Source organism: Balaenoptera borealis (genome assembly GCF_965194805.1).
Source record: "Balaenoptera borealis genome assembly, chromosome: 4".
In the NCBI taxonomy this organism is placed as follows: domain Eukaryota; kingdom Metazoa; phylum Chordata; class Mammalia; order Artiodactyla; family Balaenopteridae; genus Balaenoptera; species Balaenoptera borealis.
The window spans coordinates 87894165-88150081 of NC_138861.1; the positions used below are offsets into that span (position 1 = coordinate 87894165).

The following is a 255917-nucleotide window of genomic DNA, read 5'->3' on the forward strand; positions in this document are numbered from 1 at the left end:
CAATTTTAAGGCGTTTTATTTTTTTTTAATTTTTAAATTTAAAAATTTATTTTTTATTTTTGAATTTTATTTAATTTATTTTTTTTAAACAGCAGGTTCTTATTAGTTATCCATTTTATACATATTAGTGTATATATGTCAATCCCAATCTCCCAGTTCATCCCACCCCACCCCCCACACTTTCCCTCCTTACGTGTCTATACGTTTGTTCTCTACATCTGTGTCTCTATTTCTGCCCTGCAAACCAGTTCATCTGTACCATTTTCTAGATTCCACATATACGCGTTAATATATGATATTTGTTTTTCTCTTTCTGACTTACTTCACTCTGTATGACAGTCTCTAGGTCCATCCACGTCTCTACAAATGACCCAATTTCGTCCCTTTTTATGGCTGAATAATATTCCATTGTATATATGTACCACTTCTTCTTTATCCATTCGTCTGTCGATGGGCAGTTAGGTTGCTTCCATGACCTGGCTATTGTAAATAGTGCTGCAGTGAACACTGGGGTGCATGTGTCTTTTTGAATTATGGTTTTCTCTGGGTATATGCCCAGTAGTGGGATTGCTGGGTCATATGGTAATTCTATTTTTAGTTTTTAGTTTTTTTTTTTAAATAACTTTATTTATTTATTTTTGGCTGTGTTGGGTCTTCATTTCTGTGCGAAGGCTTTCTCTATTTGTGGCAAGTGGGGGCCACTCTTCATCGCGGTGCGCGGGCCTCTCACTGTCGCGGCCTCTCTTGTTGCGGAGCACAGGTTCCAGACGCGCAGGCTCAGTAGTTGTGGCTCATGGGCCTAGTTGCTCCGTGGCATGTGGGATCTTCCCAGACCAGGGCTCGAACCCGTGTCCCCTGCATTGGCAGGCAGATTCTCAACCACTGCGCCACCAGGGAAGCCCTATTTTTAGTTTTTTAAGGAACCTCCATACTGTTCTCCATAGTGGCTGTATCAATTTACATTCCCACCAACAGTGCAAGAGGGTTCCCGTTTTTCCACACCCTCTCCAGCATTTGTTGTTTGTACATTTTCTGATGATGCCCATTCTGACCAGTGTGAGGTGATACCTTATTGTAGTTTTGATTTGCGTTTCTCTAATAATTAGTGATGTTGAGCAGCTTTTCATGTGCCTCTTTTCCATCTGTATGTCTTCTGCCCATCCAGCTTCTGCCCATTTTTTGATTGGGTTGTTTGTTTTTTTAATGTTGAGCTGCATGAGCTGTTTACATATTTTCGAGATTAATCCTTTGTCTGTTGATTCGTTTGCAAATATTTTCTCCCATTCTGAGGGTTGTCTTTTTGTCTTGTTTATAGTTTCCTTTGCTGTGCAAAAGCTTTTGTGTTTCATTAGGTCCCATTTGTTTATTTTTGTTTTTATTTCCATTACTCTAGGAGGTGGGTCAAAAAAGATCTTGCTGTGATTTATGTCAAAGAGTGTTCTTCCTATGTTTTCCTCTAAGAGTTTTATAGTGTCCAGTCTTACATTTAAGTCTTTAATCCATTCCAGCCACTGGGCTCTCAGTTCCACCCTCTGGATTATCCTTCCTCCTGCAATAAATGTAACCTGTGTTTGCAGCTGAGTAGTTTTCTCAGCTTTCTTCCTGCCCATAGATGTTTGAAGGTCCCCAAACCTCTTTTTATTGTGTACTGTCTTGGGTCATTTTAGTCCAAGCTGTTACAACTCCTTTAAAAAACTTTATGGATTTCTTACAAATCGTTTTAGAGTCCAAACATAATGCAAAACCATACCTCCAAGTCATTTCAAAACAAGCCTTTGCCTATCATTGGCTCTCTGTAAATCTGCTGTAAGAGTCAGGATCCTAGTAAAACTGAACTCCCTGTAAACAAACTGAAATTCTGAGAAGCCCTATTACTTAAGATCCTCATTATTAAGGGCTATTTGTCAGTTTGCAAGGGTCTATGACATACTGACATAAGGTCTTAACAAAGACACTTCATGGTACTCCCTCAGTTTCATCTTTAGACCATTTTTTCATGATCATGCCCTGGATGTGATCTCTGCCTGAAGCCATTTCTTAATTTTAGCATTTTTTTTTCCCAACTGGAGAGTCTGGGAATGAGAAATAATTTCATTTTTGAACCCAGTAAGTCCCAGGTCCTTTATAATTACCAGTTTATTTCTCTCCTTACTTAGTTTATCTCTCTCCTCACCCATTTTACTATAGGCAGTGAGAAGAAGCCAGGTGGCATGCACAACACTCTGCCTGAAAATTTCCTCAGCTGTATCACCTACTTCATTAAGTAGATTTTCTGTTTTCCATGTAACCATAGGTTACAGTGTTGTTAAACTTTCCACCACTATATCATAGGGTTCCTTTGCTCCCAGCTTTCTAAACATTTTCCTCACTTACTTTAAGCTCTCACCAACTGCATACTCAAGGCCCTCATATTTCACAACAGCTTCAAGGCCCATCCAGCTTCTGCCCAACTCCTCCTCCCAAAGGTGCTGTCACATATTTTAGGTTTTGTTATGGCAGCAGCTCACTTCTATGTACCAGACTTTCCTAGTTATCTATTGCTGTGTAACAAACTACCCTAAAACTTTGTAGTTGAAAATGACAACACTCATTTATTTTGTTTATGCAACTGCAATTTGGACAAGAGTCAACAGGAAAGACTTCTCTGCACCTCCCTACCCCCCACCAGCATCAGCTGGGGCAGCTCAACAGTGGGCAGGAACATTTACTCTTGGATGACTCACTCACATGGCTGGCAAGTTGATGCTGCCTGTTAGCTGGGTTGAGGGGTGGAGGCCTTGTTTCCTACCCAAATGGGCTTCATCATATGGCTCATATTTCTCCACAGCATGGTGGCTGGGTTCCAAGGGTGAATGTCCCTAGACAGGTGGAAACTATGGTTTTTTATGATCTAGACTTGGAAGTCCCATAGCATTGTTTCTGCCATATTGCATTAGTCAAAATAGTCACAAAGGTCCATCCAGATTCAAGGGAGGGACATAAACTGTCCCTTTTGATGGAACAGTGGTAAAGTTCTGAATGAGCATATGAGATGGGAAATATTATTACAGACATTCTGGAAAATGTAATCTGCCATGCTTTCCTTTTCACACTGCTAATAGTATCTTACAGTTAATAAAAGCTCTTGATTTTAAGGAAGTCCAATGTACTCACCTTTTCTTTTTTTTTTTTTTTAATACATTTAAAAAAGTTGAAGTATAGTTGATTTACAATGTTGTGTTAGTTTCAGAAGTACAGCAAAGCGATTCAATTATATATATATATATGTTTTATATTCAGTTATATATATATTCAGTTATATGTATATATGTATATGTATATATTCAGAGTCTTTTCCCTTATAGGTTATTATAAAATATTGCATATAGTTCCCTGTGCTATACAGTAGGTCCTTGTTGGTTATCTCCATCTTTCATTTTATGAGTAATTCTTTGTGTGTGGAGAAAAGGTAACCTTCTTACACCGTTGGTGGGAACGTAAACTGGTATAGCCACCATGAGAACAGTATGGAGGTACCTTAAAGAACCAAAAATAAAGCTACCATATGATCTAGCAATCCCACTTGTGGGCATATATCCAGAGAAAAACATGGTTTAAAAGGATACATGCACCCCAATATTCATTGCAGTGCTGTTTACAATAGTCAAGACATGGAAGCAACCTAAATGTCCATTGACAGATGAATGGATAAAGAAGATGTGGTACATATATACAGTCGAATATTACTCAGCCATAAAAAAGAATGAAATAATGTCATTTGCAGCAACATGGATGGACCTGGAGATTATCATACTAAGTGAAGTAAGTCAGACAGAGAAAGGCAAATATCATATGACATCGCTTGTATGTGGAATCTAAAAAAAAAAATGCAAATGAATTTATTTACAAAACAGAAACAGACTCACAGACTTAGAAAACAAACTTATTGTTACCAAAGGGGAAAGGTGGAGGGGGAGGGATAAATTGGGAGTTTGGGATTGATTATACACACTACTATATGTAAAATAGATAAACAACAGGGACCTACTGTATAGCACAGGGAACTCTGCTCAGTATTCTGTAATAACCTAAATGGGAAAAGAATTTGAAAAAGAATAGTTGCATGTGTATGTATAACTGAATCACTTTGCTGGACACCTGAAACTAACACAACATTGTAAACCAACTACACTCCAATATAAAATACAAATTTAAAAAAAGAAAGTTTTGCCTGTTTTTTTTTGTCTGTGCAATGTGCAGGATCTTAGTTCCCTGACCAGTGATTGAACCTGCGCTCCCTGCAGTGGAAGCGTGGAGCTTTAACCACTGGATCGCCAGGGAAGTCCACTTTGCCTGTTTTAAAGTTACATTATTGTACTTAATCCTACAAGGTAGGTATGCGTGGTATTATGGGCCTTAGCTTTTATAGGAGAGAAAATTGAAGCACAGAGAAGTTAAATACTTACTCAAGGTCTGACTCCAAAGTTCATGCTTTTGTGTCTCGTCCTGACTGTCTCGGCACCCGAACATTTAGAGTGAACCCATATTCCTGCTGAAACTATTCTGATCAGGCTGGGACCACCTCAGAGCTGAGTCTTCCTCTGGAAGCCTGTTTACCTATCTGTATTTTCCTTCCACTCCTCTAGAACAAACAACCCATGGAAAGTAAACTTTCTTAAGTTCCTATATGATCTTGTAAGATGTCATAAAGGAGAAGGAAGCTTCTTAGATACATCTGACTGAAGTTAGGTACAGACTCAAAGCGTTTTTGTTTTGTTTTATATTTTTGCTGTTATTACTGTTGTTATTTGGTTAGGTTTGATTTGATCTCCAGGCAGAAAAATAGGGTAAGGAAAAGGGAACCACCTGGTCCTAGTCCGAATGGCCCTAAAAGCGGGTCCTACTTTTAGGGCTGAATATGAATAACTACACAATCTTAAGCCTAACAGCGGATGGGTCTGTAAGATATGAATATAAAACTACCGGTTCCGCGTGCATCACCAGATTATTGTGAGGATAAAGTGAGCTAATGGACGGAAGTCAACTCTAAGAACAGTAACTGTAATGTTTCTTTACTAAAATCAACAAATCCCTGCAAGAGGCAAGCCTGCAGACAGAGTGGAGAACAGAGCCATTTGCCAGCCAGAGCATATCCTAGGAAAACTTTGTGACCCCAATAATCTCATCATATATAAACACCTATATTTTTATGTCAACTGTGCCACCAGGCATTTGGGAGCCTGCCAACTTTTTGCAGTTGTTCCTTTCCTCATGTGAACTACTAGATAATTCAAGTTAATTGACTCATTGGAGGAGGGAAGAGGCAATTCAGGACTGTGCTAGTTCATTTTGCAGGTTTCCTGTCAACGTAGGTAAGAGGTGAGAGGTAAGATGGTGCTTTCCAAGATAATCGTCCTTTGCCAATTCAGAACGATTTCAGTCCTGAATTAGTTACGGCATGTGACAAAGAAAATAAGTTATTTCTTTTAACTTCTTGCTTTGCTTAAAGTGACAACATAATAGAGTTATTGTATTTACTCTCTACTAAATAGCAGGCTCAAAAAAATCCTGACGTCAAAAGAAAGTGTAAGTTCTAATCAGGGATGAATTGAAAAATGGCTAATATTTATTGAGCCCTATGTGTCAGACAGTTTTCTAAGTGTTGTACAGTGTTAACCCGTTCGACTCCCATGACAGCTCTGTGAGTGAGATATTATCATTTTCTCTATTCTAAGAAATATAGGAGGCATAGGAGGGTGTGGAGATGCAGAATTTAACCAACGAAGTTGGATGCCAGAGTCTGCCCTTGGAATCTTACCATCACCTCATTTGATATAAATTATTAAATTGAGCTTCTTATTAAAAATGTATGTTTATCAAAGACAATGTCTATCATTAGACTAGATTAGATAATAGGTATGAAAGCTATTAGCAAGGAAGTTGGCAATTGCTATTGTTGAAACTAACAGTTAATGAGCATGTTCTAATTACCATATACTTTGGGCACTCTTTTGGTGTAAGATAGACTTGGATTCATGCCATTTGCTACCTGAGTACTTTGGGTAAATTACCTGACATTTTTGAGGCCAGGGTTTCTCATCTGCAAATTGGTACACACTGTATTCCATTGAATCAAAGACGTCATTAGTTATAAGATGCACCATTATTTTATGCACAATTAAGAAATTTAAAAAGCAGACAATTAAATATAATAATATGCTTTCTTATCACGTGGGTTTTAAGATGTATCCTGAATTCAGAGATGTTAAAATATGAACAAAGATACATTTTAGAGTCAATAAAATATGGAACAATACCTTAAGAAGTTATTCTTGTGTGGTTTAAAATGGATATTTTATTATATATATTATAGAACAATAATATATAGTAAATATATATTACAGTTAAAATATGTAAAGCACATATAGAAGGCAATTAATAAATATTAATTAGTTCCTCCTCCCTTTAACTACTTAGTAAACAATTTAAATGTTTGAAACACACTAATTTCATACTATTATATTCAACCAGATAGAGGAAAGGAAGTGTACAAGAGTGAGAAAGTCTGTTTGAAAAAACAAGAGCTATGCAAACAATTGAACCTTGATACGTTAGATAATTAATGAGGCAAAATAAGGGAGAAAAGAGCATTAAACTCTGAAGTGAAGTGAGAATCGTGTCTAATAAATTTAGAAACCAATTAATGAAGATTAGAAAATAACTGTGCTTTGCAATTGTAAAAATACTAAAAAAAATCAGCAAACTGAGTTTATTTTTAAATAGAAAGAAATATTTTACAGTTGAGGCTGCTGCATATTTCTCAGGGTTCTGAGCCAACCCATTGGAGCAGTGATGTCATGAAGAAAAGAAGAAAGACATAAGAATAAAATGTTAGTAGCATTCCCTTTAAAATCAAGATCAAAATAAAGATGCCACTAACACCACTTATAGTCTATTCAACATTGTACTAGAGGTTGTAGCCAGAATAATAGGACAAAAGTTAAAAAGTATAAGAATTAGAAAGAAAAAAACAAAACTCTAATGAAAACTATAATCGTAATATGATTATCTGCACACAAACAAACAAACAAAAAGCACCAAAAACTTACAAGGAACTATAAAAATCAGTTATATTTTCATACACTAGCGAAAGTTAAAAAAAAAAAAGAGAATTTGCAATAGCCACAGAAAGAAAATTAAGGTAACTATGAAAAAATCTAACAAATGTGGGCAAAAACTTTAGAAAGAAAATTATAAAAATTTATTGAAAAACACAAAATAAGGCCTAAATAAATGTAGTATTATACCATGTCAATGGCAAGGAAGACATAATATGGTATTTCCCCAAATTTGATCTATGGGAAACTCCAATTTCAATCCAAATTCCAATAGGCTTTTCATGAACCTTGACAACTGGATTCTAAAACTTAAATGAAAAAGCAAATTGCCAAGAATAAGAAGAGCAAAGTGTGGAAACTTGCTATAATAGATACTAAATGTAAAGCTACAATTATAAGAGAGTATAATGCTGGCATGTAGATTGACAAAGAGATGAGTGGAACAGAACAGAAAGCCCAGGTACAGATAATACACAGATGGAAACTTGATATATGATAGTTGAGGCAAGTCAGATCAATGGGCAAAGGAGAGTGTATTCCATAAATGGTGTCAGGATATGGATGGAGTTTTTCCATATGGGGAAAAGTGAAAGTTGGATCCTTATTTCATATCAGATACAAAAATCAATTCCTGATATATTAAGGACCAAAATGTGAAAAGCAAAACTTTAAAAATATTAGAAGTGAATATAAGAAAGTATCCAAATATTTGGAATATAGAAAGATGTCATAAATAAGATATAAAAGAAATACATGTACACCAAAAACACAAGAAAAAATTATGAATTGATTGTAGTAAAGAAAAAAGTAAAAAGAAGGATAGAAACTGGAAGAAGAGTTGAAACACACACATATACTTGATAGAGGGTTAACATTTATAATAATAATAATCTCTTCTGAATGAATAAAAAGACAAAATCTTGGTATAAAAATGAACAAAAGACATGAAGAGGCATTTCAGAAGAGAAAACACAAATGGCCAATAAACATATAAGATATTTAACCACCATACTAATCAAGGAAATACAAATTAAAACCACTTAGGAGGATTGGGTGTACCAATGGCCCCAAGTTTTCATGCCTCCTGGTGTACACACTCTTTGGCACTGCCTTCCCTTACTGAATCCGGACTTGACCATGTCCAACCTGACAATAGCAAACCTATTGCGAGCAGAGCTTACATAAGCACTTGTGTGTTTCTGTTCTTTCTCTTGCTTGTTTGTCTTATCCATGAGGACAAGTCTAAACTTTGTTATTGGAGGGTGAGAGACCCATGTAACAGAGCTGAATCATGAGGCCCTTTTAGTCCAGCCAATGCACTGATGACCTGACAGTTGTCTGCAGGCCGTGAGCAAGCCCAGGTGAGATCAAATGAGCATGGCCCAGATCAGCAGAACCATCCAGCTTAACCTTGACTAGTGAGAAATAATAAATGGGTATTGTTTTAAGACACTAAATTTTGGGATAGTATGTGGCAATGACTAGCTGATATTGTTACTATTTTACAGCCATCAGACTGGCAAAATTAAGAAGTTGACAATGTCGAGAGTTTGTGGGAGTACAAAGCAAAGGGTACTCCTAACACACTAGTAGCACAAACTAGTATAACCACTTTGGAAAATAATGTACCATTATCTTATAAAGATTAAAATACCTCAGGGCCCAGCAGTTACATTCCTGTTGTATGTGTGTTTCCATGTACATCTTAGGAAAATGCACATTCCAGAGATGTGTATAAGAATGTTCATAGCAACATTGTTTGTAATAGCAAAAAATGCCAAGAATCCAAGTGTCTGACATCATAAAGGACAAATAATTTGTAGTAATTACATAAAATGGAATAGTGAAGATGAGTAAACTAAAGCAAAATGTATCAATATGGATTAATCTTACAAACATAATATTGAGTCAAAAGAGCAAGTGGCAGAAGAATACAAACAATAGGATACTGTTTATATAAAATTCAAAGAGGTACAAAACTAAATATACCGTTTAGAGATACATACAAATGTAGTAAAATTATAATGAAATTATTGCAAAATTCAGCATGGTGGATTCATTGGGGAAGGTAGAAAAATTTCAACAGTTTTGATAATATTCTATTTCTTAAGCTGGTTGGTAGGTACACATATATCCATTTTATTAATCTTTATGTCTTGTATACTATACATCCATTCCAAAGAATTTATCTATCTATCTATCTATCTATCTATCTGTCTATCTATCTACCTACCTGTTTAACTAAGGAACCACTCTTTCAAAACATAAAACGTAAAGAGAGAGAGAGAGAGTTGGAAGCATTCATCTATTACTACGTCCACATAGCTGTTGTCAGGTGTACAGAGCAGAGTCCAGGGGATTTCGCTAACACTGTACTTCTTTGATGTCCTCACCAGGGAAAAATGATGGGTATATGCTTTGTTTCCTGCAATTTTTTTTTCAAATCAACAGCTTCCAAAATATTTTACTTTGTTATTTTAAGCACATGCTCTTTCACTGTGACCCCAGATGACATTTTCTGAGCACATGAGCGGCGGGCTGCTTCCTGCACTAACACTGATGTGGAAAAGCAGATGACTATTAACTATCTGGAAGGATGAATGCGAAGAGACAATGGGGATCAAACAAAGGAGAGCTACAATTCTCTCAAGTGTCCAAATTATTCCCTGACGTAAGAGAGCCTTTTCAGAGGCTAGGGTTGCTTTTAACTTGCAATCAATCAATTGATATCCACCATAAGCCTTGAACTGTGCTGGATGATTAGGGTACAAAAACATATAAGTACACACCCAAGAGAAGTGAAAACATATATCCACACAAAACATATACAGGAATGTTCATAGCAGCAGTTTTAGCATAAGAGCTAAAAAAATGGAAACAACTCAAATGTCTGTCAACTGAAGAATGGATAAACAAAATGTGGTATATCCATACAACAGATTATTATTGTCCTAGAAAGAAATGAAGTACTGATACATGCTACAACATGGATGAATTTTGAAAATATTATACTTAATGAAAGAAGCCAGACATATACTGTATGATTCCATTGATATGAACATCCAGAAGAGGTAAATGAATAGAGCCAGAAAGTAGATTCATGGTTATCAGGGGTGGGGATAAACAGGAATGACTGTTAATGGGTGTGGGGTTTCTTTTAGAGGTGATGAAAATGTTCTGGAATCAGATAGTGGTGATGGTTTCACAACTTTGTGAATATATTACAAGCTACTGAGTTGTATACTTTAAAAGATAAATGTTATGGTGTGTGAATTATGACGAAAAGAAAAAGCTAATCCATTTTGTTAGGCAGGAGAGTGGTTACTGGTGATGGGGGAGGCAAGTGATGGAAGGGAGAGTGAGAGGAGTTTGGGGTGCTGGTCTGTTGTTTCTTGATCTGGGTATTGGTTACATGGCTCAGCTCACTTTGAGTTAGGACAGCACACTTGAGTAAACATTTTTTGATATATATTGTTACGGGTTGAATTGTGTTCCTCAAAAAGATATGTTCAGCTCCTGCTACCTCAGAATGTGACCTTATTTGGTAATAGAGTCGTTGCAGATGTAATTATTTAGTATGAGGTTACGCTAGAGTACAGTGTGACCTTCATCCAATATGACTGGTGTCCTAGAAGAAGACAGAAAGACACACAGGGAACACAGCCACGTGGAGGTGGAGGCAGAGAGTAGAGAAATACTACCACAAGCCAAGGAGCGCCTGGGGCTACCAGAAGCTGGACGAGGCAAGGAAGGGTCCTCGATAGAGGCTTAGAGGAAGCATGGCCCTGCCAACACCTTGACTTCAGACTTCTAGCCTCCAGAACTGTGAGAGAATAAATTTCTGCTGTTGTAAGCCATCAAGTTTGTGGTATTTTGTTACAGCGGCCCTAGCAAACTAAAACATATATTATAAATATAGTCTTTAGAATGAAAGGGAAAAAAAGAGCACATAAGTCTCATTTACTCATCAGATAGAAGTTACCATAGACGGAGCATGGAGGTAGTACTTGCTCTGGTTGGTGAGATCAGGGAAGGCTTCCCTCAGGGGGAGACACTTGAGCCGAATTTTTTTTTTAATTTATTTATTTATTTATTTATTTTTGGCTGTTTTGGGTCTTTGTTGCTGCTCGCGGGCTTTCTGTAGTTGTGGCGAGTGGGGCCTACTCTTCATTGCGGTGCGTGGGCTCAGTAGTTGTGGCGCACAGGCTTAGTTGCTCCACAGCATGTGGGATCTTCCCGGACCAGGGCTCAAACCTGTGTCTCCTGCATTGGCAGGCGGATTCTTAACCACTGCGCCACCAGGGAAGTCCCTTGAGCCGAATTTTGAAGCACTGGTAGGAGTTTGCCAGGTGGGAAAGGAAGAACTGTCACTAGACTGCCATGCTCCTTGACATGCGAAGCTAATGTTTTAGTGAGGGTGACAGGTAGAAAACAAACAAATAAACAAATAACAAATTACAAATTGTGGTAATTATAACATAAAGCTCAGTGTACTGAGAGCATTCTCATGTCTCTGATGGATAGCAGCTGTGTCATAGGTGGGCAACCCTCTGCAGCCTGGTGTCTGAAGATCACTGGTAGAGTGGATGGACCACCAGGCAGAGAAGCATGATCGTTTTGTTCTTGCCCTAGTGCTGTGTGTCTTGGGCACATCTTCTCACTTCTCTGAACCTCACTTCCTACATCTGAAAAAAGAGAGGGCAGGAAAAGTGTGTATCTAAAATCCATTCTTATTCTAATTTGGTGAAATAAGTGTTCTTACAGTCATCCATCTGAGTCCTCAGGTTCTGCACCCACAGATTCAACCAACCATGGATTGAAAGTATTTGAAAAAAAATTTCCAGAAAGTTTTAAAAAGCAAAATCTGAACTTGCCACATGCCCAGCAACTACATACATAACATTTACATTGTATTTATAACTATTTACATAGATGTACATTGTATTAGGTATCATAAGTCATCTAGAGATGATTTAAAGTCTACGGGAGGATGCGTGTAGGTTACATGCAAATACTATGCCACTCTATATAAGGGACTTGAGCATCCTCGGGTTTGGTATCCGTGAGGGATCTGGAAACCAGTCCCCCATGGATATCGAAGGATGACTGTATGAAGAGCCATGTAATTTGGTTAATTAAAGCTGAATCCATGGTACAGTAGCCTTATGCTAATTACAAAAGTTTCACAGTATTCCACGTGGATTTTTTTTTTAAGGTGGTTAAATTGAGCTGTAATATCTATTACAAAGAAACAGAGCTGCAGTCTGTGGCCTTATTTTTTCTGACTGGAGAGAGCATGGTAATTCACCATATAATGAGAAGAGCATTTACCCCTAGAGGCAGCTTCATTCTTGCATTTATCTCTTCTGTGGCAGCAGCTATTTTCTTTGCAACCCTGTCCCTACTGGAATTGCTTCCATAGCGCATGTATCTCTTTGGCTAGGGAAATAGAGATGAATGTTCAAAGCCAGCCTAGAGAAGGAGAATGAGAGGGCAGCTCTCAGGTAATGAAAGAACTCCAGACTTGGGGTTAGAGACCTGGGTTCAAATCCCACTTCTCTCACTTCTCAGCCATGAGACCCAGAGCAAGTGTTGTACTCTCTGAGCCTCAGTTTCCTCGTCCACAATGGAACTGAAAATACATTCTTCACATGGCAGTTGTGAAGATTAAATTCACTCATGCATTCATGAAATATTTATGGAGCACTGACTATATCTATCTATCCCTATCCAAATATATACACGCACACACACACACACACACACACACACACACACACACACACATATATATAACTCTGTCTATCTACCTATCTATCATCTATCTATCTATCTATCTATCTATCTATCTATCTATCTATCTATCTATCATCTATCTATATCTATCTATCTACCTATCTATCTGGCACTGCAGTTACAGCAACGAGAAGACAACGCAATCCATGGTACCCAACCTCAAGGAGTTTTTAGTATAGAGGAGAAGACAGGTATTGAATAAGAAGTAAGGAGTGCAATGAATGATACTAACTTCTGACTTTATAGGGATTCGGAAAATGAGTAGAAATCATCTTGTTGAAGACAAAAATGGTAGGAGGCAGGAAGAGTACTCAAAATGGGAACATGTATGACGATTCTGAGCTTTTTGCTGGTGTTGGCTGAGTCAATAGTGAAGAAGTGGGTGATGGGACTGAAATAAGTGTGAATTAGGTAAGATCATAGCTCAGAGGAAATTCTTCCTGAAAATGTGTAACTTGGTAAGTTTCGTCCCAAAAATGAGCCAAAATTTCATTTAATTTTTTTCAGATATGAACTAAGAACCATAAAGTGAGTTGATTTTTGTGCTTCCTTTTCCAGAACAAGGAACACGTAGCAATACTCTGGGCTAATTTGTCTTTCAAATCTCTCTGGTGTTCTGAATCATGTCATATTTTTATTACACCTCAAGCTACTTCTGAAAAACATAATTGGTCTTCCTCAAACAGAATTTCTTAAGTGTCTGTAGTTCCTCTGTGGTAATTAAAATCACACAACTTCTGTAAAGATACAAGTTGTCTAGCTTGGTGGATATCATGTGTACACTGCCATTTATCAAAGCCTATTGTTAAACTAAATAAGGGGCAAAGGAGAGGTGCTGTGGCTAAAACATTAAGGTTTCAATGCCAGTGATGAGAGAAAATGTGGATTTTGCACTTAAAGCAAAATTTAAAAAATCCTATTTGGTAAATTCCCGGGACAATATTAGTATATTCTGCTTTTTCCCATTTTGCCATCCAATATGGCCACCACTAGCCACATGTAGCTATTTTAAATTTTTTTAAGGTGGGGCGGGGGAGGGAAGGATTGGGAGTTTGGGGTTCGCAGATGCCAACTATTATATATAGGATGGATAAGCAACAAGGTCCTACTGTATAGCACAGGGAACTACATGCAATATCCTGTGATAAACCATAATGGAAAAGAATATGAAAAAGAATGTATATGTATGTATAACTGAGTCACTTTGCTGTACAGCAGAAATTAAACACAACATTAATTAAATTAATTAAAACAAAATTTAACATTCAGTTATCATTCTCACTAGCCACCTTTCAAGTGTTCAGTAGCCACATGTGGCTAGTGGTGAGCATATTAGACAGTGCAGATATGGAATATTTTCGTCATCACCAAAAGTTCTTTTGGACAGCACTGCCTTAGAAGTTCTATTTAGCAAAAAGAACTATGAAACGTTCTCATACAAGCCTGGAAGAAATGGGTTTTCCTTTATTCCTAGAGGAACATTAAGACTCTTTACAGTCACTTCTAGAAATGTATCCTTTAAAAGGTAGATACGCAGCTAATGGTTAATGAACAAAACTGTTTCTCATGCTATTATTACAGAAATTAACTAACGTAGATGTTCATGGCAAGAGAATAGTTAATGGTCTACAGTTACCAAAATCATATTTTTAGGGAGCCTTTAATGACATGAGAAATGCTAATGATATTAGTTGAAAAAAAAACAACAACAATACAATAAGATACCCAAATGTACTCAACATGGTAATTTCTTGGCAATTAGCTTATGTTGGATTTTTCAATTTTTTACATTTTTTTTTTCCCAATGAGCATGAACTATTTAGTTGCTAGAGAAAAAAAGGTTTTTTTTTTTTTTTTTTTTTTAAAGTACAAATATTTGCTGTCTAGGGCAGATAGATAAATAAAATCCAAAGCAAAAAGCAAGTCATTAGTGAATTGCTTTTCTGTTTCAATGGTAAATTGAAAGGTTGGTGCTATTAAGAACATTTTGATGGCAATATCAAAGTCTAGGATCTGTCTTCAGTCTGTGTTCATTCTTATTACCCACAGGGATCTAATAAATGTGATTTAGAAGATAAGTGTGTGGGCTGGTGGCGTTAAGGAAGGTGATAATAAAGTGAATTACAACACGCCAGGCCATCTGCAGATGGCAAGGAGGAAACCGTTCCAAACACAGAGAAATTGAAATGTCACGGCATAAAAAGCAAGTTAATTTAAAACCTCATCTTTTTCAGTTAAAACAATCACATCATTTTAAAAGTCATTTTCTTACCTTTCATGATTTTAAAATTAAACTCTCAATTTTTTACAAGTAATTTTGATACAATCAGTTTTTTCAAGTTCTTTCTCAACACTCAGGCAGTTCTTCCCTATCATTTTGCAGATGAATCAGCCTCGCTGAGATTTTAGCAGTTTTATAAATGCATCCTAATGTCACACACTGTACATTTTCTATATATTTGTAATGTGCATACACATATATAATGATTTATATAAAAACAAATGGAATATGTACAAGTATTATATTATAATAGCTAATATTATAATATTAGCTATTATAATACATCAACCTTTATATAATTTTGTCCAACTTTTTCTTTTCAATGACTGTATCACATACATGGACATTTTGTAGTTATCTAGTGAATGTGAAAAAGTAGTCAATTGAGAACATTAGCAAGGGGCTGATTTACCAGTTAAATTCTTAGTGAAAAATAAAAATACTTAAATGTAAGACCGGACGTTATAAAACTCTTAGAGGAAAACATAAGAAAAATACCCTTTGACATAAATCACAGGAAGATCTTTTCTGACCCACCTCCTAGAGTAATAAAAATAAAACCAAAAATAAACAAATGGGACCTAATTAAACCTAAAAGCTTTTGCACAGCAAAGGAAACCATAAACAAGATGAAAAGACAACCCTCAGAATGGAGAAGATATTTGCGAAATATAAAAACAGCTCATGCAGTTTAATATCAAAAAAAACAAACAACCCAATCAAAAAATGAGTGGAAGACCTAAATAGACATTTCTCCAAAGAAGACATACAGATGGCTAAGAGGCATGTGAAAAGCTGCTCAACATCACTAATTATTAGAGAAATGCAAATCAAAACTACAATGAGATGTCACCTCATACCCTTTAGAATGGGCATCATCAGAAAATGTACAAACAACAAATGCTGGAGAGGGTGTGGAGAAGAGGGTCCCACCTCTTGCACTGTTGGTGGGAATGTAAATTGATACAGCCACTATGGAGAACAGTATGGAGGTTCCTTAAAAAACTAAAAATAGAATTACCATATGACCCAGCAATCCCACTACTGGGCATATACCCTGAGAAAACCATAATTCAAAAAGACACCTGTACCCTAATGTTCATTGCAGCACTATTTACAATAGTTAGGACATGGAAACAACCTAAATGTCCATCGACAGATGAATGGGTAAGGAAGATGTGGTACATATATACAATGGAATATTACTCAGCAATAAAAAGGAACGAAATTGGGTCATTTGTAGTGAGGTGGATGGACTTAGAGACTGTCATACAGAGTGAAGTAAGTCAGAAAGAGAAAAACAAATATTGTATATTAACGCATATATGTGGAATCTAGAAAAACGGTACAGATGAACCTATTTGCAGGGCAGGAATAGAGACACAGATGTAGAGAACAGACGTGTGGACATGGGGGGAAGGGAAGGTGGGATGAATTGGGAGATTAGGTTTGATATAAATACACTACCACGTGTTAAATCGATAGCTAGTGGGAACCTGCAGTGTAGCACAGGGAGCACAGCTTGGTGCTCTGTGATCACCTAGATGGGTGGGATGGGGGGGTGGGAGGGAGGTCCAAGAGGGAGGGGATATATGTATACATATAGCTGATTCACTTCGTTGTACAACAGAAACTAACCCACATTGTAAAGCGATTATACTCCAATTAAAAAAAAATTTATTGGGAGGACTGAGAGTCAATCAGTGACTTACTTGTCATCTGGCAGAGACCAGTACATTGGCTTTTGAGCTGGAGAACGGGAAAGACATAATTTTAGGTTGGGGGACACCTCTTGAGCAGGGGAAGAATTGGAAGAGAGTGAATTATACAATGTGTGAAGGCACTAAAAGCAAAGTTCATCCATTTTGCAATGTTGTCTAAAACCATGGTGGATGCCGTGATCCTAAAAATCATCTTGCCATGGCCCATATGTGTTAGTCTGCTTGGAGTGTTCTGCAGACCAGACAAAGGACCCTTCTATCAACTGAGAGCTTGCCAAGTCACCTTTGGTTCATTTGATGATCAAATAAATTGAAACATTTACATTAATCCCCCTGTGGAGATATTTGTTGCATTTCAGAGTACAGTCAACCCTCTGTACCTACATGTTCCGCATCCGTGGATTCAACCAACCTGGGTGGAAAATATTAGAAAAAAATTCCAGAAGGTTCCAAAAAGCAAAACTTAAATGTCACACTGGCAACAATTTGCATAGCACTTACATTGTATTAGGTATTATAAGTAATCAAGAGATGATTTAAAGTATAAGAGAGGATGTGTGTAGGGTTACATGCAAATACTACACCATGTATATAAGGGACTTGAGTATCCTTGGATTTTGGTAACCATGGGTGGGGGTGAGGGGCTGAAACCAATCCCCTGCAGAGAGGTTGGAGACTCTATTTGGATTCTGCATATAAAACAACATTCTAGCATTCCCTCCCTCTCTCCCCCCATTTGGCTGTCAACTGCTTAAGAAGGGTCTAGAAATAGATTTCTCCAGGTGACAATCTACTGTTTTGCTCCTTCATGTCCATGACCAGACCAGACTGCTTATCACTTCTGACAGTCCTCAACGCCAAGAGAGGGAATAAAAAAACAAATTGCACTAAGTTTCCAAATGTTAATTTTGAATGTAAAGTTTTAATCAGCAAAATGTGGGTGTTAGAAATATTGGAATTGATCTTCTCATTATGCTTCCAACTCAGAAATTATGATGAGATTCATTAGAGAAAAAAGCATCATTCATCTGTTCTTCATTTCCCTGGAACTTGGCATAATGGTCTTGGCTTAGATTGTCATTTAAATTTATGTGTCTTATCATAGCACAGCTGAATTTATTCACATCACAAAGAAAGTCTAAGATACTATGTCAATACATTTACTGAGTGTGTAATGAGTATATGGCCAATGCCAGACTACAATGACAGATAGAACCAGCTTCAGCATTTGCAGCCTTATGTCATTTTTCTAATAAATTGTATAACACAATATGGAGACTGTCTTACTTCGAATTCACTGGGAGAGAGAGAATGGGGGAGGGAGGGTTGGTCAGTGCATCTGTATCTTTATTTTGGTCCCTGCACCAGTACTGATGTCGAGTGGAGTTTCTGAAAGTTGTAAATTCTTTTATAGGACTCTGTGATCCCTTGCTGGTCTAGACCCTCAGCATCACATTGGAGTTGTTCAAAGGTTATAGTTCTTAATTCATGTTTACACACCCAGACATTATTTCCAAAGTAAAACCCATGGGGCTGGATTCAAGAGGTTTACAGTCTTGCCTCTCTCCACTAACCCTCCAAGAGCCATTATATGGAGGCTGAGTTACCCAGTTGTATTAGTTTCCTATTGCTGATGTAACAAGTTACAACAAATTTAGCAACTTACACAACACAGATTTATTACCTTACAGTTTTGTAGGGTGGATGTTGGAAATGGGTCTCACTGGGATTTATTTCTTTCTGGAGGCTCCAGGAAAGAATCTGATTCCATGCCATTTCTAGCTTGTAGAGGCTTCCCACATTCTTTGGCTCATGGCCTCCTTCTCTCTTCAAAGCCAGCATCATTGCATCCCTCTGTGTCTTTCTTCCATAGTCACATATCCCTTTACTGTTCAGCCTCCCTTTTCTGTGTTTATATCCCTTCTGACTATGTTGAGCCCCCCCCCAGGTAATCTCCCTATTTTATTTTATTTTATTTTTTATTTTTTTAATAATTTTTAAAAATTTTATTTATTTATTTATGGCTGTGTTGGGTCTTCGTTTCTGTGCGAGGGCTTTCTCTAGTTGTGGCAAGCGGGGGCCACTCTTCATTGCGGTGCGTGGGCCTCTCACTATCATGGCCTCTCCTGTTGCGGAGCACAGGCTCCAGACGCACAGGCTCAGTAGTTGTGGCTCAGGGGCCCAGTTGCTCCGCGGCATGTGGGATCTTCCCAGACCAGGGCTCGAACCTGTGTCCCCTGCATTGGCAGGCAGATTCTCAACCACTGCGCCACCAGGGAAGCCCAATCTCCCTATTTTAAAGTCAGCTGATTAGCAACGTTAATTCCATCTGCAAATTTAATTCCTCTTTGCTATGAAACCTAACATATTCACAGGTTTCAGGGATTAGAACTTGGACATCTTTGGGAGGTCATTATTCTGGTTATTACACTAGCTCAGACTCTCTTCCCTGAGGGTCATCTTCTCTTAGAAGCCTATTCCAGTCTTTCTTACTGTGGCAGGCAGGCTCTTAGAGACCCATCAATGATTTCTGTCTCTTGGTATTCATGCCCTGTGTAATTCCCTCGCACTGAGTGTGGGAGGGACCTATGACTTACTTCTAACCAATAGGATGGCAGTGGCAGTGGAATGACATGTCCATAATTATGTTCCATAGGATTATAGCTTTCATCTTTATACAGACTCTCTCTGTTGCCTTCTCAGTTTACACGCTTTGATAAAGCAAGTGGCCATGTTGGGGAGGCCCACATGGCAAGGAACTGAGGGCCAACATGCCACAAAGAACTGAATCCAACCAACAACCACATGAAATTGAAAGTGGATCTTTCCCCACTTGAGCCTTTAGATATGACCTCATCCTCCATCAACACTTTGATTGTAGCCTCATGAGAGACTCTGAAGCAGAGGATCCAATTAAGTCATACCTAGATTCCAAGCCCACAGAAACTATGAGATAATAAATGTGTGCTGTTTTAAGGCACTAGCTTTGTGACAGTTTTGTTACAGAGCAATTGTTATCTAATGCACTTGCCAAAGGACCTCAGTGGGGAATATCCTAATCCATAAAACCGTTGCTCATAAAGTTGAACCTCAGAAGTGTAGCTTGGGGCTTCCCTGGTGGTGCAGGGGTTAAGAATCCACCTGCCAATGCTGGGGACACAGGTTTGAGCCCTGGTCCGGGAAGATCTCACATGCCACGGAGGAACTAAGCCTGTGCGCCACAACTACTGAGCCTGCGTGCCACAACTACTGAAGCCTGCACGCCTAGAGCCCGTGCTCCGCAACAAGAGAAGCTACCGCAATGAGAAGCCCGCACACCACAACGAAGAGTAGCCCCACTCGCCACAATGAGAGAAAGCCTACGCGCAGCAACAAAGACCCAACACAGCCAAAAATAAATAAAATAAATAAATTTTTTTAAAAGTCCTTGGAAAAAATAATTTGTTAAAAAAACACGAAGTGTAGCTTGAAGTGTAGATGCTTGTTACTCAGAGTGTGACTCTGAAATTGTTAGAAATGCAAAAACCCAGGCTCCATCCCAGATCTACTAAATCAGAATCTGCATTTTGACAAGATCCTCTGGTGTTTTATATATTCACATTAAAGTTTTAGAAATATGGGGATCCCTTTCTCCCCAAGAAGCTCCCCTCCGTGAACTTGCCTACCACCTTTGTAGTTACTAGCCCTGCAACCCACAGGGGTTGGAGGGCACCTTGGTTCAGGCCACAGAAGTCTAGTCACACCCTTATCCTGGATCAATGGGAAATACTCAAGTTACCCCTTCCACGTTAATAGGGAATATCTATTTCAAAAGGACTTATTCCCTTAACATCTAGGCAGAGAATGTGCTGGTATCCTTTTTAAAATTCTACTTCTCTGGTCCCCTGTTGCTCACATAAAACATTGTTGGTATCCTCAGCAATCTTTCAGTCTAGTTGGGAGGATGGGACATCCCACAGACCTGTAAGTAACAAAACACAACAAGAGAACCAAGTTGCTCAATTTGGGGACAGAATGGCAACTGATGACAGGTGTGGTCAAGAGCAGGGTTTACAGAAGAATCGGGACATGAATTGATCCCTAAAGGTGAAGAGCACACAGGACACTGAAGTGTGAGAGATGTTGAAGACAGAGCAGGTAGAAATATTTCTGGGGCCTTTGGTGAACATGAAAGTAGGCCCACTTGGCTGGAGCACAGACTTTAAGTAAAGGAATAATGAGAGATCAAGGAAATAGAGGTCAACACTGTGGAGAGAGATAAAGAAAGGAAAAAAGAGAGAGAAAGAAATGAAGGAAGGAAAGAAGATGGATTACAATAGGGGCAGACTGCTGTTTCAGCCAAGTCATCAAGCTATAACCGATACCATGTTCCAAAGTGAGGTGTGGGCCACTGGTTTACCAATGAGGTCCTCGAACACCAGTAACACGACTCTGAGTTCCTCACTCATAATTGAGGTATAAAAAGGTTGGAAATAATTGAAAAGGAGTGAGGAGTTTTACAAAGAGTTGCTGGTGTTCTTGGGCATTAACCACGGCCCCCATCACCATCAAGGAGGAGAGAGGGGGTGTGCTTTATCCTTTACTTCAAGGCAAGGGGATCCTCTGGCAACACTGCTCAGCTTAACGTGTGTCCCCTTCCTGGTGCCTGTCTTCCGTCTGAAAAGTTTAAATGGTGAGGAATGGCCTGGTCAGCTGCTTTGACAATGAAGCAAAGGAGAAGTGGCTTCACTGGAGGAAGCCGTGACTGTGCTGCCCACAGTTTTTTCGAGCAGAGACTGTGAGGGGGTCTAGGGTCCTGTCTACAAGGGCATCTGGAGGGGCAAGCAGCCCTCAGGGAAAAGAAGCCAGAAGTACCACCGGATGCCTAGAGCCTGAGGAAGTAGTGAAGAGACAGCCAGAGAAGACGTCCCCCCTCTTTGATGAGAATTGAGGAAGATAGATTCCTGGGCTGGAAGGCGATATGGTGGCTGCAGGTGTCTCCAAAGAACCCTTGAAAATTCGTAAGAGAGCAGAGTCTGCGTTTAACCCCTTCCTTACCAGTTCAGCTCTGATGAGAGTTCTAAAGTGGAACTTTCTTGTCCTCTCTTCTTCTCTTCTCCCTCACAGCCCAAGCCTGTGAAGGTAAAAAAAAAAAAAGTGGTCAACAGGATGGGGATGTTGAGTAGAAGGACCTGACAGGGAAGGAGAGGAAAAGGCCGAGCTTCCCAGGATGCAGACACAAGACGGAGACTTGCACGCAGAAGGCTGATGAGGGAGGGCCCCCAAGACTGACTCCGCGGGGGGCAGTGAGTGGGATGGGGCAGAGGAAGACGTTGAACTGGGGTGCAGTTGTTTGTTACAGAGACCGCAGCCTTTCCCACGGGGTACTTCTAGAGCTGGGTTGTCCTTCTGAAGTCATCCCTCATTGGCAGAGGGTGCTCTATCCTCCTTTACCCCACTAACCCATCACTGGATAAGGGCTGCCCCTGGGGAGGAGGCAGCTCTCTTTTGCTGAGGCCAATTTCCAGAGAGCCTCTCAGCTGAGAACCTTCAGGACCAATCCTCCGGCAGCTGGGGGACAACTGGGGGGGCCATGCCCGTGGATGGCAAACACAGCATCACTACACTGACAACACCGCCCTCCCAGTGCATGCATCCTGTCTGCAGGAGCATGGGCAGTGGAGAGGGAGGAGTTTTTAACCATTATGGTCACCGGACCTTTAATTAGTGTCCAGAGTAGCTTTTATTACCTTAAAGTACTGGGAAAATCATGACGCTTGCTCTAAATTTCATCCATGAGGAAGGAAAGAAATATCCCCATAGAATAAATTTACAGAAATGTGCATCTAGCTAACTAGCTAGGTAAGCTTACTTACATCCCCCAAACCTTGGTTATAACTGCATCAGTTTCTAGAGAAGCAGCATCAGGGGAGATAAGCTTTGCAGAGGAAAATTCCTCAGTAGGTGTGATTATGCAAAGGCAGGCCCTGGAGCAGGTGTTCTACACTTTCATCTGTGTGTGTGCGTCTTGCACCCCTTTGGCAGTCTGGTATGGCTTATGGAACCTCATCTCAGAATCATATTTTCAAATGCATAATTAAAATTAGTAATACAAAGAAAACCAACGATGTTGAAATCTTTTGTTATTGAAATATTAAAAAAATTCTGATAGTGATATGTGTGCTACTTCACACATTAAACAAGATTTTATTTTAAGTCTTGTTATTTAACGTGTAATTTAAAATTTCAAAGTAATTTCCAAATAATAATGGGTATAAGCAGTATTTTGAGATATCTGCACGACTATAATATAATATGAAAATATCTGTGGTTTCTGTTGGTGCCAGTGTTGCAGGCACTGTGGTTTGTTGCTACATTTATCAAAGAAGGAAATGCAAAACTTCACTTCAAGATTATTGAAAACAGTTTTGAATAATTTCAAGATTAATAAGGATGTAATGTTTTCCCCACTAGAAACAACAACCTCCCCTGAGTTCTATTTACAGTCCCCTTGGATTCTGGGTTAGAACCCCTGCAATCTGGAATAGGATCACCTGATCCTCTACATGATAATAAGGTAATGAGAAGTTTTAGAGTGTTTTCTGGGGGAAGTGAGCTGGCAGTAGAGTGTATTGAAAGCCTTGTAATTCTAGGAGAGGAGAGATAGGGCTCTTTGCTCTGACCCTAAGTGGTGGTCCAGTGGTTAAGAATCTGCCTTCCAATGCAGGGGATTTGGGTTTGATCCCTTGTCGGGGTACTAAGATCCCAAATGCCACGAGACAACTAAGCCCGTGCGCCACAACTACTGAGCACACGCGCCGCAACTAAGACCCAACACAGCCAAAAATAAAATAAATAAATAAATAAATAAATAAATATTTTAAAAAGGAAAAAAAAAGATTAAGGAAGTTTCCTTTAAAAAAAAAAAAAGAGCAAAGAGGTGAGTGGGGACCCAGGGAATGTGGTGGACTTACAGTGAGGAAACTTCCATGGCTGTGATGGCTGAGGGGATTCTGAGAACCACCTCATTTCCTGTTCCATCTGTGCTGGGTCCACAGATGATACTGGCTAAACCTTCAGGAACAGTCTGTTACACAAAGCACCTCTGTGTTAGTATGTCTGGGCGAAAAAGAATGGGCAGCGTACATGTTTGGGGAGGGGGCAATGAAGAGAGTGGCAGCCATTCCTAGAGGCCAGGGTGGCCGTCCCAGAATTGCACAGAGAGCCGCTAGGAGCCAGGTGACCATGAATAAGTGGCTGGCACTGTGGACTGAGTCAGGATGGCCAAGAGGCCACCCTTTTTCAACCCAAATGTGCTAGAGGTAAGTGACCCTTGACTGAAAGGGAGAAGCTGGATTCTGCCTGCATGGATATGAGGGTAGACATTGAGGTTACAGCAGATTAAAGAGTTGAACGTGACCCTGTAGGCAACAAAGGGTTGGGTCCTGGAAGGGAAATGAGCAGAGAAATGTCTGCTATCAGTGGGGTTTTAGAAGTAGCACCGTGGCGGCGAATGTGGGATCGGGTAGAACAGCGCACGCTGGAGACAGACTGTTCAGAGGCAATTGCAGGACTTGGAACCACCAGGAACACAGAAGGAGGATCAGTCCCTTAGAATCGTGCCTTTTAGGGAGAAGCAGTTGTGGACATGGCTGTGCCTTTCTGAAGTCAAACAGAACTGTACTGTTTCTTCAGCAAGAAAAAAATAAAACAAAACAACTTGTGTGATTGCTTTGCAGCAGATGGAACTGGCCACCAAGTTCCTCCATCGCAGTGTGTGCTCACAGAAGAAAAGATTGTTTAGAATGTCAGCACTGAAAGTTCCTCATTAAGTCTGACGGTGGGGAGTGGTTTGGGGGTGGGGTGCTGGCAGGGGAAGGGCTGTCAACTGCCCTCAGGCTCCCTCTCGGGCCAAGCGGGTTTCTGGTGAAAGAGTCACTCGTGAGTGCCGGGCGCCAGCCACAACTGTGAAGCTCTACTTAGTTCACACCACCCCTGCAATATCGTTAGTTTGTACTGTTGCTTCTTCACCGTATCAGCAGAGAATGGAGGGTCAGAAGGATGGAGGGATCTTTTTTTTTAATTTATTAAAAAAATTTTTTTTACTGAAGTATATAGTTAATGTACAATATTATATAAGTTACAACAAGAATGGAGGAATTTTTTTTTGGCAGTCTTCAAGTTTTTATTTTATCACTCCATATTTCTTTTGAGTTATTTAACAGGTTGAAAGAAAGTCAAAATGTTCCAGAAATATTTTCCACTTTCTTTTGATTGCAAAACAGGACCCCTTTCTACCAAAGGTTAGTGCTTATCCCACCACCGTATATTAAAGTGGTTAAAGAAATGATAAGTGAAAAAGCCATTAAGCTTATTGTATTTAAAAAAATTTCCCCCTTTTCCTAGTTTTATTCCCCAAAGACATGCAAAAATGTTGCTTAGATCATGTGAACGGGGGATATAAAATGGCCCTCTCCAGATTACAGTGATTCTGAACAACATGTTATCAAAGAAGGTATTTATGGCTGACAGAGTAATGGGAAAATTGATATTTTAAAATAATAGATTATTCATGCAGGGACCACAGTAGCTCTATCTTCCTTTAGCACAAAGAGATATAAGACCACGCATGGGGCTGTGATCAAAATCAACAGCTGAATCAACGTGCATGACCAAGCAGGCCCTTCTCCCTGGTACTCGGCACCCTCTTGGCAGAAGGCATGTTGTGACTCTTCACCGGTGGAAAATGGAGCTGCTACAACCTTTAACCCTGCCTGCAAAATGAGTTGCCACAGGTTCATGCACAGAAGTGCATCTACCCTCAAGGAATAGAGGAGTCTTGATAAGCATGACCCTTGGGAGTAAAAGCAGAGGGGAGAAGACCAGCGGCCTTTCAGTCACCGCCTCAGGAAGGACTTAGGGTCTCTAGCCCAGACCTACATGGTACTAATGGTCTCATGCAGAGGGGCAGAGCTGGTGGCAGCTGGTACTAAGAGCTGACCAAGCAGACTAACTTTGTGGCCGGGCTGAAAGGAAGACGGGGAGAATCCTTGTTACTGACCTGGGTCTTGGCAACAGAATGGCCCATATGGGATTCTCAGAGTCTTGGACTATGTTGAGAAAGGGCCTTCCCCTCCTGCAGCTCTCTCATCCTCTCCGCCCCACTGCCCTTGTGGTACACCTCAGGCACACCAGACCCCTAAGTTCTCTCCGTACATTAGCCCTTTGGTGTCCTAACCAGCCTACAATGAAGCTTATCACCTCAAACCCTTATCCTTCAAAACTGCCAAATGCCCTGAAAAACCTCTAAGATGTCACGCTTTTCCCTAAACTGGGATCCATTTCCTCAACTGCCTCCTTCATTCCTACCTCTGGGCCACTAGGCATAGTTACAGAGAATCACTCAATCAAGTCGATTGGTCCATGAAAAATTCATGGGCTGCAGCCCCAGCTGTACCCTCCGAGATGTGCAGTAGCATATATACTGGGCAGCTCTCCTCTTCCCTTCAGTGACTTCTACTACTCTCAGAATCTCTGAGAATCAGCAAAAAGTGCCCCTCCCTCCAGTTAGTTTATTCTGATATTATTGTACAATCTGGACAGCTCTGCCCTGGGGGTAGGGGGAAATGGGATTTCCGGAGTCCCAGGGGGAAGCATCCCTGGCTGCACACATACATGTGCCCAAATTCTGACAACTCGGCCCCCCCCACCTCCAGACTTTGGGTCCCCACAGTGTCAGCAGCCTGCACACTCCACACATCCCCAGGGAAAGAGAAGTAGGGTTGGAGTCTGATTGTCACAAAGCAGGCTTCTGCAGGTGAGAGAAGAAACCTCAAGGGATGCTCAGTGAAGACTGACATGGGACACAATCATGCATGCGTGTGTGCGTATGTGAGTGTGAGCACCAGTGACCGTGTGCATGTGTAGTCTTCCAAGTGTGTGCATGGCCTTGTCTGCAGTGTGGGCTTATATGCACGAGGCCCTCCCCTGCTTTTCCAAGAGTTGATCAGGAGGCCAGAATCTCTTGCCTTCACATTCTGGAATAAGTTCATATATGGTGCCTAGTGTGGTACATGACTCAGACACCTGTCCTGATGGCGCTGACCATGGTCTCCTCAAAGCCCTTGCATCATTCCCACTCCTTCCATTGTCAAAGGATGGTTTTGCCTCAATGTGAACCTCCTCAACTTTCTTTCTCAACTGCAAATATATTCATCTTGGTGCCTTTCTTTGGCCTTTTCCCTTCAATTTTAAAGCATGAGGTGTCTGCCTTTTATTCAAGGCTAACAACCCCTATGCTTCTATCAGGGGTCTCCTCTGGACCTTGTGACGTTAGTTATGCCCTTCTTCACTACTTCATTTCTGTCTATTTTCCAGTTGTCCCATACAATCAATTCCATTCCATAAAAATCTTCTCTTGGCTCCCAAGGTCCCTCTACCACTCGCTCCCTCTTCTCTCTCAGCCAGGCTTCTGAGAAAAGAACTCTCCACGACAATTTCCACTTCTTCATCCTCTACACTCTGGTATCCCCCCATCATTTCCTTAATGTTCTTTCACAGGAGTTCTCAGTAACCTCTGAGAAGGTTACTGACTTGGAGGATATCTTTTTCAGTCCTTATTTTACTGGACTACTCTGCACATACGATGCTGACCATCACTTCTTTCTTTAGGACAATCTTGCCTCTATTCTGCTTCCATAACACTTCCCTATGTAGAATCCATCAGTCCGCGCGAGGACCACGCCCAACATACCCGACTAGAGGCTACACTCAGAGTTCCTACACGTGGCAGCCCCATGTTCTCCTGAGACATGGGAAACCAATCCACAGCCAGTCTGTGGAGATCAAGCTAAGCAGGGCCTGGGTGCAAAGCAGCCATGGGAAGGCCCTGCCAAGATGAATAAGCAATGGCAGAGAGCAAATTAGCAGATAGCAGAGAGTGAGAGAGAGAGAGAGAGAGAGAGGAAGTATAAACTTGCTAAGAAGTAGAAATGAGAACAATGTGGTAGCGCAGAGATAGAGAGGGAAGCACACCCCCTACATTTACCATCTACTGTTCTCAGTTCTGATTTGTTTGAGGGCTTGAGACTTGGCCATTTTTATATCTGTGAGTGTTTTACCTTTATAATAAATTTACTGTTTATTCAGCTAGTGTTGATGTTTCTGTGTATTGCAATCAAAAGGAACCTTGACTAAGACAGATACTTTGTACTTTGTCGAGTTTCTTCTCCAAAATGTGCATTTGTGGGTTTTATTGGGCCGAAACCATGGGGTTCATTACCATAATTCTCCCTTGCTCTTTACAGGGAATAACCATATCATTGTATGTCCACCCGATTTTGAGGCTCTAGCAGCAAATGGTCTGAGTCACTTATGTGCAATTTTCAGGGGACTGTGTGCCCATGAAACGAAACTTGACCTGGTGGTCAGGAATGAGGCAGCGATTATGGACACCACTGCTAACCCAGCAATCAGATTCCTCTGATGTCCTCTGATGAACATGTTGGCAAAACTGGGACTGCTCTATTTGCAGCTTCCTGACAGATGATAAAAAATATTTAATTGAAGAACTGAAATTCATCTCAACCTCCCTAAAACAATCTATTTTGGTATAATTTATGACAATTCCTGGGCATTTAAAGTTCTCAGTTCTCCTATTATTGACCACTGTGCTCAGCTCTGACCCACAGTTATAGCTGACCTGTTCTCCTCGCCCTCTTTCCCTCATGTGTACTCATCACCATGCAGCCTACATCACGCTAAATTCTGTCATTGTACAGGTACTTAACCCTTCCCCCACCTCTCCACTAATCCCTGTACTTCCCTCAATTTAGCCCAAATTGCACCTTCTCCATGAAGGCTTGCTCAGAGCCTCCGGTTGCAATCCTTTTGGTTTTGGAATTCCTATAGCCCAGAGGTTCTCAGCCAAGGGCGATTTTGCCCCCAGGTGACGTTTGGTAACATCTGGAGATAGTTTTGTTTGTCTCAATCAGGAAAGGGGAGAGCGCTACTGGCATTTAACTGGTAGAGGCCAAAGAGGCTTCTCAACATCCTACAGCGCACAAAACAGGTCCCCCCAACAAAGAATTATCTAGTCCACAAATGTCAATAATGTTGAGAAACCCTACAGTCAGGCCCAACTTTGGTACCATGCACCCTATCATTTGATTACTCATTATGGTGTAGAATCTTAGGGCTGGATGGGAACCTTTAGAAATCATCCTATCGTCTGCCTGAATTTTCTGGGTAAGAAGCAGCTGGTGAAAGTCATAGAGTGAGTCAGTGGCACGGCTTTATCCTGATCCCTGGGCCTTTGACCATTCCCATTTCATGATGCAGTTGTTTCCTTTCTTAACCTGGCTTCTATAAGCCAGGTTAAGATCTATTATGACTCATGTAGTGATTCTCTTCTCCAATCTCCTCCCCTCAGCCCAGTACTAGGAACACAGTACATACTTGTCAGATCAAAATAGCCTCAGATTTTATAAAATATCACTTGATATACCTGCAAACATATTTTTTAAAGAACTGAAGGCTTCTTTCCTGGATGTAACCTCTCAAAAGGAAAGATGACTACATCTAAATCACAGAAAGAAGGAATTCTACAGAGACCTTCTGCAGAAGTATTTTCAACATTAATTAGGGTAAATACCAGCCAACTGAGCCTTACACATTTAAATGATGGTGATGAAAATTACCACCTTACAGCACAGAGGAAAACAGGAAAGGTTTCTACTAAGGGGAAGGATTAACTGAATTTTATAGAGAAACTGGAAAAAACAAAACAAAATTCGACAAAAACCAGAAAGGACAGAAGATTGTATAAGTTTGTAAATTTGATTCCTAGACGCTCTTCCCATATATAAATAACTAATTTCCCCCCAAAAAAGTGCATTTAATCAATTGTTGACACAGAGTTCAAGAAGTCCAGGTTAAGTAAAAAATGACAATAAGACTTTATATTGGAAAAGGAGAGCTAATTGGCTAGTATTCTGCATTTCAGAGGCAGAGCAGTATAAGCAGAAGTTCAAGTGTAGGCCTGGGGTGAGCTGATTCTGGATTTGAGTCCTGGCAGCACCCGGAGCAGCTGTGTGACTTTGGTGAATGCCTTAATCCCACAAATCCTATCCTTCTCGGCTTTGAAGTGAGGATAAGTAATAATACTTCCCAAAACATAAAATTGTGAGGATTTGATGAAGGAACACAGGAAAAGTGCTTGCCCCAGGATCAGGCTAAATCTAAGAGCTGAGTAAAGGAGAGCTAATGTTACAACTATTTCTACCTATGATCCTTTAATTTTATTTCTGAAAAAATGGGAAGATCATTTAGTCTTGTGATGTTAAATTTTTATTTCCTCAGAAGAAATATGACATCCCCTTGCTAATATGAATGAGGACTTCGATCACACTGAAGTTTTCACATTTAAAATAAAACAATAAGCAATAGCTTTTAGATATGCATATGTGGGGCTTTTTTAATCAGCTGAACAAATCTGTAGGGTTAAGTACCTAGAAAATAATTTAAGCTTCATTTATTTCTTTCCTTCCTTCCTTCCTTCCTCCCTCCCTCCCTTCTTCCCTTTCTCCCTCCCTCCATTAACAAGATGTGCAAATGCATGTATATGAGGTTCTGTGACAGTGAACTATCTATAGAGAGTGTGTCAAGCAGCTAAGTGTTATGGAAAAGTCTGAGAAGGGAAATTTTAGAGCCTCGGTTCCAACCCTGGCTCACACTAGCAATGAGATAGTAGGCAAGTCACTTAACTATCTCTCATCTGTAAAATAAGTGGCTTGGTAGATGATTACTAAGGTTGCTACTAGCTTTAATTACTGGATTGTACTCTTATTTCTGGAGAGCCACAGACATCCAATTCAAATAGGTTGTTAAAAATGGCCCTGTCTTTTTAATAGTAAGTTCAATCTGTAAGAAAGAGTGAAACACTATTCATTTTTAAAATGATATTTTACATTTTGAATAGATATCTTGGTCCAATCATTTGGCTACATTCTAAGTTCCAAAACCAGAGCCGGCTTTATAGGTGTGTGTTTAATTTCTAGGCCCAGGACTATTTCATTTTTTTTTTAGTTAGAAACCCACATGGACCTCTTTCCCCTGCAGCCACTCTGTATTTGTGTTGGTATAAAACTGCTTCACCTGCCAGACTGAGGATGTGCGGACAACTGTGCAAAGGAAACACAGTGCCCTCCTTTGGCTTCAAAGGGCAGAGGTTCCATCCTTCAGCTCCAGCCATCTGTAGTGGCCTGAGCTTCTGGGAATTCCCACCTAAGTGCAGATGTTTGTAAGAGTCTAGTGGACTGTGTAGAGAACTCAGCGAGGAGATGAAAGAGTCCTCCTTTGAAAAGCTGAGGCTGACAGGCCAAGGAAGAGCCTGGTTCTGTGAAAACCTCCAATGCCCACTCCCTCCTCTTGCTGGTGTTCTTGAACTTTTGTTCAAGGCCTGACCGCCTTGTTTCAGGAGTCTCTAAAGAGCAGTAAAGAGGGAACTATTCATAGAAAGACCCTGACTCCAGTTGCTGCTCGTGATGATGATTCAACTTCAGAAACCACTTCTGATCTCTTACTTAGTGTATGCTGTCATTGAGCTAGGCAGGGAGGGCACGGTGGTGAGCAAACACAATGGAGAGCTAATCCCAATTTATCACGGTGGCCTGGTCATCGGGGGTTTACTCCCTAGCCTGTGAAATAAGGATACTACTTACCTCACAGAGCTGGCGGGACGATACAAGGAGATAATAAGTGACTAGGCACTTGAAGAGTTACTTCGTAGAAGTATTTGCAAGGTGCAATGTGGGCACAGCATTTTTTAAAATAGGCGATTTGTTCCTGGAGGTATGTAGAGGTTTTTTCTCCCAATAAGAGCAGCTTAAATGGAAGTGGAGATAGGAAGAAATTTTTTTTTTTTTTAATATTTTATTTATTTATTTATGTATTTATGGCTGTGTTTGGGTCTTCGTTTCTGTGTGAGGGCTTTCTCCAGTTGCAGCAAGTGGGGGCCATTCTTCATCGCAGTGCGCGGGCCTCTCACTATCGCGGCCTCTCTTGTTGTGGAGCACAGGCTCCAGACGCGCAGGCTCAGTAATTGTGGCTCACGGGCCCAGTCGCTCCGCGGCATGTGGGATCTTCCCAGACCAGGGCTCGAACCCGTGTCCCCTGCATTGGCAGGCAGATTCTCAACCACTGCGCCACCAGGGAAGCCCAGGAAGAAATTTAAATGATTTGGCTTTTCTCATTTTCAAACATTGGAAGTTGACATCCCGCGCAGCGCCCCTCCCCGGACCAGTCACCTAGGGGAATGCCAGCTGAATAGATAACGCCAACAGAGAAAGAAGATCGTGCCCATTCCAATGCTGGCCACGTCCACCCGTCCAGAGCTTCCTGACCTGCTCTTTTTCCTCTTCCCACGCCCACCTAGTCCCAGCGCCCGGGAGGACAAGCCCCGGCGACCCTGCCCCGACCCCGGGCTCCAGCGCTATGTAGACGGCTGCTGTCCAGAGGGTCTGGGAAAGGGAACTAGCGAGCGGACAGGAGGGGCCTCGCCCGGTGGGCGGGGTACGGGGCGGGACCATGGCCTAATCCGGGAGGCGGGAGCTGCGGACGGATTTGGAAAGGAAGCCGGGGCGAAGGGGAGAGGCTGGACCAGGCTGAGGTGGGCGGGTCCGGGGGCGGGGTCACTGGATGTGCCGCCTGCCTGTGTAAGCGGAGCCCGGGGCTAAGCTGGGAGAGGCAGGGCAGAGCGGAGGTGGGTGGGGCCTGAGGGGAGGGTCCCTGGCGGGGCGGGGTGCACAGCGCGCTGAGGCTGACCCCAGCCAGTCTGTCAGCCCGCGGGCTCCAGAGCTGCTCTTCGCGCCGGAGCCCGGGACGCGGCGTCCCGGGGGAGGAGGGCGAAGGGCCGCGGCGATGGCTCCGCCGGGGCTCCTGGAGTCCGCCGTCCTCGCCGCTGCTGTCTTCGTGGGAGGCGCCGTGAGTTCGCCGCTCGTGGCCCCGGGTGAGTGCCCTGTAGCGGGTGGGGCGCGCAGGAGGAGGCGAGGGATCGGGGCTGTAGTTCCGCTGCTCCTCGAGCTGCCCTGGTCCTGGCACAGCCGCGGGATCCAGGCGCTGAACATCTGGCTGTCTGGGGGTGGCCCGGGCCGGGCGCGGCGCGTGGAGATGGCTCCCGTCCCTCCCAGCCTGCTCGGCTCCCGCCTTCCCTCCTCCGAGGACCTGTTACCCCCCGGCCCCACCTCTGAGCTGTCTGGCGTGTAGGGACCCGGCCGGCTCTTGCCTTCCTCGGAAGCCCTTCCGCCCGGGCCCAGCAACCTGGAGCCCTGCGGACCCCTTTCCTGCCCTTGTCCTCAAAGGCCCCGCGAGCGGAAGATCGTGACACCGGGCACCGGGTGCGCTGTCGCCGCCTTCCTCCCCCCTCCTTTTTTTTTTTTTTTTTTTAATCTTCAAACCTTGAGGAGTTACAATTTCTTTCCTTTCCAAGTTTTCATTTATTTTCGTGGTTGATGGATTCTTGTAACAGGTTGGGGATTTCTGATTTCCTCCCACATATCCTGGATAAATCAGGCTTGGAAAAACGGAAGGCGCGTTTGTAAACTTACCTTTTTGTTTTTCTTCTTTGAGTTGATTCCTGTCACCACAAAAGGAACCTTCTGTGGTCAGAGCAGGAAGCCACCAGCAGAGACGATAAAATGCTGTCCCCAATGATGAACTTGGAGCAGGAGTTTTTAATTGAAATCTAAGAGGGGGTGTAACTTTTACGGAAGTTCTTTCTCACACTCTTGTTTTTATAATTATAGACACCAGGGATTCCTTACCACCGAGCCCCCTCTTAATTGCCACCTTACAGCAGTAGTTAAAAAAAAAGTATACCTTCTTGTCCAGCTGGGGTTACTAGAGCCTGGAATCTTACGTCAGCAAGCTCTTCCAAGCTTGAGCGGCTCCTCTTCAGTCCAAATAATAAGCAATAACTGGAAGCCTTCCAACCATGACTATCTCCTCCATAAAAACACATATACTGCTCTTCACTCCTAAGAAGAATCCACTTGCTTACAGCTTTTAAACTGGCTTATCACTCTGGCCTTCACTTTTTTGTAGAAACCAGAATTCGTTAGGAAGGGAACATGTGTCTCCTGAGTCTTTATTAGCAGATCTGTATTTCCTTCAGCCACCCACCCTGAGGAAATGGCCGCTAGTGACATGTATTATTGGATGGGAGATTTTGGTTTTCACCCTGCATTTCATTGCTGAGACAGGTACATGCATCATCAGGTTCAAATTGGACCCCAGGTTGTAGACAGTACTTACAGGGCTAGAGTCAGTTGCTCCAGAATTTGAAGAGCTTGACCCGGGAGGGAAACTGTTAAAAATTCAGCCCATAATGCATGTAATCAGTCATAGCAGGAGAAATCATCTGTAGAGTGAGTTTGTGTTTTGATGGATCTTTGAGCAACACACAGCTTTCAGGACTGGAATGTGATGACAAAACTCTTAATTACACAGTATAACTCTTTAGAAGAATGAGGTATCTAAAAAGGGAAGGGTACAGAGTACAAATGTGCCAGTGTGACTTGAGACCTGTTTTGTGAAGAAAAGATGCCCTGACCAGCCAACATCTGGTCCCCGTGGAATCTAAGATGGTGTTAATGTTTGTAGGGAATGTTTTAGGGAAGTAGGGAGAAAGATGGGGAGTAATGTTGAGTGCCTGCTATGTGTCAAGCTTTGGGTTGGGCACTTTATATTCATTTTTATACTTATTTCTCAATTCTGTGAAGTTCTTATTTCCAGTGAGGCACCTGAGGCCCAGAGAGATTAAACAATTGGCCCAACATCACATAGCTAGTGTATCCGTCAGCATTCAGTCTGAAGAGGAATCACTAGGAGGGGAGTGTGTGTGTGTCTACGCGTATCTATATCTTTGATAACCCAGCCTGCTTGATTCCAAAGTTCATTCTCTTTCCACTATACTGCACTGCTCCCCAGAGAGAAAATAGAAAAGAAATCACCTTCAGCCGTCTTGTTGAGATTCTAAGAGAGGGAGTTTAGGACATCATAATATTGTAAGCATGGAGTTATCAGAAGATGGGAAGTAGAGAAAAGAAGGACAGTTAAGTTCACAGTGGGTAGTGGCAATGTCTCTGACTTCCTGCCTAGTAGAAGAATCTCATTAAGCTTCTGTCTTAGTAGCAGCATTCGAAACTATATACCACCAGCACCAGAAGGGATGATTTTCCACATCTTGGCTTATTTATGTCTTTTAAGTTCTCTGGTTACTTAGGGCTTAGTTTCTCTGCAGACAATGGGCATGGCCTTTGAGTAAGGAGTGGGCTGAAAAGGACCAGGGGCTGGTGAATGAGAGGTGCCCTCTCCTGGGGCTCTGTGGGCTTCCATACAGCCTCCTGATTCCTCATTTAGATGCTAAGGATAAGCTTTAGTAAATTCTGGGTTCTCCTTTGGCCAGGTGGCTGCCTAGCTGTATACGTACATTAATCTTAGTCAGTGGACAGAATGTTTTGAGAAGGCACCCCTTGGAGCTTGGGCTTCCATGCCCAAATTCCATTTAAAGGGAAAATGCAAAATTCAAGGCGTGCCTGCCCTTCCCTATCTCCCCATCCCCACCCCACCCCAGCCCCCAAATAAATTAAACAGACTATTTGGGAGTTTCAGTAGTCACATTTGAATGAGAGAGACCAAAGCCCCAGGTGATAGAGAAAAAAGTTTTCATTGTTACTTTTTAAAGAATTGTCTCTGATGTTGAAGTTTAATTACACATTGGGACAAAAGAGTAGTTATTTGAAACCCACAAAAAAATGATTTAAATTGTCATTGGTTAAAACTATTATGTTGAGTTGTTTCTAAGAATTTTAGGGCAGTTGCTTCAGAAATTCTAAAGATTTGGTGGGCTGCTGAAAGCAGGGAGAACAGTGAGTCTGGCTAAAATTGGAATCTGCAGTTAGTACACTGTGGGCCCTTTTCGGAGGAAGGAATGCAGTGTTTATTATACCTGTTTTGTGGCAGGCTCTGGTCTAAGTCCTCAGATCATTTTAATTCTTACAACATCCTGTCAGCTATATAGTTTTATTCCTCCATGTAGAGATGAGGAAATTGAATTCTGAGAAGTTAACTTGAAAAAGTCACTTACATGTGTAAGTTGGATTTTGACGTTGACTCACATCTATTCAATTCTGAGGCCTATTGTTACCAAATCATTTTGTTTTTCTTTAGAGTGAGGAATTTCTTTTTACTGTAACATATTTATAAAGAATCATTAATAGGGTAATGGCATGATAGAGTAGAAAGAGCACCAAGCTCTAAGTCAGAACCCTGGACTTGAAGTGTGCCTGCCGCTTTCGGGAGTGTGGCTTTCTCTGCCTCCATTTTCTTGCCTGGAAAATGGGTGTGTGCCAACCCCTATCTTTTTCTGCCTTACTGGCTGCTAGTGAGGAGCAAATGAGCTGGTGTCTCTGAAAGGTCTTGGCAAATGGCAGAGTGGTATATATCTTCTATCCTGTGTATCTTTTTTCCTGTATTTCCTACCCAAAGTGCCCATTAGACTAGACTTATAATGTCAACCAAACTGTCTAATAAATGTAGACCACACATGTTTTCATTCTGGAAGTGGTGATGGTTTTGCAGTCATAGGTTCATTGTAAATATCTGAAGTCTGGAGTGACACCTCAGATTCATGGGTTTGCTGCCACTGATTGGGAGTTAAGTAGCCAAACCTTTTTTCCCCATTTCTCCTCAGCTAAAATACAGTGCTCTTGGTATTTCTGGATAATTCCCCCAAAGATTTAAAGTTTTGGGGGAAGGGGAGAGAATAACACTTGATCTCATTACTCTAAGACACTTGTCACTGTCAGCCTATTTCATTCTGGTCTTCTTTGTATGTATTTTCTACTTGGAGGGGATCATAATGCAAAGATACATTTTTACCTGGCATTTTTTTACCTAATGTTATACTTAAAGGTTTCTCCATTTCCCTACACACTCACAAAGTGGCTGCATAATATCCCATTACATGGTTCTCTGTCTTCTACCTCACTGTGCTTCTATTTTAGATTTTAGTTTTTGCTAATTATTTTTAAACGAATTTTAAAACTCATTGTTTAGTGAACATCTATGCAAAGCTTTGTCTGGATATCGACGACTTCCATAGAAAATGGGTTCCTGAAAAGGCAATGTTGGGGTCAAAGGTATTCATGTTTGAGGCCATTGATGCCACCAATCTTAGTGACCTGAAGGTTGTTCCAGTTTACATCCTCACAGCAGTGGTCAAAGGACTCACTTTTCATACCGTTGGCATTTTCTCTGAAAAACATATTTGCTAAATTATAAGGCAAAAATTTATACCTTGATTGTTTAAATGTGTATGTTTTTGATTACTAATAGGTTGACTATTTTCTTCTAGTATAATATTTGAGCCATTTGCACATGTCTGTAATCCTTTACGGACAATTCTGAAATTTGAAAAACTCCGAAAACCAAAAGATTTTTGAGGCTTTTTGCATACTTCGTTGGTGGGTAAAACCTAATCTGAACCAGTGTGAATATTGCTAAGTTTTGGCTGCAGTAATATTAATGAGTTTGATTTCTGAGTGTTACATAATGTGTACTAAATGCCTTGTTACCTTTCTAGAATTACAAAGTCTGAATTTCGAGGCACATCTGACCTCCAGGTTTTCAGATAAGGGATTATGGTCCTGCATTTCCTCTTCCGTGACTCATCTGCTCTTGTTTATGGGCAGCCAAATGTAAAACTGCTCAAAATAGTAAAATACCCTATGGAGAGAAAGAACTCCTCAAATGAGTGGCACTTCGTGAAAAGAAGCACTGCTTTGGTATTTTAGTGGGGAATCTAATAAAGTGAAGATACTTTGGCAAAGCTGAGGTTTCCTCTGTTCTAGGTGGGTTTAGGGATGGATGCCCATTATAATGGAAACTCTGCTTTCCTCTGCCAGTTATTGACACAGCTTTCTTTGTAAGGGAGAAGAGAAACGGAATCCGCCCAAGGGACTTTTTGGGGAGGGAAGGTTGGTAGAGGGTGGTGGATACCCCAGGCAAACTGAGTTCCCGTGCCCAGTCATCTCACCTTGAGGATCCTTGTGCCAAACTTGTTGAACTCAGGGTTCTTCTATCCCCCCTTTGCAGCGCCCCAAGTTTCCTGCCTTCTTGTCTTTGTTCATCTCAGGATCCCAAACAGCTGCCAGCTCTTCCCGACTCTCCCCTCCCCCCATTTTGTTTGCACACCCCTGGGTATAACTGCATTCCAACCACTAAGAAAGTGCCTATTGTACAGAGGGCAAAGAAATCTTTGAACCACTTTCCTCATCTGTGTTGTGGAGAAAATATGGCAGAGTTGCCTCATTGGCGTCGTTGTGACAATTACATGAGATAAAAATATAAGGGTGCATGGCACAGTGTTTGGCATGTAGTAAATGCTAAAAAAATATATTATTATTACTTTGTCCTTAACCAAATACTACCTGTCATAGCTCTCAGATGGGACAAAGTTGCTGGCTGCTCCAGAATTTTCCTCTCTGGTTCTCTGCCATTGCCTGAGGTGTCCCCTGACTCATCTTGCTCCTGAGCCCAGGCTGCTGAGGCTGCGGTGTCATGGGCACGAGGCTGAGGAGGCAAGTTGGGCAGTGCCAAGGTCCCAGGGGAGGAGTAGGGACCAGTGAGCCTGGCAGGCAGCTCTCTCGGGGTGCAGGGGATGTGTGGGGCTGAGCCATTAGCTACCAAAATTAGGCAAGGAAGGAGAAAAAGAAAGAAACCGTTAATCTTTATAAGGGTAGAATGTGGCAGTTTCTTTGGGAAGAATTTTGAAAAATTCACCAACTGGTTTTTCTTTAGCCGGTGGATCTGTAGCTACAGTCACAAAGTTTTGACAGTTTTCCCCTAGGATTAGTGTAATCATCCCATTGACATCCTGTTTGATTATCCAGGGTTGAACTTGTCCTTGTTCATCTTCTCATTGTTCACCGGTGAATGTTATGTTGAAGAAGAATATAATTAGAAATATATACAATATAAATAATAATATATAATATACGATATGTATAATATATGTATAATAAGAAATATATTTAGTCTCTGTCCTCAGTTCGTGACGCAAAGTTCCTCAAACCCTTGGGATTTCCTAAATGATAGGAGTGTCTTTTTTTTGTGAGGAGCCCCCTTTGAGCGTATGCTAATGAGGGGACTTAGGGTGGTGCCCTTGATACCCTCAGGATGGGGCTGGTCACCTGAAGGAGGGTGGGAGTAGAGGGTTGAAACTTTCAGCCTCACCCAGCCACCTCTTCCCAGAGGGAAGGGGAGGAGGCAGGAGGAGGGCCCAAGATTAAGCACTTTAAAAATTTGAATAACAAGACTTGATGAGCTTCTGGGTTGGCAACCTACCGTATGGAGATGTGTGGAGAGTAGCACACCCAGAGGGCACGGAAACCCCACCTCTTTCCCCATCCCTTGCCCTGCGCACCTCTCCCATCTGTCTGTTCCTGAATTGTGTCCTTTTATAATCAACTGGTGATCTAGTAAGCAGAATGTTTCCCCGAGTTCTGTGAGCCACTCTAGCAAATTAATTGAACTCAAGGAGGGGGTCATTGGAACCTTCAGTCTATAGCCAGTTGATCAGAAGTACAGGTGACAACCTGGACTTAGCATTGGCGTCTGACGGATGGGGGCCCGGGGAGTGCGGTGGGGAGTCTTTGGGTCTGAGCCCTTAACTTGTGGGATCGGATGCTCTCTCCAGGTACTGTAGGAATTGAGTTAGTTGCTTGGTGGTGCGGGGGAAACACATGCTGGAATGAGGAGGTAGAACCCTGTAGCATTAAGGCTGACGATCTCCTCAAAGCTTATTTAACAGACGAGGATACTGAGTCGGCCTAGCCAGGTCTTAAGGGGGTTCTTTACTCAGTCTAGGACGCTTCCCACTGTGTGAAAGCTGTCTCTCCACTGCAGTGGACCCCGCTTTGCTGCTTCTGGCAAGGTCTACACTTGCACTTGGTCCTCACGCTCGGGGATCTGGTTTCTCAGCTCTCTGGATCTGGGGTGAGCGGGCCCTGAGAAGAATGACTTTGGCTAACTGACTCCTGAGAGTAATTGTGTTGTTCTTAGTCACGTAAAGTTAGCGTCAGAAGGGACTCAATGGTCCTCTTATAATTCAGCCCTCCCTTTGCAGATGGGGAAGCTTCAGGTTCAGGGGCCTGCGGGAATCAGGAAGGGCCGCAGCCCGTAGTCGAGGAGCAGAGCATTAGGCTTGGTGACGGAGGGCCTGTGTGTGTGTCTTGGTCACTGTCCAAGGCTCAGATCCAAGCACAGGACCCGGAACAGAGCAGATGCTTAAAAACATTTGAATGAATGAATGAAGGAAAGAAGGAAGGAAAGAAGCCAGGGCTGGAATCCAGGTGTTCTGACTCAGACCAAGGCATTTTCTTTATAATAAAGCGAAGACTTAACGACTTAACGCTTTCCAAAATCATCCCTAAGTCTTAGCTGTAAGTCTCCTCCCCCCTCTCCCCTCCCGAAATGGAAAGAGGCTGCTTTGTCTGTCAGCCTCTATGGGCTATATTGCTCTGAAAGCCTGAGGCAGAGACTCTGGTCATGGAGGAAAAAAAAGAATGACAAAAAAGTAAGCAAGTACTGCCTTATCAGGTGAATATGGTGGGACATCAACACATTTGAAAGTGTTAGTGAAAATTTTCAGTGCAAAGGTTTTCAAAACTCAAATCTGTTCGTTAAGTTCTTTTCAAAGACAAACTGAATTCAGTTGTGTTGCTACACCAGTACTTTAAATGCATCTATTAGTTTCATGTATATATATATCATACTTCCAATTTTATAATACTTTATACCTTTCCTTTATACCTCACAGGTTAATTCTTTAAATTATTTACTCATTCAGCAGATTTTAGCCAAGTGCCTTACTGGGGTGCAAGACACTAGGATGAAGTGATGCGAACAAAATAGACACAGTCTGTGCCTTTACGGAGCCAGTGCAGGTTATCAGGGAGGACGATTAAACAAGCAATAATGATAAAGTGTCATTACTACCTCAATAAGGAAAGTATGGCACAGGGCCAGAATACTGGGGCTGGGGGTGGGACAAGAGTTGAGTACAGGTTGAGCAAGACTTTCTAGAGGAAATGAAGTTTGAATTTATAGTTGTAAAAGTGTCGGCATTAGCCAGGTGAAGGGGACACGTGGTTGTGGAACAGAGGAGGTGAGAACGAGCAAAGCCATAGCATTGGTCCCTAAACTTGAGCATGCGTCAGAATTAACTAGAATGCTGGTCACAACACAGATAGATCGCTCTCCCCCTCCTCCAGTGTCTGTAGCTCTGGGAAGGGACTGGAGAATTTGCATTTCTAACTGCTTCCCAAATGATGCTAAGTATCTTAACCTGGAAATCCATCCCCTCTTCATGGGCTAGTTGTCCTGTTTTCCTGCCCATCCTTGAAGCTGAGCTCTAGGATTAACACTTCCAGGAAACCTTCCTAGGCATTCTCAGTGATTTTATCTCCTGTGAATATACATCTCGAGTCCATGAATACATGTTGGATCTATAGTATGTTATTTAACACAGAATCATAGGCAGTTGTTTCCACTGTGTTTTGTGTTAACTAGACAGCAGAGCATATAAGACACACTCAAATATTTGATTACTTGATCAGGTTTATTTCTTGCAACCTCTAAGAGGAGCACTTTGCTGTATTCTGTTTTGTAGCGATGAGGAAACAGATGTACAGAGGGATAACCAAGACGAAGAGAAGTGAAATGTCTCATTCAAGTCCTAGATGAGGGGAAGCCAAAGCTATATATATGTTCATTGTTCTCAAATGTTCTTTGTTGTTATGTGAAATTGCATGTACTCCATGCTCAGCGCTACCGGTGGAAGGATGGTCTTATATTTATTTACTATTATTATTTTTTTACTTTTTCATTGTAGGGCCATCTACTGAAAGAGAAAAACTAAGGCAGTTTATTAATTGAATGTAGATTTTGTTCTTAGTGGAAAATGAGCGATTATCTAAGGAATTCTTCAGGAATTGTCTGTTTACTTTTAGAGTAAATATTTGAAGGGACTAATTCAATTTACATGTCATTAGATTTCGAAATGATTTTTATAAAGTTTTGGTGTGAGGGAGATATTTTTAAAAATCTATTTCAGTTTCCTGAAAAGACACAGATTAAACAATTATGCCATTACCCTTCTTAAGTGGCCAGCTAAGTTTAGCTGAGTAGTCGGAGATTTATAAAGAACCTGTACATAAAATGTCACGTGATAGGTAAGGGTCACAAAAAAACAACAAATTCTTTTCAATATCAGTAACATGCCAATCCTTCCTCCCCCATGCATATACGAACATAATGTGGTTCTCTGAGATTCCTGTAACGGGTAAAAGTTGGAAGAATTCACTGGGTTTTCTGTCTCACAATATAACTCGGGAACACTAATTTTCAAATATTCCAACGGCTCTCCATAGCTGGAAGTCTCCAACACAATCATGTGAATTATTCACATTATAAGAAACGGCAGCCCGGAATTTCCTGGCATTGGTGAAGTGGCAGATGGCTAATGGACAGGCATTCCTTCATCTTTCTTTGCATGTTTGTGCTATATAGTTGTATGGCCTGAATGCTTCGGAGGCTTCCTCAATTCTTTCCAACCTCCTCCTCCTCTATTAAAGCAAAACACAGAACAACCACCCATAGGAAGAAGAAAAGAGGCATGGGCTATCGCTTAAAGCCAGATGATAGGGCCAAGGAAGCTGGGTTTTGAAGGTAAAACTCATTTCCCATGCATGATTGCCAAGTCAGTGTCTTAATAGTCTTTGCAGGTAAAACATGTAGATATTCCATACAAACAGCATGCAATTCATTTAAAAATGAGGGCCTTCTTTGAGCTACTGTTAGGTGTTGTGTAGGTATATAAAATGAACAACAAACTTGGTTTCCGTTCTCTACTAACTTGTGATTGAGAAGGGGGAGGAGATAAGCTATGAATACAAATTGTTATAGAATAACAGGGAGGATGTATTTGGTATCATCAGAGACCTACAGACAAAGTGCCACGTGGGATCACAGAGGAGAGAGACTTTCCTTCTGATAGAAGGGATGGAAAAGCCTTGAGAGCCTAAAACTTGGCATTTTAAGCGGACCTTAAAGGGGAGTGTGGGGATGGCAGCCCAGCAAAAGGAACAGTTTGTGCAGAGGTGTGGAGATAGGTCAGGAGGGGTCAGTGCAGACCCGGTGAGACTGCAGAGGGCAGGTTGAGGCTAGGCTGTGGGGCTCCTGAAACTAGGTGCTTGATTGTGCAGGCAGTTGGGGGCTAAGGATGGGGTGCAGTGGAGGATAGGGGACCAGAAGGGCCCTCAGGCATTGCAGTGTGATGGAAGAGCTCCAGATGCTGAGCTGAGTAAGACCTGAGTACCAGACATGGCCCCAGTACTTTCAACAAGGCCGTTGAGATTGCTGTGCTGTTTCCTCATCTGGAGAAAAGGTGGGGAGGGTTGGGGGTGGGCAAGGAGAGGGGGAGGGAAGGAGAGGGAGAGAGAATGAATATACCTGTTCTTTATACATCTCAAAGTTGTTTGGAGGATCAAACGGATAATGTAGTCCTTTGTAAGTAATACAAATATGACCCATATAGTGTATAGGTTTAATATAATGCATATGATATATAGATAGAAACAAGTTTTCAAAGTTTGCTGGGAAATTAGAATCATGAAGTAAGTGCAGTGTATCGTCTTGGTGGTGTGAAGGCCAGAAAGTGCTCATGAATGGTAAAGGAAATTGTACAAATCATCTTGCCTCTTGAATTCTTCATTGCTTAACATTTATTTTTAGAGGACTGTTGTGCATGTCCAGCTTTTGCGCTAGCTATTGTTGGTCAAGTTCTCATTGTTTTCTTCTCTCTCCGGGCGAGCCCAGGTCAGGAGGGCAGTGCTGGCCATCAGTGTTTAGGGTCGTGTCTTTAAATAAAACATGCAGATCAACACTGCGTTGATTAATAAAACCCTGCTTGGCTAAGGGCTCTATCTCTCCGTCACTTCTGGCAAGTCCGTTTCCTTAGTCCCTTGATTTCTTATAACGTGACCGAATAGATTTGGGGGAGGAAAAATAACGCACTTGAAAGTAATTTAGCGTACATTAGGTACCTTCATATTATGGACATAGTGCTTACAGAGACAGAGGACTTGGTGTGTCTTAGTGCCTGGGAGCCGGTGGGATAGGAAGCGCGGAGTCTTCAAGGAAGGAAGGAGAATTCTTTTGCTTGAACCATATGATAAAGTAGTTGATCCTTTCCATGTCTTTCAGTGATGCACCTTGATATATAAATAAGACTCTTGACTTTGAGTCAATGTGGTATAATAAAGGCTATATATATATGTGTGTGTGTATATATATGTATGTATGTATGTATGTATATATATATTTGAGTTTTGTCCCATGTTCCTAGCACAAAACTCATAAACCCTTGGAATTTTCTGAGTGATAGGAGTGTCTTTTGTTATTCTTAATGAGCCCTTTAGACTATACCTGAGTTCACCCTAATGAATGACTCTTGGTGGGCCCTTAGATAGCTTCAGGATGAGGGCAGGTTGTCAGAGGAACCAACTTCATGATTATAGTGGTTTGGAACTTTTAGCTGCATCCCCTGAACTCAGGGAGGGGTGAGGTTTTGACGATTGAGTTAATCACCAATGGCCAGTGACTTAATTATCATGCCTATGTAGTGAAATTTCTTAAAACTTCGATAAAAACTCTGAAACAAGGAGGCTAAAGGAGCTGCTGGGTTGGTGAACCCATGGATGTGCTGGGAGGGTGGTGGGTCTGGAGAGAGCATGGAAGCTCTGCGCCACTTCCCCTCCCCACCCCCAATTCTTTGCCCTACGCATCTCTTCCATTTGGCTGTTCCTGAGTTGTATTCTTTATAATAAAATTATAACAATAAATATGCACTTTCCTGAGTTCTCTGAGCCATCATAGCAAATTGTCGAACCTGAGGGAGATGATGGAAGCCCTGACTTTGTAGTGGGTTAGCCTGGTTAAGTGGTTAGATGCCATTTGCAGCCGGTGTCTAACGTGGGGTTTGCACTAACTCCAGGCAATTGGTGTCAGAAATGAATTGCATTGCAGGACGCCCAGTTGGTGATGGAGAATTAGTTGTTGGAAAATGAAGCAGTCAAGTCTCTCTTATTGTGAAATACCAATGCATAATATTAAAACATTGTGGCTGTAATAATCTCTGAAATTACGGTGGTTTACTATTTAAAGACTGAAAAGTCCTTTAAAAAAAAAGTATAGTGGGAAAGAAAAAAAGTTATCAGGCCAATGCCTTATTATTTATGTATTTACATTGTGTTTTATAGTGTAATAAAGTAGAAGTTACACCACTCTGTGGTTTCCATTGACCCGTCTCTCCTAAGGTGTAGACCAAAGATTTCATAGTCTTTTCTCTGCCTTCAGTCAGTGGAAATATCTAGCATGTAAGTATTATGGATTGCAGTTATAGGTAGTCTCCTCACTAAGGGATTTTCAGTGCTTTGGTTTACCTCCACAGCATTAATATTACTATTAGGATAAACCACAGGAAATTACCAATATTCTACTGTTTTTGACCTACAGTAACAACAGTTTCATATGGTTCAAACTTAATAGGAATTAAGTTCTTATTGACTTTCTATCTGCAGTTTAAAAAAAAAAAACAACTGTCGTGACTGCCATCAAGACATTTAAGGGACTTCCCTGGTGGTCCAGTGGCTAAGACTCCGCGTTCCCAACGCAGGTGGCCCGAGGTTCGATCCCTGGTCAGGGAACTAGATCCCCACATGCCGCAACTAAGAGTTAGCATGCCAGCAACTAAGATGTCCTGCATTCCGTAAGGAAGATCCTGCACACGGCAACGAAGATCCCGCGTGCCGCAACTAGGACCCAGCGCAGCCAAATAAATAAATGTTAAAAAAAAAAAAAAAAGACATTTGAGAAAATACTAAAAGGCAAAAAAAAAAAATATATACTCCCAAGTTCCACCAACAAAAGATACAAAATACTAAAAAGAAAATAAAAATAACTTGTAATCTCACTACTCAGAGATAACAGGCAATAGAGCACAGAGTATGGGACTCCGGAGCCAGGCTGCCTGGATTAAAACCTCACCTCTGCTATTTGCTAGCTGTGTGACCTGGTATAAGTTACTTGACCTCTCTGTGCCGTAGTTTTGTGTAAACATTTTGGTACTTTCTCTTTCAAAAAACTGAGATGGGACTTCCCTGGTGGCACAGTGGTTAAGAATCTGCCTGCCAATGCAGGGGACATGGGTTCGAGCCCTGGTCAGGGAAGATCCCACATGCTGCAGAGCAACTAAGCCCATGAGCCACAACTTCTGAGCCTGCGCTCTAGAGCCCGCAAGCCACAACTGCTGAGCCCGCGAGCCACAACTACTGAAGCCCTCGCGCCTAGAGCCCATGCTCCGCAGCAAGAGAAGCCACTGCAATGAGAAGCCCGCGCACCGCGACGAAGAGTAGCCCCCGCTTGCCGTAACTAGAGAAAGCCCATGCACAGCAACGAAGACCCAACGCAGCCAAATAAATAAATTAAAAAAAAAATTTGTCTCAATAAAACTGAGATCATGTTAGCTCAAAATACTGCTTTGTGTTTATCTCTTCACTTAACATTTTTTATTAACAATTTCGATCATTTTGGCAAAGGGATATGGCAAATCCGATCCCTTCATACAAATAGTTTCTATTGTTTTAAAACAAAAGCAAGTTTAGGATTTTCAATAAGTAATCAGCAATTTCAACAGTGTGGAGTGTAGATCAGATGGCTTTTTGATTTTGTTTCTTATAATGGTAGCAGGATTTTTTTTTTTTTGAAATAGGTATTTAATGCCAAAAAAATAGATAAATTGACCTGGAGAGACTATAACTTAAATGCACCTTCTCTTCCCAATACTTGACTCACTAGGGAAAACCATTCTCTCATTCTAGGTTTCTTATTGAAATAGATGAGTAATGATTACTCATGGATTAGTCTACTCAAGACACTAACTCAACATAGAGATGAGCTATGGATAATCCCATTTTGTGGAACTTTACTGAATATCAAAACTGGTAACTGACACAGGCAATTGAGCACAGAGTATGGGGCTCTGGAGCCAGACTGCCTGGATTAAAATCTCACCTCTGCTACTTGGCTAGCTGTGTGACCTGCTATAAGTTACTTGACCTCTCTGTGCTGTAGTTTTCCTATCTGTAAGATGGGGTTGAAAACAATAGCGCCTACCTCATAGGGTTATTGTAAAGGTTGAACAAGTTCATACCTGTAAAGTGCTTGGAATAGTAATTATACAAAGTATGCATCAGTACGTGACTAATATTAATAGTATTTTTCTATGTGTCTTACCCTTGCTACTGGTTTTCAGAGTTCTTATTTGAGTTTCAGGCTACTGACGTTCATTTATTCCCCTTAAATCAGGTTCTCTATATCTAGGGTTTTCCTAATTACTTCTGTTTAATCTTGCCTTTGTTTGCCTTTTCCGAAATGGTCTTTATTTTCTATCTTAGTTCCTGTTCCTTTGCTCTCTCTAACAGCCCCAGGGGAGAATTCCCGGCAGAGGACTTCATGACTTCCCCAGGACAGGACCGTGGCCCCCCACCTATACCATCTCTGCTCGCCAGTTCCCATATTCACAGAAGGCTGGCCACGTGCCTGTCTAGCAGGAACACTGCCTGACTTAACCTGTGACTAATTGGAAAACCCTGCATTTAGGACTTTTGTAGTTTTGTGTTTAATTGTTACCCCTTCCTGTTCCTGGAAGGAAGAGAAACTGGACTGATGTCAGCGTTATGGGAGTTGCAGACTGGCCCCCGCGGTGCCGCCTTGGGCAGCTGCTCCCTCACCTCCAGGGTTTAAGGTATTTCTCTGCCCCCCACATTTAACTCTGCCCCTCCAGTTGGGCTCACGTGCTTCAGTGTCTTTTCCTGTCTGTTGGCTTTGTATTCCCAGCTGAGCTGGAAGCTTTGTGAGGATAGCAATGTTTACACTTATTACCTCTAATAATGAGCATCACAGCAATGCTAGCTAATGTTTATTGAGCACTTACTCTGTGCTAGGACCTCGCCTAAACCCGAGTTCATGTCATTACTGCTCAGAATCCATTCTATTATTATCTGTATTTTAGAGATGAGGAAACTGAGGCACTGGGAAGTTAATGGACTTGCCTGGGGTCTCACAGGCAGGAAGCAAGAAAAAGCTAGCTTCTGCTTTTTGCCTTCTTTCTTTCTAGGGAGCAGCTTTGGTTGAGAGCTTGGGCCCTGCTTGCAACAGACCTTGGTTCAAATCCTGGCCATTCCCCAGATGAGTGACCTTGACCTCAATACTTTGTTCTTTAATGTCTCCATTTCTAAGATGGGTTTCATTGCAACACCTATCTAAGAGTTCTGAAGATTAAAAAAAAAAAAAAAAAGATAACGCGAGTAAAGACACCCGGCTCAGAAATAAGCACTCGGTAGAGGTTTGCTGCTCTTAGTGACTGGTGGTAGAGTGGTTGAACTCCCAGAGGCCCTGGATGTGGGATGGTGAACCCCCAACACACCCCCGGAGAATCCGTCACTAAATCCCTCTCTCCCTCTGTAGGGCCTGTCACCCGGCAGTTTTCCCTTTTGAAGCCCACCCGGCTCCACAACACCCCTAGTTTTCCCACGTGGGTAGTTCGTGTTGTCTTCTGCACGGTAGAAATTACTTGGCTGTACTCCCACTCTGGCAGGGGCGGGTTGTAGCCAGAAACCGGGGACCTAGCTCCTGGTGGCCTGGTCCTCTGAGTCAGCGCCCTCTCTGCGGAGCTCCAGGGCAGTCACTGGTTCCTAAGGGAACCCCCTCCTCCCTGGGCCCCCCTCTTGCAGTTTCTGCCAGAAATAGACTATCTGGGCCTGTCCTCTCCCCATTTGGTGGTTTTGTCCTGGCACTTGCTGGTTAGTTTCCTCCCGTAGTTTAAATAATTCCTAACCTAGTCCCTGCTTGACCTCTTGTGAGGAATGTTCAGGAACAGATCGGTTAGGGGATTGCATCCCTGTGGAAAGAGGGCAGCGCCTTTGGTGAGGGTACGTCAGCTCCACTCCTTGACAGACGCGGCAGTGTGGAAAATGATGGAGTCCAGTGAAAATCCAGTGGAGGGCCAGTTCCTAAAGCTGGGCTTGGGAGTGTGCTGCCATTCGTGGCCTTCCTTTGAATCTTTGCTATCTGGAACCTTCCGTTGATTTTGATGAGTACAGACAGGGGTTTGCTGGTATATTTACATCTTTTGGAAAGGGCTTACCCAAAAAGTGGGTAAAGCTATGGGGTGGATCAGTCGTCCAGCTCTGAAAAGAACTTATTTATATAAGTTTTTAAAAACTGTCAGCATTTGGCAAATGAAGGTACAAGTGCATTGGACATTCTGTCCCACCAAATAGCATCTTAACAAAACTGCTGATCCAGTTGCAGTGAAAGTGGACGCTTGATCAGTAATCGAGGAATCCTTCTGGAAGGATGGAATCTGCTTTCACAATTCACAGGTTGCATGCGGCAAAAGTTCAAGGTGCTCCTACCGTGTTCCAGGAGCTGTGATTGATAGGGGTTCAGGGTACAAGGATAGGACATTCTCCTCGCTACCTGGGGAAACAGGAGTGTTTGGTTTAAATCAGGCTTTTCCTGCAGGTTCTGTCACCCACGTTGGGTTTCCTAACGTTGACCACAGTATGCCCGAGAGATGTGCTTGTCGTGAAGTGGGTGGGGGGGCTCTCAGTGGCTCTTGAGTGTTGGTTCTTCTGCCTGGCTCATTTCTGTATCTCCCCAGTGATGTCATGTTAGACCACTGATTTATTTGCAAAATGAGGGTCTCATCCACCCTCTTGGCTACTTCCTTGGGATTAGACGTTTCAGATAAGACAATGACAGCGTCAAGTGTCATGTGAGTGGAAACTTTTATATCTTATATGATGTCTCTAGCTAATAATGTATGTGATTGAAGATTTTCTTTTTCCTTTTCCATTCTTTCTTTCCCTCCCTTCCTTCCTTCCTTCTTTCTTTCTGAAAGATTTTTAGATGACGTGCAACTAACATTGTTAGCACAAATTATGTTTGTGACAACTATTGAATTGCTTCTAAGTATAATAGTTTGTGAGTAAAAATGTGAAAACATACCTGTGAACAAGATGCTTTTCAGTAGATAGAAAAAAGTCTTCCTTTTACTTTCATAATAGTTATGGAGCAGTAAAATAGCGTTCTACTTTAGAGTGATCTTTTGCTTTTTGTAGTAGAAATTAATATGGGGAAATTTTATGCTGCTGAGAATATTTTTAAAGTCAGTACAAATTTATCTTGCTGTAGCTGACTTTAATACCTTTTCATGAAGATGATTCTTACATTTAACAAGATGCATGCAGATTCCAATGTTTATCACACATGATAGGGTCATTTGGCAAGAGGCACCTTTTTAGTGTTTAAGGACATTCGGGTGGGTGGATGCAGACCTGGGCTCTAGCCCAACTCTGTGCTGAACTGGTGATGGTTTAACCCACCTGTTTACTGTGAGGCATGTGTCACTTAACTAGGTAAAACTGAAAACCAATCTCCACTCTTACAGACGCTGCTAAACAGTGTGGATAAGAGTGCAGGGCCCTGGGGTCTCGAGGCTTGGCTTGAATCCTGTCCCACTATATGTTAGGACTTGTTATTGAACCCCCATGGGCCTTATTTTCCTCATCTGCGCATGGGGATAATGAGACAACCTACCTTAAGATGTGGAAATGAAATGGAATTGTGCATGAAACACCGCAAAGACTCGGTAAATGCTGCCCTACAGTTACCTTAATGTAGCAACTCATTCTTTATAACACACCACCTTTAGAAAAGAATCTGAAGTGATTATTAAATTTCTGAAGTCCATTGCTTTGCAGTCATATCAAGCAAATGTCTTTTGAAAAATTCTACTTTTTCTTGAGTTGATGTAATTTACAATTTGAAAGGTGAGGAAGGGTCTACAGTCAAAGTCTCACTCCACTCCTGTCCTCCAGCCACCCACCCACCCCATCTCCAGGAGACTGACAGTGCTACAGTAACTAAAGATTTTAAAAATCCCCAAATGGACAACACTGAAAATAGCAAGAGAAAGAGAAGAGGCAGAGGAAGGGGTAGGAGAATAGGAAAAGAGGAGGGGGGAGATTCAGCTGGGGTCCAAACTGCTGAGCTCTCCCGGTCCCTGCAGCCCCTTGGACATCACCCTCACTTATACCCCTCTCTGAGGACCCCATGATGTGCCCCACCCCTTGGAGTCCCCTTGGGACTCCTCAGCCTTTTCTGTCTTAGAGGCATGGTGGGTGGCTTCCTGGCCTGTGTCCCAGTGCAGACACTGGCAAGCTGACCTCGCCCCGTGTGGGGTGAGCTCAGGTCAGATGAGCCTTCTGTGTCATCTGAATGTAAACCACTGTTTGAGGTATTCTGGAAGATTCAGGAAGAGTCCAGAAGTTGAGATCCTTGACTTCTCAAAACACTGGTGTCCTAAACTGAATTCCTTCCCAAGGAGTAGCTGTGGGGCTGTAGCTCTTTTCTGTTTTTTTCAATCTTTTGGTGCTCTTGAAGAATTGGTAAATCCAAGACAGTTGTGGAGAATGCTAGGGACTTTCTCTTACTCTGCAAAGTTAGTTTTCCCCTTCTAGTCTAAATGGAAACCTGAGATGGTAAACATTTATAGTTTCCATCATAGTTTTTGTGTCTTTGTTTCTTTATATTGACATCACCCCAGTTTCAGTTCTTTGTTCTGGTAGCTACTTGGGGTTCAGGAGTAATTCAGTTTTGTCCCCCAACCTCCTGCCTGTCAAGAATGTTTGTTCCCTTTTTTGTCCAGCCAAATTAAGTTTTTCTTTTGAAACCTAATATAAAGTCCTTTTTCTTCCTGGATCCACACTAATTACTTCCCTTCTCAACTCCTATGGTGCTTATACAAAGGAACTGCAGCTTAGGGAAGGGTTGTGCTCCAGACGTTCCTTTTTGAGTAATTGGGCTGGAAATTGAAATGCATTTTCCCATTAAAAATAATAATTAGGCTCCCATAAAGGGTATTTAAAAAATGATAAAATGGGACGTAGTGAACTTTTATTATAGAAAAGTTGAAAGAATAGTAAAGTGGACTGCTGTACACTAACCACTTGGTTTCAGTAATTTGCCATATTCACTTGCTCACCCTGTCTATCTATCTGCCCATCCACCCATCCACATACCTCTATCTACCTACTGTTTTTGCTGAACTATTTGAAATCAAGTTGCAGACAGTGTTACATTTCACCCTAAATCCCTCTGCCATCATCTTATAGGATTAAGGACTTCCTTCAACATAACTGCAATACCATGATCATAGCTAAAAAAATAAACAATAAATTTGTACTACTGTCTATGCCATTTTCCTGTTGACCTCAAAATATCCTTTATTGTTGTTTTAAAATTTTTATTATTGTTTAGAATTTGGAATCAGGCTCCAGTCAAGATTTACTAACCGCATTTTGTCCTATTAGTTTCTAACAAAATCTATTTGAAGCCACATTTAGCTAAGTACTGGGGGAGGGAAGGAACTTTGAAATCTTTGTGTACTCTCCCCTCCCTGTTTTCCTCTCCCACGCTTAATGCCTGTCTCCGGATCCTGGGGGGCTCCTGCTGCCCTGAGCTCTCCATTTTGGCCAGACCCCCAGCCCCAGGGTACAGGGACCTCTTAGCCAAATGCATCTGTAAATCAGGGGTTCATAGCCGGACATTGCTGATTTATGCATGTTTTGCTGGGGAAGCTTTCTGGGCCTCCATCTGTTCCCCTAGTGGGTTTTGCTGTCCAGTATCAAGAGTTTTCCAGTGTCAGCGGAGCATTTCAAGGAATTTGACAAGATAGAGGTAACTGAGTAGCTGTATGCTTTGGGAGGGACTTTGTATCGTGGGTGAGTAGACTCTGGGCAGGTGGGTCCTGTCTGGATGTCCCGCCCTGCCTAGTCACAACTGCGGAGTTGGGGAGGGTGGGACCGTTGCAGCTGCTTATCTGGGAGTCATTTGGAAGTTGGCAGCTGCCTGAAGTTCCACTACAAAGTTTAGCACTTATTTATATACTGACTTCCATTGTTTTCCAGTTTCCATATAAGCTCGTTTGTTCTCTTCATACATTTTAAGTTTTTAAAATTTGGGCAAATGCTGTGTCTCAATCACTGGCGCTGGGGGAATATCTTAAAAGCTCTATGGTTTCGGTTATCCCCACAGCTAAAACCAGAAACAGTTTGGGGATGATTTTGTTTTGTGGAGTTTGCTTTGCATTCTCCCCTTTCATTAGTGTACATAATTGATTTAAACCGTGTTTAAACAATTAGCTTAATAAAGGGGGTTGTTTTTCAGGAGCTAGTAGATCTTAGCTCTGCCAGAGTAGGATTGAGAGGCTCTATCCTGAAACAGGATCTGCCTGGGTTTTCCTCTGGGCTCTTACCAGTTTTCAACCATGTGACCCTGGGCAAGTGACATACCCTCCCTAACCTCCAGCTTCTCTCTCTAAAATAAAAGTACCCACTTCATAGGGTTGTGACCGTCAGAAACCCTTGGGGCCCATGGCCTAAACTCTAAATATGCAAGTCCCCCTCGAGAGGTCTAATCAAATATATTAATGATTATGCAGCAGACTCAGTGGAATAGAGCCTCATATCAGATCAGAACAGGTTTTGCTACCAATGAATTTGTCAGATTTGGTTTTGCTATGAAATGAGGTATAAAACTTTTTGTTTCAGAGGTTTTTGGGTTTTGCCTTGTGGACACGGGAGGGTGGGCTTGTGTTTTCCTCTCCAGTAGCATCAACCCAGAGTGAATGTGGATGGGGCTGGAAAAGGTTGCGGAGTATGGAACTTTGAGAACCAGGAAAGACGTTGGTTCTAGCACATAATTTTTTTTTAAATGGTTAATAATTTTCTTTTTTTTTAAAAATATTTATTTATTTATTTGGTTGCGCTGGGTGTTAGTTGTGGCTCGAGGGCTCTGTAGTTGTGGCATGCAAACTCTTAGTTGCAGCATAAATGAGGGATCTAGTTTCCTGACCAGGGATCAAACCCAGGCCCCCTGCATTGGGAGCACAGAATCTTTTCCACTGCGCCACCAGGGAAGTCCAGCACATAATGTTTCAGCTGAGCAAACCAAGGTGCAGAGGGGTGAAGGAACTTGTTCAGTATCACAGAGGTAGCTGGGGACAAAGCAGGAGGAAGAAAAACCCCTTTAGAAAAATGCATATCTAGCCATCTTAGTCAGTAACCTAAATCAAAAATAGACTACTTTTGGGTACCGTGATTTGAATGTTTGCTGAAAAAATATAGGATGTGTATCTGTGTGTTTAAATGCAAGGTTCCAGCCAAGTTTAGTGGGTTATCTACTTACCAGCCAAGTCCTTTTCCCATCACAGAGTTGTTGGGTCACTGCTGGGAAACCCTAGCTTCTGAGAATGTACACCCTTTCCTGATAGGAGAGGAAGAATTGCTATCAGAACCATCAAAATGCTCTTGGCCCTGGTTGGAACAAAGCTGCTTGGGAGAAGTCACAAGGGCCTCCTTATCTGGAGTCTCAGGTTATTACCGTCATCCCCATTATGTGTATTTTAGCAACCCTCGAGCTATGCCCACTGGGTTTGAGGAATGCCATTTCTGTGCCATTTCTTCTCAGCTCCTCTGACCATTGGGGTCAGTTAGAAATATAAGTATTACTTGGAAACCAAGCTAGAAAACTGCTTTTGATTTTTTGAGTTGACTTCGAGCCATTCCTCATAACTCTTCGTCAGTTTCTTGCTGTCTTAATGTTTTTTATATAACATCTTCTTTTGTGACTTTGTCAATAGGATCTCGGCAAAGCACAGTACATAGTGGGTCTTCAAAATACGGTGAATTAACCAAACCTGGCTGGGTCTAAGAAAAACGCTAAGGATTTTGATAACCGCTGGCTTTTGCTGGACCTGTTTTACTTGTAATGTGGAGGGGAATCACTTTTATCAGTAAGAGCTGAGAACTCTCTGTTTCTATGGCTCTTGCTGTGTGCGGAGGATACTGGAGATGGGGTGATGGGCTTGTTTTGAAGAGGCTGAGGGACCCGAGGTTGTGGTCTGCATAAGGTGGGCTGTGATTTGGGAGTTGGAAGGGAGGTCAGAGACGGGGGACAAATAGAGTTTTGCAGTTGTTCATCGGGTAAGCTGCTCTGAGGTCTGGTGGTGGGCATTTTCAAAACATCCTACTTCCAGCTGTGCTAATTGGAATCTATAGTTTTGCGATGTGGGGAGCCTTTAATCTAAGTTGTGAAATATGAGAGCAAACCAGCATTTAGCATTTTAACAGAAGAGTCGGTAAATGATGACCTCAGGTCAGGTAAGAGGAAGCAGCGTCCAAGCAGGCAGGATCCAGACTGCCTGGTTTGAATCCAGCCACTGACGCGTAGCAGCTCTGTGACCTTGGGAAGGCTGCTTGACCTTTCTGTGCTTCCTTTCCACATCTGTGACGTGGGGAGAATACCAGTAACTATGTCATAAGTTTATTGCGAAGATTCAGTGCTTGGCTTAGTGCTGGATTGCAAATGCTCCATAAATGGGGTGGTGCTTATTGTTAGTAGTTACTGAGGAATAACAAATTAGTCTGAGCCAGACTTCCATCACTTCTGGAACCCTCCCACCTGAAACCATCCCCTTCCTGCCTCTGGTTCAGCCTACTTTCCATTCTGACCATGATCCCTGGTGTCTGATTCCCTTGGGTCTCTTATTCTCTTTCCTGCTCGGGTGGCCCACCCTGCATGAGTTAGCCCAGTTACAGGTTTGGGGTGCACATCTCAGCTGTGCCCCGAATGGCTTTGCAGTCCTTTCACTGGCCTCTCACATTCCTTCTGTCTCTCCACTAAGCCTCGCTGTCTCCGTAAGCCCCTCTTCTGCCCTGGTCCCTCTAGTTCTCAAGAGATGCCATCTCTCATATTCAGGCATCTGTTCGCTCACCTCCCCTCCATCCACCATAAAGAACTAACTCATGGACACCCTGCCTCAGGACGAAGTATCTTTTTTCCTATTCAAGTTTTTAATCCATCTCCTATTTGCTCCTTGTCTTCTGCATGTAAATAAACACTTTGGTTTCAGCCACTTTAAAAAATTCAAAACTCCAAATAAAAATTTCTTCCCTTCATGCTGAAAGTGAACTCCCTTACCCTTAATGCCCATAGTGGGCTTCTAGAAAGAGCAAACTGACCTGTTTCTGCTCCTCAACCCAGGGAATCTAGCCTCACCTTCTGGTCTATGAAAAACTGGTCCCTCCAAGGCCACAAAGATCTCCTGCCAACCGTTTTTTCCTTCCTATTTTATTTTATTTATTATTTCATTTTATGTATGATGTATGTATGTATTTTAGGATTTTAAAGATTATTTTAGGATTTTAAGTTACTGCAAGAAACTATGGGGAAACAGAAAGGGAGCAAAGTACAACAAGGCAAAAGTTAAAAAAATTCCAAGTTACTTCCTGATTCAGCAACTAAAGGCTTTCCGTGTGTTCTTTGGAACTTCTATGTGGCCCAATTTGTCTGAGTTTTTCTGAATTCTCTTTCTAGTGGCCCAATTTGTCTGAGTTTTTCTGAATTCTCTTTCTAAAGATTCTTCTTAGGGTGTTTCTCTCTTTTCTTTATTTTTTTTTAAATTGTGATAAGAACACTTAACATGAGAATTACCCTCTTAACAAATTTTTAAGTGCACAATACGGTATTGTTAACCGAGGGCACAATGCTGTACAGCAAATATCTGGAACTTATTCATCTTGCATAACTGAAACTTTATCTCCGTTGAATAGCAACTACCCCTCCCCCCCCACCCCCCGCCACCAAAGCTGGCTCCTGGCAACCACCATTCTACTCTCTTTCTACGAATTTGACTATTTTAGATGCCTCATGTAAGTGGAATCATGTAGTATTTGTCTTTCTGTGACTGGCTTATTTCACCTGGCATAATGTCTTCCAGGTCCATCTTGGTTGTCCTTTATGGCAGGATTTCCTCCTTTTTTAAAGCTGAATGGGATTTGATTATATGTATATGTCACATTTCTTTATCCGCTCAACCATCAGCGAACATTTAGGTTGTTCCCATGTCTTGGCTATCGTAAATAATGCTGCGGAGAACATGGGAGTGCAGCTATCTCTTCAAGATCGTGATTTCAATCCTTTGGATAGATACCCAGAAATGGAATTGCTGCATCATTTGGTAGTTCTATTTTTAGTTTTTTGAGGAAGCTCTATACTGTTTTCCGTAGTGGATGTACCATTTTATGTTTCCATCCTATTTTAGCTCCTCTCTCTTGAAGCATCTGACCTAGCTGACTGCTGATTCCTTCTGGAAACTTCTTCTCTGTTCTAAGGTAGAACCCTGGCTTCTCTTCCTCAGGTCCTCAATGGATATATTTCCATCTGGATGTCTCCGTGCTTACCTTTATCACTACATGTTCAAAACTGAACATGTGCTATTGTCTTCTCCATGCAAGTATATTAGCTAGGGCCCTTGAAACAAAGTACCACAAACTGAGTGACTTAAAAAGGAGAAATTTATTGTCTCACTGTTCTGTAAGCTAGAAGTCCAAGATCAGGGTCAGCAGGGTTTCTTCTCCTGAGGGCTGTGAGAAAGAATCTGTTCAGTGCTTCTCTTCTAGATTCTGATGGTTCGCTGGCAATCTTTGATGTTCCTTGGCTTCTATAAAGCATCATCCTGATCTCTGCCTTTATCTTCACATGGTGCTTTTACTTTGTGCTTGTCTGCCTCCAAATTTCCCTTTTTTTAAAGGACAGCAGCCATATGGGATTAGGGCCCACCCTAATGACTTCATTTTAACTTGATTACCTTTGTAAAGACCCTATGTCCTAATATAGTCACATTCTGAGGTACTTAGGGTTAGGACTTCAACATATGAATTGGGGGTGAGGCAAAATTCAACCCATAGCACCATGCAGACTTGATTTTTTTTCAGGTATTTCTCATCTCAATGAATGGCACCAATGTCCACCATGTTACTCAAGCAGAAACTTGGGAATCATCCTTATCAAATCACGTGCCTTTATATTAACCTAGCATCTAGAGCTTGTAGAACTTGGAGGCACAATTTTGGAATAGGAACCATAGCATCCAACAGGTTTACAAAGGGATCTGTGACTCCCAAATGGCTGACAACCTCTGCTCTGTATCTTTTTTTTTTTTTTTTAAGTGTCTACCGCCTTGGTACAAAAGTAATAACATACATAAGAATTTTAGAAAACTACAGAAAAGCATAAAAATAAAATTAATAATTATCCTATTATTCAGTTACCCAGAATCACTTATTATTTTGGTCATTTCTCGTACATTTTATGCCTTCATGCATTTTTTTTTTTTTTTTTTACTAGTTGGAGCATACTGTATGTAAGATTTTGAATCCAACTTTTTAAAATTCAACACTAAATCACGTGTGTTCCCATATCTTCACAAAATCTTTATAAATAGTTTTAAATGGTGTGTTATTTCATCAAATGGATAGATAATGATTGACTTAGATATTTTATTATTATCCCATTGTCAAATATGCAGGTCGTTGCTGTTTTTTGACTTTTATAAATGATGCTATGACAACCTTTACTATTAATTTGGACTCAAATAAATATTTTTTTCAGAATTCAGGTTTGAGTCAGCAGGGGATAAAGAAAAAAGGTGGACACAGTATCTCTAAGCAAATTATTAGTGTAAATTGAAGGAAAGCTAAGCCTACCTAAGTTAACAAATATCTTAGGCATTAATTGTGAGTAGTTACTTTGTGATTTAAAAGTTATTCTTAATTAAATTGTTAAGGTAGATCACAGTAGAGTCTCCGGTCAACATTTTGCTCTTCAGTGATTCTTTACAGTCTATAACAGGGTTGTACAATATAAATTTTGGCGATGATGGAAATGTTCTTCATCTGACCTGTCCAATATGGAAGCAATTTGCCACATGTGACTATTGAGCGCTTGAAAAGCGGTTAGTCCAACTGAGGAACTTAATTTTAAATTTTATTTTTAATTGATTTAAATTTAAATAGCTATTTGTGGTTAGTGGTTACCATATTGAATAGTGCGGTTCTATCAAGGTGATGACTAAACACTTTTATAGTGCTTATCTTTTCCTACATACCCTTTTAAGTGTTTTACATATTAATGTATTTAATCCTCACAATGACTTTAGGAAGTAGTCTTCCAGTTACTATTGCTATATAAAAAATTACCACAAAACTTAGTGGCTTAAAACAATAACAATCATTTATTTTGCCTGTGAATCTACAATGTGGGCAGGGTTCATCAGAAATGGCTCATCTTTGCTCCATGCAGGTCAACTGAGGTTAGAGAGTCTACTTCTAAGGTATCTCAATTACACAGTTGTCATGTTGATGACTATTAGTGGTTTTTCTTCTTGGGGCAGCTTGGGTTTCCTCACAGCATGGTGGCTGGCTTCCAAAAGCAAGTGTCCCAAGAGACAGGAAGTGGAAGCTGTCAGTTTCTTAAGGCCTGGGACTTAGAAACTGACAAAATATCACTTCCAACATATTCTATTGGTCAGGCAAAGCACAGAATATATCTTCAAGGGGAGGAGATACAGACCTCACCTCTCCATGGGAGCAGTGCCAAAGAATTTGGGGACGTGTTTTAAAGTCATCATAGAAAGGTACGATCATTTTGATTCTGTTTTACGGATGAGGAAACTGAGCACCTAGCAGTTAAAAAACTTGCCCAAGGTGACATGCCTAGTAAGTGGCCAAGCTGTTATTTATGCCAGGCAGTCTGACCTTTTTTTAACTACAGTGCATCTCTGTAATTCATGTTTCACTAATTTAGATTCATATCTTCTTCAGTTTTGTCCATGGTGCAATAATTATGAGATTAAACGACTGCTATATGTTTGTAAATCACAAACTGTAAATACATAGTATTTGCAAGGGTTTGCTAGATGTCAAATTAATGATGAACACACATTCTCAACCATCTGATTCAGGAGGAGTTGTTTGGCTCCAATTTGGAGCCTCTCTGCTTTCATCTCTGTTTCTACTGCTTCCCAAAGAGAATTTATTATCACCTCCAGATTGAAACAGACCACGATTCTGAGTAAAACTCTTTCAGTCTTAGCATGTTGCCTGCTTTACCTATTCCTGTTGCATGGCACATGTGTTTTTTAAAAAGGAATTAATAAATAACACAGAATTATAAAAGGAGTTGAATATTTCTGGTTTTTACTGAAAGTAAGTCTTGAGGTTAAACCCTAATTTAGATGATATATTTGCATATGTTTAGGGAAGTGTGTGTGTGTGTGTGTGTGTGTGTGTGTGTGTGTGTATGTGTGTGTGTGTGTGTGTGTGTGTGTGTATACTCTTATTTATTTATTCATTCATTTATTAATTATATTGATTCTTGGAAGAGAAATCAGAAAAAATATATAGATTATGCCAAATTCTAGAGGTTGCATGATAAAATAATGAATGCCACCTTTTACAAACCTGAGAAACCAGCAATTTCCTTTCATGTTCAAAGATAATGGATAGTTCCATGTGAAAGAGAGAGAGCCTTTTGTCCTGTGGCCTCTGTTTGATACTATTTGCTGCAGTAAAGAAATGTGGTCACTTCACACCTAGTCTTTGTCCCCATGTCATCATTACAACACAGGGTTTTTTTCTGGTTTTTTTTTTTTCATCAAAATACTCTTGAGAGAGTTTATAGTTAAATGCATCTAGCTTTCCAGTTTCTGGGTTTCTCAAGCAATACGTGTGAATCTCCGTGATGTAGAAAAGCTCATTTTATTACTTCAGAATCTGAGTATCCCAAATAATGAGACTTCACTTCAGTGAAATCCCACATTTTTCTTTAGTCCACATCCTACCTGACCCTCTCCTTTGTTTTTGTTTTTTTTAAATATTTATTTATTTATTGGGTTGTGCTGGGTCTTAGTTGCAGCAGGCAGGCTCCTTAGTTGCACCTCCAGGGCTCCTTAGTTACGGCATGCATGTGGGATCTAGTTCCCTGACCAGGGATCGAACCTGGGCCCCCTGCATTGGGAGCGTGGAGTCTTATCCACTGTGCCACCAGGGAAGTCCCTTCTCCTTTGTTTGATAACTCCCTTCTCATTTTATGTGTGTGAACTGGTACTTTGTTGATTTTCCACACAGTCGGCTCTTTCTCCGTTATCTTAACTGGCTGTATCTTATGATTGTACGAGCTGGGCTCACTGTTTTTCCCTCTCACTCCTTCATAGATGTGACTCAGTTCCCCATATATGGGAACCTCTTGGGAGCCTACGTAGCACGCTCTTGGGCCCAGATATCCGGCTGCCTCTGGTGTAAGTCCATGTGGCATTTTGACTTGTCCAAAAGCAATGTCTCCTCTCCCAAAGATACCCCCTTCCCAGCTGCCCCATTTTTGAAGTCATAACATAGGTCCCCACTATTACTGTTTCTTTTAGTGCCCCATGCATACCTTCCTCGGCCTTTCTCCCAATCTCTCATGCCTGCCCAGGTGTTCACTTGTTTAGTGCCTGTTTCCGATACTACCCTACAAGCTCCAAGATGGCGTTGGTCATGCTGTGTTATTTTCCACTCTCTCTCCAGCTCCCAGCTGGTGCTTTTCACATAATGGGCCTGCCATAAACGCTAATTCGGGTTAGTAAACAAATAAACAAATGCACGTGCTTCCATTTTTATGTTTGTACCCCTGGGCCAAAACTTGATGCCGTCGTGGATTTTTCTCTCTTTTTTCATACACTAGATCTGTCAGTTTACTAAATCTTTCTGGGACATACACTCCATGAGGACAGGGATCTTTGTTTTGCTCAGTGGTATGTCCCAGATGCCTAGAATGGTGCCTGGCATGTAGTTGAGCCAAGCTGAGCGTTTACTATGTTGTAGAAATGGTTCTGGATGTTTTACATGGATTAATTTATTTCATCTTCATAACAAGCCTAGAAGGGTGGGTAGCTACTATTAGTGTGCCTATTTTACAAGAAACCAAGGCATGGAGATTAAGTCATTGTCCAGCATCACACAGCTGCTAAGCGGTAGAGCCAGGATGTGACCCCACGTCTCCTGAGTCTGTGCTCTTAACCACTAAGTACTCTGCTGTGATACCACCTAGTGACGGTGTGTTTGCTCTGTGTGGACCCTTCACTGAAACTCTGTACATTCACTCCACGCTGTGTAGGTACTCTTTTAGATGAAGAAGCAGAGGCTGGTTTGGAGAGGATTTAAAAAAATTACCCAGGGTGGGACCCAGGTTCTGAGTAACAGGGACAGGATGGGAACTCGAGACTGTTTCAGCACTAGCCTGTGTGCCTGTCCTGCCAGACCTGCCAGTCTCTGCGTGGCCCGTGGTTTCGGAAGCAGACTTGCATTTAACAGGAACATTTCCCAAGGCTGTCAGATTTTCCTTGTCCCCAGTAGACGTCTGATGCAGCTGGGCATGTTTCTTCCTCAGACAATGATGGCAGCCGCCCGTTACACTCCAGAACTGAGACGACGCCCTCGCCCACGAACAATGGAAATGGACACCCAGAATACATCGCGTACGCGCTTGTCCCTGTGTTCTTCATCATGGGTCTCTTCGGCGTCCTCATCTGCCACCTGCTTAAGAAGAAAGGCTATCGTTGTACAACAGAAGCCGAGCAAGATGTGGAAGAAGAAAAGGTTGAAAAGATAGGTAAATAACCTGGATTCTTTTTATGGGAATGTGAGTGCAGACGATTTTTAAATCAGAAACCAGTAATGTATATTTTCCACCTCTATAAGGCAAATGATCCATCTTTTTTTATATATTGACATTATGTAAATTTAAAGCGTACAACACGTTAATCGGATACATTTGTATATTGTAATATGATTGCCATTGTAGCGATATTTAGCACCTCTATCACAGTACATAATTGTCATTTCTTTTTAGTGGGAATGGGAATCATTAAGTTCTAGTCTCTTAGCAGGTTTGATGATTATAATACAATATTGTTGCCTATATTCACTATACTGCGCATTCAATCTCTAGGGCTTATTTACTATTTGTTCTAAGTTTGTACCCTTAAGCAACATCTGCCCTATTGTAACTGAAGGTGGTGTTTGGCTGCTCGCTGCTCAAAAGCCAATAAAAAGACAATGTTGGTGGTGTATTTTGGATGCTGGCAACCAGGGTGGGGCGGGGGGGAGGGTGAATGGACTCCTGTCCAAAGGCTGACTACCCCACGCCCCCGACAATCGGGGGCAAAAGAGATTTTATAGACGGAGGGAGGGGGCTACAGGCAGAAACAGCACAGGCAGCTCTGACAGTCATCTTGCAATTGGTCATGTGGTGGTCTGACCAGTGTCATCTTGATTGTTTTTTTGTTTTGTTTTGTTTTTTATAAATTTGTTTATTTTATTTATTTATTTCTGGCTTCCTTGGGTCTTCGTTGCTGTGCGCGGGCTTTCTCTAGTTGCGTTGAGCGGGGGCTACTCTTTTTTGTGGTGTGCGGGCTTCTCATTGACGTGGCTTCTCTTATTGCAGAGCATGGGCTCTAGGTGCATGGACTTCAGTAGTTGTGGCTCGCGGGCTCTAGAGCGCAGGCTCAGTAGTTGTGGCGCACGGGCTTAGTTGCTCCGTGGCATGTGGGATCTTCCCGGACCAGGGCTCGAACCCATGTCCCCTGCATTGGCAGGCAGATTCTTAACGACTGCGCCACCAGGGAAGCCCATCTTGATTGTTTTAAGTGCAGTTAATCTTCACTTCCAGGGTCAGTTTTTTCCCATTTCCTTGAGGCCAATTCTCAGAATTGTGGCAGCTTATGTCATGGCTACAGTCTGATCATCATGTAGTTAACTTCTTCCACCTGGTGGCGGTTTCAGTATCTATAAGACAGCTCGCAGGATGTGGCTCAGAATATTATCTATAGCCCTTGAGGAGGAACTAGAGGCCCTTGCTTTAGCTTGACTTTGCTTAGTGACTAAACTATTATTGTCTTGTCCTGTTTGACTGCTTTTCTCTGCTTCTGCATTTTCTCACTTCTCTGATTAAACTTATTCTTTGGCTAAAGTTTTTCCACAAGCAAAAGGCAGGCAGAGGACATGGGCGTATAGACCACAGGGCCCTGCTCCATTTCACTCTCTCCCCATCCCTTATGCCCTGGTAACCACTCTCTATTTTTACAACTTTGGCTTTTTTAGTTTCCACATACAAGTGATAACATACAGTACTTGTCTTTTTCTGTGTGTGATTTATTTCAGTAAACATAATGTGCTTAAAGTCCATCTGTGTTGTCAAAAATGGCAGGATGTCCTCCTTTCTCATGGCTGAATACTATTCCATTATATATATATATATCTCACATCTTCTTTATCCATTCATTTCTTGATGGGCAGTTAGGTTGTTTCCATATCTTGGCTATTGTGAATAATTCTGCAATAAACATGGGAGTGCATATAAATCTTCGAGATCCTGTTTTCATTTCCTTTGGGAATGGAATGACTGGATCATCTGGTAGTTCTATTTTTAATTTTTTGAGGAACCTCCGTATTGTTTTCCACAGTGGCTGCACCAGTTTACACTCCCAGCAGCTGTGCAGAAGTGTTCCCTTTTCTCCGCATCCTTGCCAGCACTTTTACAAAATGATCCATCTTAAAGGCAGATGGTGTGGTGTAGTGTCACTGTAGATTTCACAGGAAGCACACCTAGAGTTATAAACCTTGCTTTCATTTATTAAATACCTACTAAATCATTTACTCTCATTTGCCTTGTGGCCTCGGGCAAGTTATATGTGTTATATATGCTGCTATGTATAATTTAACTTAAATTTAATTTCATTAATTTAATACTAATTTAATTAAAATTTTAATTTAAGTGAGAACAGTAATCTCCACGTTGTAAGATTATTGTGAAATTTATAGAGAATATATATTTGGTGTTTGTCACAAATGGCCACTCAGTAAATATTAACCCTTACTATTATTGAATTAGATTCCAATAAGAACGATGGGAAAACTGAATACGTCTCACCATTTTTGTGCTGTTACTTTTGCTGGGGGAGTTCTATCTTAAATCCACGAGGATAGAGTCTATGATTATTAAGTAAATGGTTGTGTGAACATTGCAGTGAAAATATGGCAAGAGCTGGTGCCTTCGTATTGACTTCAGAGTGTCTCAGCTTTTCCTCTTAACATGGAGTTGCTGGATTGTGTTTGGAAAACGCTGAGAGATGAAGTCCTGTTTTCTCCACAGATGTACTTTCCAACCACCCTTTAGGGCCTTGGGGAGTAGTAGGTAACTCTCCTTATCCCTTTCAGCCTCTCAAAGGACAGTTTTTGCAGAAAGGTGACGTTTGGAGTAGGTCAGCCTTCAAGCCGGCCCCAAGGGCAGAGTGCGGGAGCTTCTTCATTCCTTGCCAGCTTGCTGGCCTGTTGGTTTTTCCCACCCCCACTGACCTTTGAGCCAGAGAGAGAGCACGGTCGCAGAATGAGTCATATGTGAGCTTATGAGCAAACCAAGGCTGAGTGTTTGTCAACAGAAGGCGGGGCCTCCCCCTCCTCCTTGTAGATGCTCTGTAGGTTGGCTTAGCCATTAGCATGTGTACTGTGCAACCAAACATGCGTATGCACAAGAGGAAGCAGCTTGGATGGAGACCATTTTCCACACGGGTAGGACACCGCATACCTTGATTCCTTCTTTGTGAGCTAGGTCAACCCTCCCTCTTCCTTCTTGTGTTATGGAAGCAAATTATAAGGATCAGTTTCAGAATGGAGATTTGATTTTTTTCTTTTCAAAGACTATCCCATGTGCAGAGTCTCTCAAAGTAAACTGAGTTGGTAGGCAATTAACTGCGACCAACATTTAGATCATTTGGAAGTACATTTAAAAGAAGAGTCTTGTAAAAACACAGCCGAATAATTACCCAATTTAAGAAATGAATTAATTTTCTAAATTTATATAGTACATCTGCAATTAAAATGAAATCCAAGAAGTTTTTCTTTTAACTGTCTTTTTTCTTTCCATTTCCCTTAAGGGTTTAACAAAACGATGAGAGAGAAATAATAGTAGTAAGGACTGATATAGATACATAGAATTGTTGTCTTGGAAACTGAATGTGTGTTTGGACTTGAGATCAATGCACAACTCTGATGCTTTTTATGCCTCTTATGCCGGGGAAGTCACTGTGTGCTTTCAGTCAGGCAGCTTGGGGTTGAAGGAAGAAAGCAGAGCTCTTAGCACCATGAGTGATCAGCTGAACTTTCTGGAGACTGTTCAGAGAGGTCTTGGGCTCTAAGACTGCACGTCTCGTTGACCTGATGCAAGTGACCAATTGTAACCTGTCCTCCCCTCCCCTTTCTCTTTCAGAGTTGAACGACAGTGTAAATGAAAATAGTGACACCGTTGGGCAAATTGTCCACTACATCATGAAAAACGAAGGTATGGTTGTTTTAGTGTCCAGAACAATTCAGTGTTCATATGTTTTATTAAAAACCTGCTTCAAAGAGTCGTGATTTGTATGGATTGTCCTGTCAATGTTTCTGAAGTTACTGACACCTTTTACCTAAGCTCACAAATAGCTCAGCTTCCAGCATTATCCGACCAGGAGAGTTTCACAGAAGTGTTTTCTAAGAGTCAGTCGTTGTAGAGTCAGCCCCGGAGGCTTACCTTTTAATCCTGGCCTCGCCTCGATTTGGGGAAAGTCATATTACACCATTGAGCCTCGCTTTCCTCCTCTAAAATAATATTTACCGCATAGCATTGTTGTGACATATTGCACATAAAGTGCTTGTATAATAAGCACTCGAATATTATCGATTCCTTTTTTTGTGCTTTTAAAAATATTGTGGTAAAATACACATAACATAAAATGTACCGTTATACCCATTTTAAAATGGACAATTCATTGGCCTTAAGTACGTTCACAATAATGTACAACCATCACCACTATCTAGTTCCAGAACTTTTTCATCATCCCAAACTCTGTACCCACTAAGCAGTCACTCCCCATTCTCCATCCCCTTTCCCTCCATCCTCTGGCAACCCCTCCTCTGCTTTCTGTCTCCATGGATTTGCCCATTCTGCGATCTATTCTTAAGTGTTAAAACTTTTAAAATATCTAAACTTTATGCTTTAAGCACTTTTTTCCCTTCTGAAATGTATTCTAAACCCCCATCTTCCTAAACTAATCAGGATTAGTTTAATCTTGATTAGATAAATCAGGGTCATTGTTCTGAAGGTGATTGTCTCCATAAGGTTCCACACCCCGAGTGACTTGTGAGGTGTGTGGCACTCCTACCCATATACCTGTGAACTAAAAATGTCACCTGTCATGTCAGTAAACAAAGGATGTTGCAGCCATCAAGCCATCACGTTACAGCCGCCCCAGCGGTGCACCCTGAGGAGACTCAGGGTGCACAGGATACTGGCCCCAGAGAGCTGAGGTGCATATCAAAGGAATGACTTCAGTGAACCCAGACTCTTGCATCTTCCCATACATAGAAAAGAGCTGCATTCCTTAACTCAGAGATGTCTGGTTTTCTTTAATTAATAGTCATCTTTTGATGTTCCCACTACCTGGTCTTTGTTGCAAAAACCCCCTGTATATCCTGGGGTTGCCTCTCCAGAGCACTCCCTCAGAGCTGCCTGAGACGCTGTGGCCCGGCCTTAGGTCCTCAGATCTGTCCACCGAATAAAACATAACCTCTCAACTTTTAGGTCGTGCATTTTCTTCAGTCGACATATCCGGTATCCGCAGATCCCCATACTTTGAATTCTCATGAGAATTTAAAAGAAAATGTTTTCCTTGGGCTCTGTCTGCGCCCTGGTCAGTGCCGACACATGCAGCATGCGCTGCTGCACCTGAGCCATTTGTCCAAAAGTAGAAATACCTCCGTGCTGCTCAGTAAATACCTGCTCTTCCATCCCCAGCCGCTCCCCGGCGATCCTCTGCCCGCATATCCTCACTATCAGCTGGAGCACCTGCCTGGCCCGGGCTGCTGGTCAGTTTTTCTGACTTAGAGAAGCAGCAATTTCACATGATTCAGCATACTTTTCATTGTTCTTCACAGAGTCGACTTTACGTATTTGGCATAGATCTAGGTGCATTGTGTGCATAATCTAATCCTCAAAATATTCCTCTGGAGTTGATATTATTATACCCATTTTACAGATGAAGAAAAGAAGACTCCAAGTGGTTGGTCACACGGTTAAGGAGCAGCCTGGCCCTACCTGGGTCTCTTTCATCTATACAACATTGCCTCGTCTCTCTTCTACTTTGTAGCTTTCAGTTTCTATAGGATGGAAAAACAGATAGCCAAACTTAATAATATGGTGTTTAAAATAACAAGACAGCAATCACTTGGATTTGATGTCTGTTTTCTAAAGACCTTCCCTCAGGGAACAGTATTTGGTGATGCTATTCTTGAGGACTCAGTGGTTCATATTTCTTTTACATAAAAAAAGTGGATTTTAATTTGCATAAGAAATACACAAATGCGTTCTTGGAATAGAAGCTGAAGCCATGACAAAAGTGCACAGGGTAAGGTTGCTCCTGTGCCTTGATGCGTTCGAAACTGCCTTCAGGGCTTTGGGGAGCTTGGAGGCCTTTGGGACCTGGGCTTCTGAGAGCTGGAGCGGTTGCTGAGTTAGTGAGTGCTGCATGAGGGGGTTACTGACAGGTGAACTGGTTGAAATAAGTCAGCTGTGAAAACTTTGCCGGGGGCTGAAGTTCTCGTGTATAATTTCATAGTAGACACTGAGTGCTTGCTATGTGCCAGGCTCGTTCTAGGGGCTTTCTGGGAACCCTGTGATTCAGATACTTCGTTCCCAATTTACAGTTGAGAAACTGAGGCCCACAGCACTTAACTAACTTGCCAGTGTCACCCTGCTGCAAGTAGCAGAGCTGAGATTTTAACTCTAGCATCTGATGTCAGTCTTTACTTACCCACGTGCTGTCACTGCCTCTTTCCTGATAGCAGGAAAGACGGATGATAAACTTCCTCCTTTCAAAGAGACAACGTATACAGCTGGGGTGTTTTATAGAACTCCTAAACATTAACTCATTAAATTCTCCAAACTACCTTATGAGGTAGATCCTGTTATCACCCCATTTTGCAGATGAAGAAACAGAGGCCCAGAGGGTAAGAAAGTTACCCAAGGTCACACAGCCAGCATGTGGCAGGATGGTGCCAGCAGTGGGCCCCTTCTCCTAATTACAGCAGACGAGAAGCCTTTGGGTCCCTGGAGCAAGCAGACTATATAATTTCCTCACCTTCCACACTCATAGACTATAGGGCTGTTCTTTTCTTTTTTAATTATGTCCTTTTCCTTTCAGAAAGTAGCCTTTTGGTTTCTGCTGCCTTGATTACCAGTAGGTATGTTGAAACAATACCAAGGCACTGATTTCATTCTTTCTCCTCTGCTCCCCAGTTCTTTCCCTTCTGTCTTTCTTATTCTTTACCCTCTTCCCTGTCAGGGCCTTCATCTGTCTGCCTGTGATTTCTCCAGTGACCTGTGAGGAAGGCTGGGGGCTCTTATCCTTTGTGTGGCCTTGGTTCTCCTTGGCCACCAGGAGACATCTGACCTCACTGGACACCCCTTTTCCAGCCGTGGCCCTCTCTAGCTTCCAGCCTGTGCCAAAACCGCAGCTGGGGGATTAGATACATACTTGGGTCTCTTACCAGTTGATAACCTAGCTTTTTTAGTGTGCCTTTGAGGCTTACATTCTCTATAGAACAAAATGTATTTTTCTTTTCTTTGTCATTAACAGACTCTGAACTTAATATCAATTAAGACCTCCCTGCTGAGGTTAATTTAACTATTTTTAAAAAAATTATCAGCACACTATAACATAATTTTTCTTTAAACATTGAAGAAAAAAGGAATAAAACTGAGTACAAACCATTACCATTTTTCCATGTTTATTTACATTTTCTTTGCCTATATTTACATATTTTAAAACATTTGCAGTCATGATATATGACTCGTCTTCTGCTTTGCATTTTTAATTTGGCTAATGGGGTAATATTTCACCTGTACTCATGGGGACATTCTTGTTTATGGTTTAAACCTATCATGTCTTGAATGTTGCAAATCAAGTTTTGTTTAGATAAATATCTCTTGAAGGATGAATTTATTGGCTGACCTGCAGACTGATTATTTTCCCCCTAATTCCTAATCCTTTCTAAATAGAGCTGAATTGAAGAGCATTTGGGTGGCCACTGTATGGAAGTTTGGAAAGTACCTGCAACTCCGTAGCTGAGCTTCTCTGCCAGGCCCTGACACTCTGAAAATAGCAACAATTCAGAGTATTGTGATTACTCTCCAAGCGCCCTGGTTATGGTTATTCACACTAGGCAGAGAGAGGGATCCCTTGGTGAAATTCTTACCTTGGGGCTCAATTTGTGTGGTGGCAAAAAGGATTCCTTCATAAACTACCATCATTACTGAGTAGATCTCTGAAACTTGCTGTAATGATTATGCAGACATCCTGTGAACTCTTAAACTACTCATCATTTAGATAGAGACTTGGACATTGAAGGAGTAGGTCGGGGTAGGTCGGGGTGAAAAGCACCCACCCCAGAGTCAAATAGACCAGGGTTTGTATCTAGGTCTGTTTCTAGCTCTGTTTCTAGCTGTGGGACTCTGGCCAGTCAGTTACAGTCTTTAGGCCTCAGTGTCTGTCTTTAAAATGGGGATGATAATTCTGCCCGCTCTTGGGGAGAATCAAACATGATAGGGTCTGTAAAGCTTTTAGCCAGTGACTGACACATACCAGGATCTTGCCTTGAATGTAAGGGAAAACTTTGAAAAGAGTAATGGTAGGAGAGAAGACAAGGCATTTTTGTTGTCTGATTTTGACTGGTCTATGCATATTATCAGGCAGAAATACAGGAAAGAAGAGAGGAAGCAGTTTCTGGAAATTACTGCCCACTGGAAAATTTTCCCTGTTCTTGACAGGCTTTGCTTGTCCTATAATTGACTCCTCTCATCCTTTGGATGCCCATGAAGGGAAGTATAGTCGGACAGAATGTTGACAACTGTAGGGGAAACCATCTTTTGCAGCCTCTTGGAATTATGAGTAATCACAAGGAGGAGAAATATATTCATTAGAACTTAATTGGATTATTGCTCTTTTACAGCCAAATTAAAGCATGTGTTTATGTGCTAATGGTGATGTTCTGTTAAGAGTTTTCTCATCACAGGAAACCAAAAGTGTTCCCAAGGGTTAGTTTACTGAGATTTACTCCCTGGTATAGATTGCAGGATAGGCTAGAGACAAGGGCATATGTGCGTGTGTATGTGTGGGTCCCACACACCCACCCTCAATGGGTATGAATGATCAAAACTTGAGTCTACTCTTAAAGCATCACTCATAGCAAACAAAGGGGTTGTTTACTATTGTTTCTAAGAAATAAGGGCAAGATACAGGAATACATGAATACATGAGAAACAACACAAGCCTATAAAAGCAAGTTTTAGTAATGATTTTAATATATTTTCATAATCTCTCTGGGAGCATTTTATCATCTGATGTTTCTAACAGAGGTCATCATTTTGATTAATTAATTTTCTCAGGTGACTATTTAAACTTTTGTTTTTGAAAAGCTCATTCTTATAAGTGAATGCTATTAGTGTTATCTTTGTTTTCATACCTTTTTTGTTGTTGTTATTTTCCCCTCTTTTCTGTTTATAGTTTTGAAGTTTAGTAAATGATGGCAGAATATAAATCTCAACTGGCAAATTATTGTGTATTCCCTGAACTCTTTATCTGAAAGAAAATTATTGTTCTGAATTCTTAGTATTAGTTAAAGAGAAAATGATTAGATTGTACTTAAATTTGTCTTACAGAGGGTAATGTGCCTTTTTTGTCATGTGGGAGAAGATACAGCTGATCCATTTCAGCACTTCTTTTGTAATGATAAGAGTCTTATTTAGATCAAAACTTGTGTTTGGAAATGCATTTGTGCATCTTCACAGATAGTCATGAAAGGCAAAGAAAATATTTCTTTTTGAAAAGGATGGTATGCTCCATCAATATTTCTTCAGAAGCCCCATACATTTGCAAGGGTTGTGAAGGGGAGAAAATTAGATTGTAGGGGGCAAAACCCCCTTACTATTTTATATGTAAAACACAGATATGCATATAGTACCTAAACATGTATATCTGCAGTATTATAGTTTCATGGGAGGGTGATTAGGAAACAAATGTCAAAAAGAAGGCTTCTGGGTGGAGCAATAACAAAAAAAAGTTGAAACACTGGATACATCCTTAGCTATTAGCACTTAAAAGCAGCAGTGTCAAAACTAGAGTTAATTTTCCTCCTCTCGGATGTCATTTGAGATGATAAATGTTGGTGTTAGCTCACATGATAAATGGTGATTTTTTCATTGTTTCATTGTCTCTGGGGAATTTGTTGTGGTTAGTCCTGAGGACACTGCTTTAAAAATCAACGGCAACGGGTCAGGAGTCGGTTGTAACATTTGGCCTTGCCAGGAAATACCCAAGAGAAACTTGACCATTCACTTCAGTCTTTTATCCTTAAGACTTGTCACCCTACAAAAGACGAAAAGAACACGTGTGTCTGTGCATGGAGGTGGGGTAGGCACCCAAGAAGCTTAGATTCAATTTGCTTTAGTTGACAGCCTGGGCACCCTCCTACAAATTTGGATTTTTTTAAAAAAAGTTAACATTAGAAGTCTAATTTAACTGATGGGTGTGACCAACATTTGAAATTTAAAGCTATCTGGCTAGAGTTAAGGTCTTGTATGGTCCGAATGGCCCACCTAGAAAATTAACCCTTTCTCATCCCTGATTCTATGTGGGATAGACTTGATACTACATGGGTATCCAGAATTTAGGGCTAATTCGTTGAGCATGTATAAGTTATTAAAATACAGGTCTCTTGAAACATACATTTTATGACATATTTAGCAAAGTGAGTTAAATTCAGTTTCCTTTTGGTTTGAGAAGGGGAGAAAGAAATGTCTTCTATGTTATATGGCTAATGACGTGTAGGAAACAAAGCTCTGTAGTAGATCTGCTTTCCTTTGCATAGATTCTCTGTCACTCTCACTAAATTCCTGCGTGGTGAAAAGTATTGGCAGGTGGTGCCACATCTGGGTTTTTCTTGGGAAAGACCCTCCCTTCTCCAGGGCCCCAGGGCCTCATTTGTGAACTGAAGGAACTCAATTAGGTGTTTTTCCAACAGTTTTTCTGATATGATAATCCTATGATCACTCATCTGATTGATTTCATTTTAATTCTTTTAATTAATTAATTAATTAATTAGTTTTTGGCCGTGTTGGGTCTTCGTTGCTGCAAGCGGGCTTTCTCTACTTGCGGTGAGCAGGGGCTACTCTTTGTTGCGGTGCGCGGGCTTCTCATTGAGGTGGCTTCTCTTATTGCAGAGCACGGGCTCTAGGTGCGTGGACTTCAGTAGTTGTGGCTCGCGGGCTCTAGAGCACAGGCTCAGTAGTTGTGGCGCATGGGCTTAGTTGCTCCGCGGCATGTGGGATCTTCCCGGACCAGGGCTCGAACCCGTGTCCCCTGCATTGGCAGGCAGATTCTTAAGCACTGCGCAACCAGGGAAGTCCCCCATTTTAATTCTTGACCTCTTTTTTTTTTCCTTAGCAAATGCTGATGTTTTAAAGGCAATGGTAGCAGATAACAACCTGGGTGACCCTGAAAGGTGAGTGCTTTTCCCCTGATTTTATGGGGCTTTCGTTTTCAGTTATCCACTAGAGCAGGTTTCTGTACTTTGGCACTATTGACATTTGGGCCAGGGAATTCTTTGCTGTGAGGAACTGTCCTGTGCATTGTAGGACATTTAACAGCATTCCTGGCCTCCACTTACTGGATGCCATTGTCCCTTTCTCCTGCTGTGTGACATCCCAGAACAAACGCCTCCACACATTGTCAGTGTACCCTGGGGGCGAAGTCGCCCCTGGTTGAGAGCAGCTGCGTTAGAGAACAAGGATGAGAGGAAGGAGTAGCCCTGGAACTGGGGACCTGGGTGAGTCTTACCTCCACCACTTCTGGATCCCCTCTTCTCGGGCAAGCTAACCGACCACCCTGAGCTCAAGTTCCATCATCTATAAACTGGAGATAACCACTGTACCAACTTAATTGGAATATTATGAGGAATACCGAATACCTCGGGCATCGAAAGACCTCTGTGAACAATGATGATTAAACGAAAAACCAGGCTGGTTTGGGGGCACCTGCTAAGTTCTGTTTTTGTATTACCAGTTTTAGGTTACAGTGGTTGAGTATCATAGTCCTTCCTAATTAATTACAGGTAATTGTATTTCTATGTAATTTTTCATGCCGCTTGGAGCATTTATTGAGTGCCTGCTGTGTGCTGGGCATGATGCTGGAGCCGGACCTTCACAGATCCTTGCCATGGAGGACGAAGTCTAGTGGGGAGTGGAGACAAGAAGCAGGGGCTGCTTGTAGGCAGAGAAAGTCCAGGACAAAAGGCCCGGGAGAGTGAAAGTGTGGGATGCCTCCGGTAAGGTTCGGTCCGGTGTGGCCCGAGTACATGCTATGGACAGAAGCAAGAAGGGCCAGGAAGACAAGTGGGGTTTGAGTGACATGGCAAGGAGTCTGGACCTTTTCCTGCTTACTCTGTGGGTGGTACACCCAGCGCATCTTAGCTATTTCATACATGTTTGTCAAACTGGCCACGTTAGATCTGCATTTCAGCGAGGTGACTTAGTGCCGGAAGGCCAGTGAAAGGAGCTCTGGTGGTGTAGTTTATAGAGACGTACGAGCTGTGGTTTCCGCCACACTCCAGCCCTGACCACAGACTCCTTGTGTTAGGACCATGTCACCTCATCGAATCTTTGCCTCAGTTATCTTAGGGCAGCCTGTGGTCCCTGTCATTGGGTTTTGTGCACAGCGAGTACTAGATAAACGTTTGTTGAATGTTGTTAAACTTTCAAATTCAACCTCCTAATATGTGGTGTGAACACTGGTTTACCTCAGAAAGCTGCGGTTGTGTGTTTTTATTTTAACAAGCTAAAGAGCATTCCTAACGAACACCAGGAAACTTTTGGCTCTCTGTGGTGTTTGAGACTATCTCTTCAATCAGGCACTTTTTTGTCTACTTTTGAAGTGGGCGAGTGGGCTGGTTATCAGCAGCATAAAGGCTGGCTTATGCTGTCATGAGACTTCTATATGCCTTTGGGGCTCTCAGCCCAGTCTCAGGAGTCAGGCTCTGCTGTTATGTGCTGCCCTGCCCACCCCACCTACACCAGGTCAGAGGCCTGATTCCTGGTTGGGCTGGCCCTGTCCTGTCTTATTTCCTCCTTTCCTAGTGGACCAGAGCCTTGACACGTGCCTTTTGAAAGCAGCCAGCAGCTGACCTATATACTTCTGCTTTTTATATTTTGGATGGTAGGGCTGGGTTTCTTCCAGGTTATCAGAGTGAGCTCCCCTGTTTCTGAAGCACTGTAGCATGATGGTTAAGATCATGGTTTCTAGATTTAGTCTTTCTAGATTTGGATCTCAGCTGTCACTTACTAGCTGTGTGACCTTGGGTAAGTTACTTATCTGCTCTGAGGCTCAGTGTCCTTGTTTTTAAAATGAGGAAACTAATAATACCTACCTCAAGGTTTTGTAAAGATCAATGGAATTAATATATATCAAGTGCATAGACTGCTAAGTGTTAGCTATTTTTATTATTACTATGATCAACATCTGTCTTGAGCATCACTTTTGATGTCTTGACCTAAAAGCTTTCTTCCTTTGACACAATAGTCAGATCGGATCAAATATTCTATCTTAAGTCATTCCAATTTGATTGGAATTTAAGTTTTTCTCTCCTCCAGGGCACATATATTCCGGGCATCTCTTTGCTTGGAGATCTAGGAGGAACTTGGGTATGTGTGAGAAATTAGTTTACTTGAAATTAGATTGCATGAAAAGGGAGATCGGCCATTTGGAAAGAGACCTAATACTTGAAAGACACACAATGCGTCATCATTAGAAGCAGTGGTTTATTTCCGGCCAGTTAATTCCATGCTAGAAGTGATAAATCACATTGTTACTGTTTAAAACGAACTGTCATTGTCTAGTCATAAGAGCTGAGTACCTGCTGCCTGAGATCAGTTCACAAAGCCCATTTGTATAACTGGAAGAGGCATTTTTTTTCTTTTGATTGAAACCTGCTTCTTATATTGCAGGGGGAGAGAATGCCTCAGCTGGTATTTCTTTTAATAACCAGTTCGACCTTTTCCTTCTTTTTTTTTTTTCCCACCTTAGCCCAGGGTCCCCTGGCAGTTCTGGGAGCCCGCCTGTGAGCCCCGGGCCCTTGTCTCCAGGTGGCACCCCAGGGAAGCACATCTGCGGCCACCATCTGCACACAGTGGGTGGTGCTGTCGAGCGGGACGTGTGTCATCGATGTAGGCACAAGCGGTGGCACTTCATAAAACCCACCAACAAGGCCAAAGAGGGCCGCTCAAGGCGCCAAGGAGCAGTTACTGTCCTCTCTGTGGGCAGGTGAGTCCTGGGGGTGCTTTGGGTTTGTGTAACGTGATTGCTGTGCTGTGTGGATTTGTACACCCGTTAAGTGTACAGTGTGTTCTCCTGAGCCTGGCTCAGGTCCTATGTCTGGGCTTCTTTGATGTTTTCTGGTCTGAGTCCTGCATTTTTCCAACAGCAGAAGAATTCTAAGAGGTGGCTATTGCAAGATCAGGTGTGACTTGTATTAATTAAGGTAACAAATTAATCACTTGCTGTATTAGGGTTCTACAGAGAAGCAGACTCAATAAGATATATATATACACACAGACGCACCTGTAAGAGTAGATTTATTATGGGAATTAGCTCACAGGATTATGGAGGCCAAGAAGACAGGAAAGCTGGTGGTAATTCAGTCCAAGTCCAAAGGCCTGAGAACCAGGGAAGCCGATGGTATTAGTCCTGGTCCCAGTCCGAAGGCCTAGAAACCAGGAATGCTCATGTCTTATGGCAAAAGAAGAGGGATGTGTCAGCTCAAGTAAAAAGAGCAAATTCAGTCTTCCTTTGCCTTTTTGTTCTGTTCAGGCCCTCAAGGGACTGCATGATGCCTCTTCTCATTGGTGAGGGTGATCTTTACTCAATCTACCAATTCAAAGGCTAATCTCTTCTGCAAACGTCCTCACAGACACACCCAGAAATAATGTTTTACCAACTCTCTGGGCAGCCCTTAGCCTGGTCAAGTCGACACATAAAATTAACCATCACACTTGCTCTAATAGATAAAGCCCAAATCTCAACCGTTAAAGAATGGAAGTTTGTATTTCACTTGTGGAAATCGAAAGATCAGTGGTGGCCCTTCAAGCAGTCACCCAGAGCCCTGGGTCCTTTCCATCTTGTGCCTCTGCTGGATTTGCTAGCAGGAGAAAGTACGCAGAGGATTGTTCACAAGAGGTTTTTCAGGAGATGGGCCTGAAGTGGCACATTTCACTCTTGCTCACGTTCCTCTGGCTGGAACTCGATCACTCGGCCACACCTAATGGCCAGGGAGGTAGGAAATGTTGGCCAGGGAGGTAGGAAATGTCGGCCAGGAAGAAGGGAAGAGATGCAGCCTGGTCCACTGCTCTCCAGCCTCTGCCGTGTAAGATCCACGTGGACCCCTGGGACTGGTTGCTTTTAGTTCACCTCCTCCTTTCCCAGTCCTAAAGTTCCATTTACCTGTGACCCATATGTGATGTGGAGATCTTGCAGTTCAAGTGATGAACAATTTGACGATACTGTATGCAGAGCATTTTTGGTTGATTTTGAGCCTCCTGCAGGAACTGCAAGGCTAATGCTGCATGTGCAAAGGCAGTAGAGAGTAATGGTCGAGAGCATGCCTGCTGGCACCAGACTGGGGAAGCCCTGAGCAGAAGCTGACAGTGTTGCCTACATGATCCTTCTCTCCTTACTGACAAACTCTGGGAAGAGTAGCCTGGACTCACTGAATCACCCTCATTTGACTCCTGACACCAGTACTTACAAACTGTTACTTCTCTCTGTGCCTCAGTTTTCCCCTCTATAAAATGGGGATGACAGTAGCACTCACCTTATCGGGTTGCTGTGAAGACTAAATAAGGTGACTCAGGTAAAGGTCTTAGACCAGTTTTTGGTGCTTATTATATACTCAAGAATTGTTGGCTATTATTATTACTGTGATTTGAATTCCATTGAGTTTCATCATGTGTTGCACAAGCAACAAGGAGAAGACTCCTTGGCTCTTTGCCACTCACAACAAAACAGTGCAACTCATGACCACACTGTTTTATTCAGAGCAGAGTCATGGGAACTTATGAATGTGGAATGCGGTGAGAACCTGTAACTTGTTTGGACAAAGTGTATTTTGTTTGCTTTAAAAAAAATCTGCTGAAACTTTCAACTCAGATTCAACATGGCTTTTTTAAATGCCCCCAATCCAACTCTCCATCTTGGAGATAGAATAAATACTATGACTGCTGAGTGATTACAGGCTGCTTTTCAGCAAGTGTTGCTTAAAGAGAGTCTTAAAGTTTGACCGAATAGGTTTGTGGTGACAACTTTTTCCTGATCCTCCGTTCACTCCTTCAGAGTCTCCTTCCTCCTTCTGGTGGGTGACCTCATTTTGGACAAAGAAGGAGGATTTATTTTAGATGGTTTTGAGGGAAATGAAGACCAAGACTAGAGAGAAACTACTGTGAAAGATTTTAGGGTTTTGATGGTGATGGACGAGAAAAGCAGTCCAACTGAGTACATTTCTTTAACTTTTCTCTTAATTCTTAAGGAAAATCTCTTTCTTAAATTCCTTAACCCTTAATGAAAACCCAAATTTGCTTCAAAAACAAAAACAAAAAAACCCAGACAAAACCCAAGCAGACACAAAAACTCTGCCACCGACTGATGCTGATAAATGTGTGTTTGGGGCCCTGTTTATAGAGACAGACCCTCTGCTGGGTGAAATTTGAGAAGACAGTTCCCTAGTGAACATCAGATTTGCAAACTAGTCGGGCTTTTATCCAGCCTTCTGTTGTTAAAACAGCTGATGTTTAAGCCCAGGTCCTTGTTAGAAACCACAGCTCTGAGGCTGTTTCATATTTGAGTACCCGTGTTTCTTAGTGCATTTCCCATGCTCTGTAAACTGTGCCGCAGAGTCTGTGATGTGTTGAGTGAACATCAGCTGGGAGGTTTGGCAGGGGACAGGGGCCTTGCTGTGTAGGACGGTTCCTCCTGTTGAATATGGTGATTTTCTTTTCTTTTTAAAAAATTTTTTTATTGAAGTATCGTTGATTTACAATGTCGTGTTAATTTCAGGTGTACAGCACAGTGATTCAGCTATATATATATTAATATAATATGTATATATTAATATATATATATTCTTTTTCAGATTCTTTTCCCTTATAGGTTGTTACAAAATATTGAGTACAGTTCCCTGTGCTATATAGTAGGTTCTTGTTGGTTATCTATTTTATATATAGTTATGTGTATATGTGAATATGGTGATTTTCATTGCCGTCCTAACTTTTGGCTGAGTTTGTTTGGGATCCTCCAGGTGGATGATTTTTAGTTCATTCACGATTCTCGTTCAGTGGAAAAGCAAAACCCGTCGCATCTCCTCTTTCCCCCGCTCAGGTTTAGAGTTACGAAAGTGGAACACAAATCAAATCAGAAGGAGCGGAGAAGTTTAATGTCAGTTAGTGGGACCGACAGCGTCAACGGGGAGGTGCCCATGACACCCGTGAAGAGAGAGCGAAGTGGCACAGAGTAGCAGGTAAGTTGAAGTTGCGGCGACATTGGGGGTGGGTGGTACATGGCAGGGAGAAGGTGCCCAGAGCCTCCCTGGGGTCTGTGGTAATACGGGAGTGACTTGGCAGGGAAATGAGAAGTGCTTTCCTGGAGCTGGTAAGGCTGTAGGGGAGGGAACACCATCACTTGTCTGCCCAGAGCTTTTTGTGAAGAGCCCATCAACACAGGTGCCTCCAGGGACCTGGCCTGCATGATAATGAGTGGGGAGGATTACTTAGGAGGCACTGTGGAGTGGTGGGGACTGGAGCAAACTAGAAATCACATAACCCATCTGTTAGGGTTTGCATTACCACAAGGCAGGAAGCACTTAGTGTGGCTAGATCTTAGGCAAAAAAAAGGTGGAAATCTAGACTTTTTTACAGGTGAAATCAACAGGTTTTTAAATTTTGGCGGCTTGGTAAAAATCCTTTAAACAACCACGCAGGCCAAATGAAATATAATCTTGTCATCATTTCTAGGTAAACTGTGATTTGAAAAAGGCTTGAGCAAGCAAAGCAACGCTTTTTTCCTTTGAGTTGGAAACCAGTTTTCTTTGATGTGTCACAGTTCTAAAATACCCCCAGTAGAAGTATTACTCTTTCCACCAAATATTTTGAAGCAATTTAAAAGCAAACGTGAATGCTTCTTGGTTTGGCAGTTTTAACTTTGGGAGATATTACTTAAAAAAAAAAAAAAGCCTGTGATAATTTGATATTGGCTTAGCCTTCATCTTCTTTGCTTTCTGTTCTGGCTTGAGTCCCATTCATCCCTTTCATGTTACTTATTATATGTAAAAGGCTGCGTGTGAGGACTCAGGAGTGACCAGCTCCAAAGTCTCCAATGGAACTGTCAGAGCCTGAATGTTAAGGCAGAAGAGGTTCCACTTCCAAAGGGAGGGGGAGGCGGGGAAAGGGGGAGGGGACTAGCCAGGTCCTAGAAGGTACAGGGAAACAGCAAGGTCGAACCTGAGCCTTGGAGTCAGGCTGCCTGGTTCAAGTCCCCGTTTCCCACTCACTAGCCCTGGGGCCTGGACAAGGTGCTTGCGCTTTTTTATGCCTCACTTTCTTCACTGGGAAATAAAAATGATGCTGCCTGCCTTGAAGGATGGCAATGAGATATCAGGGAAATAACATGGGAAGCCCAGGGCCTGGTGGATAGGAAATGCCCAGTCAGTGCTACTGATTATTTTAAGTGGCCAGTTTGGCGGAGAAGGGGCTTTTGAGTGAAGCTTCTGATAACCTGCCCGGGCTCAGAGGGGTTGAGGATGATCCAGAAGTCATCTGGAAGAGTTGTGCGCCTGAATTCTGTAAGACGTAGGGGCTCTGATAGCTTTCCAGCACTGGTTCTTGCCATTTCGCCCTTGGGAAGATCTGGCCCCTTCCCCTAAGTTGAGGAGCCCAACAGAGGCTTTCTTTAAAGAAGAGACATGGAGCAGAAAAGTCTGTCTTTGGCTTCTCAGCCAGTTACTGGTGCCTTGGGAAGGGAACGAAGAGGAATTTAGGAAAAGGAAGAGGAGGATGAAGATCATAAAAGCAGCTAATGTCAATTCAGTATTCTAGTCTTCTGGGTGTTGTACTGAGATGTATCTCACATGTCACCATTATAAACATCTCCCAGTGGGATGGATACTATTAGCCCAGCTTTATAGATGAGGAAACCAGTGCACGGAAAGGGTAAGTTACATGTTATGGATCACATAACTGGCAAGAGGAGCTGATTTGAACTGAGGTCTGTGACTGTAAGACCAGCTGCACTCTTCTGCCATCCTGGGGTGCTCATGAAGGGGCAGCCCTAGATCCATGAATGAGGAACATTTCCACCAATGATCTGGAACCTGGTGGTCTAAGATGGTAGCCACTAGTCACCTGTGGCTACTTAAATCTAAATTAATTAAAATTAAAAGTTTCATTCTGCAATTGCACTAGTCACATTTCAAGTATTCAGTAGCCATAGATGACTAGGGTCTGCCAGATACTGTATCTGCACGGGACAGTGCAGATACAGAAAATTTCCATCATTGCAGAAAGTGTTACCAACAGAGTAGACGGTACCTTAGATGTTAGAATTGGAATCCTGAGTGACTTTGGTAAATTAGAGAAACATTCTGATTGAAGTCACGAGGACTTGCCTTCTGGGACGAGAAGTATGTGGCTATTCAAGTCTAAGGTGAGGAAGGCCCAGCCAGTTTAGCTGCAAAGAAAGAGAAAGCATGAGTTGTAATGACAGTTCTGCATATGAGTCATCAACCTGGCAGTGTGTTGAGAGACGGAGCAGCCCGTGGGTAAGAATACACTGCTTGCCCTCGGGCAGGAAGCGCAAGGTGATCCCGGGTTAGGCTCAGCCAGATTCCAGCCTTGCTAAAGTGCCGTGGCAGGTTTTGGCCACTACTGCTCGGAGGGAGGCACTCAAGATCTGGGAAGGTTAAAAGAATTAGGATTGGAGGGCTTCCCTGGTGGCGCAGTGGTTGAGAATCTGCCTGCCAATGCAGGGGTCACAGGTTCGAGCCCTGGTCTGGGAAGATCCCACATGCCGCGGAGCAACTGGGCCCGTGAGCCACAACTACTGAGCCTGCGCGTCTGGAGCCTGTGCCCCGCAACAAGAGAGGCCGCGACAGGGAGAGGCCCGCGCACCGCGATGAAGAGTGGCCCCCACTTGCCACAACTAGAGAAAGCCCTCGCACAGAAACAAAGACCCAACACAGCCATAAATAAATAAATAAATAAATAAAAGAGTAACTGTAGTGCCATGTACACACACAAAAAAGCTTATTTATAAAAAAAAAAATAGAATTAGGATTGCTCAGCTGTTTTTCTTGGTCCAAATTCTGTCCGTATCTGGATTTGATCCAGTCATCTGAAAATCCTGACCACATCTGACTGGTTTACAATTTGATCCTCTCTGCAAAGCACACAATCTTCTTACCATGATTTTGTGAAAGAGCGTTGGATTTGATTAGAAGACCTGGGCTCTCATCCTAGCTTCGCCGCTTGGAAATTGTCCTTAACTGCCCTTACTCCAGGTTTTCTTGAACGTGAAATAGGATATTAAATTCGTCGATTGAAAGTGAGTGCCAAGAGAGCATCTGGCATGTCATTGGCTCTCAGTGGTGCTGTGCCGTCCAAAGGTGCAACGAGCACATGAGTGACCTTAGAAAGGGAATGTGTTTTCCGAGCCTTCAACATAATTGTAATTAATTTTGGAATTAAAAAAAATAATTTTTATTATGGAAAATTTCAAACAGACCCAAAAGTAGAGAGAATAATGTCACGAATGCCGATGGACTAATTTAATTATAATACGTGCTGCGTATTGAGTATCTACTATGGTACCGGGCATGCCTTAGAAGGCATATTCCATGTATTAACTGATTTAATCCTCACAACAGCAATAAGTAGGTGCCAGTTTAAGCAGAGAGAGTTGAAGCAACTTGTTTAGAGTTACCAGCAAGAACGTGGTAGAGTTTAGAGTCCAACCCAGGCAGTCTGGCTCCTGGAGTCCCAGACTTCACCACTCAGCCGGGTCCGAGGAAAAACAGGTCCTGTGGTTAGAGCCTGCTGAGGTTGGGACCTGCTGAGTGACGATGTCTGATGAGCCCCACAGAGAATGGACTCTGAGAAAGGAGGGAAGGGACTATTCATTGACACTCAAAAATATGTATGTACTTGTGAAAATTTTTCTTGCTTGGTTTCTTAATATTTCTCATCCTCCAAAAGAGTATGTTTGGGCGATTTAATATGACTTGATTTTCCAACAAGAGAGATCCTGAGGTTTTTCCTTCTAGGCTCAGAAGATCTCTGGTTCTGAGCTGAATCAGAAGATCTGCACTGGGATGTAACTAATACAATAAGACAGGAGTGTTATGTACCTTCTGTACTGTCTAATACAGTTTTTAGAGTTGTGTTTTTTTCCTGAAAAATATTTTTGTTTAAATTTGGATTTTTGGCCAAGCTGTTTTACTGGAATGCCTTGTTTTAATGTAGAACTGATTCAAATATTCAAATGCAAATGCATACCTACTCATTGGTTAGGTTTCCTTCTTAAAAAAAAAAATTCAGTGGCTGATACCACCAGCTAGACTTAGGATTTCTCTCTCTTTCTCCTTCTCTTTTTAAAAAACAAAATCTGCTGTTTGGCATTTCTTCCCCCCTTTATTATTTCCCCCCTGTTTCCTTTGCCTGAGTTCTTTTTTGTAGCTAGATCTGACTTGCACTCTGCCTAATTTATTTTGGCAATGCAGTTAAAATGGTTTCTTTTTTCCACAGAAAATGTGTTTTGATTTCTTCTTAGAAGAATAAGCTTTTGTTCTTCAAAGTTAAATAAATCAAATTGCTTTCAGCCTCCAAATGCCACTGCCTTGTCTTCATTATCATTGGGCTTTTGCTTTTTCAAAATGATGCCGTCGTAAGCATTCTCTCGCACATGTTTCTGAAGTATCTACCCCCTTTTCCAGTTTATGGTAGTATCTTATTGAAAACGTTGATTTGGTAAGTTTACAGAAAATATTTTTTATCAAAACAGAAATTCATCATATTAGATAGCTCTGTTTTAAATCGTTTTATTATTGAAGCTATTCTATTAATTCTTATTTCAGTCATTTAGTTTAGTGATTAAGAGCTGAGTTTTAAACTGCTTAGGTTTCATTTTAACTGTGCCACTAACTACCGGTTGTTTTCAGCAAGTTACTTAACCTCTCCAAGCCTCAGGTTCTTCATCTTTAAAGTGGTGTAGGGTGCGGTGGTGGATGTAAATGACATGATATATGTGTACAGTTCTTAAATCAGGCTTTGGCACAGAGTTAGTATTCACTAACTCACTATTCACTATTATCAATAATTTCCATCCCGTTCTCAGGGGTCCTAGTTAGTTATTAGCCCATTCCTCAAGCATCACTTTTAGATACTGTAACTCCCGTTTTACTTCTTAAGAACATTAGAGCTTTGGAGTCTGATGACATCTCAGAAATAGATATTTGTCAAGTCCCTTAGGAATTTGGGCCATTTTCTTGTGTGTGTTAAGAGGGCCTTAGAAATAACATGCCCCTCTTACTGGAGGTGGAATCAGAATTAGTAACAAGGCAATTGAAAAGTGTTGCAACTTGAGTTCTTTTTATTATACAGATCAGAGGAAGGGTTCTATTAAGAGGTAGTGTGGACTGAATTTTCTTCACCTCACCGTGCTACTGCTGGGCTGGGGCTTTGCTCTGGGATGAAAGTCTCCTTTTTGCCAAGACTCATGGAGCACGCTCCCTCCCTCCTCAGGACCACAGCTGGCACAAGGTCAGCTCTCCAGATCTTCGGGGCCTTTTCATTTCCTCCTCTAACAGTGAGGAAAGGCAAGCTTTTCTCCTTTTTGCTTTTGAACTCTGGTGACAGGCAGTGCAGTGATGGTCCGGTGGTGGCCTCCCCTGATGATGTGTTGCTTTATTTGCAGTCCTCTGCATGGCTCATTCTTTTGTTAACTCTCCAGGGAAGGAGAGGATGGTGAGAAACTTTAGGTATCACGAGTTAATTTTTTTCTCCATAGCTTATATTTTTTTCAGGGCAAAACACATTATTTTTTTTTTTTAAAGCAGGAGGATCACAGATTTGATGGAAGCCCCTTAATGTGATTCATTGGCCTTTATAAACAGAAGTTGCACCTCAGATAGGTATGGATAGGACCACCTGGCTTGATTTAGAAATGGCTGAATACATTTCTAAAGAGTAATAGCAGTACTTTGATACTTGTGTTGTTCTTACATGGAAGACCAGTCCCATTGAGCCCATCTTAAATATGGAAGTGGAGGGAAGTTAATGTCTGTCCTTGACCATTCACTGTCTGTGCAAAGCATAGGCAGTAGAACTAGGCAGATGAGGAGAAGAGCTGAGTGGGGGACAGAAATTTAAATGCAACCTGATGGATCATGGGTGATCATCTCATCTCTCCACTTTACAGTGGAAGAGCCAGGCTCAGAAGGATGAATTTTTCCCAGATCCCTGGGCTGGGGAGGGAGAGGGCTTGGGTGGGAAGAAATCCATACTTTGGGGCCGATATGCTCAGTGGCTTTGAAGTTCAAGGGAGCTTTGCTTCAACAAAGAAAAAAATCTGCATTCAGTTTAGCCCGGTAACTCACAGCAGTGATCATTTCAACATTATCAACCTTCCCCAGGCTTGGTCTCCTATGGGGACCATCTGATGTCTTTTGGCTGTGCCTGGATCAGTCCAGGTTTGTGAGCTATTCTGTTTTCTAACAAGTCGACTAAGATCATAGACTTCGAGATCTCAGAGGAGCTGTGATGGCTAGTTCAGGTCAACTCAAGTACAATTAACATCTTTTAAAAGTATTTGTTGAGCCCCTACTTTGTGCCAGGCCTTAGGGGTGCAGCAGTGTGGAAAAAGGACAGACAAGGGCCATGCTTTCATGGAGCTTCTGTTCTAGTTTTTGTAGTGATTTTTCTCCCCATGCCCCCTTGGTCCCCTAGTTTTAGAGTAAGGAGGCCCTAGGACGTTACGCTGTACAAGGTCATGCGGATGGTTTATTCCAGAGCCTGGACTTGGGCTTCCTATAGTTCAGTCCCTTCAATGTCTCTGAGGTCCTGGATATTGCAAGTGTTTGAAATTGAATCATTTTTAAAATTGAAAAATAAGGCATGAACACAATACAATATTTAAGCACCATAAAAGGCTGCAGGATGAAAAAAGAATGTCTTCACCCTGTCTATGCCCCTTCTACCCACCACACACATGTCATCTCGCAGTCCCCTTCCCAACAGGGGACCACGGTTGTCCGTGTCCTCTATATCCTTTCAGGATTATTCTATGCGTATACCTACTTAAACAACATATATACGTGTCTACAGCCCCCTCCTTTGCCCTTCCACGAATGAGAGCTTAGATACTTGTCTGCACCTTGCTTTTTATTGAAGTTGATGACTGATAAGGTCTGTGGACTATTTTTTATGCTCCCACATTGATTGAGCCATGAGGAGTGAAAATGCTGGACACGTTTAAAACGTCGTATGTCCTCTTTGTTGTTGGGAATAGCCCCGAAACATTTACAGACATAATCTGAGAGTTTTGGGTGGACCTAAAAACATATTTTGCTATCATCAACACTGATGTTCTAAGTTATTCTTCCACAGCCTTGTTCTGTGTACAGAAGAGACTGAAACATATTTGCGAGTATTCCCAGAATTTAGATAACATGAGGGCCCAGAGGGTTTTGTTTTGTTTTGTTTTGAATTGCCACCAAAGCTATCTCCTCTCCTCAGTTATCTACCTCGGCAGGGTCTGCTCCAGGGCGCCTCCCTAGTGCTGACCAGAAGGTGACCCCTCAGGGAGCTTATCTGTCCTCCCCGGTGGCCCTGCCTGCCCTCTGACAAGGCTTAGGAAAGAGGGCTGCAACATCTGCCTTTTTGCCGCAGAAACTGCAGCACTGGAGGCTCATGGAGACTTCGGAGGACGAAAAGGCAGACCTAAGGGGCTCGAGGGAGGCAGAAAATGAAATGCCTTTGGTGACATTTTGGCCTAGAACAAGATAGAAGAGGGAATTAATAGTTATAATCAGGATTTTTATTTTTCTTCATTTGTAACTCGAAACTTTGAATCTACTAACATTAAATAGCTAAGGAAATAGTAGTCCCTGTTTTCTGTAAGTTGTCTATTTTCTGCAAGGATGTACAATGCTATAGTAGCTCCACAGTATAGGTTCTGGAACCAGACTCCTTGTGCCCAAGTCCTAGCCGGACACTTTTTAGCTGTGTAATCTTGGGCAAGTTCCTTAGCCTCTGACTTCTCCATCTGTCAAGTGGGTTTAATAATTATAATACCCCCTACCTCATAGGGATGTTGTTCTTTGGCACTTAGCAAGTGCTAAATAGCCAAATACTTGATGTTATTATTATAATATTATGTCAGGTGAGACCTATTTAAACACTTAGCAAATAAAAGTGTGAAAAATTAATGGTTTTTGATATTTCTTAATTTTCCTGAGGCTCAGAGAGGCAGGTTAAACATAACCTATAAGATGTTGTAGTTTTGTTTGACACTCAGGTAGAGGCTTACTAAATGCGGGTAGCTGGACTCTTGCTCACAAGGCAGTCAAGAGGCAACGTTTAACTTGTTTTGTTTTCCTTATTAGAAAGAGGTGGGACCATTCAGAGTCTTAAATTATTCTACCTGTAGCTAGCGTAGACGTTGAATCAGAGGTTTATTGAGACTAAGAGGGAACTGCTGAATTGCATTTAAATCCTTCCCAGGAGAACGCTTGTGTTTCCAGATACAGAATAACTTTTGATGTCAATTACATTTTACTTGGAATAAACTGCTCTGACTCTCACCATCCCAAGGGCTGGTAGATCACAAACGTTCAGCTATTGTCACTTGGGAAGCCCATTATTGCTAAATATGTGAACACATTTAAATTGTTGTGAAGCTATAACTCAGGAAAGAGCAACCTTCAGACTTCCCAGTAAGATCCAAATCTCATGTGAGAAAATTCAAAACTACAAGGAGTGCACAGTTTCCCACTGGCGTTATTCAGGAAAGAGCAGAGAAGGACAGGCCGCAGAAGACCTCATGGCTCGGTGGATATCTCCGCGTGATTGGTGTGGCGGCGACTGTGGCTTCCAGGTGGGACAGCCTGGGCTGGAATCACTGCTTTCTTATGATTAATTGCGTGGCCTTGAACCTGCAAGCCTCAGTGTGCACTTATGGAAATGAGAATCGTCATTGACTCATGGAGTCATTGAAAAGATTGAGTTACTGAATCCGGAGCGCTTATTTCTCCCAGCTTGAGCACTCACTTGTGTAAGAGAGTAATCACCAAATTTCCCCACCCTATCCCACCCAAAAAAGATAGATCAGTCTTGTTAAATATGGTGGGGTCCCACGGTGATGCGAGCTGAGAACAACAGGTGGGTGGAGTGTTTTCTCTCCCTCTGGTCCGCGGCTGCTAGCCTTCGCTAGCATTCATGCCGGCCTGCTCCTGGTCTCTGACTGCTGTGTGCCTGTAGAGAAGGCAACTTTTAATATTAATATGTTGCGGTAAAGAAATACTATTTTAAAGTATGTGTTTGTTTATCAATATGGTCGTATGCACAGCTGTAGAATGAAATGAGAAGAAATTCAACAATGTCAAATGCACCATGACACAATCCCAGAAATAAGGCTGCAGTTGGAAATTTACAAGCTGTACAAAATGCGGTATCTTCTTTCCTCTAGATTATCACTCAGATAAGACAGGTATTTATCTGGAAATTGAGAGCTGCTGTGCTGGTCAAAGCTTCCCTTTTGTTAAGTGTGTGTGAAGACAGAGAGCCCAGAACTGTGAATCAGTGCTGGGTAGTTTTCAATAGAGCCTGAAAAGGTTAACTTTCCTTTTTTCTGCCTTGTTCCTGGTATTAGTAATGAAGACTTTTAAGCAACATTTTGTATTTTTCACGTTCTCTTTCAAAGATATTGTGTGCAGTGCAGTTTTAATCAGCTGCATAAGGCCATTGTGGAAGAGAGCCACTGTGCTGGGATGCTGGTTATGGTCACGACAGCTAACTTTTAGGAGGGTACTGACTGCTTGGCCCTGTATTAAGCATTGTACGTATATCATCTTATGTAAAACCCCCAACAGCCCTACGAGGGATGCTGCAGAGAGACCAAGGTTCAACAACTAGTCACAGGGGTCTGGATCTGGGGACAGGCCACTGGCTCCAGACCCCTCCTTTGTAGCCCAGCCTTGGTCTTACATGCCCGCTCCTTAAAGTCGGTCAAACCTGTGCAAAGAACTCTAAATGGGAAGTTCTACTACGTTGGAATGAAAACTCTTAACTGTGATGAAACATTTCATTCTGACATCCCTTGCTCTTGACCTTCTTGTTTTCCTTGATGCAAAAAAGTCCAGGTCTAAGGGAGCCACTGATAAAAAGAGGAGACATAAAAGTAGTTGAACACCTTTTTTCTAGATAATGGCCTAGTTTGAAGTTTTACTGGGAAAATTCTCTCCTTTTAGCTTTTTTTTTTTTCCTCTTAGGAGAATTTTTCCACCTCTGGCTTTTCTACTTTTTTCCCTGCTAGTGTCTTCCACATTAATCGACTCTCAAATGACAGTATTCCCAGACTTGACTTTGTTCAGTTTTATTGTACAAATCCATAGTTTAGCCATGCTAGGTTGTAGCAATGCAGAGCAGGGAATTACTTATTCATTTATAATTAAGAACTTGGTTCTTGCTGTTTTAGAGGACAATGCTTTATTTCCTTTTCAGCTAAGGGGGTAAGGGTCCTTTCCCCAACCCATTTAGTTTGGGAGATCCCCCTCTCTGTCTCTCTCTCCTTCACGTATACACACACACACACACACACACACACACACACACACACTGATTATTATAAATGACATAGTGACAGAAAAGATTAATATGGATAATATTAGGCTACATGTGAAGGATGAGCTGTAAAATAAGTACAAAGTAATACTTCAGTGAAGACAACCTATTGACTTTTTGCTATTTCTTCATATTTCTGTAAGCTGGTTTCATCTCTGTTTTTGTTTAGCATTTATAGGAAACACAATTTGGGGAGACAAGAGAATGTTTTGTTCCTTAACCTGGTGTAGGTTTGCCTGCATTGTGTGTATGTTTCAATATACACAGTCAAGTGTAGAATTTTAATCCTATCCTGGGTCTTCAAAACAGGAAAGTAAAGGGGTACATAACTGTCACGTAGATGAGACTACTGTAGAAAAACAAAAAACAAACACAAAACTTTGAAAAATAAAAAATTATTTTGCAGGTTTATAGGGGGCTTCATTTGTAATGTAAACACAGATGTTGACATGGGCCAATTGTTAGAAGAACTTAAAAATATAATACAGAGCCTTGCAAGGTACAGTGAAGGCTGAAGATTGAGCATTTTATCATTGTGTTCGTACTCGCCCAGTGAAGTCCCAGCCAAGCTGCACCCTTTGCTCAGTGGAGATGCAGAGTTAACTCAATTTGGTGTGGCCTGGGAAAGTCGCATTACCTGACACATGCAGGGTTCCTTGTGACTGACCACGTTCGCCCTGTTGCTCATTACTTGACAGAATGTAGCTGAAGAGTTAAAGAACAGGTTCCTGAGAAGAAGTGCTAAAGGACTCACAGGAAGAATGCCCACCAGTCACCCCAGAAACTTGTATTAAAACAGACTGCTGCCGTCAGTCTACTGTGGTTCTCAAGTTCTGTTCTTTCTTGGTTTATAAAACCTCAATAAAGAGGTCCTTTGGAAATTTTCGTGCTTAAATTTCCTTAGACTGATTTCAAAGAAGAAATGTGTAATGGGGGAAGGAATGCAGTGGGATGGGGTGGGACGGGGTGAGGATGGATTACAATTCCTCTGTGTTCTTAAATATTTAGGCCAGATTAACATGTGATATGATGCTTGCCAAGCTTTACCTTTTTTGTTTTCTCTTGCAGGAGTGACTTTATGTGAAGACTTCTAAGAGACTGAAAACTTATGACATATAAAGTTGCCTAGGGAATTATTTTTTTATCTTTTATACAATTTCTATGGTGGAGTCTGCAGGCATGTAGATGAAAGCTAAAAGGGAATACTGTTGCTATGCTGGATACAGAATTCAGTTTGCTTTGAAACAAGTTTTGGTTTAAAAATGTCTGATGCAAAATTTATTACATTTCCAGGGAGGAAAAGAGCTCATGTTTTTGTCTTCCCAACCACCACTCCTCCCAATCCCCTATCTGTGGCCTTGGTGTACACACTGCAATTTTTCCAGTATGATAACTATGTACAATGGAACTATATGTGTATAGTCTGAGCTAATGTTCAGGGTATGTGTGTCTGTAAACTATATGTGTATAGTCTGAGCTAATGCTCAGGGTGTGTGTGTCTGTGAACTATATGTGTATAGTCTGAGCTAATGCTCAGGGTGTGTGTGTCTGTGAACTATATGTGTATAGTCTGAGCTAATGCTCAGGGTGTGTGTGTCTGTGAACTATATGTGTATAGTCTGAGCTAATGCTCAGGGTGTGTGTGTCTGTGAACTATATGTGTATAGTCTGAGCTAATGCTCAGGGTGTGTGTGTCTGTGAACTATATGTGTATAGTCTGAGCTAATGCTCAGGGTGTGTGTGTCTGTGTGTGTGTGTGTATGTACACACATGTCTGTGTGCCTGGGCTTCTGTTCCCCCAACCCTTAGATCTCATTTTGCTACTGGTTGTAAGATGATCCCCTTATAGTTTAACTGTTACAAAAGATAAAAGATGAATCTTTGGTTGTGAAGGCTCCTTGAAGATATAGTCTAACCCTGGGCAGTTGATCCCCCAAGAGATCATGGAGTCAGAGGGAACCAGATGCTAGACTTTGGATTCAGAGACGAGAAATCAGCACTGACCTGCTACCAGCATGCCACTCCCAGGTCACTTATAAAATATTGAGAGTTTTGGTTGTTTTTTGTTTGTTTGTTTGTTTTAACTCAAGCTAAGAAAATCTTATTTAGCCATTGAATAAAGGGGGAAATGGTTTAAAGTCACTAAAAAAAAAAGTCTTGTTTTGACAACTCAAGGCTAAAACAAAACAAGACGATCTCCACTTCTGGTGCAAGATGGACCCACACCTTCCTCTGGTATGTTTTGCTTGGTGTTCTTCCTGTTCTCCATCTTGTAGCTAGTGCCTGTTATTTAAAGGATTCTTGAGGGTTACTTTCCCCTGTAGGTGTGGAATACCCCACTTAAAAAAAAAAAAAAAAGCTTTACAGTTTACAAAACACCTCAAAGAACCCAGAGGTGAAGGTAGTAGTACATTTATGGGAGGTCTGGGCCAAGAGGTTGGGGAGTCCAGGTATAGGGAAATCTTCAAGACCTGCCTCCATGTTGGTATGGTCCCTTGGCACTTCCTTTATTTCAAAAAGAAAGCACAATTCTCATTTGACTCCCAAAAGATGATTCCCATGAAAATGTACTTTAAAGTATCCATTCTTTTTCTGGCACCAGACTAAAAATGTCTAACCTTTTAAATGAATGGTAGGTTCAATTTCATGTGAATTTTTGCTGACAACTAATTAAAAGCTGTACATGTGTACATGCATACACACAGTAGACCAGGGGAAGGCAATATGGAAATAAATTTCACGGTGGTCCAGAAAGTAGCAATATAGGAATTTTGGGGGTGTGTATTAGTGTAAATAATATGCGTGCAGTCTAGACCAATAGTTTTAGTTTTATAAAGAGGAATCATTTTTTGTTTTAAAAATATTATGCCCCCGGAATGGTGAGGGATAAAGTGTAAGATATTCTTCAGCTTTAATTATTTTATAATTTTATTCAGGTCAGATCGCTTGTTTTTTTTTAATAGCAATACAACAGGCAAGAGAATACTCAAAATATTTAAATTGTATTTATACCAAGAGTATGTTTTAAATATTTTCTAATACTTGAGCAGTTGTTGTCTGACTGGCTTCCAAATATGCCAAAAGTTAAGCATTCAATATTTTCAACATGTATGCTTTTTACTGGTTTATATTACCTAATAAGAATCTTTAAGTGTTCCCAAAGCAACGGATGTTTACAGGCCTTTTGTGTTTTTCCTCCTTTAGAAGGCTTGGAGACCCACAACAAAGTTACTGTATAAAACACTAATGATGGACTAACTTCTGATGTAATAAATGAGTTGGCTACCACCTCAATGTAAAAATTTGTAAAGGAAATTTTTCACCGAGTGTCAAATGTATTTTTAACTGTCTGGTTTGTACTTCTATGACTTTTGTACTACCAAAGCAGAGTTAAAAATAAAAACGTTAAACAGAGTGAGTTGTTTTTGAATGATCCAATTGTTGGTGCCTTGGGTACTGAAAGTACAATTGTGGTTGGTATAATTTATCGAGCTTAATATCACAGTGCCTGATTTCTTACGTCTGAATTGTCAAGTGATCATTTGGCTGACTTTCCCCATTGGATTCCTCCTTCCCCCCGTAGTAATACCATCCTCACCCCTGATTATTATTTTTAAAATTTGGAGATAATTTTGGATGTAAGGAACAGTTGCAAAAGCAGTACAAAGAGTTCTTGTATACCCTTCACCCCACATTTCCTTATGGTATCATCTTACATAACCACAGAACAATGATCAAAACTAAGAAATTAGGGCTTCCCTGGTGGCGAAGTGGTAAGAATCTGCCTGCCAATTCAGGGGATTTGAACCAGGGTTCGAGCCCTGGTCCAGGAAGATCCCACATGCCGCGGAGCAACTAAGCCCGTGCACCACAACTACTGAAGCCTGTGCGCCTAGAGCCCGTGCTCCGCAATGAAAGAAGCCACTGCTCGCCACAACTAGAGAAAGCCTGCACGCAGCAACAAAGACACAACACAACCAAAAATGAAAATAAATAAATTTATTTTAAAAAAACTAAGAAATTAACATCAGTATAATACTACGAATTAAGTCACAGCATTATTCCGGTCTCACCAATTATCCCACTACCATCCTTGTTCTGTTCCAGATTTCCCACTGCATTTAGTTTCGGCCTCCTAAATCTCCTCTGACCTGTGATTTTCCCTCAGTCTTTTCTTATTTTTCATGATCTTGACATGTTATAGCGTGTACTGGTCAGTCATGTTGCAGAGTGCCCTTCAACCTCAGTGTACCAGCTGTTTCTCCTGACTAGACTGAGGGTTTGCATTATGCGAAGGATGCCCTTCCCGTTGCTCCGTATCGGGGGCTGGTGGGGGAGGCCATGATGTCAACCTCCACCATTCGGTCAAGGTGGTGGCCACCAGCTTTCATTCTGGTAAAGTCACTATTTTTCCCTTTGTAATTAATAAATATTTGAGGGGAGATATTTTGAGATTAGGCACATACCCTATTTCTGCTTAAACTTTCACCGTTTAATTTTACCACCTGTATTAGTTTCTTTGGGCTCCTGTAAAAAACAAACTGGGTGGCCTAAGACGATAGAAATTTATTCTTTCACAGTTCAGGAGGCCAAAAGTCTGAAATCAAGGTGTCTGCAGGGTTGGTTCCTTCTGAGTCCCAAGGGAGAAGCTGTCCCACGCCCCCTCCTGCCTCCTGGTGGTTGCTGGCAGTCCTGGCGTTCCATGCTGTGTAGCTGCTTCCCTCCAATTGTCTGCCTCTGTCTTCACATGACTGGCTTCCCTGGGTGTGGGCCTCTGTCCTCTCGTCTTCTCATGGGGACACTAGTCATTGGATATAGGACCCACTGTAATCTAGGATGACTTCATCTTAACTTGATCACATTTGCAAAGACCCTAATTCCAAATACGATCATCTTCACAGGAACCTGGGGTTAGGACTTCAACATACTTTTTTAGGGGACACAGTTCAACCCACTACACCATCCATTGGTGGATATTGCCTGCAGCTGTTTTTACTGTGGGAGGGGCTCTTTCAGGTTGGTGCCTGTGTCCCTTCGACTTGGCTCCTTCTCTTTATTTCTTTCTGCCTTCCTCTTTATCCCTTTTGCCCTTTCTTACTTTCTAGAACCACGAGATGCTCCAGGCTCATCTTCTCATCTTGTGTTTTCCTTGTCTTAGCCTTGGAATCCACCACTAACTAATCAAGGAGCCCTGGTTCCTTTTATTGGAGAATGGTGTTTAGAACTAGAGATCAGAGCACTGGGTGTGCTCGTTGATACTGGGGTGTTACTGCTTCTGAGCACACAACTACATACACACACACACTACTAACCCGTTCATATACACACATCTTTATGTAACTCTCTGTAGAACAAAAGCGTGAGTCACGACTGCTGCCTCTGACCCCAGTCTAGCTCCACGGGGCTCCCTCTGACCTTCCCTCTTTCCTTCTTTGTGACTTTTCCCCAACAGTAAAGAAACCTGGCTCTTACAATCTATAATATTTTTATACAGTGTCTCAGCCCTAGCATGCGTATCAAGTAGTTTGAATACATACTCCTGTGAGGACTAGCTTTCCAGCTAGAGCACTATGCTGTGTACTTATTCTTCTAGTTTTGAGCCTTAGAGAATCCGACAGCCAGAAGCCTGTTTGCCAAACTTACTTAGGTCAGCGCCTTTGTTCCCCACACCTCGGGCGGGCTTGTGTGATTCAGTTTTAACACAGAGTCATTTGTCATCATCTGCGTTCCATCTTCCCTTCACATCCCCGTTAAATTTCTTAAAATTTATATGCGGCAGGGTCGTGGCGGCAGTCGTGGCGGCTCTGTCGGGTTCAGGGCGCCTGCCCCGCTGCATGGGTCACCGGCTGCGAGGCACAGCGCCTCTCTGATCTTCCTGCACGGCTCAGGCGATTCTGGACAAGGATTGAGAACGTGGATCAAGCAAGTTTTAAATGAAGATTTAACGTTCCAACACATAAAAGTTAGTTATCTAACAGCTCCTCCCAGGCCATACACTTCTTTGAATGGAGGAATCTCCAGTGTACGGTTTGACAGGTTTAAAAGATCTAATAACTGCCCAGAGCACCTTGAATCAATTGATGTCATGTGTCAGGTGCTTACAGATTTGATTGATGGTGAAGTAACAAGTGGTATCAGGAAGAACAGGCTATCGGTAGGAGGATTTTCTATGGGAGGGTGCGTGGCGATGCATTTAGCATACAGAAATCATCAAGATGTGGCAGGAGTACTTGCTCTTTCTAGTTTTCTGAATAAAACACCTGCTGTTTACCAACCTCTTCAGAAAAGTGATGGTGTCTTTCCTGAATTATTTCAGTGTCATGGTACTGCAGATGAGTTAGTTCTTCATTCTTGGGGTGAAGAGACAAACTCAGTGTTAAAATCCCTAGGAGTGAGCACAAAGTTTCCTAGTTTCCCAGGGGTTTACCATGAGTTAAGCAAAGCTGAGCTAGAAAAACTGAAGTCATAGATTCTTACAAAGCTACCAGACTGAATGCATCGATTGATTTGTTAATATATAAGTAATGTCTTTTTGAAAAGTGATGTTTACTGCCAAATTCTAATTTGATAAACAATAATTAAAATATTTTTAAAAATTATATACAGCAAACTTCACTCTTTGGGGTGCCTCATTGGATTTTGATTTTGAATTTTCGTGTGTGTGTGTGTGTGTGTGTGTGTCTGCCTTGAAAACAAGATGATCAATAACAGCTTATGCTAAGGAAGTGGAAAAGCTGATTTTACAATTTTCAGCTCTTGAAAACCAGGAAACCCAGCATATACGCACCAGGGAGGATGCTAGGAATTCCCCCAAATCTCATTTTATAGTAGAAAGGGGTCATTTGGGGTTACAGGTTTTGTTCTTAATCAATCAGCCTTTTGATATCCTCTCTAAGATCCTCCCTAGGATTCAGCTCTCTCCTGGGTGAACTTGCCACGGGGACTGACGGTCCATGGCCTTGTATGCTCCTGCACTTCCTTTTCAAATCCAGATATCGAGCCTTCCTCCACCCTGATCTGATATAGTGGAAGTGTGGAGGAACACTTCCTTCCCTCCCACTGAGGACAGCAGGATGTTGGTGCTTTGGAAGTGGGGTCCCACCATTCAGGGCTTGGCTGTGGTCAAAGGAGACTCCGTTTTTCACCCGAGGTCCTTACCAGTTCTTAAATCCTCTGGCCCTTTTGTCTGCAGGGCAGGTTCTATCCAGGGCTTCCTTTGTTCATTCCTCATCTTCCCAGGACCATTCTTCAGGACTGTTCTCAGATCTTCCTGGAGATCCCTCATGGTAGCTCCAAACACCTGAAAGGGCACCTGGGACTCTGTCCCCGGCATTCTCTGGCCGCCCAGCTGGTGTCGCTGCCCACCCGCTTCGGCGGCTACCCAGGCAGGCGGTTGTCCGCCTCGCACAGAGCTGGCACTTGCCCCCTCTGCCGGCCGAATGAGAGAAGTGCAGGAAGCGTAGCTCCTGGACCATTTATTGGTGGTGGTGTGTCTTTCAGGGCCGGGCGCTCAGAAAGTACGTAGGCATGATTTCATGATGATTCGCTGAATGAATAAATAAACAAAAGTCTACCTTTAAAAATGAAAGATTATCATCAGCTATTTTATGGGAGTAAAAATTGAAGCTTGGATTTTTCCTAACTCATTTTCTGGCCCTACTAGCTGGTCTCTATTGTCTTTCTCATAGGAAATCCCAGTTTCTCACCTGGGAACTTATTTCCCTGCACGTGCGGATGCTGGTAGAAATAACTGAGTTCTGCTTTGGAGGAAACCCCATGCCCTGAATCCTGCCACGGAAGTGGTGTGACTGTGAGAAGCAGTGTGGTGTCAGAGCAGTAGCCCCGGCCTTTGCTGCTGGGTTTGAATAGTGGCTCTGACACTCACTGCTGTGTAATGTTGGGGAACTTACCTTACCTTCTTTTCTTTTTTTTTTTTTTTTTTTTTTCACACACACACACACACACACACTGTATTTTATTTTTACAAGAGATAAATCGACTGACACCAAGCATTGTACATGGATGACCACAACAAAAGCAACAATGATTGCAATTACCAAACATGAAACACACTCATACTATGTCATAGTATTGACATTCAGTCCAGTAATCCTCCACTGTAACAGCTCCTTTACTTTGCAGTGAAAATTGATTTGTATATTCTTTGCCTCTGAGTCCTTGTGGAATTTTTTTTTTTTTTTTTAAATTCAGACAGAAAGTCACAAAAATTATACTCATCCTCATCAGTTCACTCAGTCCCATGTAATTAATTTTTTTTTTTCATCTTGATCTTTTGTTAGCACTTTTATGAGTTCATCAGTTTTTCATTAGAGTTCTGAAAATGCTTATTCATTCAGTTCAGCAGTACAGTCCGTTACCAGAAACCTGTACTTGTCAGAGTCTTTTCCATGTATTTCTTGAAGATGAAACCCTTTTATAGGAACATATTTGCAAAATCATCAGAGTACAACTTACCTTACCTTCTTTTCTTTTTTTTTTTTTTAAATATTTATTTATTTATTTGGCTGCGCCGGGTCTTAGTTGCGGCTTTCAGGATCTTCGTTGCAGCATGCGGGATCTTTAGTTGCGGAATGCAAACTCTTAGTTGCGGCATGTGGGGATCTAGTTCCCTGACCAGGGATCGAACCCCGGGCTGCCTGCATTGGGAGTGCGGAGTCTTAGGCCACTGGACCACCAGGGAAGTCCCTTACCTTACCTTCTGAGATGCAGTTGCCTCAGCTGTAAAATGACCTATCTCTCCGGACTTTTAAGGACTAGGAAAATGCATGCAAAGTCATGGTGCCTGCCATGGTCTCCATGGCCAGCCTGATGGAGTGCCCTGTCATCGTCAGCAGCCAAGCTCGGTAGCTTGGTAAAGGGTCTGTGTGTGTCTGTCCCACCACAGCTGAGCAAGGTGGCTTGTGAAGAGGCCAGGCACACATAACTTTGTCCAAGCGTGGAGCTGAGCCAGGACACTTTTTGCTGAGCCACAGTTACAGTTCAGAAGCCTCGTGGAGGAACCACAGAGTAGAGGAGAGTCCAAATATTGGGGAGGCAGAAGCACAGAGGTAGAAAAAAGAGTTGAGGATGAAGAGGTAGTGTGTGCAGGGGGCAGCTGAAACTCCATCAGCCCAGTGCCTCTCCCTTACTGGGATGATGCCCCCTCCTTTGGAGAACTCTTCTCCTCCCTCTTAGAACCCAGCCAGGCGCCCCGCTCCCCTGACTGCAGCTGGATGTGACCGAGGCCGTGCCGAGGAAGCTGGTCTGAAGAAAGGAAGGGAACATGCAGAGGGAAGAGAGGCAGTCCTGGTTTGCTGTCAAGGCCTGGATTCATTTGACCCTGAGGCCCAGCTGCCCTTCCGAGCTTTAGGAACATTCCAAGGACATTCCTCTTTTGTCTCACCTCCTTGGGGTTGAGTTTCTATCACTTCTGACAACAATCACAAAACCCCACGGTCGGTGCAATTATTCTCAGAAAAGTAGATACACGAGGAGTATCAGAGCCACATGAATAGTGGAACCCAGGCATCCAGCCGTACAGCTGAGGCTGCCCAGCGCCGCCTCAGATCCATAGCCAGGGGCCCCGGCCCTGGTGTGGCATCTGCTCTGAAATGCTCTTGCAAACCCTCTCCAGACTCCATTGCCTTAGGATAACCTCCCTTCCACCATCTTTCCTTGATTTGCCATAGGGCTCGCGACTGTAGCTCCCGTCAGAGCACAACTTTGGCATTCAGATGACTCTGGCCATCTGTGACCTTAAGGTTTTCAGATCCCAATCTTCTAACTGAAGATAATAGACTGAAGATAATATGTGCCTTTTAGGGAGGCCGTCAGGATTATAAGAGCGTGGGCAGATAGTGCATGTAGCACGGGGCCGGACACAGCCAGCGCTGACTCAATGAGCTGCCTCGGAGCTGCCAAACTCAGCCCCTCTTTAGTGAAATAAATGATAGAGTGATGAGTATTTGGCCACTTGAGTGTGGGTTCTTGATGTTTTTGCCACATTAAAATTGCTTCACATTGAAGATGGATCCCGGGTGGGGATGGGGGCGATTGGAGAGTAGGAGGGATCAGGTAGAAGAGGAAACTTCTGAGATTCTGTCTGGGCCTGAGATTCTTCTGGAACCAGGTCAAATGCCTTAAGTGAGAGGATGATCTCATTGCTCCAATGTTAAATGGAGCCGGATCTACAAGACAAGGGGTGTGTTCTTTCTCTGCATGTTCAGGCTCTCATTTTATCTTATCACTCTTAGGATAAGACATGAATGTGGTATAGTCTTAAAAAGAACTTGACTTCTTTTTATTTGCAAGTCATTCTAACTGAGAAATTATAGAGAAAATGCTCTTGGAATCATAACATGAAACCTAAATCACAAAACTTCTGGGTTTGATTATGGATGAATAGCTTAATGTTGGCCAAATAAAAAAACACCTAACAAAACGATCCCTCTGAAATAACTAACCAACCCTACCAAACCCAAGATTTCTATCTTGCATTAAAAATGCATTTTATTTAATAAAAATGTATTTGTGGCAAGGGAGGATTAAAGAAATAGGTTAGTTTTAATGCCTCAAATATTCATTTCAAACATAGCATGACAAAATTGTGACTAGGCATAAATTACTGTGTATCCTCCAATGGTTAAATGATGAAAATAATGAAAATAAATAATAATGATGAGAATACAAAATGTATTAAATTTGAAGTACCCCCAAGATGCATGTTTACCTTGAGATGATTGTTAATAATGTAGGTAGAAAGGGACTTATCTAGTTTAGAAATAATTCAATATGATTAGAAGTGGTGCAGAAAGCTTTGATGGTCATAGAAATCAAAATTTAGTTATTAAAAAAAAGTGTAAATGCTACTCATAAAAAAGTGGTCCAGTGTGAGATGACCTTCACTGGGTAATAGAAGCACATCTAACATTTATTATTTACCCGGTGCTGGGTATGTGCTAAGCACTTTATATTCTGTACCTCCTGTAAGTTGCATTACAGCTCAGGGCAGGCATAGCCACCACTTCCATTTTACAGGTGACAATACTGAGGAAAGGAATTTCAAGATACTTTGCACTGGCCGTTCACGTGATCACTGTAAAAACACAAATATCATTGGTAGTAGACAATCTCAGAGATTTTACAGATAAGGCCTTGACTAATGTTTCAATTCTTTATTAAAATCTCCCTCAGAACCAGAAAAAGAAAAAATACAAAACAAAAAAACAAAAACCTTTCTTTCCCAATTGACAATACATGTAAGTTTACTTTTCCAATATTGGATTGTTCTTATCTCCACCACCTTGGTTTAAAGTTCCCCCAACTTTCCGATCTCAGAATTCACTTGATTGTTGTGATTGCTGCATTCCCTGAAATAATGGAGACCAAAGGCTTTTTTTCTTAGAAATTTCACATTTTGATGCAGCCCTTCTTTTTTTCTGATGGTAACATAGCTGTCTCCACAGAGAGGCTGTATTACCTATTCCTTAAAAGGAAGCTTGTTGTTCAAACTGAGTTCAGTTGAGATTCTGCCACCGACTGTCTGTGTGACCACGGATGAATCAGATAGCTTTTTGAGCCTCCATTTCCTCATCTGTGAAATGGGGATAATCATACCTACAACTTATAGGGTCATGGTGGACTTAAGCAAGATGATGCATATGCAGAACTCAAACTGTACTAAATGCTTAACAAATGGTAGTTTTTTAAAAAGTTAAGCTATATTTGCACCTATAAAAAAACAAAAACCGTAACTTGCTGTCTCTCAGAAGTTATTACTGAATAAAATTTCTATATCAATAACTGTATTATTTGGCAAATTATTTTGAAAGTGTCTGCAGATATGTTTTTCTTGTTATAAAATTTTTCTCTATAAACTTTAAAAAATAATTTTAGTCCATTTCTTTTTTTTAAATTAATTTATTTTATTTATTTATTTCTGGCTGAGTTGGGTCTTCGTTGCTGCGCGTGGGCTTTCTCTAGTTGCGGCGAGCAGGGGCTACTCTTTGTTGCGGTGTGCGGGCTTCTCATTGCGGTGGCTTCTCTTGTTGCAGAGCATGGGCTCTAGGTGTGTGGGCTTCAGTAGTTGTGGCTCGCAGGCTCTAGAACGCAGGCTCAGTAGTTGTGGCACACGGGCTTAATTGCTCCATGGCATGTGGGCTTTTCCTGGACCAGGGCTCGAACCCGTGTCCCCTGCATTGGCAGGTGGATTCTTAACCACTGAGCCACCAGGGAAGTCCATCTCTATAAACTTTTAATTTAAATACTGTACAGTTCTTGGTTTGTCTCCTGGCCAATGGCTGACATCATGAAAATCTTAGAGCCTATGATCATATGGCTTCATAAATGGGTAATTTAAAACTTTTGATTCTGTTCTAGGCATGAACATTTAAGACAGGGAGAGCACATTAGTTAAATGAGAAGAGACCAGCAACTCTCCTTGGCCTGTAAAAATCTTCCCTTGTTTATACAAGGACCAAAGTTTATATGTACCAATCTTGATAGCTTTAGAGCTATTTTGGAGAATGAAAAAGGATGAGTAGAACCTGGAAATGAAATTATTTTTGTGGGAGTTTCTTCTAAGGTTGGTAACTGATGTCAAGAGAGAACTTTATGGCTTTGTTTTTGAAACAGCAAGAGCCCCACTAAACAAATATTCTAATCAGCCTGTCCTCCAACTTTCTCACTTATGTGAATTGGGAATGTGTAAATTTGATAAGGGAAATGAGTAAAATTCTTTGTCTACCTTCTGGTCTCTGGGTCATATTTTACCCTTGTTTTGTATTAACCATTCCAAAATGCTTAAAAGCAGAAAATACAGAAGTCTCCTAAAAAATCAAGCTCAAAGGGTGAGATAAGGGTGAACAGTAGCGATGAGTGGTATTGGCGAGGTATTTTCACGTTTGCTTGTATTCTAAGCGTATGGCTCACGTGCATATGTAGGCCACGTATCTTGTTGAAAATCTTAGTCCAGTTTTGTCTATTTAGAGTGATTTTATAGATAGTTCATTTGAGCTTCTAAATCGGTGGTTTTCAAAGTAGGTTTCACATAACCCAGGGGTGTGGGAAGAAAATATTAAAACCCAGATTGATATTTGTTATGTTAATACTGCTCTACAAAGTATATGACATAGTACAAGAGGACGGTACATTTATTTGTAAACATACTTCTATTAGGGGTAGGAGTGTGACATTTTTAACTGATAACTGGTGCAAGATCAAAAAGGTGTGGCAAGTCCTGCTCTAGTCTCAGAGTTTCTCCAAGTGTGGCTGGAGAAATACCCACATCAACTATGCAGATGCTGGGGCCCCACCCAAGACCTGCTGAATCCAAGTCTCTAAGAGCTGAGACCCAGAAACCTGCTTTTATAAAACAAGCACCCTGAAATTTGAGAATGTCTGCCTTCCACTTGGGATGTAGGAAGGATCCCCATTTTACAGATGAGGAAACTGAGGCTCAGGAATGTTAAGAAACTTAAATCCAAGGTCATACAATGAGCAAGAGGCACAGGCTGATTCCACCCCAGGTTGATTAGGGTTGAAGAGGGGCACGAGTCTGAGTGCCCGGCCCATGCTGTGTGGTCAGAACCTCCGAAGACCTGGAGGTCACCACGCATGGCTGCAGGGGTTAATCGTGGAGCCAACCCCCATGTACTTTTTCTACCATGAGGCGCCAAGAGAAGAGTGACATCTGAGTCTCATGTCACAAATACACACCCTCTCCTTCTTTCCCCTCCAGGGTTTGAAAGATTGAGTTCAAGATGACTGAAAAATGTGGTGAGCCAAGTTTCCCACTGCTTGGTCCCAAACATTGGTTTTCTTAAGGTTTTTGTCTCAGTTTGGGAGTAAGGTCCTCAGGGTAACATGGCCTCGTGATGGAGACCAAATCTCCACTGGCTACTCAATTCCACTCTGTGCCCATCTTTCTACAGACCACCAAGCAGCCTCCTTATTCAAACGGAGCAGGGCCACCAGAGTGAAACGTGTGGCTAATACATGTAATTTCTTTTCTCTCATATTCATCTAGACTGTGCTTCCACAGCCCTGCATTTATACCTTTATCACAACATATCCCAATCTCACAGTTAGCATTAGGAATCTTAATCAGCTGCATGATGTCTCCTCCACTACATGTGAAAAGCTTTTAGTCTTTCATTCAACAAATAATGTACTGAGTCTCACCTGTGCCACACACCATCCTAGATCTAGGCAAAAGGTGCTTGTTTATTATAGTCACTTTAGTTGAAAAAAAATTGCTAATGGTCAACTCCAAGCATATTTAATAGATTTGCCTAGCATGTTGTTTCTTAGAGTGGCTGAGAGTGCTTCAAAAGTCAGCCTGTTATATGTCTACTATAACCTAATACATTGGAGGAACTTATAAATTTAGTACATAAATAAATGAGCAACTTATTTCCGTAAGTTAACAGAGAAAGCGTTTACCATGAAAAATAAATGTCAGCTTGTCTCTGTTTAATTATCATCAGCTTTAAAATAGCAGGTTTTAAAAGGAATGAGGTTTACTCTAGAAGAAAAAATAAATAAACAGAAAGCAAGAATTTCCACATTTTCATCATAAAGACTCATTGTACAAATAGGAGTCCCCTTGATGAAGAATAAAGTCCAAGTTCAAGAGCAGAGGCCACGTTCCTGTGACTGCACACAGATGACAAAACTAAGGAAGTCAGATCTGTACTCTTGTACTTGCATTTGGTGCTTCCTTCAGTCTTCCTAAGGCCTCCTGCTGGGAGATACTGATGAAGAGTTAAGATGAGAATGGGTGGGGGACAGGCGGGCAAGTTAGGCCTTGGGGATCAAGAGATACAGACTACTACGTATGAAATAAATAAGCTACAAGCACGTAATGCACAACACAGCGAATACAGCCAATATCTTATAATAACTATAAATGGAGTACAACCTTTAAAAATTGTAAATCACTATGCTGTACAACTGAAACTTATATAATACTGTACATCAACTATACCTCAATTTAAAAAAAAAAAAAAAGAAGAAAAGATAATCTTGCCCTTAGGGTCAGGGCAGAGGAAGACAGAAAGAGGAAAACGGTGACTGGCTAACAGTTACTGAACGTGGACAAATGGGCGTGTGCTAAGAACCTGAAATTCTCTTCAATCCCTTGCGGATCTGCTTTGACAGTTACAACAATATGCTACCATCTGCCTTGGAAACCAGGGAAAAACATCTAATTTCATATTTATATGATAGTTCAACTATCAGTAAAAAGTGAAATGTAACTTCCTAGCGCAAGAAAACTACATGTAATATAGAAATAATCTTATATCAAAATCAAGATTTAACATGGTAAATATCCATGCAATGCAGTTTGCTAAGATCATGGAGACAGTGATGTCCACTTCTTTATATATATACACACATATCTATTTAATTGGAGTATAGCTGGTTTACGATATTGTGTTAGTTTATACTGTACAGCAAAGCGAATCAGCTATACATATACATATATCCCGTCCTTTCTGGATTGTGATGTCCACTTCTAATCACAGCCAGTGCCTTACATTCAGAGTGCATCTATGCTGTCAGACTGTCCAGAATGTTTGAAAAGCACCACTATCATCAGCATCACTTTTGATAAGGGGTGGCACCAGGCTGCAGAAAGAAGACATTACACAGAGCAGGATTCTCAGCTGCTAGACAAGCTGCGGGAAAAAGCTAAAATCTGGAGTTTCTTCTCAACCTAAAGATTCTGACATTTGCCCTGACGTCCTTTGGTGGAGCCTGGATATTGGGGCCAGGGCTGCTTTTAACAAACACATGAAATTCTGTTAATCTTTTTTGAAGCAGTTATTCACATATAAAGAATCTTTAAAAGTCGAGAGTTTTTAATCATGGTGAACTCTCTGTAGCAGTCCTAAAATGTAAAATTAGGTAAACATGTAAATGCAGAAGTGTGTTTCCGTGCCAGGGAAAGAGACTTGTCTGCAGGAATACCTCACCTTCCCCTCTCCTTGTCCGATTTTTCTTCTTTCTTCCGTTTTGGAGATACCTGTGGGAAGCTGGGAAGGCTGTAGCTGTCCAGTCCTCCTTCCTCCTTGGACCAAAGGTTCAGACCCCTCCTGTGTCACACTAACTGTAAACAATATTTTTCAATCTCTTGCAAATCAGCTCTATCCCGGGCTTTTGTGTTTTGAGGACCTGGTGTGGCAGATTGTAAGCAGACCATCTCATAACTCAATGTCCATTCTCCCCCTTCTCCATAACTGAATCCTGAATTTAGTTGGGAAAGCCATGCTCATAGCTAGAAAGGTAAGTCTTCCTGGCCTTTCTGGCAGCTGGATGTGACCAAGTAACCAGATGTTGACCAATGAGATACAAGTGGAAAGGTTGAATTACACTTCTAGAAGGTCCTTAATAGAGAGGGAGTGAGATCTTCTGACCCATTATTCTTTTTCCTGCATGGAAAGCAAATGAGTGACTGGAGCCCCAGCAGCCATTGTGGACCACGTGGTAATGTTGAGAAGGAAGCCAAATGGTAGAAGGTACATAAGTCGCTGATACCACGGCATCCTCTACCAGCCTGGACTGCTACCTCCAGACTTCTTTTACATAAAAGGTAAATAAATCTCTTTTTATAAGACATTTATCCCATGCAGCTGGACCTGATCCCAACAGGTACACTTAGGAAATTGTTGAAGGAACCACTTTGAAATATTAAGCATCTGGTGTACTAAATAGAATAGTAAACCAACAATGCAATTAGCAATGCCAACAGTTTAGCCTTTAAAAGCTCTGAGTGACCTTGTATGTAGAGATGGCTTGTCATCAAGCAAACCCAGGGAAATGTCTGTCTGTTAGGCTCAGAAATCATGTTTATGTTAAATAAGTACCAAAATGGAGTGATGACATTATGACAATCTCTAGAAATACATATTATTATTATTCTCACTTAATTAATGGGTAAATAGAAGGGATACATTACTTGCCCAAGGTCACATGCAGAGCTGGAAATCCAACCAAGGTCAGATTTCAGAGCCTGTGTTATGAAACACCATAATAAAGTATCCTCCATGTTCATATTTTTCTAATTACTCTTGACCATCCTCTAAATTCTCCATCAAGCCATGTCTAAATGGCTGTCCTTGTTTATAAATTAGAAGGCTGAAACCCAGAGAGGGCTATTCATCCTAAAGGTCAGATCTGCACAGGTAATCATGGTGTCAAGAGTTTGAACTACAGGGACAGAGAGTCAAAGCCATTCTTGGCAAGCCAACCTAGTCTCCTCCTCATCTGTCATCTAATAGTCTAGCTGTTTAAATTGAAAGAAACATCAAGGGTCACTAAGGCTCAGTGTGGGAAAATTAGAAGCACTTCTGAGTTAAGACACACAGACACGTTTGTTGCTATATTTTAATCACAATCAGACATTAACATGGCACAAAACACTCCATCTATCTCTTTGCTGTTCCAAATCTCATGAACTTAAAACCTGAATTTGACACAAGCAGTTTAAATAATTATTTTGACCAGACTCCCCAATCCCAAAGGAGATTAAAAAGTAATAATGTAAAAAAATTAAGGTCAAGGTGTCCTGATATCACAGCTAATGACTAACCATTTGTTTACGGGCGGCTCCTGCTCCACCCTGAAAGCTGCTGAGCTTCCGCCTCGGTCCAACAAGTGGTTAGTTAGTAGTTCCCTGCGTGGTTGCCCCTGAAGGTAAACCATACATTAGGCACTTTAAGTGGGGGTAGTTACCTTTCTCGGGTTGGGTATAACGCTTGGCTCTCAAAAGCAAGATGGAGAATTTATAGTCAAACAGAATGTTCTGTGAATCTGTGCCCTTGGGATTAAGCGCTGGGATGTCAGCGCATTCTCAAGGACATCTGCACCAGATGTTCTGGGGGAGTCGTGCGGGTCGCCAAGCAGGCTGTTTAATGTCTGCGTGCGCTGTGGACACGAGCACTGTGGCCCACTCTGACTTTTATTCTCGTGTCTCGAGTTTTAGCCCATCTAGACGGTGGCACTCTCCATATTTAACAAGTGGTGTGGCCCAGGCGCTCACAGCCATCAGAACAGGTGCTGGGTGTCAACCACCGGGAAGGCTGCACCCATCTGCGCTGCAGTCATCAGCTGTGTCTAAGGAGCAAACCCAGCCCCATACGCCCAGCTCAACGCTGGCTTCCTTGCCGGCGCAAACCCCCTCCCCTACTCTGCCTCGTCCACATCTTCTCCCGCAGTAGCTGCCTCTAAAGCGGCCAAGGCTTCGGCCACCTCCGCGTCCTCATCCGCCGTCTCCCCGCTCGCATCTCCAGGGGAGCCCTGGGTCTCCTCCCACCCGTTTCTCGAATCGACCACAGGCACGTCCTGAGCAGGATCCTCTTCTTTAAAGTATACACTTAGAACTTCAGTTGCCACGGCCTCGTTTAACGAATCCCAGCTTCTCTTCACGGAGAAGGGCATATTCAAACCACGCTCCCCCGCCCTGGGGTGAGCGCCTTCCCGGGGCTCCTCCTCTGTGTGGCCCTTGAAGAGGCAGTCCTTTTCTTCGCCATCAACGTGATCGGCGTCGTCGTCGGCTGGGCCCCACAGCCGAGGGTAATCCGGGGCGGGTATCTGGAGGACGTGGTCTGGGACTTCCCAGGCGGGATGCCCCGCCGCGCAAGACGCGCTGGAGTCGCCACTTCCGATGACACGGGTCTCTCCTGAAGCCAGCAGCACGCAGTCCGGTTCCCTGGTGCTTCCTCCTTCAAGGAAGGGCCGAGTCGTGTGACCCTTGTTTGCGGCACTGGCCCAGGAGCCCCTGTCCCCCTGGGGGCACCCGGGATCGCCAGCGAGCTGCAGGGCAGCAGCGGGGCCGAGGCCATTGACGGCCCCGCCAGTCTTCTCGGCGCAGGGTCCCCCCGCCGTGCCCCCCGGGAGAAGCGGTCCTTGTGGCGGCCCGCAGGGCTCCTGCGGAGCAGCCGTTTGGCCCCTGCTCGCGGTCCTCTTGGAGCTCTCGCTCGGAGGGTCATCCTTGTGTACCAGCACTTCGCGGCTCTGTTTGCCTTTTACCTTAACGGCATCGTCTTCATCTAACTTGCAGCTGTTTACTTCGTTGACGTAACCAGGGGAGGGCACTTGAACTGGATCGAAGAGATAGCTGGGGTGAGAAGAAGGGAGACCAGTCGGGTTAAGTATTAACTTTATTAATAACTAACTTTCATTATTAATATTTCTACTACAGGCTCTGCTGTTTTCTACGATTCCTGTTAATTTCCGTGATTACTCTTTTAAGTCTATATGTGTGCCTCATTAAATATATATAGTTGGTATAAAAACGCTCTGCCAACTGTAAATAGATCTTAAGAAGGGACTCAAAAAAGGGCAGGAAGAAGTTACAGAACAAAGTGGGTCATGAAATTGAAAAACAAACAAAAAATGTAAATAAATAAAACAAATATCCAAGCACAGGAAAATAAGTGGTTAAGAACTGATGGTTCAACCCCTCAATGGAATATTATGTAGTCATTAAAATAGTAAGTATGAAGTCTGGACTAGCATGAAAGATACTTACAATAAATTTTTTTTTGAATAGAGCCTAACATCAGATTATAGTGGAATAACACTTATATATGTATGTAGGTGTGTGTGTGTATATATAACTATATCTATCTATATATAGATCTATATATAGATAGATATAGATACAGAATAGAACTAACATAATAAAGATAGTTTTGTTAAGGAAGCAAAATCATCAGTTAATTTTTCCCCTTTATTTTATACAGAATTATATTCATGTTGCCCAATAGATATAGATACAGAATAGAACTAACATAATAAAGATAGTTTTGTTAAGGAAGCAAAATCATCAGTTAATTTTTCCCCTTTATTTTATACAGAATTATATTCATGTTGCCCAAATTTTTATGAAATAGAATCTGGACAAAATTAAAAGCACATATGTGACTGGGGTGTTTTCAGTGATGCCATTTCAGGCATCTTCTAAAACTCAAACTTTTCTTTGCATTGAAGCTCTCTGGAGAAATGTAAATTCAACCCAAACCAAATTCAGCCTCAGAGAAAGACAGCGTTCCCAACACACTCTGAGCATTGCACAAAAAAAGTTTAAAAATCCAGGCCTTGTGTTCTTTTAAATGACATTAAAGTGGTTCCAAACTCTTAATTGCCTGGCAATGGTGGTCATGCCCCAAGCTGGGTAAATGCATTGAACCCATGCAGGGTGTTTAAAGTGCTTGCATGGTAATCACAAATTCCTCCATTCAGATGAGACATTTTGTTCAATGTTACCTTTGTAGCATTTTACAGCACCTGCACCCCATCTGGATTACTTTTTGTTATCATCTGGAAAAAAAGGCATAAAAAGGAGAGAACAGAGTGAAGGACATTTTATTTTATTTTATTTTAAAAATAAAAAGTGTTCGTTTTATTTTAGGAAGATACATTAATTCTTTGAAATCAGAATGAAAGGGTTGCACGATTTAATTCTATATAAATGACTGAATATACAAAGTGTCAAATATAAACAGTAATGTGAAATAAATTGGCAGAAATAATTATTCAACCAGTAGCAATACTTAAGACTACCATTTGAAAAATCTTCTATAAACAAAGAATGAAAAAATACTGTTATAAGATTTTCCAGCACAGAATTGAATTCCATCCTAATTCATTACTATTATACTTCTTCAGTATTAGTGGACCCACATCATCTCCAGTCAATTCGTTGTGTTTATCATGTGAACCATCACAGGCAGGAAACGTCTTAGAATGCCAACACCTACAATTAGCTGCTTTAGTAAGACACAAATCTTCAATGTTTACTTCATTCACCACTTTGGGATTTTCCTTCTGTATTTTAAGATTAATCAAGTTATCCTGCTGCTGCTTTTGCTTCGGAAGGAATGGACGAACCGCAAGGTAGTGCAAGTACACCGAGGAAAGGCAATAACCAAAGCCAGTCTGAAACTGTGAGCTGGACGATCCCGGTAACGCTCTCGGGGACTGGGAGCTGCTTAAGATAACGCGGGGAGTTGCACCTTCAACATGCGGACCGCGGCCTCCAGCACCTTCCCGGCCAGCGGCGCCCGCTCTTCTCCCGGCCCCGCCCGCCGGCGGCCCCGCCGCTCCCCGGCCGAGCTTCGGGCGCTCTCGGCCTGCACTGGGCCGGGGCGTCTGAATGACATTTTAATAGGAATTAAGTTTGCTTTTTCTTTCCTAGATACACTCAAAGTTAGTAGAGTTACAATTTTTTGGCAAAAGGATAACGTGATTCAGGGAGGGCACTGGTTACCTGGAATACCTTCACATATCTAAAATCACCGATTCACAGTTCTCAGACATTTATTTACACTTGTCTCTTGTGCCAGACCTTTCCCCAACCCTGGGAGTTATGCCATCTCCATTTTGCACATGAGGAAAAAACAGGTTGACGAATGCTAGGGAGAGAAAGGTGGGACTGAAAAGGACCTGTGCGTTTTCTCTTCCATTGCCTTCCACGGGGGACATGTACTTAACTAGGGTGCAGCCCCCGTGCAGCAGCAGATGGCATAAGAGAGTGGAGAGGTTTCCGCGCCAGGGGATTAACTACTCAGTATTAAAAGATGTCAGGATACGGCAGCTGATCTATACGTTCCATGTTACAGACCTGAGGAGGTTGGAGCTGGAGGGATCATCACAAGATTTACTTGGACTAAGCTGCTCCTGTTTTGCTTTTCCCACCACGAGTCCCATCCCGGCTACGATCCCTGGACTCCACTCTCTGGCAGTTCAAGGACACGCCCCTTCGGGCTTGCTGGTGGCAGACGGACTCACGTCTTTGCATCTTTCATTTCCCACCTGCCCTCTGTCCCCTGGCCTTTCCCAAGTTGCATTTTTTCCTCATGAGTGCCCTCTGAATAAAACCTTCTCTTCATGTAAAACTGACCACATTGTTCTGGTCTTTTCTGTGAAAATCCCAAAAATTAGTATGGAAGAATCTTTAAGTCATCTTCCATCTCTAACAGCTACAACCTTTAAGGAGACAAGCCAGTGACAGAATCTAAAGCCCTAGTCCCTTTGTCTCCATAAGATGCGTGTGCTAGGGAGAGAGAGGGATGGCTCATCGTCAGCTGTGTCACTGCTTTCTCTGTTCTCTCTCCTTCCTTTCAATCACGGATGAATTTCCCAGGATGCTACTTCATAAGCCTTTAACCACAGAGAAAATTACTGGTGCCTTTTACGAAGTATAGACTAGTTGGTTGGTTAGAGGAAACTAGATTTACACCCCCCCCTCCCCACAAATATATCCAACATCCACATCCTAATCTCTGGAACTTGTGACTGTTACCTCATGTGACCATGAAAGAAAGTCTTTGCAGGTGTGATTACAGATTTGAGATGGGGAGATTGCCTGGATTATTTGGTTCAGGTCCCAGCTCTGCCGTGTAACTTTAGGCCTCAGCTATGTCATCTGTAAATGGGGATAATGATGCATCTACCACATAGCATTGTTGGAGATTATACGAGTTAATATTCATAATAAGCATATACTTATTACTCAGCTCTGTCTGGATACAGCATGTTTAAAAAAAAAGATGGAAGCTTTGCACCGAAGAAAGAAAGAATCTAGTTGTCGTGACATACATACACATACAAACAAGAGCATTAACAATACCAAGTAATACTTGTTTCCAGAATAAGGGCCAAATGGTATATTTCTATCAACTGGGGCACCAACTGAAAGACACACACCCCAAGTGCATCAAGAGTTCCACAGAGAGAGAAATCATTGGTGGCTTAGCCAGCAATATGTGTACAACCTTTTCCTTTTTCAATGCACCCTCAATGAAATTACCCCATTTTCCAAGTCCAGGATTTTGTTTCCAGCCTCTGCTCCCCACTTATGTCCATTTGCTGCAAATAATTTATATATCAGCTGGATAAACAGGTTGAAGAGCCCCCTGTGCACTTCCTCCCCACCATCAGCCCCTCCCCTCCCCACTTGCGCCCTCAAAATCTGGCACGTTTCCATGCTTGCAGTACCTTTGTTTATCTTGGAATCTGTTTTTAAAAAGTCAGGAGGATAGAAGGCAAGAAAAAAGTCAAAGAAAAGAAAAAAAAGGGCTTTGGAGTGTTTGAGAGAGGGGCAGACTACAGGTCTTAATAATGTAATCGAAGCAATCGTGATATGTGAATCACTGAAAAATGTCAGGCAGGTGGGTTCCAGAGTCGTAGGTAGGGAAGGTTTTCTTCTGGAAAGAAGGAAGAACGAAAGAGACTTGTCTTGAGCGACACCTGGCTTTCCCAGCGTCTCTGAGGCTGACCAAGGTCATCCTGACCCTGAGGCACCCTCGCCAGGCTGGCTGGCTGTCCCCACCCTCTGGAAGTGAGATTACTGCTGAGATTTAAGAGCCCAACTCCAGAGCCTCTGCTTCCCTGTTTCTAGGAGAACTGACATGTCATCTGTGGCTTTCACCCGCTCCCCCCCTCCCCCCCACTTTCCTTGGAAAATCATAGGATCTGTATTTTTCTTCAAAGCCATGTAGTTATAAAAGGTGTTTTGATAACTCTCCCCTTTCGAGTCAAGTTTCCAGTCCCTCCCCACCCCCCCACCGGCTGCCTCCCTTTAGGGTGCACCCCCTGGGGTTCCTACAGACCTGGTCCCGTACCGAGGGCCACGCTCTGTGCCTCTCTCTCCCCAGCCCAGCAGAGGCAACCTCTTCCTGGTTAGAGGTCCTGCCCTCTCTCACCACCCTGTGTTTTCCTTCCCCAGCAACATTCCTTCTCTCAATGAGATAGGCTCCAACATCCAAGGTTGGGTGACCGCTGACGAAAAGGGTGGGGACTAATGCATTTACACCCAACCCCTGCCTGCCTGTGTCTACAATGATTCTTCTTTCTATGATGAATCCTAACATCAAACCTGATCTGTTTCTCTTTTCATGTGTCCCTCCCACACCACATCTTGCTTTTAGTGAGGAGGTCTCCCATCTCCAGGTGCAAAAAGGAAATACTCCAGGTCCAGCGTGGCACATGGATATGGGGGAAAAAATATATGCTCTTCTGAAGTAAAACCCAATTCAAAACAGGCAGTCTGTCTCTTTCTCTCCCCCCTCACTTTGACAACATCTGGCTTAAAGGTGAGAACTTAGTTGTCTGGGGCCCTTTATTATGGAGCAGAATCAGAATTTGCTTTCTCTTTGGAGTGTAAAAGAGCAACAGAGAAACAAAAGGCAAAGCCTTCGCAACCATCATCTGGTTTCCACAGGAGAAAAGCAAACACCATTAGGATGGTGTGTCCACCCACTGCTGGCGCCTGCCTGCTCCTGGACTCCTGTGTTGGAGGTTGACTCTTGTCCTGTGCTTCGTGTTGAAATTACACAGTCCTGTGTTTGAAGACGGGCATGCTAAAGCCCCATCAGTTACTAGTCAAGTCCCCTTGCGGGAAAATCTGGTTTCACAAGGGAGTTAGTGATGAAGGTGGGGAGAAACGGGGAGACTGGGGGGAGGCAGAAGTTTTGCAACCAGACAGAGAAATTGACTGAGTATCCATCAGGAAGTCAAGGAATATAGAAAAAGTCTCAACCCAGCCGGAAAGGGCTGCCTTTGAATAGTGATGATCTTAAAGAGTGACAGGGACAGGTCAAACGGACACAGGACCAGCTTGCAGGGGTTCTACTGGCCAAATACGGAACAACGTGAGCATCAGAATAAATACTAACATAAAGGATTATAATCCATTGAATAAAACAAGGGTCTATGAATCCTTAGGATATAAATCTAAAAAGGGGAAAGCCCTGACTTACAAGTAGACAGTCAGCTAACAAACATACAAGGAATAATGGAACTAGAGAAATCACCATTTGACAACCATCACAGTAACAGTGGACGTAAGCAAGAATCATCAACAGATGCTGAGACCAGCGGGTGAAAACTTGAGAAGGATGGGATATTTAGTCTGAAAAACAAGGACAGACTAAAGAGCTATTCCAGATAAAAGGAGATAGAAGAGACACGACAACCAAATGCAATCATGATCTTTTTGTAAGAGGTCATTATTGACACAACTGGTGAAATCTGAATAAGGTCTGTAGATTAGGTAGTAGTATTAAACCAATGTAAATGTCCTGATTTTGATTATTGTACTGGAGTTATATAAAAGCATGCCCTTGTTCTTAGGAAATTCAGAGTGAAGTATTTCGGAGTAGAAGGGCATGGTACCTGTAATTTATTAAAATGATTCAGGAAGAAGATTATGTGTGTATGTGTAGAGAGAGAGAAAAATAAAGCAAATGCTAACATTTGCGGATTGTGACTTTATGAGGGTCCTTTGTACTTTTCTTGCAACTCTTCAGTAAGTCTGATATGATGTCAAAATCAAAAGTTAAAAGGAAAAAAAAAAAAGTGGGAAGTTTAAAAAAAAAAAAAGCACTAATCTGATGTCAGTTCTGTTCTGCTTGTCGCCGGGCTAGGACCTGTTACCTACAGGAAACCATTGCTATTAAGCTATTCCCTATAAAGAAGCACATGGAGAAAGGTCTTGGAAAGGAGCTCATCAAAAGCCCACTGGCCTTTCTGGATTTAGTTGTCATTCTGAGTACGTACTAAAGACCTTTCCTCAATACCCAGCCCCAGGCACTACAACACTGAAGGCAAAGATGCTTCCTGTCCTTGGGCTGCCCCATCTCAGAAGGGGACTTATAGTCTAGGGCACTGGTGTTCATCAGCTGTCGGCCTCCCTTACTGAACACAAGCCCCTCGCAGGCAATGCCTAAGCCAGGACAGCATCCAGCTGGCTTGGAGCACGTCACACCTGCTATTCAAATGAAGGAATGACTGGTGAGTGACAGGTGCAAATGAATGAATGGTGAGTATGAGCTTTTATAAATTATTCCAGTAGAAGGTTTACCCTTTTCCATGATCAAATCTCACTCCACCCAGTGGTCCAAAACCAAAAGCCAAGTGCATGACATGAGCTGAGAGAGATGGGAGGAACCGTGGTTCCTCTTCCCAGCTTGGGAATTACAGTTATGTAATTCCAAGGGTCAAGGACATCCTGCTTCGAGGGCTCTAGTCAATGAATGAGCTTTCAGAGCAGCTGCTGGCAAGTGGTTTGAGTTGATGGAAGTTGGAGTGTTTGGAAGAGACATGATAAAATTAAACACTTAAATTTCAACTCCGTTTTGAAAAACCAACTTGCCAGTGTTTAGAAAACAGTCCAGGATTTCACCTTAATCTGGCCAGCAGGTGAAGTTGAAAAATATGTAGTGAGTCACTTCTGGGTACTGACCTCTTAGACTCAAGCGGATTGGATAAAAATAATTAGCACACACTGAAGAAACCACCAGGTGCTTTATAAAAGAAATTAAGACTGCCTGCCCAACTCCATAGACAGTATTGAATCTATAGTGGAAAAAGGACAAGAAGATAATTCTTGACTACTACCCAATCTCTTTCCTCAGCAGAATCATATCCTCCTTTCCGGGAAGGCTTTGAAAACTCTCTGGGACAAAATTTTCTGGTGTGTTTCCTTTTCTCCTAAAGAGGCTGAACTTCAGTGATTTTGGAGAACTGGAGAGACTATAAGAAGACTGTTATTATCAGCACCATCAAACAGTCCATTCGATGCACTCCCAATAGTCAATGTGCTACCGTATATGTCTCAGCAGCACTTAGAACTGGGTTTGATGGAATATTTGTGCAGAGGTGCGTTCAAATGTCCACCCCCATCCCTGCCAAAGGGTTCCGTGGTCAAACAGGTTTGGAAACAGCAGAGATGAAAGATGAACACATTCATAGTTATGAAAAAGAACGATTTCACCTTGTTTAACTCAGTATTTCCCAAAATTATTTGACCACAGAACTTTTTTTTTTTCCCCATAAAAGATATTAACAACCAACAGAACTTGTGTTTTGTGGACCTCTGGGAAAAACAACTGTCATGACAGTCCTAATTATCAGGAGGGGTTTTACGCCCCAAACTAATTATTGCCAGGTGGTGGTTGGTGTTTTGGTGAACTCAGCCAGGCAAAGTCTGTGCCAGGTGTGAGAAATCCACCTTCCAGCAGTGGCTTCATCATCAACCATGTGGATGTGGGAAAGTTGTGTAATCTCCTGATTCCTCAGTTCCTTTATCTGCCCAATGAGTCCATGACATCAAAGCTCTCTTCCAAATCTAACAATCGAAATGGTGAATCAGCGAAGGAAGGTTCCTCCCCTCCTGACCCGCTCTCTGACTTGGCTCACACACCTTTATCATTGAACACCGAGACAAGGCAGGCACCAATATCACTGTTTTGCAGGTGGGGAGCTCTGCTCAGTGGTGTGTGAACTACCCCATTCCAATACTGATGGGCTGCGTTTGGGTCCCAAGTCCACAGTCACCCCAACCCATGATCCTGACTGAATGCACAAAGCTTCTCCTCCTGTTTCCTTCCTTCAGGCCCCAAGTTCTCATCTCATTCCCTTAGGTCTGCAGCTCTTTGAAAAGGTCTCCTTGGCTTCTTTGCCATAGGGTCCTGCTGACCAATGCCCTGGAGCCTTGAGATGGGGAGAGTGTGTGTAACAGCAACTTCCCTGGGGGGCGAAGACTCAGATCAGGGGGACTCTGAGGGAGGAGGAGGTGCACCTGCTGGACCTCCTTCACTGGGATGCGCTGGGGGAGAGAGGGAGAGAGAGAGAGAGAGAGAGAGAGAGAGAGAGAGAGAGAGAGAGAGAGAGAGAGAGAGAGAGGGAGAGAGAGGGGGAGAGAGAGAGAGAGTGTGTGTGTGTGTGTGTGTGTGTGTGTGTGGCGGGGCTGGGGTATGTGCGTGAGGCGAGACGTATAAGCATCTGAGAAGATTTATCACACCAGCAAGTCAGCACAGTGGTTTAATGAGTAATTTAGGGCCAGAGTTGTGGGTTCCAATTCTACCTCCACCATTTATTAGCTTTGTGACCTCTAGGCAAATTTCTTAGCCTCTGTGACCTTTAGCTGTCTAATCTGCAAAATGGGAATGATAACAGTTCCTGCTTATCAGGATTGTTTTGAAATTTAAATGAGATAAAAGTATGTATGGCATTTACTGTAATGTTTGGCATCCTGCCAGTACTTATTAATGATTACAAGTAGTTAACATTTGAGTGTTTAATATGCATCAAGCACTGTTTTAAGAAATTTCATTTCAATTTTACAATAATCCTTTAAGATGGAAACCAGTAATTATTATTATTTTGGCTGAACTGCGCGGCTTGTGGGATCTTAGTTCCCTGACCAGGGAATGAACCCAGGCCATGGCAGTGAAAGTGCCGAGTCCCAGCCACTGGACCACTAGGGAATTCCCTATTATTTTTTTAATTGAAGAGTAGTTGATTTGCAATATTACATTAACTTCAGGTGTACAGTACAGTGATTCAATATTTTATAGATTGTACTCCATTTAAAGTTATCACAAAATAATGGTTATATTTCCCTGTGCTGTACAATATATCCTCATTGCTTATCTATTTTATACATAATAGTTTTAATCCCATACCATTGTCCTGCCCCTCCCCCCTTCCTTCTCCCCACTGGTAACCACTAGTTTGTTTCCTGTATCCGTGAGTCTGTTTCTGTTTTGCTCTATTCGTTGGTTTTATTTTTTAGATTCCACATATATATGATATCATATATATGATATTTGTCATATGATATGTCATATGATATATATATATTTGTCATATGATATGTCATATGATATCATATATATGATTTATCATATGATATGTCATATGATATCATATTTATATATCAGTATTTGTCTTTCTCTGTCTGACTTCTTTCACTAAGCATCATACTTTCTATGTCCGTCCATGTTGTTGTAAATGAGTAAATGTAAATTTCATTCTTTTTTTATGGCTGAATAATATTCTATTATATATATCACACCTTCTTTATCCATTCTTCTGTTGATGGACACTTAGGTTGTTTCCATATCTTGGCTATTGTAAATAGTGCTGCTATGAAAATTGGGGTGCATAGATCTTTTCGAATTAGTGTTTTATTTTCTTTTTTGGATATACACCCTGGAGTGGAATTGCTGGGTCATATGGTAGCTCTATTTTTAATTTTTTGAGGATCTTCCATACTGTTTTCCATAGTGGCTGCACCAATTTACATTCCCACCAACACTGCACAAAGGTTGGGAGCCAGTATTTTATAGATAAGTAAATGGACATAAAAGCTAGAAAGTGGTACAGTGTGGCTATTATTAATGTTGTTGTTATTGTTTTCATTATTATTAATACTTCCTGATTATATATTACTTATTATATAATATTTATATATTTCATACTATATTAATATAATACCTCTTGTAGGTTTTGTTGTTTTCTGAGTCCACTGCATTACACAATAAGAAGCAGCTTGTGATCCATTAGCTTTTGCAAAAGGGAACTGGATCCTCTTGATTTGGGCCCTGATAGAATTTCATAGGTGTGATTTCATCAATTGGCCACCAGATGGCAGTATATAGTGGTTATTTAATTTAATTTCAAGAAAAGGACTTGGTATGGGAAAGGCCTCAAACAGAATTAAAGGCACAAATAGTGTAGGTGCTTTGCCATGTGGTGAAGTTAGGGAGTAGGTGATGTGGTAAGTATTCAGACAATTATTGTGTTAAGTCCTGGTGGCCATGGCACCACCTTATGGCAGGGTTTCCTCCAGCTCTGACTGGGCATGGGATTTATTCTGTAGTCTGGCCAGACCATGGCGGGGTCAAAAAACTCTGGCGATTCTATAGACGCCTCTTTTCACACAAATGGGATCTGTCTTTCTGGACAATAATTCTGTGGAAGAGGCTGCAGGAGGAAGGAGCCTATGGGGTGTGGAGGGGTTCAGTTTCTCCCGTGTTAGCTCTGATGCTGCTGGACCTGCCCGTTTCACTGCTCCTTCCCTATGGCCATCCTTGTGCTGCCCCAGGCCCCGTGTGCTGCCCATGGTGTGAGCTGGTCTTGGGGGCCCATCTTCTGGATGAGGGTAAGTGGCCATGAACTAGGAGGTAAAGATAAGCTATAAAATAAATATGGCCCAATTTGAAAGTTTTTGTGAAAGAAGCCTATTATTTTTAATTTAAAATAAATTCAGAATATTGTGTTTGAAAAGGCAAAATTTGCATGAATTATTAGAATTAAACAGAAGGCTTTTTTTTTTTTTAGAGAGAGGAAAGTGAATGTAAAGAAGGGAAAAAAACCTGATATAAGCACGTGACAGTAGCTATAACAGAATAGAAGAAGAAGACAAATTCTGTGAGGGTTGTTGAACAGAGTTATCATTCATCTTTTTTTCTTGTTGTTGTTTACTTTAAAAAAATATTGATAGCAATTATGCCTGCAAAGTTTATTTAAATTTTGTGAGTTTTTTACACTTATCTGCAATAATATTTGCGTAAAAAGTCAAGTATCCATTTATACTTAGTGCTGCTACTAAGCTCTCTATTCTGTGTCATTGATCTACTTTTGCCAAAACCACTGTTCTTATTACTCTAGGTTTGCAATATGTAATAACAGAGAAAGTTCTTCTATCTTATTTTCTTAAAAGATGTTTTTGGATATTTTTAGCTCTTTGCAATTTCATATAAATTTATTTTTTTTAATTTTATTTATTTTTTTATACAGCAGGTTCTTACTAGTCCTCCATTTTATACACATCAGTGTATACATGTCAATCCCAGTCTCCCAATTCATCCCACCACCACCCCTCCCCCCGCTTTCCCCCCTTGGTGTCCATACGTTTTTTCTCTACTTCTATGTCTCAATTTCTGCTCTGCAGAAAATTTCAAATTCTGTTGGTAGCTTATGGTCAGCCCTCTAGACCAGTTCCTTCTTCCTGTACTCTTGGTGGGAACAGTTCTAGGGAAAGTTTGAGAAGCTATGCCCCTATTCTCTGGACTGTAAATTCCTGGGAGTAGGCTCCTGTCTGGATCAGATGAGATGCAGCTCATTATTGAATAAAGACTAGGGTGTATGGGTGACGGGGCGGGGATCCTGGTAAGCACTCTGAGAGGGAGAGGGCACGGGGTCCATAAGGCATCCTCCTGGGTCTGTGCAGGCCGATAACTCGCATTTCTAACAAGCTCCCAGGTGGTGCTAATGCTGCCCTCTGGGGACCACACTTTGAGAGTTCCTGCTTTACGGCTTTATGGAAATGAAGGCAGGCAGGCCTCTTTGTTTTGCTCTGTTGCTGGTTGGTCTAGGTGAGCTCTACTTAAAGGGGAAGGACTAACACCCTAAGAACGCTTGTGGCTTGGGGAGTTCCTGGCAACAGTGAGGTGGCTACAATTACCACTGGCCCCTTTTGGTGACTGATGATATGGCCCAAACCAAGTTGGCCGAAACTAATACCTGTAGTCACTATTGCCAATTGCGCTCCCAATCGGTACAGTTTACAATCCTGTTAAGTTTCTAAAAATTTTGTCGGTTTCTCAGAATTTGCTTTTTAACAGTTTTTAATTTATGTTCTTTTATCCTTCTCTATGGGCGTTATAATAGGAAAAAGTTAAAATAAACCACGTGTCCAATAATATGGGATCAACCTGGACAACCTAAATGTTTACTAACTGAGGAATAGATGAAACAAACCCAAGACATTGGGCTGGTCCACTGCCTGTCTGCTCTTAGGCTGGTCCCTGCCCCCTGCCCACTCAGTTTCTCAAGGCACCGTAATGCTGAGGAACCCTTGCCCTCTGGATCTGGGTAGTCCCACCAGTGGAAGGTGCTGGTGGAAGACTAGAGGGGGAGGATGGGGGATGTCAGGGTATGTTTCCCTTTCTCTCTACTTTGGACAGTATGCTGTTCATCCTGGTAGTGGCCAAATCTCCTGCACAGCAATAGATGCCCAAGAGCCCCACCCTCCATGGTGCCAGATAGAACCATGGTGCCTCACCATGGCTCCAGCCATCGCCCCAGCATCTGGTTCTGTGTCTCATCCTGGGGTGGTAATGTCTCCCTGCCTTGCCCATCTCTGCGTTGCCTCACCATCTCATTTGGTTTCCCAGCTCTTCCAATACCCACATAACCCACTGATTATAACGTCCCTCTGTCTGAAAGGAAGAGTTCCCATCCTGGCTGGACCTTGCCTAATACAAATAATATCCTGGTCAAAGGTTTTCTAGCTAAGTTATTAAGTAATATACAATAACAGTATTGGACTCTGCAAAAATTGGTATTATCTATTGTATAGGTTGCTGCTTGTTGCATACCTGACATGGGAGGGGGTGTCCACAGTGGCTGGGGAAGGGACTTTAGCCCCTCCATCAACTCCATCAAGTTCTCTTCCCTTTCCCACCCAAAATCAGTCTGCTTGCTGTGTAATGTAACTTCCAGACAAGTCTCCTATCTTCCCTTCCAAGCTCTTAAACTCTTCCTATATATATTCTAAAACTGCCACTGCAGAAAGTATAGGGGACACATGGACCTTCGCACTATTTTTAGTAATCTCATGAAAGTACTCAACATCATTCACGCGTGTGGGTGACAGTGGTTAATATATGTTTCGATGTTCCTCATGTCTGCTAAAATACGAAGGGTATCTCCTATTATTCACATGGGCACCTGGCCGTATTAACCCATTCCCCGTTATCAATGTAGTGGCAGGAAGTTTATTTTTAATATGCCCCTAAATCCTTCAGTGAGTCTCTAATTCAACAGTTTAAGACAAATATCTAAAACTCTTAGAGTCGATAATCCAGATATCACCATGTGCTTATCAATTGCTTTTGAAGTAAGCCTTTAGGAAGTCATGCAAATTATCACAGACAGCTCTGAAGTGAAAGAGATAGAGAGCTCAACTAATCACGTACACAATCTGACTTAAAATGACAATTTATCATCAATGATACGGGATTAGGTATTTACCCTGAATTCTACTACTTGGGTAGAATCTTGTTCACTGATGAACCAATATACCATATCACTGAAAACCAAACCAAACCAAACCAGACCATTATCAGGGATAAATGACCACAGCACCAAGATTCAGACCCAACTGAAGATGGGGGCAGGCCATGACCTTCTGGGTGTTTTTTAGTTTCAGGGAATATGCACAAGTACACTTTGGAGAATCTTCAGATGGTACAAACAGTTTATTTGAGAAGAGGATTTTAAAAATTTGAAGTGAAGATGACGTGTTTTCACTTAACACGTGCAGTTCTATGTCTTTTTCATGTGGGATTCAGTGGCCCCCTTCCTTCATACTCTTGACCACCATAGTAACTGTATCATCTGACAAAACTCATCTCAACTCAGCTTGGTGGGCTGATCTTGACTCTGGCTGATTGGAAGCTCAGCGTCACCAATCTTTAGTAGGGAATCTGCTTAAAAACATCCGAGACACCCTTGCATTAGTGCATGATTGATTTCATTTTTACGGCCACGTTAACAGAAGGACTGGTCAAAGTACATGTATAAAATCATATATGGGTTTAGAAGAGGAGGAAGAATTTTAACATCCAGGACACAGAAGACAGTCTGTCTATTGTAATTAAGGGAGTGGGCTCTGGAGTCAAAATCTGGACTGGCCTGTTCTAAGCTGGATGATCTTGAGTAAGCTGCTTGACTTCTCTGAATCTCAGCTTTGCCAACCATTAGACAGGGGAAACAGTAACATCTAATTGTGCAGGGTTCCTATGAGAATCACATGGCTTACACACGTGATGGGCTTGGCAAAGTATGACTGGCAAGTAGTAGGTTCTTAGTAAATGTGGGCTGCTCTCATCTTCATGGCCATGAGAATATTAGTTAACCACTGGCTTAATGACTTTTAGACACTGTGAATAGAAATGGGTGATGTTCTGTCCAAATTCTCCCTGAAACCCCATGGGAATTAGGTGTGTCTCCAACGCACAGTATGTCTCCAATGTTGATAAGTAGCCTTATCTGGGAGGTGGAAGAAGTCTGGAAGAAACCTGAAGCATTTAGAAAAAGTTAAGTTCTGGAAATGATGAGGAAGTTGCAGAGGAGGCGACGTGGAGAGACGTTTATATAATACAGTCTTGTAAAGCTATAAATAATGATAGCTTTAAAAGCAAGCACAGCTCAGGGCTGGATGCTTGCAATGAAGTAGTTCTGGGTAATTCCCAGTATCCTAGATGTCCAAACCTCAGCGAATCTTAGAGAACATCCTACCACCCAACCACCTTATTTTATAAATGTGCTTCTGGACTCAAGGCTGGAAGCATGGACTGGTCAGAGGACAAGAAAAAACAGATTGTCCCATGTTTGCAGAAAACCCTATATGTGCAGAATTGGGTCACCAATGTTTCTTTGAAGTACAGTAAAAATAGTTTTTGCACTTGAAAAGACTGAGCATGGTTCTGAGGTCTCAAATATCCCTGAGCACTTAACTGAGGACAAGACACTCTGCTAGTAACTAGGACACAAAGAGGTAGAGATCTCTGCAGTTTGTTAAAGGGCTCATCATCCATCATTCATGCACCAAATATTTCCTGAGCACCTATTATGTACAGGTACTGAACTTGATTCCAGGGAGCTGAAAAGAGTTCACAGTCTAGCAAGGAAGACAGATATATAAATACATGACTAATAGAGTATTAAAAGTATGAGATTAAACTATGTCATACAACATGTTACATAAGGCAAGGAGCACCTGAGTAATCTCGGGAAAAGATGGGAGGAGACTTGTGGCCACAGGTGAGCAGATAATGGGGCTGGTGGGGTTCCGGACCACATTCCAGGGGATACTACCACTTACACTCTCTTTCTTAGTAAGCCCACTCTTTTCTCTACGTGTGCACTACCCTTGCTTTGTCCTAAAACATTATCATTTTTTCTTACCTGAATTTACTGCAAAATCCTCATCTCCTGCATCCACCTGTGTCTTCTAAAATAATACATTTGCCACATGGAAGTCACATGATCTAAGACATAAATCTGAATCTTATCATTTCCCTGAGCCTAAAACTTTTCAAAGGTGTCTAAGACCCTCAGGATATTTAACAACATAGAATAATAAGAATGACGATAAAAACAGCAAACTTACACAGTTTCCTATGTACCAGGTGTTAATCCACGTGCTTTACGTGTACAATTGGTCCTCATTATTTGTGGATTCCATAGTTGTGAATTTATCTACTGGCTAAAATTTAATTGTAAGTCCCAGATGAATAATTGCTGTGTTTTGGGGGTCATTTTTGGGCATGTGCAGAATGGTGAAAAATTGGGAGTGGCCTGAGGTGCACGTTTCTAGCTGAGCTCAAACAAGGTAACACTCAGCCTTCTTGATTCAACCCCATATTGTAAACCTTTCAGTGTGAAGACTTGTATGGGTCATGCCGTTTGTCCCGTTTTAGAACTGTATCCCCTAAACAACAAAAGTAAAAAGGAAATAACAGAATTCTACTCAAACCTGAATGAGTCAGAAAGAATAGACTTTGGGGATTGCTCTGTCTACTGGCTTTAATGTTTCAGGTAATAAGAACTGTAGTGGAAGACCGAATAATAGAAAATGTAATGGAAAGTGGAAAGAATAGACTTTCTTCCCAAAGCATTAAAAAAAGAACAGCTTACCTGTTGTGGAGATTGTCCATTAGGTTTCTCTAGAAGTTTAACTTCTCTTCCTGCAACCAAAAAAAAAAAAAAAAAGAAAGTTCAAAACTGAGGTCTACAAGTTGCCTCCTTTTCACAGCCAAGTTGCATCTTGAAAGCCACAGCAGAAAGCATTTCCTGAGGGGCCCAGGCAGTGATGTGTGGGAACAGAATTCCTGGCCTAGAACATTTAGCCCAGGCAGGCAAGGGCTTTGAAATTTGCCAGCCTGAGTTTGCAGCCTAGCTCCTAATACTCAATTAATGATCAATTAACAATTTACCCAAATGTCAGTGTTTCATCTATAACATATAGTGAGATTTAAATGGCACAACAGGAAAGCTGCTTGTCACATGCTGGGCATGTTGGAATTGTTCAATAACCAGAAGCTATTGTTAGTTATTGCTGTTGATAAACATTACATGACAATACACCTCTTCTCTGATGGGTAAAGTTTCAACTAAGCCGAAAAATAATTCAAGGAATTTACTTCTTGGAGACATATCAAACAATCAAAGTTTCAATGAATATATGCATACTATTTCAATAAAATACTTAATTTAGAAAATAGCTTTGCTTATAATGAAAATAACGAGATATAGAATTTGAGAAAGTAAAGCAAATGTTCAGATTTTTACCAACTTCTCTGTGATTATTAGAATAATTCACTATACATAGACAAAACTTTTTAGAGAAATGCTCTTAGCCCACTCCCAAGTAAACTACATTTTGGGATAATGAATTCTGCCTTAAATTTATCATACAACATTAGAATGGTTATATTCTTTTGGAAATTCAATTTCATATTGTCAGCAATGTCTTTTCACTCAGTATTACTTCTTACTGTTTAATAATTCCTTAAAATCTAATACATTGCTCAAATGTCAAATGAATGTTATTCTTAATTTTTACCAAATACTTATAATTTAACTCAAATATTAGTTGAAAAGGAAGACACAAGAAAGACAAAGCCCAGGCCTTCAGGGAGCTAGCCATCTATTGGGAAGGGCAAGGAGGCAAGAAAAGGTTAGGTTACAAATCACTAAAATATTAGGCAGGGTGCACATAATGCCATCAAAGGAACACAAGAGCTGAGGGGGTTCAGGATTGGGAGGTTGCGTAACTGGGCTGACAGCACCTGAACTATGCATTCATAGAAAGATGGGAAGAACTGTGGCAGATAGAAAAATGATGATGGTGAAGTGTGGAGGGAGGGCCTTTTAGGCAGAGGGAATGTGACAAAGAGAAGTCAGGAAAGGATGGGGTATTATTTAGTCACCAGATAATTCAACCCCTACTGTGTGTCAGGCACCACTAAATTGCAGTGCATGGGACACCATGCTGTGTGCCCTACAGAATGACAGCCCTATGTGCAGGAGAGTGAATATTCTGGATTGGCTGGTGTTTAAAGAACTTGGAACTTGCCATGTGGTTGGTAGACAGATATTACAACTTTCCTACAAGTGTTTTGTAGGAAACCAACGGGATGTGGCAATTCAGAGTTACAAGTGAGAACCTCCTTAGAGTGAGGGATGGACCTTTGAAGAGGGAGCACTTAAACTGGGACCCAAAGAATGAGATGGAGCTAGGTGTGCAAAGAATAGCTCTCAACAAGTCACTCCCCTTTAAGAAGCCTTAACTGGCTCTGCATTGCCTACCAATCTTTAATGTCCCCAGCTAAGCATTCAAGACCTGCCACAATATGGTACCAATTGGCCTTCCTAGATTATCCCTGAAACTCCACTAGCCACTACTATTTCCAGCCAACATGGATTTTTCACTGTTTTCTGAACATGTCTATATACCCTTTTTCTTATTTCTATACCTTTGCACATATTGTTCCCCCCAGTTGGCATGCCTCCATGCCCATTGGTATTTTGCAGAATTCTACTGATCCTTCAAAGCTCCATGAAGATTTTTTAAAAATCCCACCTAAAGGTAATTACTCCATTCTTTTAATTTCGATAGAATATTTAACTGTTTGGATGGCTCTGATCACTTTCTGCCTTGGATTACAGTGTAGGTACACCTCGTTTTATTATTATTTATTATTATTCATTTATTTATTTTTGACTGCATTGGGTCTTAGTTGTGGCACATGGGATCTTCTGTTGCGGTGCGTGGGCTCTTCATTGCAGTGCATGGGCTTCTCTCTAGTTGTGGCGTGCGGGTTTTCTCTCTCTAGTTGTGGCACACGGGCTCCAGGATGAGTGGGCTCTGTAGTTGTGGTGAGCGGGTTCCAGAGTGCATGGGCTCTGTAGTGTGTGGCATGCAAGCTCTCTAGTTGAGGCACGCAAGCTCAGCAGTTGTGGTGCGTGGGCTTAGCTGCCCCGCGGCATGTGGGATCTTAGTTTCCTGACCAGGGATCGAACCTGTATCCCCTGCATTGTAAGGCGGATTCTTTACCACTGGACCACCAGGGAAGTCCCGGCACACCTCGTTTTATTCTGCTTCGTAACTATTGCATGTTTTTTGTTTTGTTTTGTTTTTACAAGTTGAAGGTTTGTGGCAACCCTGCGTTGAGTTGAGCAAGTCTATTGGCACCATTTTTCCAACAGCATTTGCTCACTTTGTGAGTGTCTTTGTGTCACATTTTGGTAATTCTCACATTATTTCAAATGTTGTCATTATTATTATATTTGTTACAATGATCTGTGATCAGTGATCTTTGATGTTACTATTGTAACTGTTTTGCAGTGCCACAAACCGCAGCCATGTGAGACAGCGAACTTAATTGATAAATGTTCGTGTGTTCTGACCCGTTCCACCAACCAGCTGTTCCCCATTCTCCGCTTTTCAGGCCTCCCCATTCCCTGAGACACAACAATATTGAAATTAGGCCAGTTAATAACCTTACAATGGTCCCTAAGTGTTCAAGTGAAGGGAAGAGTCACACATCTCTCACTTTACATCAAAAGCTAGAAATGATTAAGCTTAGTGAGGCAGGCATGCCAGAAGCTCAGATAGGCTGAAAGCTAGGCTTCTTGCACCAGTTAGCCAAGTTGTAAATGCAAAGGAAAAGTTCTTGAAGGAAATTAAAAATGCTACTCCAGTGAACACACGAATGATAAGAAAGCGAAACAGGCTTATTGCTGATACGGAGAAAGTTGTAGTGGTCTGAGTAGAAGATCAAATCATCCACAACAGTCCCTTAAGCCAAAGCCTAACCCAAGGCAAGGCTCTAATTCTCTTCAATTCTGTGAGGCTGAGAGAGGTGAGGAAGCTGCAGACGAAAAGTTTGAAGCTGGCAGAGGCTGGTTCATGAGGTTTAGGAAAGAAGCCATCTCCACAACATAAAAGTGCAAGGAGAAGCAGCAAGTGCTGATGTAGAAGCTGCAGCAAGTTGTCCAGAAGATCCAGCCAAGACACTTAATGAAGGCGGCTACACTAAACACCAGATTTTTAACATAGATGAAACAGCCTTACATTGGAAGAAGATGCCGTTTAAGACTTTCATAGCTAGAGAGCAGTCAGTGCTTGGCTCCAAAGCTTCAAAGGACAGGCTGCCCCCCTTATTAGGGGCTAATGCAGCTGGTGACTTTAAGGTGAAGCCAGTGCTCATTTACCATTCCGAAAATCCTAGGGCCCTCAAAAGTTATGCTCAATCTACTCTGCCTGTGCTCTATACATGGAACAACAAAGCCTGGAGGACAGCACATCTGTTTACAATATGGTCTGCTGACTATCTTAAGCCCACTGTTGAGACCTACTGCTCCGAAAAAAAGATTCCTTTCAAAACATTATTGCTCATTGACAATGCACCTGGTCACCCAAGAGCTTTGATGGAGATGTCCAACGAGATTAATGTTGTTTTCATGTCTGCTAACACAACATCCACTCTGCAGCCCACGGATCAAAAAGTAATTTTGACTTTCTAGTCTTATTATTTAAGAAATATGACTTGAAAGGCTATAACTACCATAGACAGTGATTGCTCTGAGGGATCTGGGCACAGTCAATTGAAAAGTCTGGGAAGGATTCACCATTCTAGATGCCCTTAAGAACATCTGTGATCCACGGGAAGATGTCAAGATATCAACACACACAAGAGTGTGGAAAAAGTTGATCCCAGCCCTCGTGGATGACTTTGAGGGGTTCAAGACTTCAGCGGAGGACAGGGTGCAGAGAAAAGGGAACCCTCCTACACTGTTGGTGGGAACATAAATTGGTGCAGCCATCATGGAGAACAGCATGGAGGTTCCTTAAAAAACCAGACATAGAGTTACCATGTGATCAGCAATCCCACTCTTGGGCATATATCTGGAGAATACTCTAACTCAAAGAGATACATGCACCCCAATGCTCACTGCAGCACTGTTTACAATAGCTAAGACATGGAAGCAACCTAAATGTCTATCGAAAGAGGAATGGATAAAGAAGATGTGGTGCATACATACAGCGGAATACTATTCAACCATAAAAAATGAAATAATGCCATTTGCAGCAACATGGATGGACCTAGAGATTATCATACTAAGTGAAGTAAGCCAGAAAGAGAAAGACAAATATCATATGATATTGCTTGTATGTGAAATGTCAAAGACAAATATCATATCACTTATATGTGGAATCTAAAAAAAACGATACAAATGAACTTATTTACAAAATAGAAAATGACTCACAGACATAGAAAACAAACCAAAGGAGAAAGGGAGGGGAGGGATAAATTTGGAATTTGGGATTAACAGACACAGACTACTATATATAAAATAGATAAACAACAGGGACCTACTGTATAGCACAGGGAACTATATTCAGTATGTTGTAATAACCTATGATGGAAAAGAATCTAAAAACGTATATATACACACACACACACACACACACACACACACGTATGTATAACTGAGTGTACACCTGAAACACTGTAAATCAACTATACTTCAATAAAAAAAATAATGAGAGAACAACAATAAAACGTTCTTGGAAATTAAAACGAGACAGCAAAAATGAATATTTCAATGGAGAGTCTAGAAGAAAAACATGAGGAAATCTCATATAAATTCGCAAAGGAGATAAAGACATGAAGAATTAAATAGAACTGACATAAAAGTAAAGCTCCTACAGGCTTCAAGAAAGAAAAAACTGATCATATACAAAGAGCTGGGGATCAGAATGGTTTTAGACTTCAACACACACACACACACACACACACACACACACACACACTATTCTAAACTACCAATGAAGTGAGAGGGTACGATAAAGACATTTTCAGATAAGAAAAGTCTCAAAAATGTTACCATTCATATACCTTCCCCTGCTGGGAAGGAGACTATTAGAAGATGTAACAAACAAATGAGGTAGCAAACCAAGAGCGGAAGGCAAGGAATACAGGAAATAGGGCATTAAACACAGGAGAGAGAAAAAAGTAACCCCCAGGACGATGGTGATGGGAGATCCCAGAATGCCAGCAATGCGCACAGCCTGGAGGACAGCTCATTCTGACTGGAGAAGATGAGAAGGCTCTGGGCAGTTTTCTTTTAAGAGATGAAATTGATAGAATCACTGAAGTGTCCCAAAGAGAAAGATATATACAATAGGGAAAGACTTTGGGGTCCAATCAGTGGTAAGGATGTAGAATACTGAACAGATGAAAAAAACGAGCCATTTGTTACCTCCAGAGAAAAAGATGTTCAGGAAAGGAAATATAATTATAATTCCCTACCTGGCTTAGCTGTGAACTGCATTTACATAGTTATAATAAATACTAGTTATTCATCTAACTAAAACTAGAGGGGGGCGTTCAGTAGGGAGTGGCAACATTTCTTCTGTGTGGTGGGGCAGGGGGTGGAAGCTGAACCATCTTTTACCACACTGGAATATATAATGTCTGAAACACTTAAAAAAAAAAAAATCAAGAAATGGTAATAGAAACATTCATTTAGAGAAACTGAGGCAAATAACGAAAATAATCAGTGAAAGAAGTGATTTCCTTTGAGGAAAGAAAGATGTGCTCACGAGTAAGCAGCCTGGGCTTTATCTGAAGATTTGGGAACCAATTTAGTCCTAAGAGCAAAGTCATGAGAAAGGGTAAACCAGATGATAGCAAGCAATAACAATGATGCTTTTGAAAAAAGCTGACTCCCATCCATTTATTTAACCTACAATAATTATTTAATTCCTAGTACCATGGGCCAGGTCATGTGCTAAAAAGAGATGATTTAGCAGGATGAACTGCTTACAGCCTGGTGGGGTGGGCAAAACAAAAACAAATAATTACGATCCAGTGACATAATAGAGTTTAGAGGCAAAGCATCATGAAAATGTGGGGACCAGCAATCAACCTGTCAGAATATTCTAGAGCCACACAGCCCAATATGGTAACTACTAGCCATAGGTGGCTATTTAAATTACTAGAAATTAAGTACATTAAAAGTTCAGTTCCTTGGTTACATCAGCCAGCCACATTTCAAGTGCTTGAAAGCCATATGCAGCTAGTGGCTATCGTATCAGACAGGGTAGACACAGAACATTTTTCTCATCACAGAAAATTCTGTTAGATGGTACTGGTCTACAGGTTCTTAAATGGTGATTTTTACGGTGTTTTCAAGTACATCAAACCCCTGAAGGGATCACATTCCATGGGTCTATTAGTAAGTAGAGCCTTGCTGAGTTTGATATTTAACTAGTTATCTGTACATGGAGTGGAATTTTTACTCCAAGTTTAGTTTTCTATTGGAGCCACCGCTGGAACTAGAAACGGGTCTTTCTTACATGTCCTGATACTGTTTGACCACAGATGTTGGGGGCAAGTGCTGCTGGTGACTAATAGTCTTTGAGCCTTTGGGAAAGCACTTTAGTGTCGTGAAAAGAGGGGAGAGTTCTGGAGAACTCAGAAACTCCTGAGTTTGAATTTTAGCTCCACTACTTATAGCTGTGTGGCCTCAAGCAAATCTCTCAACCTCTCTGGGCCTTTGTTTTTTCAGATGTGAGGTTTATAGATAATGCATGGATCAGGATAAGCAGGTAGCAGAAGCACAAAAATGGCAGTGGCTAATCTTCTCGTCATTCTTAATCTACAGGTGAAGAGGGGCCCTCAATGAAGAAGAGGGCTGACTCTCCTCACCTCTCATTTCTTCTCATCACTGCCCTGATTTCTGGCTTTTGCGAAAGGATCTATCATTGACCAGGAACTTTAGTACCTATGAGAGGAAGAGGAATTTAAGTTCAAAGAAGGGCAAAGGGAAGAAGGGGGAAGGGTACTGGCATTTACCCAAAGCCCAGGACATGCCAGCGTCCACCCGCAGGTACTACGTGTCATTCTAGAAACCCTCCCCAAGGTCGAGGAGAAGTTGAAGGGCATGAGAAGGTGGCTGGAGGGGAAGAGGCTTGTGGGTGGTGGAAAAGGAAGCATGGTCACACATAAACCCACAGGCGTTAGGTAGAGGAGGGCTGCGAACACCATGCTCAGGGCCCGGCTTGATGAGATTCGCAGTTCACAATAATAAATGGCAGCAACACGTGGGACTCACGGTGGGCCAAGAGCAGAGGTGGCCGAGGGGGGCTGAGCCAGCCTGTGACTTACCCACAGACAGGCTTTTATTCACAACTTACACCATACAGCCCATCTCTGTTGCCTTCTTTAACTTCCATGAGAAGAAACACAAAGTTTCTCCCCAAGTGGAGTTAAATTCTAAACATGATAAGCCTGAGTTGGCACCAAGGCTGCTTGCCAGAATTAACTTTTCCTTGTAATTTGTAAATGCATTCAGGCTTGTTTTCGGGTTTCCTTTTATGGGCTTCCCCCCACCCCCACCCCTCAAGCAGGGCCAATATCTGAATAGAAAGAAAAGATCTCCAGCTGGGCTCCTTTCTCCGAACTAGCTTTGCAAGCTTTGCAGCATCTTCCTTGGATACGATTCAGCTGGGGGCCTTCCCTGTATTCCAAGAGGAATTCCTTCGTCCTCACACAGGGGCCCTTTGTTGTCTGAGGTTATGAGAAGCTAACCACTACTTTGCACAAGGAAATATCTTTTCCCAGTGCGAAGTAATGATCAAAGAGGAATGCCATTTAAACCAAGGGAAAACAAAACCGTGATTGATATCTAGAATCTCTACGGGAAAAAAAGAACGACCCTAGTTAGTTACTTCAGTAAAGCACGATCATCTGCAGTATAAAGTGTAAAATTCACTCATCTATTGATGGATTTTAAAGTTTAGTCCTTGGTACAAAGTCTAAGTACTTTTTTTTAAGTATAAAAACTTTTATTTTCTTTTGTAGCTGCTCTGCTCATAAATATCTCCAATCTTTTCCAAATGCTTAAAGAACTTTTCTCATTAAAAAAAGATGTTTGTATGTGTACATATTTATATGTAAAATACGTATTATATAAAATAGATGTGATTATACACACACATGCACAAATATATACAAAGTTTGGGAAAAGGGCAGAAAAAAGCCAGCTGTAATCATAGCAATCTAACCTGTGTTAGATGCTCAGTTTTTTTCCCAGGATTTGTTTTAGTTTATGTCCATCTGCATACCTGTTTTTTTGTTTTTTTTTAACATCTTTATTGGAGTATAATTGCTTTACAACGGTGTGTTAGTTTCTGCTTTATAACAAAGTTTATCAGTTATACATATACATATGTCCCCGTATCTCTTCCCTCTTGCGTCTCCCTCCCTCCCACCCTCCCTATCCCACCCCTCTAGGTGGTCACAAAGCACCGAGCTGATCTCCCTGTGCTATGTGGCTGCTTCCCACTAGCTATCTATTTTACGTTTGGTAGTGTATATATGTCCATGCCACTCTCTCACTTTGTCCCAGCTTACCCTTCTCCCTCCCAGTATTCTCAAGTCCATTCTCTAGTAGGTCTGTGTCTTTATTCCTGTCTTGCCCCTAGGTTCTTCATGACCATTTTTTTTTTTTTTTTAGAGTCCATATATATGTGTTAGCATATGGTATTTGTTTTTCTCTTTCTGACTTACTTCACTCTGTATGACAGACTCTAGGTCCATCCACCTCACTACAAATAACTCAATTTCGTTTCTTTTTATGGCTGAGTAATATTCCATTGTATATATGTGCCACATCTTCTTTATCCATTCATCTGTTGATGGACACTTAGGTTGCTTCCATGTCCTGGCTATTGTAAATAGAGCTGCAGTGAACATTTTGGTACATGACTCTTTTTGAATTATGGTTTTCTCAGGGTACATGCCCAGTAGTGGGATTGCTGGGTCGTATGGTAGTTCTATTTTTAGTTTTTTAAGGAACCTCCATACTGTTCTCCATAGTGGCTGTATCAATTTACATTCCCACCAACAGTGCAAGAGGGTTCCCTTTTCTCCGTACCCTCTCCAGCATTTATTGTTTGTAGATTTTTTGATGATGGCCATTCTGACCGGTGTGAGATGATATCTCACTGTAGTTTTGATTTGCATTTCTCTAATGATTAATGATGTTGAGTGTTCTTTCATGTGTTTGTTGGCAATCTGTATGTCTTCTTTGGAGAAATGTCTGTTTAGGTCTTCTGCCCATTTTTGGATTGGGTTGTTTGTTTTTTTGATATTGAGCTGCATAAGCTGCTTGTAAATTTTTGAGATTAATCCTTTGTCAGTTGCTTCATTTGCAAATATTTTCTCCCATTCTGAGGGCTGTCTTTTCATCTTGTTTATGGTTTCCTTTGCTGTGCAAAAGCTTTTAAGTTTCATTAGGTCCCATTTGTTTATTTTTGTTTTTATTTCCATTTCTCTAGGAGGTGGGTCAAAAAGGATCTTGCTGTGATTTATGTCATAGAGTGTTCTGCCTATGTTTTCCTCTAAGAGTTTGATAGTGTCTGGCCTTACATTTAGGTCTTTAATCCATTTTGAGTTTATTTTTGTGTATGTGGGATCTCAGCTCCCTGACCAGGGACTGAACCCACACCGCCTACATTGGAAGGCGAAGTCTCAACCACTGGGTCGCCAGGGAAGTCCCCATGATGATTTTTTTAAATGGCTGCAAATTATTCCAATTAATTATTATATAATTAATAACGGAAGATATATTATGCCAGCTAATTAACCATTTTTCTCTATCGCTTAACATTTTTGGAACTTTCCATTTTCAGTAAAGTTACCCTCCTTGCAGTTTCCAAGTTCGATGTCCATGGTGCTGACTATAAACTTTACGTAACTGTAACGTGTGACATGATTTTGATTTTCTTGCCTTTCCATTTCCTAATTTTCTTCTGCTACAAAGTAAAGATGATCTAGAGGACCCAGTCGTTAGAGACAGTCAGGAGGCTGTTTCTCCACCATAAACCAGGAAATGCTGGATCTGTAAGGCATCACCGCTCTTCAAATTCAGAGCTCTAGACAGGTAAAAGACCAAGGGAAACCTGCCCAGCAATTACCTATACAGGCAGAAATCCTCTTTTCCCGAACACTTAAAGACCCTGAACAATAGATGCCAGGGAATCAGACCCAAATTTTTAACTTCTATTAAGTTAATCTTTTTTTCTCTCTCTCTGCGGCACAAGCTCTTCCCAGGCAGAGGCTTAAGGTGCGTCCCTCTTAACAGCAGAGACCCCAGGAGAAACGGCTGACAGTCATCCTGTAAACTGTAGGTGCTCCAATGCCCTTTGGATATTACCTTTTCTACTTATAAAGTCCCATTCCGTCTCAGTTTTCTCACGTAAGTGGCCTAAGAAGTGTGTCTCAGAGCTGCATGCTGTCTCTCACACCTTCATTTACCAAGGGCAGGTGAGGGGATGAAATGGAGGCAGAGCCTGGGGGCCAAGTCACCGCAGCTGTGGGGCTGTCAGTTCACTTGTGAACGGGAGCTCAGGGAAGTTGTGGGCATAGGACTCTTCACTGGGCCCAGGAAGGCAGTGTAGTTACACTCAACAGATGTTCAAAACCCAAACTTGGGCTCTGGATCTGGTATGTGTGTGGTGTGTGTGTGTGTGTGTGTGTGTGTGTGGTGGTGGTGGTGGTAGTGATGGTATCTGACACTTGAATATCCAGTATGTGTTTGGTACTTGACACTCATTATTTCATTTTCTTCCCAGCAACTCTGTGACATAAGCATTACAAGCTCCATCTTATGAATATGGAGACTGGTTTAGCAAGCTTAACTAACTCATATAAGGTTACACAACTAGTAAATGGTGGAGCCAGGATTCAAAGTTCAAGCTTTTTTATTCACACCATAAAGTCTTCAGTATGACAGGATTCATGTCATCAAGCCTATCATCATGGGGGCAGGTAGGAAATGTGGGAATATGGGACACAGGAGGTCAACTAACCTGGGCTTCCCATTCATGAAGGGCCTCAATGTAGACTCTTGACGAGTATCTCCAAATATACGCCCAGAGCTACACGGACAGGATTGAAAGAAAACAATGTTCATCACACAGCTTTGAACTTCAGCCCCACGTTTCCGTAGTAAATCACCAGCAGTTCCCTATGAAGTAATACTTTACCTTGAGAATAGGAAAATTTAATCACCTTTATGCATGTGTGCAATATTGCAAATTTGTACAGATAAGCATTTAAAATATCCTTCAATTTTCATAATCCTGCTTTGTCATTATTTTACTTCTTTAATATAGCAATAGCCTTGAAAACAACAACAACAAAGTAATCCAGGCCTCTTTCAACCTCTGAGTGACCTTGATCTGACATTATGGTTGTTCTAGAAAAACCAGGTTGTATATTAACTGTAAGTGTAATGCAAAAAAGAAAAGTTAGGGACAGGTTTCTGTGCAATTACTTCAAGGGACATTTTCAGGGGCAGGGAGTCAACTCTCATGTACCTGTTGTAGAGACTCCACTATTTGTGATTCCTTAAGTATATGCATCTTAAGAACCTAAGAGCTGTTATTCCATGGATTACATACATGGTATTGGCACAGGTAAGCAATCAATCACCAGCAGATTTTATTATGATGCTAATGGTCCTCCAGCTCCTGGGCCTCTCTTTTCTTGTGTAGGCAGGCAAGGGCCCTGCTGCCAAGAGGCCATCACTCTCTGCCCCAAGCTGGCCAGCCACGCCACGACTGACTGAGACTACATGTATTAAAGGAGGGACTTGAACGTGTCAATTAAGCTGTCCCTCGCTAAATTTCTCCCATTCTACAGTGAGATTTGTGAAGTGTTTTGACACCCTGGCTAAGCTACTAGTCTTAGTAGAGAGAGACAATAAGAACAAATAAATGGCTATTAAACTGCTGTGAATAAAGATTAAAGTTAGAGTCACAGCATTTTGGGGTGGGAAGGCCCCGAGAAAATATTACTCTAGCCCACATGTGTTACAGATTGGGAACTGCAGCCCTGAGAGGCTGTGACTGCCAGTATTATTTTTTTTAATTTATTAAAAAAATACATTTATTTATTTATTTATTTATTTATTTGGCTACGTCAGGTCTTAGTTGTGGCACGTGGGATCTTCGTTGCGGCATAAGGGATCTTTTGTTGTGGTGCGCGGGCTCTCTAGTTGTGGCTCGCAGGCTCCAGAGCACATGGGCTCAGTAGTTGTGGCACGTGGGCTCTCTAGTTGTGGCACGTGGGCTCTCTAGTTGTGGCACGCGGGCTTCAGAGCACATGGGCTCAGTAGTTGTGGCGTGCAGGCTTAGTTGTCCTGCGGCACGTGGGATCTTAGTTTGTTCCTCCTGTAGATCCCTAATCAGGGATCGAACCAGCGTCCCCTGAATTGGAAAGCGGATTCTTAACTACTGGACCACCAGGGAAGTCCCCTGCCAGTATTATTTTTGCTACACCATGCTGCTGTCCTTGTAGAGATCTAGAGCAGGGGTCAGGCCACCTGTTTTTGCTAAGTAGAGTTTTACTGGAATACAGTTATGCCCATTCATTTATGAGTTGTCTATGGCTGCTTTAGAGCTACACAGCAGTGTTGAGTAGTTGCAACAGATGTCGTATGACCCACAAAGCCTAAAATATTTACTCTCTGGCCCTCTACAGAAAAAGTGCTGACTCTGGCTCTACAGGATGAACAAAGTAGATGAGGAGGAACGAAGCCATGCCAGAACCATGTGAGTGATCTTGGCAGTGGGTCTTTGGAGGCCTGCCAGTGGGCACCTGAGTGAGCTTGGAAGCAGGTTCTCTAGCTCATATGCAGCCTGGAGATGAACACGGCCCTGGCCAACAGCTTGACTATCACCCCACGAGAGACCTTGAACCAGAGGTGCCCTGTTAAACTGTGCCTGGGTTCCTGTGAGATAACAAATGTTTGCTGTTTTAAGCTGCTAATGCAGGGGGTGGGGAGGGGGTACTTTGTTACACAGCAACAGATAACTAATACAATTGTGTCTCATTAGCTGGGCTCACCTTTTCAAGGCGAGTGAAATTCTACTTCCTGGGTCAAAGTGCCATTACGATCTGCTCTGTGGAGCCTTTTGGACCCCTGGTCCCCATCTCCAAATGGAACCCTCTATGCCAACTGCTTACTTAGAGTCTATCCCTTGGCCTTGTGGTCAGTTATGTAGATGTCTGTCTCTCTGGCTGGTGCTGTGTTTCATTCAATTTTGTAACCACAGAATCTGATTTAGTACCTATTATTCATAATGGAATTATAATATTTACTGAGTACTTACTACGCATCAAGCACTTTATGTACATTATCTCATTTAACCCTCACAACCACCTTAGGAGGTAGATACTATTTTTAAGCCCATTTATTAGGGGAGAAAGCAAAGGTTAAAGAGGTTCAGCAATCTGCCTTTTATCCTCTAGTGAGCTAGTGGGAGCACCAATATTTGAACTCTGACTGACCCTGAAGCTGCCACATTCTGTTGACTGGGACCCAAAGTCCCAGGATATGTGGCTCCAGTCTTGGCACTGTCACATTTAACCGCGGACCCAGAAAAGTCACTCATGCAGAGGACACCAGTGTCCTCCTTCATAAAGTGGCGATGATGATGTCCCTTTCCTATCTCTCAGAGTTACTGTGAGAAAAAGCACATGTGCTGAAATACTGATTTTTAGTTCACAGCAAATGTGGAATCAAAATGAAGTGATTTTCTGATCTTTGACCAGGCACCCATGGCAGATCTAAAAGAAGATCAGGAAAACAAGCAGAGTTGGACAGAGGTGGGAGGGCACTTCAGGGAAGACCCAGAGGGAGGGGAAAAGGGACACTGGAATCTGCTTCCGACACCCCTTCTCACTTCCTGTTCCTCCCTCTCCTGCTCTTGGTATCACTGTGGCCCCCGTGCCCCATCTGCAAAACTCCCCCAAACAGTGGTGGGATGGGTAATGAGGAGAAATCCTCAGTTCTTTCACACTTTGGGAGTTTTTACTGGGACTGCCCTGAGCTCTCTCCTCCCTGGAAAGCCCTCTTCATGTTATCTGGCTGACTCTGACTTCTCACTACATCTCGGCCTCTTCCAGAAATAAAAGTGTCCTGGATCCCCCAGGCTGGACTAGTGGTCCTGGTTCTGAACTCCCACAGTACCTGCCATACCTCGCATACAAGGGAGTCTGAATTTTTCACAGTTGCATCCTTAGTGTGTAGCAGAGTGCTTGACAAACATTCGACTGATTTTAGATGAATAAAGGAAAGAATTTTCACCCACTTCTAAGGCTGTTCTGTGCTAGAATGTAAATCGCATAAGGAAACTGCCTGGTGCTCAATCCAGCACCAGGCATGTATTGGAAGCTCAATATGTATTTGTTCACCAGCTGGCCCTAAACGTTTGGCCTCATATTACTAGATCCAGGGCAGTATGGTTTGATTAAAAGGAGATGAATTCAAGGAATGGTTTCGAGGTTCAGAAGACACCCCAACTGTGGCCACACTAGAATGGATTCCCAGGAGCTTCCTGGACATGGTTTCTTGTGACTTAAGTTCCTAGACTTCATGATGCTATAACATCAGTGTGTGCACTCATCCTCCAGGAAAAGCATTATCTATCTATTCTGCTCAGACTGCAGCCAAATGACCTTGGATTTAAATTGTATGTTTCTTGGACCAGTGATCTTCAAAAGTTAAAAAAAAAAAAAAAAAAAAAAAGACAGGTACTTCTGTACGGACTACCTATTTCATCTTGCTTCCTTAAATGCCACTGATACACACACACACAAATACCAAAAACCAACATTGCTTCTCTTCCAACGAACAACAAAATCCCAAGAGATCAAAAACTTCCTCAAGGTTTCCTTTCAGTTATCAGTTCTGATAAGTTAGGTAAAATGGACATCCCAAGAAAATAAAGAACCTGACATATTCTTAACATCAAAACCAGAAAAAAATGCTGCCTAATAATCACCCAGAAAACGTGCACTGTCAGTATTTCCCACCATTACTTGGCAATCCACCTACTTTTCTAAGGGAACCAAGAACTCTGCAGACATCATCTGTCTCCATCAAGATGCCTGTACAAACCTGAGTCAGATATATCTTGCCCAGTTATTATTTTTATCTCTCCCACTTAAGCATTCTTAATCGTATGTAAGCAATTTTCCAGAAAATATTGAAAGTGTCCCTAGCTATTGTTTTTTTCCTTCCTTCATTTTTTTTCATTAATAAATATTAGATGTCCATAAGATTAAGGTAGGAAGGATGGCAGTTTTCAAAATTTTGCATATTAAAGTTTGCTCAAAGAAAATGAAAAAATTTGGTCAAAGGAAATTTGCTTATTTGTAAGCTAAAATCAACAGCCAGCCCCACTTCCCACAGTGTGGAGTGCAACATGGAAAACCCAGTTTGTGGAAACAGTCCAACACCAATTAAAGTAGATTTAAGTAACTGAGCATATAAAAATATGCATAACAATCCACAGATTTCTAGAGTATTTCTAGAGAGTGGTACAGGGTAGAAGGAAAACAAAACCAGAAATTGATAAGCTCTTAACCTACTTTTAATTCACTCAACTAAGTAAATATCAGACTGGCTTAAATTCCCAAATTTTCAATCCTTAATGTTTTCTTAGCCTGATATAGTAATACATAAAGTGTATTAACTTACTGTCTTTGGGGGAAGAAATACTGCTGCTTAAGCCAGAGATAGCTGGAAAAGGATGCTACAATCTTCATTAGAAAAAAAAGGTACATGTATGCATGGCAACAAAATCCATGAGGAGACATTTATCTGTAACCTGCTTTGGGGTAGTCTGAAGATTTCCTGACAGCATTCCCTCTCGCTGGTGGACTAATGTAGAAAATTTAACACCAGAAGAAGTTGGCATGCTTTTTAGCGTCTCTTTTTTAACAATGGGATAAAAAATTGTATTCCTATTTCAACTATGTTCAAAATTGTGCCAGTGCTTTGGGGGAATGCAAGAATTTTGCTCTGCGGTTCTAGCAGGTGCAAGATTTGTAGATCAATTATACCCCACAGGCAGTGGTGCACTGGCAATGTTTAACAACTGGTTCTACAGAAAAAAAAAACGTTTATTATAAATAAAGCATGTGTAGCACACAGTTTATAAGTAATAACAAAAACCCCAATAGTTTCTTTTTATAACGAATTCCATAGGGACAACTTATTTTCACAGAATGCTTTAACTGAGTTTTGCCAGACTCGTTTGCCAGTAAGCATAGATTTGATTTGAGTGTTAGTTGATATTTTCATTTGAGTTAATAAGTTAGACAAAAGTGAAAATAGGAACACATTTTCCACATTCTTGGAATTTTGCTTGGTTGTTAATGACTAGTTCTTTGCTGAATCAGACAACAGCTTTTAAATACTGGAAGAAAACTTCCTCCAGGAATTTTTTGGGTTATCCTCATGTAAAAGCTACAGACTCAGCAAACCTTTACGTTTAACTTGCATTAACATTTTCTTCATCATAGTCTTAAGTGTCGTCAAGCAACCAAATATTAAATCAAGCCAGACTTTATAGCATTCGCCACTTTCCATGGTGTAAATGCTTCTGTCATGGCTGATTTCAAGCTAGCAATGTTAGATCCCTGAACACAAAGCTGGAGAGATGTATGGTTTTGCACCATTACGGAGTGTTTCTACCACACAGATACGATAGATGTAAATACCCTCGAGAACACAGAAAACAGTAAAATAATTAGGAAGTGATGAGTTTTGAGTATGTATTAACTTTGTTTTTACTTTAATAGAATTTAACTTTTCGTATCACCTCACAACATTTCTGAAATTCCAAAATTCCTCAGCCAGTCCTGGTGGCTCCAGCGCAAGGTTTCAGGGTTCTGGCCTGAAGGGCAGACGCACTTCTCAGACAATTTTCCCTCAGGCACACACCACTAACCTCCAATTAGCAGTGACCCCAGGCCCAACTTCCCCTGCTGGGAGTTAATCAATCTCCAGGGGTGGGATGTTGGGCATTAGGTTCTCAGTAGAGTATTAACACTTAGGGAGGGAGGAAATGACTTCAGCACAGTCACATGACTCCGAGACATTACTCAGTTTCCTCACCTGTAGAATGGGGATGATGCTGTTTCTAGTGCGATTATAAGGATTAGAGATAAGGCATACAAAGGTCCTAAAATAATGCCTGGAATATAACTGTTTATTGTTAAGATGGTGGCAGGATCACTGTAAAAGACTCCTTTTCTGGGCACACATGGATCTGTCATGAAGCTGCTTCCTCTCTCATAGAGAAGCACTTTTCAAATGTGAGTGAAAGACGAGCAAGCCAGGTCACAATCAGATTTCTTGAGTATATGAAAGATAATTACCTGGCTCCCCAAATCACTATTTCATCTCTGCTCAGGAAATACAAAAAAAAACACACACACAAAAGTGAAGGGAAACTTATAATTGGAGAGTTTTAGCACAGACCCAAAGGGTAACTTGTAACAGTAAATATTTTATGTTGATGTTATTTTATGTTATGTCTATGTTATTTTCCTATCCCAGAGGAAACACACAAATGTTTGTAGAATTGAAATGAATAATCTCTTTCTCTCTATTCTCCTGTTTTAGTTTCTTTGGACTGAACAAATTTCGGAATTGTAACTGTGGTGCCTATAATTACTCCAACTTAAATCTGGATGCCTTGAATCATCAGAGAGGCTGAAGTCCTTTGGCCTTTCCCTTCCTTTCCTTCCTTTTCTAGTACCCAGGGTCCTTCCTCACCCTCTTCTGGAACCCACTGTGCTCATTCACTCTTCTTGGGCTCTCCATGGGGGATTACTGCTTTGGCCTCTCTCAATATCACCTCAGTCATTTGCCTTAGATACACTTCAGAAGAGGGTACCTATTTAACCTTCATTTCATTAAAAATACTCCTTTCTTCACTAAGCAGTAAAAGATGAGAAGTCATCACACAATGGTTTTAGGTGTGGTAGCCAGCTTCCCAGCTGGGACCCCATGATCCTCACCTCCTGGTATCACATCCTATTGCAGTCCTCTGCCCACACTGAATCAAGGCTGCGTGTTCAATAAAACATGGCAGAAGTGATGATGTGTGACTGTCAACGTTAGGTTAGAGAAGGCATAATTGCTTCTGTAACAGTCTCTCAGGTGGTTCACTCTGAGGGAAGCCAGCTGCCCTGCTGTGAGGACACTGGCGCAGTGGAGATGCCCCGTGGGGAGGAACCCACCTGACCCACCTTGGAAGTACATCCTCCAGTGCCAGTCAAGCCTCAGTGACTGAAGCCACAGGCAGACACCTGACTGTACCCTTAGGAAAGACCCCAAGCCAGAAGGGCACACCTCTCAAATTCACGGCCCTCTCTTTTGCCCTCACCGCAGGATAAATTTCCAGGCTTCTGCTGAGGTGGAGGGGATGCTGCCACCCAGGTGCTTGCAGTGGCAAAAGGAGGTAGGGTACCAGCTGCTTGTTAAACCAAGTTCAGCCGCTCCTGCCATTCTGGCCTCAGCCTCCTCTCAGCCTGAGGCGCCTGCCGCTGCTGGTCCTGGAGCCTTTGCAGGACCCTGCCCTGAAAACTGGTGGGGCCCATCTGTCCCGCTTCCAGCTTCTGTGTCAGCTTTCTCAGGGCCACTGAGTTCGTGGCCACTCATCCACCTGTCTTCTAGCAGCACTAGGTGCCTCGGGTCTCTGAAACAGGGGATGTCCAGGCAATATTCAGGGTGGGGACCATATAAAGATAGGAGGATGGAGTAAATAAATAGGCACGAAGCATCCCAGGATTCCTCCAGTCTACTTCTCACCCTCAATCTCCTAAACAAACACTGGCAGCCAGGCCCTTACCCGCTGGGCAAGAGTTTGCAGGTATTTTCTTACAGGATGTGGCCAACACGTGAGGAAAGCCCTAAAGACACTGACATTAGAAGTTCCCTAACAGCTGGCTCAGCCAGCTCATTACAACAAAAGTCATCATCGATAAGTGCAACCTTCCCCCCACCCTCACATTCTTGTTCGGAACTTCAGTTTTTAGTTCCTTACTCTTATATCTGAGAACACTAATGATTATCAAATAGCTGAAGAAAATAAAAAAAACAATGCGGAGAGATCAGGAACTGTGGAGTAAAAAGAAAATTTCAAAATTTATTATTAAAAAACTCATAGAGATAAGAGAAATACGTTGTCTCATGAAGCAAGAAAATGATACTGTTAAAAAAAGAGCATTCAGAGAACAAAAAAAGACCTCTTAGGAATTAAAAACATGACAGCATAAATAAAAACTTCAATTGAAGGAATCTAAGTTAAAATTAAGAAATTGGAGTGAAAAGACAAAGAAATAGGTAACAGGAGAGGAAGAATAAGAAAAGCAGATAAATAATCCAGGAATTCCAGGAGATCTAGAAAATAAAACAAAACACCCACAGAAGAAGAAACATCAACAAAATAATTCGAGAAAATTCCCCAAAACTGGAGGGTAGATTTTCTAGATTTAAAAGGCTCACTGAGTGTCCAGTGCAGTGGATTAAAGAAAAAAACAACTGGCACTGAGGAATATCATTGTGAAATTTCTCAATATATTCAACCAACTTTCAGAGAAGAAAATACAGTTTTATATATGTATAAAGGACTGGGAATTGGAACGGTGGTTGGTATTAGAATACTTTTCAACAGCCATACTGTGACTAAGGAAACAATGGAGCAATGTCTTTCAAAATTCTGAAGAAAAAAAATTTGCTTGAAAATAATTTCCAACAGAGAACTCTCTATGCAATCATGCTATCAGTCAAGTGAGGTATTGATAGAATACAGACATTTTAGACAGGCAAGTTCTTACATAACTTTAAACCTCCATATGCTTTTTCTTAGGGAGCTACTGTAGGATGTGGTCCATGAAAATGAAGGAATAAAACAAGGAAGAAAAAAAAAAAAGCTGTGAGGTCTAGGAGATAGCTCTGACACAGGAGAGAAGTAAAGGGACTCTGTGGACGGTAATGCAGAAGACCTCAGATAACCAGGCAAAGGGGGCAACCCGTCTGGATGAGCAGGTCAGCAGTTTCTGAGACAGACTTCTTCAGACCCATGAAACTGACATAATTGACATAACACCCGATATGAAACTGATAGAATCATGAAACACCTTCAGGGAATATCTAGACAACTGGCAAATATTTCAGTACTGAATGAATGTTAAGTACATAAAACACACACACACACACACACACACACACACACACACACACACACCAAACAGATAAAAATAAATAAACAAGTAAAAAGAAAATTATTAACTCCAGGGATAAGTTGTGCTGATAAGAAAAAAATCGTTTAGTATATGCCCCATTTCTGAATAGCACATATAGTCATAATAATGTAAATTTTGAATACTTTTCTAATCAAAACTGAGATATAACTATACTGTGAGGATGGCAATTGCACATGGTATAGACCAGGAGAATAAAGAACTAAGTCCTCATGTTCGAAGGTGAAAGTTAATGTGCGGTGCCTCAAACTGAAAAAGCAGGAGGTGGCAATACTTACTTGCCATTAGGCATATGGAGGCAGAGTTGAAAGTGGTCTTTCTGGGGAGGGAAATGAGGAGCAGGGGTCTGGGACCTGTTCTTTCTCGTATGAAACCTCGTAGAACGAGCAGGTTTTAAAAATTGTACCCTGCTATATATAACTTAGATGAAAAATTTAAAAAATAATTTAAAATGTAATGGTATATAGAGAGCTAACATGTGACTGCTTTTTCAAAATAACATCTATGCGATTTTTGGTAAATAATATTTTGGGTGTTTACTTTCCTTTTTAATAAATTGAGAGGCTTGGACTACATAACTGCTACGGTCCCTTGACCTCTACACGTGTATGTTTTTTGTATCTCTTTGTACATTTCTGGACTTGTGAACACAAACATACAGAGATCTGATAATCAATAGTGGAACTCCCTTGATTATTTGATCATTAAAAATTAGTATGTATTATCCACATATCTGCAAAGACACAATCCGATACTACCAAATGAAAGAGAACAAGGCGGCTCAACCATCTACCGATTTGTAGAAAAACACCTGAGGCTGCATTTCTGTCTTCCTCTGTCCATGTGAGAGGAGACACAGGAAGAGACTAAAGTTCCCTGCTGGTTAGACTCTGGCCTGTGACGCACGCACTGTGATGAGGACCTCAAAGTTAATATTTGTCCATCTCAGGGAGTTAAACTTGGCTTGAGAACTTGGGGGGTGGGGAGAAAAAGGAAAGTGCTACATACTCTGGTGGAGATTTGTGCTCAAGTCAATGTTAATCTTGGTAGCATAGCTAAGTCACTCGCATCCTCTCTAGCATGTGCCAAGGAAGAACATGGCGAGTCCTTCAACAAAACCAACACTAAAATGGGGAGGGCCGGGTATGGAACTTTGAATTAAAGAGAAATACGAGGATTGTGAAGGTGATTTCTTCCTAGCTTGGTGACTGGTAAATCACTTAATCTCTCTATGCCCTGAATTCTTCGTCCATAAATATATATTCCATGTAGCTGTTAGAAGTATACGTGTTAACACCCGTAGAACACTGAAAACAGTGCCTTGATATATCTTCTCTAAAAATAGATGCAAAGAATGTAACTGATTTATAGGGGTCTTGGATTCATGGTTGGCGTGCACTTGCATGGGCTCTCTCTCTCTCTCTTTAACCTGGTCTTTATTTATGTAACCTGGTGTTCAGGATAATGGAAGCTCTAAGAGGAGAGACTTTCCCATGACAGATTTGGTCAAGTCAATCTCAAAAAGTCAAGGAACCTACTGCTCACTGACCATAGTAAGCTTGTTTGGCAAAATCTCAGGTTACATTCATTTGCACTACCATTTAGTATCTGACGCTGAAGCTTTCCTTTGGTTGCCAGATGTATTTGGCACTCTGGAGGGGATGGACAAACTCTGTACTACTGCCAAGTCAAGGAGTCCAAGGACTGGTTTAAGGATAGGCCCTCATCCTTTTTTGTTATCCCAGGTCCTCAACAATATCTGGCATACAGAGAAGGAGCTCGTTTGTTGAATTTAAAACGAAAAAAAAAATACATTGATATGCTTCTCATAGTCAAAAGTTATATAACCATACCTTATAGTCACCCACAATTCTCTCATCTAAGAATGCAATCTTATTTTTCGCAGTCATTTTTCTGTTTATACTAAAACTTTTATAGGTTAAACCACTATATTAAATGGAATGTTAGTGTATCATATTACAGTATGTGTAATTTACATTTAAAGAAATTAATAAAGAAGACTGTCATCCTACAGAAGTAGTACTGTTTAGTTGTGAGCTATTTTACTTAAAAAAACCCCAAAGAATATGAATTCCTTATCAGATTTATGGTTTGCAAATATTTTCTCCCATTTCATAGGTTGCCTTTCTCTCTGTCATTTCTTTTGCTATGCAGCTTTTATTTATTATTTAAAAAAAATTTTAAATATTAATTAATTTTATTTTTGGCTGTGTTGGGTCTTAGTTACAGTATGCAGGATCTTCACTGCAGCACGCGGGATCTTTCGTTGTGGCGCGTGGGTTTCTCTCTAGTTGTGGCGTGCAGGCTCAGTAGCTGTGGCTTAGTTGACCTGGAGCATGTGGGATCTTAGTTCCCCGACCAGGGATCGAATCCGTGTCCCCTACATTGGAAGGCGGATTCCTAACCACTGGACCACCAGGGAAGTCCCCCATGCAGGTTTTTAGCTTGAGGTAGTCCCATTTGTCTAGTTTTGCTTTTGTTTCTTGTGCTTTTGGTGTAAGATCCCAGAAATTGTCGTCAAGATCAATGTCATGAAGGTTTTCTGTTATGTTTTCTTTTTGGAGTTTTATCGTTTCAGGTCTTAGGTTTACATCTTTAGTCCATTATGAGTTGATTTTTGTGTATGGTTTAAGATAAGGGCCCAATTTCGTTCTTTTGTATGTGGATATCCAGTTTTCCCAACTGTCTTTTCCTCATTGTGTACTCTTGGCACCCTTGTCAAAGATCAGTTGAACTTATGCTGTAGACTATAGGTCTGTATGCCCTAATGAATGGGATTAGTGCCTTTATAAAAGAGACCACAGAAAGCTCTCTTGCCCCTTATGCCACATGAGGTTATGGCAAGAAGACAGCTCTTTATGAACCAGGAAGTGAGATCTCACCAAATACTGAATCCCAACACCTTGATCTTGTATTTCCCAGCCTCCAGAACTGTGAGAAATAAATTACTGTTGTTTATAAGCCACCCATTCTATGGTATTCTGTTTTGGCAGCCTGGATGGACTAAGACACCATATATTTATAAACTTATTTCTGGACTTTTTATTCTGTTCCATTAGTCTATATGTCTGTTTTTATGCCAGTACCATACTGTTTTAGTTACTGTAGCTTTCTAATACATTTTGAAATCAGAAAGTGTGATACCTCAAGCTTTTTCTGTCTCAAGTTTGCTTTGGCTATTCTGGGTCTTTTGTGGTTCTGAATGAATTTTAGGATTGTTTTTTCTTTTTCTGTAAAAAAATGCCATTGAGATTTTGACAGACATTGCATTGAATCTGTAGATCATATTGGGTAGTATGGACACTTTAACAATATTAAGTCTTCCAATCCATGAACATGAGCTGTCTTTCTGTTTATTTCTGTCTTCTTTATTTCTTTCAACAATGTTTTGTAGTTTTCAGTGTACAGGTCTTTCACCTTCTTGGTTAAACTTATTCCTATAAAAATAAAGTATTTTATTTTTTTGCTGCTACTTTAACTGGGATTGTTTTCTTAATTTCCTTTTTGGATAGTTTGTTGTTAGCACATAGAAATGCAACTGATTTTTTTAAGTTGATTCTATATCCTGTGACTTCACTGAATTCCATATTAGTTATAATTTGTGTGTGTGAATGTGTAATCTTTAGGCTTTTCTACATGTAAGATCCTGTGGATTTTTATAATCATTTCATAAATGGTGGTAGGACAGCAGGTTATTAGGGAAAAGTTAGATCCTGAATTAAATGAGAATAAAAATATTTGGAGGGAAATACAAGTGAATATTTATCTAATTGAAGAATAAGGAAGGGCTTTTCAGTTACTAAAGGTCTGGAAGAAACACAAGTAAAAGATTAACAGATTACATAAAAAGTAAATATTTTTCACCTTAAGAGGTGAAAAACTGCAAAGATCAAATGGAACAACACTTATGACACAGATGATAAAGGGTTACTATCTTTAACTTTAAAAGGGTTCATAATTCAACAGGACATTTATTAAAGACATCAATAAAAAAATAACAAAGGACATGGCCAACCAATTAAGAAATGAATAAATACTAAAGCCAATGAACATGAAAAATTATTCAACTACAGAAATAAGTAAACGCAAATAACTGTATAATACTTTTGTCAAGTAAGTTGAACTTTTTGTTTAATGATAACAGCCAGTGTTAAAAAGTTTTTAAAATATCAGTAATTTTTGCTCCAAAAATTATAGTCCTTGGAGCCTAAACAAAGAATGTAATCAGAGAATCAGAGAGGTATGAGCAAAGATTTATTTATTTATTTATTTATTTTTGGCTGTGTTGGGTCTTCATTGCTGTGCATGGGCTCTCTCTAGTTGCGGTGAGCGGGGGCACCCGCTCGTTGTGGTGTGTGGGCTTCTCACTGCGGTGGCTTCTCCTGTTGCGGAGCACGGGCTCTAGGCATGTAGGCTTCAGTAGTTGTGGCGCGCAGGCCTAGCTGCTCCGCGGCATGTGGGATCTTTCCGGACCAGGGCTCGAACCCGTGTCCCCTGCATTGGCAGGCAGACTCTCAACCACTGCACCACCAGGGAAGTCCGATGAGTAAAGATCTTTTAAAAAGGGTGCTCCACTTAGAATTATCCTTAAACAAATTATGATATATTCATAAGTTGGAAAAAGAAAGTAACACTAAGTTTAAAAAAAGTAGGGTATGAGACTAAGTGAAAAAAAAAAACAGGGTATGTATATGAAGTGTAATGTAAGATTTATTATCAACGAATCACCACATATATAGTCAAAGGGAATATACTTAAATGAAAAAAGTCATCTTGGGGTAGGCAGTAGGTTTAGCTTATGATTTGTCTAAATTGGATCAGATTTTTTTTTAAACCATGAAATATATTTATTGGCAGTATTTGCATAATAGATTTTATTTTAGACTACAATGATAAGCTACATAAAGAGAGCAGGTATCATATGATGCTGGATGGGAATATTCTTCTAAAGCACATTTTGGAAATAATTAATAAGCATGATGTTAAAAATTATGTCTATCCTGCAGATTCAGGGAATACTGTGGAATACTGGGAGAGTTGTGTTAAATTCTTCCTCCACATTTGCCTTTTTCAATTTCTTTTTTATCTATACTTTTTGCTTGTATTTGAAGAAGCTGAGTTATTTGGCATACAAAATCATAATTTTATTTTTTGTTGGAAACTATACCCTAGATCAAAAATTGAAAGATCATATTTATTATTTTATGTTTCTTTCTCTTTGAATGTATTTTTTTCTGATATTAGTATGCAGCCCCTGATTTCTCTCTGTTTCATTCGTTTGCCTTATCTTGGCCTTTCCTTTTATTGTTTATTTTGTTTGTCACATTATTCTGGGTGAACAGCAATTGACTTTACTTCTTTTCTGACCCAACCTAAGAGTCTGTGCCTTTTAATAGAGAAGCTTAAACTACTTACATTTATGGTATGCACTGACTCTCTCCTCTCGTCTTATTTTGCCATTTTCTTAATGTCTCCTGGTTGTTTCCTTTATTTTCAGACTTCTGCTTTTACTTTTTGCTTTGTTTTAAAATTTCTCCAGCATGTTGCAAGGTATATGTTGTGTTTTAAAAATTCTCCTCATGAGAGAAAATATTCTCTTTTTATCCTCCTTTTTAAAAGGCATTATTTACCTGAAGTGGTACCCAGATGAAGTTTTAATGCAAGCTTTCTAGTTCAACACTGATTGTGTCACTTTTGAGGATAAAGGCAGCACTTATACTAATTATGCAAGAACAACAGGTTTCAACTAGAAGCGTTTTGGGCAAATAGGATGGATGGTCATCCTATCTCTGGGTGATAGGAATAAGGAGGTGCAGGTTTGGGGGTGGGTAGAAGATTTTGCTTTGGTGTATTCTGTACCTAAGGTGGTTGATGAACATTCAAAGGGAGGTATTCTGTTGGCAGTAGTATATATTGGCCAGAAACTCAGAAGAAAGCTTTGGGCTCAATATAAAGATTTCAGAGTCATTACCAATATAGCTAATAAATAGGGCCATGAGACTGAATAACAAAATAGAGGCAATAAGTATGTAGTGTTAAAGAAAAGAATGAATCCTGATGAACACTGCTTAATGTAAAAAAAAGAAGAAGAAAAAAAAAACTACAAAGGAGATTAATAAATTGCAGCCAGTGGGTAGGAAAAAAAATAGAGGGTTAACTCCATTCCTTGCCATGTCTTCTTATGAGACTTTCAAGATCAGGTAATTTCTGGCCAAGAAACAAAAGCAGAACTGTCCCATTCTGCAATGGTTCCAGATGAAAACTGGTAGTAAAACCAGATACGATTCCAAAAGGAGACACTGGAGAAAGACCAAGCTGGGTCTATATGGAATTGCACATGACATGGCACCATTTATGCTGTATCAAAGTCATTAGCATCTTTCTAAATCAAGCTGAAAAAAAATCACCATTATCTGGACAGTTGGACAAGTCTTACTGGGAAAATGATATTTCTATGCTCCTGTACTAGTTGGTTGGTTCAGTAATAAATATATGAAAACTTTTATTTGAAAAACAAACAAATACATAAATAGAAGTGAGTGTGGTAATAAAGCAGGTAAAGAGTTTCAGGGAGCAAGGATTGACCAGTAGTGTTAAATGACACTCAAGGGTCCAGTAAGCAAAGGACTGTAAATGCCTCTCAGGTTTAGCCCCAAGAAGTTACCAAGAAAGGTAACTGGTGACCTTGGCAAAGGCAGTTTTGGTACAGTGGTGAATCTGGAAGCTAGATTGCTATGGGTTAACCAGTAGTAGGAGGTGAGGAAGTGGAAACATTAGGCATAAAAACCCTTAGAAGGAAATGGGCTGTGAATGGAAGGTGAGAGAGAGCGAGAAAGAAGAAAGTAGGATTAATGGAAAGTTTGCTTAAGTTGGGAGTTTTCAAGTTATTTGGATATGATAGTAGAAGACAGTTGGAAGAAAGGGAGGAATTGAAGACAGAGGTAAGAGACAGGATCATGGTTTGAGCAAGGTCTGTTAGCAGGCAGGAGGGAACAAGGAAGGATTAATCAGCCTCAGATAGGAGATGGTGGGGAATAAGGCGGACCTGTGCTCACTGTCTTCATTTTATGTGTCTTCCTGTTCCGCAGAAGCTAGAAATGAGAAAAGCGTTCCCATACCGACTTAGATTCAGACAATCCTATGCAAGATGAAACAGCCAGAAGAAAGGGAGGGACAGGTTGTACTTTGGCTACTCCTGCTCTTTCTACTGGCAAGCCCCACAGGGACATGCTGGGTTTTCTGTTAGCACGTTAGCAGTGTTCCAGCATCCTGGTGCTTTGTGGATGTCAAGAGGCAGAATGGGGGGCGTTTGTTTTTCTGTCTGTGCAGATCCATGAGGCATGGTGTGACTCTAGGGCCATCACTTGTAGCAGCTCACCAGCTAATCCCAGCTAAGGCGGTGTTCCACCCATCATTTCCAACTCCCCCTCTATTTGGTTGTGTAAGAGGAGGCAGCTGCCTGGAAGGGTTAGTTCTGTGGTGGCTTTTTGTTGTTGTTTTTGTTTTTAGTGTTATTGAGCCTGCTACTCAAGCCTTTCCAGGGATACTGTAAGCATTCAATTCCCTGTATTAAATTTCCTTTTGCTTGACATAGCTAACGTAACTTCTGCTTCCTGCAAGTGAACTCTGATTGAGAGGGACGTCTACTCTTGTATCAGGAGGGAAGGAAGGATGGATATACATGTAGATAAATTTGTGTGTGTGTGCGTGTGTGTGATGGCAATCTCCTCAAATGCAGGAGTTTTTTAAGCTGCGGTGTGCAGAGCCTCAAGGAGCTCCTAAATAGGGTTCACGGCATCTGTGAACTTAAATGAGTAAAAGTCACTTCTCCTTCTTACCTAACCTCTAACTTAAATTTACTATTTTCTTCAATTCTGAATGTAGGCATCAAACCACAGCATCATTGGCAGTTCCTGTGACTTTTGCCTCTAATAGAAAGCAGATATTTTCATCTTATATTAGAGCTGTTGTAGATCTCAAAACATTGTTTATGCTCATAACTATGGTATGTATTAGACTCTTGTTAGATCTTGTTCTGTAATACATTTATAAAGAAACACACACTGACGTTTTTCCAAAGATGACATAACAGGCACATGAAAAGATGCTCAAGATCACTAATTATTAGAGACATACAAGTCAAAACAACTATGAGATATCACCTCACACCTGTCAGAATGGCTATCATCAAAAAATCTACAAATAACAACTGTTGGAGAAGATGTGGAGAAAAGGGAACACTCGTACACTGTTGGTGGGAATTTAACTTGGTACAGCCACTATGGAGAACAGTATAGAGGTTCCTCAAAAAACTAAAAACAGAACTACCATATGCTCCAGCAATTCCACTCCTGGGTATGTATCCAAAAAAACCCAAAAACAAAAAACAGAAAGCAAAAAGAAAACACTAATTTGAAAATATACATGGCACCCCAATATTCATAGCAGCATTATTTACAATAGTCAAGACATGGAAGCAACCCAAGTGTCCATCAACAGATGAACAGAAAAAGAAGATGTACACACACACACACCATACACACACATATACACACAATGGAATATTACCCAGCCATAAAAAAGAATGAAATTCTGCCATTTGTCGCAATCTGGATGGACCTAGCAAATATTACACCTAGAAGAATATGTCAGAGTTAGCAAATTCTGTATGATACCACTTACATGTGGAATCTAAAACATAACATAAATGACTATATATGCAAAACAGAAACAGACTCACAGATATAGAAAATAAACTAGTAGTTACCAAAGGGGAGAGGGAAGGGGGGAGGGGCAAAATAGGGGTATGGGATTAAGAGATACAAATTACTGTGTATAAAATAGATAAGCAACAAGGATATATTGTATAGCACAGGGAATTATAGCCATTATCTTATAATAACTTTTAATGGAGTATAATCTGGAAAAATACTAAATTATTATGCTGTACACCTGAAACAAATATTGTAAATCAACTACACTTCGATTTAAAAAATGGAATATAAAAAAGAAGCACATTACATCACAATTTTTAAAAATTGTTAACTCTATTTCCTTCGTAGTCCTATGTACTTTATTTTATGCATTTAAAAATATCATCCTGAAAAGGGGTCCATAGGCTTCAACAGACTGGTAAAGCAGTCCATAGCATAAAACACGTTAAGACGCCTGTTCTAATGTCTTCTATTTTGCCTGTAAAGTGGGGTTTCTAAACTTTGGCACTAGCGATGTTTTAGGATGGATCAGTCTTTCTTCCGGGGGACTGTTTTTGCACTGCAGGATGCTCGGGAGCCTTGACTATGCTAGTAGCACCCTTCCTGCCCACATGACAATCAAAGAAATTGTTACCTGCGGGGCAAAAGTGACCCTGGTTGAGAACCACTAAGGTAGTGCTAAGCGTGAGGAAGGTGACTAGGTCTGAGATCTGACTGGAGGAGAGAGGGCTCAAAATGCATGCAACAGAGGACGGCAGAGAGAAATGTCCAAAGAAAACATGCAATTGAGTGATGTTGAGGGACCAGCTGAAATCATCTACAGTCATCCCTCAGTATCCCTGGGGGATACAGGATCCCCATGGATACTACTGATAAAATCCAAGGACATTCAAAGTCCCTTATATAAAATGGCAGTGTATTTGTATATAACCTACACATACCCTCCCATATACTTTAAATTATCTCTAGATTATTTATAATAACTAATACAACATAAATGCTATGTAAATAATTGTAAATACAAGGTAAATGCTATGTAAATAGTTGCTGGTGTGTGGCAAATTCAAATTTTGCTTTTTGGAACTTTCTGGAACTTATTTTTTTCAAATATTTTTGATCTGCAGCTGGTTGAATCCACAGATGCAGAACCTGCAAATATAGAGGGCTGAATGTATAGAGTAGCCCACGGATAAGAGGTTTTTCAAGTTGTTGTTGTTTTTTTTTTTAGTTTATTTATTTTTGGCTGCGCTGGGTCTTTGTTGCTGCACGTGGACTTTCTCTAGTTGCAGAGAGTGGGGGCTACTCTTCGTTGCGGTGCGCGGGCTTCTCATTGCAGTGGCTTCTCTTGTTGCGGAGCATGGGCTTTAGGCTCGCGGGCTTCAGCAGTTGTGGCGCGCGGGCTCAGTAGTTGTGGCACACGGGCTTTGTTGCTCTGCGGCACGTGGGATCTTCCTGGACCAGGGCTGGAACCCGTGTCCCCTGCATTAGCAGGCAGATTCTTAACCACTGCGCCACCAGGGAAGCCCCTCAAGTTGTTTTCTTCTACTCACCATACATGATGAATATTCAAATGATGGACAGTCTACCATCAACAGCATTTGTGATATAGGTGCTGACTTACAAATGAGATGGGCTGGAGTTACCTACAACGTCCGAAGTACTGTTTCTTCCCCTGATCCAAATGCTAACATGTCTTAACATGCTGGTTGAAAAAAACACTTTATTCAAGCAGAAGGAAAACGAGAACATTTAGAACTTAAAATAACTGTTATTGCCCCTTGTTCTGCTATTGTCCAGAATAGCAGCGACAGGAAGCAGGGTGGGTACATTCTGGACTTGAATGGATCTGGAGGTTGCTGCTCCCAGAAAATCTGAGCACAGGTGGCATGGCTGTGAAGGATATGGAGCAACCCTATGATCCAGCAATTTGCCTCCTGGGGGATTTACCCAGGAGCAATGAAAATATATATCCACATAAAAACTTGTCCAAGAGTGTTGACAGCAGCTTTATTCAAAGTAGTCCCAAACTGGAAATAACACAAATGTCCATCAACAGTATAATGCCCTGTGGTGTGGTCATACAATGAAATACTACTGAGCAAGGAAAAAGAATGAACTGCTGACATATGCCACAACACATACGGAACTCAAGAACATGCTGAGGAAAAGCAGCCTTACACAAAAGAGAACATACATTCTTACAGACTGTACGCGTCATTTATATAAGTTTTAAATAGGCTAAATTAAGCCATGGTGATTAAAAAAATCAGAATAGTGACTGACTCCATTGGAGTGGAAACAAGAATTGATTGGGAACGGGCATGGAAATTTTCCTGGGTGATGATCTTCTCTATATTTCTTGATGAGGAGTTGTGTTATACAGTTGTATGCAGTTGCCAAAACTCACCAAATTGTACACTTGGATTTATGCATTTCACTGAATGTAAATTACACCAGAGGAAGGGGAGAAGGAAGGGCAGGGGGAAAGGTGAAGGAGAAGAAGAGGAAGAGAACGGCAAATAAAAACTGAACTCACAGTCAACCAAACACATGCTGAAATGTTTGAAATGAAATGATGTCTGTAACATACTCTGAGATGTAGTCAAAAAAAAAAAAAAAGAGGGATTGGTGGATAGCCAGGTGGTTAGATACGTGATAGAGAAAAGACACCTAACATTAATGGTAGATTCTCGATGGTGAGATGTGCAATTCTTTAAGCTTTTCCGTAGCTTGAAAATTTTCATACTAAAGAACGTGAGTGTATGGCCATGTATCTCTTTTGGCCTTTTTGAAGTATTTCATTAACCTTTGGGCCAAAAAAGCTACTTGAGAACCATCAAAGCATTTCATATGGTTCTTGCTCTATTTTAATAAATGGAACCTAAAATGTCACACTTATCCTCCATTCCGTGAATAACAACAATCACTCACACTCTGTGCCACCACCACCTCTGGATCGCTGGAGCTGCCCAGGCACCACCGGGCTAATTACCTTACACACGTCAGCCTCCCATAGAGAACTCAATGGTTTTCTTTATTGTCTAACAGAAAGTTCTAGAACACATCTTCAGAACTTCCAGACAGCCGGGAACTAGAACAGGTGTCCAAGAGGAAGACTATGTCTGTGATGGTGGGTATTTTTAGCAGAATGTATTATTCAAATGTGTTATGAAGGTGTGGGACAGTGTGTGAGTGTGTGTGTGTGTGTGTGTGTGTGTGTGTGTGTGTGTGTGTACTGAGCCGGAAGTGAGAGAAGCAAAATATATTTTAGAAAGAAGGTACACATTATAAGTCATAAAAAGGAATAGTAGGGCTTCCCTGGTGGTGCAGTGGTTGAGAATCTGCCTGCCAATGCAGGGGACACGGGTTCGAGCCCTGGTCTGGGAAGATCCCACATGCCACGGAGCAACTAGGCCCGTGAGTCACAATTACTGAGCCTGTGCGTCTGGAGCCTGTGCTCCGCAACAAGAGAGGCCGCGATAGTGAGAGGCCCGCGCACCGCGATGAGGAGTGGCCCCCGCTTGCCGCAAATGGAGAAAGCCCTCGCACAGAAACGAAGACCCAACACAGCCAAAAATAAATAAAAAAAAAAAAAAAAAAAAAAAAGGAATAGTAACTTTATTCCAAATTCTGTAGAGAGAGAAAACTTTTTCCTTTTCTCTTTTTTCTTAAGCTCGTATCCAATGCCATATGATCCTGTCAACTGGCAAAGGGGTGTGACAAAGGCTGCCCGGATCTGGCACCTCCAGCTCTTTTCTAGCTTCCCTTTCTCAAGAAACCTTTGACAAAGGTCAGTTGTTTGAAAGGCTGGGTTTTTCCTTGTTTGGGCAAAGCGTTTCTTGCTCAGCAGAAAGATTAAATGTCTCTGAGTGTCAGTAAATAAGTGGTTTCAGTGAAGCTTTTTGGAATCTATTTCCCTGAAGGCTGCTTGGTGGCGTGCCTGGGATTGCTTTGGTTTTGTGTGAAACTAGTAGGTAAACAATGTAATTACCAGGCTGCCTAGTCCCTGCGGCTCCTGACACCTGCAGAGCCACGCATTGAAGAAGAGGGCAGGGATAAAGTATCTTCACCTAAAACCAGGAGTCAGGCTTTGAACTTCAACTCAAACTGACAAAATGCCAAGGCGCTAAAGTGGCAGAAGTTGGATTTGAACTAAAGGGATCTCAGGAGCCCTGGTGCAGCTGTGCCGGCACTAGGAAGGCAGTGAATTAGGTAAATATCTACTAGGAGAAAAAAAGACAATAAGCCAGACTTAAACAAAGACATCAGTTTCTGATTAACTTTACTCTGGATGGAGGCCATAATTCAAACCTGATTCATGAAACAGTGTCTAACAGTTCTGGCTGTGTACAGGGGGAATGTATCAGAACTGGATTAGCTACAGTAACCCCACACCGAACAAGTTCAGGGAAATCTGTTTGGTTCACTTTATTTGCATGGACACCTCTCTGCTGTCATTAGGGAGAGAAGGGCGGTTTTCTGTAAAGCCAGATCAAACCATCTCTTCCTGAGAAGCAGCTGACTGACGTGCAAACAAGCATCTTCTGCCTGCCCCATTGGAATAATATAGTAGACGTGTTTCATACAACGACACACTTAGTGGTACCCAGGTTCCAAAAAGTAGCAGACAGACTTTGAAACTTAATAGGATTCAGGAGGAAAAAAAAAATCCTGGCTCCTTCCTTAACATAAATTGTATATAATCAGCAAATCAGCAGGCAGTTTTCATTGGTTTGTGACTCATTTGGGACTTAATTCCAATAAAGATGACGTGGTGACATTTAAAGGCTTGGCCGAAATTAGAAACATAGGAAAACTGAAGGTGACTTTGGTGGAAAATATAGAATATAAAATAGCGTGCAAAATAGTAAGACATTCACTCTTCAGGTGGCTTTTATGAATTGCTGACTCAATACATCCATACTGTTTTGGCCATCTGACTACTCTGCCAGTCTGATGGTGTGGGATGAGTGACAGCCTTACTTTCACAGGCACAGAGTGGTTTTTGTTTTTTAAGATAGAATGATCTATCAACATAGTCTTCTCGGCCATTCTCCCAGGACAAGAAACGGAAGAAAGTTGAATGACTTGCTTTCTGAGCAGAGAGTGAAGTAAGAATCTGAAGTTTAGTCCCCGTGCATCTCACACACTTCACATTTAAGAGACCTGGTTACACGGATGCCGGGCTACAGACTGGCAGGTACAGTGGAATGGAGCAGACCAGTGTTCACCTGGCTGAGGTGCTCTGCTGTTTCAAGGCGAAATGCTGGTCTCATGGGGTTAGAAGAAACATCCAGAAGCATTCCTCTCCTCCACTAACATCTCCATCTCTGATAACTTGGGCATGGGGATGATCAGAGGGAAACTGTTTGTTGCATTTTTCTTATCCTTTATTGGTACTTTATAGGATTACTAATAAGAAATCTGAGTAAGTAACAAAAATCTTGCCCCAGCATGTATTGGGACTTCTCTATGGAGAGTGCTGATGACGGATGGCCCTTCGTGACACAGGACCACCAGACCTTGGATGCGGTGTAGGCCGTTGATGCTCAGTGGTGGCACCAGCGCTAGCAGAAGAGTTTATGCTTCTGGGGTTGTTCCGGGCTGAAGTGTATCCCTATCCCATAGCGTCTCAGAATGGGACTGTATTTAGAGAGAGGACCTTTAAAGAGGTAATTAAGGTAAAATGAGGTCATTAGGGTGAGGCCTAACCCAATCCGACTAGTGTCTTTATTAGCAGGGGAGATTAGGACACACAGACAGCACAGACTGTGGGAGGACCATGTTGAAGAGGCGGCAAGGAGAGAGGCCTCAGGAGAAACCAAACCTGCTGCCACCTTGACCTTGGACTTCCAGCTTCCAGAACTGTGAGAAGTTAAATGTCTGTTGCTTAAGCCACCCAGTCTGTGCTATTTTGTTATGGCAGCCCTAGTGGTCTAATACACGGGTTTACAAAGAAAACGTGAAGAATATTTGGAATTGTTCGAAGTACAAGAGCCTATCTAGGCTAACTCAGAGTTGTCAGAAGTGTGTTCCTAGGAAGTTAGTAACTGTTACTGGGAAAAAGAAAGGGGGATTCTGGGCTCAAGTGAATTTGGGAAATGCTGGATTAGACAGTCAGCCAGGTTTCTCTGCTGCAGAACTTCTCGGAGCCTTTAATGTGCTGAGGTGCATATTATGAGTTTGACTCACATGATCTGTGTGCCATCCTTGACACCTCTCTTTGCCTCACTTTTCATTTCCAATCCATGGCCAATTCTTGATGACTTTATCTTTTAAATATTTCTTGAACGAGTTCACTTCCATCTGAACCTTCATGAAACCTGGGCTGTACCAACATTGCCTGACAATTTCATTTTCTAAATATTTCTTGAATTAGTTCACTTTTCTCTACTGAACTGCCATTGAAACCTGGACCAAATGACCTATGTCTCTTGCTTAGTCCACTGCAAGGCCTTTCTGACAGGTCTGCCCACACCCACTGGGTGCTCTCCAGGCAGTTGTCCACAACGCAGCCACAGGAATCTTTCCCAAGAACAGGCTGGATTATGCCAGCTCCCTGACTGTAAAGACATTTCAGTAGCGTCCCACTGTTCTTAAAATGAGAAGACAAAATTCCTTCCCACTTCTCCAAGCTTATATTGAACCATCATCCTCCCTGGGCTCCATCCATCCTCACAGGTTTTCTTTTAGTCCCACACTGTTCTGCCTCTACCCACTACAGGGCCTTTGCTCATGCCGCCTCTTCTTCCTGGTTAACACCCCCGATCTTCCTCAGGGAAGCTTTCTTTTACTTCCATTCTCGGGTCAAAACCCTGTACCATTGATTCACATTGCACTTGTCACTACTGAAAATTTACCTGCATTATTTGATTATTTGGTTAATACCTGAATCTTCCTCTTCTGCATTGAAAACTCTGAGTTTGTAGAACACCTTTTGAGAAATACCCAGTTAATTTATTGATGAAGGTCCGGGGAGGACACCTATGAAACACACCGTGAAGAATTTTTATGAAGAAAGACAATGAGCAGGGTTCAAGGAGAAAGGTTTTGGGTCCTTAGAAACAGGCAGTTGTTGTTGCAGCTTAGCTAAACAACTCATGTGAAAAGTTGAATATGGAAAAAAATATGATATTGGGTCTAAGTTCTGCAGGTGTATGTGGGTGTTTAACTTAAAAAATAAAACAACTTTTGATTTTGAAAATTTTCAAACCTACAGAAGACTTGGAAGACTAGTACAACAAACCGCCACATACTTTTAAGCAACCTGTTTAATGATGTGATTTTGCTCCAGAAAAGCTGCTCTTTTCTGCTTTACTGTAGTCAGTGTAATTCTGACGGTGCCTTCAGAAAGATATGACTACGTAATTTGATCACAAATGCTCATATTTCAGGAAGGCTAGACATGCCTGCTGGCGAATGATTAATCAAGAGATATTCAGGGCTCGATCTTAAATTAGGTACTGTGGGAGATAAAATGACATTTATGGGACATACTTTTAAAAAATTTACAGCCACCTGAGAAAACAAAACACTTTCAAATGAAAGAATAATCAGCAATAAAAATAACAGATAAGTGTCAACTGAGGGGTGAGGCAGAGAGCACTGAGAGCATGAAGAGGGTGAGATTGTTTCCAGTTCTGTTTCTTCACAGAAATGGATTCCCTACGGAAAGCAGCACATCTTGTCATCAGTTTATTTCCCTGTACTAAAATACCAACTTGGAAAACTAACTTTATAAGGCAAATTGTAAATAAGTATTGTCTTTCGTAAGCACACACACAGTGTGAAAGGTCTGATTCCTTATTTAAGCAGTATTTACAGTTGTTTTAGTTCCTTACTAGAAGGACAATCCAAAGCTCAGGGAAGTATCTGTTCCTTTAAGGGTCAACCAAGTTGGTGGACTTAAGCCAAATAATTAACCCTTTTTTTTTTCCCCCCCCTGACAAAGAATAGGCTACTATATTCACCTGACGTATATAGTCAGTCTCTCGCTAAGACCTGCCTTGGGGAGGGGGTGACTCCCACTGAACTGGCCCCTAGGCCTAGAGATCCAGGGATTTCCCTCTTAACCCATTATTTCCAGAGATTGCATGTAGGTCTAGAGAAATCAGAGCCAGGTAAATGAGGAGTAAGATCACAACCTGGTACAAATGTGTTGGGGAGGGGAAGACCACTAATAGCAGGGCGAAGTGAGCAGGGCTGTGTTTTTAAATTAATACAAGCTGTTAACTGCATTTGGGCACCATCTAACCTATTCTAGACTAGAAACTTGCCTTTAGAAATATGAGCTCTTCAGGTCCAAGTGATAATTTTTGAGAAGGTTCTGTCAAAATGGAGTTCACATATGGCCTTGGTGTGAGAACTCGGTTCCCTAAAACCTGAATTCTAGACCAGATTTTCCAACCTGGAAAGGAATCAGGAAGGGGTACTGCTCTCAGAGTCACAGCATTACCTGTGTTCTTTAATTTATGCTTTGAACTCCTACTTATCTGAGTTTTCCCCCAATGTGTTTATGTTAATTTTACAATCAGGAAGAAACCAATAAAACTATTAAAGATCAGAGCTGAAGCTTCTCATTTGTACACATGGGGAAACTGCTGCTGTGGGTAAGGAAGAGTTTCAAAAAGCTTCCCGCAAGTCAAAGGCCATGGATATGGGGACACACCTCTGATGGGGTAATTAATGTCTACTGACCTCTTGTCTAAAAACTTTCAGCTTCAAAGGTTAAGTAATTAGAAGTCCATTACTTTACTATTTTTTAACAGTTTTGAGATATAATTCACATATCTTACTATTCACCCAGGTAAAGTATACATTTCAATGGTTTTTAGTATATTCATGGAGTTATACACAATTTTAGAACATTTTTATCACCCTCAAAAAAGAAATCCTGCACGTTTTAGGCAAGAACCCCTGATCCCCCAACCTACTCAGCACTAGGCAATCACCAATATACTTTCTGTGTATTTGTCTATTCTGGGCCTTTCATATAAATGGAATCATGCAATATGTGGACTTTTGTGTCTGGCTTCTTTCACTTAGCATGGTATTTTCAAGGTTTATCCATGTTGTAGTACATATCAGTACTTCGTTCCTTTCTATGGCCATGCAATAGCCAATACTGTATGGATGTATCACATTTTATTTGTCTACTCATCAGTCAGTGGACACTTTCTGGCTATCATGAATCATGCTGCTATGAACATTCATACACACATGTTTGTATGGACATGTGTTTTCAATTTTCTTGGGTATATACCTGGGAGTGTATTGCTGGGTAATATAGTAGTTCTGTGTTTAAGAAAACCTTTTAAGAAACTGCCAGACTGTTTTCCAAAGTGGATTCACCATTTTACATTCCCACTGGTAGTGTATGAGGGTTCCAGTTTCTCTACATGCTTGCCAATACTTGATATTGCCCATCTTTTTGATTACAGCCATTCTCGTGGGTACCTATCATGAAGTGGTACACTTCACTGTTTTTAATGTGTTTTCAAGAATTGTTTTCTGTCTGATTACAGAAGTCATGCAAGTTAACATAGAAAATTTCTTCACATGTATGCACTGATTTGATTCCTAGCTTCTAGGCCAACAACAATCCCATCTATGTATCAGTGCAATTATTATCCCTAGTTTACAAAGAAATGGAGGCTCACAGAGCTTAAGAAGCTCTAGAGCTGGGATTTGAAACCAGGTGTGTCTAAAAGATTATGCTTTTCACCATGGCTTTATCCTGTTTCAGTGGCTACTATGTGCATATATAAACCCACGGGGATCAAATGGGATATGGAAGTAACTAAACTTTATGAATTTAAAGCATCTAGTGATGATGAGTAAGATGCTGAAGGAACATGGCTTTTGCATTATAGCAACAGGTGACACATGATCTGTTGACAAGGAACAGAGAAGTGACTCCTGTGACCAGAGAGCAATTTAAAGGAAGACCTGAAACTAAGCAGTCCCATGTCACTTTGGGTAAATTATTGTCTTTATCACTCCCCCACCCCCGCCCCGGAAAAAGGACAACATTAATCGTCCTAGGGCTATGGTGATAAATAGCACTGAAACATGTGCTAAATGTATTTACCTTTCGGTCTGTGCACTTAAGAGACCGAGGCCAGGTGCTCTTGAGCCACTGCATTCTCTGAATGAGGCCAGAAAGGTGATTCAGTTTTGTGATTCTTTTCCACCTTATATAAAGTAGTTCCTTTTTTTCTTTTTTAACTCCTTGTAATTGAGGAAAAATGATTTTGCAGATTGGCCACAATCACAAGCAATTCCGGAAATTAAAATTCCTCAGGCTCTAGTTAAACATTATTGGTAAAAAGTTCCTGCTCACTACAACCCCTTTCTAGAAATGTATTCCATGGCACGTCATATATAATGATTATATCTTTAGCTAGGCTCCTTCCAATTTTCAAGTTTATATATGTGACTCAATTAAATAGAAGAGCTCAGGCAATCAACTTTCTAAATAATTAATTCATAAACATTGCTAAAGGTGGTATATTTTTACACATAATTTCCTGTAAAGAAGCTAGACAGAAGTTCATCTAACTTCAAGAATCTTAACCAAAAAAAGCACACTAGTTTTGGACAGGACAGAGTTAATTCGGGAATGAGAAATAGAGACTAGAATGCTCATTAGTTTCCAAATGTTTATTTTGAGCAAAGGATCATTATTATCTCAATCTTTAAGGTGCATTAGGCAGCCTGTATTAAAATTGCTTATTCTCCAGGGGGTGAGGGGTGAGGTCATGGGTGGGGTGGATGTGAATGAGATAGCAGTGCTAGTTTTAACACTCTTATTAATTTTGAACTAGGGTTGAAGTGTGCAGTGGGAAAAAAGAGCACTGTTTCTATGAACTGTATAGAGGAGAGGGAAGGAGGAAATGTGAGAAGGATGATATCTCAATTTTATTTCTTAAAAGGCACTCTTGTGGCTGCATTTCCTCCTAAACCCAGTATTTTGTGTCCAACTGGACTGCAACACATCCTTCTTGGTCTGGCAGTACATGGAAAGACCAAGAAGGAGTTTTCCTAAAGCAGCAAAAGGTCAGGCAGCAAAGCTGGGAGAACTGCTTCTGCTGATATATCTTCCATAAGTGACGGGATTGATCTTTGAAATCATTATGCTTGGGTATTTTGATCTGCCTAAAAAGGTAAAGTGAGTTCTTTCATAAGGAAGTGAAAAAAAATGGACTAAATGATTATAAACTAATTTCTGAGTTGCTAAGTATCACTTGATCGTCATCAGTAATGCCACTGCATAAAAATCAGTTTGAGGACATCTAGCCTAACGTGAAAGCAGCGACTCTGAGGTGAGATGGCTGCCACTGAGGAGGCAGTCTGCTGGCTAAGAGGGTGTGTCCCAGAGTCACAGGAAGCTTGACTGAGTCCCAGCTCTGTCACTTACTAGCTCTGTCATCTTGAACAGCTTGCCTAACCTCTCTGAGCCCACACCTTTAAGTTAGATGAGGTATATAAACCACTTGGAGTGCCCGGCACATAGTAGGTGCTCAATAAATGTTAGCTATTCCTGCTCTCCTGAGGCCTTCCCCATCCACTTGTCCTAAAACATGTATTCATGCCACCCCATATTTTATTTAGCCTTCGTATTCACAGATGGAGTTTTTGAGCACCTGCTGTTGTCGGGTAGTGGGCACCGAGGAGGCAAAGATGCCTGAGCCACGGTCCGGTTCTTGATCTTGACGGGAAGGGAAACCAGGTGATGTGTCATCAGCCGAAACAGAAACACAGGAGGGAGGGCAAATCAGTGTGGGTGGGGGTGGGCGTGGGGCAGTGATGAACTCAGGCTAGTAAGATGGGTTAAGTTTAAAGGGGCCTGGGGATGTGCCAGTAGATCTGCCCTGCAGGCAGCTGTCTTCAATGGATCTGTAGCTGTATGGGGAGAGCAGGGCTGGAGGGATGCATGTGGTGTCATGTGCGTATGGGTACTCTTCAGGGTGCACACACTCTGACACTGCCAGAGGCTGGTCTGGCTCCATGGGGTGGGGAGGGAGCCCAGGGCACACCAATGCTTGGGAATGGGAGATGGCAACAGGGCTTTCTGGGTGTCCCCTTAAGGCCCCAAAAGACATTATGTGAGGCTACTTAGATTTTTTTAAATTAATGGGTAAGTCATTAAAATAACAAATCCAAAAATTTAATTTTCTCTTGAGTTGGGATCAACTATAAATCTTACATTCTACTTAAAATTCTATATACTTTGTCAATCCTTTTAAGAGTGATGCAATATATTGGATTTTCTTAAGTTATTTCAGTTTTCTGACCAGTAAACAAACCCTCCCCTAGTACTTAAGTCATTTTATAAAACTAATAAACTCACAAATAACGTAAATCTTTGGTTCTCTTAAAAGTTTCAGTTGCGTATAAAACAGCAAAATTATCTTAAAAGTTTCAATTTACAGATCCAAGGTCTAAATCAATCACTCAATGACATATTTTAAATTGGAATCACAAGGCTATTCATGTTAATTAACATATTATCTTAAACACTGTGAATACTATATGTATTTAAAATATTAAAGGAGACCTTCCAGATGGCGGGGGAGTAAGACATGGAGATCACCTTCCCCCCTACAAACACATCAGAAATACATCTACATGTGGAACAACTCCTACAGAACACCTACTGAACGCTGGCAGAAGACCTCAGACTTCCCAAAAGGCAAGAAACTCCCCACGTACCTGGGTAGGGCAAAAGAAAAAAGGAAAAACAGAGACAAAAGAATAGGGACGGGACCTGCACCTCTGGGAGGGAGCCGTGAAGGAGGAAATGTTTCCACACACTAGGAAGCCCCTTCACTGGAGGAGACGGGGGGGTGGCGGGGGGAAGCTTCGGAGACACGGAGGACAGCGCAGCAATAGGGGTGCAGAGGGCAAAGTGGAGAGATTCCTGCACAGAGGATCAGTGCTGACCAGCAATCACCAGCCTGAGAGGCTTGTCTGCTCACCTGCTGGGATGGGTGGGGGCTGGAAGCTGAGGCTCCCGCTTCGGAGGTCAGATCCCAGGGAGAGGTTAGTGCGCCACAGCTTGCTGGGAGGGAGTCTGGGAAAAACTGTGGAACTGCCTAACAGGCAAGAGACCATTGTTTAGGGTGCGCAAGGAGAGGGGATTCAGAGCGCCGCCTAAACGAGCTCCAGAGACAGGCGCGAGCCGCGGCTATCAGCACGGACACCAGAGACGGGCATGACACGCCAAGGCTACTGCTGCCGCCACCCAGAAGCCTATGTGTAAGCACAGGTCACTACCCACACCTCCCCTCCCGGGAGCCTGTGCAGCCCGCCACTGCCAGGGTCCCGTGATCCAGGGACAACTTCCCCTGGAGAACACACGGTGCGCCTGAGGCTGCTGCAACGTCATGCTGGCCTCTGCCGCCGCAGGCTCGTCCTGCATCCGTACCCCTCCCTCCCCCTGGCCTGAGTGAGCCAGAGCCCCTGAAGCAGCTGCTCCTTTAACCCTGTCCTGTGTGAGCGAAGAACAGACGCCCTCAGGCGACTTACATGCAGAGGCGGGTCCAAATCCAAAGCTGAACCCCAGGAGCTGTGCGAACAAAGAAGAGAAAGGACTATCTCTCCCAGCAGCCTCAAGAGCAGCAGATTAAATATCCACAATCAACTTGATGTACCCTGCATCTGTGGAGTACCTGAACAGACAACGAATCATCCCAAAATTGAGGTGGTAGACTTTGGGTGCAACTGTAGACTTGGGGTTTGCTTTCGGCATCTAATTTGTTTCTGGTTTTATGTTTCTCTTAGTTTAGTATTTAGAGTTTATTATCATTGGTAGATTTGTTTATTGATTTGGTTGCTCTCTTCCTTTTTTTTAATATATAGATATATATATATTTCCTTTTTCTCTTTTTGTGTGTATGTGTATGCTTCTTTGTGTGATTTTGTCTGTACAGCTTTGCTTTTGTCATCTGTCCTAGGGTTCTGTCCATTTTGCTGTTGTTGTTTTGTTTTGTTTTTAGTATAGTTTTTAGCACTTGTTATCACTGGTGGTTTGTTTTTTGGTTTGGTTGCTCTCTTCTTTTTTTTCTTTTATTACTTACAAAATTTTTTTTTTTTAATAATTAAGAAAATTTTTTTTTATTTTAATAACTTTATTTTATTTCCTTCCTTCCCTCCCTCCCATCTTTTATTCTCCCTTTTTTTCTGAGCCATTTGGCTGACAGGGTCTTGGGGCTCCGGCTGGGTGTCAGGTCTGTGCCTCTGAGATGGGAGAGCCGAGTTCAGGACACTGGTCCACCAGAGACCTCCCGGCTCCACGTAATATCAAATGGTGAAAGCTCTCCCAGAGATCTACATCTCAACGCTAAGACCCAGCTCCACTCAATGACCAGCAAGCTACAGTGCTGGATACCCTATGCCAAACAACTAGTAAGACAGGAACACAACCTCACCCATTAGCAGAGAGGCTGCCTAAAATCATAATAAGTTCACATACACCCCAAAACACACCACCGGACATGGTCCTGCCCACCAGAAAGACAAGATCCAGCCTCATCCACCAAAACACAGGCACCAGTCCCCTCCACCAGGAAGCCTACACAACCGACTGAAGCAACCTTAGCCACTGGGGGCAGACACCAAAAACAACAGTAACTATGAACCTGCAGCCTGCAAAAAGGAGACCCCAAACACAGTAAGTTAAGCAAAATGAGAAGACAGAGAAACACACAGCAGATGAAGGACCAAGGTAAAAACCCACAAGACCAAACAAATGAAGAGAAAATAGGCAGTCTACCTGAAAAAAGAATTCAGAGTAATGAGACTAAAGATGATCTTAAATCTTGGAAATAGAATGGAGACAATACAAGAAATATTTCACAAGGACTTAGAAGAACTAAAGAGCAAACAAACAATGATGAACAACACAATAAATGAAATTAAAAACTCTCTAGAAGGAATCAATAGCAGAATAATTGAGGCAGAAGAACGGATAAGTGACCTGGAAGATACAACAGTGGAAATAACTACCGCAGAGCAGAGTAAAGAAAAAAGAATGAAAAGAATTGAGGACAGTCTCAGAGACCTCTGGGACAACATTAAACGTGCCAACATTCGAATTATAGGGGTCCGAGAAGAAGAAAAGAAAAAGAAAGGGACTGAGAAAATATTTGAAGAGATTATAGTTGTAAACTTCCCTAATATGGGAAAGGAAATAGTCAATCAAGTCCAGGAAGCGCAGAGAGTCCCATACAGGAAAAATCCAAGGAGAAACACACCAAGACACATATTAATCAAACTATCAAAAATTCAATACAAAGAAAAAATATTAAAAGCAGCAAGGGAAAAGCAACAAATAACATACAAGGGAATCCCCATAAGGTTAACAGCTGATCTTTCAGCAGAAACTCTGCAAGCCAGAAGGAAGTGGCAGGACATATTTAAAGTGATGAAAGGGAAAAACCTACAACCGAGATTACTCTACCCAGCAAGGATCTCATTCAGATTAGCCGGAGAAATTAAAACCTTTACAGACAAGCAAAAGCTAAGAGAATTCAGCACCACCACATCAGCTTTACAACAAATGCTAAAGGAACTTCTCTAGGCAAGAAACACAAGAGAAAAGACCTATAAAAAGGCCTTTTGTAGGTCTTTTTTCCTTTTCAAAAAGGAAAAGACCTACAAAAACAAACCCCAAACAATTAAGAAAATGGTAATAGGAACATACATATCAATAATTACCTTAAATGTAAATGGATTAAATGTTCTAACCAAAAGACATAGGCTGGCTGAATGGATACAAAAACAAGACCCATGTATATGCTGTCTACAAGAGACCCACTTCACACTTAGGGACACATACAGACTGAAAGTGAGGGGATGGAAAAAGATATTCCATGCAAATGGAAATCAAAAGAAAGCTGGAGTAGCAATTCTCGCATCAGACAAAATAGACTTTAAAACAAAGACTATTACAAGAGACAAAGAAGGACACTACATAATGATCAAGGGATCAATCCAAGAACAAGATATAACAACTGTAAATATTTATGCACCCAACATAGGAGCCCCTCAATACATAAGGCAAACGCTAACAGCCATAAAGGGGAAATCGACAGTAACACAATCATAGTAGGGGACTTTAACACCCCACTTTCACCAATGGACAGATCACCCAAAATGAAAATAAATAAGGAAACACAAGCTTTAAATGATACATTAAACAAGATGGACTTAATTGATATTTATAGGACATTCCATCCAAAAACAACAGAATACACTTTCTTCTTAAGTGTTCATGGAACATTCTCCAGGATAGATCATATCTTGGGTCACAAATCAAGTCCTGTTAAATTTAAGAAAATTAAAATAATATCAAGTATCTTTTCCAACCATAACGCTATGAGACTAGATATCAATTACAGGAAAAAGTCTGTAAAAAATACAAACACAATGGAGGCTAAAGAACACACTACTAAATAACCAAGAGATCTCTGAAGAAATCAAACAGGAAATAAAAAAATATCTAGAAACAAATGACAGTGAAAACACAATGACCCAAAACCTATGGGATGCAGCAAAATCAATTCTAAGAGGGAAGTTTATAGCAATACAATCCTACCACAAGAAACAAGAAAATTCTCAAATAAACAACCTAACCTTACACCTAAAGCAATTAGAGAAAGAAGAACAAAAAAACCCAAAATTAGCAGAAAGAAAGAAATCATAAAAATCGAATCAGAAATAGAAGAAAAAGAAATCAAGGACACAAGAGGAAAGATCAATAAAATGAAAAGCTGGTTCTTTGAGAAGATAAACAAAATTGATAAACCAGTAGCCAGACTCATCAAGAAAAAAGGGGAAAAGACTCAAATCAACAGAATTAGAAATGAAAACAGAGAAGCAACAACTGACACTGCAGAAATACAAAGGATCATGAGAGATTACTCAAGCAACTATACACCAGTAAAATGGACAACCTGCAAGAAATGGACAAATACTTAGAAAAGCACAACCTTTTGAGACAGAACCAGGAAGAAAAAGAAAATATAAACAGACCAATCACAAGCACTGAAATTGAAAATGTGATTAAAAATCTTCCAACAAACAAAAGCCCAGGACCAGATGGCTTCACAGGCAAATTCTATCAAACATTTAGAGAAGAGCTAACACTTATCCTTCTGAAACACTTCCAAAATATAGCAGAGTTGGGAACACTCCCAAACTCATTCTATGAGGCCACCATCACCCTGATACCAAAACCAGACAAAGATGTCACAAAGAAAGAAAACTACAGGCCAATATCACTGATGAACATAGATGCAAAAATCCTCAACAAAATACTAGCAAACAGAATCCAACAGCACATTAAAAGGATCATACACCATGATCAAGTGGGGCTTATCCCAGGAATGCAAGGATTCTTCAATATAAGCAAATCAATCAATGTGATAAACCATATTAACAAATTGAAGGAGGAAAACCATATGATCATCTCAATAGATGCAGAAAAAGCTTTCAACAAAATTCAACACCCGTTTATGATAAAAAACCCTCTGGAAAGTATGCATAGAGGGAACTTACCTCAACATAATAAAGGCCATATGTGACAAACCTACAGCCAACATCTTGCTCAATGGTGAAAAACTGAAACCATTTCCACTAAGATCAGGAACAAGACAAGGTTGCCCACTCTCACCACTATTATTCAACATAGTTTTGGAAGTTTTAGCCCCAGCAATCAGAGAAGAAAAAGAAATAAAAGGAACCCAAATCAGAAAAGAAGAAGTAATACTGTCACTGTTTGCAGATGACATGATACTATATATAGAGAATCCTAAAGATGCTACCAGAAAACTGCTAGAGCTAATCAATGACTTTGGTAAAGTAGCAGGATACAAAATCAATGCACAGAAATCTCTTGCATTCCTATACACTAACAACAAAAAATCTGAAAGAGAAATTAAGGGAACATTCCCATTTACCACTGCAACAAAATGAATAAAACACCTAGGAATAAACCTACTTAAGGAGACAAAAGACCTGTATGCAGAAAACTATAAGACACTAATGAAAGAAATTAAAGATGATACAAACAGATGGAGAGATATACCATGTTCCTGGATTGGAAGAATCAACATTATGAAAATGACTATACTACCCAAAGCTATCTACAGATTCAATGCAATCCCTATCAAACTACCACTGGCATTTTTCACAGAACTAGAACAAAAAATTTCACAATTTGTATGGAAACACAAAATACCCCGAATAGTCAAAGCAATCCTGTGACAGAAAAATGGAGCTGGTGGAATCAGGCTGCTGGACTTCAGACTATACTACAAAGCTACAGTAATCAAGACAGTATGGTACTGGCACAAAAACAGAAATATAGATCAATGGAACAGGATAGAAAGCCCAGAGATAAACCCACACACATATGGTCACCCTATTTTTGATAAAGGAGGCAAGAGTATACAATGGAGAAAAGACAGCCTCTTCAATAAGTGGTGCTGGAAAAACTGGACAGCTACATGTAATAGAATGAAATTAGAACACTCCCTAACATCATACACAAAAATAAACTCAAAATGCATTAAAGACCTAAATGTAAGGCCAGACACTATAAAACTCTTAGAGGAAAACATAGGCAGAACACTCTATGACATAAGTCACAGCAAGATCCTTTTTGACCCACCTCCTGGAGAAATGGAAATAACAAAAATAAACTAATGGGACCTAATGAAACTTAAAAGCCTTAGCACAGCAAAGGGACCCATAAACAAGATGAAAAGGCAGCCCTCGGAATGGGAGAAAATATTTGCAAATGAAGCAACTGACAAAGGATTAATCTCCAAAATTTACAAGCAGCTCATACAGCTCAATATCAAAAAAACAAACAACCCAATCCAAAAATGGGCAGAAGACCTAAATAGACATTTCTCCAAAGAAGACATACAGATTGCCAACAAACACATGAAAGGATGCTCAACATCACTAATCATTAGAGAAATGCAAATCAAAACTACAATGAGGTATCACTTCACACCAGTCAGAATGGCCATCATCAAAAAATCTACAAACAATAAATGCTGGAGAGGGTACGGAGAAAAGGGAACCCTCTTCCACTGTTGGTGGGAATGTAAATTGATACAGCCACTGTGGAAAACAGTATGGACATTCCTTAAAACACTAAAAATAGAACTATCATACGACACAGCAATCCCACTACTGGGCATATACCCGGAGAAAACAATAATTCAAAAAGAGTCATGTACCACAATGTTCACTGCAGCTCTATTTACAATCGCCAGGACATGGAAGCAACCTAAGTGTCCATCGACAGATGAATGGATAAAGAAGGTGGCACATATATACAATGGAATATTACTCAGCCATAAAAAGAAACGAAACTGAGTTACTTGTAGTGAGGTGGATGGACCTAGAGTCTGTCATACAGAGTGAAGTAAGTCTGAAAGAGAAAAACAAATACCGTATGCTAACACATATATATGGAATCTAAAAAAAAAAAAAAGAGTTCTGAAGAACCTAGGGGCAGGACAGGAATAAAGACGCAGACGTAGAGAATGGACTTGAGGACACGGGGAGGGGGAAGGGTAAGCTGGGACGAAGTGAGAGAGTGGCATGGACTTATATATACTACCAAATGTAAAACAGATAGCTAGTGGGAAACAGCCACATAGCACAGGGAGATCAGCTCGGTGTTCTGTGACCACCTAGAGGGGTGGGATAGGGAGGGAGGGAGGGAGGGAGGGAGACGCAAGAGAGAGGAGATATGGGGATATGTGTATATGTACAGCTGATTCACTTTGTTATAAAGCAGAAACTAACACACCATTGTAAAGCAATTGTACTCCAATAAAGATGTTAAAAAATAATAAAATAAAATATTAAAGACAGACTTTCCCACAAACTTATCTAAAAATATAAATACTTTGGGTTTTATTTAGTCCATCACATTTGTACTTGATTCTAAACCTTCCCAGGGTTAAAACACTGTTTTGTAACGAGATAATTTGTTTTAATATGGAACCCAAACCTGACAATGGGTACCATCTTCTCACTTTTGTCCCCAAGATTCCAATTACTAGTCACCTAATTCTCAAGACCTCTTTGATTCTTCCGTCTCCCACACAGGCTGCCTTGCCATCTGACCCAAATCAGTGAATCTAGTCACTGTTTAATCCTATTCTGAATTCTCTGTACACCCTTCCCTGATGACAGTCATCACTCACAGGTGTACAGAGGACCTGCAAATGGATTCTGCATCAACACCCCCCTTCAGACTTGGTAACAGGTGGCAGATGAATAGGGAAACGTCACAGAAATATATGAAGAACCAGGGGGGAGAAATGTAATAGTATAACAGAAGTCAAAGAAAAGAGAGAATTCCCATAAGGAAGGCATCATCAATACCAGTAGTTTGAAATGCAGCAGGGAAGTTTATAAGGTAAGTGGATGAAATAGGACCATTAGATTTGATGGTCATACATTTAAATTTAAGATTCAAATTCCATCAGCGAAATTTTCATGTCATGATGTGCATAGACAACAAAGAGAGCCATATGAAGAGTGAGCTAGAAGTGAGAAATGGGAATTGCAGTTACAGGCAGCAACAACTCAGAATTCTTTAAGACCTTTTAACTTAACTTAGTATTTTAATAAGGGAAACACAGAGAGAGAGAGAGAGTGAGAGGGAGGGAGGGAGGGAGGGACAGAGGGATGGAGGGATAGCTAAAAAGTGGGAGAATGAGGCTCAAAGGAAGAGACGTTTGTTCTGTATTTTAATTAAAAAAAAAAAGATATGAGTGTGTTTACTGAGGAGAGAGTTGACTCCTTTTTGTGGGGGAGGGTTGGAGCGCTAAGAGTCTGAAGATTTGGGAGGGAGACAGGATTAACTGGTGAGGCAGTGTGCCAGGGTACTGGGCTAAAAGGAAAGGAGGCCCCATTAAAATGCTGACCTTGAACAGGAAAAGGAACACCTTACCCTCTGAGAATGGAGGGAATGAGGAAAGGATTGATACAGAGGGAGATAGGTGTGGGTGTAGGCGGGGCAGGAAGTAGAGGTAGGCCAGCTGAACTGCCTGAATCTGGTCCACCCAGCCAGCCTGGCAAGGACTCAGCACACAGTTCCCCGGAACAGAAGGAATCTGGGCTGGGATGATGACAGCTCCAGAAGTGGCCCAAACAGAGCCATCAGAGGCCTTCCCAATAAGGTAGCAATTCACATGGATCACAGGTTACAGAAGGAATCTAGAGGTTTCTATTCAACTCTGATTTCTCAGGTAAAGAAGATGAGACCAGAGATTAAGACACGCTCAAGGGCAGTTACTGGTGGCTCTCAGACTACAAACTGGGTTTCTTGGCTTATGCCTCCCTCCGCCTTTATAAAAATATACACAACCAGTTTTCTCCACCTCTTTCCCTGGCTAACTTTCCCTCATTCTTCTGCTTTGCACACATCACTTTCTCTGAAAACCTTCCCTGGCCTCTCCCCCTTTCCCGAAAGCAGATCCCATAAAAGCTGTTCTGCGTCCCTTTTACTTTTTCTTTGTTGCACCTAGTTGAACAGGTTGAAATTCTAGTTTTATTTACGTGCTTATTTAATGTTCCTCTTTCCCAGCAGATATTATAAGCCACAGGGGGACAGGACTCTATTTGTTCACTTCTGTTTCCTGCTCAGCACACAGCTCAAAGCCTAGCATGGAATTAGTGCTCAGTAAATATGAAGAATGAATTTATATTCCAAGTATATGCTGTAGGAGTATAGTATTCAAGAATTTTATTTGCAAATTAAAGTTCTGCATTTGTGAAAAAAAAGTCCAACGTGGGGCGGCAAGAAGGCTGATTTATATTTTCCCTGTAGGTCTGGCATATGGGAAATGCTCAATACATATTTGTTGATTGAATAAGAATTTCTGCACTACTGGAATTTTCATTACCTTAAGAAAAACAACAACGACAATATAGCTTGCCTCCAAGCCACTGAAACCAAAGATACTACCTAAACATTAAAACAAAAAACAAAAAACTATTGAAACAAGTAAATTAAGATTTTCCAAACAATGTTATTTATTAGAGTTCATCAGAATTTTGTTAATAACCAATTTATGATGAAAATACTGATCACATAATTAAGGTAGCTTCTGGGATAATATATTACTAGAAAACTCAATGTTTAATTCCTAAAGTTTCACACTTTTGGAATGTCTCACAGACATCTTCTCTTATGATACTAAATGAACCTGAACTTACAGATTTTTAGGACAGAAATTCATGCATTTGCAAACATTTAAAAATAAAAGTCATCACCAATGAATTGCCTACCACCTTTCTCAGAAAAGGAAATTCATGAACACATGCATGAAGATTAGCACCACACAGTAGGCAAATATTTTTCCATGTTCCACCCAAAGCAAACAAATGAAAATAGAAACTTCAAGGACAATTATAAGATATCTCTAAATTTAAAGACACAGCATCCTTTTCTCCTTTGGCTTTCCTCTATGCTTTTATCAGGAATAAATAGTCCTTAATCAGTTGTAACTGAGAAATTCTAGCAGGAAAACATTTCTGCTCTTTTGATTGTGAGGTAGTTAATTTTTGTCTTACATTTCTTTACTTTCAAAACTTTATAAAACAAAAGAAAAAAAACCATGGAAAGCACTCAAATGTTTGTTGATTATGGATATTAAGAGACATTAGCGAATCTACCTGGTCTAGCCCTTAATTATACCTACAGACCCTTAGATTCTAATTCTTTCATGGAACTTTTAATTTCCCTAAGAGGCTATTATCCCTGTTAATAATTAAAACGTTTCAATGTTTAGGCATACACAGTGTCACAGTGTTGGCATAAAAATACTTTGTCATAGTCATTTGGGCAAGTTATGGGGAACGTGGCATAAAAATGCTTTGTCATGGTTATTTGGGCAAGTTAAGGGGAATACGAATTCTTGAGTTTTCAGGGAAGACTGATTTCAAATAGTCTATCCTGTTGTTCATCCAAAGTGTTTTGCATTTTACTAGAAGATTCGGTTAACTGTATTTCATACCAAAATTACTGGCAGATAGATGATGGCTTGGACTGACCATAGTTGAACAATGAGAAATGTAACTTTTTCCAGATATTTCTGAAGGCACACACACAGTCCATGGTTGGGTTATGTATTGCTAATAACCCTTCTAGGGCTCAGCTATCCTGTCATCTTGGAATTTTCTGACTCTTAAGATCTGTTGAGTTCACCCACATTCCTTCCTGTTCTATTTGCAGTGGAGGTCTGTGGAAGGTTATACATTCTCCCCTTGCCTATACTCTCAGCCTCTACATGTATTCCTAGTATTCAGGAAACTAAATTTCTGCACTTGTGAAAAGCAAAATGTGAGCTTACTGAAAGGCAGACATATAGTTGACCAAGGCGAAATAATTATTAGTACTTTAAATTTATCCTTACTTTCATTATATCAAAATACTAACTTGCTTAATACAATTTAAAGGTACATCACAGTTGTGACTCAACTATTTTTGCTTTTTCCCAATTTTAAGATAAAATGTACAAATGCATTAATATGGATACCTTAAATACTTAAAGCATTGTGAACCCACACGAAACTAGCAATAGGAGAAAGAAAAAGTGGTTTGAAAGAGTTTAAAACTAAGCTCTATATAAACGTGTGTGGGAGTAGAGTCTAAAAAAAATAAAACAGATGGTAACTTGAAAAATGGCAACGTTTAAGATATGGAAAATACTGAGTTGAAATAAAGTAATAAAACACTGGAAACAAGGTCACCAAATTTGCAAAACGGGAGCAGAAGAGTTTCCGAAAGATAGCGGCCCATTTAGGTGATGAACACCAGATGCCCAGTGTAGTTCAGTATAAACAAAAGTATTCTGATTAGCTTCAGGGGAGAAAGAGAAAAGAACCAGGTACCAAAGGTGGGAAAGCCAAATAGCCCTGAACAGACTGGGGCACATGGCTCCCTAACTGCCCCTGGGGACCTCCAGGTCTAAGGACAAGGTAGACCTCTATCCTCCTTTCTGTCAGTGAACTGCCGTCTGCAAGTGTTCAGTTCTTTGGGCCACCACCATGTGAGAGTGAACCACCTGAAACATTGCTCTTGGGCCCACAATCAGGCTGCGTTTCTCTAAGATAAGAAACAATCCCCAAAACACATTCTGTGAACAAGGGGCTACGAGAGTTGTAGGAAGTGAGCATTCTGAAGACAGGTGTGAGAAATCATCACAACCTCATCAACAAATGAAAAGTATCCTTCAGGAACCATGCCATTTCCTTCAGGAAGTTCAGGACATCGGTGTATTGTTGACCCTTACTTAAATCCAAAGTCCATTTCCCCAGCATAGCCAATTAGGCATTGCAGCCGAGGGCAGGGAGCTTATTCTTACTCTGGGTGGGGCTGTGAGAGCGTGGGGCAGGGGGGAGATGGGGTCGGGCGGGCAGCTTGCTCTGTGTTGAGCGTCAGTGTGGGAGTCTGTCTCCTGCCCTAATTTTAGTCCCGCCTCTAGGATCGGAAGTCTAGTCCATCGAGTGCTTTAATGAGTGTTTTACAGTCTGTGGAACATGAGGCTGAACACTCCCCGAGTCTGAGCGCATCGTTTATGGCAGGAGACAGATTTATTTACTGGACGGTCCAATAAAAGCCAAGGTATTCATAGACACAGCACTTGCTAGAGGAGACTTCGCTTGCTGTAGTCTAAAGAATTCCAGACTCTGAGTTAGTACAATCCCAGGGTTCTAGTCTTGGCCCTATGACTAATTTAGGGTTCTATGACTTCAGCTAAGCCCTTAACCTCTCTGGGCCTCCATTTCCACATCTGTGAAATGGAGGCGCTAAACTAAATGACCTCTAAGCCCCTTTCTGAACCTAACATTCTGGAATGACTGTGGACTGTGTGTTCAAAAGAGGGAGTAATCATGTTGGGATAGAATGGTCAGGAGTTTTCATGAGAGAAGTAGGGTGGTTTGCTCATTTTCTGCAAAATCTGATTTCTCAGTTGCAAAAATCCATAGTATAGATTGCAAATGGCCCTGGTAATCTCTGCTGCACAGATAACCACTGCTAGGAATTTTTTCTTCTGGACAGTATAAATGCTAATTATAATTGTTACTATTGCCATGTTAAGTGCCAATGATAATCACTACTAATTGTATTAAAATGGAACACTAAATGCATGTTTCTTTAACAAATTTAAAAAATTAAGATTGTATCCTGGATATCTTTCCACCATGCCATCACATATATATCTCTTTTTTTTTTCATCAGTGCAGAGTACTGCATTGTATCTATAAAGTGTACTTCATTTAACCAGCGTATACTGACAACAGATACACTGTTTTTCTTTTTGATCACAAACAACACTTCAACAAAACTCCTTTGTATACTCAGCCCCAAAATTCAGTCTTGGCACCTCCTCCCTCACTTCCCACTTCCAATCCACCACCAGGTCCTGGTGATTTCACCTAATATCTCAGGAACCCAGCCACTTCTCTCTGTCGAATTACCTCCACTTTATTCAAGTGGAGATTCAACAACATCTAACGCAACAGCCCCTTACTTGGTCTCCTATCTCCCCATGTCTTCCTTCCAGTTTCCCAACTTGCAGCCAGAGATGCAAATCTTATTTCCCAGTTTATGACCTTCAATAGCTTCTCTCTGTTCCCCAGATAAAGACCACTGCCTCATAATGGTTCTATTGTCTATAATGCATAGACAGTCTGGAATTTATGAGTGTGTTTTTCATCTGCTCTCTAGGATGTAGATTAAATTAGTTACCCCAGTCAGGAATACACACTTCAGAGATGGTTAGTAAGAATGTTATCAGAAGGCTATAATCCAGAGGTGGTCTCTATAGGTATGTTAGCTTTCTTACCTCCAATCAACAAAAAGGACTTGATTAATTAGCAAATAAATGTTAGAAGTTATTTTTCCTTGGTGAAATCAGTTTTGTGTAGGGTGTGTGGATTAGCTAGAAACAGCGTCGAGGCACCCCACTCTTGCACCAAATGGTACACGGTGGTGATCCAGTACCTGTGCCATTCCCAGGGGTTCCCGGTACATGTTTGTGAAAAATGCCTTGTCTAGTTCTTGTCGCTCAATTAAACCCTTAGGTTAGCTGAACCCTGCCTCAAGAGGAGTGTCCCCATCCATTTACAATGCTTGGTGTCAGTTTATTTATCTCTTGTAAAAATAAAATACAGTGTGTGTGGAAAAAAAAAAAATGAATACAGTAAAAAAAAAAAAAAAAAAAAAGAGGAGTGTCCCATTTGCCTCTAATGAACTTTCCATGAAAGATCTACTTGGAGAAATGAAAAGAACACAACGGGGGACTTCACCAAGCTTACAAAACAGGCTGCACGATTATTTCGATTCCTGCTTACTAATCAATGTTACAATGTGAGGCTAGATTGGGCCTGAGATTGGCTTTGGGACCAAGTGTGAGGCTGTGGGGAAGGAGACCTGTACCCTCAGCCACCTCTAAATATTGGAGGTTTCAACATCCACCAAAAAAATCCTAAATCAGTAAGAAGGATCAGATTGGTTGAGGTCAGATTCTAGCACGTAGCTTACAAGACCCCACACGATACACCTTCTGCCACCTCTCCTGGAACCCCTCATGCTCAGGACACTTCCCAGAAGACGGCCACCCTGAGGTGTGTGAGCGCGTGGTGTGCCTTCCCATCCAACGACCCCCTGTGCTCAGTCAGATCGCTCTCAGCCTTCGCAGCTGGGCGGGACGGCCCTTCCTGCCTCTCAGTCCAGCTCACGCTCCCATCCCACCCCCCACAGAGCCGGGGTGTCCCTCCCTGCGGTCCCTGTGGGAATGGAGGGTGATACGTCCGCATGCTGACTGCGCTGAGCCCTACGGGGACTGTGTCCAGGCCTGTATGATCACCTTTGTGTCCCCACCGCCTGGCGCAGCCTCCGTGGACGTTTGTTCAATAGGCAGCATTTAGATTTTAGTCTCCACGGCATCAGTATAAAAAAAAAAAAAAAAAAAAAGCTTTTTATGGCACTAGGTTCACTAAGTGGAGTGGGCCTTCCATAATGAAAACGTTTTATAATATTTTTTTAAAAAATCCAGCCACAATCCAATCCAACTCACAAAGTGAAGGATGAAGAATATTACAATATACAAAGGTGAAGCAATGACCCTTTCTTTTAAATGCTATACAGGCCAACTTAGCTCTGTTGAAAATCCTTCACGGATGGGAGGACCAGACGAGAGCCCCCTTCCTCATCACTCACTTCCTCATATTTCCTAGTTTCCTTTCATCTCAACACTTAGAGCAGGATTATTTAAGTATGCAAATAAGTTCTGCTTTCTCAAAGAACTCCATTTTTACTTTGTTTCCACACGTCAAGTCCTTGGCATCCTCCCTACTTCCCACTAATACAAACATGGAATACATTTCAGCCCAAACTTCTTTACATGTCTGAGGTCCAGGGAGGATTTATAACTACCCTTGGACAGATATTTAAGGAGATCATTTTATAGTAAGGAAAGTTATATATCTAGTTAGAAATTCCAGGGAAATCCCATGTGTTTAATTTTGAAGTTTCCTGTTGTATTTCGTGTGGCTTTTATCCAAGGTAAAGATGAGGTGAGCTGGGAGGAGAAATGCGCTGATTGAACACCTCCCCTATCCCGACCCTTCCTTGCATCATGTACCCCATAGTGCTGCGCTGGTCCAAACCTCTCATTTTACGTTCGAGAAAACTGAAGGCTACAGAGGCTGAGAATCAGATTTATTAAGCATTTACTAAGTGCAGACGCATGCAGCTTTACAGATAAGAAACTGAAAGCCAGGGAGGTTTCGGGAAATATCTGAGGTCCCGTAACAAATGGCAGAGTCAGGACTCAAACCTGTTGGGAGTCTAGCCCTCATTCCCATCTCTTCTGGGAGAGCCAGGCCTGACTCCAAAGAGGTCACATTTTTTCTTCCTCAAGACTCACTCGAGAAGCACCGTTGACCGGCTGGTTTAGTGATGGAAGAAAGTATACCACCACCCTTGGTTTCTTTTAAGGGCTCCCATAGACTAAACAGATGGTAAGCACCTGCAAACAGAGTGAGTAAAGACATTTAATGGGACCAAACATGCATATGACGCAGTCATCTGTGACTGAGAGGATGATTCTGACGATTTCTGTGTCTCACCCAGTCACACCTGCCAGTGGAGCCCTGCAAGGTGCTGGGGTGGCGAATTCTGGAGATTTCGTTTGTTTGCTTGTTTTGCTTTTTCTTTGTCTAATTAACTCTTACAGAACAATCGCCAGTCCAGGGTTGTAATTTCAGTAATTTTGTTTTCTCTAAAGCTACTTTAGCTTTTTATTTTTATTTTTGATTACATACAGGTCACACTCCTTTTGACCCATTAAACCTTTGACTGTAGGCAGGGTGTTACAAAAACAACCATCTAGCTCTCTCCACGCTAGTGGGCTGTGACTTTTCCACACCCTCCTTTGTTTGTGGGATCCCTCCCCAGAGCCACAGTTTCGCCTGTGCTTCAGCACCAGGAAACACTTGACTTTTAGCTTTGAAAAGAGAAAGCGTTGCATCAGTAATAGAGACTGAACTCATTTTGTGGAGGAGGGATCAGGCCTTCATCAGCGGTCTTCTGGAGCTGGACCTCCGCCTGGGTTGCAGTGTCTCTCTGAAGCTCGTATCATATCCACTCCTAGAACATTTGGCTTCCTTCATCAAAACCAAATCCCAGTGAGGATCATAAAACTGTCCCATCAAGTTTAAAAGAGAATGCAGAGAAATTGTACTTTGTAAACTAAATCTCGACTGTGTAGTCAATTAACTCCGTTTTATAATTCTCTTTAGAAATGACGGTAGCAGGAAATGCATTTTGTTCCATGCTACATAGCTAGCAAACCAGGACTCAAACCCAGGTCATCTTGACTTTGAGCTCTCCCAACTTCCCCACACTGCCCATTAGAGGCTGGCACACACAATCATAGGGAAAGGAATTGCTTTGAAGTAGTTTAGTCAAAGAGTAGAGGACTGGGGGTTAGAAACAAGGGTTCCAGCCCTAGTTTTGCCTCCGACTTGTGGGGTATCTTTGAACAAGCCCCCTTCTCTCTCCAGGCCTCTGTTTTTTAATTTATAAAATGAGGTGTTTCGCTCAGTGAAGCCCCCTTCCAAGTCGGGATTCTATAATCTACAGATTATTTTAAAAGCCCCAGGTTAGTTGCTTAAGAAACAGGCTTAAAAATTTATTTAGAAAAATATTAAAATCTTTTTATCACTCAAAAAAATAAAAGGAAAAGGCAGCAAAATAATTCGTATCTTTTGAACTCTAAAGCGTGGTTTGTTGCTAATAGAATCAACACAGGGATTCAATGAAATAAGAAAATCAGGCGGGGGAGGAAATCAGTTTTTATGAGGCATTTTCAAGTTTCCATGAAACAGTTACTTCAAAGTCACAATATAAACTTTCAAGCATCTTTCTGAGGTTGACACAGTATATATGGGGGAAAAAATAAACCAAAACTTAATAAGAACCTGCTGTGTAAAAAATAGATAAAATTAAAAAAAAAAATAAACCAAAACTTAAAACTGATCAGACTGACTAATTGCCTCCAAAGACCAAATATAAAACCTGCAGAATGCTTCAGTGGATAGAAGACTGGGCTTGGAGTTAGCAGACTTTGGTTCAAACCTTGGCTGGGTGACATTGCTAAATCTCAGTATCCTTAACTGTGAAAGGGGCATAATAATTCTACCTATATAAATGTCACAGGACAGTTTGGGAAGGTTGAATAAACGGAAGAATTATATGAAGAACTGTTTCATTATAATTAATTGCCTGCCAAAAAAATTCTCTCACTGTGTGTGTGTGTGTGTGTGTGTGTGTGTGTGTGTGTGTGTGTGTATATATATATATATATATATATATATGAAATTGGGGAAAGCTGCCTGAAAACAAACAAAACCCCAAACCACCATTACCACCAAAAAGTATCTTCTTTTTCAGTAGCAAAGAATGCAAAGATAATGCCCCAACCTGAAGTTTGGGAAGCACAATTCAGAACTTGGCAGTCTAGAACCATCTTCACTTCCTCTCCTTCTTTCCTTAGAATCCAATTTGGCAACAAGCCCTGTGGGATGTGCTTTGAAACGGCTCCCAGACTGGACCTTTTTCCTCTATTTCCGCCATCCCTGCCTCGGTCTGAGCCCTCCCCTCGGCATGCCTCACAGCTGGGTTCACTGCCGCCAGGCTCTCCAGGCCATCCTCAGTGCTGCCTGATTAGCCTTCCTAAAAAGCCGACTCCCTCAGGATCCACAGTGATTCCATCAGTCTCACCCTATTTCCTTCTACTCCAAAAACATGCCCCTCCTCCAGTCCAGGAATTCCTTTACCTGCCCACAGACTCCAGCCTCAGGTCCTCTGCTCTTGCTCTTCTCTCTGCCTAGAATGCCCTTCCACCAGCCCATCTTATTACAAATCATTTCCCGCATGGTCCCTTTAATGCAGTGCTCCTCAGACTTCACCGTGCTTATGAATCATCTGAGGATCTTGTTACAATGCAGATTCTGATTCAATAGATCTGAAGTGGGGGCAAGACTTCGATTCTAACCAGCTCCCAGGTGACCACCATGCTGCTGGCCCATGGACCCCACTTGGAGTAGCAAAACCTATTGGCTCAGTGGGAGAAAAATGGGGAGGGGGTAGTTTTTTGGAGACATACAGACATGGGTTGGAATGCAATCTTTATCAGGCAAATATCTGCATCTGTAGAGTGGGACTATTACCCATTTTATGTTAAGTGATAGGAGGATCTTTTGACTGTAAATAGATACTATCCTTTTCAAATCTGTCTTTCCCTTAGCTCCCCTAAGCGCATCACCTTGTCCCCTACTATGCCTCTCTGATAATCCAGTTTCTCTTTACTCTGAATCTTAACTGGCTTGATTTCTTTTAGCACATAAATCAAGACAAAGGACTCTTAAAGTTAATTTTGTTCATATGGAACTCTGAGCTTATGATACTTTAATAATACCATCCTCCCCTGCAGCATCACACAGAGAGGCACAGGGGCAGAGCTGCATCATGGTTACAGACATGGGCTTTGGATCTGATCTTTTTTTTTTTTTAATATAGTTTTATAAATTATTTATTTATTTTTGGCAGTGTTGGGTCTTCATTGCTGCACGCGGGCTTTCTCTAGTTGCGGTGCGCAGGCTTCTCCTTGCGGTGGCTTCTCTTGTTGTGGAGCACGGAATCTAGGCGCGCGGGCTTCAGTAGTTGTGGCACGTGGGCTCAGGAGTTGTGGCTCGCGGGCTCTAGAGCGCAGGCTAGAGCTTAGTTGTGGCGCATGGGCTTAGCTGCTCTGCGGCATGTGGGATCTTCCCGGACCAGGGCTCGAACCCGTGTCCCCTGCATTGGCAGGGGGGTTCTTAACCACTGCACCACCAGGGAAGTCCTGGATCAGATCTGAGTTCCAATGCTGGTTCCATTGCTCACCAGCTATGTCCCCTGCCTCATGTGAACTAACACGTCTGAGTTTCAATTACTTCACCTGTAAAATTCTGCCTTCATCTCTTGTGTTGTTATGAGAATTAGTTAAGTTCTATAAAGTGCTTGGCCAATGCAGCAGATTGCAAAAATGGCCACAATTTTCCACCCCTCCCTGAATCCATACCATTCTCTAAAGACTCTGCAGTTCCCATCAAAAGGTAGAGTCTGTTTCTTCATAAGTAGATTGGAGGATAAGCGACTTGTGTCCATTTCAGTCTAGGCCTCAAGGAGCCGTGCTCCCATGCTCCTGCTCACAACCAGGCTGAGCCAACATGTGACCAAGCCCAGGGCAGCCTGTCCAGTGATGGGAAGCAGGAGGCCCAGCTGCTCCCCAGAGGACTCAGCCAACAGTCAGCCAGCACCCAGAGGCGGAGCCACCTTGGTGACCAGAGACACATAAGGGAGCCTGGACAAGACCAGTAGATTCGCCTGGTCCAGACTGCTGACGCACAAAGTCATAAACTAAATCAATGGTGGTTGTTTTAAGCCACTATGTTATGGAGTGGTTTGTTATACAGCAATAGATAACTGACACTGTATATATGTAAGTAATTTCTCCATAAATAGTGGCTATTACAATATTCTGAGAAAAAGGTACAATGTCAACAGATAATGAATTTTCCATACCATTAAAATTTCTACTTTTTGGTCGGTAGTAGGAAGATGGCTGAACTGGAAATTGGGATTCATAGATTCTGGTCCCAGTAGCTTTTCCAGTTGGCAGCCATATGACCTTGGAAACATCATTTAACCTCTTTGAGCCTCCGTTTCCTTATCTGTAAATTAAGGTGGTCAGACTAAATGACTTTTAAGGTTTTTTCTAGCTCTAAAAAGGATGGGGATCCATTTTTCCAAAAGGCAATACTTATTTCCTTGTTAACAGATAGTTCTGAACCCAACTTTTCTTTTCTCATAGACTTAGGATGTAATCACAGACACCCCTCCCTCTATTGCCTTCACTGCTCAGCAGTTGGTTGTGACTACGTATCACACTTATTCTAACAGCCATGCTCTGAATCTAGAAGGTGGACCTCCTTGCTGCGGACCAGGAACCCAGATAGCCAAGCTCATTAGGAATCAAAAGATGAATAATGCCATGTAAGTTCTAGCCAGAATCGAAGTTATGTGGCTCTTAATTCTTTGCAGGTGCAGGTAGACTTCTTTTACTCCTTTCTAAGTTGCAATAAATATTCTGCAGGACTGAGGCTGTGCAGTGTGATCACTAAACAAGGAGGACACTGTTTTACAGCCATAAAGTACAAATCAAATCTGCATTTATTGCACATTAATGACCCAAGATATACAGTTATCAAATGGGGGGAGAAAGATTTAACACCAAAATTTAAAAAGTTTCAAAATTCTCATGTAGAGATTGACCCTGGAACTAATAAACAAGTAAACTGCAAATACATCCAAATACATTTGTATTAAAAAGCTATACATGTGGCAGTGACTAGAGTGGCTTTTCTTCTCTCACGGGCATTTAGTACCTCTCACATACCACTAGTACATACATGCTCTAATAGTGCCCTCTGCAAATACAATACAGTCTTCCCTGTGACATACAGCAGGCCATACTGTGGCCAACTTAGAAGAAAAAAAAAAAGACTGTTCCACTGCCCACTTCCATTACTGTTACACAATCAAAAGTCAGGGTGTTTTTATTCCTGGGAGGAATTAAGCTAAATCAGAGAATGTGTGTACAATCTGAGGGCAACAGTTTATCGTAACTTTGCCTTCAGATATATATAGTTAAGTCTGCATAAAGAAGCACCAGGTTGTTGAAAGTGTGAATAAAAAAATAGGCTCATTCTTTATCAAAAACTTTTTTCTGTGATAGAAACAAATTACGTGGGGCCCTAGAGTAGCTACAGTCAGTAAGGACAGCATTGTAATGAAACATGGCTTCTGGTTATCTACATGGAACACATGTATTTTGAAATGACATGTCAATTATTCAGAGACTTGAGTCACCTAATATTTTCTTTGAGTTAGTATCTTAAATACCTTTGCCTAAATATCTTTTGAATCAATTCACTTCTCTCTCCCCTCTAGTGGGGGTTTTCTTAGCAGTTGCCTTGCTTGTATCTTCCCCATTTCATTCTTCTCACTGCAGCCAGAGTGAATTTTCTAAAATACAGATCTGCTCTGCTTAAAATCCTCCAATGTCTTCTCTGAGGACTGTAAGACCCCCAAAGGCAAGAACTGTGTCCCTAGCACCTGACCAAATGTCTATAAACCCTGGCCAGGTCAGGGTTCCATTTAATTTTAGAAAGCCAATTGTACACAGAATAGAACAGAGTTCACTGTTTGCGGTAAAATTTGAGACATGATATTCCTCTTGCCTTATGTTAATACTACTGATATTTACTGCAGCTCAGGAGAGTCTTTTCTAAGATGCTTGATGACACTGAGTCAGTATTTTGAGTTTTTTTAAGTCTCTGCTTGAGGATACATATTCACATATTCATGTGAATTCATACATATTCATACATATTCATGACCCTTTAGGATAGGGTCATTTTGGTGATATATGGTCCTTTTGAAGATTCCAATCTCTGTGGGACCATGATATTCTCAGGTGAGAAGGGTGACAGTAGACAAAACATTTCATTTTCATTTCATTTTCTTACACAGCATTCAGGTGATAACCAGACTAAGGAAGGCTATAATGGGGTGACCTCGCTGACCTGCAGATGGGTCAGGGCTCAGGTCTATCCTCTCCCCTAGGACGAGCCTATCAACTCCTCTTTTCTATATATCTAGTAAGTCTATCTGCAACCAATAATCAATCTAATGCCCCAAAAAAAGAAAGAAAGAAAAAAAAAAAGGCAGGAGCTAGGTACTATTTTACCAAAAGCCAAAAAGATCCCAAGGTTCTGGGTTATTGAAAAAATTGTGGAACTAGGGGAATTTGAAACAGTCCAGGTAGAGGAAACCCAGCTACCAAAAGGCTGGTATTCAATTATTCAGAAACTGGGGTCCATTCCTGGAAGCACAGTCAATGGGCTCTTGCGGCACCAAGGGTAGGGCAGTTCCCGGAGCAAGGAGGGCAGTACCTGCTCTGCCCTTGGGCTGACACTGGATTCTGGCCAGAGCTCAGCCTGGTTATGTTGCCAGGCTCAGACAGGGACTAGGTGGAAAGTCAGGGGGGATTGCTCCATTCTAGGCTAATGAACATGTTTAGTTGATATGCAAGTCATTGTTTTGTTTTAAATTCCAGATATGCCAGAGCTCTTAGAACATAGCGAAGACTGACTACCTTGATCTTCAGGTGTCATTAACATAGCTAAATCTTGAGAACCTCTGATAACCAGGCCCGGGGAACAGATGCCATGAGATAGGAGCTTATCACATACTTGCTGAATCAAAGAACAGGATCAGGATGGACACAGAGAGCAAAGAAGAGAAAGAAGCCGAACCTTGCCTTCTTCTATCAGTGTCTGCTCCATTTGGCCTCTGTGATCAAGGCAGCTTCCTATAACAGACTCCTCACACTTTAGAGAAATACAAATAACCCCAGAACTCTACTTCACCTTCAGAGCTTGGTTATTGTTTCAGTGATCTGCCTCATGACTGTTAGGATGTTCTACAGACCTGGGTGCTTAGCCTTAGAAGACTTTAACATGTCTCCTTCTTAAACTAGTGTTAACTGGAGGAGTCAATGTGAGAATAAGTGGCAAATATAGAATCTATTGTCTTTAAAAGCAGCACCGACTTTCCCCATCTTTCTCATTCAACTCTCAAGTATTTCCAAAATAGCGTGTTTACAACCACCCACAAGCCATGGTGAGAAGTGCCATCAGTAATTCTCTCTCACTGTGACAGGAAGAAAATAAACACCCTATTCTTTAATGCTTTGAACCACCTCATGGAACACTGATTTCCTCTAAATTCACTGGGCAAACATCTATACTGCAATGGAAAACAACATGTACTAAATTACTAAAGGGAGTTTTTGTTTTGTTTCTAAGGTGAATTACAGTGCTTGAGGAAAAACAAAACAAAACATTGATTTTTGTCTTTTATCACTGGAAAGTTTGTTCAGTGGTGGTTTGTGAAAATCTCACCTCATCTGGACTGCCAAGGTCACGGAGACCCAAGTAATCGACCTGGGAGATAACTTGCCTAATTATCAAATATTCAGCCAACAGTGTGTGACCATTTAACCGGCTGCACCTGGGACCCTCCTTCAACACGTGCTGCTTCCTAGTACTGCCGCCTCCCCTCCACCCCTACTCATCGCCACCCAGGTCGCCAGCGCCCCAAAAGGGGCAAATCCTGGGACCCAAGGACATTTCAAAGAGACAGCGGCGGTCACCTTCCATTTCCGTTTTACTTAAAAACATTCACATGCTTAAAAATGGGGGAAGGAGGGGGTACTTAGAAATAAGGGGGAAATCTTTTGCAGTTTTCCCAGTTCAAGTTCTCAGGTACTATTGAAAGTTCATTAATAAGATATTTAAAAACAAAAGTGTTTCACACACCAAGTAGACGCCAAGCTTTGCAAACTGTCTCGGTCTTTAGTTTGGGGGAGTTTGTAAAAGTCCCCCCAGCCTCACCCCATTCCGGATTTCTCCTCTTTCAGAGCCTTTGTTGAATGGCCTGACTTTCCCGAAGCAATCAAACTAAGAACTGCCTCACCTCCCCATACCCCACTTTTTTTTTTTTTTTTTTTTTCCCACGGCAAAGGAAATAAATAAAAATGCCCCGTGAGAGAAGTAGGGGAAATCATGCCACAAAACCCGAGTTCCGCGGGAGTCAAGCGCCTGTGCTGCCCGCGGCGGGGCCCGGCGCGCGGGGCTGGAGACTGTCCCTACCTGGGGCCGGGCGGCGGCGGCGGCGGGGTCGCGGCGCCCATGGCTTCGCCGGCCTCGGGCGGACGCGCCGGGAAACTCCAGCGGCTCAGCGCCGCGGGGATGCGCCGCGCCCGCAACGGCCGCCCCGGCGCACTCATTGGGCAGGCGCGTCACGTGGCCCGGCCGGCGGGCGAGCCTCCCGAGTCCGCGTAACCCTTTACCTGAGCTGCCCGCGCCGCGCCCGGGCTTCCGGAGCGCCACCGCCGACCCCCCGAGCCCGGGCTGGCCTGCGGGGCGCACCCAAACAGAAAACCCCGGAGTTCGGCCTCTGATCACCGACACCCCGGCTGCATGCCAGCCTCTGTCCGCGCAGGGAAACTTTTTGGTGCCTATTTTGCCGTCGTGCTGCAGGGAGAAGGGAGCTTCCTGATTTGGGACGTAAGTGGGGGGGGCGGAGATACATAAATGCACTCCCTGGCAAAGAGATTTGTCCCCCGTTCCCCCCGTGAACTTGTGGTTTTGTGCCCCCCCCCCACCCCCCACCCAGTGCTGGCATTAGCCGCTTACACCTGGTGTGTGCACTGTCGCCTGCCTTTATGGGATAGATGGTCTGGGAAAGAGCGCAGACGCTACTAGAATGAGAATTCCCGGGGAAGTTGCGCAGCCTCGCCTGCACACTCAAGACCGCGGTGGGAGTTCAACGAAGTCATGCTCCCCCGCCCCTCACCTTCCCTCTCTGTTCCTGGGGTGTTGGAACCTCGGCTGCCACACTCCGTCTACCCTCCTGAGCTCCACGCCCGTGCTTGTGGCAATCCATGCACTTAAGGTGGGTTGCTTTACTCTAAAATAGTACTTAAGGGTTGGAGATTGTTTTCACCTGTGCTCCGAAGTGCGTCAGTGTTGGGCTTGGCAGGAAAACGTGTTAAGCAACGGCGCCACCTGGCTTGCCCTCTTCTCTCTTTCCCCTTCATTCATTCAGGGAGAGTCAGGATAAAACAGGATGCTGGAGAAGCAACAGGGCAGAATACTGTTTAAAGATGGACACACTGCCTTTGGTTCTTAATGTGTCCACTCTAATGATTCCAGCGCTATTTACACGACAACATTTGTCACGCTTTATGGGGGAAAACTCGTTTTTTGAATCTTTCCGCTTGTGTAGTAGCTGCATGCTTTAAAACGATAGATTTACAGGGGACGTTGTGTGCTGTTTTACATCACTTTCTGATAAAACTCTTTGTCACAATAAAGGGCCCTCTTGTCCAACTTCTAGCCCATGCTTTAGAAATGTCCACTGGTAAGTTTATCAGTTGGTTATTTTGACCAGTTGGTATTTATCTTGGGTTTTAAAGTGTGTTTCCCAGACTGGCAGAATCAGCATCATCTGGGGGAATTTAGTAAAAATGCAGATTCTTGGATTCCACCCCAGACATATGGATTCAAAGATAGTGGAATCAGGGAGGGTGAAGTAATCTGTGTTTTAACAAATGATGCACCACCACCCTGAGTCTGCTCATGCAGCTGGCTAAGTTACCCTCATCTACTAAAGGCTGGGATTCTATAAAGCCACAGGTGGTGGTGTTATTGGTAACCTCAAATTACCAGTTTTACATAACTTGTCATGTTGATACACTGAAAGTGAACCCTTTGATGTGTCTGTACAAAGTGTAATCTATATTTCATGCAACTCACATGGAATGCCAAATGGAGCTCAGAGGGGACCCTCATAAAAAATAAGGAAGAAAAACCTATGGTTTCTTCATGCGTGTGGGAATGAAACACCACGATTCACTTAGTTTTTTAGGTGTGTTTATGTTTTCATTGGCATATAAATTGTTCTCTGCTGATGAGTTATGGAAGCTAAGAAAGCTAATTTGTTTGAGTGGATTTGTCAGTATAGTTCTAAATTTGTCAATACAGTTCTAAAGAAAAGAAGAGACAAACTTTTAAAAAGGTTATGGTATTGGCTTACATTATGACCAAACGAGTGCCATATTAGGCATTTTAGACTTTTGAGAAAGAGATTACTGGTTAGATTCTTTATCTTTAGCTCAGGTTTCTCCATTGGATGGATCGCGTATTACCAATTGCCTGCGTGGATGTCTTAACCTTTAAACTCTCTGGGTCCAACTTTATTATTTCCCTCATTTTCATCTCCTAACCTATTCCCTTTACATTTGTAACTCTACTCTCCACTCAATTTCAGTTGGAACTGGAATTAGAGTTTTCCTTCTCTTTCATCACCCACCTCTATCAGTGACATCCTGAAGTCACTCTTCTTAGCAATTTTACTGCCAATGCCCTCAGATCAAGTTCTTACACTTTCTGTCTCAGGTCTTTGCAATAGTCTCTTTACTGGTCTCCCAGCTTATGCTCTCTTTCATCTCTAATCCATCTGACATATTACTGCCCCAGTCATTTTAAAATACCATTTCAACCAGGCCATTCCCCTTCTCAAAACCTTTTTCATGATTCCCTATTGGCTACCGAATAAAGTTTAAAATCCCCACATAGCATTTGAAGTCATCTAAGTACACTTTGACGCTCCCCGTTTTTGCTCACGCAGCTTCCTCCGCCTGAAATGTCTTTCTGACATTCTGACAGCTAAGTCCTACTTATCCTTCAAGCCACTGCTCTCTGTCGCCTCCTCTTGGCCATCCTTTCTGATTCCCAGTTAGAGTTAATTGCTCCCCTGCAGTGTATCCTCAGTACCTGGCTTTCACTTTTCACTTTTTTTTGTTTTGGCTAACAACTTTTTTTTAAAATCACAGTGTGTCTTACATCCAATTTAGTTGCGCCTCCCTTAGATTATAGGATTCTGGAGGGCAGGGGTTGTGCGTGACTAATTTTTAAATCATCCTAGGCATAGCATAATGACTTAGACATAGCAAGCACAGTGTTTGTTGTGTTCTTGACCCTAGGAAGGAAGATATTTATTTAAACAACAAACTCCATGTATATGAAATGCTTTTATGCAAATGATAATGATCCACTCCTCTACATTTTCTCTGAGAACCGAACTTCATGTACTACACGTAGAACTTGTTTCCTGTTTTCCTATTAAGACTGAAGTCCTAGAAGGTATAAACTCTTTATTAATCTTTGTATTCCTGGCAAAATGTATGCCGAAGTAAATATTTGTTGGATGAATACTGCAACTATGGCAGTTACGGTTATACCTGAAAATCCTGGGAGTTTGCAAAGACCTCCAGTGATCTTCAGAGCCTAGCCTGGCCTCTAATCTTCAAATTAGAAAATATCTTCTAGGTCATTAGCAGTAAGTTCCTGCTGGATACTCAGTGCTTTATTTTTATGTGCTTTGAGAAGTTAACAAAAAAAAATTGATGGTGTATTGAAATCCTGTTCAGCGATTCCCTCTGGACCTCTGTTTTTCGGTTTCTTCATCTGTACGTTTGGAATATTAACAGTACCTACCTAACATGGCTGTTGTGAAGATTACATGGCTTAGCACATGCAAAGCTCGTGTACAGTAAGCACTCAGTAAGCATGAACAATTATTATTATTATTACTGTTATTACTGGAGATCTCTAACTACATCTGCCAAAGTTGGGGGAGAAAAACAAACACCACACAAATCTAAGTAGTTTATCTTTTATTCATACAAACAATACATACACAAGACTGTACAGTTTTTGAAGACTGCAATAATTTTCTAGTGTAACAACTCTGTAATAAAATTTAACTAAATGTAACATTTATGAAAATATAAATCTCTGATTGGGTAATTCTTCCCAACAATACAAAGTTTACATAAAAACATTCAATATGAGCTATCAGTTGCAAACAAGTTAGGAAAAATCATTCAAGTCACTTGTTAAACTCTGTTGGCTGTTACATAGAACATTCACACACTACATTTAATCCATCTAGACATTTATTTCTTAGAAATGTGTAGCATGGAGGTCCAACTGATAATGACAGGAATAAGAATGTGTTGCCTCCGAAGAGCTAAAAAAAAAGCATTGACTCAAACAGTCAACTCCACGTGGTCTGTACGTGGGCTGAGCCTTCTCTGGGCTACCACCTCCCTGGCTGGTAGCTAGACCAGGAGGAGTATACTGAAAAAAAAGTCTTTCACTAGGGAGTGGGTGTTTATATTGGAATCACATCTCTGTATGCTTACCTGTCAAGCCGCTTTCCAAATTGAGATACAGTTGGCTTGGATTCCCAGTGGGTTAGATCACTTTGTTTCTTGCATTAGCATTAACAATTAAGATGTCACTCTCTTTTTTCTCACATTTCTCCCCCACATCCCTATGAGAGCAATAGCAGGAGCTATCACTACCCTTATTCTGCAGTTTACAAAAACAATACATTTGGGCGGTTAAAAGATCTGTCTACGAATACTGGATGAGTTCATGGCAAAGCTGGACTGAAAGCAAGTCAGTTCCTTGTTCATTATTCTGCCTTCTCAAGTCACCACTGTCCCTTTCAAACCAAACTAAACCACCACTACTGACGCCCTTTGGAAAGGCATCCAAGGACATGCCATGAGGAGGATAGGGAAGGAAGAAAATCACTTTCCCCTTTTGAGATGTAATATTTTCTTTTAAATAGGAGAAGTAGCTTTTAAAAACATCGAATACCAATTTCACAGCTTCTGCTTTGAAACGGATAAGACTATAAAAGGCTCTAGAGAGTCCTCAGGCAGAAAGGGTGACAGGTAAAGAAGTATACACACAGTGTGTAGAAGTAAGAAAGTGATTACAAACAGGGACGGTAAAGAGCCTTTGGACACCCTTAAGATTTACAGAATATTTTAGCACAAAGACAGGCATATTCAGTTTGTCCCAGAGTATTTGGTCAGCTATCTGCGTTTTACACAGGAAAGAGGAGGAATGAGAGTAAGGCAGATGTCATCAGTATTCCATAGATGGCATGTCGAGAAAGCTTTCCTTCTATTAAGATTTACTGCAGGGATTTAGGAAATAATTTATGCTTCGGTACAACTGACTTCCATGGCACAGCCTTTTGTTAGTACAACGATAGAAATGAACAGGTGTTTTGACCAAATTTGTAATGCCCTTTCTGTAACTCTTTTTTACACCCAGCACAAATAGACATTTCAAAATGACATGAAAAGATTGTGGTTTCTTATTAAATGTGTTCTTTTGCAGCCCAGAAAATAGTTTAAAAATCATGTGTTCCATTATACAGAAACCCTTGCATGCAGTTGTCACAACTGTATTTTAATGAAGACCGACTCTGTGTGTTCAGTAGCCCTATGATAGCGGTAGGTAGCTCTCGCCCCAGTCAGTCTGTGGCCTCACACTTCACATCCTTTCTCCTGGGAAACTGGGAGTACATCTGGGCATTTTTGTTACATTGTTTTGCACCTTTAGACCTTCCATCTGCAGACTGCATTGACACAGTTGTCAGGATCATAAACTGTAAGGAGAGATTAAGGCTGTGTTTAGTTATCCACACAATCACTTGAAGTCCAACAGCAATTTGTGTTTACAATTTCAACCAGTTGCTGTAGAACTAACTTCAGTCCAAATGGTCTCTATGTAGCTCTAGCCTCTCTTATCTGGACAATGGGATGAGTTAAGCTGCTTCTTCCCATCCAGTTAATTTAAAAACTACCCTCTAACTGCCAGTTGATATAGCCATGCAAATACGATTTGTAGAAATTCTCTGTTAAGACTTCGTTCCTGGATAAACTTTGTCAAGAAGACCAACCTCACAACCAATTTCACATTTCTATACATTTCATGAGCATGGCAATAATTAGCATTGGAACTCCAGCATCTTTCCTGTCCTTTAAGAATGAGTGTTTATCATCTGCGATACAGAAGATACTTTTTTTTCTTTTACGTATTATGTATTTCTGCTGAGCAGGAAAAACATTTTGTCAGTTGTCAGGGGCATAGCTGTGGCCCCTGGATTCCAGGGCAGAGCACACCCGGTCATAGCAAGAGTTGTGTTTCTTGGAGGGCGTCGCCTCATTGGGCTCCATGGAGTCACTCACTGTGATGGGACTGTCTCTTGCAAAGACCTCAGTGGACTCTCTCCATAAACAATCCACAGACACTTTAAAACAGTATCTATGACACTTTGGCCTGGATGTCTGTGTCGCATTATTGAAAATTTGTCTGCTATTTGAAGTGGCGATTTTAATTTTCAGTGCAGCATCTACGCGGTCCACCACCGTGTATATCCCTATACTGCCGTCTTCAAAACCCACAATGATGTTCAGGTGCCGCTGGGAGAGGGCAAGAAAAGTTGGAGTTTTGTAAAGGGAGCAAGCACCGATATTTTTGCCATCGGCCAGCCTCATGACAATCAAACTGGATATCGCACCATTTTCATCCTCTTCCTCCCCGTTTCGGAAACAAATGTATACCAGGTAGCGACCGTCTCGAGACAACCTGTGCCTCCAGATGACCCCAGAGGAGTGAACCACCCGTAATTTACCACTGTGTAAATCCAGCACGTTGATATTTTCATCTCCCCTGGAAATAATGCCTAGCTTTCCATTGGGAGAAATTTCAAAATCCTGTAGATTTTTCAGGAAGTTGTTTGGAAGTTGCACACGGCGACAGATCACTTCATCTGTCAGACTCCAGATATTCACCGTCTCGGCTGACGTGATAAACACAATGATGTCCGGACAATCGGGGATCAATTTAAAATTCACAATGGTGGTGCCGTCTTCACAGCAGAACTTCTTGGTGATGCTTCCTGTCCAAAGACTGACTGCCAGCACCTTGCTTTTGGTCATGCCCACCACGAAGGTATTTGCAGAGGTTATGAAGGCATTCTGCAGAGTGGTCAGGATGTTGCACACCCTGTGGCCCGTGGCCAGTCTCCAAACCCTGGAGGCATTTTCCTCGCAGAGAGAGACCACGAACTGGTCATTGTGTGTAATCAGCAGCTGAGATATTCTCTGCCCATTAATTCGGAAGAGGTTTTCACCGCTGCTGGTATGCCAGACGTACTGGCTGCTCTTGTCATCCGATGTCACCATGACGTCTCCAGAGGATGTCAACACACAGTGTTCAACTATTCCTTCATGCTTAAATACTGCTTCAAGGAACCCACTGCTGAAGTTCCACTTGTGAACACAATCAGAGCCATCGAGGGAGTAAATGATTTCCCCCCTGGCGGGTAACACCAGACTTTGGATGGGTTTTCCAGTCTTATCTATGTTGGACATAGCTGTGATTATATCTATGTCCCAGATAGAAAGAACACCACTGGTGGATAAAGATAGCAGCATGTTGTGATGACTGGATTTCACCAACTTGACTATGGTACCTGAGATTTCCTGTAAGCTCGCCATACACTGTCCCGTGTCCCGCCTCCAGAAAAACACGGCCGAGGTGTTTTCCATGGTCGCAATGATGCAGTCTCCATTCTTGGACAGCACAGCCGATATAAAGCGTTCGTTGTGCTTCGCTCTGAACTTTTCAGCCACCTTCCATATACCGGTATCTAAGAGCTCAATGCTGAGGGCTTTACAGATCAGAACTGCGCTTTGGTCCTCTGAAAGTTCAACGCTGACCACTTCACTATCTTCTCTTCGGCAGTCAAAGTCATCGGTCAGCTGGGGGTTGGAGATGTCCTCAGTGTTCCAAACAGAAAGGCTTCCCTCACTATCTACCATTACCATTTCCTGAGCTGTGTCCAAGATAAGAAGGAACTTCACAAACCCACCTGAAAATTCAGATGTCACCGTACATAACTTTTCTCCACTCCCTAAATGAAAGATGGTAGTGGTGTTCAGGTACTGTCCACAGAAGGCATACACGCCGTCCAGAGAGCACTGGACACAGGTCACTTCGTACCAGCAGTGGAACTGGTAAAGGGGCCATCCGTAGAGCAGATCGATGACAGTGACATCTTTGCTGGCTTCGAGCCAGGCCAGAGCGTGTTTGACGGACAGTGTAAATCCATTGATGTAGGTGGAGCCGCTTCCATGCTTGGTCCCTTTGATTTCCACTTCAGACAGGAGGCAAGAATTTACATTGTCGTAAACCAACAAGGTGTTATTTGTCGTTGCCACCACAAGATACTTTTCGTCACTGGTGAGTTTCATGCCCAGGATGACAGACTGGGCTGTCGTGATTTGCCTGAGTAGTTGACGCGTTTCCACATCCCACGTGCTGATGGAACCGTTTTCTAAAGCTGTGAGCACCGTACTGGGGTTACAGGTGGGCAGAATCTCGGTGACGTGCAGGTGACTAGATGACAAGGGAAGACGCTCCGGGCTATAGGTCACATCCATGGATGAGTGTAATGGCACGATGGAGCAGTATTTGGGCCCATCTTTGTCACATTCTAAAAGAAGGTGTCTAAGTTTGGGCAGGGAACTCACGACGGGCAGCAGTCTTTGCTGAAGCTCTGCAGAAAGGGAGCCAGGGAACGCGACGACCTTGGTTTTGATGCTGCGGAGGGTGCTCGCCAGGAACTTGAGCTCCTTCTCCTGCGAGTAGTTGTAAGCCAGCTCGATGTCCAAGAGCACTTTGTCAAACTGGCCAATTTTGATCATGGTGTAAAGCCAGCTGAAGTTCATGATGATGCCGTAGAGCAGGTCATCGGTCTTCCCACACCTCGTCAGGTGGTGCAGGAGCTCACACATTTTCCGATGGTTGACGAAAAAGATGTCAGGCTCCAGTGGGTTGCACTGAAAGACCCAGGGCTGGTCCGGGGCCTGCCTGTCGAAGGAAGCCTGCTCCATGAAGTGCTTTTCCTCCTCAAGCAGGCTTCTGCTGTCCAAGTCAAGGCAGCCATTCAGGTAGGGGTCTTCAAGGCAGAACGCTTTCCTTCTGCCCCCTGACCAGACCCCCAGGAAATAGTCAGCCAGGATGGTATGCATTTCATGCAGGTCACTGTTATCCTGCAGATACAGCTTCTGGGCTATGAGCTGCAGGTGTCTGTTGGCCCAGACCAGGAGGGTGATGTTCTTCACGTGTCTCTCGATTAAGTATCCACTGAGCCCCTCCTTGAGCCTCGCGATGTACAGATAAGGTACCCTCAGGGGATTGCTGGGCCTGGCGCTCTCGTTGAGCTCATTCATCACGCTGTTGTCAAGGGCCAGCACGTCTTCCAGCTCCATTTCACTCAAACCCATTTTGGCCATGGTGATGTAACCGAGAGCCCGGGAGACGAGTTTCTGCCCACACTTCCTCTCCAGGGAGCAGAAGAGCTGCTCTATGCTTTCGTGCACGGTGACACAGAGGGAGGATTCATCGACGTCTCTGTGAGATCGCCAATTTCTCACCTCCCTAAAGGTCAGGTTCACAAACATGGGCAACGTGCACTTGGAGAAGGCGTTGTTCACGTAAATCTGCTGGCCCGACGTGACCTTCCTTTTGACCCGCAGCAGCTGGTGTTTGAGCACCTGGCTGCACATCTTCCTGTCCCGGGGAATCAGCTCGATGTAGTTGTCTTCTTCGTGGATAAGGCACCTTAGTTTCTGTAGGATCCCATGTTTGTTGGGCAGCGTGGAGAGGACAATCCGGACGAATTGGGGAAGGTGAACCGGGAGCCACCAGAGCTTCCTGGCCTCGTGGCTCTCTGAGAGCTGCTCCAGGGCATCGAATATGACCACGAGGGGTCTCTGCAATGAAGACTCATTCAAGAGGTTTATAAATAAGTCACGGAGGTCGTGGATCTTCTTAGGGTAGCTCTGAACCAGGCACCGGTAGTTCACGGCCAACTGTTCACAAACACTTAGAAGGAGAGTCCTAAGATCAGTACTCATGTCTGTGGTTCCTAGAAACCTCACGACTATGACTGGGTCAGATTCTGGTCCTGTGTCTTCATGTAGCCAGCCGTAAGCCTAAAACATAAAGGTGGTGTTTAGAATGGAGACATATATTCACATGGTCACATGCAACAACACTTCCTCTCTGCAGAGATCAGCCTTCTGGTAACCCTGACCAGGCAGAAAGTACCTTAGAACCAGGAAGTGGAAAAACCCGAGATGGTCAGAGAGCTCTCAGAAAGCTCATGCACTAAAGTCTGTAGGTGAGACCCTCAGGATCACTCTACTAAAGGTAATAAAATGGTGATCACAGTATTAGTCAATCACAGGGCAGAATTTAGCTTGTATTCTAAAAGTTACAAAGCATTTCACAAACTGTAAACCTGAATATCTAGTATACTTAGTTTCTCATCGCTGAATTTCCATTTCTCGGCATGGTTGTTGGCACATGGTCGGTGCTTGGTGAATATTTGTTTAATGAAGAGATTAAGTAATGACCTACACATTATACTGAGTCAAATATTTTCCTTAATTGAGATCACATAAGGCTATATATGTGGCTGACCACAGTTCCAGTTAATTAGAATGCAATAAAAATACTCAGCGCTAAAATGATACTGAATATAATCTTGTATGATTCAGAGACATTTTACTCTATTGTGATGCTATAGGGTCATCATTATGATTATTTTTTATCATTATCATAAAAATCTATATAATGCTGGTTAAACGAGTTTTGCTGAATTTGTGCTTTATAACAGACAGTTTACTATATAAACAGGCAGTCATCAGACCTCATATTGTCTCTCTGTAGGGCACATGGGATTACAGTATCATGTAACAGAAGAGGAAACCAAGGCCAAAAATAGCTTGCTTGGAGTTAAATGATTACCAAGAGATGAAAATGGAGTAGAAGTCGTATCTGACTTTCATTCTAGTGTTCTCTCTCTCCCACTCTCCATTTTTAAATTGTATAGTTAAAGAGATAAAGTATATGAGGGGGTTGCTAGGTTTAATATTTTTCTGTCTGGAAAGGTAAAGACAAAAAGGGATATGATCAAAGTATGAAACACTCCAAAGTATATTTTTAGGGAGAAAATACTTTTCAGTAATCCTTGGAATTCACCGAGGATACTTCTTAGAAAAGGACATATTATTTAATACATTAAGAAGTAAGTTTATGAAACTCGGTTCCCCAATTGGTAGTTCAGGTTAAAGTATGAGTAAGTTTAGAAAAGATTCATGGATGTCAGTTTCAGAATGAACTGTTAAGGAAAATAAGCAACTCATTGTCGGTGTTTGGCCCAGACCTTTGAAGCTAATTTGGAGGAAGGTAATGTTGCCATTTTACAGCTGTCGTTCGGTGGCAAATCAGAAACAGAACACAGTTTGTCCCTATGTGGATGGCTTATGATGATTATATACATCGTCCTCCCTCCTCCCGATCACGTGTTGTGGGATGTGTGATGTCTGTAAAGAATGGCCCTCTGATCATGAGCTCATGTCCAAGGAGATGTCGGTTGCACAGGAGATAACCTGGAGATAAACACGGGATGCCTGTCTGCATCCTTACAAGGAACATGAGCTCACGGGAGCACAGGTTGTTGCTGGTGGAGGTGGCAGGGGGTGGGAGGAGCAGATATTCCCCAGGAGGGAGGAGAAGCAAGCAGAGTCCAGGCAGGGGACCTAGAAATAGGCAAGCCTCCTCAGGGGAGCTGGTGGTTGGACTATCCAGAACAGCGAGAGCTCAGAAAGCTGATCCTATGCTAGACACACAGGGTCGCGTTCCATGCGCATTGTCCCCTCCAACCACCTTTACCCTCCCCTGCTCCTCAAGGAAAAAGCCCCAGAGTGAGTGTGAAATGGAAACACCAATGTTTTCTCATTTGATTTCAGTTCCCCTTGTAGTGTTACTATCTTGCTTCCTTGGAATAATTATAAAGTTTGAAGATGCATGTACAAAGTAGTGTTCAAAGACAGACAGTCACACACGTGCACATGCACACGTTTATTTTGATGCAACATGTCCCCTAAGTGTAAGCCTGCCACTTCATTGGGTGTTCAATTAAAGAAAGAAAGCATATCCTAACACAAGAAGAAAAACCAGCAGCTGGGCTTGGCAGATTGAGAGATGGTGAATGGGCCTTCCTAAGGACTTCTCAAGTATTGGGGCTGGCCAAAAAGTTCGTTCAGGTTTTTCCATAAGATGTTACAGAAAAACCCGAATGAACTTTTTGGCCAACCCAAGAAGCTTGATACACCCGATTGTCTCCTGTGACCTTACTTTGGAACCTAATCCCCCCATAAGGTGCAACACAATTGTTCCAGTTCTTGTCCTCAAGATGATCTACCTGAAATTGTGTAGCACATGATAAATCATGAGAATGTTCACAAAGTTAAAGAAAGATCTGTTCGTAAGAGACTGACCATGGGAAGAACAATACAAAGATTCTGAAGTAACACCAGGATAATATAAACCATCAGACTTTGATATCAAGTGTAACAGGAGGTTAAAACTGGTACTAGTGTCACCCAGTTTAGACAATAGATACCGCATTCAGATAGAAGCTCCAGCCCATCTTGCAAGACTTGAAAGGGAGTTTTGAAAATTAGTTTTGCTACCTTTGATGGACTACCCACCTCCAGCCTGAAAAAGAGATTCAAGAGGCCAAGAAAAAAGTGGGAGATGAGGATGCTGTGGGTTGTATCTCTCACCACCCCACTCCCAAAGGGGAGGGCTGAGAGATGCCCACCCCTCACTTCTAGCCTAGGGAAAGGGACTGCAATGGACCACTTTCAGGATGTCCCCTACGGCTTGGGAGACATGGCCATCTGTATCTGATGACATTTGAGGAATATGGAGGTTGAGTGAGTGGGACTGGCTAGCTGCTCTGATGGAGTAGTGATAGAGAGCTGCCGTATTGGAGCTGGAGTTTCTCAGGGCAAAACCATACCTGAGTGTTTCCCATGTACCATATGTGGGCCACTGGCAAGCGTGAGCTGATGAGGGTTGCTGTTGGTTCTGTTTTCCCAGGTCTAAGGGGGTTTGCTGGGTTGTGGAGAGGCTCTTGGCAGAAAGATACTAGAAATGTGTGTTGCTGGATGCCTAGGAGCTATGGAGGTGACCAGCTAGATAGAAAAACAATGCAGTTCCCTGTGTCACCCTAGGGAACTGTAGGTGAGAGATGCTCAGTGAGGACAAGGTGGGGGATGGGGGAGGGAAAGGACCTTCAGGAAACCATGAAAAGGCCTCAGAAGAAACGGGAGGAAGTGTTAAGCACCCACCAAGACCAGAGTGCCGAACCCAGGTCAGAACAGTACTGGTCATATAAGAATGTTCTGGCCACCTTACCTTTCCTATATCCCCTAAACCACAACCCTACAGGGGTCAGAAGTGTGGTTGGGGTTAGGGACAGAGGGGAAGAAGTGCTGTGTGCTGCAAGAAAAGAGAAGATGGCCATGTCCCTATTTCCCACTGGAGGTGCCTTGTGTATGGTTGACCTCAGCTTGGGCAGGGAGATGTAGACTGAAGTTTTAATTATCATCTTTGACTGGACATAGTAATTGCTGAACTGAGATGGAGTTAATATCCAGAAGCGATTGGAGTGCTTGTCTTTGCTGAGAGTGATGAGAAGAGTTGTGAGATCTGCCCTAGTTTCTATCTAGGTGAGAACTAGCCCCAGAACATGAGTTTGAACAGTAAGAGACAAAACAAAGCTATTCTAGAATTGGACCCCATGAATCTTCTTCTTTCAGTATAACTGTTATACCAGCAAAAGAGAAACACTGAAGTATCCATTCCTAAAGGACCGATTATAATTCGGATAGTAAACACAGAAAATGGAAGTGAATTTGATCAGTTGATCTTTTCCCCAAAGTAAAAGTTTTTACAAATATACAAGTAAAAGAATAAGCTTTTACCTTCTTTGCTACTTCAGCTAGCAGAAGGGTCTTCCCAGTGCATGGTCCACCGTATATAATAAGAGGGTTGATGTGCCCGGTTTTGCTTGGAAGAATGTATTTATGCACGATGTTTAGAGATTCACATTTGTACTCGTAGAAGGAGGCATACGTTTTACATAATGATGAATGCTGAAGGATTTCATCGTAGAGCGTATCAGTTTCTGTGTCAAAATTCTGTTGTACCGTGGCCTGAATTATGTCAATCATGTCCTCATAAAATTGTTTACCGAGTCCTTCTATGTAATGGTTTTCTATTTCTTGGGAATAGCCTAGTTTCATGTCACAATGAGTAACAGATGTGTACACTCTCAGATTAGATGACGCAACAATGGTAGGAATAAATTCATCCCGGAGTTTTATCAGCTTCTCTTGGGCTTCTGGGTCCCGAATAATCCTTGGTTCTGCTCCAGTTATATCCATGTATTTTCCCATCTCTGGGATTTTCACGAAACGCTCAATGTTAGCAATTTTCCTAATATAGCAAACACATTTCTTCAGGAATGCTGGAGTTTGCTTCCCTAGAGCGAAGTCAAACTCATCCTCTATAGCTGAAAGAAGATACAACAAGGAGTTTATTGTCTAGAACAAAGATGCAACACACCCACGCTCTGAGCACATAACTCTCAAGTCACTAGTGGTAGTTTATTTTGCTTATAGTGTGTAGCAGAGTAGCCTCTAGAATAATCTCTCAATTCCTTAATTTCCTATTTGTCTTTTCCTAAACAGCCTGGAGCCCAGAACAATGGGTTCTAAATAAAATGATTTAATTTCCTCCTCAACCTGAGGGAGAGGTTGAACATAAGCATAAGAAAGAAAGCATACCAAGCTTATGGTTGACTCTTTTAAGTTCCTGCTTGGCTTCCCTCCCAGACTTCAGGAGTTGTTAAGAGTGGAGAGCAGGCACCAACTGGGGCCAGGAGAGAATGAGGAAGAGGCCAAATGATGTATCTAGTCTATTTCTTCCTTCTCAGTCTCTCCTTACAATGTGGTTTCACCATTTTGTTTGAGATGCGTTGTACCCCAGACAGATACGTAGAAATAAAAATATAAAAACGGGTTCAAAATATAATTATGTGCTGATTTTATTTATCCATTATCCATGTCACTGTTAAATACCATTATATCCATCAGAGCAGGTACAGAAAAATGACTTAGCATGTAGCTTTATTTCTTGTGAGAGAAACCATGTTAGGGCTTACAATACATATGTTTACATAAAAGTAAATAAGCATTCTAAATCATTTGAGGACCCATAAGAACATTTAAAATTGGATCAGTAGTAATAAAAATATCATTTATGCATGGTTTTAGGGAAGTCAAATAAAAAATAAATAAAATAATTAAACCAATGGAAATGAATTTTAAGGCAAGCAGGCTTTTAAAACGGGCTGCCCTCCCTTCCTCCCTGCCTTTCTGCTTTTCTTCATCCGGTTGGTCTTAATTGAGCATCTACTATGTTCCAGGTATGCTGCTAGTTTCTTAGGATACAATGGTAAGAGAAAACTAAGAATGTTAAAAAAAAACAAACCCTTATGAAGCTTACAGTCCAGTGGAGGATGGCAGACACGAATCACAGAGTCCCACAAATAAATGTATTATGATTACTTTTAGGCCCGTGAAGGTGAATAACATGGTGCCATGAGAGCAAACCCACCTGGAGGTCTAACCACTTGGAGAAGTCAGGGAAGCCCTTCTTAAGGGGGTGACTACTGGGCTGGGATCTGGTGGAAGCATGGGGTGAGGGGTGGGCCTGGTAGTAACTGAGAACATCTCAATGTGCTGGCCATAACGCCGACATCGAGCAAAACCTAGAACATAGGTGTATTCTCTAGAGTAAATATTAAGGAAGGTGGGAATTTTATTTTAAAATGGTGCCTTTTAGCAGAACTTCTGTGACACTGTTTTTTTCCAGTAATGATAGCAATTGATAAAAATTTGTGACTTAAGTAAAAAAGACATGTGTATAGCCACCAGTGTCGAATGAGCTGTGCCATTCACATCAGTATGTTTTACTCCGGCAAGTTGGTTCAGGAGGCCAGTTAAAGGAGCTTTTATAACATATGTCCACTCTTCTTTTTATAGAAGATTAAGAACTTGTTATAATGTAGACAGGGGAAGATGTAAGAAATCTGGACATTATGAGCTCCTGCAGAAAGCAGCCTTTGGCCCATCTCTTTTCCAGCCATCTGGGTACGATGCCAGGGGCACACTGGGTTAGCCAGTGCTGTATACCTAGTAACATGAAGAGAAAGGAGGTGATCCACCTGCAGTATCTATATGTAATGGATGATAATTAGAGATATGCACTGTCACCTCTGACTCCCAGAAAACAGACCAACTGTAACCTGACTTTGTTATCACCTCTATGGAAACAGAGTGTCAATCAGGCGTGTTGATCATAAATGCAACATGAAAAGAGATACAGACAAATCAAGCTGGTAGAGCCCATCCAAGCTTGGCTCAGGGAGATAAAAAGAGGCTGTATGCAAGAATGTCTGGTTGATAAATATACCTGAATAAATGAGTCATGTGAGACAAAATCAACTCTATAGAGTTATTTTTAGAAGCAAAGTACATCCTCAACATTTTGGGGGACTTTTATTAATAATTCCTGATATTTATTTGTCAATGAATATTATAAGCTTCCCCCCTCCTTACTAGAATACTGTATTTGTTTTCTGTCTTTGCGTTTTCCTTAATATCCTAAAGTTTAACCATCACAGAACCTGATGAAGGTAACACTGGGGAGATTCCCAGCCCTGGCAACTATCATTCATGAGACATTCACCTCTCTGCTATTCCCAAGACCACTCAGTTGTGGCATTCACAGTAGGGCACTGTTTTGGAGTCTAATTTACTTCTCTTCCTTTCCTGTTATTTAAAAAGGTAAAACTGGAAGTGTTGTGAAAAAATACATTCAAATATAAATAGTACACATTTCCAGGTTCTATCTGGTATGCTTAAAAATATTAAAGTAATATTGTAGCATAAACCCTGACATTTTTGGGGGGTTTTGTTTGTTTGTTTGTTTGTTTGTAATATAAGTGTCTGACTTGAGCTTTGATTGCTGAGGCATCCACTTCAATGATGGCTATCTTGAATAAACTCATTACCAACCACACATACAGAGCCAGGCCACCTCTACTCAGTGAGGTTCCTTTGTTTTAGAGATCTTGGTTGATTTCAGTAACTAACCTTTTGGGCCACTTGTTTTTTTCTCTTCCTGTGCTTCAAATTCCCGCTCTTACGTTTTAAATTCACCAATAAAGAGTGAGCCCAGTAAAAGCAAAACCTGATGTGCTCTCTCGCTCTCTCTCTCCCCCTCTCTCTCTCTCTCTCTCTCCCTCCCTCCCTCCCTCCCTCCCTCCCTCCATCCCTCTCTCTCTCTCTCTCTCTCTCTCTCTCTCTCTACTTGTGACCTCGCTGTGTGGCCCCAGATGTGCTGTGTAATTGCCAGCTCCTGTAAGTAATAAGGCGTTATTTTTTCAAAGTTTCCTGATGGTGATTGCCGAAGGGTGTCTTGCAATCATAGTAAGAAGCACAAGGGTTGGTCCAACCACAACATTGGTTATGGATAGGCTGGAGAGACAGGCACAAAACAAATATACTCTATTCATTTCAAAGAGTTGGCCCTTCTTCAGCAATTTTCATTGTGCAGACATTGTCTTAAAATGAGTTTGGAATGTAAAGTAAATAAAAATTTCATGATCATGCATATCTTTAAGATGTAACCCCAAGTAGAAAATAGTCCTCGTGTAGTAGTTCATACTACATAGTATGAGATTATTAATCTTCATATGGCTATCCATGTGGACCATGTTCTTTAGCGTGGAGAAAATTAAGAGAAAGTGTTTGCCGATGAATATTTGAACACTTGAGCTGTCTGACTCTAAGCGAGAGGATACCCTCCCCTAACTGGTGTCTCTTACATCAAGAATAGGAAAGTTTTTGCTCTTGGTATTTTTTTCCTAATACAGCATGCTTTTAAAAACTCGGTAGTTCTGCCCTTGATAAAGATGAAGAACCAGGGCTTCTAAAATGGGTCAAAAAGATCCCAAAGGAATAAGGATATATGTTAACCTGTATATTCTAAAGATAGTACTTATTCCTGCCAATTTTAGTACTTTTAGGGAGAACTAAAATAAGACCTAATTTTTTGACAGCTTCAGGAGAATGAATTTGTCAAAATTCTATATAATTTCTCTGAGCTTGCAATACATGTATATCCAAGGAGAATGATATCAAGTGCTTCTTCGGTTTTCACAAACGTTTTGCTACATCATTCACAAAACCAGTCTGAAAATGCAACTACTGTTGCTTTTTCTTCAATAATTCTTTACTATCAACTCTCAAAATAAATGCTACTTAACTGATTACTTTTACCCAGGCGTGTTTGTCCCCTGGAAACTATGACTGACATATTTCTTCAGATATGTGGTTTCCTGTGCAATTCCTCAAAATAAAGCCTCTTTTCCATGGCTGAGAAAGGCCCACAAGTGAGTCTCTGCTCGGTAGCTGGGGAGACTTTTATTTTAAGGTTAAATTAGATCCTGCCACTCCCTTACTTCCCAACCTCCGATGGCTTCCCATCTTACCCAGGGATGGAAGAAATTGTCACAGGTATGGGAAGTCATTCTGGCTTACACATGGTTTGGCTTGACCTTTATGCTAACTACAACAGCCTGTCTTCTGGCCTGTCAAACATGCATTGTACATCTGATTTAACCACTAAAATCTGATTTAACCATTTAAAAATCAAAACGGAATAACTGTGGTTCAGGCATTCAAAATGGAGCCGGGTGGCCATTGTGGATGTGCTTTCAGACATGTTCCTGTATCACTGAGAACTTGAATTCTCTGAGCTGTATCAGACTCAAGGATACAAGAATACCGTCGTTCTTAAAACAATATCTGCTAGCATCTGCCTAGGTCTCAAGGTCTCCCCTTGTACCTGTGCAACCACTTCAGACCCCAACCAATCCTTATTTGACAAGCATCCTGACTTCTTGCCAGCTCCAATTATGATTCTTGATAAATGACTCATGTGACTAACTGTAACTTTGTGATTTTGCCTATATAAGCCTCCCCCATTTTGCAGTCAGGTGGAACACAGTTTAAGTACTTCTTAAATCTGTGTCTCGGGCTATAGTCCTCAGTTAGGCTCAAATAAAATTCTTTTCTATTCCTATTATAGATTGTTTATTGATTATTTCTGTTGACAGCAGAATAAAACACAAGGTCCTTATTATGGCCTGTGCCCACCTTCTGACCTCGTCTCTCCTTCTCCAAGCCTGGCTACCTTTACCTTCTTCCTGCTCCTAGAATTTGCTAAGCACATTCCTGTCTCAGGGACCTTGAACGTGGTAATCCCTCTGCCTGGAATTCTCTATTTTAGATATGGCATTGCCGGCTCTGATTCGTTCTGTCATTTGGCTCGAAAGTCATTTCCTTAACACCTGCCCCATCTAAATCTGGACCCCCACAGCCTTCATCAGTCCCTATTAGCCTGTTACTGCGTTTTGTTTTATTCGTAGCACTTATTCTTTCTGAAATGGTATTGTTCATTTGTCTGATTACTTGCCTATCACTTATCCCCGCTGCCCCCCTAAAAAAGTTCCAGAAGAGCAGAGACCTTGCCTTCTTTGTCATTGTTGTAGCCCCAGTGCCTGGCATATAGTATGCACTCAATAAATGTTTGCTGAGTGAGCCAAGTAAGTGAATGAATGAGCAGCTCAACTGAGAAACACTGGCAGAGTCTGGTCTATTATATCCAGCCTCCTCTGAGTTCTTTTAAAGTCACATTTTTGGAGAATTCCTCAAGTTAAGTAAAGGCTTATCTTTGAATGAAAAGAATACTTGCCTCCCCAGGAGATGGAAACATGTAGAAAAATTAAATTTCATCGGGCAATAAATGCAACTAAATTTGCAGAACCATAAAAGGGAAGCAGCGAATACATCTATTATTTATCTATTCCTCAGTTTACTGAAGATGCGTAAAAATTACCTGAGAACAGGTACCTCTTGGCTTGGCTGTGTTTCATTTTCCTCTTTTCATGTAACAGTTTTACAGCAACCTTGAATACCTTCTTGATCTCATCTGATATCTCTTGCCAGGTCTTCTCATTCTCAGCATTGGCAGAGGGCTGCATCTATGGAATTGTAAGAGTGAGATATTGGTCTTAAAATCATCATAGAAAACCCAGTATTTAAGAGCAAGAGAACTATTGTTATTTGAAAGTCTACTAATGCCTTATCATGATAGGTGTCTAACAGACAGAATCTCATTTCCTCTCCCCGGTACCCTGAAAGTGATGGGAACTTGCCCAGGTGACACAACGGTGTGAATCCAAACAGGATTTGTTTGTTGGGATTTCTTAATATACCATGTATTTCCTGCTTGAGTTTTGATACAAATGTCATAACAAAATCCTATGTTCACTACCCTCTAAAGAGGAGAGACAGTTAAAGGGGAGGTACTCATGTTACTATTTAATTGTCTTTAGTTGTTTCTTCCTCGTTTATTTTTATGATCCTTTAGGAAATAAAATAGGAGTACGGTACCAAGAAAGTAACATTTATAGAGTCTTGCTGATAATCTTATTCAAACATTCATTTACTTAGCAACAATTTATGCAGAAATATCATGTGGGGTTTAGAGAATAACTGAAGTTTCCCTAGACGATCATGGAATCAAATGAAGAAGGAACAACTAAAGCCAATTAAATAGTAATATATGTGTAAGTTTTACAACTGTGTAAAACTGATTTCTTGAGGTATCATGTTTTTTGATATCTACTTTACCAGCTACTACCTTTACTTCTGGCATATTACCTAAGAGAATGGTTTGGGGTTTACCCCAATATTCGTCTCCGTAGTCTCGCAGATAATTACTTTGAAAAATGCATGTGAGGAAGAAGAAAAATCGAGGAATCTGACATGATTTCATTTTGCATGGAGAACATGCTTTATGTTAAATGTCAGAATGACAAAGATGCAGGGTTCTTTTTTTTTTTTTACCTTTTTATTTTATATTGGAGTATGGACACAGGGTCCTTAAATGAAGGGCTGTTGCTAACCCAGGGCTCTCCTCCTCTCAGAGCTGCCTGGGTGCTGAATGTATCAAGGAAGTTCTCTTTGGAAGAGGGATGGATAGCTATGCCTTCTTTTAATCTCTAAAATTCTGTGCAATGAATAGTCCCACCCATTTTCTCTACCTCCTTCATTCAGTTTCGGGGGACACATGATTGACACATTTGAGAACCAAGCTGGAGAAGAGACAATGCTAATGTTTCCATCATATTCGTGCATGACTCAACCTCATTGCAAGATTCTACATAAGGCACAAGAATATAAATTAACAATGTATGAAATGTTAAAGGAACATACTGAATTAAAAAACTAGAGACTATAAAAAACAGCTAGGCAGATTTTTAAAAGACCACCCCCCCCCCAAAAAAAATCTTTCACAAATTAAAAATATAGCTGTTGAACTTGAAAACTCAAGCATGAACAGAGTGGACACAGCTGAAGAAGAAAATTGATGAACTGGAAGAAAGATCTAAAATAATTTTCTGGACAGCAGCATAGAAAGATAAGGAAATTGACAATGTAAAAGACAATTAAGAGACATGGAGAACACAGGTACAAATTATTATATATAGAATGGATAAACAACAAGGTCCTACTGTAAAGCACAGGGAACTATATTCAATATCTTGTGATGAACCATAATGGAAAAGAAAATGAAAAAGAATGTATGTATATGTGTAACTGAATCACTTTGCTGTCCAGCAGAAATTAACGCATTGTAAATCAACTATACTTCAATAAAATTAAAAAAATTAAAAAGTAAAAATTAAACAAATTTAAAAAAGGGACGTGGAGCATAGACTGAGGCAATCTATTGTACATCTAATTAAAGAGCACAAAGGAAAGAACAGAAGGAATAGAAGAGGGACATTATTTGATGAGATGATGGCTGAGAATTTTCCGAAACTGATAGAATGCATGAATTCGCAAATGCAGGAAGCACAACATACACCAATCAGAATATATATAGACACGTTATAGCGAAATGAGAAAAATACAAATATTTTCAGATAAACAGAATTTATCACTAATAGACCTCCATTAATGGAACTTCTAAGAGATATACTTCAGGAAGAAGGAAAAGACCTCAGCAGGAAAGTCAGAGATGCCAAAAAAGAAAGGTGGATCAAAAATTGGAAGATTTGTTAGCTCTGGATTTAGTTGTTTAAAGGAAATTTAGGGTCCAGGGCAGAATAATTTTCTGTCTACTGTGCCTTTTCTGTGGAGAAGACCACCCCTGGGTGACATAAACTGTTTAAAGTCATGGAGAGAGACATACTTCGGAGAGAAAGGTAACTTACTGCATTTTTATTGCTTTTCAGCATTTCCGACTTGGGTCTGAGGTAATAAGCTGCTGGCACCGAGTTCTCATCCCGACAATACCACTCTTCCAGTAACTTGGTCTCCAGCTTCGCCTCTACGGCAGCATCCAAAATCATTTCAAACTCTGACGCTTCAACTTCTCCAGGGATTCGGATGTTCCCATATTTTTCACCTAATAGTCCCTGTGTATCACCGAGAAAGTTCAGCTTAGTGTATCACCAAGAAAGTCCATTTCAGTATTCATATCATATGGCCACTCAATAAATATTAATAAATAGATAACAAGATACTTTGTTCCATCCATTGTCTCTTTTAATCACAGTGGATACGTTTTCACGTGGATTATTTCATAAGTAAAATTAGACCATTTATATTGTAGTATAATAAATTCACATATTGGGATTGCATATCATTAGACAAATCAAAAATACAGAATTTTGTAGCAAAGAAATTTTCCCAAAGTTTACGTAAGCTAACAAAGGTTGTCTATTTTGAGATTTTTGTTTGTTTGTTTGTAACAAAGAAAAATGACATGCTGTACTCTATGAAATATCCAACATGTAAACTCACAAACAAAAAAAAATTGGTTTGTATAGAGTTTATAGTCTGATTCTAAGCCCCAGATTTACACAGCTGCAAATGAAAGAAGTATGAGATCGCTGAATGTGATGTCACTATAAATCACATAAAGTTTCCACTGGTAACTGGAAAAAATTCAAAATATAAACAAGGTATCATTTTCTCCCTATTGAACTGGCAAAGGAAAATACATGCTCAGTGTCATGTGGACATGTGAGACAATACCTCTATATAGCTGATGGTTGTGTAAATCGATCCAATATTTCTCTGAAGGGCAGTCTGGCAATATGTACTAAAAGACTTAACATACATGAGTTTTGGCAATTTTTCTTCTGGAAATCTGTCTTTAGAAAATAATTAAGGATGTACAAAACGACTTAGCATATTTATGCTGAACCTGTTTGAACAGAGAACGGTTAAACCTAAGTGTCCAGCAAGTGGGAACATTTAAATACATTTATATATATTTCGGTACCTCTGTTCAAAGGATGTGTCAAATTATGTTTTAGAACTGTATTGTTGTAGAAGGATGTTTATAATATACCGTTAAGTGAAAAGGTAAGTTACAAAACAGTACGTATAAGAAGAATCCAATGTTGTATATATATCTTATATATATATGAGAGAGATCGTATATATTTGTAGACATAAACATAACACATACACACAGAGATTTTATAAGAATACACAGCAAGGTTACTCATGGCTATCTTTCGGTGGATGGTTTTGAATTTACTTTGGTTGTTTTATGAATTTATTGCTTTTTTATTAAAACTGTGTTTTGCAATACATATGTATTATTTCGTTGTGAGATAAACAACAGGTATTTAAAATTTTTAAACCCGACAATGCTGTCTATCCTCGTTTGTGGAGCAACATTTTCAAGGCTCCTCTAAGTGTTTGCTTAAGCCCATGGTTCTAAAAATGTGGTCCTCAGACCAGCAGCATCTGTGTTACCTGGGAATCTGTTAGGCTTGCAAGTTCTCAGGCCCATCCCCAGACCTTCTGAATCAGAAACTCTGGTGATAGGGCTGAGAAATCTGTGTTTTAGTAAGCCCTCCTGGTGCCTGAACCACTGACTTAAGCTAACAAAAATATTAGCTTATATAGCACCTGGTATTTCGATTAATCCTCAATGTCTTATCTAGTAGAAACAAGGAAGGAACATACAGAACTCTAACAAAGATCTATACTATCCAAGGCAAGTTGGTCTGCTTTATAGTATCCATGGGAAGATTTCTATTTAACTTGTGGGCGTCTTCATCCTTTCCTCCTGTTGACTAGCACCTTTACCATAAACTTCCAGCCTTGTGTATCCGTTGGAAGGAGAATTGTGGTTTGGCTTCCTTGGGGGCATTTCTTACTACCTCTGCAACCCACAGTGTTCTTTTCATCTCACACAGTCAGGTGAGGGAATAAAAGTCCTGGGTAGACCTGTTTCCAAAATAAATTCGTGACCTAAACTCTACTACGAGATGGTAAGCCCCATGAGGGCAGAGGCCAGAGCTGTTTATTCCTAGCACATAGAAAATATTAAAAAACATATTTGTTGAAAAAATGAATGAACCAAGACAGAGAAAGAAATCCTTAGTGTTTGTACTATTCTTATTTGAAACTTCTTCTTTTATTCAAAGATAATATTTCAGATCTCAGCAGGTAGAGTAACAATTTGGGAAAGTACCAGTTTTGTCAGCAACCTTCACTTCAGCCCTAAACGCCAATTAAGAGCACCTTTATTTTATTTTTATTTTTTAAACATTTATTTATTTATTTATTTACTGGCCGCGTTGGGTCTTCGTTGCTGCGCGGGCTTTCTCTCTAGTTGCGGCGAGCGGGGCCTACTCTTTGTTGCAGTGCACAGGCTTCTCATTGCAGTGGCTTCTCTTGTTGCGGAGCACGGGCTCTAGGCACACGGGCTTCAGTAGTTGTGGCGCATGGGCTCAGTAGTTGTGGCTCGCGGGTTCTAGAGCGCAGGCTCAGTAGTTGTGGCTCACGAGCTTAGTTGCTCCGCGGCATGTGGGATCTTCCCGGACCAGGGCTCAAAGCCATGCCCCCTGCATTGGCAGGCGGATTCTCAACCACTGCACCACCACAGCAGTCCTAGAGCACTTTTAATCTGCATTTGTTTTGGGCTATTCTTGACAACAGGTTGTATGCAACAAAAATACTATTATTTAGAGTTGTTTTTCACTTAACAATTCCTTTTCTAAAATCTCTCGTGTTAAACTTGGGTAAATGAGCAGACATGACCTCTTACTCTACCACAGATACAGAGGGAGATGATCTTTTTAAGGGTAGCCAGCTTGGTGACTATCCTATTCATCTTGGCTAATTCTGGATAAGGATAGTCAGCACCCTCAGTCAGAAATATCTCTCAAGGGGACTTCCCTGGTGGCGCAGTGGTTAAGAATCTGCCTGCCAGTGCAGGGGACTCGGGTTCGATCCCTGGTCCAGGAAGACCCCACATGCCACGGAGCAACTAAGCCCATGTGCCACAACTACTGAGCCCGTGTGCCATAACTACTGAAGCCTGCGCACTCTAGGGCCTGTGCTCCACAACAAGAGAAGCCACCGCAACGAGAAGCCCGCGCACTGCAACAAAGAGCAGCCCCCGCTCGCCGCAGCTAGAGAAAGCCCGCGTGCAGCAATGAAGACCCAACGCAACCAAAAAATAAAATTAAAAAATAAAATAAAATAAAATAAAAATTAAAAAGAAAAAATCTGTCATGAAGAGTGAGGTTTTAGTACTGGGAAGAATTATCCAGCAAACCTACCTGGGCAGAGAAGGGACTAAGTAGACTTCTAAACAGTAGAAGTTGGACTTTTTGGAGGAATCCCCAAAGGCAAACAGTGGAGTTTGGCCACTGGGTGAAGGACTTGGTGAACAGGCAGAACATTAAATATGGGATTTAGTAATTGACAATTCTTCATCTAGCAGCCAATGAAGCCCAGGAATATGATGGACCCAGCAACCAAGATCCAGGGCAATACTAGCTGGATTTCAGGCATGAAGTGGGAAAGAGTGACTAGTGAAACAAGGTCATGCCCCAGGGAAGGACCATCATCTCTGTATTAGCAATTTACTGTTGGTTCTTCGTCTTTGCTCTGCTCTAAATAAGGCTGGTCTCAGAGTCCAAATTCATGGATCCAAATTTATGGATCAATTTCTGAAATGTGCTTCATGATGACATGCACCTGGATCACCCAGGGTGTTTGTTAAAATATAAGCTACAAGATCCCTTCTCTGACCTAAGGACCACAGTGCTTGGGGAGCCCAGGAATCTGGGTTTTAAAATGCGGTTACAAATGAATCTAGAATTTGAGGTCCACTTGCTATGGGCAATGCATATGTGGTCTCATGAGTAATGGTTAGCAAGCACCAAAGGGACAGGACAGAGAACACAGCAGATCATTACAAAAAATCGAAGGCTATTTAAAAATAATTATTTGAGTTGAACAGCTGGCACCAAATACTAGAATTATTTGATCAGTATAGTAAGGCAAAATGTTCCTTAGAGTAGAGATTATTAAAGAAGAAAAAGTATCCTCATCCAATTCAAATAACAAATTTTATTGAGCACCTACTGTATAAAAAGTAATACAGAACTTCAGAAAAGTAATAATGTGAGATAGGCTTAAAGTTACTTATTGGATTGTTCTCCCCAAGTCTTCTCCTTCTCTCTGTTGATTCTTCCTTTGGGTGGAATGCTCATAAATCACGAAGCAGTTACTTTTCAGGAGTCCAAAATAGGATCCTGTCTCAATCTTACCTCGCTATTTGAGAAATAGCAGAAAGAGTAACAGCAAAAAGGAAATTTGCTACCACATTTTTCAGGAAGACTTTTTGGGGTTCTATGTGGCTACAGTTATAAGGTAACACACAAGGCATGCCTGTATCTGCCAGGGTTGGCAACAGTCAATTTAGAGGAAGATACAGTCCAACTCAGTTGCGAAGTCCAGCTCCTATAGTCAGTGGCTCAGAGCAGGGGTAGAGATGCAGGACCAAGTCTAAAATGCTAGCAGTAAAAGTGGAGGTGGCAAGATGGAGGTCCAGTCTTGGTTTCCTAATCAGACTATTCCTTAGCCCTGTAGCCATGGGGAGTATACGAGCCTAGGGCAGCTACAGAAGCTATGCATAAGAAAGCATTCTTTTCTGTTCACTGTCGTAGAATATTCACTCCCATAACTGAAGAAGAATCAGATTTTCTACATCCTTCTAACCCCAGTGTTCAAGAAGATCATTTTTTTTTTTGCTTGGTTAAAACAGCTTTGCCAGTTTCTGGAGAAATTTGATGGAGAGTTCAGGGATTATATTTGGTTTTGCATTGAGGTCCATGTTTATTAGTTATACCATTGATCAGTCTGCTTGTGTGACCCTGTATGGAAGAAATGCATGTGGCTGAAATAATTTTCAACTTTTCATTGAATTGTTTAAACATGCTGTCAATACACGTATGAACATAAACATATGGGATTTCTCTTGTCTGTAGAAATTTATCATCGCCTCTCCCACCCACCTGAGTAAAAACATATTTAATTTGGCCCATCCTGAAACACTGAAGGTATACAATAGTAGTTAGGCAAGAAGCAACAATCCAACTGAGTACTCAAATACAATCTTGGAGTTAAGCCCAAATGGTTGAAAAGTCTAAGAAAAATTTCTACTGTTTTTAACAGTACTGTCTGTGTATAAAATTCTGGCATACGAAATACTTCCAGATGCTTTGGAACTAGATAGAGGTGGTGGTTGCATAGCATTGTTAATGTACTAATGCCACTGAATTGTTCACTTTATAGTGGTTAATTTTATGCCATATGAATTTCACCTCAATTTTTTAAAAAAGAAATACTTTCTGAACTATTGATCTCCTTATAACTGAGAACTTAAATGTAAAAGGACTCTTTGTATCATCCTTTCCTTCTTTATAGATACATCTGATACATCTGAGCCACTGATACAGATACATCTAAGCCACTGCTTTCAAAGGCTTAGAGAGAACATTCTGTTTCCCCTCAACTGATTTTTCTTTCCCATTGCGCAAACATTGATTCTTTCCCCTGCCCTCCACTGCCCCCACCCCCCAGCTCTTTATGTGCAATTAGTTCTGCCTGGGCTTGCAATTGAGAATCTTTGGGGTCTGAGTCTGATGCTAATGCAGTTTTTCTTGCAGCAAACAGAGCAGAGGGGTTGATGTATTCTCGATGGTGTTGGTGATCTCAGTATGTCTTTACTTATACTCTGTTGTGGGATATCAGGAAAGACAGGTGAGGGCAGTCTTTCTGGGGTTATGGAGGCTAGGCTTCATCGGCAGGTGGGCAAGTGCTCCCTGGACTGCTGTTGATGAGCCATCACTCATGGGGAAGCTGGAAGGGAAAGGAGAGATTCTATCACCCTCCCCGCCCCACCAATTGGTGCTATAACAAGCTGAAGCACATACTCTGTAAATGCCCTGTTCCCTCCCACCCAGTCACTAATACAAGGCAGGTGGAACTATTCCTTCCTTTCTTTAAGCTTCTCTTTTATTTGTTAAAATAAAATCCACATTCATGTATACAATTTTCTCTTGTACATGATCTCATTTAACGTTCACGAGTCTGTGAAATAGGGAGAGTTGCAGAAGAGAACACCAAAGCTCATAGACCTCACCTGGCTTGCCCAGACCACTTTTCTAAGAAGACACGGAAATACTAGCACTTGAATATGGGGCTTTCAATAACCTCATTCTTTCTACTTCATCAAGTTATTGTGCTATGCTCCCTCCTGAGAGTGTGCCTGCAGACGGCTTACTTCCTTGTGATGGCTCTTCTAGCCAGTGCCCCTGGTCGGGCCACCATGCATGTCTGTGCAAGCTGTGTGCTGCATACTTCCGGAAGGCACTGTTCACAAGGACTGTTCAGTGTTATGGCCCTGGGTGTTGGCATTCTTTTTATCTGACATTGGGTGGAGAGACAAAGATGGTTATGACGTATTCCCTAGAGCTCACAGCCAACCTTTACAGTCAGTGCTCTGTTGCAGAGTAGGACCTACTAAACCATTCCGAGAGTCAGCTGAACCTGCTTCACGTACTTAATGTTATTTTCTCAATGTTTTTCCAAAGTCAAGAAACATCTTCACAACTGATTTTAAAATTTTTTAAGTATAAAATATCAGCTTTCACATCTGTAAACGGAGATAATATTTTACCCTTGTGTACTTATCTGGTCACACATCTACTCTGGTTTCTTGTGAGGATCAAATAGTTACTCTAGGTGAAAACACTCGGTGAAATGTAAAGCACCTGGCAATATAAGCGGTGTAAGGCACCACTACTTTACTTAAACATAGTTTATAGAGAAACATACATACTCGGCACACTCAAGCATACATACATGTAATAGAAATAGATACTCAGAAGTACAGCTGGATAGATAGAGAAGGGAAACACCTCTTGACTGAAGAAAGAGAAATAGAAGATAGAAAGGAGGAAAGAATGGGCAAATGGTTATTACAGGTGGTAGGAAGGTGAGACTATGTGGTGAGATAAGAACAAACTCCACCACTTTCCAGGGTGGAGATAAAAAGGCTTAAACGAATTAACCTGGGTTCACTGAGTTAGCGGCCTAGGAGAGTAACAGAGGTGTGGAGTTAACCTTTACAGGGAACACAGGCAATGCTTCAGGGGGAGCTGACAACCCACACATAAAATAGAAATGTTAAAAAATGAAGCAATTTGTATTATTATTGGTGTGTTAAGAACCAGGTTTGAGTTGTTTAAATTCAACTCTTCTGAAAAAGAAGATCAGCATTACTATGGACTACAAGTGTCCCCCCCAATTCATATGTTGAAGACCTAACCCCCCATGTGAATGAGATAGGGCCTTTAAGGAGGTGATTAAGGTTAAGTGAAGTCATAAGGGTGGAGCCTTAATCCAGTAGAACTGGTGCCCTTATAAGAGGAGGAAGGGAGACCACGGCCCCTTTCGCCAAACAAGACCACGGAGAGGAGGTTAGCGTTCTCACCGCAACCAGACCATGCTGGCACCTTGATCTCGGGCTTCCAAACTCCAGAACTGTGAGAAAATAAGTTTATGTTGTTTAAGCCACCCATTCTATGGTATTTTGTTATGGCAGCCTGAGCTGACTCGTACAAGCATAAAGATGAACAAAATGAAGCAGTTTTTGTTAACATAAGATCTGGCATCTTTGGCAATTCATCCTAAAGTGTACTGAGGGGATAAAGTTATAGATTAAGTGACTTACCAGTTTCATTTACTGTACAACAGAATAAGTTAATGCTTCTATCTAGTTTCTTTGAGAGTCTCAGCTCATATAAATTATAATTTTACCTTTTTTCTTAAAACTGATATTCATGGTTTAACTGTGGTTGTTAAATTTGCATGCTAAAACCCACTGCTGAATTTAACTGATATCAATACTATTTACTTATATCAGTAGTAATTCTGCTACCTTTCACTTACTGCAATGTGCTTTTCTCTGTAACAAAGTTTCATTACCTGGAAAATACTGAACACAACTATTATTCTGTGAAAGACTTTCAATCTAAAATGGAACCAGAGGATATAAAATGGAAAATCTCACACATGTGCCCTTAGGAAAACAAATCTTAAGGACTGAGAAACTGTTTTCTTGTAAAAGCCTGATTTACAGAAAACTGATAATATTGGAATTTTCTTAAATGATAGGGAGTTGGTGAGGGATTGCCTCATATCATCAACCCTGGGAAATTAGGCTTATGGTTTCCAGAGGCATGAACAAGAAATGACCCACGTGGGGTTGGTCTCGCAAAATAAGCTGAACTGAGCTTTGTTTGTATGACTGGGCTGGTTTTTGTGTGCTTAGGGAATTTTCAAAGCTGTTCTCCGTTTGTTTTTGACTTTAACAGACTCTCACTGAACTCTGCCCTCTTTACATTCCCTGCCCATAAAGACAGCCTCCCTCAAACCCTCAGCGGACTCACCTGTAGTTTGCTACAGTTTGTGTGTCTCGAATTGCAGTTCTGCTATTCCTGAATAAACTCACCTTTTTACAATTTTGAGCTTGCCTCATTTTACCCTTTTATTTAGGTCGACAATTCTCTAGAAACACTGGAGCAAAGGAAACGACCAAAAGGGTGAAAAGGGTTGGGTAACAGAACTGCAGGGAATGGAACCATTCTGGGATTTGCAGTTCATTTAATCGGTTCCAAAGTATCAATACAAGTTACAACCCTAACCTCAAACAGTTGCCTTATGAAACTGAGAACTGAGAAATGTGCAAGGATTCCTTTTAAAGAGCGTCTGCCTCGCAGGGTGACTGACCATTTCGGTTTGCTCAGGACTGTCCTAGTTTGAGCACTGAAAGTCCCAGGAGCCCCCTCATTCCCAGGCAAGGCAGGACAGTCGGTGTTGCTTACAAGACAGTCATGGTCCCTGCTCCTTTTGAGCTTTCATTCTGGAAGAGTGCTCAGAGATCTGTATGGATTAGATAGGAAGGAATAAGAGTGGGAAGAGCACAGGGCTGAGGACCACCAACCTTTGTGTGGGCACAGAAGCAGGAGGAGGGAGCGTGGAATGGTGTCATAGAAGACCAGAAAGGACAGAATGGTAATATTCCAAACATTTGTACAGAGCTCTCTAAAGCAATGGAAAATGGACAAAGCACATGGACAGATAATTCATAGAAGCAGAAGAACTAATGCCAGTAAGCATGAAAGATAATAATAATGCTCAACTCTATTAATACTCATAGAACTGCAAATGTAAACACATGTGATCAGATCTTTTTTGCTTATCAAACTGATAGAGAAAAATAATAATACTTAGTGGTGTCTAGGCAATAATGAAATGGGCACTCAGACACAGGGTGCCAGTAAAAATGGGTAGAACCTTGCTGAGTATGTAATTTGGCAGTAGGTATAAAATTCCACTTTTAGAAATCCATCCTACTTATATAAAGATTTGTGTACAAAGAAGTTCAGCAATTTTTAGCTTATATCTTGTCCTTATCCCATAAATGACTTTTAATTTATCAGTGTTATAAACAAAACTGAGAGTAAAATTGCCCACCATAATTACTAATTCACATAATGGGACAGAATTCTGCTCAGTTTCTATTTTTCTAATTCTGAGAAATTAAAAAATAGAGAAATATAGTATAAAATAACTGTCCCCACAGCTCAGCTTGAAAACTCAACTTATGGTCATATTTTCAAGTGATTTTTAAAAAATTAATAGATTATTTTTTAGAACAGTTTTAGACCTATAGACAAATCGAGCAGAGTACTGGAAGTTCCCATATACCACCACTCTCCCTCAGTTTTCCCTTATTTTAACATCTTCCATTAGTATGGTACATTTGTTACAATTATTGGACTAATATTGGTACATTTTATGAGCTAAAACACATAGTTTATTCAGATTTCCTTAGTTTTTACTTAATGCACTGTTTTTCCTGTTCCAGGATGCCGTATTACATTTAGTTGTCATTTCTCCTTAGGCTCCTCTTGGGTGTGTAACATTTTCTAAGATTTTCTTTGTTTTTGATGACCCTGATCATTTTGAGGAGTATTAGTCACGTATTTTGTAGGATGTGCCCTATTGGAATTTGTTTGATATTTTTTCTCATTATTAGACTGGAGTTAGGGGTTTGGGGGAGGAAGATCACAGAAGTGCTGTTTTCCTCATATTAATGGTATTTGCTCTTAACGTAATTTGAATGTTGATATTGACCTTCATCACCTGGTGGAAGTAGTATTTGTTGGGTTTCTCTACCGTAAGGTTACCTCCCAAGCCCCATTTTCACACTGTACTCTTTAGAAGGAAGTCAGCATGTGTAGCCCACTCTTAAGGGGTGGGAGTTATGCGCCCCTTCTTTAGGGTGGAGTATCTACAAAATTTACCTAATCTACCTAATTTGGTATTGTGCACAGAATTTATTAATTTATCCAATTACTTTTTGATATCAGTAGGGAGTCGTGGCTATTTTATACTTTGGGTTATATTCCAATGCTACTTTATTTTGTTGCTCAAATTTTTCCAGCTTTGGCCTTTTGGAAGCTCTTTCACTTCGCTCCTGGGTCCCTTTAACATGCTCCCACCATTGTGGCAATTTTTATTTTTTAAGAACTACTAACTTTCTGGCATAAGATGCTCCAGGCTTAGCTTGTGTATATTCTGCTCCCCTCTCAGAATCACCCATTTCTCCAAGGAGCCCCTGTTCCTTTTATTGGAGAATGGAATTAGAAACCAAGATCTGGGTGCTCGATGTGCTTGCTGCTACCGCAGTTCATTTCTTTTACGCCCTCTCAGAATTATGTGTGTGTGCGCTAACCTGTGTATATACACATATCAATAAATATTCCCATAGGTAACCATCTGTGCTCCATATCAAGTTGTTAATCATACACTTAAATCTATTTTAAAATGAAATGAGTTCTCCATAAACTTCATAACTAACATCTCCAACTCTAACCTCTCACCACATGGATTATTCTATCCACCTCTCCTTGCTGATCTGTGCATTTCGAATCCAGCTGTGAGAAACCTGGATCCCACCATCTGCCATTCATTGACTTAGTTGTTCAATTCCAGTACACCTGATAGCAGTACCAGAATTTTGAGCCTCCATCCCTGTAGGAAATGGTCTTATTGACAAGAGTATAGTACTTAAGCGTAGTTCCTTTTACCTTTAGTCTTATCAACTCCATTTATTTCCAATAGACATTTTCTAAATAAAAGAAATAAAACATAGCAGATAAAGTTGAATTCCCCTTTGACCTGCAAATCCAGGCTGATTCTCCTCTTCCTTCCCAAGATGCACAAATTATAAGTTTGCACATATTATATACTCTTTCAGTCTATTTTTATATTTTATACATACAAATAGATATTTATGGGCATTCTATTTTAACATTTACATAAATTATATAGGGGGCATATTCTACCCTTCTTTCATTCTTATATTTTTTTGTGATTAGTCTATGTTGATAAATTTAGATCTAGTCCATTCTTTGTATAACCAAAATATTCCATCATAAGAATATTCCACATTTTCTTCACCACTTTTTTTACTGACGAGTATTTAGATTCTTCCAATTTCTTTTTTGCTTTTATAGATAATACCATAGTAAATATCCCATCAAGTTAGCAGATATTGAGGGCATTATGTCAGTAGAAGTGGCATTAATTTATGTTAACATATACAAAGTCCCATGCTCAGACTTGGTATGTAGCTCCATACTGAAAAATACGAATTCCAGTCATGCTTTAGTGCCTATGAAGCCTGGTTCTTACAGCCACTGTGCAGCTGGCCGGGTCCTTATCCTGGCCTGGGTGCATCGTCCAATGCCTGGCCCGGAGCAGGCTCTCACTGCTCCTGCTGCTGCCTCGCAGGGGTCAGCCCTGGTCAGTGTGTCTAAGGGTTCCTTCAGAACTGCCTGTGTGCGTGTGCAGATCCTCCTGCGGCCTTTCAGCGCTGCTTTGAAAGCCTTACAAAAGAAGCTGAATCGCCCATGCATATACTGCTGGTCCACAGTTCCAAGAAAAGTCTCTTTTTTTGAACTGGGGACGGAGCAGACAGGCCTAGGAGGAAGCCTGACCTGTGCACCATGGGCCTGAGAACTGGACAGAAGAAAGCTGGCTCATTAAGTGTTACCTGTCTTAATGCCAAGAGCAGTGTTATTAATGGGTACCCATTACTAAGGCCTGGGCTTATGAAGACCTGCTGCAACTTGCAAGTGTCCCCTTCAGTATATGCCTAATCTGTAACTGGAATTCCACAACTGAGTCCTTCTAAAAACTGTAATTTGAAAAGACACATGCAACCCAAAGTTCATAGCAACACTATTTACAATAAACAAGACAAGGAAACAACCTAAGTGCCCATCAACAGATGATTGGCTTAAGAAGCTGTAGTGTATATATATATATATATATATATATATATATATATATATATATATATATACACACATACACTACAATGGAATATTACTTAGCCATAAAAGAGAATGAAATACTTGGTGAAATAAGTCAGAAAGACAAATACTATATGATATCACTTGTATGTGTAATTTAAAAAATTATACAAATAAATCTATACACAAAGCAGAAACAGACTCACAGATATAGAAAAGAAACTTATGGTTACCACAGGGGAGAGGGACAAATTAAGAGTACAGAATTAATAGATACAAAATATTATACATAAAATAAGCAACAAAGATTTACTGTATAGCACAGGGGATTATATCCAATATCTTGTATTAACCTAAAATGGGATATAATCTGCAAAAAAAACCCTGAATTACTATGCTATACACCTGAAACTAATGCAATATTGTAAATCACCTATACTTCAATTTAAAAATCCTAATGTCTTGTATAATCTCTTTCCTTCTTCTGAGTCCCTCCCCTTCCCACTTCCCAATCTCAGCACACAGGCTCTGCTCAGACCCACCCCTCCCTTCCATGTTGGCTCATTTCCTTGGGACCAAACTCATATGTCTTGGTTTTCCTTTCCTGGAGATAAGACATTATTGTAGGCTTTCATGTAACCATCTCTTGAAGGGGCCCTCCACCGGTCCTCTCATCTCTGCTAACTTGTCTGAATTCTGGGATAAGGGCAGTTTATTTAAGATCATTCTAGGATGCATCTTCTAGTAATTTCAGTGATTGTGCCTATTATAAAGTAACAACTCATTTATCCAGCACCACTAGTTTTTTCATAAGGGAAGAATATGAACTTATAAATTGAAATTATAAGCCATTAACTCATTTGATCCTTATGACGATGTGCATTACTGCTTCCACCTTAAAGCTGAGAAATCTAAGGAGCAGAGAAGTCAAGTAACTTGCTTAAGATCTCACAGCTGGTTAAAGATGGAGCCCAACTCTGAGCCCAGGTGTCTCTAACTCCACAGTCCATGATCTTTCTACCATATCATACTTTCTTCAGAAAGACTTCCAAATAGACAGGTTATCTGTTTAGACATCTTAAAACCTCTTTAAACAAATTTCAATAGAAAAAAATGTCTAAGCTGTCTTTCATACTTTCATTTCACCTAGATATGTGTTGAGCTTCACCCATTGTCCTCTGTTTAACTTTTACTGATGAGCTGGCCCTGAAAGTGGTTAAGAGCACAGGCCCTCTGCTGTGTGATCTTAGGCAAGTTACCTAACCTCTCTGTGCTCCAGCTTCTTTATCTGTCAACTGCAGATTACAACCGTGCCAATTTCTGTGGGTTGTCATGTGGATTAACAGCATTAAAATAAGTAAGAGAATTAGAATGGTAACTGATAAATAAATGCTCACACTTTTATTATTGATGAATTAGTCAATGATCTATCACTGTTGAAGTGCTGATCCAACTCATTTATACATTTCTCTTTTGTCCTGTAAATGTCAGGCTGTGAGCTGTGACTTTTCCTGCTGTCTCTAACTATTTTTGGCAGTCTTCCTTTACTAGACCTAATGTGGAATCAGAAACTAGACCAACCAATTCTTATAGAACTGTATGTTAAATCTGAATGTCATCTGAAGAAGATTTTTCATGGCTTTAGTATAGTTTCATTACAGCTACTTCTGGAGCATAAAAGGTAATTTATCTTCATTTCTTAGTGTTAGATTTTTATTTTTGAGGGCACTGGAAGGCTGATCTCCAGATGAGGAAAATGTAATTCTCTATAATGTGGAGAAGTCTAGTGTAGGCAATGGTCATTAAAAAAAAAAAAAAAAACAAGTCATGAAAACTTCCAAACAATACCCAAAGTAGAGAGTCTAATATAACAAGTCCCCAGGTACCTATTAAGTTCCAACAATTATCAATATTTTGATAATCTTTTTTTCATCCATCCTTAGGAATCCTATTATTTTATCAAAAAACAAAACAAAAATTTCAGCATGTATCTTTAAAAACTTCAAAAAAGTTTTTAATGTAATCATCGTGCTATTATTATGCTCAAAAGAATTAAGTGTAATTTATTAACTTAATCCCACTTTCAGTCCATATTTAGATTTCACCAGTTGTTTCAAAATTTTTTTTGTAGTTACAGCTTTTTTAAAATCAAGGTCCAGATGAAGTCCATATATTGCATTGGATTTGTAGGCCTTTTAAATTTATTTTATTCTGTAACATCCCCACTCTCTCATGTCACTGATTAATAGTGGGTTATTTGTCCTGTAGGCCAGTAGTTTTCAAAGTGTGTACCGGCAGCTTTAGCAACTCCTGGGAACGTGTGAGAAATGCAGATTTCTTCTCAGGCCCCATCCAGGCCTACTGAAACAGACTTTGGGAATGCAGCCCAGCAATTTGTGTTTTAATAAGCCCTCCGGGATCTCACCTGGGTACCACTGTTGTTGACTAGCCCACATCATAGATTTGGCTGATTGCTGCCTCCTGTTGCCATTTATCTTCTCTAATTACCTCTATAGTTCCTGTAAATTGGCGATCAGATTTAGAGCCTTGATTACATTCAGGTTCACCACTTTTTTTTTTTTAAGGCAAGAATACTTCACAGATGATGCTATGCTCTCCTACTGCATCAGTCATGAGGTACATAAGCTCTGTCTGACCCAGTGTTAGTGATGCTGAGACTGCCAGTGATTGGGTGGCATCCACCTGACGCCTGCTCTGCTGAATGGTCTCACCGACCACTGATTGTTGTTCAGACTTATTTTCTTTGGGATCATGAGGTGAAGATTTCTAATATCATCCATTCTGTACTTATTAATCCTTTGCAGCCTTTTATTGTTCTTGTTGCTTATTTGGGAGCATGACAACTTCCATGGCATATTTACAGTTTAAAAGCAGTATGAACGTGATTCTTTGTTGACAAATTAAAGACAACTCTATAGAATTTTTTCATAACGCTTACGATAAGCACAGACCCTTGATTTGCATGATTTGCATTTGCTTAGAAAGCACTCATTTAATTAGTGAAGAAATCACAATTTAACCGTTTTGAATCTGGGTTCTGATTTTGAATCAGTTACTGTCTACCTGGATGCCTGTGTTAAGCCAAATAGGCTGCTCAACCAAGATTTGTTCCTTAGATCTCTGTTTAAATGCCTTGGCCCCTTTTACTCTATGATGACAATAGTATCATATATTCCTATCTGCCTAAAGGATTCCTATCCTAAAGCCAAGGATTTTAAAATATTCTGAGATAATATATGTAGAGTATTTTGGGTGAAATTATGAAGATGTGTCTCTTAGACCTGACTCTTCTATCTATGAGATAGAGCAATGTTTCTCAAACTTTGACAGTGACCTACAGTAAAAACACATTTTATACTGTGATCCTGTTCTCTCTCTCTCACACACACATACACACACACTTCTTAGAAATGGAAAATCTCGGTCTCTACCCCAGACCTATAGAATCAGACATTCTGGGAGTGGGTCCGTAAGGTGTTTCACCAATAATTGTTAATTGTATTATCTGCAGTCCACCTTGATGCTTTCCATTTTGTTCTCTACAGTTCTACTCCAATAAAAATTGCTGGTGGTAACCCGCTGGGTTAGAATGATTTCCTGATGCACTATTAGACTGCAACCCACATTTTCAAAAAAACCGTCTCCTCCTACGTGGTTCTAAACTCACTCTCCACAAGATTGCTTCATTCTTTTTCATATTCTTTTCCATTATGGTTTATTACAGGATACTGAATATAGTTCCTTGTACTATGCAATAGGACCTTGTTTATCCATTCTATATATAATAGTTTACATCTGCTAATCCCAAACTCCCCATCCAACTCTCCCCCACCACCTCCCCCTTGACAACCACAAGTCTGTTCCCTATGTCTGTCAGTCTGTTTCATAGATAAGTTCGTTTGTGTCCTCTTTTAGATTCCACATATAAGTGATACCATACGGTATTTGTCTTTCTCTGGTCTGACTTAACTTCGCTTAGTATGATAATTTCTAGGTCCATCCATGTTGCTAGAAATGGCATTATTTCATTCTTTTTATGGCTGAATAGTATTCCATTGTGTATATATATACCACATCTTCTTTATTCATTCATCTGTTGATGGACATTTAGGTTGTTTCCATGTCTTGGCTATTGTAAATAGTGCTGCTATGAACATAGGGGGGGCATGTATTTTTTCAAATTATAGTTTTGTCTGGATACATACCCAGGAGTGGGATTGCTGGATCATATGGCAACTCTAGTTTTAGTTTTTTGAAGAACCTCCCTACTGTTCTCCATAGTGGCTGCACCAATTTACATTCCCATCAGCACTGCAAGAGGGTTCCCTTTTCTCCACACCCTCTCCAGCATTTGTTATTTGTAGACTTTTTAATGATGGCCATTCTGACTGGTGTGAGTTGATACCTCATTGTAGTTTTGATTTGCATTTCTCTAATAATTAGCGATGTTGAGCATCTTTTCATGTGCCTATTGGCCATCTGTATGTCTTCTTGGAGAAATGTCTATTTAGGTCTTCTGCCCATTTTTGGATTGGGTTGTTTGTTTTTTGTTATTGAGTTGTATGAGTGATTGCTTCATTCTTATCATTTGGTTGCCTGAATACAAGTGCCCCTGTTCTCACATACAACCAACTGTAATGCAAGGTGGTGTTGTTAAAAAAGTATGAAACACGTTCACAGAGGTGGGTGCCATTGATTTGCACTAGAGGCACAAGGGAAGGCTTCACACCGAGGATAAGAATTCATTTATTCATTCATCACTTAAGTGAAGAGGAAGGCACAATAAATGAAGAGCAAGATTCTTGCCCTTCCTGAGGTTACAGGCTGGATGGGAAAGAAAACGGAACATGCGACAGACAAGTAGACATGAAGGGACAAAGAGCCTGGTAGTGTCAGTTGGGGCTCATGGATCTCAGAAGATGGAACTAATCAGAAGGTTGACTGTGGATGGGGATGGAAGCAAAACTTGAACTGGCCCTCGATGGTTAAAAAGGATTTAAATGGATAGATTGGGGCGAGGGTGGGAAAGGACCTTCCAGATGGAGTTAGCAGCCTCCTTCTATTGATATAATGCTTGCAGTTATAAATGAGGAAGGTGCTTTTAAGAGGTAAGTAGAAGCCTGGCAATAACAACAAAACTTTTATTTTTATCAATAATAATAGCACTTGCTATGAAGTTATGAGTTAGGTACTATTGTTCCCAAGGTTAAGAATGCAAGTTTATGGCGGAACGAGGATCTGAGCTCAGGTCAACAGAACTTCAAGGTCATAGTCCTATCCATTAAGCTCTGGAGCATGACCGGGACAGAGCTCCCATTAAGAGCCCGCAGGCAATGGTATATAATAGCATTGAAGGATGGGTGGCTCAAACGTGGACTGACTGGGGAACACGGACCTAATTCTTTGGTCTCTGATTACTATGACTCCATCTGCCACTAGATGTCAAATGTTTCTGAAAAGGAATCACTAAAGTTTGTGAATGAAAAATTATTAAGGCTATTAACAGTGACATTCTCTGTTTAATTGCAATCAGTTGACTTAAATATTAGTTTCAGGTGTACAATATAGTGATTCAATATTTTTGTACCTTACGCAAATCCAAAGTTATTACAATAATATTTGACTATATTCCTCTTAATCCCCTTCGCCTATTTTGCCCATCCCCCCACCTGTCTCACCTCTGGCAACCGCTAGGTCTAACAGTGACATTCTTACCAACTTTCCTTTTGATATACATTTCTGAATGGGACTAAAAGGGGCAGAGTTCCACAAGTTGCTCATGACCCAAAGCCTATCCCTGTGTGTCACAGGCCATAAAAAACCTGGGTCTGCCCATAGGAGTGTTTTACAAATGTGAACCCCATCTTGCGTGTGTATTGGAAAAACAGGTGAGAGTAGCTGCTATAGGATATCAAAGATGATCTATGGATTGTAGCTTTGCCTTAGAGAGATTTTGAACTTTGAATTGGGTCTAAAGTTCCCTCAACTTTGGAGAAGTCATCGCCACTGGGGAGAATGGCGAAATAACTCCTAGGAGTTATTTCCCCTTGAAATAGTCCCACTAAAATCCTGACTTACAGTTGGGTTGCTTTCTTGATGTTCCTAGATTTTGCATGCATGACTGATTCTGTCACTCTAATTTCAGACGTCAGCTCAGATGTCACCTCCTCAGCTAGACCTTCCAGCTAAATTAACCGTTGAAGTACCTACTACAACACCTTGTCATATTGTTTCTAATTGTACCTTATCACCAGCTAAAATGACCTTTTAAAAATTCCTTTATTTTCTTGTTAATTGTCTGTTTTCTCCTCTACTATAAGCTCCAAGAAAGCAGGGTCTTTATCTGTCTTGTTTATCACCGTATTCTCATGCCTAGAATAGTGCCTGGCACATAATAAAGGTTCAGTAGATATTGTTGGATGAATAGACGGCAGCTGGTAGGAGTGGTGGGCTGTGGGTTTAGCAATCTCCCAGTGCTTTTTCATCCAGTAAACTTTGTTCTTTGTGATTGCATGGAAAGACTAGGAAGAAGTGAACAGCCTAATCTCTCTCAGGGGATTAATTACTTGGGTTAAGACCTTTCAGCCATCAAGAAATCCTCATAACATTCAACATATAGTTACCTATGCTAGGGAAAATTGTTCATCAAACTGAACTAGTAGATGTTATGTAACAAAAGGTAGTAAAAGATAATGGTGATGGCTAAAAATGATAAGATCTTAGACATGATAGACACCTTAGGGAGAATATAGTACCAACTTTTCATTTTACAGATGAGGAAACTGTATTCCCCAAAGATTAAGTGACATGCCTGAACCCATGCAACTAGGTTAGTGGAGAAGGCCAGGGCTAGGAGTCTGAATTTTTTTTTTTTTAATAAATTTATTTATTTTATTTTTGGCTCTGTTGGGTCTTCGTTGCTGTGAGCAGGCTTTCTCTAGTTGCGGTGCGCAGGCTTCTCATTGCGGTGGCTTCTCGTGTTGCGGAGCACTGGCTCTAGGCGCGCAGGCTTCAGTAGTTGTGGCTCACAGGCTCTAGAGTGCAGGCTCAGCAGTTGTAGTGCACCGGCTCAGTTGCTCTGCAGCATGTGGGATCTTCCCGGACCAGGGCTCGAACCCATGTCCCCTGCATTGGCAGGAGGATTCTTAACCACTGCACCACCAGGGAAGCCCAGGACTTTGCATTTCTAATCCCAGCCTTATCTTTCTACTTTACACAAGGGCTTCCATTATGCTTTCTTCAAATGAGAATTTAATTGGTCAGTAGACCCATATTCTAGACATGGGTGAAGGACCTTGCATTTAAGTAATATTGCAGAAGAAGGAAATGTCTGATAAAAACGAGTTAACATTCTTTGCTTCCCTGTAATACCTCTGTGATTATCCACTTGGTTAACAGCACACAATCTACAATAACTCAGTGCCTAAACATCTAATTTTGGTAAATTATCGTATTTGTCACTGAGAAAGATAAGCAAATGAAAAGGACATTGTCTCTGATCTCAGGCACAAACAACTGGCCACAATGGAAGGCAGTGTTGTAATAAAAGTGTAAAATGGGTACACAGAGGTGGGTGCCATTGATTGGAACTGGAAGCACACTGAGGACAAGCATTTCAACCAGCAGAGAAGAGACATTGCAGATGGGGAAGTGGCAAGAGGTCTGAAGCTGGGCAGTGACGCTCACAGAACAGTAGGCAGCCTTTTGAGCTGCAAAGAGAAGTGTAAAGAAGACGGTCATTCTGAAAAGGAAGGCAGAGGGTCTTGAGGTGGATTGTGGAGGACCTTGAGATTCCTATTAATAGTTTTTCAAATTCTTTTTGGATATTGCTGAGTTTTTGAGTAGGAGACCAACATAATCACGTATGTCTTTTAACAAGGTAGTTCCGTTACTTTGTAAACAGGTGTAAAATGCCAAGAAGAAAAAGGCTGCAATTGGAGGGACTAGTTAAGAGTCCAGGCAAGAGAAAATGAGGGTCTGAAGCTGCTTGGCATCCAAACAGATGGGAGAGACTCTGTGAGTTAGAACCATGTAGAAATACCAGTAGACTGGGAGGGATTGAAGATATGAGAGAGAACTGGCAGAGAAGATCCTGAGGCAGCTGAGGCCGAGGTGGTATCTTTGGACAGCAGCCTTTCTTGTTGAGATACTCTACAGACTGGGTCAAATGGAGGTGAGATTGGAGGAGGAGATGAACAGGGGAGGTCAGGGGGTTTATGGTGGATGTCTTCTGTCCCTCAGTAAAGAGAGAAAGGAGATCTCTTGCCAAGGAAGAGAGAGAGAGCAGATAGGTTTTGTGATTGGCTAAGTGAAAAAGAGCTATTACACAAAATATACATCATGGACTTTTCCAGAAGAAGTGGTCCCTAATTTAACGAGTGATTTATTGATACTTATCTATATATATTTTAAAAATGAGTGTTATTCTCACTTGCTCTGCTTGGCAAATATCAATGCCTTGAACAAAGTGACTATACAACATCAATGAATGATAGCACAGGTCACTGAATCCTTAATGTTCCTTCTTGCCGACTTAATCATCTTTAAGTCCATTTCTAAGCATAACTGTAGGAACCATAATAAAAATATATATATAATCATTGTTCTTCAGGAGAAGGTTATCTGGCTTTTCCAAGTCTCATTTCAAGAAATGCAAGTTGATTGAGATTAAAACGTACGCACTTTGCATTTTGTTTATAATGCACTAATAGTCACAATAAAACAAAACTCTCCATCATGGCTTCCATGAAATGCCCATTTGTTATTCACTTGTCAAGAACAGTACACAAGACAATTAGTCACAAAGTTGAAATGAAGTCTCTGAGAACTTTTAGTCGGCTGTCTAAAACTTGGCAAAACTCAGGACTATTTTTATTTCGAAAATGGCCCTTCTAAGCGCCATGATGATGCCTAGGAACTCTGTCCCGTGAGAAGGGAAATTCATGCCATCACTCCAATTTTCTGACTAAGGCTGGGCAGCTCCTCTTTACTGCAGTTTGGTTAACAGCCAGAAGCAAATAGAAAAATACGTGCCGAACAGCAAGCCCAACTCCCCAAAACACAATTCAGGAAGGTAATTTCTCTTTATTTTCCCACTGGAAGGATTGCCGGGGGAAACTGAGCTGTTAGCTCTGTGCTTCTTCATTACTTAAGATCTATAAGACAGATCAGAACATTTGGAGACTAACACCAGGAATATTAGAGTAGATGGAAAACCAAACTAATGAGAAGGGATTTTAAAAGAAGCAATTTACCTACGTGTATCTGTTTGTAGAGTCAGTTGATTTCCAAGGTTGTTGAAGCTCCCAAGTTTTAAGATGGGAATACAGTCTACAATCTGGTTTAGCTCCAGTTACCTGCTACTTACTGATTTAGAAAACATGGGAGACAGCAAAAAAAGCTTGAGAAAGGAAAGCCTGGTGCAGTGGTGCTGAATTTAAGCATGCATCAGAATCACCTGGGGGCTTGTTCAAACACAGTAACGCTGAGCCCCACCCAGAATTTCTGATTCTGTAGGTCTGGGGTGGGACCAGAGAATCTGTTTCCAAGCCGCTCCCAGGTAATACAGTTGCTGCTGGTATGGGACTGTACTTGAAGAAGGAGAAGTAAAGTTACAATCCTGAGTAAAAGCGTGGAGACTGCACTTTAGTGAAAGGATAAAGGAATTGACTTTATTCTGGAGAAAGAGGATGAAGACGCAAATTACCTTACCCACATGAAGGACTGGATCAGAAATTCACTTCAAATCAACAATTGGCAGAATTTGGAGAAAGTGGTCTTAAGTGGCAAGGAGATCTATTGTAAGGTTAGGTATAAGGGAAATATTTAGCCACCAAAGTTAAATGATGGATTCTTCAAATGAGTGATCTAAAAGGGAAATCTTTCATCATTTTAGTTCAGAAGAACTAACTTTAAGACTTACAGCTCATAAAATAAGTAAAATTGAAATAAGCAAAAAATAGAAATTGATTTAAAAGCACTTATGTTAACCAAGACTTCTGGAAGTAAAAAAAAAAAAAAAAAAAGAATCTGGCATAAGGAGTTCATGTTGGCTGAATTCAGGTCTCTTCCTGCTGTATTCCTGGAGCCAGATGACAGCCAGAGAGGCTTAAATAAGTGAGTCCTGGGGCCTGAGCCACTCATTTAATGAAAATATGATTGGCCCTGCCTGTGAGAAAAACTTTATCTGAATTTTTCTTGAGGGGGTCAGGTGGGAAAATTACCAAGACATAAACTTCTCATTGACCTTCATACGTGGACATCTGCTTTGTCTTGAAAATGCAGTTGAAGACACAAGCTGTCATTAACAACAACAAAATAAAAACAGGATAGGTTCCTCTCACAATTCAGTATTATAAAGTTTGTACCTTTCTCCATGAACTGCCTTGATTCCTTTTTATCACATGATGAAAGGTGTGAAATTTACTATGTTCCTCTTTTGGTCACGGCTGCCAGGAACCCCAGAGCTAAGCTTTCTGTTCAAGTCTGGTAGCTTCCTTTGAAATGATTTTCTGATACTGTTGTCTCTCCCTAGCCCCTTATTTCTTAGCCAGTAATTTTTTTTGGTGTCATTTAAAATATTCTTTCATGTAATATAAATTCCTATCAAAAGCTTTTTTGGTGTAGACATTGTTACATATAATGAATTTTAAGAACTATATACAGAATCCTATTTAGCCACAGATAAATATATAAAAGTGTCTCTGTTTATAAAGATAAGGCTGACCCTCAGGCAGGATATTCTTTCTGGGGGCCGGCCATAGCATTGTAGTAAAGAACATGGACTTTGAACCTGTTCCTGCCCCACTGGCTGTGTCACCCTAGATACATTATTTAACCTCTGTGCACCTCAGGTCTCTCATCTGTAAAATGGCCTAATTACAGTGCCAAACTCCAAAGATTCTTGGGAGGACTAATTAGTGCTTTGAACAGTGCCTGGACCACAGGAAGTATTTAGTAAATGTTAGCTCTGTCAATTAGAAACAGTAGTGATGGAATTTTGCGACCCACTCAATCGTGGAGTTAAGTGGTACCATTTCAACCACAGGTTCACATTTCTGGGCAATGGGAGCTCTGGTTTTAATTTGGACTTAACTTGAAAGATACGCTTCCAACAAATGAGTGTTCATGATGAGAACCTTCTATGGTCGTAGTGTGGCCAATGCAGAACTCAGGGGCAGCAGACAGAGAGCAACAGAAAGATGTAGCACCGCAGAGAGAGGGAGAGACCGTTCCCAAGGAAACAGGTTGCTAGGGGCAGGCATTTGGTAAAGTGTGCTGGAGAAATACAATTTCCTTGAACTACATCTAATGAAAATACTGTGTACTGGCAGTGAACTTTAAAGCAAGTGTGATGTGAACCTGAGAATGTTGATGAATTGGAAATAAGGCTTCTGAAATCATCCTTACTCCATCATGGGCTACTTTACGGCAAGAGCAATATGGTCACACAAGACTAGACAGTAAGAGCGTGGGTGACACAAGAGGAAATCTGGAGTTGAGCATGATAGATTTGATTCATATTTTTGGGAAAACAATTTGGAAGCCAATGTCACAGTCATGGATAGTGTATGTGGCTGTATAAAATTATATGCCAGACAATTATAAACTGTTCTCATTTCATCATATGTATTGGATTTTTTGGTGATGATTTCTTCTTAAAGTTCTGAGTTGAAGAACTGTTCCAGGTACTGATAAACAGATGTTTACAGTGGATAGAATCCACTGACTACTGGCGATGAGATCATGGTGTCCAGAGGGAGCAAAACAAGTTATGATTCTTTGTAGAACTGATGTAAAATGTTAAATAGGGTTGTATTACTCAGGATTCTCCAGGGAAACTTCTAGAACCAACAGAGAGAGAGTGTGTGTGTGTGTGTATCTATCTCTGTATTTTTAAGAGTTGGCTTACATGATTGTGGTGGGGAGCAAGTCTGAAATTGGCAGGGTAGGCTAGTAGGCTGGAGACCCAGGGAAGAGTTGATATTACAGCTTGAGCCTGAAGGCGTCTGCAGTCAGAATTCCTCCTTCCTTGGAGGACCAGTCTTTTTTTAAAAAGCTTTCAACTTGTTGAAGCCCACCCACATTATGGAGAGTAATCTGCTTTACTCAGTCTGCTGATTTAAATGTTAATCTCACCTAAAAAAAACCCTCACCGTGACAACTTGATTGGTGTTTGGCCAGATATTTGGGTATTGTAGTCTAGTCAGTTTGACACATAAAATTAGCCATCACTGGGACCCTTCCTGAAATCTCAGAATTTTCACTGGAACCCAAGCAATAGGCTGTTGCAACACTGTAAAGAGGAGTTGCTAGACATGCCTGCTGGGCTGACTAAAAAGTGATCACCTTGCTCCGGTGACCCTCATCCCCATCACCCTCCTCCAGTCTATGTGACAGAAGACTGAAAACTAGAAAGATTCCCTGGAGGAAACTGGAGGAGAGTCTGCTTCGTTTTTGCCTCCTCAAGATGAGTGATGTTTCCCCCAGCCTCACCCCCATGAAAGGAGGGAAGTAGGATGTACTGTCTGGGGACTGGGAGACCACGTTTAACTCCCTAAGGCCTGCTGAGCTAGAGAAGCCCCCATAGATTCCTCTCCAGTGAACACTGGGGGTGGAACACACTCAGATTTCTTGAGAGAACCCAAGATGTGGCCCCAGAAGCTTTGGAAGATTTTTAAATATGGAGACTAGTTCCCACCTGCCTCATAGAGAACTGTGGAAGGAACAACCTGATGAGAGCTGCCCATGAAGGCAGAGTGGGCCCAGGGAGGCCTGTGCCTTCAGAGACTGGCAAGTAAGGGGTAAGGATGTGTGAGTTTCTCAGGGACTCATGGAATCATGACAAATAGCCAGGCTCGCGCCATCTTGATGAGGCTTCACCCACGAGGGCTACATGCCAATGTGGGGACATGATAATACTGCTCGTGTCAGGGTGGATGGAGGTCCCACTGAAGTTCTCCTCACAATGAGCTCCATGAGAGAGCCAGCATTTGGACACAGATGTGGAAATGCAAGATGGCAGACAGGGTTGGATACGTTTCTGTTAGTTTCTGCTCTTTTCTTCCATCCTCCCTCCTCTTTATTGACTTGGAGGCAGAAGCAGCATTTTGAGGGCCACAAGGCTGGGTGTGGGATGAAGGAAGAACAAGGAAACATGGTGCAGAACTGTCCAGGCCTCTCTACCTCTATTCCAGACCTGAGAACATGAACCAAGGAGAAGCAGACACTTTAGACTGGGTGTGAAGTGGACACTTTGATTTAGACTCACCTGGACTTTTTAATACTTGAAAGTGAGTCTTGAAAGCGTCTGGATGAGAGAGCTTCCAGGGTGGGGAAGGGATCCAGCAAAGCATGTTTGAAGGCAGTGATGCAAGAAAAATAAATTCTCTTTCCTTGTGTCCTCAATTGACTTCAGCTCTCTCAGTACACTGGTTACACAAATTTAAAAAGACTCAGTCCTGTCTGTCTGAGTTAGTTAGTATGTGTCACACCACTGCCCTGATTATCATGCTGCCCTGATTTGGAATGCTTTGTGGCCCTCCACATGTCTGGGCACTGTATCTCTGTCAACCGAGGGCCAGGAGGAGGATGAGGTCAGGAATTGAGGCAAAGGCTCCCAGGAGAGTAACAGGGGCCAAGGTGTACAGTGTGCCAACTAAAGCAGCCAATCAGGGGCAAAGTTCTCACGTGCGTGGTTGTGTCTCCACTGCAAACACTAATTTATAATCTTCCTGTTCCTCTAGAGTGAGACTAGCTTGCAGATAATTAAAATAGAAAAAGGAGTTAGTGATGCCTGAAGGACATTAGTGCTCTGGCTTATATGTAGCCCCTATTTGAATTAAATGGAGAGAGTCTGCCCCTGTTTTGTGAGTATTTAAATGCCTGTTTCTGGAGACCACTCTCACTTGCTGTGCTAGACATTATACAAGGCAACGGGTTGATTTTTCAGCCTTATGAATCACTAATTCTGTTCTGGGTCATTCTGGTGTTAACTAATTTTACTGTCTCCCTTGAAAAGCCTTGGTCTCCTTTTCCCACCCCTATTGAGACTTCTTGTTTAATCATGTGAAAATAATACAGACGAATACATAAGGAAAAGACTAACAAACAATGAAAGATCTCAGAATGAAAACTGATGCTATACATTAACGGTGAGGTGAAATTATATATTTATTTCAGTGCTTAGTGCGGTTATGTTAAGGGACGGAAAATATTAGGCAGATGAGAGCTGCAAAGCCTTCCATATTCACCTCAAATGTTTCTCTTCCCCCACTTCATTTTTCTTCGTTCTTAGAAGATACCTGAAAATAATAATACTCATGTTTGGAGGGACATTCTTTGCAATCGGAGGACCATTCTTTTTGCAATTCTTTACCAAAGTGAAGGATTCTCTTTCAAAGGTTACCCTTGTACTCCCAGCCTGGAGACTAAGGGAATCAGACTGACTTATGTGGCCAACGCATGGCTTTGAGCCTTAAGGAGAAGAAAGGTCTGACAGGAGAGAGGGATGTTGGTGTTGGCTAAGAGGAAAACCACAGAAGGAGCAGGAACTGCTAAAGTCCATGTTACATCAGGAGCTGTGAGGAGAGTAGGCAGAAGGGAAGTTAGGAAGCCAGTAACCCCAAATTCAAGCCAGCAGAGTGCTATCTGCCATACAGAATTCAGTTTTCTAAGCATTTTGAAAAAAAGACTAAAATAGTGTGCCCTACTAAGAGTCACTAGGATCCATTAAGGTGTCTGTGGTGGTATTTGTGCCCATTTTGCATCTTTAAAAATATGCTTGGACTATTTTCTCTGGAAATTTTCAAGTTGTATTGGATAATTATGAATTTTTTCCACTCTTTATGATGCTCAGGCATTTCTTATGACAACATAGAGACCAGGAAATAATGAAGGGTCTTAATTTAAAAAATCAAAACTACTGAAATTCTTGTAGAACCTCTACTAAAAACTTGCTTTGAGGATCAATTGCTTCTTTCATGAATTAGGTAATGTACATGGTTCTGACAGAAACGATATGATAAAAAGTCCAACAACATGATGATTATTCATATCATGAAAGACGTCTTTCTCTGAATCCCATCTTTTATTTGATTAGAATCAAGGTCAGAGTTTTTTTCCGGATGTTTCTTGCTAGCCTAAAGTGGATCCTTTGTTTTCTAAGAAAAAGGCCCAACATTCACGGCCGGGCCGCACTGCCCGCTGCTTCCCACTTCCTGAGGCTCAGTGGGTCAGAGCCAGTGCATTCCGACAGGAGAACCGAAAGACAGCCTGATCCGGGTCAGCTGCCCACTGGGGTGTTTTGGGGTCAGAATTCTGAAGCGGCCACGACATTCACAGACATCCCAGTGTGAATGAGAATTCCTCCGTACTTGGAAATTCTCCGAGAGGGAGACAGTTCCTGTCTTGAGTTTTAAGGAGACTCTAAAAGGGTCGGACAACTCTGGTTGGCGGAGGTGATGTTGAGGGGCATAAACTGCCAACTGCTGAGTCCGAATTCGCTCCCAGAGGCGTTTATTGAGTACCCCTCTGAGTGCAGAGCTCTGCCGGAGCAATCCGCCAGAGCTGAGCTCGAGCTGTACAAATGGAGATAGCACAGTTCAGGGCAGTACACTGCGGGCGACTCCCTGCCCACTTCTCATCTCGAATCCTACATCAGCAAACTGAAATTCGAAGACATTCTTATATCATCTACATCCGTGGTCCTCAATGTGGAGGGGCGGTGGTTCAGGGAGGGAAAGGAATTCAGCCTCCAGGAGACATTTTCAGTCGTCATAACCTGGGGGTGGTGGAAGGGTCGCTACTGGTATTTGATGGGTAGAGACCAGAAATGCTGCCAAACATCCTACAACGCACACGATAGACCCTCAACCTAAAATGTCCACAGAGCTGAGGTTCACAAACCCTGATCTAAATGTATGGTTTCAGCTGTTTAAAGATAGTGATTAATTATCTATGCTCTCGTCCTTTAGGTTTTTTAAAAAAATATTTATTTATTTAATTGGTTGTGCTGGGTCTTAGTTACGGCAGGCGGGCTCCTTAGTTGCGGCTCCAGGGCTCCTTAGTTGCTGCTCACCAGCTCCTTAGTTGCAGCATGTGAACTCTTAGTTGTAGTATGCATGTGGGATCTAGTTCCCCCACCAGGGATCAAACCCTGGCCCCCTGCACTGGGAGCGTGGAGTCTTATCCACTGCACCACCAGGGAAGCCCCTAGTCTTTAGTTTTAATGGAGGCTTATTAGGCTCAAGCCTGTGTAATAATACACTCATAAGTATGTTAAAAAACAGGACAATAGGCCCCAAATGGAGTCATTTATGCTAAGCCCCACGTCACCAAACCTAGACTTAACTGGATAATAGTTTTGGCTCTCCTAGAAATGGAATCTTAAACCAGTCAAGCAGGAATCGCCTGGTAGGCACTAGTTAGGTAATCTGCCTGATACACCCCTGCCTTCCTCTAAAGGGAAGTGACCTTGAAATAACCAAGCTGCTTTTTTGCCTAGTATAACTTCCTTGTTCCTGTTCCCTTCTGCCTGTGAATGTCTTTCATTTTGTACGGCTCCTCCTTTATATCTGCTAGATTAGATGCTCCCTGATTCAAGTTGATTTTTGCTCAAAATCTTTAAAATTTTAATATGCCTCAGTTTCTTTTAACAGGCATACGGGTTTAAGAGGTTTTTACCTCTGTATATTCATACTTTAATTCATCAAATGAATACTTTTAAGCTGATGAAGAATTAAGATATTCTTAATTCTCCTCAAATTCAGTGAGGTGAGGCCACGTGCTACAGCCAAGGAAGACACTGGAGCAGGAGGGAGAACTTGGGGGGATGGTGCCACTGTGTTGGGGTCTCCATGTCTCAGCTCCCTCCTCTGGATGGTGAGAAAGATGGGCTTTATCTGAGTTCTTTTGGGGGCTCTAATTTTCTACCGTTCAAAACTCCTCATAATGGAAACCCTACATCCATTTCACCTTTTTGTATGTCTTCACCAGATATTTCTCTTTCCTCCTCTCCTAGCTACCAAAACACCTTCCCTAATTTCTCCTTTTCTATACAAAAAGTTTTTTACTCTAACCTAAACAAAACGGTTAACCTTACTTCAAGCCTTTAAGTCTAAAGCCCTCTTTCTCCCCACTCAAAAATCACCTTCTCAAAGCTTTCCTTGCCTCCCATACTCCCACTGCTCTGGTACATACATATTATCCTGTCAGCTGGCTGTGGGCACTTTGACATATAACGAATATGCTTGTGTTATATTCTAATGTTCTGTTTTATATGTCTCTTTAATCCTAAAAGCCACGTGTGTGCCTTCTCTCTCTGTAGACCATAGATTTCTAGAATACGAGCACCTCTGCATTTAATCATACTTTGTAGGGTGTGCAGCTTTTGATGGATGGTCACACGTGCTTTCCTAGTTCTTAGCAGGAGATGAGGCATCACCAACACAGAAACACAGTTTCTGAGAAAATAACAGGAAGGTGAAACTATATTATATTCAGGGATGTAGGTGGAAAATGCCCTGAAACTGGATGTTGTGAAAACAAAAAAAAAATCAGTGATGTAGATTACATTGACACATAGAATCTAATTTGAATTAACTCTGTAAATGAAAATTTAACAGATAAACTCCACAAATTTATTGAAATATAAAAATCAATTTATAACTTGGAAAACAGATTAGAGATAGACATTGTATATTCTCCATTTTATCTCCCCCTCCCTTTTAAAAGCATTCCAAAAAATGAAATGAAACATTTCATGAATTTCTGACAGGTTCAAAATAGCCATCAAGGTCCTTCATGAAACTTTTCTACTAATTACCAGTGTGACTTCTGGCAAGTTATTTAAACACTCTGGATCACAGTCCTGTCACATACAAAACTAATTTTTGTTGGACCTAAGATGGTAAGTCCCAATCTTGGGAATCACCTGAGTAGCTTTTAAAAAATGCTGATGCCCAGGTAACACCCCAGATCAAATAAATCAGAATCTCTGGAGTTGGGACAAAGCAACAGTATTTTTTAAGCTCCCCTAATAATTCCAATATTCAGCCCAAGTTAAGCCCAATGTTCACCCCTAACTTAAAATAAACCAAGTTCCCAAAACCAGTGACTTGCTGAATGTTTTAAAAATGGCCACTGTCAGAAAAAGCTGTTCATATTGTGCCTAAGTACACACACAGATATGTTTTTACTATTTCAATAAAATAATTTCATGGAATGTATCTGTTAAATTTTATAAAGCATTTCTCATCACTCTGATACTTTATATTCCATTTTACTCCATTAAAAAACATTTTTTTTCAAGACCTACAGATTGAAAAACGCAATATTCACAGGCTATGTCCTACAGTTTGACCACTAGATGGAACCCTCGTATTTAAAGAATGGAAAGCACAGCCCAGTTCTGAACTCTGCAGTGCAAAGGAAAAATAAACATGCATATGATTTAATATTAATTTTACATCTGGCCAAAAAATTATTTATTTTATAAGAAAAGGAGTGTGGCTATTGAAAAAATAATAGTTCTATTAATGGTAACTAACACCAAAGGAAAGGTAAGACACTGTGCATTACTCTGGTTCCTTCACCACCACAAGCACCTGGTAAGGTCTGTAGTCTAACCCTTTCCCAGCTGAGGAAACTGAGTACCAGAAAGGTGTAGTAACATGACCTGCCCTTGATAAACCGCAGCCCCCATCACTGTGGAGCCAGCAGAAGGCAGAGAAAGGTTTGAAATCTAGTCACAATGGTACAAAGAGACAGAAGCAGAATTTAAGTCCAAGTGTGTTCGCCTTTTGCTTCTAACTATGACAAAATGTAAGAAATTTAAGGTTTGTAACATGAATATCAATACAAAGATTAAATTCGTACAAAATAGAAGCACACTGGAATTTTTTCTTTTCTGTAAATCTAGGCTTCAAAGTACGTACTTTTAAAGAAAAGGGGAATAAACAGCACCATAGGGAGAAGCAGAGGGGCCTGAGGCAGAGGCTGTGATGAGAAGCCTCCTGGGACGAGGAACAAATTTTGGTTTTATTCGAACTGCGGCAGGGTAGGGGTGGGGGTCCCACTGAAGGGTTTTTGACAAGGGAAGGACTTGGGATTTTTGCACAGCCCACTCCTTCACTTCATGCCCCTCTTTGGGCAACATCTTTTTCGCAGAGAGGCCTGTCTTGATCATTGGTGAGAACATTCCTGTCCTCCATCCCCTTAGGAGGTTTTCTTTTTTCATCAGCATTTAGCATTAGCAGACATGATGATAAATATCTTTTTATTTAATCCGTCTTCCCTCAGCTAGATGTAGACTTCATAATGGAAGCTGAAAAGTCAGTAACTCATACTGAAGGTTGGGGGAGGGGGGGATGGGGAGTTATTGCTTAATGCGTACAGAGGTTCATTTGGGATGATGAAAAAGTTTTGGAAATAGCTAGTGGTGATGGTTGCACAATGCTGTGAATGTAATTAATGCCATAGAATTGTACAATGGTTAAAATGGCAAATTTTATGATATATATTTTATCACAATCAAAAATTGTTTAAAAAAAGTCAGTAACCCAAAATTCAAGCCTGCAGAATGACTTGGAAAGTATCACTGTCACTTATGAAGTGCTTTCTATGCACCAAGTATGTACTTTATATCTATTAACTAAGTGGATCCTCACGGCAACCCCATAAGGTAGACACTATTATTGTTCCCATTTTACAGATGAGGAAACTGAGGCACACAATTTGCTCAAGGTCACTCAGCTCATATGTAGAGGCAGGATTTGTACCTGGATAAGCTGCTCTTAGCCCACTATTGCTGTCTATAACACCTAACCTAGAGCCTGGCATGTAATCATTTAACATTTGTTACAAGAATAACTACTTCAAAATGGTCACTTTGGCTGCTGGGTGGAGAACAGACTGCAAGGGTGAGAGGAGCTCTGCGGAGCAGCAGGAAGGCTGCTGTAGGAGGTGAAAGATGTGAAGGTCATGGAGGTACAGACAAGTGGGTGGTTTACATGTATTTCAAGATAGAGACAACTATCCATTAGCAGGATATGCTAATGGATCTAATTGTGAAAGACAAAGCTTCAGTCTAAGACTGCACTGTCCAATATGGTAGCCACTAGTCACATGCAGCTACTCAGCACTTGAAATGAGGCTAGTAAGACACGAGATGTACTGTTGAGTGTAAAATGCATTCTGGATTCCAAAGACTTAGCACAAAATAGTAAACTACCTTATGGATAAATTTTATATTGATGTAGAAGTGGCAATATTTGATATATTGGATTGAATACAATATATTATTAATAAATACAACATACAGGCATACCTCAAAGATATTGCAGGTTCAGTTCCAGACCACCATAATAAAGGAATATCACAATAAATCAAGTCACATGAATTTTTTGGTTTCCCAGAGCATATAAAATTTATGTTTATACTATACTGTAGCCTGTTGTGTGCAATAGCATTATGTCTAAGCAATGTACATACCTGAACTGAAAAATACTCTGTTGCTAAAAAATGCTAACCATTATCTGATGTTGTAGGGTTGCCACAAAACTTCAAGTTGTAAAAAAAAAAAATGCAATATCTGCAAAGTGCAATAAAGCAGAGCACTGTAAGACAACGTGTGCCTGTAATATTAATTGTATTTTTAAATGTGACTACTAGAAAATGTAAAGTGATGTTTGTGGTTCACATTGTATTTCCATTGGAGGTGCTGATTTAGGATAATGTCCTGGTTTCTTGCTTGAACAATGCGAGTAATGGTGGTGCATTTACTGAACTGGAAAAGAAGAGAGGGAGATGTAAGGATGAAAATTAAAAAATTATGCTCTGGACATAGAGGTTTGCAATGTATGTGAGATATCCAGGTGGAGATGGGGAGCCTGAAGCTTGAAGTGGAGGTCAGGGCTGGCACTGCACATGTAGGTCCCATCAGCCTGCAGATGACACTGAAGACCCTTTCTGGACAATCTATAAGTGGGAAAACCCAGTCAGCACCCAGGATCAAGACCTGAGACACCAACAGTTAGGGGTTGGGTAGAAATAGGCGACCAGATATTGCAGAAAAGATGCTACATTTCTACATTCAATTTTCTGGCTAAGAAATAACCTCTAAATTCATTATGGTTTCATGTCAATGTACTTTTGTCTGGGATTCATGTTTTTTGTGAATTGCAGTTTATTTCAATACACACTTAGGATTGCTTTTATTTTTTAGACTATATTAGTGCAGGTTAGTGGCAGAAATCTCTGGAAATATTCCTTTATGTAGAAATAACAAAACTCAATATGATGAACAAGTGCGGTAGATAAATCTCACAAAATCCCTAAATATCCAACAACAAGGGAAGAAAAAATGTCCACTGAGCTCTCAAGTGACAGCTTCTTCGTGGCAACCACCTTGGTAGGGTGATATGTTCTCTGAGAGAGGGACACATTTTTAGCGATTTTAAGAAACTTCATTTAATCCTCCAATTAAGTATTTCTTTAGAAAACTCAGGTTTAGATAACAATGAATGGTCACACAGTTAAGAGCCCAAACGTTGTGGTCGGGTACATGAGTTAATATTATAAATGCACTTAGTGGAGTTCCTGGCCTGCATTGAGCACTTGGTAAATATTATTGTTGTTCTTATTAATACCAGAACCACCCCTCCCCCATTCCCATTCAGTAGAAACTGTACTCCGAATTTTGATCTTTTCCTGGGCTACTGAGATGTTGTCTAACACTCTCTCCTGATGCTGGGCATGGGCAGCAAGCCGTGGGATCATCTGTACACTTATAACCATTCTTACCCAGATGACCATTCTGTTTTCACTTTCAGTACAGTATTCAATAACATGAGCTACTCAACACTTCATTATAAAATAGGCTTTGTGTTAGATGATTTTGCCCAGCTGTAGATTAAGTGTTCTGAGCACATTAAGGCAGGCTGGGCTAAGTCACGATGTTTGGTAGGTTAGGTGTATTACAGGCATTTTTGACTCAGGATATTTTCAACTTACAATGGGTTGATTGGGATGCAACCCCATCCTAAGTTGAGGAAGATCTGCGTGTAACATATCTGTATATAACATATATGTTAGGTATGTATGGTACGTTATCATATCGTATAACATTATGTCGAACAAGTTGATGTGTTTCCCGCCCTTGTTCTGATGATACAGCACATGCTTTCCTGCTGCACGTGCTCTTCAACTCTGTGTTGAGGTGGAGCTTTGTGCTCCTGGTGTTTTCATGAGCACAAAATAGTAAACTACCTTATGGATAAATTTTATATTGATGTAGAAATGGCAATATATACTCTAATAACCCCATTAGAGTAACACTTTCCGTTTCTGCCCTCCTTCAGTCACTCCTCTCCAGTTTGGGGGAATGACTCTCTGGAGGCTTTGGGAGATGGAGCTGGGTACCTCTTTCTGGAACCCACCTGTGGGCAGAGAGAACGTGTTCTGCTCTCCCCTTTGAGCGGTTGGTTGTACACGGACGGGTCCCTGTCGGGGAGGCCTGAGACTGTCCAGCTGTGGCTGGTAAGTAGTGATTGTGAAATTTGACAGACACACTTACCTGAGAATTCCCAACAGCTAAATTCACGGAAAGGTGAGTTTTTAAGTTGCTGCTCGACTCCCGTGTTTATCTCAGTGGGTTCAGAATTTAAACACGGGTAAGAGGAGTGTTATTTACTGATATCCTTAAATTGCCAACATCCGGTGCGTTCAGCTGGGAACTTTGAGAAATAGACCAAGAGTAGAGAGGGTTTTAGTGGAGCCAAGGCACGTGGCTTTGGGGCCTCTGGGGTCGGTGAGGGGGGCGGGTGTGTCACGTGTTTTAATCTTGGTAGTTGACTGGTGTCTATACTGTGCCCTACAGCTGGTTTTTACTGTTGGCTTTTAACTAGCGCAGCTGAGCAGAAGCCTTCAGGCTTGGCAAGTGTGGGTCTTGTGGGATTCCTACTCTGGCTTAGGATGGCTTTATTTACAGGTGAATGGCTGTTTCTGTATGGGTGAGAAGATATTTATATGCAGACAGGACCGCAGTTGCCAACCTTGGAAAGCAGTCATAATGGAGGCCGAGATCGGGAAAGGGTTTGGTACAGGCCTTTTAGATGGTCAGGGGCGGAGTGACCTTTTGCTGCTGTTTCTCAGCTGGGCCTGTTGGCAGGACTCGGAAGAGCAGACAGAGCTGAGCTCCATGTGCACTGCGAACACTGGAAGGTTCTAGCTTTAAATTATTCTTATTATTCTTCTTCTTATTATTATTATATTTATTTATTTTTGGCTGTGTTGGGTCTTCATTGCTGCGCGTGGGCTTTCTCTAGTTGCGGCGAGAAGGGGCTACTCTTCGTTGCGGTGCGCGGGCTTCTCATTGCGGTGGCTTCTCTTGTTGCGGAGCACGGGCTCTAGGTGCGCGGGCTTCAGCAGTTGTGGCTCGCGGGCTCTAGAGCGCAGGCTCAGTAGTTGTGGTGCACAGGCTTAGTTGCTCCGCGGCATGTGGGATCTTCCTGGACCAGGGCTGGAACCTGTGTCCCCTGCATTGGCAGGCGGATTCTTAACCACTGCGCCACCAGGGAGCCAATTTAAAGGGAGCCTTTAAATTATTATTATTTTATATTTTATTTAAGTATAGTTGATTTACAATGTTAATTCCTTCTGTACAGCAAAGTGACTCAGTTATACATATATATATATATTCTTTTCCATTGTGGTTTGTCACAGAATAGTGAGTGCAGTTCCCTGTGCTATACAGTATGACTTTGTTGTTTATCCATCCTATATATAATAGTTTGCCTCTGCTAATCCCAGACTCCCAATCCTTCCCTCCCCTACCACCCGCCCCCCACAAACATAAGTCTGTTCTCTGTCTGTGAGTCTGTTTCTGTTTCGTAGATACGTTGATTTGTATAGTATTTTAGATTCCACATATAAGTGATATCATATGGTATTTGTCTTTCTCTTTCTGACTTACTTCCTAGCTTTAAATTATTAGTGCCTGGCCCAGGAAGGCAGCATTATTCTGGCTGCCTCAGAATCCATGAACTACATTCAGGGCCAAAAGAGGGAATTAAGATGGCTAACCTCTTGTAATTATGTGCTTGCCAAAGGCCCTCAAGAGTCACCCATGAAAGGTAGTATATTCAGAATAAATAAATAGAAAATGCCATCTTCTTGGGTTGAAGTAGAGAACAACTCAGTAAAATTATCACCCAAAGGCCTGTCACTCAGAATGAGGGAATAAAGGAAGAACTCAAGTGCTTTGAAAAGTGTGCTTCGGTGTGACAGTCATATCAAAAGCAGTAGAAGACTGAAAACAAAATAAACTGATTAAAAGCTGAAGGAAAGAAAGATTTCCTTGAGGGAGAGGCTGACATCTTAGAAGATAGGCTAATCTATGAAGGTCTGAAAAGACAGCTATGAAACATAAGGAGACATGCCTAAGCCTGTCTGCTCCTATTAGGGAGAGACCTTAAGGTTGATATTAGATCAGAAGGAGTGCCTTGAGCCTAAGGAAACCCAGTAAGAGGACAGAAAACTACCTGAAATTACTCGCTAGAGGGTGCTGAAGTCCAGAAAACATTTGCAAACCCTTAACCAGCAGAGTCCCCAGTAAGAGACATTGAGGACCCATATCCTGATGATTGGGTCAGTATAGAAAGTAGTTATCTGTAAGACTTGTTATGGTAGGCTGGGGAAGGCAGCAAAGAATTCCTGGATGAGTTTTCAGGTGATAGAGCCATTGTAGAAGGCATGCAGGTGTTTCCTATGCTCTGAGGGACTTGCTTGAGAAATTGATGAGATGAGAACTCAGACAAGGTGAGACATACTACATGCAAACAGGCAGGACAATAATGGAGTGAGTCCAGGTCCTGGTTCCATGGTGATCCCATGGGAGAATATCACCCAGGTGAATTCTCCAACGTAGCAGAGGCAGAGAGGTATGATTTGAAAAGTAGAAATCTAGGGCATATCAAGAGCTCATAATTTCGTATTTCTCATCATAGGAGACCCACGGAATGAGATCTAAAGAGATATCTTAGAAAATCAATTGTTTTATCTGTAAATCAAAGGGGAAAGAAGGCCCTCAAATTTAGTAAACAGGGCTAGTCCCATGTGTGTTAGAAAAGAGAAGAGACCAAGTTAAGGATTAAACTCTTAGAAATTCCCCTGAGATTTCCTAAAAGGCTAGATGATGCTACTGCAGAGAAAGATTACACAGAGAAGTGCTCCTTAGGCTTCAGTCAAAAACAGAGGGAAGCCAGTGGTTTAATGGGAACTCGGCAGAGGAAATGGTTCTCAACAGGTTCCCAAGACACCAACAGCACTTCCAGTTCAGGAAATTTCCTTGGGCAATTCTCCAGTTGAAACATTTGCGGATTCAGTGAAAATCCTCCCTAGGAACCACATTTAATAGATGTAAGTGATGCCATAGCAAGGGATAGTGACAGACATTTGTCACAAGAGTTTCACAGAAGGCTGTGGTTACATCACTAGAGTCCATACCGTCAGTGCAGACTGGGGTGCCAGAAACATGGGCTGAAAGGGGAAATGGAGAGATGTGGGACAGCCCCGTTTTTCCTGTTCATATTGCCATTGGGAGAGGCAGGCAACTCTCAAATAAAGCTTGATGCCTGGGGTTGCCACCATTCCAAACATTTCAGTTTGCAAGGCAGGAATGTCTCAGTGTTATGTCCTGTGAGGGGAGACAGTACACGTAAGGAGAAATGTCCCCTGAATTCGTAAACAAAGTGCCAAAATTAATCTCTTGATGGGAATTTTCTCCCAAGTGAATCTAGGTCATAGTCGCTGGAGTGCACGCACAGACCAGCTGGCATCCTGGCAAGGTGGAAACCGGGACTTTTCTGCTGACTCTTTCACTTGCCACCACTGAATCTCTGCTATGGTTTTTGGCAGCACAAAGTGTGGATTTATGGAACGTAAGGGTGCCTGCGCTCCCTTCTTTAGGCGTGGGGTTGGCTTGTTTTCTGAATTTCATGGGTGTGGGATCAGCACCACGATGGTTAGCAACGTTTTATTCTCTTTTTGGAGACACAGAATGATCATTTCTGAGATGCTGAAGTAGTAACACCCATCCAGAGGAGAGCCCAAGCTTGTCCTAGGTATCAAGACTGTCTGTGAATGAGACTGAACAGCATAAGATATTCAAGAAGATCAATTTTGAACTTGAATTTTACAAATTTTATCCCACAAAAGCAAAAGAATTTTCAGTTAATTTTGAAATTTGACTTAACCTCTTTCTACTTTAATTTTTTGGATGTTAATCTTTTAACTTTAATTTCTCCCTGTACAATTAGTAACGGGATGAGATTTATATTCAATAGGACTGTTTATATTATTAGCATTTCAGTATTGGAATAGCTATATGCTGTCTCTTCACCTCATTACAGAACCTCTGAAGGGCTATGTTGGACAATAGGGTTGCACATAATTTAGGATGGGAAATAGAATACAGACTGAATTTCAGATTTACGTACAGAGTAGCTTTCACATTAATTTAATAATTGTATATTTCTGGCCTATTTTGGAGCTTTCTGGGGACAAAATGAACACTGCCTAGCTATGGTCCAGGGAGGAAACCCAAAGAAGCAGTAGTTGGTCTGGGGAGCTGTCCTGCCCTGACAGATGTTAAGCTCACCTGAGGGGGTAGTCACACGCCCGGATGCCCCATAGTCTTAAAGGTTGAGCCCAGTGAAGTTGAGAGAACACAAATCGGGAATGTTAAATGGGATCCTACACCCCACGCAGGGTGTTTCTAGTCATTCGAGTAACACCCCTGGCTTTTCTCTACCTTCACTCACTCCATCCAGGAGAGGAGGAATCACTTATCCGATTGGTGATGTGGGAGAGAGGATGGAAGTCAAATGAGTTGGCCCTTCTCTCTTCCTGGGATCTGTCTGCTGAGAACTCACTCAGTTCCAATCCGCCAGGGCAGGCTTTGTGGGGTAGGGGTGGGAGCTGAGGTGTTAGGCTGGCCAGTGGGTGGGTCATTCTGCCTCACGAAAGATTTAATAATTTTGCTTGGTATCAAATCTAAGCCATATCCTTCAATAGCTTTACCATGAGAAAGTAACATTTTAATCTCTATCTACCTGATTCCTGCAACTACCTCTCAGCTGGTTCTGAATCTAATCAGGTAAAAGAAGTGCACTCTCCTAATCTGCTAAATCCCTGACACTTGGACTCCTCAACCCTAGGGAAAGTCTATCTTAATTAGCTTGTCAGAATTGATGCAGAACGATGATGAGGGCTCAGAATCCCACCTGCCTGGGCTCACATTCCAGCTCTATCACTTACTGGCTATGAACATTTGAGAAAAAAAAAAAATTTAAACGCTCAAAGTAGTATTTGTAAAATGGGAATAATGTAGCACCATTTCATAAAAGTTTTGGTGAAAACAAAATGAGATAATGTAGGCTACTTGTAAAATCCACTTTTTTGAGTCTCCTGTCCCTGGTTCCTTAGCATAGAGTTCCAAATAATAATCAAAGTGTTTATTTAACATACACAATGGGTAAGGGTCAGTGCTAAGCCACTCAGTATCTCATTTGATTGTCACAAAAACTGTGGCATAAGTGTAAAATTATTCCAATTTTATGAACGAGGTAATTGAAGCCTAGGGAGATTAAAAAATTTGCCCATGATCACACATTATGTGACTAGTAAAGCAGATATTTGAACCCTGAATTCAGAGTCTAGACTCTTAAATAATATGCTATCTCCCCAAAATAACATCTGCCATTTATTGGCTGCCTACTATGTGCCTGGCACATATCAGGAGCTTTATCTCATAATTTCCCCAATCCTTTGTAGGTTAAGGGCGTAGACTTTATAGTCAGACAGATGTGGTTTTGAACTCCAGCTCTGCCATTTTCTAGCCTAGTAGCCTTGGGGAGGTTACCTCATCTCTCTGAGCCTCAATTTTTCATCTATAAATTAGGGATGACAATACCTGCACCTCACAGGTTTGCCATAAGGATTAAATGAAAGAATGCTTAGTGACTTGGCCCACTAGAAGCGCTCAATGAGAGGCATCAATTCTTATTCCCATTTTACAGATGAACAATAGACTGAAGCTCACAGGTGCCAAGTTCAAACCCTGACTTACCCAAATAAAAACTTGCTTTTCCTCTATGCTCTTTTTCCTATTTCCAGGAATTTCTGGCCTCTCCATGCTCATTTCCCCTATTACCACTCAGTCCTTCCAGGGGAGAACAAATCCATTCTGTACCTTTTGAAAGGTAACACGGGATGAAGCAGTGAATTCTCAGTTGTGTTCCACGGAGCCGTCTTGGGGCCTTGGGGGTGGAATGGGAATGGGTAGGGTTGGAGGGATGTGTAAGCGCCCTGCTTCAACTGGGACATTTCAGCCTTCATTTTTCTGGTCAAGAGAGAGCTTAAGTTTTCATTTAATGAGAATGTTCCTTGGCAAAACAGAAACAAAACCCCCTGAGAGACAGAGGTGTGAGATGGGAGTAGGAGGCTTGCCGTGGGAGCCTGGGGTTGAGATGATGTCACCACTCCCCGGTACACTGCCCTGGTCCACTCTGCCTCAGGCTTCTCCACCTCAGTTTACTCAAGTGAACAAACAATAATACAGCTTTCATATCTCCAGGGGGTATTATGAGGATTAAGTGATAAAACGTATTATGAAAAGTGCTTTGTGACACACAAAAGCATGGCACCAGAGTGCATGTATCCTGGAGCTAGACCGGTGGCGTCTTCATTCTGGCTCCCTCTCTTACTGCGTGACTCTGGGTGATCCGTTCATACTCTCTGTGCCTCAGTTGTTCTGTAAAATGGAGATAACAACAGCACCATCATCATGCTGTTGGAAAACCTAACTGCTTGAAAATGTGGAAACCAGTGTCCCGTAAGTGTTTTGTTATATTTATTCTTACTCTCAGGTTTGAATGACTACATTAACTTTGTCCATCACAGTTCTTCCTGTGAAAACGTTGCAAAACAGACCAGAAAAGTGCTGCCTTTTTCTGAAACTTAAATACAACAAAAGATTGGACTGTTATGTGGTTTTGCACTGAATCACCGTGACATCCGGAGTAAAAGAAGTTTTTGGGGGACTCGTAGGGGACATGGTGGAGCCCAAGTTATCAAGAATTTGCTAAGCACCAGCTTTCCTTTATATAATTAGTTTGAAAGTTGAGTGATAAAATGTGAATTGAAGTTGTAGCCAGTTTTATAACTTCAACAAAATGAAATCAAGCTGTTCCATTAGTTTTATAGTTATGATTGTAAAACTATAAAAACAAATATTGGTTCCCTCAGCAGCTTTAAAGCAACAAATAAGTCCTTGTGAATTTCAGCAAAATGCCCAATTCTTTAAACTTCTCAGTTTTTAAAGAAATCAGTTGTTGAGCCCAGCATTACAGAAAAAGCAGGGTTTTAAAAAATGATTTATAAAATTACACTTAGAGAGGACACATGGAGGGGATATTGAAAGAAACACTTTTACAGCAGTCACCAAATTATAAGTCCCTGTGACTTAAAGGTCACTCAAAAAAATGTTTAGGGAAATAAGGCAAAACACAAGGGCCAGAAGAAAGGTAATTACATAACAGGTCAAGGGATTGTCCTAAGATCCATGCAAAACCAGGTTAGAATCTGGCTGGCATCAGCCATGGCTGCAAGGGGAAATGGAGTTCCCTCCTACCTTTCTTGAAATTGTGGACTGTCACCCAACATGAATGACAACTAAATGACACCCTGACACCCTATCACACTGCTCATCTCCTTAACCAAGAGCCTTATGATTATGCTTATGATTATTATTTGGCCTATGTTTCACTTTTCTCTTTGAGAAAGCTTAAATAATAAAATTGAACTTAAACCTGTCCATAGAGATGACTGTTGTATATGCCTTTTATTTCAATTCAGGCATCAGTATAGAAGAAGATAATAATAGAACATTTAAAATTCTCTAAATCAGTCACCACAGTTAGCATTTTGTGAAATGATTATTAACAGGGAGGTGGAGCAGATACAGGCTTATAAGTTGGGAAGGGTGGGCTGGGGATGGATTAAAAGGCACGGACAGCCATACAAAGTTTATTTTCTTAATCATCATAACCAAAAGCAGGCCTACAAATTTATATTTTTATTAGAAAAATGTTCTAACCTAAAATATGGTTTAACCTAAAATATCTAAAAATGTTTTTTTCCCCTGAACTTTTGT

General features: G+C 41.5%; 3 protein-coding genes, 1 long non-coding RNA gene and 2 pseudogenes across 13 annotated transcripts; 4 read left to right on the top strand and 2 right to left on the bottom strand.

Annotated features, from left to right (window-relative positions):
• The first annotated feature begins 32672 nt into the window (after positions 1-32672).
• RELL1 (RELT like 1) lies at positions 32673-93431 on the top strand. 2 transcript variants are annotated; one of them, XR_014244111.1, is made up of 8 exons: positions 32673-32880; positions 62391-62612; positions 66267-66338; positions 73534-73591; positions 76168-76404; positions 79510-79648; positions 91086-92252; positions 93222-93431. XR_014244111.1 is itself a non-coding variant. In XM_082390759.1 (7 exons), exons 1-6 carry the CDS (start codon positions 32793-32795, stop codon positions 79643-79645), a joined length of 813 nt encoding a protein of 270 aa, XP_082246885.1. In that variant the 5' UTR covers positions 32673-32792; the 3' UTR covers positions 79646-79648; positions 91086-93431. The 2 variants fall into 2 exon arrangements, 1 of the variants encoding a protein (XP_082246885.1); XM_082390759.1 differs by having other exon boundaries at positions 91086-93431.
• Positions 93432-94944: 1513 nt separating this feature from the next.
• Positions 94945-98121, top strand: LOC309628066 (lysophospholipase-like protein 1 pseudogene; annotated as a pseudogene). The gene has a single exon. The product of its transcript is annotated as a lysophospholipase-like protein 1 pseudogene (transcript).
• Positions 98122-107393: 9272 nt separating this feature from the next.
• Positions 107394-191233, bottom strand: PGCKA1 (PDCD10 and GCKIII kinases associated 1). Of its 6 annotated transcripts, XM_082390731.1 has the most exons (5): positions 191128-191227; positions 136771-136839; positions 125520-125569; positions 110289-110342; positions 107394-109137 (listed from the first exon to the last, which is right to left on the bottom strand). In XM_082390731.1, exons 4-5 carry the CDS (start codon positions 110318-110320, stop codon positions 108204-108206), a joined length of 966 nt encoding a protein of 321 aa, XP_082246857.1. In that variant the 5' UTR covers positions 110321-110342; positions 125520-125569; positions 136771-136839; positions 191128-191227; the 3' UTR covers positions 107394-108203. The 6 variants fall into 6 exon arrangements, with proteins under 6 accessions (XP_082246857.1, XP_082246861.1, XP_082246859.1 ...); XM_082390735.1 differs by lacking the exons at positions 110289-110342; positions 136771-136839 and adding an exon at positions 132605-132680 and having other exon boundaries at positions 191128-191233; XM_082390733.1 differs by lacking the exon at positions 110289-110342 and having other exon boundaries at positions 191128-191228.
• Positions 136846-158375, top strand: LOC309628091 (large ribosomal subunit protein eL39 pseudogene; annotated as a pseudogene). Its single transcript has one exon. The product of its transcript is annotated as a large ribosomal subunit protein eL39 pseudogene (transcript).
• A 77-nt stretch (positions 191234-191310) lies between the features above and the next one.
• Positions 191311-213511, top strand: LOC309628098. Of its 2 annotated transcripts, none has more exons than XR_014244154.1 (3): positions 191311-191544; positions 191654-191932; positions 213212-213511. It is a non-coding gene; the product is annotated as an uncharacterized lncRNA (long non-coding RNA). The 2 variants fall into 2 exon arrangements; XR_014244155.1 differs by having other exon boundaries at positions 191313-191544; positions 191712-191932.
• NWD2 (NACHT and WD repeat domain containing 2) lies at positions 191940-213373 on the bottom strand. Its single transcript, XM_082390448.1, has 4 exons — positions 213191-213373; positions 210805-210949; positions 204759-205348; positions 191940-200912 (listed from the first exon to the last, which is right to left on the bottom strand). Exons 1-4 carry the CDS (start codon positions 213326-213328, stop codon positions 196980-196982), a joined length of 4806 nt encoding a protein of 1601 aa, XP_082246574.1. The 5' UTR covers positions 213329-213373; the 3' UTR covers positions 191940-196979.
• Positions 213512-255917: the final 42406 nt, after the last annotated feature.

What these genes read in the sequence shown, in the direction of transcription:
- RELL1 (XM_082390759.1), top strand. Translation starts at nt 32,793, where the DNA reads ATGGCTCCGCCGGGGCTCCTGGAGTCCGCCGTCCTCGCCGCTGCTGTC. An exon ending in TTCGCCGCTCGTGGCCCCGG is followed by an intron (nt 32,881 to 62,390) that starts GTGAGTGCCCTG and finishes TTTCTTCCTCAG; the next exon opens with ACAATGATGGCAGCCGCCCG. An exon ending in CTACATCATGAAAAACGAAG is followed by an intron (nt 66,339 to 73,533) that starts GTATGGTTGTTT and finishes TTTTTTCCTTAG; the next exon opens with CAAATGCTGATGTTTTAAAG.
- PGCKA1 (XM_082390731.1), bottom strand. Translation starts at nt 110,320, where the DNA reads ATGGGGTGCAGGTGCTGTAAAATGCTACAAAG. An exon ending in TGCTGTAAAATGCTACAAAG is followed by an intron (nt 109,138 to 110,288) that starts GTAACATTGAAC and finishes TTCTCACCCCAG; the next exon opens with CTATCTCTTCGATCCAGTTC.
- NWD2 (XM_082390448.1), bottom strand. Translation starts at nt 213,328, where the DNA reads ATGATTTTGGATGCTGCCGTAGAGGCGAAGCTGGAGACCAAGTTACTG. An exon ending in TGAAAAGCAATAAAAATGCA is followed by an intron (nt 210,950 to 213,190) that starts GTAAGTTACCTT and finishes ACAATTCCATAG; the next exon opens with ATGCAGCCCTCTGCCAATGC. An exon ending in CAAGAGGTACCTGTTCTCAG is followed by an intron (nt 205,349 to 210,804) that starts GTAATTTTTACG and finishes ATCTTCTTTCAG; the next exon opens with CTATAGAGGATGAGTTTGAC.